The 288,358-nt window shown below is 36.6% G+C and overlaps 7 protein-coding genes across 7 annotated transcripts; 3 read left to right on the top strand and 4 right to left on the bottom strand.

Moving 5' to 3' along the window:
- Nucleotides 1–24,616: 24,616 nt before the first annotated feature.
- Nucleotides 24,617–65,926, top strand: rxfp1 (relaxin family peptide receptor 1). Its single transcript, XM_043256511.1, has 18 exons — nt 24,617–25,060; nt 29,071–29,220; nt 45,609–45,692; nt 48,765–48,870; nt 50,732–50,803; nt 51,828–51,899; nt 52,087–52,158; nt 52,408–52,479; nt 52,656–52,724; nt 52,962–53,033; nt 54,493–54,564; nt 54,892–54,963; nt 55,910–55,981; nt 56,412–56,483; nt 57,745–57,974; nt 59,706–60,116; nt 61,304–61,522; nt 62,718–65,926. Exons 1-18 carry the CDS (start codon nt 25,018–25,020, stop codon nt 63,017–63,019), a joined length of 2,262 nt encoding a protein of 753 aa, XP_043112446.1. The 5' UTR covers nt 24,617–25,017; the 3' UTR covers nt 63,020–65,926.
- A 2,674-nt stretch (nt 65,927–68,600) lies between these two features.
- On the top strand, nt 68,601–75,992 carry etfdh (electron transfer flavoprotein dehydrogenase). The gene is made up of 13 exons (XM_043257259.1): nt 68,601–68,784; nt 69,382–69,525; nt 69,843–70,072; nt 70,323–70,404; nt 71,014–71,132; nt 71,744–71,821; nt 72,089–72,235; nt 72,396–72,536; nt 73,569–73,712; nt 73,784–73,952; nt 74,059–74,241; nt 75,097–75,318; nt 75,448–75,992. Exons 1-13 carry the CDS (start codon nt 68,754–68,756, stop codon nt 75,609–75,611), a joined length of 1,854 nt encoding a protein of 617 aa, XP_043113194.1. The 5' UTR covers nt 68,601–68,753; the 3' UTR covers nt 75,612–75,992.
- A 33-nt stretch (nt 75,993–76,025) lies between these two features.
- Nucleotides 76,026–81,122, bottom strand: ppid (peptidylprolyl isomerase D). The gene is made up of 10 exons (XM_043257260.1): nt 80,947–81,122; nt 80,156–80,296; nt 79,657–79,763; nt 79,082–79,270; nt 78,614–78,736; nt 78,044–78,150; nt 77,619–77,763; nt 77,244–77,330; nt 76,615–76,657; nt 76,026–76,530 (listed from the first exon to the last, which is right to left on the bottom strand). The coding sequence occupies exons 1-10, from the start codon at nt 81,029–81,031 to the stop codon at nt 76,442–76,444; spliced, it is 1,116 nt and encodes a 371-aa protein (XP_043113195.1). The 5' UTR covers nt 81,032–81,122; the 3' UTR covers nt 76,026–76,441.
- Nucleotides 81,123–82,092: 970 nt separating this feature from the next.
- On the bottom strand, nt 82,093–84,020 carry LOC122357517 (uncharacterized protein C4orf45). Its single transcript, XM_043256920.1, has 5 exons — nt 83,936–84,020; nt 83,648–83,856; nt 82,884–82,933; nt 82,630–82,744; nt 82,093–82,113 (listed from the first exon to the last, which is right to left on the bottom strand). The coding sequence occupies exons 1-5, from the start codon at nt 84,018–84,020 to the stop codon at nt 82,093–82,095; spliced, it is 480 nt and encodes a 159-aa protein (XP_043112855.1).
- A 1,957-nt stretch (nt 84,021–85,977) lies between these two features.
- On the top strand, nt 85,978–173,898 carry rapgef2b (Rap guanine nucleotide exchange factor 2b). Its single transcript, XM_043257026.1, is given in 31 exon segments — nt 85,978–86,592; nt 111,825–111,895; nt 114,007–114,063; nt 120,261–120,344; nt 126,529–126,604; nt 129,410–129,577; nt 134,314–134,331; nt 150,122–150,253; nt 153,946–154,123; nt 155,450–155,586; nt 156,304–156,462; nt 157,159–157,311; nt 158,042–158,206; nt 158,286–158,393; nt 158,481–158,684; nt 160,026–160,134; nt 160,297–160,573; nt 160,653–160,810; nt 161,804–162,044; nt 162,145–162,352; nt 162,355–162,530; nt 162,636–162,847; nt 163,728–163,851; nt 164,261–164,284; nt 165,190–165,413; nt 165,505–165,675; nt 165,770–165,919; nt 167,775–167,976; nt 168,410–168,861; nt 170,469–170,820; nt 171,674–173,898. Coding segments are annotated over 30 exon segments (4,833 nt in total). The 5' UTR covers nt 85,978–86,523; the 3' UTR covers nt 170,795–170,820; nt 171,674–173,898.
- Nucleotides 173,899–175,093: 1,195 nt separating this feature from the next.
- On the bottom strand, nt 175,094–177,964 carry LOC122357379 (galactose-specific lectin nattectin-like). The gene is made up of 6 exons (XM_043256734.1): nt 177,893–177,964; nt 177,686–177,770; nt 176,643–176,721; nt 176,434–176,556; nt 176,039–176,147; nt 175,094–175,576 (listed from the first exon to the last, which is right to left on the bottom strand). The coding sequence occupies exons 3-6, from the start codon at nt 176,685–176,687 to the stop codon at nt 175,494–175,496; spliced, it is 360 nt and encodes a 119-aa protein (XP_043112669.1). The 5' UTR covers nt 176,688–176,721; nt 177,686–177,770; nt 177,893–177,964; the 3' UTR covers nt 175,094–175,493.
- A 4,936-nt stretch (nt 177,965–182,900) lies between these two features.
- On the bottom strand, nt 182,901–185,503 carry LOC122357377 (ladderlectin-like). Its single transcript, XM_043256733.1, has 7 exons — nt 185,366–185,503; nt 185,191–185,273; nt 184,748–184,789; nt 184,143–184,222; nt 183,547–183,681; nt 183,228–183,336; nt 182,901–183,072 (listed from the first exon to the last, which is right to left on the bottom strand). Exons 2-7 carry the CDS (start codon nt 185,246–185,248, stop codon nt 183,014–183,016), a joined length of 483 nt encoding a protein of 160 aa, XP_043112668.1. The 5' UTR covers nt 185,249–185,273; nt 185,366–185,503; the 3' UTR covers nt 182,901–183,013.
- Between the last annotated feature and the right edge of the window lie 102,855 nt (nt 185,504–288,358).

Genomic DNA, 288,358 nt, shown 5'->3' on the forward strand with positions numbered 1-288,358 from the left:
CTCAAGCAAACACTAAAAGTCTCTTCTTTTGTGGCCCTGCAGCTGTGCACATCATTCTCGTTGATACGTGTGAAAACCTGTTATACATACTGTATGTTTACATTCATACATAATCTATCTATATATCTATTCCTATCTAGATAGATAGATAGATGATGCAAACTTAAACTTCAAACAGTTCTGTTTGGGTTTAGAAAGTAACCTGAATTATGCTATATCTTAAATGGTTCAAAAAGATTTGTAAATATCTGTGGACCCTAGTGAACATCATTACTTGTTCAAACATTTTCACAATGTTCAATTGGTTTACGTTGCATTCAGCAATGCCCATGACTTACTGTAATAAATAAATACAACTAAATAAATAGACTTCCTTCTTTCGAGGAATCTATTGAAATTTGTGAAGAAAGAAGAGGCCGCGGCTGAGGTTCTGATGTCGAGGCGAGCACCTTATCTACTATAAACAGACAGTGTTGAAAGAACTGGTCCTGAAGACCGGCCATCATCTGTTCCTTGAAAAAGCTGACAATTTCTCACTCCGCTTTTTTCTCACACAGACACCGCATTGCTCCAAAAACCTCCGGTCCTTCAGTTCGACGCAGGCGCAGGCGCCTGAGACAATGAATATGGGAACTGGTGTCTTTTTCGGTTGTGATGAAACGCATGTCTTCGACACTGGCACATCGGTTTTTAGAAGCCAGTGGAACTGTTTTGCATAGTGTAATGATTTGAGACTTTACTGTTAGAGAAATAATGAATAAACAAACAAACCACTGCAGATGTTCGCCGCTGATAGGTGGGTCTCTTTGAAGCAGTAGCAATGATGACGCAGAGGTCTTTGATATCAGGGTTGCTCGCTCATGCACACACTTGATTAAGAGCGGTGACAGCTACTTCCTCAAAGCCTATTTCAGGACCTTGCGTTTTGCGTACAGGAAACTGTCTGTGTCATCATGACATTCCTGGCATGGATGCATTACATAGAATTACGAAAATATAATTTATTGGCTTCGAGTGTGTTCGGCTAACATGTTATTTACAGTGTGACCTGCTCCATCATGTATTTGACAATCTTTTAATGATTCGTTTTTTTTTTTTTTTAAAACCTATTTGGCTTTTCACGTTTCTGGATGTTATAAAGATGTTATGAAGTAAAAATGAAGACATATACTGTTGTATAAACTCACAACTCAAAATTGTGAGATATAAAAATAATTATATACAATTACATACAATTTATTTTTCTTGAAATTGCCAATTTATATCTTGCAATTGACTTTTTTCTTAGAATTGTGGAACTTACAATTAGGAGCTATAAAGGTTCATTTTGAGGGAGGCTATGACTGATATGGTCTCAGAATTTTGATATAATAACTCGAAACTTGCGTCTTATGTAAACGTGTAATTTGAAGATATAAACTTTTTATAAACATATAAAATATATAATATAAACATTTTTTTTCAGTGTTGGAAACAGGTTTCCATAGACTTTTAGAGAAAAAGCATCAAAATATACAAGTGTTTATTTTATTGCAATTTTAATACATATCTTTAAAATAATATATTTTTATTTTATAAATATATTTTTAAATCACATTTTAACTGCAGTGTCTTGCCTTATAAAGCATCAATAAGTATTTAAATAAAACCATAATGCATTTTATTATAGTGCAAATATTTAACAAAATATTTACAATTTTGATTACTGATGTTTTTCCACAACTGAAATACAGAATACCATTTTTGCCATCAGTGAACTGTACTTTAGTCATCTGCTTTGTCTCTAATCTAACTCTATAAGTGTAATTGTGTAGCTTATAGTATTTTACTGTTACCTTTCAAAAGGTACTACAATGTGTTTTTATCTACTAATATGTACCAAACATTTACCCTTCAATGTGAATAATTAACTATATATGCTTGCTTTATAGAGCTGGGTAGAAACTGGTACACTAAATCTGGATTATGTAATAATCAAAAATTTCAAAATCATTAGATTACAGTTACTTTTATTGATTACATGATTACATATCATTCACACAATAACAATACATTATTCATCATTTATTGATTCTCCCTAATACCTCATTTTCATTTTCTAAAAGTTCCTTTCTGAAATACCCTGCCACTTAAATAAATGAATGTTTTGTTGACATTCAGACAAAGACCAGTCATCAGTCAGGCGGCTATAGCTTTGTTTCAGGATTAACAGATGTGTGACGAACACATTCATTTCAAACAAGTAGGTTATTTGACCCTGTATTATTGAAGGCTTTTGCCTTTCATACACATTAAATTGCACAAATGACACATTATTAGAATACCCCTGAGATTTTAAAATAAATATTTTATCAGCATGATAAATGAGTTAAATGACTTATAACAAATTAATAAACATAAAACGTACTCTGATTATATTACCTCAAATGTGTAATGTAATGGACTACGCTACCTACTACAATTTCTGTCCCTCCAGGCTCTACATAATTCGTTTTGGTCAGTCCAGACTCTTTCAGATCAAATGAGCTATTTATTCTTATTTCTAAGCTGTTGATGAATCTTCAAAAGACGTAGGGGAAAAACACCCAGGCCGCTACTGAGCAAAGGTGCTTATCATCTAGATTATATTTTAGGGTCTCCCCTGAAACGTTTGCTTGTTTATTAATATGCAAATTACTTCCATAAAATGAAGCTGACCTTTCCAGGGACAAGCCAGTCTTTCTGGAAACCAGGTTACTCACCCATGACAAGATGAAACATTTGAGAGCACACTTATAGACTGTGTGTTGATGGTGTTGTTCAAACGTGTGTGAACAGTTACCTGAAAATGATTCAGGCGAGAGCTTCGAAGAAACCGTTTAAAGCAATATCATTTTAAAGGGATTCTGTAAATGTTTGGATAAAGCTAATGGTAAATGGTGAATAATGGTAATAGGCTTGTTTCAATACAATAAAATGTGATATTATTTATTGTAATTGCAATTGTATTTATTTTAAAAAATCATGGGCAAAAACTATGACTTTTTATGCCATTGTTTGTCTTATATCTCAGCTCTAGCGCAGCACTAATACGATCCAGCTGGGTGTATTGTAATTCAGTAAACGTGATGATACAGTTTAGATTTATTGCTAGAGGCAAAAGTAAGCTTTTGTTTTCCACAAAGATTATAAAAGCACAGTTCTCATTTTTAAACCAAATGCTGGCTTACATGGTCATATTGCAGATCTTGTATATTTTGTAGAAGTATATTTAAACAGACTGGGAATGAACCAAACAAGCTGAAGGTGCTGAAACTAATTCACTCAGGTTGTCCAAAATCACTGAAATACTACCCATCAAAGCGTATACTACAATTGTGCCCGTATTTGCATTTTTTCTGTAAGTGCTAGGTTTAGGAGTGTGTCATTCATATGAATTATCTAGTAAAATATGTGCAAATTACCGTGAGATCGATGTAAAACATGAAATAAACACGCATTTTGAATGGTAATGACATTCATAAGTCATTTCATGACAACAGACGCAACACGACACTGACATTATTTTAAAACGTATAACTTAACTTTAAAATGTAAAATTAGGTCAAGGTGCTTACACAAACAATCTATAGGGCCTTTTTTATTTTGTTGGGGGACACGCTCGATTGTAACTGAAAAGATTTAATTTGAGAAGTTTATAACTTCCCATTGGCTCAGTAAGTAGCTTACAGTATATAAACATATTTTACTGTTGCTGAAATGCTCCTGATAGTCTTGTGTGGTTTTATAGTGTTGGCAGTTTAGGCAAAGAAGGTAAACAGGGACCTGGTTTATTGTAAATACCTTTTAAAGTAAATGTGCTGATATCTCTGCATGCTCTGATGATTCATAGTATCCTTAGATATTTTCATTTATTTATTTTATTCATTTATTTATGTACTGGTGGAAAGCAAGGTGGAGGCTGATAGAAATATTTCCAGAAGCATATCAAAAGATGTAGTGAGAAAAGGGGGGTTAAAGCACTATTTTATCTCTGTCCACAGAGAGCAGATCTTCTCTCATGCCAAGTGCTTTGTAGTGTCAGGGTGTGCTCTCCTGTGCCCATCTGCAGTAGAAGTCTTACAGTAAATATCTGCCTGGAAATGTATAGACTCTCTTCTTATAAGTAAACGGGGCAGTCAAAGCCCATTGTTGGTATATAAAAAATAAATTACTGTATGCATTCATAAAAAATTCAGAAAATTTATTTTCACTAAAAATGAAGAAAATAAAGTATTGGGTAGGGGTAGGGTAGGTGTGGAGGGCTTTATTGTCCCAATAAGGGTGTCAACCACAGCATCTGTTTAATAATTTGAATTAAAATCATTATGAATAAGTTGCAATTTGTTTTTTAATGTAGTTCAGTACTGAGGTGCAGATAATTGCCACTTGCAATAAGTAGTATAAATAGAAGAATATATATATATATATATATATATATATATATATATATATATATATATATATTGTCACACCATCACTTCCGCCTTCCACCGAACTCGCCACCTGGACACAATCTCAATCACCTGAGTATTAATCAGCAACACCTGCAACCACTCGTCTGCCACCCTTTATAATCCACACTCACCTGTTCTTCTACAGCTGTTCTCAAGCTTATCAATCTGGTTACCAGTCGTCCTCTCGTCTGCCTGCCAGGAGTAGCTGGTCCCACGATCCTGAGAAAGGAACGAACCATTTGATTGAATTCTGATTTGAGTTTTCTCCTGTGTTCGAATTTGAGGCTTTACTTTGAAGTTTACTTTGTTTCATTAATTTTATTTGGATCCTACTCTGTGTTTGCTTCCTTTTTATATTTATATATAAATAAATTGTACTAATTTTCACATAGTATAAATAGCATCTATACTATTTGCACTTGGTGTAAATAGCCTCTATCGCTTACACTTGCAAATAGCCGCTGCGTTATTTTTACTGAAAGAAAAAAACTGATTTGGAGGAACTGAATCAGTCACCTTACACAAATCAGCTTGTCTAAATCAGGAGAAAAGTATGCACAGATCAAGAGGAAACATTCCTACACTCCTAAACTAAAACATTTTCATGTGAGAGGGATTTATCAGCTGTTTGGACACTCATTTATTAATTTCCTTCAAAACACAATGCAATGCATAATTTAAAATGTAGGTAAAAATCTCATGAAAAACCATGCATACAGTTAATTCATAGTATAGTGGTGCTATACTTTTACAGACTTCTCTCGGAGTGTAATGAAAAATATTTGTATGCCGTTTTAAAGCTTGCATGGTTAGCAATACTCATTATAAACTATCTTTTTGATCATAAGATATTCTAAAATTATTATACTGAAACATAAAGCGACCTTAATTCTGGAAGTTATCAAAGTCATCACACCGGTCGTCGTCTCTTGTTCGTACCCCTTGCCGGCCGGCAGCAGTGTGACTTGCTGACTTCACTTGTCCCAGCGGCATGACACCTTACTCACTTCTCTCATCCTTGGCTGTGTGACCAATTAATTCATCTATCATTAAAGAACTACTGTGAAATTCCCCGCTGCGTTCAAGGTTGCTACGACTGATGAAAACTGAGAGAGCAAAAGACAGGAGAACTGGGTGTCTGGTGAACACTTACATCTCCAAACAGGCTGCTGAGGTAGAAGCAGACTCTGATGAGGGAGAGAAAGAGAAAAGAAGATTTTTTTTCTCTCTTTTAAACTTCTCCCACTCACAGACCTTAGAGGCCCCTGTGTGGGCCTTCAGATGATTCCACCCATATGCTCCTCGTCGTCTGCTCAAGAGGAATAAAGAATTGAGGATCTGTCATGTCTCTGCAGTACTGAAGCAAGACTTCATCTTCTGCAGATTATAAGCACTGATGCCTTGTCAGTGGCCTTGTTTTCTTAGGCCAGGCACCCTGGAGTGCATTAACAACTCGGATGATTTCAAACAGATCTTAATCTCACCCAGTCTGAACCCAGCTGAGGGACACATAGGCTTGCATAGGTCACACTAGGTAATAACTGAAGTGGCAATTACACCAGGTGCAGTGGTTGGTTCTGATGTACAGTAATAGAGTGGAACATCTCACACAGCTGTGGTGATACTGATAAGAGTAAACGCAAAACCATACCAGATATTTTACCGAATAGCTGATTGATATTACAGAAAGTAAACTTATATGTGATTTTTTTTTTTTTTACTGAATGAAATAAAAAAAAATACTGTAATGCATTTTGTCATCTACCACACACAACCATGCAGACTATTACGAATTCAATTGAACGAAATTACAAAATTATTAACATTTTGCCAAGTTAAGTTTCCCATTCGAAAACAATGTAAGGGAACATCCGGCTTCTCGCCAGTTATCTTGCACAGCTCGTGTGGGTTGTGAGGCGTGAAGCAGCACGTAAACTAGTGGTAGAGATTTTGATTTATTCATCTCAGCAATTCAGCTTTTTAAGTAAATTCACCCAATAGATTTGTTCAGCTACTTTCTTGCATGTTTCATTGTTAGGCTTTTATGTTACAGAGTTCTAAAATCATTCGCTCAGTTGTTTCATTGATCAAAAAAAATGAGTCATTAAGATTTGATTTTGCTTTTCTGGAAATCTGCGTGTGAGAAAGATCCGTAGAGGGAAAAATGCATAAGGGCAAAACACAAAAGGAAGTACTTAAAAAGTGTTTAAGTGGTATTTTTCTTTGCCCACAATGGAACCCAATGGGCATCAATACTCATTTCTGATTACCATTGTTATGTTGAAGATTATATTTCATTATATTATATTTCATTATATATTATATTATATTATATTATATTATATTATATTATATTATATCATATTATATTATATTTAGCTGATGCTTTTATCCAAAGCGATTCACAAATGAGGACAATGGAGGCAATCAAAATCAACAAAAGAGCAATGATAGGCAAGTGCTATAACAAGTCTCAGTTAGCTTATACGTAGTAATAAAAAGAAAACTGACAGAACAGAAAAATAATAGAGCAAACTAGTGATAGAGGCTTTTTGCTTTTGTTAATTGTCTAATAAATAAGAAAACAAATAGATTCAAGATCTGAAGTCTACAGATTAATGCTTTATCTTGTTAAAAACATCCCCTACACCAAGTCCAAACACAAGCCTACCTGATAGTGTTAAAAAACGTAAAGTAATGTAAAAACATTTTTGCTGACACAGCCACGCTATTTTAACTTCCTTGTGCTTATTTGAGCTGTTTTGCTGAACCACAGTGCGCGAGGTTCGAACCAGAGCTTTTCTGCCTAAGTGCAACGGCGTATCACGCGAGCTACCGAGTAAACCTACTAATTTAGAAAAGTCATTCATATGAAGCTGTATATGTGATGACAACCATCAAAAGTATCAGCTTTCAAATCGTCCAGGATGTTAATGTTACAACATAACATTCTGCAACTACTATTTATTAACCAAAAATGTACCTGTAAATCACACTTTTGTGTAAAAAGAAAAGTTTTAAAGGTTTTACTGCCTCTAGTGTTCATTCAACAGCGACAAACTTGAGCACTGAAACCCTTGAGATTTCATTTTTAATGCTTTGAGCTTTATAGCAGGTGTAGGTGTGCTTTGACTAAATAAATTCTCTCAGTGTCCAAGAATAATATATATTATCCTTTCTCGTCAGTTGCTATAAGAAAAAAACCTCTGCCGATAACATAGATGTGTTTGGAAATCTCATTTACAATTACAAAGCATATTGTTAAGATAAAGCAAAAGAAAAGGTCAGAGAAAAAAGAATATGCAATTGAATAAGGCTCTAACTGCAGAAAACGTAAAAAGGTGACAAATAATTTATCATAAAAATGCATTCTAATGAGCAGATTATCATAATAATGAACAGATGAATGAACCTAAATGAACTGCAATTTCAAAAAGCAATTACAGGAATAAGAACCCCCTGGTGAATTCCATTATATCACACACAAATTATTTTTCCAAGATTAATTAATATCGACTTCTGTCCTGGGAAAAAAAAACTATTGTTTCATTAATCTGTCAAAAGGACAAATGATATACACAATAAGAGGCAGACCAGTCAAACAATTAAACATCACATTTAAATGTTTGCAGTAAACACAAGACAAAAAAAAGGAGAAAATACACACACATTGTTCATGGTGGCTAGAGATGTGGCAAAGGTTAATAGAATGATCTGTAAGCAGGTGAAAGAAATTGGATGAGTCAATGATGTTTGAAACCTCTGCGGACTGCCTCAGGGTGAGAACCGCTGATGGGATTGCTAACCAGCAACGGGCTTGAGCGGTAAAATCCCTCTGTCATAGAAAACACACTTCTGTTCTAATTCATAAGTTAGGTTACAGAACGACATGCTGAGAGTTCTCAAGCTTTCTTCAGTGCTTAAAAATATAGCTGAAGGAGCCTGGATATTTATGTCAGATATCAGTTTTAATCTTTGCTAAAATAAGCAAAATTCTGTTCAACCACCCAAGCTTGACTCATGGAAATGTATTATTCACAAAAAAAAAAAAAAAAATTGAAAGTATTTCAGTGTATTATATGGTTTTCAGGTAAAATTAAATAAAACAAATAAATTGTGAAGGATCTGTCAGTCATGGAAATCCTTGGAGCTGACTCTCAATGCATCCGTTATTGCAAAACATTTCATTTATAAATGTCAGGTCTTTTAAATAAGCAGCAGTTGAGCATGCAATTCCAAATATCTTCAAATTACTGTACTGTATTTTGGTTAATTACAATATTATTACATCAGTTTGAGGAAAATTGCAAATAACCAGCCAGACATAAAGGTCTGGGCAATAATGTCAGGCTGATTGATTAGAACCTGTGCGTTTGAGAACCTGTAATGCTAGTTAGATAAAGGCTGGGAAAATTCTGTTACCGGGCTGATTCCTGTACTGTATTTGTATGCTTTGTTTATATTGTCTGTGCCTCTATGCACCCCTCACCTTTGAAAGGTATATAGTCTACTAAACTATCTTTGGATGACTATAGCGATGCACAGCGAGTTCTCCATAAAGACACACCGTTAAAAGAATTAAAAAAGACCAAGACCTAGACTCCTGGTCTCTTCTTCAATGAGGAAAAAGTGTACAACAATGTCAAGTAGGAAAACCTAAGAGCTGATAATCAATGTAATTTTGCTATATATTTTTTATTTTAATAGAAGTTCTTTCAGAAGGCTTCAAAAGCCTGTCTGTTAAGCATTAGCATGCAGTTCCAAATTATGATAACGTGACTAATAACAATGAGCACAGCACAAAGGCTCTGTGTTTTTGATTACCTTCCTTAAGGTGCTGTCAAATTAGACTTTAAGCATGCACTTTGAATGAGAGAGGTTGAAACACAAATTGGCACGTGGGAAGCCCATAATTACATTGTTTTAAGGAAATTACTGCAACTCAGGTTGTCATGAAATATAAAAGCAAACATTTTTCTTGATCTTTTTAACACAAGTTTAAAATTCTATGAAAAGACCATCGACTAAATTTTAAGAGAAGCTTGACTTACTGAACAATAAAGTGCTTTGAAAAAGGAATGCCTTTGGCTTATCATTTAAAAATTGACTACTTTTCAGTAAATATCTGTGATTGAGTCATCGGCATAAGTAAAGCAGACAAACAAACTCCTGAAAGAAATACATGAAAGAGAAAAGCTTAAAAGAAATGACTAAGTTGTTGATTGTTGTATTTGACGTATTTCATTGTAATGTTTTTCAGCAATCTCCAATTTGTTAAAAACTCATTTTGTTTACATTAACGGCCTACCTATGTAAGACTCTCATGATCTACATTTTGCTAATGATGGAATAAGAATTAAAGAGTTTAAATTACTGTAGAAAACTGCTGAAAAGCATCTTCAAAGGGAGTAGCTGAAAATGAAAATGCATCTTAATTTTTTGATAATATGTCAGTTACATACAGAAATGTCCATTTACTTCGAGCTGACCTGTTTGACTTCTTTTCACCTAAATATCATATCTGACTGCACTACATTCACCGGATGTTACAAATAAACCTCACAAATGGGTTTCAGGAAAGGAATCATTAAACTAAGAACAGGAACTGAAAAACACTGTGGCTCCTGTTAAAACCCTCAGCCTCGATTGTCTCATGCAGCCCTCAGGCAGTTTTATACATCCTGGGATGGGTTCTCTCACGAAGGCAAACTGTGACAACTGGGGAACAAAATTGGCGATGACAAGATATCTGCAGTTATTTTTGCTTCTCCTGGTCTCTCTAGTTCTCTAAATGGAAATACAGCTTGTCTGTCTGGTAGACAGTGCCAAACAAATATCAGTTATGCGGACATGTCAGCTTATGTAAGCGTACACATAACAGATTTCAAGGCCAGTCTCATTATGTACACCAGTGAAGAGACCGATGTCACATGCAGCTGGACAGAGGGTGGTTTGTGAGAGGTATTGACTCTGAGGTGTGTATTGGTTTCTAATAGTTTCACATCGGAAGAATGAAAGAAATGTCTTGGGGGGTGTTCAGATCCCAACGTCTGCCACATGAGATAACAGCTGTTATGGTTTTTGAAGTCTGCCATCAAAAATATAACACGCTTGCTCACTGTTGTGCTAATTTGTGATGATAGCTCCCTCATAAGGTCAGTGGGGAAGGTCATGTAAGTGACACGTCCTTGTGAGACTCTTTACGTATTCATAAGCCAAAATGTAGGTTTGGAAATTCAAAATCTCCAACAAAATAGTTGGGTGATTTAATTGTAAGAGTGATGATCTGACTTTTCTGGTGTGTGCAAAACAAAAGCTAATTTAATTAATTGTATTTTGTATAAGTAGGCAAAGAAGCTAGTTGAAGGCGATGCAGATGACACGAACTGAGCATGAAATGACATGTCTTTCACACAAACTAAAACTTTTCAACTCAAGCCAATCGGTGAAGAGCTTATTGACACTTCCATTGAGTGGAACGGCATGAAAAGCATCCAAGCAATAACTTGAATAAAACTTTCTATAAAGGAAACTAGTTTTTCTACTTCTAACTTCCACTTTCTTTCGCATTTTTAAATGAATCGGTTCATAAAAAGGAGTCAACGGCTCATTTATAAAGACAGCCACTTGTTTCCTTTCTGAATTCTTCAGTGTTTTTGGACGAATCGTTTTAGTGAACGATTTAATGGCTCATTCATTAAGATGTTGACTTGTTTCATTCAGTCCAAAATGAATACGTAATTGCTTTGCGACCTCTAAAATGTATGCTCTGTATGAAAGTGTGTAGTGTGAATGTAATCTGGACGTGAACACTGGCGATGTTGTCATTGAATTACCAGGATCAGATACATCACTTGAACTGTGAACTGTGTAACCGACAGGAAGAATAACTGAAAACAAATACTCACTGCAGAGCAAAACAACACCCAGCTCCCCTCTCTGGGCCTAAAGGGTGTAGTATGTTTAGAGGTAGGGTTATGGGTAGGGTTAAAAGTGTAGCTCCTCTACTAAACATTCACACCACTAACGCCCAAAAGTAAGTAACTCAACTGTCAGAAATAATTTTACTGTCATTGACAAAAAAATATGTAATTTATTTAAAAGTAAATCCATTCAAAATGCACTTTACCAGCCACAATATTTCTTATCTTGCTCTGGAAGGTGTGACAAAAGGTTTGTGCATGCATGCAGCTTTACTCAATAAGATCGCCGTCATCTCCCCACAGACTATACCGCTGTATGAATCTCAATCAGAGGTTTAGACAGAACAACCTGCATTTCAATGTTTTTTGTGTCAACAGAATTCTAAGTACACGTGTATTATCTAGTTCTCATAACTGTGCCTTAAGGGGCCCAACAGCCTCAATAAAAAAACCCCAAAAACTTAAGAGACAGTGAAAAAAGTGTAAAGAAGACCTGAGAATCATATACTGTACAGTGAAAATTACTTCACTAAACAATGTGAGTAAAAGTCTTGGAGTATCTGATTTTAACAGCACTTAAGTAGGCTATTTTAGTTATAATAAACATAGACACAAATTTGCACTTTCCAAAGAGACATGCCAGTCCAAAAAAAACCGTGACAACCTGGAGGAAACAGGCAGAGGCAATGATCTATGTGAAGATATTTAATGGAAAATCTAGAACGAACAATAAGCCAAAAACCAAAGTGAACAAAGAACAGAATGACAACCATTCCATTCTACAACTCACAAGGAAACAAACAAACACGAGTGCTACATAACAAGCTGAACAACATAACTAGACACACCTCGGGATACTAATCAAGGGAAAACAAACGAACTACAGGAGAAAGGAAGTGACATAAAAGTTCAAGGCAAGGCACAGAATACTGATTTGTAAAGAGAGCAATCATGATTATTTTCTAAAAGCAAGATAAATCTGAAAACAACAACAATATCCTTTTTAGTATAACTGATAGATAAAATTATGTTAAGTAATATTAAAGTCTTCTTGCACTGGATATGCTGATTTGGCTTCATTGCCGGCTGTAGTTATGTCTCTCATCTCATGTAAAACACGTGTGATTCACAAATACTTGGTAAGGAACTTGCATTCACATAAAGTAGCCTTGTTGACAAGTGTGGGTGAGTAGGTGCAAAACACACAAGATACAGTACTATCAGTGGCCTGTAGTAGGCGATTTGACATTTTTTGTAGAAGAAAAAATTGCTGCAGAAGAAGCTAGGTGCCATGCAAAATATAATCATTACAAGTGTGGTGTTAAAAGTAACAAATGTAACTGCTAATATCTTTGACACAAAGTAAAACTTAAAGTATCCAATATAATATCCAAGTAAAGCCAATAGCTACATTTACTCAAATACTTTACACCCCTGCAGTGAAAAACTGAATTTAAAATGTAGTATGCAGTATCCCTAACCATGTGACCAGATGACAGATATCCAAATAAATGATGCCTCATAAGTTACATTTTTGAACCGAAGACCCCTTCAAGTGTCAGAAAACTTTCAAAAAAGTGGTTTTACATTTTTAATATGTCAAATCGCATTTTTTATTTAAGCTACTGGGGAAAAAAATATGTGATGTAAAACAATAATCCCTCATTTGTGACAGGTGTCTAGAAATATACATATGCAGTCAAGTAAGTGATTGGATTACGGCCAAAAAAAAAAAAACATCTCTTGTTGATGTTGATGGAATGAACATACACCCAAAATATACCTTTTTGACACATTTGGTTTCCTTTAGGTGAGTGTGAAGCTGTGTGAAGTACATTGAGTAACTGTACTTAATTACTGTAATTACCCAAATTATTTTTTGGGGAATTCGTAATCAGCTCAAGTACCATTAAAATGTACACTATTAAATTGCTCACTGAACATGGTCAAATGTGAAGAGATATATATCAAATATTTTAAACCCATGCTTGAAGAAAACCTTGGATTTACAAACACAGTAATAGTAGGATGTTCATCGGAATTATTCAAGAGTGTACCCTCTGGGAATAGACCTGAATTTTTTACATCCACTGACAATTTTTCCCCCATCCATCTGCCTTGACAAGCAATGTGATCTTTTCCCCAACCACCCCAACCTAAATTTCTGCTCCTCTGCTCAAACAGAGGTCACATTACAGCCTGTCCATTGCAGAAAGGGAATGATGGGATGATGGTGTCAGGCAGCTCAAGGGCTTATTCTCTGTCTGCGCAGCGAGAGCTAACGAGACACCACGGACCCATCAGTCACAATAAACTCACATACTCGCGATGCCTCTTCAATCCTCAAAAAGAATCAGAATTAAGTCAATATGGCATCTCTTTATAAGCTGCTGCCATCTCCACCCTTTGTAGTATCTTTATGACGGCGAGATTTCAGTCAAACGATCACATTCATTTAAGCACAAGGCATTCATAATGATGTGCTTAGGCTAGTTGTAGCAACACTTGATCGCACACGGCTCAGTATCTTCAACCCAAAGAAGCAAACTCTATAAAACTGGCTTAGAAATTCAAAAGGTACGGAAAGAAGATTATGAGTAGGATCTCAGTTGTGCTTTAAGAGCAGAAAGTCTTTTATTGAGTCTGCTCTGCTGTGACGGACAGCTTCAAGTCCTAACTGCTGTTGGAAGTACCCTGTCATTGAACTCTCCAGCTGTCTCATTCTGAATGGAACAAACTCAAATTGTTTGGCGTTTTGACTGGCAGCCTGTTGCCTGGCATCAATTTTCCTGCCATCAGACATTTAACGGGAGCACACCTCCAATGCTTGTCTAATCAAGGTCGGGAAAGGAGGGAGAGAAATCACACCCCATACACTCAAATGATAGACTGTCGTAATTGCTCGCTATGAGCTTCCCTGAGAGGTAGCAGTCTAATGTGGTATATAGACATAACGCAGCATGCTGTGTTATGCAAATGAAGCATGTGTATTAAATCAAATCTGTGTTGGCAAACTTGGGGAAAAGGGGTGCTACCTGCTTTTTTTCCCAAGATAAAACAGTTGGACTTCTGTAGGATTTAGGATGTACCTTGGGATGAGAGAAGAGTGGCTATGAAAAAGGATTAGGTTGTCTTATTCCTCTCAAAGGCTTAACCAAAATGTGAGTTCTACAGCTTTTAAAAGATTATAAAAGCAGCCTAAACCACATGCTGTGGCAAAAGAGAGCTCATATGAGAAAGAATAGACGTAAATCAGTGAATAATTGTTTGATATTGTCTTGGTATAAGTTTATCACTTAAAAATATTTAAATGATCAGGTTAACATTTGGCCTATTTTATGTTTCATGTTTTTCTTCATTTATCTCTAAATGTTCCAGTTTTGACCTTCATTGTCTCAGTGATGTTTTAAAGCAATTAATTAAAATTGATCATATTAGATAGCAAGTAGTAGGTAGTAACTGCATAAATGAATATATAAAATATATATGGATTTTAAAGGGGCCTGTAAAATATTTTAATGCTTAATGCACTGCACTTTATTTGAAACAAACAAACAAACAAACAAACAAACAAACAGACAAAACACACACACACACACACACACACCCACACACAGTAAAAGAGTAATATTGGGAAATATTATTACAATTTAAATAACATTTTAATATGATATTGATATTTTCATTTTAAAAAGATTTTTTGTAACAATATATGTTAAGCGCCAGAACCGTTTGAAATATGGGGGAACTCAATAATCTGTTGGAAATGAGTTGTGGAGAAAACCATGTTATGAAAGTAATGTGTGGCAAAGAGGAGAAGTTCTTCACTCTATCCTTGTCCAGGAACATGATTTACAATAATATACAAGCTAATCTGAGCTGTTTAGATAACGTGAAAGGTTCCCAGCTTATTTCTTTTCACACAAGTTCAGCATTTCTTAACTTTCATTGACACTGCAGTAATCCTTTAGCTTTAAAGTTTATTCTCAAAATACCAGAGTTGCCAAATCTTTTCTCTGAAATCCAGACTATGTTATTTCATCATCTGAGAAGATAGTGTTCCTGTTTAGCCCAGCCAAGGGTCCTTCACTTGGAATCGAACGCAATGGAATTGCAAAACACACTTGAGTAATGAAATCATCTCCCTGCTGTGTTGGTGAGCTTAGATGAGTTCAGAGAGCTCTTACATCTGTGTAATCAAAGACACATCTGGCTGAATATTAACTGAGCTGTGGCGGGGTGTATCCTGTTTCCACCTAATGACATGTTTGTACTCCACGCCCAAAACAAATACAAACTCTCTCTCCATCTATATCGCTGATTGCATTTACATATTCAGATGTCCCCTCACTGCTTGTTGAGGTGACATGCATCCAATTACTGGCAATGAACATCACCTGCTCATAAACACTGTTAATCATTAAAAATTCAACTGGTGACAGAGTTTATGCATTTCGGTCTACAGTGCTATATTCATCAGAGAATGTTTTGACATATAATGCATTATAGAAATAGTCTCAAAGTCTAATGAACTCTACTGAATATTACAAGCATACAGTAGATCTGATGAAAAGTTAATCAAAGATGAATAATAGAACATATAGCATTTGAACCTTAGCCAGATTTGTGGTATAGATAGTTTATGGTATGCTGTGACTGAAAATAGTTAACGACGTGTCTACATTAAAACAGAGATTGTGATTAAAAAAAGTATCAAAGGAAAACGTTTTTTTTTTTTTTCAAGTCCTGTTCAATCCTTTCAGGTATGTTTGCAAACTGAAGTTCTAACTTCAGTTATGAAATTGTCTTATCAATAATAATATCAAATAAGATCATAATATTTTATATGTATGGTGTCACCTCTGCATATGCGCTTTTATATGTACACATTTGACATTGATGTTATTTTCACCTTCCCGTCAGATGATCCTGCTTGAAATTCCATCAGCGTGAACAGGACAAGGTCAAAACCGTCTGATTTTCACTGCGTGAACCGGCAAGAGCACTGACGAGAAGGTGCTGCTGCTTTACGCAAGTAATCAGATTTTCACCAGTTTTACACCAAAGACCGAAAACGTGAAAATTATATCAAGCAACGCAGTAATACGATTTTCTTATTTAACAAGGTGGAAGATTTCGTTTTGGAGCTCAGATGCATAAATTACCTTAACTAATGGGTTTGACAGAAGCTCCTGAATCTTTTTACTCGTGCCAAGTGGTACGCCTTTAATGCAATAGATGGGTCTATTGATTTTGAGTGTACTCCTCAAGCTGGGTGTTTTAAGCCAGTCTGCGCTGTTTCTTTAAGTCAAAAGGAAATTTCCGTTCGAGACAGAGTTGTTAACATGGGATTAAAAACCAAACAAGCTCTAATTCCCAAAGGGAACTGCAGTCGATAAAGCATTTAAAAGACGGACAGATGAAAGCACAAATTTCCCAGAGGAGGCCAACTTATATGACAGTATTCTGAAGTGCATGGACATTAACAAGTGTATTGCAAAACATAACCATGAAATATCCACTCTTAAATGCATCAGATTGCAGAAGATAAATGTGTTATGAATGCTGTTTCGTTTTAATAGGGCACTTGAGCTAAATGCTTCCTCCACTTGTTGTCAAACTTGGTATCTTTCTTCAGTTTCTCCCTTTAATATCTTATTAACTCAAACCAGATTATAACCTGCCGTTACACAGAAAATCTAGACATTTCAAACTGCTTTGTATATATTCCGGTTCATTTACTTCTCATTTCTTTCGGTACAGTCAGACTGTCATCTAATCTGCTAGCCGTTGAACCCACTTTATTATTTGCCTCTATGATATTGCAGGCTTTAATAGCGAGTGTTTTTATATGTTATATTAAAGCCGTTTCCCTGCTCTTGCTATTCTGTTTCTCTCCACATTTCCTTACCTTCTTTATTCTGATTTTTTCCTCTGTTTAATGACAGCATGGTTGGATAATTGTTATGCTACCAATCTGTCACAGCAGACTTGCTTTGTTTGATAGTCTTTTCTACCTCCTTCTATGCAATTATGGTCCTTTCCCTTTATTTTCCAGTGACGGCTCATCAAATAGTAATTTTGACTTTGCAGGGGTTCGTCGTTCAATGGTCATTTTTTTTAAGAAATAAAAAATTCCAGTATAAGACATTGGAACCCCTGTAGATTTGAGCTTGCTGCTTAAAATAAATTTGAAAAAAATACATGCACTTTTTTCCCAGAAACGACATATATATATATATAATAAAAATATATATATATATATATATATATATATATATATATATATATATATATATATATATATTAGATTTCTTTAAATGAAAGATAAAAAAAAGATCAACATACAGAGCACAAATTTATTTATAAAGATCTTATTATAGATTTATACAGATTGATTTTCACTGCCTTTGCTCATATTTACCTTGAGTGCCAATATTAGTGGAGGGCTCTATATTTCCTAAACAATATTTAAAAAAAATATTCCTTTGATGAAAGTGTCAGTGTGAATGAATGCAAATGTAATCTCACATATTATCTCCTGAGAAGAACATTTTTCATGTCAGCAAATTTAACTACAATGGTGTTAAAAAAGCATTTTGAGGTGCCTATAATAGTACTACACCCCAGTATAAGTGATGATAAGTGTGTAGGTAAAGAAAGCCAGAGGAAATGTGCTCTAGCAGCTGATGTGAATTTGGTGACTCTAAAACGCTCCTGATCGATCTACAGCTGTTCTAATGTGAGTAACATGCCTTTAGGTGTTTAAAATCCAACATGATCCTCTTTGAAAACAGGGTTTTCATTTTCACCTTCATTGTGGACATGATGTCTTGGTATAATGATTTCTTTGTAGTTTGTTCAAAGATTATCAGACAAATTCAAAGGACTATATCACCTGTTTTACCCTAAGGTGTATATAATTGTATATCATTTGCAATATAATTCATTATTGATTATTATAGCTTAGTAAATGCACAAAAAATGTTAATTGTACTGCTTTTAAAGGTTTCTTACAGTTTTCAGTTGACCTGCAAGGTTACATGTCTGTACTAACATGTAATTTATCATCTATCCACTGTGACATATCATATATAGTTTTTGGGTCCAAGCCTGTTTGATTCTATTCAAAATAATATCTAACAGATGTTTAACACTAATTATTTATGAAACACATTTAAACTAAGTTATATTTCAGTCTCTGGTCTCACAGTGTCCTGTACACCTACAGTGCATACGATTAATTGAATACATTTAATATGTAGTGATATGCTGTAATCTGGGAAATATTTTCACATTTGTATTATATTGTTAAATGTGTTTTTGTGCTGGCACCTTGGCTGGGTTAGGTATGTCATGGATAAATAAAGCAATAAAAAAGCCAGTAGGTGGCAACAATTTTTAATAATAATTTATGAAAATCTGGACAAGTATGGACATGTTTTATGACTAGTCATGCCCATATTTGGTTCTCTTCCTGTTCCTATCCTCGTTGTAATTATCAGTTCCATCTGTGTTTGATTAATTATCTTGTTTGTCAGGTGTTTCTTAAGCCCTGTGTTTCCAGGCTCCTGCATCCAGTGTTAAATGTCTGTTTCCCATGCTACGTGTGCATTCCTGCCTGTATTTGAGTCTTTGTTTGGATGACTAATAATGATTGTTGTTGTTAAAATCTCCTTGTTCCTACATGCTAGCAGTAGACAACTCATTCACAACAGCTGATTCAATTAGAAACAAGTGAGCCTATCTTAATGGACCGCTGAGCCGTTTGCTCACTTGATTCGTTAATAGACAGATTAATTCAAAGAACAAAACCATTTGCTGTTCTGTGCTGTTATGTAGAATTAACAGCACGTTTGTGTTTGCGAACGTGTGCTGATATTCAGAAATGTGCATTGCTCATGCAGTAAAAAAAAATATTTTTTTTTCTTGTTTGAATTAAGGGCATTGTAACTGCGATCATGCAGTGAATGCTTTGAACTCTCAAGGTGTATTTTTTATATTTTTATAATATAATTTAAAAAAGGGGGTGTCCGTGATTTGATAATGACAGCTCTCCCTATTATCTCTCAGTCACACATACAGCATTTTGTCAGAAAACCGTCTTTAAATTCTAAACAAGATAAATCATACCTTCTCTTGTCATCTTTTTAAAGAACCATATTTTGTGTGAAAAATGCTAAAAACCTTGTGCAAAGCTTGTTAGAACCAAGTTCTGATTGGCCTGTCGCAGTTATGTGCTTCATAAATTTTCATAAGTAGAGAATTTATGTACACAACATTAATAATTCAAAGGTGATGGTAAGGATCCCCTCTTTTTACAGAGTGGATGCTTTTTAATTTTCCCGCGCATCCCCGTTTCGAGCCCTGGTTGGTTCTAGATAGAAATGTTACCTTATAAAGAATCTTTATGTGTGTGGTTTCCAGTGCCTGCAATCGACCCAGGCTTTCTCCATTTTGTACTCTCATACAAAAATGACAGCTCCGTCACTATTGCCATATGGCCTGTATAAAAAACTGTTTTAAACCGAAACATGTCACGAATCTTAAACAGACCTTTAAAAGTTATTTACATTCTTGAAGCCACATTACCAAGAGATTGATTGCTTTGTGCATATTAATAAATGCATGTGATCTGATAGCTCCTAACACACAGCTTGCCAGACTGGCTGTGGCAAAAGTTCAGTCTTTGTCCTCCAATTGTCATCCTGTCAAAAAATGCAAGCAACTATGGATTTCAAGCGCTCTGTTTCTTTGACTGATGTAAGAGAACATGTATAAAGTAAGGGTCAGTTTTCTCCTGGAGTCCTTTTTGGTTCTTTGTGGCAAAGCTGCTTTCTATGACTTCAGCTGATCTTCAATGTTCTTCAGTTGAGCCATATAATCTCTTATTAAATATATGAAAGCAAAATAGAAATATTTTCGCAAATATAATACATTTTTCAGGTTTTAAGAAACAAACAAAATCAACACATGCTATTTAAATAGTTGTGATTTATTTATGAATTTATGATGCTCATTTAATGTGTATTCATTATTTTAATGTTTGTTGTGTGTGTGTGTGTGTGTGTGTGTGTGTGTGTGTGTGTGTGTGTGTGTGTGAGTGTGAGTGTTTTACTGGCAACCACACTGCCTTTTTATTTATTAATTATGAGTCATTATTATTATGTTTTGTTTGCCTTAATTAGTTGATGTCCACAGAGACAGGTGAAATTATTAACCATTCAAAATAATTCATCCATAAGATTTCAAGACAAAACGTTATGGCAACCTGTGTGGCATTGACAAAACAGACAAGTGCAATAACCTTAAAATTGTCTGATAATTTTTTTTAAATTTATGTTTAGTGTTTATGTTTTTCCTGTCATTTGTCCTTAACTTCTAGATAGCATCTTTTTGATTTTTTTATGTAAATGGCTGAACTTTGCTGCCATCCATATTATTATAGCTGACATTTATCAAAAAGCTTCAGTGCTGTAACTCAACAAAATATGAAATCCAAGGCTAGGTAATTGCTGATATGAATTAAGGAAACACTTATGTTAAAGTTACTAATCTTTCAAATAAACCCTTTACACAGTTATATAATCTCTCTTCCTTTTTAAAAGAAACACATAAACATGGAAAAATATAATGACATCAATAACTTATTACAGTACTGGTAGGTAGGAAAAAAAATTGCTCATGTAGATTTTGGTGAGTATTTATAAATATCAGTTTATTAATTTGATGAGCTCAAGACTCAAAACATTTTGAAAAGAACATGACGTAGTTTCATTAGGTTAATCAAACAAATTACCAGTAATATATGATGAGCAATCTATTGGCTTTGAATAAATTCTAATTTACATTTACGTTGCTGAAAAGAATGGAAAGGCAAGCAGCTGAAACAGAGAGGATGCATTATTAATGATTAAATTTCTGCGTGTGAGTGTATGTGAATAGCCGTAAGATTCTTTTGTCCTTCATTTTTTTTTCTCTTTCTCTCAGATGTTCCGGTACAGTTGTGGTTTCTGTCCAGTCCTGTGTACTGAGAGTAGATAGAGTAGATATGGGTCTGCTTTCATTCTCTCTCAGCATCAGTTGCACTTCTCTTTAACCTGCCAACGAAAGAGGTTAACAAGTAAAATCCTGAACTGTGTTCATCTGATTAACGAGTGAGATTTCCCCCTGAATCGCTAATGCAGAATCCTTAACATTTATGTGTGTTTGTATCTGTGTTTAAATTACATCACTTTATATCCCACTCTTTTGATGCCCAAAACGGGTTTTTTTATTTGGGTGAGATTTTCAGTGGATTTTTTCTGTCCTGCTTGTTTTCTTGACTTACCTCGGCGATGCTAATTATTAATTTAAAACAAAATACATTATTTTGATTGAAGATGTCCCTTCAGGGAGCGCTGCAGTGGGATGATTGTATAATACATCTTTCTCAAAAGGCTATTTTCACAGTGTGACACTGAGACGGGATGGCAAGACCTTGCAGGACAGTAATGTTTCAGCAGCTGCTGAGTGCAAGACAGATTGGTTGCTTATCTTAAAATGATAATATAGCAATTGAGAATCGCATTTAAACTCATTTACATAAAATAAGTATATACACTCAAATAGTAAAAGCTAATGTTAAAAAATGGTTTTGATGTGTTGGAAAGAAAAAATGAGCTACAGTCATTTGAGGTTGACAGAGTTAGCAAAGTTGATTTTGAGAGAGATTAAATGAAATCAATCTTTTATTGTTTGATTAATATATGAGATAGACTATTGCACATATCTAATGTTACACATCATATATATTTCCCCTAAGCGGATGCATGAATACTTAAATACTGCTACTTTGTATGTATTTATTGGGATCGCGCACTCTTCTGATGATCGTCAGCGCGAGAAGCAAGCAGAGAAAAGATAACGGGTGTTTAATTACTATTTGTTTGATATAAAATGCAGTAAAATTGTAGTATTGTTACAGTTTAAAATAACTGCTTCTATTGTAATATGTGTGATGTATGATGGCAAGGCTGACATTTCAGCATTATTAGCCTACGCCATTCTTCCACATGACTTTTTAGAAATCATTCTAACATGCTCAAAAACATTAGCCTATTATCAATGTTGAAAACCATTGTGCTGCTGTAGGCAAAACAATAGCAAACTAACAAATAATGAAGAAAAAGGTCATTTCGACTTCACAATTCTGGTTTCTTTTTTTTGCCTAAACTTGCATTAAAATCTAAAGTTTTGTTCAGAATTTTTGCTAGTAATTGTGAGTTTATATCTCCCAAGTATGACCTTTGCATAAACTCACAATAGCGAGGAAAAAAAAGAAATACAATTATATAATTTTATAAATAAAATCAGTTGCAGGATTGTACTATATATTGAATTATTGCTCATTTGAGCAGATGGGGCAGCTACATGAATGTATTCAAGCTTGGTTTCTTGAATCAACATTAACACATTCATTTAGCAGGTGCTTTTATCTACACTGACACCATAGACTTGGATCTGACGGTGGATTCATAGAAAATGGTAATAAAGCTTCTTTCAATTACACTAACAAGAGACACGCAGGAGTTCTCTAATTGAAATGAGCATCTTTTATGCACCTCTTCAACTAATAAGGACTAATGTATCTGACAGAAAACTAGTAAAATGGGAAATTGGAGATAAAATGCTGATGGTTAAGTGCAAAACATGCTGGGAAATGCCATCTAGTAGGTTAGATGTGAGGACATGTTGTTACAAGGAAGATGTGTATACGTCACTGTTTCCTCTATCTCTAAGCAGCCATAGCTAATAGAATAGATGCTGATGTTTTTGGCACATTTTGTGTGAGAACGACTATTTCAATGATTTTCTGCCTCATAATTGAGTTTTCATTGATGTGTCTAAAAGCAATTGCCTAGAACATATTTTAATTTCTTCAGCATGCCCAGAAACCACAGCAGTGATGAAGCTCCTTCAGAAATATGCATCCCTTTCTGAGATTAGCTGCTTTGCAAAATCAGCTCTCCGGTTTGCATTTGTTCAAGTTTAAATAGGCTCTGTGATATATGGATTGAATTATGTACCGGGCAAATAGCAATTGAGAGATTTGAATAAATAGCATCAGATTCCCAGAATGGGGATTTTTCAGGTGCCACTCAGGAGTTTCTCTCGTCAATTACTCCCCAAAGAACAATGAACTCTTTGCCTGGCAAGCCAAAGTATATTTTAGATTCGCATAGACTCTACGCACACCAAGATATAACTGCCATAATGGGCAGGCTTTATTGTAGGAATCAATGAGAATCTGGGCCGTGAGAAAGAGGGAGGTTAAAGAGAGCTCACTGTAAACGTATTCAAGCTGTTAACTCTAAATTAGCTACGATTCAGAACTAAAAGAGCAAGTGGTTCTTTTATTACAGCATGTTTCTCCTTAGTGTGTGTGTGTGTGTGGCAAAACTAGAGCACTTGGCTCATGACCCCCTTATGCATGAATCTAAAGAAGATCATCCTGGTTATGTTAGTATTATTATTAAAAGAGAAAGAACTGGCATCAAATATACAGTAGGGCACATTTGGATATTTATATTTTAAAATGAAAAGTTTGCTCAAACTTGAACATTTTCTTAGTATTTACTCGCCCTCAGGCCATCTATGATGCAGATGAGTTTGTTTCTTTATTTGAACAAATCTGGCGAAAGTTACATTTTTGCATCACTTTCTCTGCAGCTGATGTTGCCGCCAGAATGCAAGTAAAAAAAAGAATTTCAATGTGCCTTTTTATGGCCTTCATCTGTGGCTTTAACGCAATCCTCTTTGATCACCACTAACTGGCCTGATACTTAAACAATTTCCCCACTGAGCTGGTGACCCAGAACTGGACTTGACTGTCTGAAGGTCAAGTTCTGGCTGTTGCACAAGGACAAGCTGAAACAATGTTCCTTCTGCCAGGGAGAAATGTCATGTAGATGTCTGTGAACTGGGCAGCAATTACAGGGCACACACACACACACACACACACACACACAGACACAGAGAGAGAGAGAGAGAGAGAGAGAGAGAGAGAGAGAGAGAGAGAGAGAGAGAGAGAGAGAGAGAGATCCTGTTTAAAGGTCGTCTTGACAGCATTTTGAGAGCATTTAAGGAAGGGGTAGGCATTTAAATAAAAGCCTGCTGACAACAAGTCTGGATGTAGCCACTCTATTCACTAAAATTAGTCAAAGTTATGAAGCGTCGCATAATTTTATATACCGGTGTGTCAGCTTTGACAGAACATTTTGCTCGCCAACGCGGATATATTAAACCTCACCCCTACACTTGTTTGTAGATTTTTAAGAAAAAGTGATGTATTAAGTTGCAAAGTCCCTCCCCCAGGTCTCTGTGTGTCGTGCACGTGAGTGCGCTCTCTGCGCTCCATACTCGGTCCGTGCGCGCACAGGAGCGCGCCGAGTATCTCCGCGGATCAGACGGATCTCTCCGAACCCTTCAATTCGCACGCAACTTTCCTTTTTGTTCATTAGAGGTGGCTTACAACGAGGGACTATAGAGGTCTTGTTTGTAATCAGCGAGGGGGAGATAGAGAGCGCGCACAGGGGTTTCAATTGTTGTTGGCCATCACACCCTCAGTCGCCGTTACCATGCAAGTTCACATCGCCGGCTTCCTGATGTGCGGTGTGTCGGGTGAGTCGCGCTTCACCTTGCCTTTTCCTCATTCATTCAGACAGAGAAAGCGGTCTGTGTTCATGATGTGTAACTAACTCGGTTCAACTATTAAGAGCGCTTCTGAGTGCTTAAGCGTAGCTATCTCAAGTTTTTGTCCCACGTGAGAACTGGTGCATTTTCTCGTTTTTTTTTTTTTTTTTTTTTTTTAAATATACATTCACGACAGTTGGGGAATATTTGTTAATTTAATTTTAATTTTAATTTTATTGTAGTTAAATTGTTAAATTAAAATTAAGCCTATTTTTACGTCGCTGTTTTTTTTTCGCGCAATCGGTTCGTCTCGGCGACAGTTTGTACGTTTCGTGTCGAAAACGTCGTGAACAAAACGCGGATTTTGTAATATGTAAATTTGCAATGACGAAGTGATCATGAGAGCACTTATATTTCGTCAACGCGGCGTCAATTATGGAGGACGATGGAGCCGCAGTTGCTATGGTTACTTCTTCAAGCAAAGACAATTTGTGTTCGCTTAGCCTTTTTTAGCGCAGTCGTAATCTAACTTTTTTCTTGTCCGTGAAACGTTGTTTAAACGCTGTTAAACACTTGCGTGGAAAGAAGATGAATCGGTAGCCTGTTTGCATATCCTGCTCCCCTGATTACTTTGATCTCGTAATTATTTAATTGGCTTGATTCGTACTCTGCTTTCCTGTGTTCAGTAATTGAAATATAGAGAATTGGCTGTTTTGAAGAAGGATCAAAGAGTACTATTTAAAATATACAGTAGCTACACTATAACAAAATTCACTGTAAATGAAATGGCCAAAATTATGCTGAAATTTTGATGCTGCAGAGAAGAAACCGCACCCTATGTTTTCTTTTCTTAAACACCCTGTGTTCACAGATTTTATGCAGCATTGGTTTAGTGTATCAGAGTGAGTGTTTGACTATTTTTGACGGGACCAGCCAACTGTCACAACAAGGAAACAGCTGGATAAACATACAAAACAATGTTTTAATTAAAAAAGAAAATGCAAAAAGGTTAGTTTTGGGGGTATAGGTTAGGACGTAGGAAATATCTTGGATTTAGTAGGCCTATAAAAACACTGTCAATAGAAAGTCCCAACTGTGACAGACAAAAACAAATGCGTATGTGTATTTAAATATGCGTTATAGTGCTAAAAATAATAGCACGGTTTGTGTTTTATATTGATTTTGTTGTGTTGTCTTTTGTTTTTCACATTGTACATATGGTTTATGATTTGTCCTAAGTGGCACTTAAAAGCAGATAAGCTTTATCCGATATAAATACATTGATCCAAGTGCCACACAATACATCTGCAATGAAGTGCAGGTCATCCAATAAATATATTTTATAGATTTTTACTCCTTGGATAACGAACGAAGTGAAGGAAGCAAATGGAACAGGATGTACATTTTTGTGGTTTGCTCACAGTGCATTGTGGCAGTTTTGTTTTAGTGGTTTACTAGAACCCCATAAAAATAAATAAAATGTAAAAAATATATATCCGGACACTTTTTGCACTTCAAAGCTTTCATTTTATGAAATATATTTTGCTTGGGATTTAATTAAGAAAATGTTCATCCATGTACCTCTGTTTGCTTTACACACTGTAAAAAAAAAAAAAAAAAGAGTAAAATTTATGGTAAAAAAAATTTGACTGTGAAAATTTTTTTACATTTTAGATTTAATGGTAAGTTAATTTTACAGTTAAATATCATTATTTTATTAACTGATATAGTGTTAATAAACCATTCTATCAAAGTACTGAATTCTGTTTTGTACCTTTGAAATACACAGATAATCACCAAAGGCAGGTGGTGATGCAATTCACATGATGAACCAAAGTCTATCACAAGAAGCATTTAAATATGAATATACTCTATATTGCCAACAGTATTCGCTCACTCATCCAAATAATTGAAATCATGAGTTCCAATCACTTCCATGGCCACAGGTGTAAAAAAAGCACATAGGCATGCAGACTGATTTTACAAAAAGAATGGGTCGCTCTCAGGAGCATTCCAGTGTGAAACTGTGATAGGATGCCACCTGTGCAACAAATCCAGTGAAATTTCCTTGCTCCTAATTATTCCAATATAAAACTGTATTATAAGAACGTGGAAGCATTTAAGAACGACAACAAGTCACAAAGCGGTAGGTCATGTAAACTGACAGAGCGGGGTCAACAGATGCTGAGGCATATCGTGCGAAGAGGTCGCTGTCTTTCATGTCAATCGCTACAGACCTCCAAACTTCATGTGGCCTTCAGATGAGCTCAAGAACGGTGCTCAGAGAGCTTCATGGAATGGGTTTCCGTGGCCGAGCAGCTGCATCCAAGCCATACATCACCAAGTGTAATGCGAAGCGTCGGATGCAGTGGTGTACAGCACTCCGCCACTGGACTCTAGAGCAGTGGAGATGTGTTCTCTGGAGTGACGAATCACGCTTCTCCATCTGACAATCTGATGGACAAATCTGGGTTTGGCGGTTGCCAGGAGAACGGTACTTATCTGACTGCGTTGTGCCAAGTGTAAAGTTTGGTTGGAGGGGGGGTTATGGTGTGGGGTTGTTTTTCAGGAGCTGGACCAACCCTTACTTCCAGTGAAAAGATCTCTGAACGCTTCAGCAAACCAAGACATTTTGGACAATTCCATGCTCCCTTTGTGAGAACAGCTTGGAGCTGGCCCCTTCCTCTTCCAACAAGACCTCAAACCCTATAGAACACCTTTGGGATGAATTAGAGCGGACACTGAGAGCCAGGCCTTCTCGTCCGACATCAGTGTGTGACCTCATAAATGCGCTTCTGAAAGAATGGTCAAAAAATCCCATAAACACACCCCTAAACCTTGTGGAGCTGAATCTGTTATAGGTGTTCATATGCAAGTCAAGGCAGGTGAGCGAATACTTTTGGCAATATAGTGTATATAGAAGGTGCTCAGTGTCATTCACACAAACACTAAACACCATCATTGTGAGACTCATTAAACTGAAATATGCAACAAACTAAGAAAAAAACTAAGAAGAAACATTATTTTAAAGAAAAACATCAAATTCAAACAACATATGAAATGCAATGCAGGGGATTCTGGGAATGTCAGTTTATGGTTTCCCCCTGTAAATTTGACAAGAATTTAATATTAAACATTTAACAGGTTTTTACCTTAGCGTTTTTACCATTTAAAAGCATTTTTACAGTCTTAGATGTAGTTTATGACTGACCTCCATTCACAAGCTGGTAATTGACTAGTAATTGACTGTAGTATTTCTTAATGATCTTTTAGACATCATGCATTCGTGCTTAAACGAATAGGAAATTGAATTACACATGCTGAGCTGAATAATCTTTTATGCTAATGTCATGTGTATGTACATCACAACCTTATTACAAACTTTGCAAATGATACCTATTCAATAAGACGACTTTCAAACATATCCAATTATATTTTTGTTTTATAAATCAGTCTAGGCCTTAGCGTGCTTTACTCCCATTCAGAAAAAAAAGAAAGCAAAAAAAAAAACCTGTGATAAATCGCCCTGCACCGTCTGCCCCCAAAGCTTTTGCTACACTACAGCAATTCTTCATGTTGATGCACAACTACTACCTCTGTTGGGCTGTTTATTCCTAGATCTATAGGTTGCCTTGAGAATGACTTGCAGTAATTTGAGTCATACCGAAGGTTGTGATGAAACGTTCACTAAAGAATAATAAAACCTCTTTGATTTGAATCAGTTTAGAAAAAAGTAGCTGCAGCAAAAAAGTTGTGTGATGTTCATTCTTTAAAATGGTTATATTTAAATATGTGAGATCAGGCTGGTTACCACAAGAAGAAAAAGCTATTTTAAGCTGACGTGATTTAACATATTTAAATCAAATTCATATAGAATAAAATCATTGTGGAAAAAAGGCACTACACCTCACAGAAACAGACCAATGGAACAATGAAAGCTGAGATTGAATTTATAATGCTCGATTTCTCTCTTTTCTTTGTCTTTGTCTCTTGTGAAGTGGTGCTGACCATGTTTAATGTATCAGAGGATCGGGCTCACTGCCCGCTGGGCTACTTCCCCTGTGGAAACCTCAGTACCTGTCTTCCTCAGCTACTACACTGCAATGGCGTGGACGACTGTGGGAATCAGGCAGATGAGGAGAACTGTGGTCAGTTCAGATTCCTTCCTGTCAAACACTTGTCATTTCTCCTGTGTGCTATTCTTCACTTTTTTTCACTTTGTACTGTAAGCCAGTAGTGTTGAGCTTAGGTCTGCTTATCTAAAGCCGATTTTACACTGGCAACACCAATATTTACACTGCATGATTTTTTTTATTTTTTTTTTTTATACCACACATAGACAGAATAAATGTATTTATTTTTGGTCATTTAATCTGATTGATTGAGCTGCCAGCTTCCAAGAGTGGTGATATAACTGCATGTCTGCATTGGATGCGATGTAAAAAGCAATAAAAACCATAATCAGTAAACATGCCCTGTACTATTTCTTACATAATCTACCAGCTTGCTAACTTTTGAATGGATTTGTAATGTTTGCTGTGATTCCTGGTGCAGCACTGGAAACTTTCATGTGTTTGTATCACTTTCAGTCAATGTATTAATAGTGGGAGTTTTTTAGCACTGATCTCAAGAAGGTCATTGATTATTCATTGAGCATTAGTATTTAACTAAAATCACTTATGCGGTCATGCTAATGGGTCGTTGACGGATAAGACTTTTGAATAGGCCAATTTTAAAATACCAAAAATATGGATATGTTTGGCCATTTTACAAACGTTTGGAATGTAGTGTACACATGCCTTTATAAAGAAAAGTAAAAAATTTGACATTTTAGTGTTTTTACACTTGCGTTAATAATACATAGCCTTAAAAAAGTCATCTGGGGTGACCGTAATATATCTCAAAATTCACATTTTCATGTATCATTAGGACTAGTTGAACACATATCAGTAAGTAGATAAACTGATGAAGAAAGACAAACTTTAGTGCCCTTTCATTTTATGAATACCATTATTTTACAAGTTTATTCTATAATATCAGAGTCTCCTCGTAATCCAGTTACAATACTGATTTTTACTTCAAAAGCAAAAAACTGAATTAGCATTTATACAGATATTACACATTCAGCAATAGCATAACACTGATTAATATTTGAGGCTAAACTGATGGATATTTGGTTATGAATTTAGTGTAATTATTGCCATTTGTTGGTTACCCCACATGACATGGGGTCGCCCCAAATGATAAGAAAACCACAGGTATAAAAATTTCAGTTAAAATGTACACAAAAGAGTTCAAGACGAAATAAAATTTAACTCTTTTTATTGAAATAACATTTCAACATTTAAATATAACAAATCAGAAGGACATTAACATTTAAACAATTTTATTGCAACACACATTAAATGCTTCAAGAACTCAAGAACTTAAGAAGCTGAGTAAAGAATCTCTTTTTTGGAACCTTTTTGATTCATTGGACAGGGACTAACACTACTTGCGTCTCAATTAACCTTTCAACATTCAAATATCACAAATAATTTCTTTTTCTGGACCCATTTAGCCACATAAGGCAGTGATGAACACAACTTGCATTTCTCTAAGCTGAGGTATTACTGAACTTCACCCAATCTTGGAGAGTCAGCTTTGAGAAGCGTGATGTTGCTGGCTCAGGCTCAGAGATCACAGCATGCACATCTTTTCTGTCGTAGAAAATTGAATCTACAGTTTGTGGCCACACGAACAGGTTTTTGTCACCAGATTGTAGCATACAATTGACCTGCACTTCTTCTCCCTCAACCGCAAGCACTTGACCACTTTTCATCATAAATGACAACAACAAACTTGCCACAAAGATCTAGGTTTTCTTGTTCCCTAGGTGGTTGAGGAGGAGAGCTTGGGGGATTCTCAGTGTTGCACACAGTGCGTCTCACTCTCAGGTCTACTGTTACGGGCTTGTAACAAGGGCATGGACTCTTCTCTGTTTTCCTACAGAAGCATGAAACAGTCCTGTGAGTGATCTCCGAAGGCTGGGAAGACCAAACCTGGTGTATTTTAAAGGTGCCCTTCACAGCCTCCAAATTGTCAGGAATTAGCTCATCACACTTTTCAATGCTTTCTCTGTTTACCCAATAGTGTGTGATGCTTGAGCCTAATCTTGTGTTCAGCATCTCATAGAGTTGCTGTGGTGTCTGAAGTTCACCACCTCGTTGGACAAAGCGATCTGCTTCTCTTTTATTGCCCCACCAATCCCATCTGGGGTTTTCTTTACCTCTCTCTTTTCCTTGCAAGATACTCTGCTCTTGCTGCAGGGTCGGAGTTGACTTTCTGTCTATAACGAGCAGTCTTCTCTTTGCTTGTTAATCGTGCCATCTAGGAAATAGGTAAAATAGGTTAAAACTTGTTTAAAATGACTAATATAGTCACATAAATGGAATGTCATTCTGTATAGTTTTTTTACATTTTTCCTGTAGGATTGTACTACAACAAAAAAATGCTTATCCCTATAAAAGGAATGGAAAATGGCTGAATTTAGAAAAAAAGATAAAATATACAAATAATTATGCTTAAACAATTAACTCTATGTATATAATTGATGTATAGAATATGAAAACTACAAATACAGGACATATATCTATAATTTAAAACACTCAGCAGTGGTCGCCCACATGATACTTGGTCGCCCCATATGATGTTTTCAAGTTCATTCAAGTATAAGAGGCTAACAGTTAGCCTCAGAAACCAAACTAGCTTCTTCTAGTGATATGCCACTATCAAATTTATCATCAAAATATAGATTTTTGAGAAAAAACTTATAATTCACAGTTTTGGGGTGGTCGCCCCACATGATGACCAAAAGTGACTACGACATTACAGCAGTTAAAAAACTGCTTTTTCTTACTATATGAGAAAGACTGAGTTACCTTACAGTTGTTTCCAGGGGGTCTTCACTTGTGTCTGGCTGATGCAATATCCCATCCTTGAGATGTTGTTCAAAATAAAGGTCCCAAAATTGTGGTTTTTTGATGGTCGCCCCGGATGATATGGATAGAATCAACATAATTTGGACAACATTTGTTTGTATATCATGATAGAAATATATGTGCAAATGCTTTATAGTTTTGTCAATGGATGTAAAACATGTTTGAAATTATGCCAACTAGGAAAAGGGATATATTTAAGTTGATTTAAAGTGTTTTTAAACCAGTTGTCCTAACAAAAGTCAAGGCTGGACGGTCGCCCCATATGATGTTTTGGCACTTCGGATAGCAGAAAAATTATGAAAAACTTAAAAATTTGGATAAGTTAGAGTGGTTTAGTAGGTGAAGAAGGTATAACAAGTAGATGAGAAATTTTTATGTATTTTTTAATTTTTTCTGCAAAATAAAATTAACCCGGACAGAAAAAGGGGGCGTCACGTCATTGACCCTAATATATAGTTTTACAGGTCTAAAGGGAGCTATTTTCAGGCAGTCATTTGAATATCGTTTGAAATAAAACATCCTGAGATATTTAGAGTATTCAGCAATAAAGAAAGAAGATTTGAGGTACCCTGTTGCATAACAGTGTAATCTCCCTGTTCTGCTTTTTCCCTGGTATCTGTTATTCTTGCACTATTTTCTCCTCCTCTCCTCATTTTTTGCATCTCATCTTTTGATTCCTGTGCTTTGTTTCTTCTTTTCGGATTCTGACTATTTCTGCTCCTTTTCTCTCTTCTTCATTCCATGTCTGTGAGGGACTTTCCACTTCTGGATGCTGATTATAATACATAATCAGACAAACTGAAACAAAGATTTCTGCAGTTTTCATCTATACACATTGTCATATTTAATTTGTAGTCTCATCCATCTCTCTGAATAAGGGAAAGCCTAGTAGTTAAACGGCTTATCTTCATACTCCAATCGACTTTTTTTTTTTATCTCCACAGGATTATTCTCTAATAGTCTCAGAGATATCTGCTGACAAAGTACTGATGAAGAACCAATTGAGTTGTAATTATCCTCTAAATAAAATAGCATTTCTTGAGTAACAATTGCTAATGATTTATTTTCTTTTACAAGAGAAAACCAACATTGCTGTTTGCCAAGAGGTGGTGATTTTTCCTTGATTGCTTAGTAATCGTTTACTTAACCAACATGTTACAATGGCCCTAGGCAGTTTTGATAATGTCATACTTGTCAGAAACAGTGCGTGCCCAGCCATTTGGCAACCGTCTCACGGCATCTGTCACAGCGACTGTATCAAACTCAATCTTAAGTGTCATCATTCGGCCCCTACAGCAGTAGGCACCATGTTTGACCTCGTGCTTTCGCGGCCTTTGTACCATGGAGAACAGGGGGGAGATTAAAAGCCGTTGTGTCGGCACCAGACTGCAAAAGGTCAGGACGAAGGGAAATGTCACAGTGTACATAATATCTTAAGACATTTGCTTAGACCTGTGTGTTGAGTCAAGCAGAACAGGATAGACAGGAAGTGAGAGATCCTCTAATGCTTTTCCAATTCCCGGCGATTGGTATTCCGAACGTTTGAGATTCCACTTCCACCCTTCTTATCTCATTCCGCTTGTCGTCACTGAGTTATCAAAGCCTTTTCAGGGCCAGAAAGGTCACTGTCGGATATCGCTGTAAATGATAGGTATAAACTATCCAGGCTTAGCACCTGGCATGAAGACGCTTGCTCTTGCTGTTTGTCGTTGGATATAGATGAAAGGCCAAGTGAGCTAAATGATAAGCTGTACTTGAGCACTCGAAAGATGATAAAAGTAGTTTTTCAAACTAGAAAGAAGAAAAAGTGCCTTTGAGATTTGATAGATAATGAAGTTTTGGATAAACAATTGAATCTCTATATAAAATGAAAGTGGAGATGCGGGCCCACCCGCAGTCAGTCTCCTTCTGTCTGTCTCTCATCCACTCTCTCTTATGAGGATAAAAGACAGGGACATTTTGACTCTGGGTAACGCCACAAAGAAAGCCATTTGTCATTTTTGCCATGAATGCTTTGAAGCTCAAGAGCTTTGTCAGTTTGTAAAATCTGAGTCCATCAGGAACAGAGCATCCATCTTTGGGCTCATATACATTTTGTCATTGATAATGGTGTGTGGCTTTGATTTAGCATCATATTAATCTTGGAAACTGAAGTTAGAGTGCTGCCTTACAGACAGTCGTTCATTATGGAGGTGGTCTATTCTGTTCCAAATAATCTTTTGTCTCCATTTAACCTTTTTTCCTTATCTCAAAGTGATATTTGTTAATCGTTTTGAAGCCAACCTTGACTTCAGTATGGCTCTTCTTTTGTGAATTGTTTCAACAGTGTAGACTGTGATTGGTTTGTTAGATGGAGATAAGGTTATGACTGTGTTGTCTGGGCACTTGATTCTCTCAGTAATCCAACAAATCCAAACTATCTCACAAGGCTTCCTTCTGATTCTTTCAGTTTTGCAATACCAAATCAACAAAGCATTATATTAATATCGCCAGCCAACAAACTGCTTTGTCAACCCTCCTCCGTTATAAGTATTTTATACAGCCATACTTGCTTTTGAGTTGAGCAATACTAATTTAATACAATCTCAAAGGAACTTTTTAATACTCAAAGGTTTTTCTCCTTTATAGCATGACAAATAATGTAGTTTTTTGTTGTATTATTTCATTGATATTTTGGGAAATCTGAACACAGTTGCTGAGATCTCTGAAGGATACTTTTTTCACAGGATGTGAAAGTCTAAAAATATTTGTTTCTCATTACAAGTAACAGTTAATTATATTACATTTCATTTTTTTCATCTCAGTATATTGATTATTCGTCTTCAAGTTTTAAAGAACCTCTGCTGAAAACGTTCAATTGGATTCATTGAACATATTATCATTAATTTTTATATGCTGTGTATAACTTTTGCTTTGTTTAATGCACAAGATGAAAAACCTATCCATTTTGTCTGGTTCTGAAAGTGCAGAATGTAATGTTAATAAGCTGCCATGCTGTGCATTGATTCAGTGTCCATTCATTACATACCTATTAAATTATTTATAATTAATTGACAATTTCATTTTTGGCCAAGGTACCTTTAAATAAAACTAATAAAACAAGGGTGCCCCCGTTAGCCTTTGCAAGATGTGAGAATCTGAGATACGTTTCTAATTTTGTGGGGTTGTCATATTGGGACAGAATTTGTTTCACATTGAAGTTCAGTCCTTCTAGAGTAATATTATGAAAAGAAATAAACTCATGATGTTGTTTTTATAGCAACCTGGATTATGCAAAACAAAACATTCCAAATCCAGTCATAATAGGTTCCTCTTCCCAAACACTCATAATTTTAAACACATTTTTGTTTACAGTGTTATTGAAGCTTGGAATTATTTAAAAGTGCATTCCAGTTTTGTGTGCAATATGCATCAACAGGGACTGTGGGTGGTCTGTGAGGGTCCTGTAATAAGACAGGGAACTGATTGGTGTGTGCAACTCTAAGATGAATGTACTTCCCTAATAATTGATTAGCTGTCTCTGAGCGGATCCCATAACCTTGGTCATACCCCATAAGTTCCGCCCAGTCATGCGACTGGAAAGTGATTGCATTTACTGCATGTGGTACATTTTCTCTGCTGAAATGTAATGGGAAAAACAGTAAGGAAATGTAATGATGATCTATCTATCTAGCTATCTTATCTATTTATCTATCTATCATTTGAAGACTTTTGAAGTATGTATCTTGTTACATAAGAATGTGTAGTATATCTTCATGCAGTATGAATGCTTTGCATATTCGTAGCCCAACATGGATAAAAAATACATCATAGAAATTATATAATTAAGTATATGCAAATGCAGCGCTTAAACATTTACACAACTAGACACATTATTATTCAGGTATGCTTAAGTTTGTAGGAGTTCATAGAGGGCTGGATGAATAATGCATTATATTTCAAAATAGATGTTCTTAATGACGCATAATCAGGAAGTTAACTAAGATGTCTCACTCATCTAGTACTCTTGAAGCGGTATTAGCGGTTTTTGTAGCAAAATAATTATACTTTTTGCAGTTATTTTTATTTTTTATCGGTTTATGGATGAATGAATTAACTGATATGTGTGACCTATGAGCAGTCAGATCCATGAGCGGGCTGTTGATTGGTGAGTTATTAGACAGTGATCAAAGGGCCAATGACACTGACAGACATCACAACTGTTATATTTTGGTGTAAGGACCACAAGGCGCAGACTCTCCACTCTGGACATCAATCGTTCCAGATGCAGCCTTGTTTTCTCATGAGGCTTCCCTGCTAATTTCAGGCCAGACCCACACCTGCTGCTCTGTCGTTGTTCAGATATATGTTATCTAAAATTGCTGAATGTACTCATTTAATGTTTAATGAATAAATTATGACTTCATAAGCTCAGTGGCCATTCGATTTTTGTCTTAAAATAGCAAGATCTACAATTGCTTCTGACTCAACAACCGGCTGACCCGTCCATCCAGAAAAACATGAATACTAGATGTTTTTGATAAAAAATGTATCAAAGCCTGTATCTTAGCAGTAAGCCCATTTTGTTAGTTATATATTTCTTTGCAAGCTTAATGGGGCATAGAGGTGATTAATTATTACCTGAACAGATTAATGCTTTTTTCAGCACTTATAGACATGATATGATGCATTTTTTTAAACAGCATGAGCTTAAGAAAAAAAACAAAACCTTTGTGACCGTTAAAGTGTTACGTTATATGAATTGTGATGAGAATATGCTAATTTATTAGTATTCATTATTTGTGTGTCATATAATTTTTTATAAAACTGTTAGGTTTCTGATTGGTCAGCAGCTGTGTTTTATTCACGATACAGCCAACAGTTCTGTGTATCACTGGGCAGCACCCTTAGCAACCACCGTTAGCAACATAATAGTACAGCAACTGTTCCGTGTATGTATTTCAGCAAAATTAAATGGCTTATTTATTTAATGAAGTAGGAGTAACCCCTGTTGGCCTTATGTTGCATACTTCATCTTTAATTTTGAGACCAGACCCTTCCCTGTCTAATAAATGTTTCTCATATGGAGATATGTTTTGTTTGCCACGCGTGTCTGTGCAGCCTGCAGTTTTTTCACTTGATGAAACAGAAAACTAGTGGATATATTCTTCAAGTATGATTATGCATGTCCATAGGTTTACACTGTAATGATACTTGTGCTACGCCTCGAATCAGCCTGTTTTGAAACTAAAAGACGGAAAACTATTTCACATGCTGAAAGATAAGCAGATATCTGTTTGAGAGAAAATATCATATATGGTGTTAAAATGAAATGATGCTCTGCTGTTCTCAGTTTTTATTTCAGCTCCATTAGAATGATCTCTTGCATTTGTTGCTGTCAGGGACTATTTTTTTGCGGAAAGACTGCATTTAACAAATTTCAGTACTATTACTGTACTTCAGTAATGTGTTTTTAGTCTTAATTTGTTTAAATAAAACTCTGCTTTGAGTCTTGCCTGACAATACCCTTTAGCCGTGATTTATTCACGATACAGCACAGCCTCTCGTACCTTACTGCTTACATAAGACACATGCACCTTTTTATGTTTGGTTAAATTATGCTCAATACAAATGTATGAACAGCTGGTAAGAAGTAAACACTTTTACTTGTGTTTTTTAGAGTGGGATGTACAGAGTTGTATTTGTAAAATCCTTCTGATGTTGATTTTTTGCCCTTATAATTATCTATAGGGAGCATATGCACTTTATGAAGTTTTTGGGGTGATTGCGGATTTGACAGTTTCTTTGAGGTATGTGTATAAAAAGCTTTTTTTCTCCTTCTATATTTATGTAATCTCCATCAATATATTTTGCACTAAAGATCTGAGATGCATGGGAGAGAAACATAACTCTGACGGGCTTGAATTGCATGCTCTCATTATAATTCAGAACATTTTATCTGACGCTAAGTGTTGAATGTTTCAAAGTCATCCAGTTTGACACATTCTTTTTTTATCACTGTTTATCTAATTGGGGTTGAGATCAGTGTTGTTGATCTGGGGTTTTGGAGTTGACATTATTTACATCTGTGCATCTGAGATTGAGTTTAAACATGAACAGTGCAAGTTGCTTTTCCCCAGCAGCGGCAAATGGAGGAATATGTGTTTCTGAGTTCACTGGTGGTGGAGAGATCCAGTGGGAAATCTCTGAGAGAATTCATCAGGACAGAGCGAACAAGCTGAGGATGAACTGTAAGATTAGAGCGAGATGTCTTAATCATATATCTGTTATCTCACTATCTCAGAATTCTAACATACTTAGCAGAGGAAGAAAATGAGCCAGGCATGAGTGAATTTTTAGCAGCCATCTTCAACATCAATATATACAACTCTGATATATATTTTATAAGGGTTCTTTGATAAATATAACATGAAAACAGTGTATATTTAAAATGGGAGTGTTTCATAACATTATAACTGTCTTTACTTTCAGTTTCAATCAGTTTCATTATTTATAAGTGACTTAAGGTAAATTATATTTAGCAAACTGTGTATTGGCAAACTTTGTCTTAAGCCCAATTCGGGGCTGTAATTGTTTCGCATATGGACTTCGGTAAAAATAAATTTACATATCTCATTAGTGATAAATCTCATGGATTCAGAAAATGATTTATTCACTTTGGAGGGGTGAGTTCTGTGATCCTACAAACCCTGGAACACACTGCTCACGTGGCTAGTCACGTGACTGTCTGCTGTAAATAACATTTATTTTAATTACAAATTTATTTTAACTATTGTGTAAAATGTATTTAAAAAAACCCTTATGGTAGCACTTTAGAATAGGTAACACGTGTTAACTATTAACTATGATTTTCTTTTTTTATCAATAGTTAGTAAGGTAGTTGTTAAGTTTAGGTATTGGGTGAAATGAGGGACGTAGAATAATGTATTAATTAGCACTAATAAATGGCTAATATTCTAGTAACATGCATTCATATGCATAACATTTGGCTGGGTTTAAGTTTGTAAAATATCCCATGTGAGGATGCAACATAATGAACATAAAAGATCCTGAAAGTGCCATAAAAGTAGTCAATACGACTAGTCTAAGTCTTAAAGTCATGCAGTAATTTTGTGTGATGAAATGACTAATTAATTTTTTTCACAAAACTCTTTTGCTCACTCTTTCTTTAATTCAGTTGTGTCTAAGCATTGATACTAACACTCTCTCGGTAGCCTTTGGCACACATTCATGCACTACCATAGATCACTGTAGCTTAATGAAGAAATGATGGAATGAAGCAGGGGTGTTTGTCAAGTGCATGAACATCCGCTGACTAACACAACCGTGTCATAATTTGTCTGAACTTCAGTATGTGGAACGGTTTACGTGTCAGGGCTTTTCTAGGGCACATTAATTACAGTTATCTTTCTCATCTTGCGTTTTTCAAAGCTGCCATTTCATGGTTCTTAGCTTTTTCTCTTTTGGACCTATTGAAAAAACCCCGTCAAACTTAGAAACCCATCAAGAGAGAAAAAAGTAGAGGGACACTTTGGTTTGAAATTGGCTCAGATGGAGGGAGGGCTCTAAATTTTGGCTCTAAAGTCTGCTGTCTAATGGTCCCATCATTCTCTCATCATTTAGTAGTAAATGAGGACAAGGAATGAAAGGTTGGGTAGATTGGAGAGCAGAAAATGTTCCTCTGGCACTCTTTATAAATTCTGGACAAACCTTTTGCCCCTTTGTATGAAGTCTAAGCATTCAAACCAAGTGAAAACATGATAAAAGCCATAAGGAATTATAAAAATGTATTTTAAATTGGCGAGAAAGAAAAAACATACCTCTTTCAACACTGGTATGTCATGCATGTTTTTTTTTTTAAATGGAACAATCAAATCAGTTCATTTTAAGCTGAACTTCAGTACATTTAAAGCTTTCAGGGCAATTTTATGTAATATCTCCAGTAGTTTCCCTCCTCAGCTAAAAAACTGTTTTAAATTGTTCAGTTGTTTTCTAGCCTTTTGTAGCCCTGTCTTTATACTGACCGTGTCTGAAACCGAAGGCAGCTGTCCAGTCAGTCAGTCAGTCAGTGATTGAACAGACAGCATTGTTGTATAAAAGTTCCTCCTGATGATTTAGACAAGCCCACAAGGCAGGAGAATTTTAGACCAAGAAATATGTTTTGTGACTGAATTGGTCATTTCTCTGTGGAAATTTAATCACATTGCATAAATGTATAAATTCATTTTCTTTTTGACTGTTCTGTCAGGTACCATTTTTATTTTTCTGCCAACTGTTGAATGCAATAAACTGTTAGATATCGTAGCCGGTGAAGGATACAGCATACTGCCCTAAAATAAGCAGATAATGGTAATTTAGTGGACAGGGTGTTATGATTGCATTGAATTCTGACTTGAATTTCTTCCAACCATATGTTGCACTGAAACTTTCATTTTAAGGTCTCTAACGTGACAACTGTCTAGCTTTAGACAGTGTATTGAATTATTCAGGCACACTGACTCATTCTGCCTCATTATTATTCAAGCACACAATATCTGTATTGTGTTTAACGCTATTTTAAATCTTGAGCTTTACAGATTTGTCAAAGTTTTGACTTTTATTTTCATATATTTATTTATTTTTGATTCGCCCGTGCCATTGTGCAACAGTTATTGAAAAACTCTCGACTCAGAGCACACTGAAGAAATTCTGTGAAATTTATAGCAATCTACATATTGTATTCATTGAGTCGAAAGTTATGTATCTTGTGCCTTTTGTCCTCTCTGTTATAAAATGCTCCATGACAGGTGCACCATGGGAGCACAGTTGCCACGTCACATCAATCTCGCTTAGAAGATCTGTTAAAAAGGTCATTTGTGAGTGAGAACCTTGTTTATGTAGCAGTGCTTGCTGTGACATGTCATGTGAAAGAAGCGCTTGATTGTCATGCAGTGACACGCTCATGTTTAGCTTTGAATTTGAACCCCCAGAGTTATGTGCTTCTCTTCTAATATCCTTATGTTATGAAATTGATGGCTTGTGAACTTTGATATTTACAGTATGCCCAGCTTAATGAATGAGTCATATCATAGCGACACAGTATGACAATAACATTATATCGTACCGTTGACGCAATAACCTGAATAAAGAAACTCATCTTGAGTTTCATTGATTTAATCTTCAAGGTAATGGCTAGCCAGACAGATTATTCTTTCAGCAAGCCTAGTCGATTTCTAAGAGATAAAGATGCTACATATAGTGTTCAAAGGCTGAGAACTATATATGGTACTTTTTATAGCAGTATAACACCATATATACACTATATATACCATACAAATGCAACATTTGTGTATTTATGTAGTTATTTTACTTATACATGTAGGCAGCAGACAGCTTATAAAATTTTATTATTCGACTTTTCTATCTATGGTATTTAATTTTTATTTCTTTGATTAATTTAGTAAATTTATTTATTATTATTTTTATTGTTATGATTATTTGTAGTTGGTGCTAAGCTTTTTACACTTGATAGAGTTAAAGTGATAGTTCAACCCAAAAGGGAAATTTGGTATACAAGCATCAAACATACCCAAGGTTTTAAAAAAAAATGTTCTATTCCAGGCGATTAAGACTACGCCATTTGTGCAATAATTCTAAGTACCTAACTACATTTCCATAGATTGTAGATTTTTCATCTGTCATTTAATGTTTCAAACTGTGTTCTGCATTACCTGAAATGCGGTAGTCATCTCTTTTTTTTTTTTTTTTTTTTTTTTTTGTCCAATTTCTCATGGACCAGCCGCATAAATGAGGCCATTAATCATAATGTTACACGGGGAGGAGGTATTATTTCAGCACTGAATCTTCCTTGTCATTTCACGTTTCTGTTGCAGAGCTTGACAAGACCAGCAATGACACATAGAGGATGCAGTGCACTTGCATAGTTTGTATGTTTTGCGATCTTAAGCACTGCCATTATTTTATTTCTTTTTTTGCTGTCAGCGATAATTTGCCATAGGCTAACATGTTATCACCACAAAATTAACAATGCCCACTTATTACAATGCGGTGAAGCATGCTTTTTCACTTATTAAGGATGATAATATCACACATTCAGTCATGTTGCTTTGTTAAGTATCAGTTATACAGTGTACTGTATTAGTGATGAAAAGCCTTTTTTGATCATTATGTTTGATTGGCTTTCAGTCAAAAATGTACAGTCCTTGTGCATGTAAAATCAATGCAGAGGTCTGATGGGTATCCTCTCTTTTCGTGTAAGCAAAGATTAAATGGTGTCTTTCCTAATGGCTGCCTCAGTGCTGCTCAATATAACCAAGAGTGTGAGCTGCTGTAATTGTGAAATAAGGCTAGACGGGGAAAAAATGACCTGTCGGAGCTTTGCTGGGACACAAACAGCAACATTACCTGTCAATGATGGATTTAAACTCATTGCAATGCTGTTCACTCGTGTCGTGTACAGTATGGCAAAGGAGAAGTTAAATTTATCCGGTGGTTGTGGAGGAAAACCTTGTGTGTTGTAAGGTCTACCTTGCCCACAAATGAAAGGAGCGAATGAAATGAATTGTCTCTTAAAAAAAAAACATTTAGGATTTTTATATTTCTAAACATTTTTTATATTTATCTTCCATGATAATGTTCCAAATCATCACATATCTTTTCCTTATCCATAGCACTTTGCTTTTGAGCGCTTCAGACTAAAATAGGAACATGCATGTTTGTAAAGACAAGAAGGTGAGGAAATCAAGGCAGATTTTTCTTTATGAGTGAAGTGTCCCTTTGTTTTTCTAATAGTAATTTCACTTGATTCATTCTTATAATTTTATCAGATTAATTTTAATGCATTTCATTGACCGGAAAACACAGCTCAAAGGGGAATACATGTTTGTTTTGCGGAATGCATGACTAAACATTAATTAAAGGCAGATGATTTTGATATAGGGTGTCTAGATAAGCCTGAAATGTTTACAGAACACAATATCCTTTTGTAGCCTGTTTGCAATCAAGATAATGAATGAGAACAATAATTATCTGAGAATATTAATTGAGATGCCAGTCAATAGTTTATGCCATTTGAATATGACCTACTTTCTTTTGTCCTGATAACAATATTTGAATATATATGTACATGTCTTTACCATGTGCCATTGTTGTTTATGAATGTTTGAGTGGTAATCATTTTTTTTTTTTTTTCAAATTATAGTTTATGAAAGTCTTAAGACCTGCCATTTTGGCATTTTAAGTTTAAATGAGTAATTGATTTACTATGAGCATCCCTAAAATTGTGGTATGATGTAGTCTTTGGTTGTAATACCGAAATACTGTATAGTGTATATGTAGTATATACTATATGTACAGTATAAAAAGTCATCCAGAATAGAGTTGAACTAAGTATCATCTGCCTGACATTGATCACCTTCTGGGAAAAGTTTATTTATTGCAAAGACTGTTTGAGGTCTTTGTAGTACAGCTTAGATGTTTAATTAACATTTTCATTTCACCCATAATCAATTACCTGCATGACACGAAGGGAAAGGCATAGAAAATTGATGGATAATGAGCTATGCAAGCAAAGTGTTACTGTTTCAGCATCACAGAAGTCATTTTCTTCATTCTTTAACACTGAAGTCTTTAACACTGAAATATGTTTATCATTAATGACCCAGAAGACATTCTTTTGGTTAGACCTAGCTGAAGTTAAAGTTAGAAGTCTACTGAGTGTGCTGAATTTAAGAAAATCAGTTTTCTGATTTTGTGATTAAAGTTTACTTTAATCACAGGAGAGCTTTTACACTGGGTTTAGTTTCATTGTCCTTTTGTCCTGGAGTAGCCCATTTTGATTTTTTTTTTAAATGCAGTAAATGGGCACCTTTCTACCTTCAAACCTCTATACTCGTTTTAAGGTGGAAATGAAGTTTATTGATATTTTAGACACATTTTTTAAAAAATAAAATGACAGACAAATTATTCACGCAAAGTCAGTAGATAGCATTTTGTGTAACTTGACCTTTTTTGTTTATTATTGCATAATTTGAATACAAAGAAATAACTTGATATGAATTGTGGGACAGCTATATGTTTTGACAATAAATATAGAAAATTTTAATGTTTAAATAAATATTGAAATTGTTCTGTTTATTTGTTTAGATTATTTACAAGTATTAGTATCATTTATATTTTTTGCAATAGACACAAGAGTAAAGTCTACACATTAGACATTTAAAGTGGTCATATGATGCTGTTAAAAATTGGTCAGCTATCCAGTGCGTTGTGTTTGGCCAAAAACCTCAAGCATGTGATAGAAATGTTAATTTGTATACCATAATGTGATGCTGTGTTCCGACGCGATAACACAAAAATAATAAAACAGCTCATAAATTAGACATTTGTTGCATCCAGTGGGGACATAATTACTGATTATGATAAACTTATACTGTCTTTTACGTGTTGCGTTGCATCGAGCCTTGCAAACATTGCTATGTCTGCATTTGTGATCGAGGAAACAACGAACAACAAGCATTACTCTATGCTGCTCAAATGTTGCATTTGATTATTCAGTGGCAAATCTGTAAATATGAAAACATAGGTTTTTACAGACTGTGAGAAGACTGTCCTTGCAGAGGTAGAATTGCTCCACTTTGGAGACTCAGCACAGCCAGCATAGACTACTACCAGGTTCAAGGAATCAGTCCTCCGTAAATGCGCTGAACACACTCTAATATTTGTTTTAAAATGTTCTGGAACAGTGTTGAACTTATTTTGGAAGTACAAAAAAAGGCATTTTACTTTCACGAAACAGTGTCTCCAGAACATGGTGCCGACAACAACAACACTACAGAGAAAATAATAGCTCCGCCTTCTTTCTTTTGCGTAAAATGCGTAAGTGCGGCTGGTCCAAACTATTAATGGGTTTCTTCCACATATTTCAGTAAGGGACAAAATTTATGTTATATCAAGGCATACAAGTCTTAATACCCAGGGTTTCTGGGTCCTTTTAACAAAAAGTCTTTATCTCTCTGACCTCAAACTTTAAAGCAATATTGTACATAAACGCTTTGCATGTGAATACATATAAATATGAATGCGATCAGCCAGACAGTGATTGATGAAGGTGTGTTGAGTGAGCCAGAAGGTTGAGTTTAATTTGTCTGAGATGTTAAGTGTGAGGTGTCAGGAGACAGGAAACGCCACAAAAGTCACACTTATTTGCATGCCACCTGCTTCATTTGCTTTACGACTTTTGTAGTTGGCAAGCAGTGTCAAGATGATTGACAGGGGTTGCTGAGTAGGTTAACGTGATTGTTAAAAAAAGCACAAACCCAAAAGCATTTTTATGTATTATGCAACTTCCCCCGAGAGACCAAGCGGAGGCACATTTTTTTAAACCAAAGACCCTGCAAAATGGTCCTGAAAATGGCCATTTGAATTTCCCATTGTGGGCATTGCGTGTGTTCTCTGTCACACCTGTGAACATCTGTGCAAAAGCAAACGGCTTTGTTAGCAATGACAAGAAGCACGTGTTTGATTCAGTAACCTTTTACTTGTTGTTTTTCTTTTAGGAGACAATAACGGTTGGCCTCATCTCTTTGATAACTATTTTGGAATCCCCAGTAATAACCTTGGAACCAAGTCAAATGCCTGCTGTGAGTATGCTCTCATTTGTATGTTTCTGCAAAGATTCAGATGATTTGAATCTCGTAGGGAATATCTTAAGGGCACATTTTACATGTTAATTTTAGAAACGTGGTATACATTTATTTAGCAGCTGTGCTTTGAGCAATGAGCACAGCTAAAACAACATCGAGAGGGATAGTTAGTTACTTATTTATTTAGAAGTTTTATCTACTTATATCTTATAGTTTTAGCAACTTTTTAGTCAGTGCTGTCAAAAATTAATTGCATAAATGTAAATTAAATTTACATAATATACAGCACACACATATATTATGTGGTACTTTGCACCGCTCTTTTTAGATTGCACCAGTCATTATTGAAATGATCTTGCTGGATCTGTTGATTTGTGCATTTTGTCAGTAAATAATATGCAGAATTTTCCCCTTCCATCTGCACTTTTATGGGATTCGGCTAAGCACAAAATCACTTACAGCCATCCGCTTGTGTTCTGTCTTTAAAAATGTTGAGTAATTTGAAGGCCATATGTCTTTTGATCGTGTTTTGTGTTGTTTTTGTTTTTTTCTCATTTAATTAAAATTTTTACCCAATCCTTCTCCTTTGTGTCCCTGGCTTTGTATTGTATATTGCATTGTTTTGTATCTGTTGTTCAATGCATAAAAAAAAGCTACTAGCACTTCTAGGCATTCACCATTAAAACGCCAGTATTGCACAGCATGTTCATGAGTTTTCAAGAAAGAGGTGTAATGTTTTTTTAAATGTTTTGGTGATTTTAAATATCAACACCATAGCTCTAAAATGACTTCTCTTCACATGTATTAAACAGCCAGTGGTCCTGAAACTGAAGTGTACAATGTATACATGTTGTGTGCTGCATGTGTATAATTTTTTAAAAATATCAAAAAAATGCTGTCAAATTAAATCACCTGATCATTCCCAGACATCACATTATAAATCCCTATAGTGTATTATGTGATTGCAGCTTTTCCAGTCAGCGGTATTTGCATATGTTTGGGCACATGCGTCTGATGCTTGGAGTCATGTGTAATGCCTTCTTTATCCTAAAAAGTGTTTGGACAGGTTAATGGCTCAGCACGGGTGGTAGCTGTCTGTATGTTGCTCACTTTCTTTTCTTCACATGCAAACTATTTTTTTTAATTCAGTTATGAAAGGTTGTTTGATTGTTCTGAAGTTTTATTACTCTGAGTCTAGGAAATGAAAGAAGATTAGGGCAACTGCTCATAAGTCTTAGACAGCTCATATCTTGAGGCTTACGGTTTACTGTTTCTAACTGATAGCTGTATTGATCACAGATACGTGCTCAGAAGGAGCCTGGGTGTGTGAAAAATCTGTGTAATATTGCAGCTTCTCAGCAATGCTCCAATAAACAAACAAGACACTGAACAATGTTTGTCTAAGCATTTCTGCTGTGACCTTTACCAGCAGATGTCAAGGTTATTTTTGATGGATACCAATCAGTTCCTCTCAGGTATCCTAGCAGAGGACCCACAGCTGGAATTCATTACATTATGGACACGATTCGCTTGCATTTTACAGTGGAAAAGTGTCCAAGCACTCATTTTGTTTCAGTTATGAACCATGTGTTTCTTATCCTTTTAAATAACATAGAATATTAAATGTGTATTCTTGTATAATTTTAGATAAATAATTTTACTTACTAAGTTATAAAGTAAAAAAATAACAATAATTGACTTTATCTGATAATTCAGATCTTTTATTTTATATCACATTTTTATTGCATAGTAATGACTTACTATGATCGTCTATTTATTCCATGATTGTGACTTGGTACATTGTAATTTGGAATTTTTATGTCATAATTATTACTTTTTATGTCATTATGATTTGTCATGGTGTGGTGAAAATGAGCTTCTAATAATTTACACTTCAGTGGTCCGAAATAATTTTCATTCACTAATGTTGTCCTCCAATGAGCTTAGGTCATTTACATAACTAAACAGTTTAAGGTTTCAATTATAGTCGATGTGATGGAAACATGCCCTACATGAGCCCCAGCACATGGACCATTGTTAATTAATGAAGTACAAGCAGAACTATGCAAGACACACTAAAACGACCCGAATGACCAATTAAAATCCAGCTCGTGTTGGCAGTGATGACTTTGCTGTATTCATCCCCTCATTACCAGCAAATTTAGCTCTGAAAGCCCAAGCTGATTGGTCTGAAACAGCGTGAGCTTTATTACAGCACCATCTCTGTTTTGCCTGCATCTCTTCTCTCCTCTTCTCTGCAAATGAGTCACCCCGGGCCATCCTGGTGAACGCCGGAGTTTGATTTCTTTTTCTTTTTGTCGCCTCCCTGCATCTTTTGTTCTGTCTTTGTGCTTTCACATCCTTCCCCAATGTTTAATGCAGATAAGACTCTGTTGGAACAATGTGTTGGGCCACAGATGGTCTGTCGGAGGCATTTATTTTCCCTGGATTTGAGGGCAACCGTCTGCTCTGTTTAACTGCGATAAAGAGTTGGTGTATCTTGTGGGGCTTAATTCTGTCTGACAGACTGTCCAACTGCTGACGCCATCAGATTACAAACATTCCTTTTCAGTTTTCACTTAAATACACTTTCAGTTCAAAATCCATTTCTTATTTTGAAAAATCAGCTCACAGTATGTATGAATGACAAAAAAGTACAGTGTGTAATGCTATTTTTTTTTTTAGAAATGTGAAAATTATAACAAAAGATATAGTCCTCAAATTTGTGCTATTGGTTAGACTATTTGGAGTAATGAACCTACCAATGGCTTAAGCATAGAGAAAGCATTTAACATTGAATTATACACTTGCCCTTTAAAGTTTTGATTTCTCTTGAGAGCTTAAATGATTCTAATTAGGAAATCTCAGTGGAACTTATCCTTAACCTAAGTTGACTTAGACCAGTTTGCAGAAATAATTTAGTGCTTATTAGTTCAGCATGACTGTTCACATAATAAGTATATCTACAGATCAAACTGTAATCCAAACATACTTTTTGAACACCAAATTATATATCTAAAATGTTGTCTGGTTTGTCTCCCATTTTATCTCACCCTTTCTGTCACACAGTGCTTGGGACCGTCCCAGCTGAGTGCCAATGCAGGGATCTGGAGCTTGACTGTGACGGTGCTCACTTTAAAGAGGTCCCCACGGTATCCATTAATGTCACCATGATGTAAGTTTCATGGCTTGTGTGTGGAGTGTGCCTGCAGTTTGTTGAGTTTGTTTGACTTCTCGGATTTGCATGAGTTGCCAAGGCCCTCTGGCAGACTGATAAGTTTGCCTTATGTGGCTATATCATTTTTAAAAGGCACTAGTACAGTTTTGGTACTAATATGTACAGTTATTGGTCCATATATATTTGGACACAGGCATATATAAAAAAATAGCTGCTGATCAAAATATATTCAAGTTACAGTTATATCATTTAAAGATTGTGGGCTTAAAGTGAACAGGTGCAGCAGGTAAAAAGGTGGTTCAGACGTGGCCGAGGCTATGCCCGCATGCCTTTTCCTCGATCGCTCTGCTCCCAGGAGGTCTGGTGAGGGAGCGCCGGGACGTGGTCAGTCTACTTCTTGTAGTGCCATTCTGGCCATTTTGAGTATGGTTCTCGAACCTGATTTCTCTCCATCATTGTCATTGCAGCCTACGACGCCCCCCTCGGTGGCCAGTCAATGGGCAAAGACCCCCTAGTAACACATTTCCTCCACAGTGAGCTAAGGATGAGGTCTTTGGCCTGAGAAGCTTATGCTAACTGGTGGATCAGGATGCTATTTCATATCCTATAATGTACATTTTATTTATTGTGCTTTTGTTCAATTACATTTGAGCCCCTGAAAATGGGGGGCTGTGTATAAAATAGGCTTAAATTACAGCTTACATAGGTCCAAATATATTTGAACCTAATCTTTACTAACAAGACCCATTTAGGGAAAGTAAGGTACAAAAAGGTAGCTGTTGTATCTTAGGATGCCTCCTCAATTTTCAGTGACTGAATAACCATTTTTGTCTCCAAAGAGTAGTACATGTGCTTTAGGAAACAAGAGAAGGTTGCATCAAAAAACAAGAAAATACTTAATTGTGTGTGATTTTTTTTTTTAAGCATTGAAAAAAGATAATAGCATTAAAAGGTAATTGTTCCAGCATTATTCTCCACACAGCTTAATTGTGAAGCTTTGCTCTCATTTTTATTCAGTGCCTCATGAAAATCTCTATTCTTCACGCAATAACTGTCTGATATAAACCTAGCAGTTTAATATGTGAATTTGAAATGCATATTTATGTATCAGCTGAAGCCGCATCTTAATTAAGTCCCAATTTCCTGTATTGCTGCTCTGTTTGATTTTCCGCCGTTCATTAGCATGCCACAGTGAAATTCACATCTACCTTTCAGTAATGCGGAGAATCTGACAAGGTGTATTAAATGCAATGTCACTCTCTGACTTCAAGTAGACTCGCTGCATGTCTTCTCTCTAAGGTCTCATGAAAACCATTGCTTTTAAACAGCCTCTCTTTATTAAGTGAAATATAACTTTAGGTTTTTCATAAAGTCAGATATTCCCATGTATTCCTGTGTTTCCTCTTGAATATAGAGTATCACAAAATCAATCAGACCAGAGTCAAAACACATCTCATTTTATATCTGGCGCTAACACAAAACATACATATAGCCTAAATATAAAAATATGAATATGTTTACATGTCATTCCTATGTTTATGAATATGGAACTGGATTAGGTCTATGTTAGAGGGCCATATCAGTTTAAAGTAATTATATCATTGTTTCCATGTTCATCTCATATTTATGCCAATTTGCTGAAGTGCCGTCTGGTAAGTTATAATTAGCTTTGATGCCATATGTTTGTTTAGTAGATCAGTTCCTCAATCAGATGATGGTGGGTGGAACTAATCTTGGTTTTCTGTAGCATAATGAATCTATCTATCTATCTAGAAACATATGGCCACTGTAAAGTGTGCTGACTCTTTTTTGAGATGTATTGAACACTTTGGTAATGTCTCTTTTGTTCATGCTGCAGGTCTCTGCAGAGGAACCGGCTTAGGAAGCTAAATGCTGACATGTTCTTGAAGTACCAGAGCCTTCAAAAGCTGTAAGAGCCTCTCTGCTTCACTAAGCATATCTTCTCTTTGTCATAAGACTTCATGGATGTTGTAATGCTAATCGCAGATGTTCACAAAACGTTGTTTGTTTGCCATCGTTGTGAGAAGTGTGAGGTGTTGAGGGAGATTAAACAATCCCTATGGAATAAAACACTCGCTGCTCTCCACAGGAACTGAGCCAAACACACTTGATAGCGTTCTTTTTTTTTTAGCCTGACAAAAATGGCTCAGTGTTTTTCTTCAGCTGTCGATTTTTTTCGAGTGTGTTTGCATGTCTTAATCTGACATGCTTGTTTGTTGTGAGTGTCATCTGGTTTCGCGTTCAGAAATGCCAGCTGACTCAAACAGAATCAGCCCCAAACTTTTGTCCTCGCTCAAACACTATTCTTGATCTAGTGACAGATACAGGCTTCATTGTACAAACAAACTTAATCTGAGCAATGGAGGAAAAGGAATAAAACAAATAAAAGCAGGAATAGAGGCTACAGAGCATCTTTTGTGGAGCTCAAAATGGTCTAAGCTTTCGATTTTTTTTTAGGTTTAATCACATCGTTGTTGGATATCAATATGGATAGGCTACAAAAAATGTTTTTGGCTGTGCAGTAAGGTTTAGATGTGGAGAGAATGACTAGTCAATAGAACAGTGAATGTAACTATATTTTAACACCTAAAATGTAACTAGTGCCTTTTTTCTTTCTTCATTCCTTTTTTTCTTCCTTATATTGTTGCTCTGACTGTTCGAAGTACTTTTTTGTTCCTTTTTATACGTTTTCTAAGGTTTTTGCTTAGTCAAGAATATTTTATAAATAGTGAGAATTTGACCTTAAAATAAAGTGTGACCTAAATAAATAAGTGCTACCTAAGGCCCATTTTTAAATGTAGGCCAGTATAAAAAGCAAGAGCAGCACTGTTTTTAAAGCTCTTCTGCTCTTCGGGAACATAATTATACATTAACATTTTGTGTTATTTCTTTTTCTTTTACTGCTTTTTAATGCTTCCTGTAATTTATTTCAGGTATCTCCAGCACAACCGAATTAAAGCAGTGCACCCGCATGCTTTCAGAGGCCTTTACAATCTGACGAGACTGTGAGTCAGCAGACGTCTCTATTGTCTTTTAAAAGCTGGTGAAACTTTCATCAGCCTCATTTTGTAAGAGTGACGAACGGGCTCGCAGTGAACGATAGATATTTCAGTTCGCTTTTTTTCTTTAGGCGAAATGCTTTTTAAATGCTTTTGACTACACGCAGACAGCTGTAATGTCTAATTTTCTCAGGTATCTCAGTTATAATCGAATCACCACCCTGCTTCCCGACGTGTTCCAGGATTTGCACAAACTAGAATGGCTGTAAGTATTTCTTGTCATTCTCCCATGTCAGCTAAATGAAGAGAGGTTTCAGTCACTGAGGATCTGCTTTAAAGAAACACGAGTGATTGAACTTCCATCACACTTTTAATGGAATGCCATTGAATTGTGGTTCATAACCCTTATGCATAAATAAGTATTAGTTTCCGCAGAACAAATACTGGTCAAAGCACTTCAGTTCTTGAAGCTTCAGTGTTTTTAATGAGCTTCTCCTTTTTTTTTGTCCTGAAGGATTCTGGAGAACAACAATATTCATCACATCTCCTCTTTGACCTTCTCTGGTTTGCGCTCCCTTGTGCTTCTGTGAGTTTCAGCCTGTTGCTATTTTGGTGACTCATCTTCTGTCTTTCAAATGTAAATCTTATATATTTAACCAATGCATAGGAGCTATCCTCTAAACCTTCTTTGTATTCATTTATTTATTTATTTTCAAAATCTGTTGCACTGGTTCTTTGTCTTATAAAGCTTCTGCGTTTCAGAGTGTTGTTGAACAATGCTCTCACAAAGCTGGATGACATTTGCCTGGAGATGCCACGATTAAATTGGCTGTAAGTTTGAATGCGTGCCATTCCATGGTTGGAGCTTTTAAAAAGCACTCTAAAGCATACATTACCAACAACAACAACAACAACAGCAAAAGTGTGAATAAATCTATATTTACACTTTGTTTTAATATAAAATGATTTGCATTTCTAGTAATCTGATGGTAATCAATAAGTAGAAATGATATGATCTTTTCCAACTACATTTTCAATACACCCAGTTGTTTCTATTTCTGTTTGCAGAGACATTGAGGGAAACAAGATGGAAACTGTAGGAAATGTGACCTTCAGGTCCTGTAACATGTTAACAGTGCTGTGAGTATTCTTACCCCTCTGTAAAAGCTGTACAAAACCACCTTCTTCTTCTTCTTCTTCTTCTTCTTCTTCTTCTTCTTCTTCTTCTTCTTCTTCTTCTTCTTCTTCTTCTTCCTGTTGATGACCCCACTGTGCATTGCAAATGTATTCCAATATTTACAAAAATACTGACCTAACCAAATCTAACATTCACAGACATTTACATACAGTATATTTAATCCACAATCCATCTACATATATTAGGGCTAAAGTATCTGGAGATGAATCATGGATTGATATATGTAAATGTTACATGCTAACAGTAAAAATATTTTCTGAGACCTAGGATAAATTGAATCTAATGCTCAATTTTTTTCCGGTTTCTCTTTTCTATGCTTTTCCCCACCAATGGTTATAAATATGCCAGATGAACAATTTTTTATTAGCATATAATTTATTGCAATACAAAAAAATCATAATGTTATTATTGTTTCACATACCTATATTTAAAGGGGGCTTTTAGGTTAGTTGTAACCTATGTGCATAGCTGAGGACCTTTTTGCAAAAAAATAGGTCTACATATTTTTAGAGAAAGCAGTTCATTTTGGAACTTATTTCAAGGAACATGGAAACATTTACACATTAAAAGAGAGGACTTCCGTTATGAATGTAATGCTATATTGCTCTAATTATTATAATTTCACTGATTATATGCAAGAGTGACTCTGTTGATTAGAGGTCAGATAGAAATTTTTCTGTTTTTGTTCTCATAGTAATGGACATTTCATTGTTGTGTACAATACCATATTTCAACAGGTGTGAAATACTTTTAGTAATTTTACCTGATTACTGTATTTAAGTGTTATTTTGGGCTACTTTACTGAAGTGCAAATTTAACTGACAACAGTCAGTTTAAAAAAAAACATACTTGCTACTCAAGTAATCAAATTGAGATGTGTATGTTAGCTGAATGCACAAGACTGATCACAAATAAAATCAGTGATGAAACTTATATACATATAATTGTTTCAGTTATCTTTACCTTAAACCTTTCATTTTGTTCACGTGAAGAATGAAAGTCATACATCTAGGATAACATGAAAGTGTAAAGGATGGAGTATCCCTTTAAGTGCTGTACGCTTTGTTTCTCTGTGCTGCATTTATTTGATGTTATATACACCAGATAGATGTTTTTGATCTGTGCCTTTTTTTTTCCTTTAACCCCTTTAACCAATCTTTTATAAATGATGACTGTGTGGCAATATATTTTATACAGTTTATTTCACTTCGCATTGATACAATGATTCGATATGACAAGACAAGATCCCCCTCGTATGTTTTTATTTTCTCTTTTTCTGCTCATTTGAATATAAGTATACAAGTACTTTTTCCACCCCTTGGTTTTTACTGCACTCTTCTGAAACAGTCAACGTGTTTCTGTCCATCAGGATAAATGTTTGTTTGTTTTTGTTTTTTGTAGGGTCCTCCAGCGGAACCGCATTAGTTACATCCACGAGCAGGCTTTCTCTCTGCTTCGTAAACTGGGCGAGCTGTAAGTTCTCAGGCATTCCCATTCCAATTTTAAATGTTTGCCAAAATAATCACCACAAAGTGTTCTCTGGAGTTTAGTCGTGACCCATTTCTGTTCTATTTTTGAGAAGCTAAGCAAAAAAAAAAAAAAATATGTAAATAAAATAAAAATAAATCCTTCTTGCGTGGATCAATTTCAAAGTCTGGTTTGGTCTTACTGCTACTCAGCTCGACCAGTTACGGGGCATCAGTCATCAAAGTGTTTGGCATCAGACTGCCTTGCTCATCACTTCTGTCAACAGATGCCTGTTTGAAAGGCAAAAGGCATGAATATTTTCTCTCTCCGTAGGGATTTGTCCAGTAACAGAATCGAAGCAATCCCTCCTGATCTTTTCATCAATCTCAGAGACCTGCTTCAGCTGTGAGTCTTCCATTAAGATGCGCATTGCAAAAAAACCCAAACTGCTTCTAATGGCTGTATTTCAGGGGGCACGTGCTGGGGTTTATTTTTAGCCTAATATGACTGTGTTACAGTTCGTTTCCAGGTTAAAGACTCATGGAATAAACCTATTAATAACTGAGCTCTAGTTTTGGTAACACTTTATAATACAGGTGCACTAATAATCATTAATTCATTCTTAACTAATGCACAGATAGTTATGAGTCAAAGGAAGAATGAAGCCATTTATTAATGATTACTACATCAGCAACTAATAAAGAGCCTATATGATTAATAGATTAAGTGATACATCAATTGCTATTAATTAAATGTGTCATCATGTATTCTTTCCTTAATAACATACAGTATTAACTAATAATGCATGTAATATGTAATTACATTGAAAAGGTCATGCTTGATAAGGCTGCGATAAGGCTTGATTATCTGTGCATTAGTAAAGAATGAATTGATGCATAACAATGCACTCATATTGTAAAGTCTTATCAGTTTTTGATATTGTTTTTATGATTTTTGATATTGTATGATATTAATCAGACTTGAGCCCTGTGTATTGAGCAGCATGTAAGAATGACAGTGAAGATTATGCAGTAGATGCGGAAAATCTAGCTTTTTCAATTATTATTTTTTTCATCCTTTCAGAAATAATAAACGAAATAATACAATAAAAAGTATATTTTTTATAGTTTTGTTGGCTACAACAAATCAGACAGTTTGTCATCACCTTTATGCATGATACACCTTTATGTACTATTATGAGGGTTTTATATTTCATATATTTGATAAAATGTGTTTTCATTTCTATACTGTCAGTTATGTTATTATGTTATTAACATTCACAGACAAAGTGCCTCTGCGCTGCTCATAACTTTGACATTAGTGATATATTTTGCCTCCTATTTGTCTGCAGGAATATTTCATATAACCCTATCACGGATCTGCGTGTGGATCACTTTGACAAGCTGCATAAGTTAAAGTCACTGTAAGTCTCTTCATAATTTCCAGAAGCTGAAATAATGTAATCGGTAAGAAGTATGTTTTAAAGACGTTGTTATCCATATTGTAAACTTTCCACATTAAATATTGTGAATAGTTTTTTTATACCACACAAATTCACACAAGACACCACAGAAATAGCTTGTAATTTCAGTAATGTTCAGCGCAGCACAATGGTCCTACCCAAACTTTCACGCCGTGAACATTGTCTTCTCCACTGCTCCACAGACGGAAAACAATCTGCTTTTAGGTCATACTTCAAAGACTTTCAGAGAGCATCTTGGGCACAAAACTGCATATTTGTAAGATAAGGAAAAGGGAAAAGAGGGCTAACGCATTGTAAAGTGAATACTGAAATGCTAATGATGGTGGTTTTCTAAAGAGCGACCCCTGAGAGAAAGCTTTTTGTGTCACAGGAGCATTGAGGGAATCGAAATTGGGAACATTCACAGAAAAATGTTTGAACCTCTCAAGAACCTGACTCACATGTGAGTGCTTCTTTTTGAAAGTTTTGATAACGAAACACTTCTGCTTGCTCAGTTTCTGAAACTGAATTCAAATCTCTGTTTGAAGCCCATTGAGAATAATATATATATATTTTTTATGTTGAATAATGAAGTGTTGAGATTGATGTTTGAGATATTGCCTGACAGCTGAAATATCTACAATTATTTGTACTTTAAAACATAAACCAAATGACAGCAGACCAAATGCAGACAATTTGTAATGTTTTCTCTCTGGAAAATCCTCATTTAAAAAAGATAAAGGTAGTTCTCATTCCAAAAATTGACTACAATAATTTATATTTTATTAATTATTGATGGCAATAGTTTTTCTCCATGACCTGGTATAGTAATTGTAAATATTCACCTGAAAACATCAAAACGCAAACAAAAAAAACAATAAATAAGGGTGTCTGGAAACAATACTGGAGTGTATACAATTCCCTTTTCAATCTTTTCGGATACTTGAAGACCCAATATTGTGTCTTTCTGCTTTGCATGTCTTGCAGTATATAATTCACACTATGAAAAATAAGAACACTCTATGAAAAAAGCAATTTACAATATTTCCTCTCAGGTAGAGACTAAGAGTGTGCTTTTTTCGTTGACAAAGCATTAGTGAAATTAGTGTTATTTTAATAAAGATTGATAGATGATAGCTATGTTAAATGATAGATAGACCCATTTACTTTTAGAAAATAATGATTACATGTTGTGTGTGCAATTCAGTGATTTATTAAAATTAATTGAAAAAGTATCTGTAAAATATTCACTTATTCACTATTTTCTGTATGTATCTTTTTAACTCAGTATTATAATATAAGCATTTTCTTTTCAAATACACTTCTAATAATAAATATTGATCAGCTTATAAACGCAAAATTAAAATATTATTGAGCATAAGGATATTTTAATTGCATTGCAAAGAAGGAGAGAAGAGTGTTTTGAAAAAGAGAAGAACTGTTCACAAATCTGTTGCTTATTTGGTAACACTTTCCAGTACGTTTTCATCTTTAAACGTTAGCATGAACTAACAATGCTTTATTAATCTATAATGTTAATCTCAACACGTGTTAATATTAGTAACTTAATGCACGAGCCAATATTAACAGATATAGATACATTAAATAATCTATAAACAAACAAATCAGTGTATCAATAATCAATAATCTTTTTGTTTTTAGGCATATCAAACACGACGATGATCTGATTATGTTTTTCTTTTGTGCTTCATCCTTTTTTTCAGCTACTTCAAAAAGTTTCAGTATTGTGGCTATGCGCCTCACGTCCGCAGCTGCAAGCCCAATACCGACGGCATCTCATCTTTCGAGGACCTTTTGGCCAACATCGTGCTGCGCGTCTTCGTCTGGGTTGTCTCGGCAACGACATGCTTCGGCAACATCTTTGTGATCTGCATGCGATCCTACATTCGCTCTGAAAACAAGCTCCATGCCATGTGCATCATCTCTTTATGCTGTAAGATGATTTTTGCATCTAGAGGTATTTAAAAGTGATACTAAGCGTGTCGGAATTAATTCGGGGAGCGCTGTATGCTGTGTTGGAGATCATCCCCTTGTGGCCAAAGCAATTTTACACACAATTAGTCGCATGCAACTTTCTGCGCATTCTTTGTTGTTGTATTTCTCTACCTCTAGCATTGCTCAAAATACAGTATTATTTAACCTGTCGTGAATATATTTAAAAATGCTTTGTGTGCTTTAACCAGAAGCTTTTACGCTAGAATGAGAGGGGGAAAAAAATGATTGCAGTCGTGGAAGTTGTCCTAGTTCGGCAAGGCAATGGTGCCTTCTGGAGAAACAGACTGATAGCCTGAAGGCAGCTCATAGCTGGCCAGCGTCATTCAGAGCCTGTGTTTACCTGACACTGTTCACGCTTGACTGAAGTGCAGCCATTTTTTATGCATTTTATCGCATGAAATTCACCACTTCCTGTAAACTAACCATCGCTGCACAAAGAAAATGATGTTTGTGTAACACTTTTCCTAATTCATGTTGTACACACTTTAGCCTGCTCCCAATAGAAGCAGCAACCTATGAAACGGAAAGCAGTCCTTTGATTTCTGCTCTTTGATATGGGCTGAGGAAGGGGGAAATCAAAGTTGTGCACTGGGCATCTGTATGCTCCGGAGAGCACTGCCGGGAGCAATTCAGATGAATGGAAGCTCATTCAGAATACATGGAAATCAATGGCTTAGAGAGTCCTCTTTGAAGTTTAGATTTCACACTTAGATGTAGGTACATTTACAGTTTGTTTTTACGTTTACATTTCACTTGCTAACATGATGCACACGTTAACCAGTTTTTTATGAATAAGAATGAAAAACAGGTAAAGTGGGTTATATTATTATATCAACTGAATAAATAAGCTTTCCATTGAATAAGGATATGATATTAGTATAAATACAACTTTTAAAAATCTGGAATTTGAGGGTGCAAAAAAAAGAAATCCCCTTTAAAAGTCCTTAACTATGCATATTACTAATCAGAAATTAAGTTCTGATGTTTTTACAGTAGGGAATGTGCAAAATATCTTCATAGAAAACGAAGATATTCATACCCCAATAATTTTTGGAAGAAAAATCAATCGTTTATAGTACATGTGTCTATCATATGAAATGGGTCTATTAAAACATTTCTCGAGAAACTTAACTATAACTTACCCACTGAGCTGTTCCTGTAAAATGTATATTTGTAACACTTTGTATATCATATTGATCCACCATCTGCCTCAGGCATGGAAAGCTCATGCTGAGTCTTACACCATGTTTTAAATGCTTCACAATTACCCAGCAGCTGATCGTGCCTAAATTGCTCAATATTGTTGTCTGTGGCTGTGTTAGTCATGGGTAAAGTTTTTCGGTTAAAAGTCTATGGGTGAGAAATGCTCTCAATTTTGGGGCACCTGCAGGGGGGAAATGGGTCAGATGAGGAAAGTGGCTGGTAATAAAGGCTTTTTGATTTTCAGCCTGCTGTCAGTTTTCATCAAGAGTTTTTTCCTATACATAGTTGAAGCGAGCTGTGCAGCGAAAATACTTAAATAAGACTGAAGGTTTTCTACATTTGAAGTTCTAACATCTTCAACTATATTTAAAATAACTATAACATATTTATCGCGTGTAACATCTAAAATGATGCGCTGAACTCATCTACATTTGTCCAGTTTACAAGCTCTTTCTCTGCTAAACAGGTGCAGACGGTCTGATGGGTGTCTACCTCTTCATGATAGGCTTGTATGACCTAAAGTTTCGGGGCGAGTATAATCGTCACGCTCAGGCCTGGATGGACAGTGTACCCTGTCAGGTGATTGGATCTCTAGCCATGCTCTCAACCGAGGTGTCAGTTCTGCTTCTCACCTACCTGACCCTGGAGAAATACATCTGCATCGTCTACCCGTTCCGGTACCTGACCCCCGGCCGCAGACGCACTGTTACTATTTTGGTGGTCATCTGGATCTTGGGCTTTGTCATTGCCTTTCTGCCTCTCGTCTGTAAAGGAGTTTTCAGAAACTTCTATGGAACCAATGGCGTGTGTTTTCCTTTGCATTCTGAACAGCCAGAGACTCTCGGAGCACAAATCTACTCCATTGTGATCTTTCTGGGTATGTGAAAAATCTCTTTGTGTTCAAAAGATGTTCTATTAGATGATAGCGCACAATAGCTGGGTTCTGGCCTTAAAAATCCCAGTCATTTCCTCCATAGAGAAATATATTTTTAATGTTCTCTATAAATCATTTATGAAAGATCTACCATAAGCTCTGAGGTAATGGTATGTGCATTTATTGAAGCCACCATTCAGAGTCATTTTAACATTTCAAAACTGTTGTCATAATCCCTCAGCTGTGTGTGTGTGTGATATTTATTTTATATTTACTTCAGAAAACATTCTAATATTCTGACTTATTGCTCAAGAAACATTTTGCATTATTGTCAGTGATGAAAACAGTTATGCTGCTTTTTTTGAAACTGGATTGTTTGTTGAATAAAACAGAAAAGAAAACAGTTTGGTAACACTTTAGAATAGGTAACACTTGCTGCTTGTTGTTAAGATTAGGTATTGGTTAGGATTAGGGATGTAGAATAAGGTCATATAGTCATAAGGCATTAATATGTGCTTAGTTAGCACTAAAAATGGCTAATGTTCTAATAATATGCATAGTAATAAGCAAGTAATAGGTATAACCATAAAATAAATTGTTACCAAAAATCTTTTTGCCTTTTAAATTATAGAAATTTCTTTCAGTAGTGTTGCCATTCATATCAGAACTGATTGGTTAGGTTCTGATTCCCTATGGAGAAGATCAATAGACAAAACGCACATCTAGAACAGAGACAGATGAAAAAGTGGTCTGTCAATGCTGCACTCAGTTTTTAAGACATTTGAGACATCATAATTTCCTCTATTAAAGCTTACTTTTGTTTGCTAGCTTTCCTGTCCTTACAGCAGTCCTTACAGAGTTATTTTGTTCCTGGTTAAGAAATTGTTCCCTCTGTGAATGCTCAATTTGTTTGTGCGATAGAGGTCACATCCCAGGGTCTAGGTTTAGATTGGAAAAGAGAACTAAGGGCACTGGCATTATTAACAGAGCACCGAAAAAATGCGGTGGCTTCAAGCAAGACCAATCATCTCAACAATAATCTTAATCTTTTTTGACCTGAAAGGTATTTAAAGTGCACTGTTGTGGTGCTTATGTTTTGTATTGAGGTCATCTCAACCGTTGAGGTCTGCATTGATGAATGCTTTTCACCGTTATATATCACGTCAAATACATATCCTGTTTCCAAACAGGTCTCAATCTGGTGGCCTTCCTCATCATCGTGCTGTCTTATGGAAGCATGTTTTACAATATCCAGAGAACAGGAACTCAGACGACCAAATACAGCAACCACATTAAGAAAGAGCTGACCATTGCCAAACGCTTCTTCTCCATTGTCATCACCGATTCGCTCTGCTGGATTCCTATTTTCATACTCAAAATTCTTTCACTGATGGAAGTCGAAATCCCTGGTAAGTGCATTACGGGCCATTTAAAGTCTGAGGGCCATAGGTTTCTTCAAGATAAGTCTAATTTTGAGCTGAAATAATGTTTTTATCAGCTACAGTAATTTATCATTCTGTTTTATTTCAGTGTCTAGTGAAACGGTTAAAATAGACTAAATGTTAATATAATATGAAGAGTTTTACTTTTTACTCCTTAGGAATTCTAGCTAGTTAGTACTCTCACTCATGTACAGACGGTGTATTTCATTGCAATAAATGAGGACTAGAGCTTTTAAGTTTCAAATATGGCACAAAAGCACCATAAAACACCGTATTCCAAGTCATCCAAAGTTATGACTTACAGCTTTGCTCAGGAAACTGCAAAAGTTGTCATTTATTAATGATCTTTCCTTCCAGTGAGCAGCTACCTGCTGAAACTGGATTGAGTCAGATTTTGCAAACTGATTCACTGAAAAAAATGACTTGGCTTTTAAAGACTAGTCATGTGGGCTTTTTCTAAAAAATGTAACACTTTAAAATAGGGAACAATTATTCACATTTAACAATGACTTTTTTTCCTCAATAACTTCCTAATTTGCTGCTTATTAGTGGTTAGTAAGGTAGTTGTTAAGTTTAGGTATTAGGTAGGATTAAGGATGCAGAATAAAATGTTCAAATCACCTTTTGTGTGTCAGTAAAGAAAGAAGGTCATACAGGTTTTGAGAGTAAACAATGATAAAATTGTAATTTTGGGTTAAGCTGTGCTTTCAGTATATTTTCAAAAACCTTTTTAAAAAAAATTATCTCGCTCTAACAATTTCATGAATTATTCATATATTTATACATTTGGAATAGATTTTTTTAGCATTTGAATCGTGATTTGTTTGTGAAATCATTCATACATAGATTTCGTGCACAAATCCATATCTGTTTGTGCAGTGAACGAGACCCATTGAATGCTCTTTCTATCCGCATAATATTCAGCAATGGCTAGGAAAATGACACTGTGCTTCATTATGATGTCTGAACCCAAACTATATTTTTCTAGGACATTTCACTAAAAGACTGTAGTTTTTGTTCCCATCCTCTGTTGGAATATTTCTAGAGATAATTAACGGGCAGTTGAGAGGTCCAAAATGATTTTTAAAAGAAAAGCAATCAGCAAAAATGACATGGTATTCCAACTCTCAATGCATAATTTTCCCCCCATTACTCTCTGCAGGAACCATCAGCTCATGGGTTGTTATCTTCATTCTGCCCATCAACAGCGCTCTTAACCCCATCTTGTACACGCTGACCACGCGGCCCTTCAAAGAGACACTGCTGCAGGTGTGGTCCAACTACAGACAGCGAAGACCGCTCCTCAGCAGCCACCCGCCTCATCTGCCTTCCTTTACGTGGCAGGAAATGTGGCCTCTGCAAGAAAACAGCCAAACCCTTTGCTCACCGGACTACCTGGCGCATCCGTCCGAAATGTCTAACACCACCCAGCTGCTGCCCGTGGAGGGGTCGAACGGGACATGAGGGGGTCTGATGGTGTCCTGCCGTCAGCATCACCTCATGCCTCACAGCCATGGACTCTGGAAGGACATGCATTTTTTGTGGATGTCTACATGCGTGTCTTCACTCAAAACAGGGATAATAATCATGCACCTCATATAACGACTGTTTACCATCGTGAGTGTGTGTTTGTTTGGGAGGAGAATTAGGAGAATGGCACAAAAAATAAAAATGAAAACAAAGACACAGATGTCTGCAAACCCTGCTGAAAAGATCTGCTGGTTTATGCTGATTTTTGCTGGTCAGTGGTTTACCAAAGGAAAGCTTCTGGTTCAGAGGATTGCCTAAATATTACAGTCCTGTCATCATTTCATCCACCATCACGTCCTTGAGCAGAATACAAAAAAATATTTTATTTTAAGTACTGTTTTTCTCCATACAGTGAATGTCAGTCGGGGCAAAAACAACATAATTACTCTGAATTACATAACAAAAATAACATTTATTTAGAATCCATTTTCGTATGATAAACAACTTGTGATTCTATCTCTGCAACAACAGCAGCTCAAAAAACTGAGATCGAAAAAATTTCACTATATAAAATATCTTAACAGCTGATATGCATTTTAACTTCGCATCACTACAATATTTAGAAATAGCTGATTCCAGGCACGTTGAAGGTTTGAATTGGTTTGTGGATGCAAAACAACACAGAGTATCTGAGAGAAAAAATGTCTGGCAGAGGGAGAGAAATAGTTGGATCAGATAAAGAGACAAAAGGATGTAGAGGAGAGGAGTAAGTATGTATGCTGGATTGTGCATCTTTTATGTTTGTTTGCTTTTCCCTTACTCATATGAAACCTATGAAAGCTGATTTCTGCTGTGAAATTGTGCAGAGAAATTGTGACTTTTCTAATAAGTAATTCTGTTTTTGATGTTGGCAAGAAAGAACACCTTCAACGCTTTAAAATGACGATTTTGAATCAGGTTTGCAGTGTTTGATACAGTTAGTATATGTAGGAAAAGGTATTCAGCATTTTTAAATGTAGAGTTTGTATTTATTTACCAAAATGTGGTTTGGGGCAAAAAATGTATGATTTGACTAATTGTGTGATGTGTTGCTTTAGAGTTAAATGTAATATGCTAGAAATATACTATTGATACTACATAAACTTGAAAAAAGCCTTAAAATCTAAAAGTCAGTTTTTAGAATTGTTTGCAAACACATTATAAATGTTAAAAATGCATTGCTGAATCGTGTTGCAAAGACTGAACTATATAATAGTCAGTGGTGGAGTTACGAGTTAATACCGCTAAACAGTTTTTCACCATCTTCGTGATCAGGATTTATTGGGCGGGTTTAAATCAGAGCTCGGTGACGCAATGGAGCCACAGAGCACCGGTGATTCCGTTACCGTTAGATACCACAGATTGCTATCTAGCTATGCCTCCTCACGTTACGTGGTTGCTATAATTTACAAAACAGCTAAGCGTGATCTCCTTATTTAAATCAAGCTGCTTGAGGAAGACAGTTGAGAGAGACGGCGGCTTTGCCCTTAGTGGGCGTGGTTTCAGCGTTGCACGTGGACACGCCCCCAGTGTTTGAGAGCAGAGATGACGGCAAATTTTTTCAACATTTTTTTTATACCTCATTTTACTTCAGGCTTTTTTTAGCATTCAGATTTGACTGGGTAGTTAACAACACATCTTCTGTGGTGTGAAAAACACATTTAATAGACCTTAAACTGACTTTAAGCTTCAAGGATAGAACATCTGGTTCATTTGTACATAAGAGTGACAGAATCTTTATTTTAAGAAAACTGGCATCAGCACACCAGCATCCTAAAGACAACACGCGGTAGTGCCCAGCAAAGCTGATCTTTTCAGCAGGGATATAACAGGACAATTCACTTGATTGTATTGTATTGATAAGCCACTGATCAGGCTCGATTAGTTTGTTTATCAGTTTGAAATGACAGGCAAAATTTAGATATGGCTGAATAATAAAAGTGTTTTACCATCAGTCTGTGTTACACATTTGATTTTTGCCCGTTTGTTGTATTGATTGACATCTTGTCTTTTGTGCTAGTACCGGTGTGCAGCTATTCAGTGTTTATGTGTTTCTTGTCCAAATGGAAATGTGTGTAGCATGTTAATACTTGCTGCTTTTTTTGTAAAAAATGTACATATATATTGTATAAAATTATTTTTATCTAGCCAAACTGGTTCAAGCATCATTCAGGGTTTTAACAGATGGTTTCCATGAGAAATATCATTCCATATAGAGTAAGGTGTAAAGGCAGGAGGTATAGGCCGTTGTTTTAATAAGAGATATCTGTAAGTCATTTTAATTGTCTTTCTATTTCAAAACCACAGGAGGAGCAAAATGTCCATCCAGTGTTGCCTTTTTTATTATTATTCTTGAATCATCAGAAGGACTATGTTTAGCATTTTTTATGGAAATACCCCACTGTACAAATAGAAAACCGTACATCATTTATTTCATTTGAATGTTTTAGTCTGAAACTGTCTGCTTGGTATCTTCTTTCAGGGAGCAATATATAAATATAGTGGGATGAATCTCGCACATGTTAATGAGCATGAGCATATTGTCTATATATAATCCTCAAACAATAAATAAAATAAAATATAAGTATTCATTTTACATCAAAAAATGTAAAGGTCCTAAATATCTCTAATCACTCTAATCTCTAATCTCTAAGCTCTAATCACTGTAGTGCAAACAAATGTCTTTATGCACTTTATGATCATAAAATATGCAACCAGTCTACCAAATGATAAGATACGATTTTTATGTTTTTTTTATGTTTTTTATGTTTCTCCTCTACTCATTAAGCTTGCATTTTTTTTACAGTAAAAAAAAAACATTTAATTTGAATAGATTTATAATGTAATTTATTAATTTGAATTAAATATTTAGTAGTTATTTTAAATAATACAAATATTTCACAATATGACTGTTTTTGCAGAACGGGATTCTTTAAAAAACATTAAAAATCTTACAGTTCAAAAACTTTTGACTGGTAGCGTATGCTTGTCTTTATGCAATGTCATATCACAGTATTGCTTTTATTTTTTCATTTCATTTGAAATTTGACCCGACATGTTTTTTGGGAGATTCACCCAGCTACAAATACCAATTGATATAACAACCTCTGAGCATGCAAGGCTTTTATGTCGGTCGACTCCATTTTAGGGACCCATTTATAAAGAGCTGTGAACTAATTATTAATGACACTCTCATAGCACTCCTCTCTTACATCTGAAAGATTATCATTTACAACTGTGACCGCTAAGCGAAAAATTCTAATTGTTTTGTGACCCTGTCAGCTCACTAAAAAAAAAAAGAGGATATTTTCATGTTTTGTGACATGTTATTTTCAGAGATTCCCTGTACTTTTGTGAATGTAAAGATAAAAAATAAAAACTAATTTTTCAAACAAATGTTTTATTTCAGTGTTTGAATACTATGGTTTCATAGCTCACTGTATCAGTAGGTGTTGATGTATTGCTTCACACCAAGCACACCTGTGTAACTAAATTTAAGTGAAGCTCCAGTGATTCACATGTGGCAGAATGTTCTGTACTATAGGTGTGAAGACATATGACGTTATAAGGATGTAAATCACTCATACATACGGCAATATTTTTAGTACTTTAATACATTTCTCTCACATGCATTCTGTGCTATTTACTGATCATTGCTTTAATTAAAACAAATGCTCCATTAACAGCCACACATAACCAGTTTGTTACAAACCAGAAAGTCATCTCAGACACGGTTCTGGTTTTTTGAACACGTCTGACTGAAAATGCAAGCCGGATCAAACCAGATGCACACATTTATACAGAAAAAAAAGAAAAGGAAAAATTGGAGCCTAAACAGAGAATAGGCCTATAAATAGGTCAGCCACACTCTGTGACTGACCTGGACTGGAAGTGTCTTGACCATGAAGCCTGTGTTGGCATGGAGACGGGCACATGAATTAGGTGACCCTATTGCACACTAATTATGGGTGAACCTTATGAAATCTGTCAAGAACAGTTAGAACAGGTTAGTAAGTTTTTCTTACTAACCTGCCTTTATATTTTACATATTTCATTTTCGCATAAGAACATATTTCGGAAATTTCTACATATTCACGAGGAAATTACTTTGGTCTTTCAACCTATAAGAAAAAAGAATACCTTAAACCTTTAAATCTGATAAAGAAGCCTAAACTGAAAATCACCCCACACTATTAACCAGTACACACTCACTCTCAATCAATTAATCAGTCAAAAAATACATAAACTCTGCATTTCTGAGTCATTGTACAAAACGGTTGCTATGTGGGTCCGCAACATTCAATGAGATGCATAAGGCAAAAAAAAGTCCCAAAATGTGTTTCCAAAAATTTATATTATTTATGCAAGTTTTTTTTTTTTAAATGTGTAATTTTTTGTGATGTGTGTGTCCCTCACTTTTGTTTTAGCTATTGTTGTTTTTATGGACGCCAACAAAAGCGTGAAGCACCACGTGGATGCCTCTAACGAGAACACACGTGACGCGATATAAATATAAAATAGAGAGAACTCAACGTTTTTAGAGCAACGCAAAAGTTTTGTGAGAGAACGTAAAAGATTTATAAAAACAAACCCACCCCCAATTTTTTTAAACCATCATGTCCCTTGAGGGGCCCCCGTGAAAGTATGTTTTATTGTGACACAATGGTAAGGTGCAACCCTTGCAATGGAGTGGTTCGGCAGACAGACCTGCCTCCATCATGGCTCCATTAAGCACTGCTGAGAGATATGCATGTTGGGATACTGATCCTGAGAGGATAAATGAATATCTAGAGCAGGAGTGTCTCAGTTCCAGGAAACTCAGATGTGTAGAGATTAGTTCTAACTCTGCTCCATCGCACAAAGAAGCAGGCCAATTAATGTTAAGTAATTGTTTATTGTATATGACTTGTGACCCCGTGCCAAGGTCATTTTGTTAAACATTTGAAAGAAAATTACATTTATATATATATTAATGCTAAATGATGTCCCTGCTGTGTGGACTAATCCAATAGATATATTTTAAGCAAGTTTGATTAAAAATGTAAGATTAAAAAAATCATTAAATTAAATACTTTCTATTGAAAAAACAAAACAAAAAACAAGCAATATTATTAAGGATTTTGTGCCTGAGTTAGGAAAACAAGTTTTTGGAGGATTAATGTGTCTTTCAAGTTGTTGGGGTTTTTGTTTGTGAAAATTTAGAAAGCTGCAAACTGTCCATGGTGCAATACTAATATTGTTGAGCTCTTTAACTTATTTCCTTGTTCTTCTTTTTTAAGTCGCTTTACATAAACGTAAAGCGTATCCTCGTCCCTATTATTTTATTTTGTATTAATTTATTTTAGTAATTGCCCGATTGTGTCCAGTCCCTAATCCAAGATTGCAGAGCGTCCCCTATAGCCGAAAGTAAATATTGTCCCTGACAGCTAAACTGAATGACAGACACCATTCGCTATCCAGAACACCGGATAACTCTTATCCATATGAGATGAAGGTCAGCAGCCACTCGCAGGTTTTTTTTTTTCTTCCCGTCGCGTTTTTGTGACGTCGCTCTGAGCTGCGCAACAGACACGCTTGAGTTTGTTATGACACTTATTTTGTAACAGAGTAAACCGGGGGTATATTTGTTTGTCCACGCTCAACCTGGAAAAGCACTTGACCAGACACAGTCGCACATTCAGATCCATAGATGTTTCCAGCCTGTAGATACTCCCTCCAAGGTACTGTCACACTTTCACTGTCGTGTAGCCCCACGCTAACCAGACGTGGTAAACCTTTGATTCTGCAAACCTGAGAGCCTGTATGCCGTCCTGTTAAGTTGTTATTAACCACGTTTGCACCGGACATGTCGTATATTATGTGTTTAACTGTAGGTTTATCCGTCTAGTTAGCTAACAAAACCCTGCAGCTGTTCAGTCTCAGTGAAAGTAGGGTAAAGGTCACTCGAATATCGGTCAGAGTGCATGTGTCCTTGTATCTGAGAGATGAACACTTAAAACGCGTTTTTTTAGCATTAAATATAAACATAACGCTTATATTGTTAAGCAAACAAATACTGATTTAATTATTTCCTTAGTTGGCCTACTATTTAAGGGAGGATTTTGTAACAGCTTAACCTGTTATATAAAGTTAATCCATTTAGTTTGGAACAACTTTATTGATATGCTTACACATGAACAATAGATGGTGTCTACAAACAAGGTCTGTTTGTAATGCTAAACTGTTTGTTATCTGATATGAAGTTAATATGTAACTGTGTGAGAAAGGTCTTGTCCAGTTTTGTCTGTGACCTAACTGTTTTATTTGTGTTTTTGCAGCACGGAGGTGTATACATGCATTGAAGGCGGTTCAAGCGGAGCATGTCTCTCCTCAGGTGTACTCCACACGGAGTTCCTCCACTGTGCCACGAATCACCACACATTACACGTTGTACCCCAGAGATAAGGACCCACGATGGGAAGGTCAGTTATGTGCTGCATTGTTACTTCCTTCCCTTTATCCTCTTTATATATATGTATCAACAACAAGTTGGTCATATTATATTGTAAAACATTTGCTGTGATCTGAAAGTTAGCCTGACTGAATATAGCATGTCACTAACAAAACCATTAGCTTGCTCTCATTTATATTTAATATTTATAAATTAGCTGCCATTTATCTCTGCATTAATACCTATAATATTTTATCAGCCATCGATAGCTGTAAATAAATGGCACTGGGTGTTTTTTGTATCAAAGAGAGGCTCAGATGATTGTTGTGTGTGTTTTCATATGTTTAGGGGTGGAAATGGAGCGCTTTGCTGATGAGGCAGACGTTGTCATTGTTGGTGGAGGTCCAGCCGGCCTGTCAGCAGCCATCCGGCTCAAGCAGCTGGCTAATCAGCATGAGAAGGAGCTGCGGGTTTGTGTGGTGGAGAAGGCTTCTCAGATCGGAGCGCACACATTATCTGGAGCCTGTCTAGAGCCCACCGCGCTCAATGACCTGATTCCAGACTGGAAAGAAAGAGGGGTACAAACAAACATGCACACTGTACCGCACTTAGAATTTACTCAACACAGACTATTGTAAATACTATATTACTACTGTAAATGTAAAATAAAGAAAATAGTCCAAAATAGCTGTAAATATAGGAAATATTTTTCTGATTTATCTGAAATATATTCTGATTTGTCATGTTAAGCAACTTACCGAACTTATTTTTCGATTGTGTTGACACACAGTTATGTCCATAACGCTGATTTTGATTCGTGTCTAACAGGCTCCACTGAACACACCAGTTACAGAGGACAAGTTTTCCATTTTGACCGAAAAATACCGCATTCCTGTTCCAATATTACCAGGTAGATTATTGCTATTGCACAAGACCCATTTCAGAGAGTTACAGAACTTCACACAATGACAGTTACATAACATAAAAAATAAAGAAATGGTGCTGAATGGTTTTGTAACCCGTTGTTAGATTTTGCTGTATTCGCCTGAGCAGTAATTGGGGTGGCTCACCAATGTACTATCTTTCTCTAATAAGTACTCTTGACCAAAGTTCTTGTGGGGAGAAAGATTATTGAAGGGAGCATTGTACTAGTTATTTGGTAGCAATGTTAACATGTCAACCAACTTCAAACAATCTTACTCAAGATACTGTTTGTGAGACCAGACCTTTATACCTAGTCACAAATGTTCTATAAACAATACAATAACACCCCATGGAGAGCCAAAGAAAGTGTAACCTCATGATCACCCGATAAAACCTCTCCTATTGAGAGCTCAGGACCTAATGGGCCATTTGCGTCACACTTTTGTAAACATAGTTTCATTTGTTTGCAATCTGAGGCACAATCAAAATAGTAAATGCATTAATTTACACACAATCTTTCACTATACAATTTTTTTAAGCTTTTTAAGACTGGTTCAGTTACATGGATGCGATCAAATGTAATTTGTGGACACAGGACTCCCAATGAATAACCATGGAAACTACCTAGTACGTCTGGGTAATTTTGTACGCTGGCTTGGAGAGCAGGCGGAGGAGCTGGGAGTGGAGCTCTATCCAGGCTACGCAGCGGCTGAGGTCAGAATGTCTTCTCAACGTATACATTAGCGATGCAGCTAACTTTTATTTTAATTAGAGCAGTTTTCTGTACTCGCAGTTTGTATTACGAGTGATGGGCCGTATTGATAACTGAAATTTGGTAGGTTCAAACCCTTTTGGACGATCAGCTCATTATAACCTGGAATTTATTTAGCTTCAAAGACTACTGTTTCTGTAGTCAGCATGGTCATGGAAAATGTGGAAATATCAGGGAATTGTAAAACACAAATGTTTTTAAAAAGGAATAGAAATGTATGCAATGTAAACATTTGTGTAGTTCTTAGACTGCCTTGAAATGACACTCTGTAGTGCTTTCTGTATTAAATTATTGAAAACATATACAGTAATTAAAAACAACAGAAAAAACATAGAAATATAGAAAGTTGATTGGTTAAAAGACGGGGAAATGCATAATGCATTTTCTGTTACTGTAGATAAAAATGTAAAAAGTCACATGATGAGATGAGACTAAATAATTTTCAGTTGTCACGTGAATTCCTGTTGTGAGAGTCACATTACGGGATAAGTCACATTATAGCTAACAAACTGTCAACCTGTCATTTTATTCATTTACTTATTTTTTTACACAGGTCCTGTTTCATGAGGATGGCAGCGTGAAGGGAATTGCAACCAATGATGTTGGCATTGCTAAAGATGGCTCTCCTAAGGTTGTAACTCATTGTACAATCCAGAATATGCAAATGCCCTAAATATACATTTTAACACACATTTTATGTGATTAAAAAAATGTAGTATAAGAGTAATTATAGTGTGCTGAATGTTCACACCAAGGCCAAATGAAGTTGTGAACTACAACGAAAGACTGCAGTGAGAAAAAATACAAGGTTAACTGTGGGTAAAGTGATTCTGCTCTGCAGATGGCAAATTTCGTGTGCTATTACCAGCACATTTCATGCTCTGTTGAACTCCTCCAGGATGTGTTTGAGAGAGGCATGGAGCTCCACGCTAAGGTCACTTTGTTTGGGGAAGGCTGTCACGGACACTTGGCCAAGCAACTCTACAAGCAGTTCAATCTCAGGGAGAGCTGTGAACCGCAGACATACGCTATCGGTCTCAAAGAGGTACAGAGCCCTTCTTGTTTTGATGATGCTTTAAAGTCGCATAATATTTCTATTTTCAGTTTGATGTCACTTTTTCCCTTTCAGTCATTGCTTTCATTTGAAAGCTTGATGTGATTTTTACGAACTGATGAATACAAAAGAAAACACTGTTTTCTTTTAGCTTTGGGTTATTGATGAGAAGAAGTGGCACCCAGGACGGGCAGAGCACTCGGTTGGCTGGCCTCTAAACAGGAACACGTACGGAGGCTCCTTCCTGTACCACCTCAATGAGGGAGAACCATTGGTGGCCCTGGGATTTGTTGTAAGTCATCTTATTTTTTAACCCTCTGGGTCGAACTCTGATTGAAGTGTTTCATTGGATTTGCAAATATCCTCTTTGAAGACTTCATCATAAAGCAGAGTGTACTTGATTGATGTCTTTGTCAGGATGCTTTGATCTATGTAGATAGTATTGACCTCGTTCATCATGTTCTTTCATGAGCTAAAACGAGTGTGAAAAGGCTTTCAACTTTTGAAGTTGTTCCTGGTCAGGGTCTGTCATGAGGACATTTGCTCATCCTTCTGATAATGTAGCATATCAAAATGACTTTTTTTTTTTTTTTTTTTTTAAAGAGGCATTTCACAGAATGCTTGCGATTCATAAAAAATAGTAGCAATTCCAGACGTCTTGAGAAGCACAGCAGTGCTGAAGGGTTATTATCCAACGTCATCATGGCCCAGGTTGTTACTCAGTCTGATTGGTCACAGTTGTCTGGAGACACAGTGCAGTGTTTGATTGACAGAACTAAATCAAATCTCATGATTACTCAGAAATGTTTGCCCCTGAACACGTTTCATTTGCTTGCTGAGCTGTTAGCGTCAGCATTGCGCTGGTTTTGAGATGCGCTGTGTGACAGTACACTACTGTTCTAAAATTTGGGGTCAGTAAAAATTTTTTTATTTTATATTAATCAAAGTATCCTAAAAATTATCTCTAGGGTTCCACAAAAATATTAAGCAGTGCAACAGTTTTTAACATTATTAAAATAAAAGCACCAAGACAGCTTTTTGGAATGAATTCTAAAGGATCATGTGACACAGAAGACTGGAATAGACCTAATTAAAAATTCAGCTTTGCCATCATAGGAATGATACATTGATAATAATACATTAATGAATAATAATAATGATACACTGACCAGTAGGGTATTTGGTCCAAATAAATACTATTGTATTATAGTCCTTTCCAGCTCATCTTAGCAGGCGACAGTAAGCAAGGAGGGCGGAGTTTGCAAACAGTTAGTGCGATTATTCTATTATAGTGAACTATATATGTTTGTGTATGTCTCCTCAGGTAGGTTTGGACTACACTAATCCCTACCTGAGCCCGTTCAGGGAATTCCAGCGTTGGAAGCATCACCCCTCTATAATGGCAACCCTGGAGGGTGGAAACAGGATAGCGTACGGAGCCAGAGCCCTCAACGAAGGAGGTTTCCAGGTATGTCAGCGACTTTCTCAGTATACTGTTTTCTCTTGATAAACTACTCTCATTCGTGATCTCTCCTCCAGTCAATTCCTAAACTGACGTTTCCGGGTGGCATGCTGATAGGGTGCAGTCCAGGGTTCATGAACGTGCCCAAGATCAAAGGCACACACACAGCCATGAAGAGTGGAATGCTAGCGGCCGAGAGTGCCTTTAGCAAAATCACAGATGAGAATCTGCAGTCAGAAACAGCAGGTAGCCAACCCAGACATCTTTGCAAATTGGCTGAGGTGTAACTCACAGGGTGTCCAGGTATCCTAGACAAAGAATGTTTTTGTATTCTTTTTTCCCCATCTGTAAGGTCTTTATATTCCTGAATACGAAGAAACTTTTAAAAAATCCTGGATCTGGAAGGAGTTGTATTCTGTGAGGAACATCAGACCATCTTTCCATAACTATTTTGGTCTCTATGGAGGGATGGTGTACACTGGAATATTCTACTGGATTTTAAGAGGAAAGGAACCATGGACTCTAAAGCATAATGGTAGGAACTAATAACACACATAATGAATGTTGTTCTCTGTAGCTCAAATAGTAGAGCATGGTGCTAGCAACACCGAGAACTCGAGGGAAAGCAAGCTGATAAAATGTAAAAACGGTAACTTGAATGCAATTTAAGTTGCTTTGAATAAAAGAAAATGCTAAATGTAAATGTATTTATTTTTAATTGTGCAGTTGTATTGAGTTCAGGAAACGGCATACTTTGAAGAGTTGTATTAATTTTCATTAATTTTAGACACTAATGTTTCTATAGATGGAAAATGTTCACTCTCAAATTGGGTTTTTTGGAAGTGCAAGTTTTTATCTGCTGGAAAATAATTATTGTCCGAAAAACACTAATTTATTACATAACTGGAAGTGCATGGAATTAGAATGCAATTATAGTTTTTACTTTCCAAAATATTTTAAATGTCAAAGGTGATGTGAGCTTTTAGATTATATTATTCATAGTTTATGTTGTTACTTATCAATTCAAAATCACTTTTGTAGAAAAATAAGAGGTTTCTAACCCCGTTTTAACACAACATAGTAGCAAGTAAACAACATAATATAATAATGAGCACAATTGTATATTCTTCCTTGTTCTCCTATTTCTGAATTCATTTCAGATTCATCTGCTAAATGTAATGAACTTACTGTGGTTAGCCAGAGGGCCCCTTCCTGGCTGAGCAGGCAGTTCTTAGACAGAATTGGCTTCAGTGTGGGCCAGACTGCATGCTAATAGTCAGACATGTTGCTATGCAAGACTACTCAGTTCACTACAGCAGTGGGCGTCTGACATCTGTTACAATTCATTTGTTTTTTTATTTCTGATGGTAATCAAATAAATGTCCTGTAGGTCTAGACTCTGCTCAGCTGAAGCCGGCTAAGGACTGTACACCCATCGAGTATCCGAAGCCCGATGGGAAGATCAGCTTTGATCTGTTGTCATCTGTAGCCTTGAGCGGGACCAATCACGAGCACGACCAGCCGCCCCATCTGACGCTGAAAGACGACAGTGTTCCCGTGGCCCAAAACCTTTCCATTTACGACGGCCCAGAGCAGAGGTTCTGTCCTGCTGGTACGCAACCAATGCTCTCAGCGTTTCTGTTGTATTTAGAAATTGACACTGAATGGTAACCTTTTAAGAAGCTTGATGTTCTGAGGCTGATGCAAAGACCCCCAGACATTTTTCCCTGCTGTCCCACAGGTGTATACGAGTATGTTCCTCTGGAGACAGGCGATGGCATGAGATTACAGATCAACGCACAGAACTGCGTCCACTGCAAGACCTGTGATATCAAAGACCCCAGCCAGAACATCAACTGGGTTGTGCCTGAGGGCAGTGGAGGACCAGCCTACAACGGCATGTGATTTTTAGTATTACGTATCGTTTTTATTATTGGGCACGTCGCACAAGTTCAGAATCACTTTACTTAACTTTCAGGGCTAAAGCTTTTAAAGACTTGAGAGTCCTGATGTGCCTAGGGAGCAGAAAGTCCTCGTATCATGTCTGATATGAGCTTGAAGTGTAATTACATAAAGTGCGTTTGCATATTTCAGGTTTGATCAAATTGTAACATTTGAAAGAATTTTATATAGCACGTCCATCAAAGGAATGTATCAAACTACGAAGGATCTTGTTGGATTAACAATTTGGCTCACCATGATGCGGTTAACTGTAAGCTGACAGTTTTGTATATATTGTCAAAGTTGGTAACTGTAACTGGTAGAAATAAATTAATTGTTCCGATATGTATGCGTTACAGAACTACAAACACTAAAATCTCTGAAAATATCAATTGTTTTATTTCACACAACTGACAGGACTGAATCACAATTCATCAAAAAAAAAAAAAAAAAGTTTGTCTTTTTTTTTTTTTTTTTTCACCATCTGATAAATGAACCCAGAAACAAACAGTATTATTTGCCTATTCATTCATGAACAGTAACCGGTACAAGACGTCTTTAGATCAGCTTACTGAAAATGCACAAACTTTTCAATCACTCACAGACAAATAGTTTTTCTAATACGGCTGACAAACTGAAATCTCTTTCCAAACTGGACATTTCATACTTATCCTAAATGAAAGGGATTCCAAGGCCTTTTTCCCCAGTTTTAGACTAAAACACTAAGACACAAGTGCAATGTAAGTGAACATATGCAGGTAGGTCGGTGTGGAGTGAGGTCACTACAGTTTCCATTACGCAAACATTTTGGCATAAATCTTCTTTTCTTTCTCTTTCTCTTCCTTGACTTGCTGCTTAACTTTCAGCATTTCGTTTCCAATCGCTGAAACCAGAAAAAAAAAAATGAAAAAAAATTTCTAAAAGATTTTTTGAAACCACATTCAGGCTTTGTAAAGAGCTATTTAACCTTTGTCATCTGGTGCAATCTCCTGTGCTTTCTTCAGATCGATCTGCAGTTCAAAAATAGAAAAACAATTAAGTGTTATTGGGTCAATAGCTAATAGGACCAAATTAGGATTCATTTAAACCTTTAACATGTCTTTTCTACATTGAGTAAGTGGAGTAATTATCTCAGACAAAAGCAAAGCCCATATTCAGTTTACTAATGAATTAAGCAGTTTTCCTGAAAGACTGGTCATGTTAACTAGTTCTAAATTAAACTGTCAAAGGTTGTTCATAATCAATCCTTTTTTGAAGCCTGCAAAGTGTCAAGACCTACATCCGCATGGAAACCTACATTATTTCTCCTTTCGTACTCCATGCAAGAAATAACATCACGCTGGTTTGGAGTGACATGAGTGTTTTTCATTGTTTTCTGTGAGGCGTTTCGTGCAGTGGTTCTCATAGTATCTGTGGCTGATTTAAAAAATGTTGCAATAACGTTGTCTAGTACGCGCAAAAACTGTGCCCAACCTTTTTGGTAGTTTTCAGATATGTAAGGGCTCAGATGGGCTTCTCCGCTCGTTTGACTAAAGTTTGGGATCCACTGTTTTAGAGTGGGATAAATGTGTATTTCTGTCCGTGTAGTGTTGGTACCATGGCCTTGCTGAATTCTTTAAGCCCCTGCCAGGCCTGAGCTCTCCTGAACAACGCTTTAGTGTTTGTCTGGTTAAGCTCCAGGGCCTGAGGAAAAAAACCAAAACAACATAATTACGTTATAATACATAAAACATCACATTCGCCACATGAACAAGGAGAAAATCTGAATTCATTTCAACTTTTCCCTGCATAGAGAGACAGTGCGTCTGCTGATCTATAAATGGTAGCAGTCGTGACGAGGTTATTTCAAGAGCGGTGAATAGCTGAGGTATGTCGTTATAAAACATCAAGGCCCTTTGCTTCTTATATCCTGTAACCCAGATGCAACTGGACACCATTCAGTCGGCTCAATGTCAGAAGGTCCCATGTTACCTCATCACAGCTCTCGATAGCTTCCTGCCAGAGTTTTAGCTTGAGTTTGCAGGCGGCCGTGTTGAGAATGCAGCTCAGAGCTGTGGGTTCCAGCTTTTTTTGGGCACTATCGTCGTCTAAGACATTGCCGCAAGTCTCTAGATACCTGTGGATCAAAACAACCTTTGCTGGGTTACAATGATGCATACAGACATGCTGCAGTCACGGTGTTGTCCAACAGCGCTCACTTTAGATTACACACTCACGAATCTTATATATCAAACAGGTGCTTAAGGAAATGTCATCGTGACATGAAGCATTTTGAAGAAAGAAACATCAGCTATAACAGACACATTGAAATCAAGTGTGAAAAGCTGACTCCTTAATGTCACGGTGCAAGCCTAATGCAATAATGGGGCTTAATGGCAGAGAAGACAAGTGTTCACCTGAGAGCTTTTGAGTATTTCTTGATGGCCGACTGCCAGTTCTGAGCCTTGAAGAAGTTATTCCCGATGTTTTTTACATCCTCTGCCACAGCCAGTACTTTGTTTGTCTAGAAAGAGAGAAAAATGCCTTTTTAAGTTTAACTTTACCTATTGATTATTTGTATATGATCCACATATACAAATAATAATATCATATGGGTCAATTTTATGAAACAGATTTATATATAGTCTGAAAACTGAACAGTAAGTTTCCCATTGATGTGTTTTAAGATACAACTATTTGAAAAATACGAGGGTGCAAAAAAAATGTAAAAACATTATAAAAAATTGCATTTAAAGATCCTAAAGATTTTTGGCATAAAAAGAAAAATGAAAAATTTGAAATGTTCTACAAATATATCTTTACGACACAAGACACACATATTTTTTACTTGATCTGTTTTTTGAATTACTATATTTTTACTTCAAAACCACTGCTGAAATATAAGTATCCTTAGATAGCTTAGGCTTTTTTTCATTCCTTGTGTGTGTATGTGCAAGTGTAGATTGAAGATGCAGAAATATAATAACATCTTTAAAGTCCACGTCAGAGTCTTCAGGGAAGTCTGGGTATGCGTCTCCTGAGCGGTCATTAGGTGCGACGCCCCAGTCATCACCTTCTTTATGTTCTCCACATTCACCAATAACGCAAGGCTGAGGGACAGAGAGATCAACCTAAATATTCATTTGCTCACTGGAATAAAGAAAATACTTCATTTCCTTATGGGAGAGAAAAATGGTCACACACAATGTCTTCTTTCAAAGCACATTTATCACACTTAGCTAGTTCACGTGTGCAGAACATATGACAGACTGAATTTCCAGATGATTAAATCTTGATTAGGGTGACTAAACGGCTGTAAAAGAAGAATCTCAGAAATAGCTGTCCCTTCAGGACCAGTTAAGATCTCTGTCGCTTTATAGCTGCAAGCATGAAGACAGATGTAGCAATGCCTTGATGCATTTATGAAGTAAAAGGTGTGTTTTTAGCACGGTCACCTTCACAGGATTGTCGTCGTTTGTTTCCATCCCCTCCAGCATTTTCACCACCCCCATTCCCTTCAGCACCTGGCCGAAGACGACATGTTTGCCATCCAGGTGCGGTGTGGGAACCGTGGTTATAAAGAACTGAGAGCCGTTCGTGTTGGGGCCGGCATTCGCCATGCTGAGCAGCCCCTCTACGTCGTGCTGCGAGGGAAGAAACCGAGCGAAAGACCACCAGATTAATAAAGCGCCACTTCATCTGACAAGAAAAACACAAGCCCTATCTGCATCTCACTTCTTCCTCAGAGCAGACACCAGGAAATTAGTGGATGCCTCAGGGAGATAGATCAAGTGCTGTATTTGGTTTATTTAATCTCATAGCAATTACACAGACTGACGGCTTTGATTAATTAAAGGGGGAAAAAAAATAATATTTTGTGAATATGTGCATTAAACAAGGTTTGACATTCACTGGGGAGGGGTGGCGTGACCAAAAGCGTTAATTACTTGTTTTTGTTCAACGTTTTTAACATAAATGTAATCATATTTTTGGGTGAAATACCCGTTATAGCAGAGCAGCTCTTTGGTACCTTGTAGTAAAAGTTTTCATCCTCAAACTTGTCCCCGTAGATGCTCTCTCCTCCGGTTCCATTCTGATTAGAAAAATCTCCACCCTGGACCATAAATTTCTTGATGACTGAGCGTACAAAACAAAAAAAAAGGTTAGATATTACTAATAAGATTTTGTTTAAATGTTTTATAGAAAGTAGACTTACAGCTGCATGTCAGGTGCCAATTGTTACAGTTTTAAATGGTTACACTTGATATATATAGTTGAATTTTCTTATAAGGTGATCCTTGGCTGCTTAAACCAGCTCTGGACCAAATAAGCATCTCGCCTTCAAAACCAGCAACATGCTGTTTTTTTTTTTTTAACAGGTAGGGAAAGAACATATATAAAATGTATTATATAGTAATTTTCATACACTCTCCAGGCCTAAAAAAATGTCAATTTCCCAGCATTGTATGAACCCTGCGCATTAGATCGTTGCATGCGTCTCCATGGAAACCAGAGGTCAGCACACTCACTGCGGTGGAACGGACAGCCCTTGAAGTGCAACGGTTTTCCGGTGCTTTTACCGATCCCTTTCTCTCCGGTACAAAGAGCACGGAAATTGTCCGCCGTCTTAGGGACCACATCAGCAAAGAGCTCAAACACTACACGGCCAACTGCAATGAGATAACAGAAACAAGCAAGAATGAACTATCAGGTTAGCTCAAAGATTTCTTAAATATGATTGGACATGAGATTACATGTTTTGACCGCTGCTGCATTTACACCTATTTTTCATAGACTGACCATACTGAGTTCACGTACATCCATAAAAATAATTAATATCTTTTTTTAATTTCCAGAGTATTTACCATCAGAAGAGTAGAAGTCAGTGTTACCATCTTTCCTTTCCTTATTAATTTTTGGTTATTCAATGACACCACAACTGACTAAAAATAGTTTTGTAGGGATGTTACTGAAAAGAATAAAGACACACCTGAAATATTTCTCATGTTAGTAAAATAATTACCCCCATGTCCCCTCGCTGTGATGAACTAACCAGAACGATTTTCTAATGGATTAATGTGACAATATTTCAAGCCACGTGAAGGGCTCATAAAATGCGCTGCAAAACAGGACCTCGTCTACAGCACAGCACACACTCAAAATAAGAGCATTCACGCTGCTTTTCTAAATAGTTTTATCCGTGGTTGAGTTCAGGGCATCTATTTCTGTTTCCTGTGTGCAGTATGCGGGCATGTGGCAGAACACGGCAGCAGCGCGCAGTCATTCAGCTTCTTTCTCAAGAAAAACAAAAGATCCTGACCTCTTTCGCCACCGATATCTACGTCAAAGAACACCCGAGGGTTGTCTGCGTTTCCGGGCTTGGCTACGGGAGTTGGGTTTGACATTGTCTCTGGTTTTGATAGGGAAAAGGGTTCTGGTCTGAATGGACGGGTCACTGGAATATTCTGTGAAAGGAAAGCGCTGGTAAAGTTGTAACCGAAGCATAAGTGAGCGTGTCGCGCCCTCTGCTGCCCTGGAGTCTAGTGCGCCGACGAAACACGTGCCTCCTATATGTGACCCTCGACCGCAAAACCAGTCATAAGTCACATTTTTTACATTCATCTGCAAGCTGAATAAACGATGATAGGATAGGACAATATCTGGCCAAGAACTATTTGAAAAACTGGAATCTGAGATAGCAAAATCTAAATATTGTGGAAAAGAACATCCTTTAAGGTTGTCCTAATGAAGCTGCTAACGATGCATATTACTAATCAAACATTTATTTTTGATATACATGATATACATTTACAAAATATCCCCATGGAACACAACCTTAATCTTTAATATCCTGATTACTCTCGGCAGAAAAAATAGACCCATACAATGTATTGTTGGCTATTGCTACAAATTGTGGTCCAGGGTCACATGCAAGGTTTAAGACCTATTTATAGTCAGATACTCGTGAAGACAAGAGTCTTTCCATATTTCACCTGCTTCAAGATCATTAGAAGAATGAGAACATACAGTATTTCCTGTCAAACATGCCAACCTAATTTTAGCATGACTGAGATCCTACTTTTTAAAACTGTATTTTAAACCATTTTTTTCTGTTTTCATTAGAAAATACCCTTTTTGCCCAAAGACAAATAATGCACTATTTTAACTAACCGTTTGAAAAAAATAAAATAAGTCTAGGTTTCCCTGAAGAAGGCAATACTTTAGAGGTCAAACCATGCTCTCAAAAAATCTAAAAAATGTAATGAAAAAGTGAGAATTGCAGCTGAACAAGGTCGTGTCTGCTCTTCTCAAGATACTGGAAACGGCACGAGTGGGTTGTGTACTATTATTACCTGGGATTGACCACTGATAGAGACGTGATCACATATAAACCTCTTTTAGCTGCAGGATTATTGCTTTCTAGTTGCTATCGACTGTCTGAATCTAAGAGGATCTGATCTCTATGTTATTGAGTCTTTACAAGTTCCTGACGATTTAAACCACAGATACGAGGTAAACAAGGTGAATGAAGAAATCTTTTTTTCTAATGTTTGCATTCATTTGGGACTGAATATTCTGTATACTCCCCATAACATAATAACTTAATGCATTAAAACGTCTCTTTTCGTTTCAGTTTGCGGGGGCAAATGAACCAAGAAATTAACGGTACAGCAAAAAAACTATGCGTTTAATGTGGTTTCATAAGTGCTGACAAAGTGTCGTGCGGACAATAAACGGTTTAACGATCACAAATCAACATTCAAGGAACAGTCGGTTTATATAGGCCTCGAGTAATATTTCAGAGCTGATCCGTATCCGTGAAAAAGTAATGCCACCTGGTTGTGCTTTCTGTTTTTACTGCAAAACAAACAAAAAAAACAATGAGAGGATGTTGGGTGAATTGCTTCAAGATTACAACAGTGATCAGACACTGAATTCCAGTTTATTCTTGATATATCAAAGTTCGACAGGGTTCAGTGTGTATCGTCTGTTTATATCTCACCTGGTTAAGCAGGAACTGTTTGTTGTCTTCCTCGCTGTAGGTATCGTATGCACTGTGGTTCCAAGCAAGCTTCCCACAGGTAGGTTGTTTGTCCTGAAACCGGGACTGATTCTGCCTGCGTGCAGAGTGTTGAATTATTGATTACTAGAGGAGAAAAGCTTCCTCTCCATCCACTCCCCGCCATTTCCTGCCAGTGAAACCCATCACCATGTAGAGTAACCTAACCCTTCCCTCCCTGGTTACTGGTAGCTCACCGTGGGCTGGGAGTCACTTCATCCTGCACAGCTGACTGAAATCTGTCAAGCTGATACAAAAGGGGAAAAAAAGTACTTAATAATTCAGGCACAGTCTGCGGCGATGCAACCCAAGTACTCTTTGCAGATTTGTTTTTTTTTTAAAAAAAACTTGTTAATGTTATACAAATTCTTAAAATTATAATCTCATCCTAGAAAAGAGACTTTTTTATTGTTTAGATTTATTTGATTGCAGAATTCAGTGAAACGTTTTAATACTGGGAAATATTATTACAGTTAAAAAAAAAAATTCTATGTTCATATATTTTAAATTAGGCTACTATTTACTAATTGATTACATGTATTCTGGATTACATAATCAGATTCCAAAAAAAAGTACTTTTATACTCATAATCAGATTACAGTTACTTTTTATTGATTACATGCTGTTTGTATAGGAGCAATAAATTATTCATAATTCGTCTTTCATGTTCCTTTCTAAAATAACCTATAGCGGTAAACAAATGAAATATTTATGTTTGAGTACGTTTTTGAACTTATTAATGTTGTTTTAAAAATATTCAAAAAGAAAAAAAATTTAAAACTAAAATGTGTAATGTAATGGATAATAACTAAAATTATTGTCAGGTATTTTGTAGTATTGTGAAATACAACAAACAATAATTTTAGTAATTATGTATAAGCACATATATTGACAAATCTGCAAAGACTGTTGTATATGTATTGCCCAAAAGAAATTCCAAACGCATCGGCTATATAATAACCTCATGTTTGTTGTTAAGCGCAGTGGAGTGCTGCAGACCCCAGCCCACTCCTCCCACATAGCAGTGTTTCGGTAACGGCGGGGCAGCGTCTCTCGCAGACCGGAAGAGGTAGCTGAGGTCGCTCGTGGCATCTCGAGATAACGGGCCGACGCCAATGCTGCGCGGGAAATAGTCCAGCTTGGGACGGTAATCTCCAATGCAGCCTGGACCTAGATAACAGCCCTTGATTCGTATCCTTAACAATGATTAAATAAAGTTTCCTGCTAAAATAGTTTCATAACGGCTTACCTGTGAACAGTATTCTCTGCCCAGGCGAGCTCTGAGTTTCTCCGTCTGCCTGAGAAGATGTAGTGTCCTGTCGTACTCTCTTCATCACTTTGTTTAAGCTAGCTTGGTCTTAAAACCGTTGCTGGATCACTGAACTAACTAACTAACTAACTAACTAACTAACTAACTAACTAAAACAAGCCCCGAGCAGGACGTCACTCACTCGCTCGCGCGCCGTTGCCATGGAGCGGCTGGTCTCCACGGGACCAGGGCTTAGTCGGCTTGTATTTCGCTATTTATATGGATTATGTATTATTTATTAAACTATTTACTTAGTACATGGCCTATACATTTGAAACGATGTAAGCCCGTAGTTTTGTTATTGACATCAGTGATTAATAAATCAAAATAAAATAACCTAAAAAAGTAATAGCCTACAGGCAATAACAAGCAGAGAAAAGGAATGAAGGTATAATATAATAGTATATTTAAATCACAGTGTCTAAATCTATAAGCAAAGAATAACAAATAAGCAAGCAAGCAAACAATACATAAATAAAATCTACAAATAACTAAATACATGGCTTTGATTCTGATAAAATGTATACTTTCTATGCAATGCATGTGACTTTGGATAACAGTGCCTAATGCAGAGATGTAAAGTACATTTTATTTGAACTGTTTATAAATGCAAACATTATGAAGGAAACTACTTCTCAAAGCACATTAGCAGGCATTAAATATGTGATATTCAAATGATGTCTTTAAACCGGTTTGCTCTTGTTGATATAAAAATAAGGCTTTGCTTGAGTCTCAGATAACCGATTGCCATCTTCATGGAAGTGTCATATTATAAGGTTTATTTGCACATTCCCCCTTTTTTTGCAGTTTTTATTGGCTTTTTTTTTTTAGACAGTGCAGATTGTCTAGATTTCATGATCATGACCAGAGCTGTTCAATTCCTTTTTCTCACTCTGTGTAAAACCCGCTATAGCAAAGAGAAAGCTACTGTGCCCGCTACCTATAATATTTATTATATAGCTTTTATTATGAATGAGAAGATTACCTTGTATCACATCAATCATGAATAGATAAACGAGACAGTGGCCACAAAATGCAAAACGCTTCAATACAATACAAAAGCCTCATGAATACAAAGCTTCAATGGGTATGGATTTACAGAAATTTTATATATATATATATATATATATATATATATATATATATATATATATATATATATATATATATATATATATATATATATATAAAGTAAGAAAAATGGAAAAATGTGCATTGTATTTTTGGAAGACTAGCCACTGAATAAAAAATAATGAAAAAAAAAAAGACTTTTTTTTCCTCAGAATTGCAAGATATAAAGTCTTTTTCCCTCTTATTTACGACACTTTCTTTCCGGCAAAGCACCATAGGAAACCACGAGATGTGACTCTTACAGGACACGGGGATCCTTACTTTTTTTTATTTTAATTTTTTTAAATCATAAACAGACCTTTGTATGACATTTTTTACTTTACATCTCGCAATTGCGACTCGTAATTCTGACTTTATAACTCGCAATTATGAATTGTGAGATAAAAAGGTCGCAATAACCTTTTTTATTCAGTGGCTGAAACGGGCTTCCATAGGAAAATGGCAAACAAAGCTGTTTATGATAAAAAAGTAAGAGTCACATCTCGTGGTTTCCTATGGTGCTTTGCCAGAAAAAGAAAGTGTCGCAAATAAGAGAAAAAAAAAGAAGAATTCTGGCTTTATATCTCGCAATTCTGACTTTATATCTGGCAATTCTCACTTTATATCTCGCAATTCTGAGAAGAAAGGTCAGAATTGTGAGATAAAAAGTCGCAATAACCTTTTTTTTTATTTTTAATTCAGTGGCGGAAACGGGCTTCCTTACACGTACCTGCCAGAAAAAGCGTGCATTATCAAAGTGTATGACACTACAAGCTTGCACTACCGTCTTCCGCCAGTGGATGGAGACAAAGCACTACGTGTCGTGTGCATGTCGCTCTGTGGGCGCATTATTGTGCTGAATGGACTCGCCCATGAAACCTCTTGAGGCGGTCGGTCACCATGGTGGTGGCTTACAACAGCGAGCCCAGACGGCAGACCATCCGTCGCGTTTAGACGCTGAACCACTGTTTATAAATGCTGCCTTTGACCCTCCGCTGCTTTGCAAATGGCTTAACACGGACAATCGCCCAACGCGTGGACTGCACGTTGTTTTAAAACGGAAAACCGAAGAAGATGGAAGAGCGAGCAGGAGACAAACGGAATGCTGAAAAAATGCACTCGTCTGCGTAAAACACAGACGCGCCGCTTGCCTGCGAAAACCTTTCATTAACGCTACATCGCCTGTCAGGTCTCAGCCGAAGCTTCAGCGGCTGGAATAGGAAAAGCAGACTGTCTGGTTTTGTAAGACTGGGACGAGGGACAGTAAGATAGCTCCTGGCTTAGGCTGTGGCCTGGGGACAGGCTCTCCTCTGCAGTTGCTGCTACATAAAAACGTTTTTGTACCGATAAAAGCCACCACCGTGTGATTCGCTTTGGATTATTTGACTTAACTATTGTTCGCGATTGTTTTGAAAACCATGGCGTCCTATGTGGATAACAGTTTTCGGCAGGCGGTGATGGTGAATCCTTCAGACAGGACGCAACAGGTCAGTCTTTTAAATCATTTATTACGTGCGCTGTTAAATGTTACAGTATGTTGCGTTGCTGTTGTTGCTAGCATCACGTGCATGATGTGCTTTTCTGTCACAGTGTTGACAGTGCAACAGTTTTTTTTTTAACTTTGCATAGCATTGGATAAGCGTTGCACTGAAAAAAAATGGCATGAACTGATACGCATGTGTGTATAGAGTTGTCCCCGATCAGCTTATAATTCAGGCACGTGTCTTTCCTCCTTACTGTTTTTGTAGTCTATTACATAAACACGAAGCAAACCTTTGTAAACTGCGTTTTTCACGGCTACACAAGCCTTGACAGCTCAACAACAGTTGAACAGTACATAAAGAAGCGCTGTCGTGTGATATGACACGGAACTGACGTTTAGTTATAGGTTTTAAGCGCAAAATATCGGTCTATTATGCTTTGAAAGGCGTTGCGATGACATTTTGCCTGCTTGGTATAGTCTCCACCCTTTTACGTGGCTCAGCCGGCGACCAAAAAGCCGCGTTAAACGTTTTCTACAGGGCTGTCGATAAATGTAAAAGTCAAAATGTATTTGCAGATTAATTTGTGTTATTTTTTCCCCTTGAAGTAATTGTATTGTCTGTGATGATTTGGAGAAACTACTGAAAATAATCGATACTAACGAGTCGGGCACTGAAAGTGACAGTCTGCTTTGTCAGACATAAAAGAAGCCATTGATTCTTCTACTGCACATCTGGTTAATTAGATTTTGCCCTCTATTTCATCTTAGGTTACAATAATTCGCAACCATTGTCTTTTTTTGTTTGTTTTTTTTTGCTGAAAATCACAGAAGAAGATCGATATTTTAAGGGCATTTGAGGTCATTGTTATCATAAAGCGGACATGAATTATTCGTGTTTCGTTCGTGAACGAATCGGGTTTTGAATGAATCATTAAACCAATCGACTCTCCGATTCTCGGGCGGCATCGAATGAACAAAATATTTCTCTTTTAAGTTTGCTTGCAGACATATGTTGCTGCTTTTGCATTCATTTACATAAGCAGCGTAAAAGGACATTAATTGTACATTGGAAATGAAACGTCCGTTTTAATCGTGTATGGTCATCAGTCATTTCTCTTTCTCTTTCACAAACAATATTTCTGATTTGTTCGTTACGTTCAGGTGACGTTCATTTGTAGTTCTCAAACAAAACCATTAAACAACAAAGCAATGAAATGCTATATAGTCAGTTTTTAAAGCAGCAAGCAATCACGTGTTCAGATAACTACAAATGATCAGTGCATGGAAGTGAACGAGAATGATTTGTTCACTTGAAAGATTTGTTCACAAACTAAATACCACTGGTCAATATTAATTCAATAATATGTCGGGCACTTGAGGTGAAAGGCTGTCAGACAGAAAAGAAGCCATACAATTCTTCTGTTCTCTAGCTAATTTGATTTAGCCCCCGTTTTTCCACTTATAATGGGGTTACAAAGATTCTCCTACAGATTGTGCTTTGCTGAAAATAACCAGTGCATGAGTACATTATCATACAATGGACATGAATAATAGCAAACCAGCCGGTCCGCTTCACATGTGCATGCTATTAATCACACAATAATCTTATAATCACACCAAGTTTCTGTCGTGTGGAAATAAACATGTTCGCTCATTAAGCCTTTTTACATCTGATCGAGTCCTAAGATGCAAAAATACTGATTGTGAAAGAACTATTTTAGTGCACTGGGGAACAATCACATCTGTTCATGTGAAGTTGTTTGTACCTGGATTTAAGCACTGCAGACAATAGAGGCACTTGAGGGTCAGTATGGTATTCATTAGCGAATGCAACTCTGCACTGCTGCATTTCCTAGAGATTACGTGATATTCCATGTCTGCTCCCATCGAGTGATGGAGCCTTTAAATCATCCCGGGTCACTTCAGAGTTGGCCTTCATTCAGCTATCCCAGTACTTTGGCCCGAGCGATCAGCATGTGTGTGTGTGTGTGTGTGTGTGAGTTTGTGAATACTGACCCCTGAAACCAGAGCTCACCACACCCTAAATTCACAATCGAAAAAGTCACTTATGAGTTTGTAGAATACAGCATAATGTAATCTCGGTCAGTTCATGTGGACTGAAAGGAGCTGTTTCATAAAGTGGGCTTTAAGACACCATTGTAGAGTAAAGACTTTTTTTAGGCAATGACGCAGGCTGTTCTAATGGAGCTTGAAGCTCATTACGGCTTAACGGCAACAACCTCAGCGCTTTGCATTAACTTGCTGATGGATGGTGTAGATCTTAATGGGGCAAAATGTTCCCCAGTTGGAGTAGGCAATATGGGGGAATAGTGAAGGGTATGGCTTTTACAGATTTTAGGAGGCTATTTTCGAAGGCAGATGGGTACGCAGAGGTCAAGGAGACCGTAAACAGGCTGATGGGAGTTTGTGCTTTGACCTCTGTGAGTCATTAGATCAAAGTGGAGGAGGGCACATCTCTTATTGTTCCACTGAGCCGCATATTGAGTATTCGGTAAATGAACAAGCTAAATATAACATTTGGCGTCAGAACACACAATTTGGCTGTATCTTTTTTTTTTTTCTGTGCCCACAAACATATGAAAAGCTGGTCATCCTGGTCTGATGGTTTCCTTCCAAGCAGCTTCCTTCCTTCCTTTCTTTCACAGTGAGAGGAAGTGCATCAGAGGGTTGTCTGAGCTTGACAGAGCTTAAGAAATCTTTTGCTAAAAAAAAAAAAAAAAAATCCCGCTCATGTTCCCCTTTTTTTGTTCTTCACTAATGAAGCTTTGTTTACACACACATGCCAGTCAGTAAGCTGCAGGTGTCTTATGAATAATTGCAAGAGCAAAGGCATATGGGCCAAGCTCTTTGAAAGGATTGTCTAGCCTAGGATGATATAGCCTTTTATTTAACATATCATTAATCTATAACTCAGTATTATAGTGTAATATACATAACACATAATCAATTATTTTATTATTATTCTTTTTTTTCAAGATGTGAGGTTATATTTTATTTTCGAGTGAAATGGGCTTTACCAAAAGCATAAATCTTATAAAGTGTTACAAAGAAACATTTGTTAAACATGATTCAACACATTCAAAATATAAAGACCGTTATCTGGCCATCCTTACCGTCTAAACATGTTTTAGTAGTTAATGGTACCTTTTAAAAATACTGGCGCAAAGAACCGCTATTCTTATAGCCTGGGGTCTTGTTTTTCTCTGTTTCTGAATTTTTACATAGCCATCTTGTTCTTAGTTTTCTTGCCAAGTGAAGTCACATGTTATGAATAGGAGTCAGTGCCTTGTCAGAAGTAGTTGGACACATACTGTACATACACAAGCGCGCGTGAACAAAGAGCGGTTTCAATGACATCTCCCTTCTCGGTTTACACAGGAAGAATAGACAGGCCGGCTGGAGAACATAAACAAATGATGACAACTGTCACGTTAAAACCAGAGCGTGTGGCACTTCTTTCTTCTCCTTTGTTGTTGGCTTGTGAGATATTATTCTTTGGTAATATATAGTCTGCAACGGCCCATCAAATACTGGTTGTCGAAATGATTATGGAATTGCTTTGATTCCTTTAAGCCTTACTGGGTTATTTCCAGTGTGATGAGGTCATTTGACCTTTTGATTTCGTGCCAAATGATGCCTGGCTTGGTGTTAAATTTGGCCAGCTACTGGGTTCCTTTGTTTATTTAAGAGTAAAATATGAGGAATGCCTAATGGCTGAAGTGGGAATTTCACTAGGATTTGGAAGGCGAATGAAATGTTTTTACTAGAGCATTCCAATCCAGTTATTGCTGGACCAACAGCATTTGACTGTGCGTCCGTTTTAGTTTTGGTAGGAGAGTCTAATAAGCACATCCAATGAACGGGAATGCAATATTTGAATGGACCAGTGGTCATCACATGCCTAATTTAATAACAAACTTGAAAAATGCTCATCACAAGCCACAGTTGGTCACACCGCTTCGTGTTTTACCTCTTGTGCACCAGTTTTCTGCCTTTTTAGGAAAATTAGTTCATAGATTTTATAATTTTTCTGCGTTTCAAAGGTAAGAAAACCATTTGGTTACACTATTGCGATTTTTGCATGAAAGTAAACTATTCATAATATTTGTGGAAAAACCAGACCTGCTTTTTAAGCAGTAGTAGTTTTTTGTTGTTTGTTTTATATTGCTTTCCAATTAGGTAGGGGAAATGGAGAAATGTAATCCGTTCTGTTTAATGATTCTGATTGCTTATCGATTCCATTAACAGTCTAGCTTCAGCCCAGCTGGACTTGAGGAAAGTTCACGTTGTGGTCAGTGAATAAGTGAAGAACCGCTCTGACCCTATGGTAGTTAGCCACTAGAATGATTTAATCCAATAGCTTTGCCACAAGAGCCATTTTGCTTATTCATTAAAAAGAACCAGTTCATAACAGTCATTATCATGCGTGTGTGACATCACTAGCCGTGCTGCATGTTTGTTGTTACATGCAATCAGTGATGACAGGGTTTTTTTCTTTTATCACATTTCATCACAAAAGCATATTAACAGTAGAATGCAGTTATTTCAAATCGACAAAGAAATGAGATGCCATGAAGATTCTGTTCCTGTGTGTGTGTGTGTGTGTGTGTGTGTGTGTGTGTGTGTGTATGTATGTATGTATGTATGTATGTATGTATGTGTGTGTGTGTATATATGTATATATATGTATATATATATATATATAAGAACCTTTCTTTTTCCATCCTATTTCCAACACTTAATACAAGTTCAAATCAAAACAAGAGTGAAATGGGGTCATCACTGAATATGAATGGGTGTCTTGGGGTGAAGATTGTGATTTAAATACACTGCTTGGGCATCAGTAGTGGTTGGCGGCCCATGTCCCTTCCGGTGGTTCTTTTGATCCTTGCATTGGGCTGCTTGTGTCAGAGGAGACTCATCCTCATCCACGCTTACAGCGGATCGCTTTGATCTGCCGCTCTGTTTCTCTGCTGTGATCCATTTGTTAGCATCTATGTCTGTGATCTTCCTCACTGGATGAAACCTCTCACTCTGAAGCTACAGACGAAATGCACAGAGATGTCTGAAGCGTGGTATAGCTTTTGCACATCATGCTTTGTATAACTATTGCTGTTCTCAAACTTATACCTATATATTTTTCAGCAGTCCTAAAGGAGCAGTTTGCACAAAAATGAATATTCTGTCAACTCAAACCAGTGTTTTTGTAGATGAAAGACGGTATTTTGAAGAGTGTTGGAAATCAACCGGTTGACTTTGGGTATTGACTTATCTCATACAGTTTGATTTGCAGGGTTACTGCAACCCAAAACAAAATTTGGTAATAAACATTTACCCCCATGTTGATCCAAACCCTTAAGAGCTTTGTTCGTCATCAGAACACAATGTAGGATATTTTATATAAAAACCAGAAGGCTTGTGACTCTCCCATTGACTGCCAATCAATTTCCACTGTCAGGGTCCAGCAAAGTATGAAAGACATCGTCAGAACAGTTCATCTGCAATCAGTGGTTCAATCTGATTTGTATGAAGCGATAAGAACACTTTTTTTTGTAGGCAAAGAATATAAAAATAACAACTCTATTCAGTAAGTTTCATTCTCTGTCTCTCCACGTCACTCTAGTGCCGTTTTGTAGAATATCCACTGAATGCAAACCATGTACGCTCATTGGTGTCAGCCACAAGGATTCAAATCAAAGCATCGAGACATGTAGAAAACGTATCTGGCTGACAGAAGAGCATACATACTTTGCATCCTGTAAATATTCTCCAAAATGGCATTACAGTGATGCGGAGACAGACTATTGAATAAAGTAGTTATTTTTATTTTCTTTGCCTGCATAAAGTGTTTTTAATGCTTCATAACAATCCGACTGAACCCCTGATTGCAGATGGACTATTCTGATGATATCGTACCTTGAGAGTATAATTTACTTCACAGTCATTGAGACAGTCACAAGCCTCCTTGTTTTCATCTAAAATATCTTACATTTTGTTCCGTAGGCAGACAAAGCTTTCACAGGTTTGGAATGACATGAGGGTAAGTGACTAATGACAAAATGGAGTATGTCTTTAACTGTGAGCTTTATTGTACTGTTTTTAAAATTCCTTTTGTGCCTTGTTGCTTTATGCGGCATCCTTCATTGAGATATGGCAGTACATAATGCTCGGAGCGGTGGCTGTTGTGCGTTGTTTTTCCATTGCTTGTCTCACCCATAGCACTCCGATGAACAAAGAGCCCAAACAAACCTTCAGTTGCGTTACAGAAATGTCAAGGCTGCAGAAATCTAAGCGCATCTGAACTTATCTCTCCGACACCTAGCAGCAGAGCAACCAAAGACTGGATGGAAGGAGAGAAGAAAATCATTTAGAATCAGATTTCTTAAAAAAAATCTCTGTTCTGATGGTACAATGTCACCATTTGTGGAAACGGCTACCCTGCTCTAGGTAGAAATGGCCTGATGGCAACTAATCTGCAACTAGCTCCCCTCAATTAAATCCTAGCCATGCGTATTAGGGGAGAAACTACAAAACTGCTCTGAGATCAGCGTTTAAAGGTAGTTCTAACTGTAGTAATCCCGCCTGTCCCTTACCGCGTCAGCTACTGTGAATGTAGACCAACGCATTAGCTGATTAATTACCTGATTATCTGCAGCGTGCTAAGGATTGGTTACAAAAGCTCCCTTCATTCAGTATGTAGGCCAGTTTTCATAAACGCGATATCCAGTCGGATGTATTTACTCATTTTGTTCTTGTTCTCCATAGTTCTGTGATATTTAGCCTTATAATTCCTTTAAATTCTTAATCTATAGTCCTATGTATACTCTGTGTTTGTGGCAAGCAGCTCACACACATGAGCCCGGGATTGTATTCCACTCAATCATGAACAATGGTACGTCTCCAGACAGAAAGCTCTAGTCATGAGGTCATATTCCCCTCTGCTCTTTATGGCTCCATGGACCTGTACATTACTCTGTTTATAAGGGTTCAGCACAGGTTTTATGATGGCAAGGATTTAGGTTAGGTGATGCCCTGGACTAAAAAAAAGTATCTTTTAGCCCAGACTGACGCCTCGGTTTCTGTGGGAAAAAAAAAAAAAAAAACAGTAAATTTTGAACAGAACAGAAAATTTGATCTTAGTTCATCCCGGTAGTCATTTGCAGTTTGAATATTTTGAAGGCAGAGACTATAATAAGCATGAAAATATGCAGCATATCATATGCAAATGTTTTATAATATAGGCTGTTTAAATTGGTCATATCTCATTAGGACTTGTATGTATCATCATTACATTTTTTTCTTGCTTCATCCACCACCTTGGATTTTTTTTTTCTGCTCATATACTGCCCTTGTTTTATTCAGTTTATTGACAAAAACATTTTATTACAAAACAAGTTGCGCAGGAAAATGTGTAATTGCGTTATATGCCATGAAGGCCCTAAATAGAAATGATTTGCTTTACAACAAATACAATTTGTACTTTCTTTCTGTTAATTTGGAATGAAATATGACAAGGAAATGATCATGACGGATTCGTGATATTTACCTATAGGGCCAGTGCTTCTTATTACTCTTTTGGCTTTGACAAATAATGTCTGTTTGTTTGTTAAATGCATATTTGTAATCTTTATTATAACATTTCACACCTATCACATGGGGAATCATTTTTTATTAAAAATGCTGCCATATATCTTCCTATGCAGTTTTTTTTTCTCCTTGGTATATTGGTTCTCCATTTAGAACATTATATGTTATAATGAACTGATATCTGTATTGGATGTGTTGGGGAACCATCTCAAGTGACTTGACAGAAATGTGGGTAGACACATTTTCTGTATCATTACGTGTGCCAAGAACCAACAATAACACACCAGTGGTTCTTACTAATCCAGACTAATCTAATTCTTACTGAAATGTCTGACAGTTTGACTTTTGTTTTACCCTCCTACTCTTGCACGGGGATGGAAGAGCTTTGTTGTCCCTTGGGTGAGCGTTAACCTGGGATGAACCATATGGGTGGTTTCCTCATGCCGTGTCTGCTATAGTATCCAGATTAGACAAACTGCTTTTCCCAGATGCATCTCTTAGATTGGAGAAATGACACCTCGCCTCAGTTTACCAGGTTTAGAGCAGCTTCCCTTCAGCTCTGCTCTCCATTTACGTAAGCTGAGGTAATGTTTTACTTTTGTTCACCTCATGGACACTGATGACAGAAACCGTTACAGATGATTCTGAGGGGAACCTCGTGACTTGAATCTCAGCGAAAGAGTGTTCACCTCTGACCTCACCTAATGGGAAGTAATTGCCTGATCTTGTCAACCTGAGGACAAGAGTTTGCCATTACGTTAGCAAGACATTATTACAAACAATTGAGTTTGCCCTTTTTTTAAATTTAAGATAAAGATAAGATTATTTATAAGACATAAATGAGTCTGGCATCAGTACAAGAACAGATGTTTCACATTTACGCTCCCATTCTATATATACGGCATGTATTATATAAAAGTTAATACTTTTTGCAGGAATGGCACATTAAATTAATCAATAGTGAAAGTATAACAATTATAAGGTTTCCATTTCAAATGAACAGTGGTTCAACTTCCTATTTATCAAAGAGTCCTGAAAAAATGAAGCATAGTTTCCACAAAAAATCTTAAGCAGCACAAATGTTTTCAACTGATAATAATAATCAGCTTTTTAGAATAATTTCTGGCAGTTTTCATGGAAATTAAATTTTGAAAATTGCAGGAATAAATTATTTTAAAATCAAATTTTATTTTTTTTAAAGTTTACTGTACATTTTACCAAGTAAATCCAGCCTTGACACTTTTTTACGAAAATCGTTCTGACCCCTAACTTTCGAGCATTAGTGTTTGTAACACAAAAGTTAAAGCCAACAGTTTTAAGTGTATGACTTCAATACTGGCGGTCATAGCACTATGGATTATTTAGGAATTTGATAAAGCTTCATCTAAGAATTTCAAAAGGCATCAGACTCAGAGTACGGTGATATTTTTGCATCCGTTTTTCCACGGTTCTGACGAATCGCTCTATATACGAGGGCAGAAATGTGGCCCGCACAGATAGCGGATGGATCTTTTTGTGCCGAGTATTAGCAGAATCCTACTTGCAAGGTTCCTTCTGTGCACCTTTTTATTTTCTGGAATAAAGATATTGTGACCCTAAATTTGTGGTCTCAGATCTTGTTTGGTAAGCTTTGCCCTGTCGCACTAAGCACTATTGTGTGACTATTTTTGTCCTAATCCCCTATGTCTAATAAAACCAATTAGCTTAAGCCCGTCTTCACTGGCCTGTTTGTATTTGATCAGTAGAAGGCTTTGAACTAGGTTAGGAGCAGGCGAACAGGAAAGCCCTCCTGTTGGCCTCATCACAGACCTCTGCTGTGTACATAACCCAGATTTTCTTTATAATAGCGGCTCATAATTATCCGTGCAGTGACAAGGTCCACCTCAGTTTCGGAACCACTTTTATTATACCGCAAAGCCCTTCAGTAGCAGCTGATGAATCCCTGATATGAGCGTTTATGGCATGTGATTAAGTAATAAAGGCTCGCTGATTGTTTAAAGCACTAGCTTCAGCTGTTTGTTTAATTCATGCGCTCCGTTATATCACTTCATGCTATCGTATTACACAGCTGTGATTATCGGCTTCTGCACATGACGGCCATTGCTGCTTTCTGATACGTGGGTGTCCGAGCGCAGTTGTACACTGCCCATCTCACACTGCGCTTTTTGTGTCAAGAACATACTGTTCATCAGCGGAATCGCCAGTGATGTCTCATGGATAGCTTTTACAATCTGCGTCAGTCGTTTTGCATTATGCTAATGAGGGCGGCTTGTGATTGTAGTAGGAGCCCTTTCATCGGGACGCACCCCTCCTCGGATGGGCCCCCTCAGCTTTGTGTCACCAGCGCGGTCTCAGTACAGTGGACCCCTGTGGAAATCAACCGGCGCTTGTCTCTAGTAATCAGCGTCGCTGTAATTATTCTGTCATGTAGAGGAGTTACTTACTCCACTTGAACTTGTTCGGTGGGAAACATTATAGTTTAATGACTGTTTTAGTGAAAATGACATTTATATAACCAAGACAGACATTATTAATGAAGGTGTGTGAGTCACAAAAGGAGAATATTAGCAGCACGCTGATACTCCTTTTTCCTATATAGCGAGAGCTTACCATGACTGGAGGCTGTCAAAAAGCAAAAACACATAATAAAAATGATAAAAAAACACTATAAACCTAATACTTGTATGTAATATATCATGTCCTCTGAAGCCGCTCAGCTGTTTCTTTGTGTACGAAACGCATGAAAATGTAGCTTCATCTACTAAAGTGCTATTGAGATTTGAGAGCTTTACTGAAAGATACTCAGTGTTTTGCTTTTATAATCTTTTTTCATTCTTTTTAACTTGACAGCCCTTGGTCGTGATGTGTTTTCAGCGTGAATGTCCTTCAAAATTTCTCCTTTTGAGTTTCACTAAAGAGAAAGCCACGCTGTTTATAATATGAGAGAGTGCACTATTTCTTTAAATTCGAGTCATTTGGTGGCACACTAAATGTATTGATTTTGTTTAAAAAATTTCAGAGTTGTTTCCATAAGCTAGATATATCCTTAAATAAGCTCCAGGGAAACTGTGACAGCAGTTTTCCTTTTTTAATTCAATTGTGGGCCAACATCCTGAGGATGCAGTCTGAAATAGCACGATGCGTTCTTTAGACGCCTTCACCCCAAGCTTCCAGGGTTGTATCACACAATTACTATGTAAACAGGAAAGTGAGCGCGGTGTTGACCAATTAGGTGAACAATTGAAAATGAGGAAAACCACTCTCTCAACAACAACAACAACAAAATAGATTCACAGCCAACTGTAGTGTAATGCCTTTGTTTTGCTCAGTTCTTCGAAAACGGTTTTAAATAGCGCGCACATTTTTAGGACAAGGTTACAATTTCATAATCCAGTTCATGACAATGAGTTGATACAATCACATTTTCAGTGCATTCAAAATGATTAGTTTTAATGATTAAATTCACTTATTTATTTGAGTGGTGAAAATAATGTAATGTTATGTTTTTACATATGTACTGATTGTCATTAGTCGGGTGATTTAATGATTTTAATCTGCAACCCAATTATTAAAAAGAACATATTAGAAAAATGATTTGTTTGAGAACAGTACATCACTAGTCCTAATATACAACATGCAAATAGTCCTATCTCCTTCCTCACCAATGTCCCATTGAAAACAACAACCAGAGGCCGGTTTTTAGAACCGACACAGCCTTAATACATCATAAGCAAATTTCTCTCACAGACTTGACGGGGATATACGTATCATCTGTATGAATAATGATCTGTCTGAATGCAGTGTTTCCTGTCTACATCTTTGCTCTTTTTAGGTTGCATTACAAAACATTTTAGTCAGTCCAGGGTTTTCTTTCACAAGTATTTCTCCTCCAATTTATATTCTGTGCCTCACATTGTCTTCAAAGGAGGAACGCTACGGACCCCACAGGCCTGAAATATGCAGCCAAATACTCTAAATGCTCAGAAAAGAAGCTCTTTGTCTCGGAGTTCCCTAGCAACCAAGTGGACTAGAATGGCTGGAAGAGAATCGCCCTACTGAGGGAGAGCGTTCAATTGATCCGCTATTGTCACTCGCCTAAACACCGGCCAGTAGTGGTTGAGATGTTTTTTTTTTTCTCTTTGAGAGTTGAAGGCGCAAGGTGGGGGGAAAAGGGGCTCAGCTAAAAAGATTGGCTCGGAAATGGGCTGCAGACGCAACGCTGTACGTAGCCCTCGGCTTTTAACTAAGGCTCGCTCCTCCTTCGCTGCCCGGGATGTGCTACATCATCAGAACTCGGCCGAGTAACGTTGTTCTGCCTGTGTCAGCATCGGTGATTGTTCATTTAATTGTCGGGGGAGAGAAAGAACAGCGTGCCCTTCCGTATCTCAAGTCCGTTTTATCCAATTAGCTCATCTGCTATTTGTTGATGAAGTTATGTGTCAGAAGAGCACATCGATGGTGGTGTCTGAAACAAGGAACAGTACAGAGCCCTTCCACCTTAGGTTGTGCATTATTTTGAGTAGAATCTCTTTCTTTTGGGTCATGTAGATTTTTTTTTTTCCTCCCCCTTTCGCTGACGTCTTAAAGCTATTTTAAGACTATTAAAGCACTATTAAATTTTAGCTAAAATAAGTGTTTTGTCATTTTACAGACCTTTATTTTTAACAGCTAAACAAAAGAAATAATTTCAAAACTTCATCGAATGGAATGTACATTTTTGATTAAAAATGTAAAAAAATGTTCTGTGAATGAAATTAAGTTGAAGTACTAAAACTGAAAGAATAATGCATTTTAAATAAATATATTAAACTAAAAAACAATTAAAATAAATTGCATCCAAAATAAGTTTTGGTGCGCATAATATCTGTGTGTGTACTTTGCAAATTGTTTTATGTAGATAGATGCACACGTTTCTGTATGTATTCAGAGAAAAGTGTTATTTTATATATTAAATATAACTCTATTAGAACTTCTCCAGAACTTCTGTTGTCTTTAAAAAAATTAATAAAAAAAAATTAAATAAAATGAGTCTGTATATCTTATTCATTGTGTTCCTCTGAAGTCAAGCAATGGCTTTGTGTGAGGAAAATTATCACTAAATACCATTTGGTCTTTTCTTCAAACAAAGCTATCAGAAGATATGAAATATAGTGCGTGAGTCATATAGGCTGCTTTTTATAGAGCTTAGGGTAAATTAAATGTACTATTAAGAGAGAAAATCATATGGTGTAAGAATAACACAAGGGTGGTTACTTTTTTGGGGGTGAATTATCCCTTTAAGAAGTTCTTTTATCTGTCCTCTCTTCTCCAGGAGATCTTGCCAAGATGAATCTTTGAACATCGTTATATAATACAACAGGGATGGGAATAAAAAATTTGAGCTGTTTGACGCTGACAGAGCATGTACATTTCTGCCTGGATGTTTGGCGTCGATCCCAGTTAAGGAGTGCTGTGATGCAGTTGAGTGTTGGTTTTTAGAGGCATCGTCGTTTAAACTGTTTTGCAGGACCGTCTATCACCGTGGTTTCAAGGTGGTTTCGGGCCATTGGGAAAGATCAGTCTTTGTATTACTGTGCCTTATCATTGATGAAAGGGCACAGATAACGCCTGTCTTGCGTGATCTAGTCACAAGTTTTCCAGCATCAATTCAATCCTTGTATTGCAGCAGAACAAGAAACGACTGCTTTAGCGGACAGAAATGTGACCACATGACCTTTTTATTGTCATGAGATAATGACACGTCAGTCAGCGATTGCACAAACACAGGATAAGGCTGAAGTTTTGACATGTGATGTACTTTTTGTGATGTTATACTTTTCACTTTGTATCAGGTTTGTGTGCTAACTCTGTTCTTTCTCTCACTGCACGACATTTATTAAAATCTCCTCATTTGAATGATTCTCTTCATCTTTCTCACTTCATCTGATCCAGCAAAGCTCCTGGAAACAGTGAAATAATAATGAAGGCAGCTAGTCATTGATGTAGTTCAAAAGAATGCTGGAAGCAGGAAGTCTTGTTTTTTGGAAGGAACCGTTTTAACAGCACATCTTCTCATCGTCATCCTCGCTGGCTGCCGCCTCCTTGTTCTGCATTATTTAACGCGTATGTTCTGCTGTGTGATGATGGTGATGCTCACAGATGTCTGGCCCATTAATGAGACACTTTCTCTGCTGTTCTGTCAAAGTTTGATATGGTTTTGGTAGTGTACTGGCAGGGCACTTTCATTCTTTTTTGATTTAGTTTTTTTGGTTCAACAACAAATGCTTTATATTTTACTAACCATCTGTTAGTGCTTATTTTTGGATGATCCAGTGAGTTATGCTTTATTTAGTGAAAAGTACTGCTAATTAACTCTCTTATGACCACAGACCAAATGATATGATTGTTAATAAGGCATGAATGGTATGTTTTGTGTTATGACGTGGAATAAGATTGCTGCAATTTTTACCAAAAAAAGCGTTTAGAATATAGTCATTGTTAGCAAGTATCAGCAAATCATGCCAACTGTTTTAAACGTTTTTGGTTATTAAATAAAGCAATTTTTTTATATTGCATTAAATGTTGCCTTTGCAACTGAAACAACTTTATGTAGTAAAAGTATTAGCTGACAAAATCTAAACAAAAAAAATAAAATTGAGAAATATCTAAAAATACATACAACAAACATTAAAAAAAATATTAAAAATGAAAATATTTCAGTTAAAGAATTATAAATCTAAAACTGCAATAATTAATACTCAACATTGGTGTATTCGACAGATTACATTTTGTTAATTTCAATTTAGTTTGATCTAACGAGTCACACAAAAAGAAAATATCACTGATTTTTGCTTAAAAGAACATTATTTTGTGTGATGCAATGTGTTTATTCAGTTAAAGGTTCAAACAACACATTATTTTTCGCATACTGTACATTATTGTTGCTCCTCTAAGTCCCGCCTTTCTGAAATGGGTCGGTTTTGAAAAAGCTCATTGTTCTTAAAAAGCGAGCTATGTTCTGATTGGCATGCTATCCAGTGTATTGTGGTTAGCCGAATACCATCCGCGTGTCTCGGAAATGTTACGCCCGCTACCATAATGTGATGCCGTGTCCCAGCTTGATGATGCAAAAACAATAACACCCATTTCAAACGAGGCATTTGTTGCATCCAATGGGGACATAACTAGTGATTCTAATTAATTAATACTCTCTTTTTGCATTTTGCGTTGCATCGCACCTCGTAAACATAACACCATCTCTGCATTTGCGATCAGAGAAACGATAAACAACAAGCACTACTCTACAATGATGAAAACTCACGTTTGAGTAGTAAGTTGCAGATTCTGTAAATAATAAAATGTACTTATTAGTACTTGTTAATTATTAGTCAGAAGGTACTTAAAGGAATAGTTCACCCAAAACAAAATATTTGAAAATTATAGCCTAAATAATTGACCTCTGGCAGCGGCTATATGCACGTCTATAAGAGCGGCGAGTTCTGGCTCCTTGGCTGATTTCTGACTCACGTGCGTGAGCTGTGCTCTCAGGAGTGTGCATACAGGCGTTGCTGGAAGTCAGTCGGCTTCAGAGGACCTGTGATAACCCCCCCAGAGGTGTAAAGGTTAGTTTTGCCACATATTTGATTTCTGGAGCTTCAAAATCATGGCCATTATCCACCAGCATTACCAAGCAGCATTACTAAAATCATTTACACTTTGGATGGCTTGGGGGTGAGTAAAATATTACGTAATTAAATTTTTTGGGTGAACTATTCCTTTAACCACTGATTTCTAGTTGTGTCTATAGTAGTTGTTCTTTTGGAAGCACAAGCAAAGTAGTTTCACTTTTCCAGCAAAACACAGCTTCTCCAGAACATGGCGTTGGCAGCAACACTACAGCGAGAATAATAGCTCCGCCTTCTTATGCACGTATCCCCACACAGTGATGTAGACATGTGGGGTGTGTTTAAAATAGCCATTTTTCGGAAGGCGTGGTCGATTCTTAACTTTTATAAAGAATATCTCTTTGAGTTTGACACTTTACTTTTCGCAACTTTAGGGATCTTGTCTATGCGCTAACAGCTTGTAACACTCCAAAGAGAAAGAAATACTTGAAATCGCATCATATGACACCTTTAAGCAGCCTCTGCTGTGACTTGTGCACCAATTTGACTATTAATGTGCTAAATATATTCGTTAAGTACATCTTGACTTGTTTGGGACATATCCTACTATAATTCTTGTATATTTGTTGCTTTCTAACGTGTCTTCAGAGCTGAATCTCCCGTCGTTCATGTGTCGTCTTACAGAGACAGGTTGATTAAGTTCACTGAGGTTTAAAATTTGGGACACTGATTCCATCATTTCTTTGCTTGCAGCTTCATCCTTATAAATATTGCTAGTGCGTCAGCATAAGACAGGCGTAAATCCTGAGCATGCATCTCCGTTCATCACGGTTGTACAATAGTAAGGGGTCTCAGAATCGAGATTTTTAAGCAGATGTAGCGTCCAGAGATGGCAGCTGCTTCAGCTGTGTCTCAAAATGACTTTTGACTCGACAGCAGCAAAGTGGACCGCATCGGTTAATTATTCACACTTATTTGCAGCATGAATAATGCAGCCTCTGGCAGGACCAGGGGCTCCAGTCGCTAGCGCTGCACTAACGGCGCGTGAACAAACACAGCTCGAAAGGTGTTGACTCGACAGCAGGAGGTGTTAGAGCAGAACCGAGACCCAGCACCGTCTGCCTTGTCATCACTTCCTGTTTTTGTCTCCCTAATTGGACTTCGCGAGATATACTATTTAGCTTTCCCATTTCCTTTCAGTCACTAGTGCTTGTTTTCAAAAGAAACACGTCGTAGTGGTAGGTTTCAGCCAATGACGGGGCTTGGATGCAACCCAGATCAGTTTCAGCATGTGATGCATCAGTGTGCCAGCTGCTCGGCTGTCAGAATAAATGCCTGTAGACTGCTGCAAAAGCACCTGCAGTTTAATCACACATGCTACACAGAAAAGCTGGCCTGTCGGCTGCTCTCCTGCTGACTTGCTTTCACATAGACTGACAAGGCCGGTGTGTTATTCCCCTGTGAATTACACGTTGTGACACAGATGAGGACAGTGTGAGTTTAAGGCTATTTCTACATGAAATTGGACGCAGTATGCTGAGGATTCAAAAAATCTTTTTTTTTTTTGACTCCTACTCAACTCCCACTTCATGTACCATCACATTTGTTCCTTTCAGAAAATGTCTTTCTTTGATAATTGTAACTAAAACCTGCAAATTTTGCCAAATGATCTGAAAATATAAATTGTGAACCAGCGGTTATCAACAGTGAGTTATATTAACAGAATCTTAGTTAAAATGCCAAAACAAAAAGTTCTGCATTGAACTTACATTATGCTTTTGAGTTTGTTTTATTACAACAGACATACCATACATAACAGCTTAGATAGGAGGGCCTTCGAATATTTGCTGGGACGAACAGCCTTGGGGTCAAAAAGGGTATTGGCCAATACTGAATCTAGGTCTGAAAGGTATCAGAATCGGTATCTGAGCATCCCTAAAACAAAAAACAGAAAAAGAAGAGGTCTGTAAAACTTATTTTTTGAAGCCTGCAGCTGATTAGCATTAGCAGTTAGCATAAATACACCACAGCACTGAAGCTTGACATTGAATGAAGCATGATTGTGACTTTTTGGATTAGAGGTTAATTCACAGCCAGTAGCTTTCAAACTGAGGTTGTGATGTCTGTCCTAAATATTGAGCTAATGTTAAGGTATGTTCGTTAAGCACAGAAAGCACAGCCTCATAATGCTACAAAATCTTTCCACAGCTATTATAAAGCCCCTTAGAACACTTGCTGTACATTTTGCAGATACGTCCCCAAAGAAGTAGACCTCTGGTGTTCTGGTCATTTTAAGGGATGGTGAACACGTATCGTTAGCCCTTTCCAAACTGAGCAGTTTTGCCACTGCCACAGCTTGAAGACATTTATGACAGTCTGCCTCCAAGGCAGCAGTGGGGTCTGGAGTGCGTCTGTCTTTTTTTGTGCACTTGATGCGACTGCTTTTGTTCTTATAGGATTAGAGCTGCCAGTTAAAGACATGATGCTAAGCCCATTCACATGCTTCCAGCTTTCCTCTTTCTGAGCTGCGTTTGTCTGCATGCGTTCAATGTCGGGTTATTACAATGACAATTTAAGCTGTTTAGCATCGGATGTGCACACTGGGGACAGCATTGAGGAAATATTAAATGTCACCAGATCAATGAACGGTTCAGATGCAGCCTGCCTCGGTGTAGCATAATAGGTTTGTTTACACCGTTAGGCATCATGCTTTTTTACATTTTTGAAAATATTTTGAAGTTTTAGCAGACGACCATAACTGTATTCAGCACTGTTGGGAGCAAGCCGGCTGTCGGCCACCGTATATTCAGTTGCTAATGCTAGTGACCTTGTTTTTGTTTGCAAAGACTCCACCTGGTGCTATGTGCTGTTCTACGGATAAAAATACCCTTAAGGGCCACGCTGTCAATAGGGTCTCAAGGACAGTGCGGCGTGAGCACAGTTGGCACGGAGAAGGCAATGACACATGCTTTTAAATGCCACAGTGAGTGATCTATAGGTTGGCGCTTGCCCTCGTGGTAGTTATACTGCTGACCCGGCTTAACGTGGCGCGCTGCAGACCTCACATTAACATAGCTGTCTGATCCTAAAGACGTGCCACATTTGCCTTTGTTCTTATTCTTTGCGTTATATTTTTGCAACGCAGACCAGCGATTTCTCTTTTGGATGGAATACAGGGAATGTTGCCACACATCTTGAGATAGACAAATAGCAGTAACACCCTCTTTAGAGAGCCACACATGACCTCACGGGTCGCTTTGGCTGTCTAGTTGACAAATCACTTGAGGCTAATTAAAATGTGCAGACACCTTTTTTTTTTTTTTTTGCTAGCCTGAGTCCGCTTTCCTTGCTGATTATTTGGCTTTTTTGGTCTTGGTGTGCTTCAGTCCACCTGTATACGCTTTTATATATTTATTATGCTTAAGTAAATAATACAATGATTTTTTTTGTGAAGTATAATAAAATGCCATTTCAGGTTTTCTACAACAAACTTTTATTATAGGTTAAGTTTTATATTAAATCCTAGCAATTTCTGAGTGATTTCTACACCAGATGTTTTTAGTATAGTGGATAGTCCATGTTCTATATATAATATTTATGAAATGGTTAAAGCCAGTAACACAAATAATAATATAATATATGGATCACAATGTATAATAGTATTGTATTGGATGCAGTTTATGTAAATAAGCAAATTTGCATGGTCACACATTGCATTATACAAATAATGTAATAAAAAGTCATGTATTTTATGTTAGAATTTGATATTTTATATTAGAATCATATAAGCAAATAGGACGAACAGATTTGATTTTAAATATTAAGAGCAATACAGAAATATAATTTAATAAATTTGTAATATAAACAGTACAAATATTTTTCATATAAAACAGATTATAGGAATGTTTTATATGAAAATTCAGACAATAATACTTCGAAATTGCATGTTTAGTTCAATGTTTTATTTGCCATTTCTTTGAAAATAATTGTGCAATTTACTTGTAATTTCTGCGTCGAAATTGTTTCTAAATATAAATAAAAAAGGAATAGACTTTCTGTATTTCTGTATGTATTGATCTTGTCTGTGTGTTATAAAACCGTATTGATGAATGGCGCTGAGAGGTCTTCGTTTATCTATTTCACTTCGTAAGATAGACCCTTTCCTTCATCATGTGTTTATCATCCCAAGAATCTCGATCATTCCCCACGGCCACAAGCTGCACAGCCTTCCCTCTGTCATGGGATCTGTGTCCGATGTGCCCCCTGCCTTCATTTACTAGACCCGTGACAGAAAGAGGTCAGTTTTAGCGCTCAGCCTGGGTCAAGGCCGACCTTCAGGAAAGGCACCATGTGTCCTTCTCAGATTTTTAAAGTGATTGTTAAACACCTCATGGCACATAAAACGGGGCTGATCTCCTTAAAGGCCTGCATACAGAGCCGACAACTAAATAGCAACACGTTAAGGGGGAACTGGTTGTTTTGCTGGCAGAAAAGATTACATTTTGAACATTTTCAAGCATGAAAGTCGTATAGTTTGCTGTGCTGAGCTGGCTTTGTGACCTGATTTTCACTTGCAGCATGGTATGTGATGTAATGCGATTTAGAAATCCGTCTACGCTTCGTGCGCGTGTTATACCACCGTTCAAAAGTTTTTATTTTAAATGAATACTGAAACGTGATTGCTGAAAGCTACGGTACGGCTACTGAAAATTCAGCTGCAACCAAACACATTGGCCCTTATCCAAAACGTAGTGGGCTGACTACATGGGATTTTAAGACATCGTAGGCGTGCTCCTGACATGCAGGCTGTTAAGAAATGTAGGCTGCAGATCTTCTTTTGGCCAAATTCTAAGGCAGAGACAGCAATACCTAGAGCATACTCGGTGGAAAGAAAACTGTCCAATTTGGCTGATTAATCGAGAGAAATGTGAATTATAAATACAAAGCATTCAGTACTGCGAAGTGTTGATAAAATGCAATCAGTCTTGTTTCTGTTTTGCTTACCAAGGACACACACACACACACACACACATATAAAATTTGAATTCTTCAAAAATGTGTTTAAACTAATTCATGCAAGTCAGATTTACAGCAGTCCTTACTCCAGTTTTCAGTGTCACATGATCCTATAGCTGCTCAAGAATCATTTGATCAATGTTGAAAAAAGCTACTTTTATTATTATTGCTTTTATTTGAAGTAGAAAATCTTTAGTGACCTTATATAAATGCCTTCACTGTCACTTTTGATTAATTTAACGCATCTGTGCCTAATAAAATTTTTAAACTTACTGACTCCAAACTTTTAATTGGAAGTGTATTTCTAAGGTTTTTAGATCATGCTGCGAGCTTAGCAACACGCAAACGGCAAACTGTTAAATGAGATGACGCTATCAATTAAAATTGATTATCACGCCTTCGTGATTTGATATGTCTGTCGATGACGCCGCTGTATAATATTACTCCATTAAAAACGCCAGCCTTTATGGTCATTGTAAATAAAGGCCGATGTTGATTAGGTCACGTCTTTCTCCTTGGAGGCGGTGTCTGGATTTTGATTAAACCATGCAGATACCCAGCAAAGCACACTTAAACCTAGTTACCCTGCCAACGATACAGTTGAGCCTAATGTAGGGATGACTGTCCTGATTAGACTGATGATTTTTAGATGCCACCTGCTCAGTCAGCTGATCCCAGCGCAGTGATATAGAGAGAAATGATTGACTCCGATCATGTAGATACTCAGACTGCCGGTTGCCATGGTCACAGTGATGCCTTGAGTGGAATGTGAAGAGCCTCTTGACCCATTCATGATGCATCGTAATGGGCTGCATTCAAGATGTTGGGGATACAAAGCTGAGAAGAGGCATTTTAAGCAGCAAAAGCAGCAAAACACTTCAGTTTATTTCTGCAGTCGCTGTCATGGACAGCCAGCATATTCTATAAGAGAAGATGTGTACAAACAGCTGTGGCGCGCTGGCAATGCACAGTGGCATCAGATGGTAAATTATTACTGTGTTAAAATAAAAGCATGCTATTTTTACAGGGACTTATTATTTGCTGCTTTGAGCTGCTTTTGCTGATCTCCAGATTTTCTCTTGCAACATTAAAGTAGTTTACCCAGAAATGGAAATTATTTGAGCAGCGTTGCTATCAATTGTTATTGGCGTGTCATTATTTATTCATGTGGTTTCAAACTTGTTTTCTGTGGAAAAACCTTTCAGTCTGATATTCTTACGTTTATTTTATTATATTTGACTATATCAACGGGTATTACATTTTATTATAATGCAATTCAGTAAAATAAAAATGTATTTCATATTATTACTATTACTATTATTAAATTATTGCATTATATTATTAAAATATATTATTAATTATTTTATATTTGTATTCTGAATCTGTACACTATAGATTAGCATTAATAAAGAAAAAAATACTTTTTCACATTTATAATACATTTAATAATGTATTAAAAAAAGAAAATGTGTAAAAGATTTGGTCTGTGCTGTCATTTCCAAGGTCCTCTGCTCATATTTGTTGCATTATACCTGAGCTGCTTTTGTGATGTGTGCAGAACACAGGCTGAGCACGGCTTTGTTCATTGAGTTTTGTGAAGGTTTTAGTCAAGGCTGATGTTGTTTGCATAACTCACCGGATTCATCCTCGCTTTTCTACCTGGTCCCAGCGGTATTTGTCTCTCAGCTTGTTACCGTGGCACCCGCTGACTCCCACGAGAGTTGCGTAACCATCGAGGGGCTGAGTGCCCTGGGCTTCACATATTGTGTTTGACCAATCACAAAACACAATGGTCCCTTTGTCACAATGCACTCTGGGAGGAAATAGTCACAATTTTGAAAGAGAGGACAAACCGTGTGCAAAAACCTTGTGGCGTTTAACTCTGAACCTGGCATCTGTTGGAAAATTGTGCCAGAGGCTCATCCTTTTGTGGAAAAAAAAAACTAAACCAAACAAAAAAAAAAGCGGTGGTGGTTGTTGTAGTGGTAATTCCTCCAGATTCTCAGATCACCCTTTTGCTTCGTGTGTGTAAACAGGGCCCACGATGTGTGAGTGATTCAGACGGTTTGGTGTTTCCTTCCACCATGCCAAGATCGACTTTTCTTTAATAGTATGCTATAAAAGGAATAACTGTTATATCTGATGGAACCAAAAACAGTTCATGTATAATCAATAACCACAAGCACTTTTTATAATGCTACCGTTCATATTTTGTTAAAGGTTGCTATAATGCTGAAGGATGATAGTCTTAAACACCATAATAAATTTTTTTTAGCTTTTAGTTTTATTAATGTACTATTACATAATTTAGTTGAACAACATCGGTAAATGGATCAACATCATCATTTACATCATATATATATATATTTAAATATATATATATTATATATTATATATATATATATATATTGTAATTTTAGAACTTTAATTTAGAATAATTGTTTATTAATTGATTTTAAAGTTCTGCACTGTAAAATTAATACATAATCTACAAATAATAACAAATCAAATCTGCATTATCCATTCATTTTACTGCCATTTTTGTTAACTTTAAAACACAACTAAAAAATAAAAAAAAGAGAATAAATGAATAAATAAATAAATAAATATGTCAGAGCACAAAAGAGAAAAAAATGCTAAACTTATGTTACATTTGTTCTTTCTTTCAGTGTTTGAATTTAATTGTTAATTTTAGCATTTAATAAAGATTTTTTTCACGCATACATCTGATGAAAAATAGCAAAAAATGCCTTGACATTACAATCATCTTTTCACACGCAAGTATATTAGTTCAAAACCCTTCCTTCTCATTGTGCATTTAGAGCAAACTTGTAGTGGTCTCATTATGAACTCTTGGCAGAGAGAGAAAATAAAGGAGCGAAAACTCCTCATGGGGACACTGGGACTAAAGAAATGGGGTTCTGCACATTCTTTCCATGTTGAATTTAGTAATATTTGAGGGTGGGGGGGGGAGAAAGCCACAGTGTTCTGGTAGAGCTTCATTCCAGCCAGTAGAGGTGTACAAAGGAGCAGAAAGAGATCTTTGAAATCTTACACCAGCCTGACACCTAGTGGAGAATTTGTCTAGTGCACCTTGGCCATAAGGTCCTTTGTCATTGTCACCATCTTATTGTTCTTTTTGTGTTGGCTAAAGCAGGCATCACTAGTACTGAAGCTCATATTTAGGGTTATGGATTCGGACAAACCATTGAGTATTAAAGTTAATGTGCAAAATTTGCCCACAGTTATCGTGAGCTACAGATATGAAGCCTGAAATGATTTGGCTTTGTTGAGGCAAGATGTGCTATTACGTTTCTAACTGGTCAGCCTCAGCACTCAATAGAAACCTCCAATTACAATAATCTCTACTTTGCACTCATTTAGTAATAAATTATTAAATGCATATATAGATTAAATAAGATACTTTTAGCCAAATGTCTTTATATCACTATTATAATACTAGTGTATATATACATAATACAATAATAATTTGTGTGTGTGTATATGTGTGTGTGTGTATATATATATATATATATATATATATATATATATATATATATATATATATATATATATATATATATATATTTATTTTAATTTTGATATTTTTAAATATACACAATTTTCTATTATTCCTTTTACTCTATTATTTGGTTTATTTGAATATAGTTTTTACTGTATTTGAATATAGTTTATACTGTTAATTATTATTATTTTGTGACAGCAAAAATGCAAACTAATAAATAACCTTTACCACTGAAGATAAACCTCTCTCATGCTATTTGTAGATACATTGTCATTTATATTTTTTTATTGTACATATTTCCTATGTCACATCACAGGTCAGATAAATGTATATATGCAGTGTAGCGCTTTAATCAGCAGGGGGTGACAAAACCTAATTTAAGCAGTTTTCTATTCTGCCTCTTTTGCCACCGCAAAAGATGGAGGTCACCATTAGATTCCTGTCCCCGTGACCTTGCCCTTTGTAACCTTTACATGAGCGTAAAAGTTTGGGCCTCTCGCCCTCTTCCAAACACAGCGGCTACAACGCAGCATTTAAGATGCTTTGTTGTTTTTCCTTGTAGTCAATACTTCACTTTTGTCTCGTCTGGTTCTGCGTCTAAACATATTTACCAACGAATGACCAAAATACCTATTCTGTTCTATTCCAGTCTTTGTTTTCTCTTTCTTTAATTTCAGATCTTATTCATCAGGTAATCCTGCGGTCTTAATAGGAAAACAAGCAGGCAGAGGTTTAACTTGTACTATATCAGAAGGCAAATGTTTGGCGAGCTGTGTGTTTGCATTTGTGTTCCTTGTCGCACAGGGTCTCTCAGTTCATAATCAAGTGTGTCTGTGTGCGAGCACAGAACCTCTTTTGTCCTCCTCGCTATCCCAGCATGCTTTGTGAGCACAAAGGCAGCCCAGTTCTGGGGTTAGTGATCCTGTGCATGTGGAAAGGGACAGGGCCCACTGTGTGCTCAGCCTCAGATAGACGGACACCGTGATGGGTTTGCCTGAAGAACCACTTATAGCTCAAGCGAAAGGACGCGTTTAGGGACCTCGGACTATTTGTTTATTAGTGTCTTGCCAAGCTTGTTTCCAGTGTACTTTTATAAATGATATTTAATACTAAAAACTTGAAATTGGCAGGAGTAATGGAAAGTATTGTAAGGCCAGATGTAGCTTTTAATTGCTTTAATCATAAATAGGGTTATTGGTAAATCAGAATATATAGTGTATTTCTTTTCTTATTACCAACATGTACTTTTTTTTATAATATTATTGTCTGCTGTATTAAAATGGCATTTTAATGTGTCTGGTCTCCTGAATTTTTAAAGAGAAATTTCATTTTCGTTCTGTAACTGTGTTTCAGCTGTGCCATTTTCTGTAGCACTCTGATATAAATGACTTCTCGTCCTTTGCTGAGAATTCTGGGAGAGCGCGTGCTTTTACAGATGAATAGACTTTGATCTTTTCTCGTTCTTTCTCTTCTTACCTGCAGGACCTGGAGATCGTTTATTCCTACTTGCATGGAATGGAGGCGCTGTCCAATCTTCGGGAACACCAGCTGAGGTAAAACTGGAGGAAAAATTTGATAAATGGATGGAAAAAATGCACAAATGTTTTTGAGGTCAAGCAGGTGGTGGATGGTGGCTTATGCATACAGATGCGTTTTGCAGCGTTTGGGTTGATTCATTATTTTATTACAAAACACACAAAAGTAAATATATTTGCTGTTTTGTAATTTGAATGATTATTTTTTACTTTTTAATATCAGTTTTGTGAGTTTTGTATATATATATATATATATATATATATATATATATATATATATATATATATATATATATATATGTGTATATATTATATGTATATATATATATATATATTATATATATATATATATGTATGTGTATATATATATATATATATATATATATATATATATGTGTGTGTGTGTGTGTATAAGGATTTGTGAGCCATTTTTTATAATAATTTCAAACTGCTATTTCTAGTTTTTATTAGTAGTTTTTATCCACTAGTGTCAATAATTTCTCAGGTTTTTTGCGCAAGTTAAAGGGATATTTCACCCCAAATTTAAATTCTGTCATTAATTACTTACCTTCATGTCATTTCAAACCCAAACGACCTTTAGATCATCAGAACACAAAGATATTTTTGATGAAATCCAAGCCCAGTTACCACGTACAAGATCCAGAAAGGTCGTAAGGACGTTGTTAAAATAGTATATGACTGTAGTGGTAAGAATGCTCTTAAATTTAATAAAAAATATCTTAATTTGTGCTCTTTAGATGAAAGAACGACCTAGGTATATGCAATATATATATAGTCTATGATAATATCATAATAGTTATTTTAATTATGTATGATTTAACATTGAGTATTTTGGAAAAAAAGCATTTAAAACATATAGCGCACATATTAAGTGAAGTCTAGAGTGGTGCTCATTTAGAGTGCATTCTTTCACAGAGTGATCACAAATTCAAGACACGGGTGCTGAAAATGTACAGTATATACCACTTCATGTAGTTCATAAAAACAGTGCTGTGATTACCATGATTGCAAATGTGATATTGATTTTTTTTTTTTTTTCATCAGTTCAGTAAACAAGAGGTTTATTGGAGACTTACATTTTAGACACCATGTTTTTGCTGTTTCGACAACAAAAATAATTCCAAACATAGCCACAGCGCTGTTATGCGTCTCTGAGCAACGTGACAGTGTTTCGCTCCTGAATTGAATCGACCGTTCAAATGATTCGGTTCGATCACAATGCCTTACTTGCTGCCACCTACATGCAGGTTTAGTTTCACATTTAAACTGTGTTTTTTTTTTTTTTTTTTTTTTTAAATAATTGTGAATGTGTCTGAATCCATTGCAATGCAACTTTGAATTTTGTTATCCACCACAGTCCTTAAGATACCGGCACAATAACACGCGTAGCAAAATATTGTCTAATTATCATAATCAATAAAATCCCACGGATTTGGAGCAACACGAGGGTGAGCAATTAAAGTTCCAATGAGACATTCAGATTATTAATGGCTTAAGCACTCTAAAATCGACCTTAAAATGGCCTTCTCAAGGGCTTTGTTATTATGTTTATACACATGTGGACATGAATATCGGGGGGAAATACTTTGCTACTTGACCACAGTGTTCAAGAACATTCCAAACCCTACCTGACCCCTCCAAATCCCCTTCAGTGGTCCGTACACGTCTTCAGGAATGCGTCAGACGGACTCGGTTGACTTTCTGCCTCCCCCAACCGAGCTGAACTTTAGGGAATGTCTTTTGAAGAATGTTTTTGTCCTTTTGGAATGTTTTGTTCTGTGGCGATACATCCGAGTTTGCTTAAACAGCACTTCTGGCGTAAACCAACACTGAAATATGTCATGCACAAACAGAGTTCGGTTCTGTCCTTGCTGTTTTTAACAACAGGCAGCCTGTACTGTTTTTCCTTTTAACACAATGCCAACCAGACCTGAATATCCACAAGACTTTTGGTCCTGAAATCCATTTTAGTTTCACAACATGATATTTCATAATCACAGACAAAAATATGGGGTTCATTGCTTCTTTTGGAACCATTAAGTTTGGATATGTCACTGATTTATCTCTTCTCTCTCTCTCTCTCTCTCTCTTGTCCTCTTTTTTTTTAGGATAATGTGTGAAACCGTCCGCTATGAAAGACATGAAGCCAACGAAGTGCTCTATTAGTGAGTAACAACCATGCTTTCCATCCAATTTCCTTTTGTTTTAAGCCATTATGCTTCTCTAAGGCTTTATAGGATGTGCAATGCATAACCACAAATAATCTTCAAAGATCGTGCCACTCCAGAAGCGATGATAAATATAGCCCGCTTTTGAGAAGACTTATCAAATTACAAAGGTGAGATGTGAACTCGCTGAAGCAAAAGTGTTATATTCAGCGACGCATGAGCCTTCTGTTGTGTTATAATGAGTATCCTAGTAGCTGAAAATGGCATTATGAGGAATACAGGGTTTCTGGGTGATACACACACACAGCTATTGATCTACAACATCTAAGACACACTGACCCACTTTAGATTCGCCCTTCATCTGGCATGTGTGTTTTTTAAAAAGTCCTTGCTTGTATCCTCTCGACGTTGTTTGAAGTTTATGTTGGCTTTGTCTGATGCCAAACACTTCTTGCTTTTTCGGTCCTGTAGCCCAACACACACATGCTCAAACACACACACACACACACACACACACACACACACACACACACACATACATATATATATATATATATATATATATATATATATATATATATATATATATATATATATAATTCTCTTGGGTGGACCCAGACACTCCCCTCAAATTTCACACTCCATTTTTCTTTTCTCCTGGAGGAAGATGAAGTGTGCGCACTTCCCTCCGTGGGTCACTACCCCTTGTCCATAAAGGAGAATGTCTCATTTACTCATTGTCTCTGATAGCATCTAGTCTTTTGTGCCTGTGTAAGGGTGGAGTTCCTGCCATGAGCTGTTAATTACTGCTGTCAAATTAGGTGACTTTTGGGTCAGTTGAGTCTGTAATATTTCCTAGCGTTCCATGGAGATTGGCATACCAAAGTAAAGTAGTTATTTACTTTTAAAGTAGGTTTTCCTTTAAAACTTACGTTTAAAATGTTTAAATCTATTTCTTAAATGTACTTTAATTTTAATATATGTATATTTTATTATTTCATTTTTTAAATTGTTCTACATTTTCTAAAAAGACATATGTGTGAGAAAACACAGATATTTAAATCATTATTCCCTGAATCTCTGCTGCATATCAATTCTCATTTATATTGTGAATATTGCGAAATTGAATTCTTTTCAGCAAATTTGGCACAAACGGCAAAAATACCATTGATTCAGGCATGTTTCATGACCATTGACATTGACATGAATGTGGGGTTGTGTGTCGGTTTAGACAACAATTTAGCAAAACAAATGCAGATTGGCTGTTACTTTTAAAGACTCCATTTGATTGGATGTAGCAAGTTGTTTGAAAACAGCAGGAGTCAGACATCGTACGGCAACCTGCTGTTCATTGGCTGCAGGCTGGATATGACAAAAACTTTCTTTTGCAATGCTAGTTCGTCTGCCCTGTCTAATAGGCAAATGCCTATATTTTTGGTTCATCTAATAGTTGTGGATTTGTATAACTGTGCGAGTCAGTTCTCAGTTTTAGTTGGTTGTTTTCATCCATACACTCTCAAAACTCCCAGCGGCAGACTATTTAAGTACTAACACTCCACTGAGTCTGCTACACCAGCCTTGACGCTGTTCCTCAGCGACTCACTCCACTGTTTTTTTATTAGACAGCTCGCTGCTTTAAAGCCCGGCACTAATAATAATCTTCAGACTTGTGTGTGCTGCTGCTGATTTCCCTCAGGAGCAAACCACTCCCACCGCAACAGCCTCTGAACCGCCAGTGCCAAATACACAAACATCACACTTTACGAAGAGCTATAAAGACACTCTTTTTATGCTTTATTTTTGAGCAGGTTGGAAGGACAATAATATCACACTGGGGTTTCTAAAAATATTAGTGATAAAAGTCATAATGTTGTTACTGAGGCACGTTGATTTCTGCTTTCTGTAAATCATTTTTAAGCAGTGTTTAAATTTGTTGAACAAGCGGAAAACCTCAGGGGACTTTTTTCATGTTCATGCTAATTATGCTCTTAGATAAGAATTAGACATTCACATCTTAAATGAAGATGCAATTTAGTAGATAATTAATATAGATTTGTCTCTGATTTATGTGAGAGTGGTCAATAAGGTGTGTGTATGTATGTATATATATTTTATATTAGCTAATATTACTAATATTTCGGTAGCACTTTAGAATAAGTAACACTTGTTAAGTATTAACTACCAATTTTCCCTCAGTAAATTCTTAATTTGCTGCTTATTAATTTTTCAGAAGGTATTTATAAAGTTTGGGTATTAGATAAGATTAAGGTTGTAGAATCACTTCGTGTAGAATAAGGCATTAATATGTGCTTATTAGCAATTTATTAGTGCTAATTATGCAACTAATAGCGTTGCCAATATTTCTTATTGTAGAACTTTACTGTCTCTGAGAGATTTATAGTAAGATGACTTTGGGTTCATCTGTGCTGTCATACTCTGGTAAGGCTGCTGTCATCCTGCCATCTCTGAACTGAACAGCCTCAATAGAAATAAAACCCTATAAAAGCCTTTTATGTGTGTAAGAATAGCTGTTGACTTTGAGTACTCGGCAACATTCACATAAAGTGTGTCTGTATGTGAGTGTGTGCATGCAGGAGTGCTGCTCTGTAGTGGCACGGGTGATCCATCATTCTCTACGCTGGTCTGAGGCATACACGCGCATCTCACACGCACTCACGCACACACACACACACACACACATCACACACACACACATCACACACACAGAATGAGAGAAACAGCTCAGCAGAAGGGTTCTCTCGTACAGTCATGGCCACCAGCTGGTATAGAGAAGGTTTCCCTCTCCCCATCACTCTTTCTGTACTCCTGCTGGGACTCCCATCAGAGATGCCGTTGGGCACAAACACACAGCCCAGACCAGAAGTGAAGGCACATCAACACAGAACCACATTTGGGACTTGAATTAAATGCATTTAAGGATTATTTTTAATTCTTGTCGTTTTTGCAATTGTGAAACGTTCAAAATACGTAAAAGTAAAACTTTTAAAATTAAATATTTAATAAATATTAAATATTTCTGGAATTACTACAGCGATATTAGTTTCATTCGTTTTAGCAGTTAATATTTTATAGCTGACAAAGTTAACAATTATAAATAAAAAATTTAGACTAAACATTGATTTATTTGTATTTTGCACTTTTTTTTATGTTAACACAATCTCATAAACTTTATCATGTTTTTTGAAAAATGCCAAAATTAAAATTAAAACTGCTTCTACAGTTAATAAGCTTTTCAGCAGTACCTGGAAAAAAATACGGCCTTGCGCTGTTTACCATGTTATGTATTTGCAAGTGATCAACACTTTAATAAAAGGTGAAAAATATTTCCTAATATTTGTCTAACCAAGAATTTTATTTTTTTTCGGTTAACCCCAGATTAGCAGATAAATAACTCCCAAGGATGAATGCATGTCCATATTCCTCCAAACCTCGCCTGACTTCCTGCTCTCGTTTCTGCTCCCCAGTCGTTCCTGAGGGGCTGGAGGCTGTTGCTGTGTGCTTGATGAGCATTTGATGAGCGTTGGAAGAGTGTTTCAGTGACCCAGTTCAGTCAGCGCTGCTCTGTTGATGGTGCAGAACATCCTCACGCTCTCCGTCTCTCACCCTCCATCATTCCCGCTCTCTCCTTCTCTCTCTGCATTCTGCTGATTAATAATTGAGTGTTTCGTTTTTGTCTGCGCACGCTCGGGAAAAAACGATTAAAAGAGGGAGCAGAAGCGGCAATGATGAAGGGAGCGATGCAGAAAGAGAGCGAAAAAAGCAGGCAGCGTTCGTGCTGCGTTTGAGAGCAGTCAGGAGCTGCCTCATTAGTCCTATAGAGACTATGTAGCGTGTGTGTGTGTGTGTGTGTGTGTGTGTGTGTACTGTGTAGGATTTTTGTTTAAGGGCAAACATCCAGAAGTTTGGAGAAGATTTTTTTTTTTTTTACTTAGATGAGGAAGTCTGTATCGACTTTTAAATGGGTGAAATAATGTTAATTAAATAAGGTATAAGGTATTTGGCTGCTCAACAAATAAATGAAATGAAATGAGGTCTAATTATAGCATTATCTGTATATCATTGTACATTTTCGGCTAAGAAATGATCTGTTACTATGTAGGCTGCAAAACGAACGTCATAGCATCGAGACAAATACTGAAACTGTACTACAGAAATATTAACCCTGAAGTTCTTGGATGTTATTTTTACTGCAATCAATAACAGACACACAAGATGCCAGTACTTGCGTTTGTATGAAACGTAAGCGCAGCTCTGCGGTGTGATACGAGAGACGCCGGTTTCGGTTACCAAATGAGCGTTCCGATATATACAGAGTTGCTGTGGACGAGGAAGAAGATTAGGAAACAAAGTGGCCTTAGTTCCGGAAGTATTTTTCCCATGTGAATTTTTTAAAAATTGTATATAAAAAAACTGATACGAATCACGCTAATCAGCTACAAGATGATATATAACATTAAAAAAATGTGATTTATATAAATCTATTTATGATATAAAATAAATCCATTTATAAAATAAAATAAATAAAAAAATCTTAAATATATATATTTAAAAGGATTGAGTCCTTTATGTCATTTGTTGTGCTTAATGGGAGTTTCTGATTGGTGGAGATTTTTTGCAGAATCATGTAGGGTTGGGCGATGTCTACAAAAATGGCATCGGAAGATGTCCACAGTGAAACATGGTGATGGACGAGGACATCGAGGAGAGGGGTATATTTCTAAGGATTGCCTGTTACATTACAGTGCATACAATTTCACTTATCACATAAACAGAAAAACGGCAAAGACGTATAGGCATAATTTAACCTTAGTGGGACACGTTTAGCAACATGAAATTAATGCATGCTGAGAATAATTAGATGGAAAAAGTAGGCTGTATATGGCTAAATGAACCAGCTAGGCCTTTTTACTAAATAAATATACACAGGTTATGCTAGTATCTAATTATTATTATTATTTTCTGTTAAATATCACGTTGGGCTGCGTGTATTGTTTACTGTTGGATTCGATTGTTTGTGTTACAAGAGAAAATAAATAATTTTGCCTGTAGATTTTATGCAGATTTTCAGGATGCCGGCTCAATATTGTGACGTCTACCTGCCATCTGCCCAACCCTGGAATCATGGATGACCCAGGGAGGATTCTTTTCCTGGCAAAGTGAATTAATGTTATCATACCGGACTAAAACCGAATCACTGACTCGCATGGGGTATAACAACCTCCGATTAAGCCGAGTTTATGCTCAGGGAAAAGATTGAATCCAAGATTTGCCGTTAAAATCGCATACCAAAACACCCAACAACGTGAAAGGATCACGATTATAGTTTTCTACTTGGGAAATAAATAGACTTTTTCTGTCTGTAACCCGACTGTCATGCTCTATATGATTGACCAACCAGAATCGAGTGTTCCAGTGAATCGTGTGATAAGATGAAAATATACAGAAAATCTCAGTGCAGACAAAACATAGCAAATCAAGTACTATTAAAATGTGCTATAATGAAGTGTGCGGTGTAGCGTGATAGCTGGGTTATTTGCTTCATGTTAGGAGTGTCTATCAGCTCATAAACCCCAGCACTGCTTTGGGCCTGTTATCTCACTGGAGTGTGTATCGGCTGTTCTGACTCAGTGATCAAGATGTCCGCCGCTCATTGGATTGCTCCTCTTTTTCACATTTCTGCTTTTAACACTTACTGGAGAGGCAGACATGGAGCAGGGGCTCGCCGGGAGCTAGAAGGACGTCTCTGGCGTCGACCCAGCATGCCTCGGAAGATGTCTAACGTTCCTGACTGCTCTGTGACCTGAAAAAAAAGGAGTGTTAAGGGGGATTGTGTGTCAGTGTGTTATTTCCTACACACACACATAAATCAAGCAGTCACATTTCAACCGGCATCACTTACAAGAGGAAGAGAGATGGTGTGGGTTTCGCACACTTGGCCGTTTGATCGCTCCGTCCGCTGTTTTCCTCTGGGAATCTCTTTATGTCGTCTTTTGTCTGTACAAAGGAGTGTATCACAGGACAAAAATGATGACAGAGTGTTTACATTAAGCAACGATGTTGTGTGTGTGTCTGCATCTTCTACTCTAACCATACAGCAGACCACATGTTAGAAATAAGCATGTTTTGTTTCCTGTTGATTCTGTGTGACATCTTTCTCTTTCTGTCTCTCACAGTCCGGATGACATTGGCACATGTTGGTACATTCTGCTTTCTGGATCGGTCTTCATCAAAGAGTCCATGTTCCTGCCACGCTCCAGGTACGTCCCTTACACCAATTCTGTCAAATATCAAACATTCACTCTCAGACGTTCTCTTTCCGTTAACCTGTTATGTGTGTCAAGCTTCTCTTTCTCTGAAAGTCTCCAAAACTGAACTGGATCGAAGACATTTAAAGCCCAATTCTGAATAAACAAAATTTGTAACAACGAACCTTAAGAAGAGTAAATATCCATTTTTGCATTTTGTTAACAGTTACTAAGCCTCATGTCATTCCAAACCTGTTATTCTTCGGATCGCAAATCAAGATGTTTTGCATTTAATCTGAGAGCTTTCTGGTCCTCCCATAGACTGCAATGGTTCTACCACGTTCAAGGCCCAGAAAGGTACCAGAAACATAGTCAAAGTAGTCCATGTGACGTCAGTGGTTCAATCAGAATTTTACGAGAGTACTTTTTTGATAAAAAAACCCCCCAAAATAACAACTTTATTCATATAACCCAATGCATACACATGCATCATGGTGCTCTCATGAACGTGTCTTCAAAACAGAGATATAAGAGAAGAAAATACTAAATAAAGCTTTTAATTATTATTTACATTTGTTTTTGCCCAAAAAGTATTCTTGTTGCTTCATAACATTCCAGTTGAACCCACTAATGTCACATGGACTACTTTGACGTTTCCTTCCGGGCCTTGAACATTTAAGAACTCTTGCATGTCTATGGTAGTATCAGAAAGCCCTCGGATTATATCCAAAACTGCTTAATTTGTATTACAAAGATGAAGGAAGGCCTTACAGGTTTGGAACAACATGAAGGTGAGTAATTATTGTTTTATTTTTGTGTTAACTGTCCCTTTAACTGCCAATTAATATAAAGTCCTGATCCTAGTTTGTCACTTTAATGGGCCAAGTGTAGATATACACATCAAAAAATGGGACTGGGACCAATTTACTTGAAAATCAAATGAGTTGTAATCAAATTGAGAATTATATCAGAGGTATAATAATAAAAAATGATTGTAAAAAAAAATGTGTAATTTAGTTTAGCTGTGTCTGTGTGTCTAGGTATGTTGTGTCTGCTTTAATTCAGCCAAGATTTAATTTGCAATAATTTTTTAAAACTCTGTATGATTTTGTTTCTTCTGTGCAACAGAAAAAGAGAAATTGTGAATGTCTTGGTCATTTTTTCCCACAGGCATTAAATGGGTATCTTTTATCTTTTCAGAAAGCACCATAAGCATACATGTATATACATATATATTATATATATATATATATATATATATATATATATATATATATATATATATATATATATATATGTTTTTGTTCTGCTTCAAAAGACTTGAATGTTTGACACTGCATGGATTTATGATATGTTTATGGTGAGTCGAAATGTTTCTGTTGTATAAAGTAACGTAAAGTCGCCTGTAGTACATTACAGATTGTTTCTAATCAGCTTTACAATAATAAACTGTTAGGTATGTTATTATGCAACCCAAAACATTTAAATGTTAATTCATTTCAGCTTAATAACAGTTAATTAATTTTCCAAATTAATCAATTAGGAAACATTTCAGCTCATGGGAAGTCATGAAGGTTTAAAGTGAAATAATGGCTGAAGTTCCATTTTTTTGATTGATCTGTCCCTTTAATTTCTGAGCATGGCATGTAATCAGTTACCCAGTGCAAACATTATAACTCGAAAGTATCATAATTTGACTACTTTAGCTATGCCCATATGCAAAAGTAGAATCAGTATTTTGCTTGGCACACTACAATCTCCCTGTAGCATAGAACTAGACAGAAATAAAGTTTATACAGAAAGAAACATATTGACTGGGTGTAATTTAAAAGCATAGCAAGCTGCACAAAACACTTGACAGAGATGCAGTAGAATTGACTAGCAGTTGGGAATATGTCATTTTATCACCATGGCAATAAAAAACAGGTCTCTCCCTCCCTCGCTTTTTCGTTTGGCTTCATGGAGAGAGCTGTGATGTGTTGCTCCTGTAATAAACTGCGACTGTGGCGTCCAGTGAATGAAAACCAACAGGACAGCGGTGCACTTTATAAACAATGTCTTGATAGCTCTCACAAATGGCCATTCAACCCCCCAACCCCCTCCCCTTTCTTTAGCACGTGACGTTTGTTATTCGCTTCCAGTTTCTTTCCAAACAAAAACACTCTCTTTTCAGTTCCGATTTCGTGTAACGTTCCTGTTTAATCGCACCTGAAACTCTCACTCATTACAAATGCAGCCTCCAAGTGTTTAATTGCACAGCGATTAGCATCATTAAAAGCATAATGGTGTACAAAGAGCTGGCAGAAGTCAGAGTTGAGTTGGAGGTGGCAGTACCACCTGGTACTCGTGCCAGTACTTATGCAACAAGTCCAAGTCCTTTAAAATGGTTTTGCAGGCTTAACTACCAACAATCGTTTCTGTTGTTATAAACTCTGTTAAATCTGATCCTTCAGTAAATACATTGTTCTCGTAAGTATTTGGGACTGCAAGATTTTGGAAAACATTGATAATGACGGTTTTCAGAGATTTTTACTCATGCTTTAACATGCTTCTACATGGCACACTATCTGCAACAGTGAACGTTCTCAGAACTTCTCCGATTCTCTCCAGCTCTTCTAGTGATGTTAACAGAAGGCTTGTTTGAAGTTATCTGGTCTTTAATGTTCTCAGAAATTTAGCACATCTGTAATTCTTTTTTAAATGTTGAATGTTTTTTAAACTCGTTTCAGAAGGGCATTCAAAAGTGATCCTGGGATGTTTGCAAAATGAAAAATTGAACGTTCCAGAAATGATTTTGCAACTTTTAAAAATGTGACATTGCAAATGTTCACAGAACATTCATAATTAACATTTTTATACCTTGAAATAAAATGTTGGGAAAATGTTCATCGAACATTTTTGTTAGCTGAGATGATCCTTTAATATGGTGCATGTTACTATATGATTTTTGCTACTACTGATTTTTATGTACTAAATTTTTTAAATTATTTTTTCCAAAGTGTTTACATGTCCTTCAAATCATATATATGTTTTTTTGGCTTAACAAAACAAACCAAATACTGAATTCAGTAAAATTTATTAACATGCTCACATTTTCCATGGTTATTTTTATTTTTATTCATCCACAGATAAAAGGTTTTGCTAAAATGCAAGCTTTATAATTCTTTCAGGTTTAGGAAGATGTTTTTTTTTTAATCATTATTATCTTTTTCTACTTATCCACATGCAAACTCCCAGGGTTTTTTTCCCATTGAAGTGCTTTGAAAACATTGCTGTTCCTCCCTGAAATGATATGAATGTACTTCATGAGAATATAATCTACAACATCTGAGTTGTGACTCAGTCCAAGACAATACAAGTTACTCCCTACATGTATCAGCATGCCTCATTTTTTGTTTTGCCACAATTTTTTAGCTTTGAAATTTCAATCTACAGCTAACTTTTAGTAATAGTTAGTGGCATGTTTGTAAATTGTAACTTTTTGCAATTATTTTTTTTATTATATATCTGATAATTTTTTAGATTATAAATCATGCAATTTGAATAAAAATATCCTTATTTTTTTATTTTATTGTTATATTTTTTGTGTGTTTTTCTATTTCCCCGGGTTGCCCTTTAAAGTTTTTCTGGGCATTACTTGCTCTGATCACTACAGGTCTTGAGTAAAGTTGAGAGGTCATGCTGTTTGTGGGTAGAGGTCAACCCCTCCCTCTCCGCTCCACAGGAAGTAAGAGGCAGGCAGGAATGTTGGCTTCAGTCGATCACCACTGACTCTCAAGAACGCACATTCCCAACGCATACTCTCATAAGATGAAGGCAGTAGACTGAGCTGTCAGAACAGAGCGCAGCGTACGTGAAGCTGGATTATCATGTGGCGTTCAAGAAATCGTGTGGTAGCAGTGTGTGGTTATGAATATTAAGAAAGGACATTAAAAACACATTTGAGGTAGAAGCATGGAACTGAATGCATGATTTTCAAGAAGCCAGGATTGTTTATGGATTTCACTGGGCATATATTGTAACAACTGTCTCGTCTTCGGGTACAGGTATTTTTTATTTATTTGTTATTTATTTGCTTTAGATATTCTGTACTATTTTCTATATTATGTGCACAATTAAATTACTTTAGGAAATGATTTTAAATATTTTTATAGACACACTTTAACAAATAACTATTTAAAGGACGTTTTAAATTTTTAAAAATATTTTCTCTAATTATATATAAATTTTATTTTATTTATTTATCTTTTTTTTAATTAATACCAATGCTAAAATGCTGGTTGAAGTAATCATACCTGAAGTGTCAAGCTTTGCTAATCAAGCCTCCAGCATTTCGATCCCTGCTTTATATCAGTTCAGGGTTGCTCTTGAAATGCTGTTTACTCTGCTTTATGTTGCCATGTGTCTGCAAGTACAGATCTGAGAGGCAGCAGAGCTGTTTAGCACTCACTGAAGCGTTACAGTAGAATCCTGTTATTGCATTACCATTCTACTGTACTTCAGCATGTCCTTAAGCCTTCCAGTGTATTCCTTCTCCCCTCTGACTTTCCCACCAACAGCACTTGCATAACAGCTCTTTAATCTGCGCTCTGCTTAATATGGAGAGATGAAAAAGAGGCTTATTTACTTTGGAGACCCCTATGTTCTTAGCTGGGTGCGAGTGCCTGCCACGTTCGTCACAGAATCACATTCCAGACACCCGGAATGTTGTGTAATATGGAATGTAGGGGCAGACTGGGTGGGCATCACGTCTCAACGGGAGTTCAGTTCCAAAAGAATGTGGTGCGTTGTCTGGTGTTAATATAATTTTTTTTTCCCTGGCTTCTGATGAATTCTTTTTAGACTTTGGGATTTTATAAGCCAGAGAGCTTTTTCTTAGCACATCTAAAAAAATATATATATTATCTATAAGTGTGGTGAAAATGGATTTCATTTTTCTGTTCCTATTGCACTTTGCCTTTTAAATTAGACTTGAAGTCTCAGATTTTCAGTGTGGTTTCAGAATATACCCGCTGTATCATTAACTCTATCATGAATGATGAATGAAAACACTATGTCTTGAGGTTTTGTATTTGAATTGATGCCTGTAAGGGAAGTCAAACAGCATTACAACACTGACTGTTCATTGTGTGTGGTCTTAGAATGAGGAACAATGTATGGAGAGAGAATCCCACCTGTTAGTCTAACCATATTAGCTACTTACTATATCTGCCAGGTGCGCTTCTGCAGTAACCCATACAGTGTACAACACTAAGTGTCGTTTTACTATTGTAAATGTTTAAAAGAGCATGCTGACTGCCATTGTCTCGCTTTGTCAGTCAGTTTTTAGAAGTCTGTGTAGCGATTTTCACCCAGCTAAATCACTGTAGGGGTGCGAGTGTGTCAATTTTTGGACCAAAGTATCATCTGGCAGCTCATTCAGCTGCAAAAAGTGTCTTACGAGCAGCATTAATGGTAAATCAACAGACCAGATGACAGGTGAAGTGTGCAAACAGCAGCAAAAAAGGATGTCAAGTACCCGACCTGCCTAGTCCCATCCCAAACTCACTGTCTTTTTATGCCAGACTCGGCTGAGACGCTTAAACAAACAAATAGAATTTCAGTTTGATGCCAATCTGGAATATGAGGGTTCAAAAAATTTAAATATATCGAAAATTGCCTTTAGATTTGTTTTTAGCAATGCATATTACTAATCATAAATGAAGTTTTGATATATTTATTATTGGAAATTGACAAAATATCTTAATGGAACACGATCCTTAATATCGTAATAATTTGTGGCATGAAAGGAAAAAAAAGTGTATATTATAAATAATTTTGACCCCCTAATTTTGCTACAAATATACCTGTGCTGATTCTGTGGTCCAGGGACACACATAACACCTTCGTCTTGTGTGGAACTCCGCCTCACATTTCCATTTTTATTTTCAATAGAGTTTTTTGTGCTGCTACTCAAACGCTCCATCACTTTGCACTGTACTTCTTTCATTAGGCCGTGATGTCATTTGGTGGACTTTTCCAGTCTGCTTGTAGTTTCTTTCCCAGTGGAGCCTTACTGCCTAGACCAGGAACACTGCCACAAGTGTGTGGATATGTGCTCCTTTCCGAGCATGCTTTCATTCCCACGGAATTTCAGGATTCCATGATTGGTGGAGCGGTTTATAACCTTTCTCTCTCCTGTTCTTCTCCTCTTTAGTTTTGGGAAAAGGTCCGCAGGGAGTTTACGCCGTGGATGCGAGTGCATCGTTCTGGAGCCATCCGAGATGATTGTGGTGAGTAATCATCATCTTAACTTCATACTCTTACTAATCACACTATGTAATTGCTGTTTTGTGCTGTAGTTTCATTCCTCTTTCCCAGTGGTTCCCACAGTGAGCTATGCTTTGCCCCCAGGGGCACACACAAGGTCAGGTTTGACATGACATGGGCAGATAACAATATTAGCTATTCCCAATGCGCTGACTAAAACACTTTTCCGAAGAAAATGTGATGGTTCGATAGGAAACGATGGTTGACTGGTTGTCCAACAAACTGACTGCTACTTTGCACATAAGCTGACTAGTTTAAAGAGAAGGCCTTACTTTTGAACTATGAATGTTATTTAAATAGTTATTGATTACACCAAACAATATTTGTGGGATTTGTTGAGACCGATGGGGAAAATTAATGTCGGAACACAAGCTTTAAGCTTTTACTGTAGACATTTGAGTGAAGGAGAGCGGTTTAATTTTCTGCTTTCTAGTTTTGTTTAGCATCAGGTGAGCCAGGCTAAAGTTACGTTTAGGAATCACTGCTGTAATGATAAATGGCATATAAATGTTTCTGTACTCCTCCACATCTGTCTCTTTCTCGGTTTGAATTTGGCATCTTGTTTACATTTTACCACAAGCAAATTTCATTGTGGATTTGTTCCTCTTAAATTACTCAGCCCACTGCGGTTAATGTTCAACGTGGCCTGAATTCAGTGCTCTCGTCTTGCCAAAAACCCTAAAACGATTATATTTAGGAACCCAAGCACTTCTGTGCGTCCTAATATATTCCATATTCAGTTCATGATGTATGTACATGAGTAAAGAAAAGCCTCCCTATCTGCATTTGCAGCCTGGGATTTGGTTAAGCTCTCAGGGTGGCATGGAAACATGCCTGCATGTGACTGAATGGGCTCCTATATGTTTCTGCATGTTGAGTACACTACTGTTCAAATGTTGGTGGACTGTAAGGTATTTTAAAAAATGAATACTTTTATTCAGCAGAAACACATTAATGTGATCAGAGGTGACATTAAAGACATTTAAATGTTATGTAATATTAATAAGCAGCATAATTCTTTTCAGCGTTAATAATAATAAGTGTTTGTTATGTGCCAAATTGAACGATTTAATTACATTTATTTTTTATTTTATTATTTTTTATTTTTTACACTGAAAAGCTTTGCCTAAAAATCCAGTCAAAAATGCAATTTGCTGTATAATGTGAAATGTCATTTAAATTTGTCAAATTTCTGATGGATAAATCAAATGTAGGTCAGTACACTTCAATCAAAATGCGATGTGGACTAGTGTCTGTGAATATTATGCTGCAAAAGACTATTTAAATATGAATTCTACATGTTACGTGTGTCTCCGTGAGAATAAATGATGCAGACACACGGTTTTCAGCCTCTAGTTCTTCAATATGAGAACATTATCACATTTACATAATGTCTTGAAATGTTTTGAGAGTCACTTCTTGAGCATTTTACCATTTATTTACCAAGCTTTCATCAAATCATATAAATGGAGAAGCTTAAAGTTCGGTTTAACTCAGTTATTAACTCAGTCTGTATGAAATCAAAATTTATTTTGTTAGTGCACATTGTTAGTCTTAAGGTGAACAATTAAGGTGCAAAAATATAACTCCGCCCTTTTACTCAATATTTTCTTTCAGTTGGAAATATGTGAACTTTTTGAAATAACTTTGGCTGCAACTTCCAGTTCACTGCCATTTTAAATGTATTTATAGTACTGATTACTATTAATACAGTTATTATTTAAGGTTATGAAATCTATTTAGAGAGGCCTTTCGTTATTAAAATATAAAAAAACAAAATTCAAATTCAAATCAGAGAATTAATGGAAAACACAGAATTTGATAAAAACAAAACAAAAATGTTTGTTTAAAAGACCGATTTCACAGGGGTGAAGTCGAACGGATTTCATAGGGTCTTGTAAGTCGTATAAAAGCTTCTGCCAAATGCATCATCGTAATCTCCTGTTTGGGCGATGGCCACTGTCCTCGACAGTTGATGGTGCCCTTGTTGGGTAACTCATCTGTTATTACTGGCTGATGCTGCCCTGTAATTACGGGCCGAGGCAGGATATAGATACTGCACTCTCACTCGCTCACACCGCCCAATATATTCCCACTGCTTCGCGCTCGCCGGCAGTTGCCATAGCAGCGGTTGGTACGGTAGCGAGAGATTTGATGTGTAATCCCAAAGGCAGAGTGGGTGTGAAATGTGAGGCTGCAGCAAAATAAGGCAGAGGGATAATCATGTCACTTTTTATGGCATAATGTCACAGTGGCCAGCCCTTTTTATATGCAACTTATACCCATCATGTGTATGATGGTGCCACCCTCGTTCAAAGACCTGCCACGGACAATTTCTGCATCTTAATTTCATTTTTATATGCCACGGTTACAGAGCACCCGGCTAAGATAAAGAATAAATATCGATCCGGAGCACGCACGGTTTGGTTTTTGCACATGTCTGTTATTTGAACTCTTAATTTCAAGGTTAAACTCTGCTCTGAAAGCCCCTTGCAAGCGGCTCCTCTGAAGCTACATCTCCCCTTTTCTACCTTTTTCTTTCTGTCTGCTGTGCGCCTCTCTTTGACGTAGGTGTTTGAGGCTCAGCCCACACACACACACACACATACAATCACTCTCCCACACACACACACACACACACACAGACAGGCTCGCACACCCACTTCTATTTTTACACAGCGCCAGTAAGAGGGGTGGGAGGGGGGTGGGGGGTGAGGAGAGAGAGAGAGAGAGAGAGAGTCTCACTCAAATCGCTCCTCCGTTTGCAGGTGGACTATATGGATGAGAATGAGGAGTATTTCCAGCGGCAGGCATCGCACCGACAGTCCCGCCGAAGGTTTCGCAAGATCAACCAGAAGGGCGAGCGACAGACCATCATCGACACCGTAGACCCCTATCCCGCCGGCAAGCCGCCCGTTGCACGGGGATACCATACGGTTAGTCATATGTTTTAACTCTACCTGTACAGTTTCCCTTTTGCCCCTTCCCCTGTATGACTGTCGGCGTTCCTGGTCCTCACCTGTCCGGCTTTGCTTTTCAGTTTGTTTAAATGTGTAGTAAATGTGTCATTCCAAGTGCTTCTTTTTTTTTGCTTGCAATATTATTTATGCGTGGGGATGGATGGTATGATAAAATCTGATATTATAGTATGAGTGATTTTAGACTGTATAGTTATTTGTACAGGATTTACTACAAGATTAGTTTATGTATTCAGTTTTCATAGTTATGCAGAATTTTTGGATAATTTAACGAATTCAGCAAGCAAGGGTGCGTTTATTTGCTCAAAGAAATGCTGTTCTTTTGAAGTTTTTATCTGTTTAATCCTAAAAAAAAAAAACGACTGTTTTCAACTTTGATAATAAGAAATGTTTCTTGAGCACCAAATGTGCATTTTAGAATTATTTTTAAAGGATCATATGACTTAGATCTTTGTAAGATCTGTACTAATAATCATGCAGTTTTTTTCATAATACAATGAATATTGTGTGTGTGTGTGTGTGTGTGTGTGTGTGTGTGTGTGTGTGTGTGTGTGTGTGTGCGTGTGTTAAAGCTTTAGTTGTAAAAAAAAAAAAAAAAAAATGGAAGCAACCCACAATTGTTTTTTTAAACAACTGTTATCTATGCCCAAACAGATTCACATAACTCAATATTATTAATCATACTAGTCAGTCTTAATTCTAACTGAATGAGTCACAGTTAAAGCTGTTAATTAGCTAATATGTGCAAGTTAATCTCTTTTGTCACTTTTATGAGCAAATAATGATGCTAATATATCTACATTGTATAAATGCTGCAGGAAAATCTGTCCCACTTGATGCGTTTATAACATTGCAAGATATATATACTGTCACACCGTCTAGCGTGGTCTATGTATAGTAATATATTCAGTGTATGTGACTTCTGCAGCAAAATGTAACATAAGCTAGCATTTCCTCACTATAACCAGTGCAGTGCATCAGATGCGCACCATAATGTACCCCTTAAAAAAACTTACACTACAGGAACATTATGTAAAGCTTTAGGCTACTGGAAGTCTGTTGGCACTCTTTTTGGTAACATTAACCACTTCTCTTTCCTCATATTACCGATGTGAAAGGAACACGATTTCTGTCTCCTTCCTCTGAACTTTGCTCTGCTACTATATTTGCATTTGTTCTTCTGATACTGTAAGAATCGGTTTATTTAGCTAGCGCCGCCCCATTCTCACGGGGTTGTGTTTATTTATTTATTTTATCTTCTGCCTTAAAGGAATGTGCTGGGTTAAAAACAACTTAAGTCCCTTTGAAAACATCTTTTGTGCCTGTGTGCGCTAGATGCTTCACTCGTTTCCATCATAGCCGCTTGTTTTCCTTGTTGTGCTGTGGTGGCTTTTCTATGGTTTCTCTGTAGGTGTTAGCTGGTGTTCTGCCTGTGTGTTTGCAGTCAGTATGTCGTGTTGGCTGAAGATGTGCTGGTGTTTTATGCAGTCGGTCCCACTGTGCTCTGGCTAGGTTGAAGTGAGAATCCACTGCACTGCTACCATCTGTATGTGTGATATACAACATCATGGAGCCCCAGCTGAGTGAAAGAAAGAAAACCTTTATGCATTTGTACATTTACATTTGGTCAGATTAAATACATTTTTCCTTTGATAATTGTTAAAATTATTATATTTATTCCACTTAAACTATGTGGTTGCACCCTAGGGGGTCTGCCAGTTTTTGAGACTTTTTAAAGCTGAAGGTCAATTTTGCCCTCTTAAAGGAATAGTTCACCCATAAATGAAAATTAGCCCATATTTTACTTACTCCCGAACAGTACTTTGGATTTATCCGATTTTCGGGGTTTTAAAATAATGGCTGCAATCCATCTGCATTAACATGCTAGGAAGAGCCTGACTGTAGAAGAAAGTCATATAGGGTGGCTTCAGGTGAGTAAAATATGGGGTAATTTTCATTATTGGCTAAACTATTTCTTTAAATATATGCCAGTGCTAACACTTATTTTTTAAAAATTTTGATTTCTATTATTACATTAACCGGCATTAAATTAAGTATTAGCACTTTTTTAATTTTATTATTATTTAATACAATTTTTATGACATATAACTGATGCATATTTTAATTTATACTTTATTTTATTTATTTTTTTATTATTATTTGCTGTTACATTATTAGACTAATCAGCATTAAATTGAGGGCTTCCAAAAATCTTTTATTGCTGTCAAGCAATTAATTGCGATTAGTTGCATCCACAATTGTTTGCATAATATGTGTGTATACTTTGTATATTGTGTATATATTATTTATGTGTATATAAATACACACCCATGCATGTTTATATTTTAGAAGAATGTTACATTCATATATTTATATATATAAATAATGTAAATTATATGACTATAAATATATGCATAAATATTTTCAAAATTTATATATATATATATATATATATATATATATATATATATATATATATATATATATATAACTTACACATATATTTTCCAAATAAAAACATTTATTTCCAATGCGATTAGTCGCAATCAATCATTTGACAGCACCATTTTATTTTATTTTGACTTTACTAACGCATGCATTTCATTTTATATAATATTTTTATATTCATTACTTTATTTAATTGAAAGATTAGATTTTTTTTTTCAGGTTAGGTTAGTATAAATGTTTTTTTTTTTTTTTTTTTTTTTTTCTTCTGCACCTTGAGAAAATGGGTTGAGAAGATTTTATTCTACTAAATCTCCAGCAGTTTTGAAATCAAGTCTTTATTTTCATAATGCATTGGGCGTCAATCTTGTGAATTTTTGACACAGATGTTTCATGGAGGTTCAAAGCTGGACCCTCACGTAGACACATTCCAGATTTTTCTCCCCCAAATGTACTGCAGTTCATTCCCAGCATTCCTCCCATTCCCCAGGGAGAGAAGCCAGTGTTCCCTCGGCTTGTTTGGAAATTCCTGTTTTGTTTAGTGCAACGAAATACGTCAAGCATCATTGAACTAAATAGTTTTTCCCTCGAGATACATTAGAAGGGGACGGCAAGATTATTCCCACCATTGTATCTTCTCAGCTGCGCAGTTTTCCCAAACAGCTCCTTTTTTGTTGGTACGGTCTGTCGAAAGCGATTTGGACCATGTTTTTGTTCTCAGATCAGTGGTAGGAGGCTAAAAAAAAAAAAAGTTCACAGTAGCTTCTTCAAGAGGGACCGCAGCGCATTGGATGTTAAGCTGACGGGCATTCCAGCTAATCCGTGAGTTTTTGAGAGTGCTTCCACGGTGGGATTTCCATACTCAGACATAGCCGAAGGTGAAAATTCACTTCACAAACATTACATCATGCATCAGCCTTGAGTATCTCACATAACCTTATAGAGACTTGCTGACTGGCATTAATTTGATTCAATTTCCGGCACCAGAATGAAATAATTGTACTCTGAGCTGCCTTCCTTACACAACTCAGCCGAGTCTCTAAGCGTTCCTGCCCTAGATGCGATTCAGATTTGTCATATTGTATTTGGAGTCATGTTGTAGATGCACAATTATTCAGAACAACTCTGAGACAGATGAGGTAGAGTTCATTCATCTCAGTGATGTTAGTGAACACTCATTCTGCACGTATTTTGGATATTAAAAAGTTATTCACTGTTATGCAGTCTTAACATGGATTTAGATTACTGCACAAAATTACTTGAATTTTATTATTATTATTATTATTATTATTATTATTATTATATATATTTTTATTTTACTTTATAATAATTCCAGGGTGGTATTTTATTTTTTAAAATGTGCACAAATTGCAGCATTATTTGTGGAATTTGGTAATTATGCCATTATGTACACTATCTGCTGAAAATAACAAGTGCTCAGAACCGCTGAGAGAATTTGAGTTTGTACTCGTATCACGTGGAATTGTTATTTGTAAAGTTAAAACTGTAGTTTCGGTTAATAGCTTTGAAATCACGTCTAGAAATAATTTAGAATGTAGTCTTTTTCTGCCTTCATCTGGTGTAACAAGTAATGAATTGTTCAAAACTGTAATTTTAAGGGATAAAGCCATTCGGAATTTCCTCTTTCAGTAGAAAAGAAAACTGCTCTCGTCAAGCTATTTGATGAAATTTGTTTGTCTGTCAATAGTGACTTTAAGACCAGTGAACAGTGACTGCCTTGTTGTTGGCTTACACTGGGCACCATTTTGTCTCTATAAATCTGTCTTTTTCCCCTTCCTCTTGGTACTGTGGGGCTTTAATGATCATGAGACCCTCATTCAGTCAATGAATACCAGTTTTTTGCATCTCCTAGTTTGCTGATCATTGCATTTCAGTTGTTCAATGACTGAATGACCTTCAATCCTTTGTATTTGGTTGCATAATTAGCTGCTTTTCCGTTCACCTGAAATGCCCGAGTTCCCTTTTTATTTTAGCTTTGTGGCTTTTTATTTCAGCATCCGCCTCATGTTTCTCGGCTATGTGCGTATGTGTGTGTGTGTGCACTACCCTCTGTTGTTTTTTTGATAGCGTCTGAGCTTTTATAAAGGATGTGTCCCTCTCTTCTTCCCGTAGTATGACTTGCAAAGTGCTTAACAGGGTTTCTCTGAGCCTGCTCTGCTCTTCAATAACCCAGGCTGATAATAACTCTCCTCTTCTCTGCTTCTCTCCTCATACTGGCTCCTCTGCAGGAATGCGTTAAGGCTCAGGTATCGTACTTATTCACTGTTTCTGTTCCTCTTGTGTGTGTCACTTCCTGCTGTGATTATATACTGTATGTTTGTGTAGGTTATATATGTGTGTGTGTGGTAAGAGTTTATGACCCTGTGACCATAGCAGTATGGCTTATCTGTGTGGATGTCTTGTGTGTGTGTCTATGTTGCCAAATCAATGTTTGATCCAAAAATGTTTTAAAGTGGCTGATGCTATTCCACAAGCCTTCGGGTTACACGCTGAGATTATTGCCTTATAACTAGTCAAACAAACTAGATTTTTTACATTTTTAAAAGAATATGTGAGTGGCTCTTGCCGGTGGAGAAGCTGCTAGGCTTCCTGAGGCATTGCTATGCTGTGCTATTAATGGTTTTTAGTGTGTTGCTATGCGGTTGCTAGGGTGTTCAGGGTGGCTGCTAGGCGGTTGCTTACAGGACCAAGCCACCAGTCTCTATCATGTTCCAGTCCCTAAATATGGCATGGGTCCCTCCTTCAGAGTGGTTTTGTTTTTTGAGGGGACTTTTTTTGTTTGTTTTTAGTTTAGATTAGTTTAGTTTTGTTTTTTGTTTGAAATTTGAAATACTACAAAGCATTATATGGAATAATAACATGGACATAGGAAGCTTTTTCGTAAAAGAGTGTGATGTACCATCCATGCTGTTCGAATAAGCATCCCGCCAACTAATGTATTAATTTTAGTCATAATTCTATTTGACTTAATTAGCCATAGCACAGTCGTATTTTCACAGAAATGCAAAAACGTTAATTTAATACCATGACAATCATCAGTGACTAAAGATTTATTTGATCCGAAGCATTTTCTCTTATTTACTTTGCTATGCACAGTTAAATTTTCAGTTGCATTTTGCCTTGTTTGTTTAATTTATTTTCCAGATGACCCTGTCATAACAGAATTGTCCAACAACAGCAATTAAGGATTTTATAGCTAGACTTAATTGTGCTGCACTACCAAGGCTCAGCCCTTTTTAAACAAACAAGGGTACATGTGAGATTTTTTTGTGTGTTAATGTGTTTATATGTGTCTGTTTTAGCGTGTTATTTGACGCCCTAGGCCTGATGAGGATTGCTGATGGGTAGACTTAGGAGCCGCTAAGCTGATACTTGTTTTGCGGTAATTAGATTCAGTGAGGAGTGAAGCAAAGCGATTGAGAGATGGAAAGTGTGATCGTGTGTGTTAGAGAGTGGAAAAGAGTGAGAGAGGGAGTCTTGTCAGGTGTTCTTGTGAAGAGTCGGCTCTATTTTTAGAGCTGTCCTCAGTGATGGCTGCTGCTGCAGTATACGCCGGCACTGAGACACAAAAGGCCTGCACTTAAAAAGATTTATACCGCTATAAACACGCACAAACATGCAAAGCTATCAGATGGCTTCAGAAGACTACTGCAGAATATACAGTAAAGGGTTGCATCTGTTATGGCCCTAAGGGTTTTATGCTGTCACAAATGTATTGTGGTGAAGAAATATCACTAAACATGCCTTGTTTTGTTCATATTTACAGCATGACGCTGTAGAATGAAAATGATTTGTATTTCTCCCCTGCTAAACTGTCCATTAGCATAAACGACAGTTGACAGTTATGACACCTGCTCCGTCATAGCTGTTATGACAGTTATGATAGAGCTGATGGTTTAAACCACACAGACATTTCAAATGATAACAGCGGGGCGTCGGGTCCAGATGGACGGCTAGGAGCAGCGTACCTTGCAGAAACTTTGCAGCCCTACTTGCCCTTTGATCTTGCACTCTTTTCGTCCCTCTTTCCTCTCATTTTTGTTACAGATTACCATGCATACATGGCAACAGAGGTTGACCGTTAAACCAGCGAGCTGTAAAGTCCCATCCAGTGACCTTTTAGTTTTATACTTTAACTTTTACACATGAAACTTCATTTCTCTAAAAGCAAATGGCCACAACTTAGCTCTGTTATGGCCAGAGTTGCGAATCAAGAACTGATTCGTATTTTAAATAACTGATATTTGATATTTGTGATGTACAGTTCTCTTAGTACAGTTTTTTATGCATGGAACAACAGACATGCAACACTCTGATTGTTTAACAAATGAATTGATTCCTTATTAGTTACTAGTGTTAAACAGCCCTCACTGGTTCAAACCAGACTCAGAACCGGTTAAAGTGGTTATTCTCCTAATAAATGAGCTGCACATAGGCCTTTGGAATACTTCCTCTACCTGACTAAATGAATCATTAATGGAATCAAATCTGAACCAGAATCGTTCATTAATATTGATTCTAATCCCGCAATTTCTATAGAGTCGCATGTTGACATGTTACAAAAAATGACTTATTATTAGTTATTTAGATGAGATCCTCCCTCTCTGTGTTTTATTTAAACACTGACTGATTACGTATGCAGAAAATATGAATAATACATACGTGAGCCATAGTTTTGATATGTGCATGTTGTAGTAATCACACATCAGAATTCAGCTGCTCTACTTCTGGAAGAGTTGAAAAATCCCACTTCCTTCTTTGGGTGTTCTTACGTTGACCCTCTGCGCCCTTTACAATTACCAGAACACCGAATCTTATTTCACCATTGTTTTCAGACCACCAACTCTTCCTCCTGCATTATTTCTTTAAGAAAGTCACAGCTTCCCTCGCTCAAGTAGGAAATCCTCTTCCTGCGTCTGTGTTTCGAGAGGAAGCATCCACGATTGAAAGTGCGCTAGTAAAACATGGACACTTTGAACCCTCACAGGCGATGTGAGAATCAAGCAGCACTCATGAGCTAGTCAAGATGCTTTCTCTTCCTCCAGAAGATTGAACACCTACAGTACGTTGTCTGTAGCATTGATCTTTCATTAGTCCCATGTTAAACATATCCCTTCCAAGACATATCAGTTCTGCTTAACCACGTCCTAAGAGAGAAAACACACTTTTACCTTTGATCAATAAACTATGCAGCTATAATTGGGACTTCTAAAGAAGTTTTAATGCATTTCAGACTTCAAAACATGTCAGCTACTAGAAACAAATGCCTGCCAAATAGTTATTTTTGAGTAACTATGGTTGGCAAACAATAGAAGCTATATGTAACTATTTACATTTTACTGAATCTTTTCATAGTATAAAAAATCTTTTCAGTAGCTGATATATGTCATAATTTCAGTGCGTCATGGTGTTTAGCAGAAAAGAAACCATAAATGGCACACTAGCAGGCTAATGGATTGTATTACTGAATTGAAAAGGGGTTTATTGTAAAACAAAAAAACCCCAAAACATTAATTAATCAAGATATATTGATCATTGGTGTCTTTTGCTGTTTGGAAATACTTTGTCCTGCCTGACAAACCCATTGTTAATGCATGGCCTGTCTTGGTTTATTTCTTTAATAGCATATAGGTCATTTGAAGTTACTCTCCTTCTCAAGGCAGTGGTCCTTATTGTTATGCATGTGGTGTTCTCCGTCTACTGTCTTAACCAGCTCTAACACTGCATGTTAATTACTGTGCAAGTCATTTAGAAGATTACTCCATGAACTAAGCATCACTATAGACATTTTAATGTAATGAAACAGGTTATTTGAGTTGTTAGTTGGGCCTTACATCACAGTATAAGTAATTATATATCATAAAAAGCGTTAAGCGATTTGGATTTAAAAACAGATTCTGATCATGAGTTTACATCTAAAGAATAACAAGATCTTGTTAGTCTTGACTTGTTTGGGACACATTTTGCTTTGCAGTTTTGCCTTTCTTCATGTTTCTTTACCATGTAAATAACGTAAAGAAATCCTGCCCACTTTAGCCAAATAAATATACTGTATATTAGAGAGAGATTTCTGTAACAGGGGCCGACGTGATGCGCGTCTCAACCCCTATCGCAAAGCAGTGCAATCTTTATTCAATCCAACACAATGCGATTCAATATGATACAGTGGGGGGAAAAATTATGCTATACAATTCAATATGGTACAGGTAATGCTTTTATTTCTTTGTTTCAGACATCGTAAATTAACTTAAGCGCCATCTGCCTTCTCACGGCTCTGTCTTCGTATTGTTGTGGCACATCATATTCATGAAACAGCAGTGATGAAAAAAACATTTAGAAGGGAGAATCAATCTACATGTAAAATATAGGTCACAAATTAGCGCTTACTTTCTAAATAAGTTTTGCGCATCTACTAATTGGATTTTACCAGTGTGTGTGTATAGTTAAAACTATACACCGCAATACAAATAACAACATATCCAATGCACACGTATTTTTTGAACTGATGCATCGCACCGTTAACTTTTGCGCTGGGGTGCTGATAAAAATTGGTGTATGTTTTTAATGAACAGTGCGTTGTACCTGGTTTAGGTCACCCTTGTTTATAAGCATATGTTATACTACAAAAATGAAAAATGTTTGCATTTGCTTGTCAGAGTGGCAGTGAGCTTTCTTCATTGTGACACTGTAGCTGCGGTCTATCCTTCTGGAGAACGAGTGCAGTCTAGCCCCACTGTACTCAAATTTTGAAAAGGTTTGGCGTGAAAGGAATGATCCGGAAGAGCTTCAGTCGATGTTAATCCTATCTGTCTGTCTCTCTCTCTCCTTCTCTGCGTCTTTCTCTCTCTCCCACTTCCTCTCATTTCCTCTGCATCCCGACTCCCTTGTGTATAGGTTGGGGAGGGATCTTTGACAGTTGTGCTGTTTTCAGCAGTAGAGGGATAACAGTAGCTTTTCAAAAGGAACTAATATCTCAATTTGTATTCTGAAAAGCCTCTCAGAGCTTTGTAAGAAGCATGTCATATTTTGCCTACATCATCAGTTCACAAAACTGCTGGGTTTTCCATTATTTATTTATTTTGAACGGATTGATTCATTGATCGAAACTTTCATCCGTAAAGTTAATGCACCATACACCATTTTATGCTGTTTTACATATATTGTGCTTTGATTGGACCTATGCTAAACAAAGTAACGATTTGGAAGTATAACAGCTTGCCATTTGATGGAACGTGATGAAATAACTAGTGATAGTCAATCACCAACAATCGGTCATTTTAAAGTGATAAGCAGCAGCTCCATTGTGTTACCTCCAAAGTCTATTGCTTTACTTTGCTTTTAATGGTTGATGTTTTTTTTTTACTTTTATTAATATGATTATTATAATATTTTTAACCAGTTTATATATATATATATATATATATATATATATATATATATATATATATATATATATATATATATATATATATATATATATATATGTGTGTGTGTGTGTGTTCTTAGTTTTGAAAAACATAAATGATAGTATAATTAATATTTTATTGTAAATATTGTAGTATTTTAGTGTTATTTATTGTCATTTGGATTTACATTTTGAATTCACATATTTTTTTATAGTTTGTCTTTTTGCATTTTTTTAAGCATATGGTGTTTATCATAGGCTGGTGTTCATTTTTATTTTATATAGTTTTAGTGTTATATTAGTACATGAAGTTAAAGTAAAATTAACGAAATTAAAAGAAAAATATTGGCAAAAAATGCACATTTTTAAAAAAATATTTCCCTAGGTAATTTCAGCATGTTAGCGTCTTGTATGCCATCATTAAAATATTTAAAAATGTAAAGATATTTTTCACCGTTTTGATCTCTAGATATCTGTATGTGTAAACATTTTTAAAATCTATATCAGCTGATCACTAAACAGCCCGATTATTATGTACCTTAATCTAAAACCTATTTGCTCACTTCAATCTTCAAACGTATTTATGTCATATTTATTCTGTCTTGGACATGGATACTCTTTGTTGTTTCACATGTAGCGAAGGCTGCTTGACCCACTCTCAACCTTTCCATAATGAGCGTCTATTGTTCCTGAAATGCACTCTGGGTGATGCCGAGCCGTCCCTTGATGTGACCCTGTTACCACAGTGACGTAATGACGCTCTGTTTTCCTACGATGATTGGTGCTTACTCTAACGACAGGACGTGGCAGCACCTGAGCTTGTTTTTGTCAGGCATTACATCATCGGGGATGATGTCATCAGGGGGTTGTTTTGGTCCCTGTGCGTAGCTGGAAGCCGTCCAAAATTTCAATCTGAATCTTCACGCCCACGTCGCCTTTGTAAGCACAAACGTGCAAGCTGGCTGTTTCTTTTTGATATGGTAGCAAAGCGCTTATGTCTAAGAATAATGCTAAACTCATTATATATTGCATATAATTAGCATTTCATTTTACTGAATTGATATAAATCCTTTGATGCACCCCATAACAACATACATTTTAATGAAAATATATTTTCTTGAGCAATATTTATACACACACACATATGTGTATGTATGTATGTATTTATTTATTTATTTTCGTCTTTATTTTTACTATAAAGGTTATTGTTACCAGACTGCTAAGGTTATTTATGTCATTTTGTCATATTTTCCTTTTCATTGCGAATGGATATTTGCACAAGACATCTGATTGCCTGTTGACCTGCTTGATGCATTGTTCGTATTTTTCTTTGTTATTCAAATTCTTATCATCATATAGTGTCAGTCCAGGGCACAGCTAGATATCACATCTCTCCTCTCTGAAAACAATGATCGCTTTATACCAGATGGACAGATGACTGATTGATTGAATGATAACATTTACTGTATGTCTTCATTTTGATAGACAGAAAGAGAGATGGACCTTTAGGGAAGAGTGTGTGTGAGGGGTGAGCTCACTTCCGTCATCACAAAGCTAAAGGGTCTTGTGTGGGCGGGGCTGTCAGTCGCCCAAGAGGGGTAACCGGAGTGTGTGTTTGTGTGTGTGTGTGTGTTTGGTGGGGGTGGGGAGTGAATTGGCAGCGTTGTCATAGTAACACAGAGGATGTCAGAGAGCCATGTGCTCTGCGCTTCTGTCGTCTGCTCTCATCTTCCATCTCTCCGTCTCTCTGTCTCTTTTTCTTCCTCTCCTGCCTCCAGCTCACACTCTCCCGCCCAAACCGACCAGGAAATGGCTCTCCTCCGCGGTTGCCATGCCAACTGCCTGCAGCTCTGGTGGTGAGCGGAGGGGAGCGTGATAATGACATTACTCTCGCTGGGCTAACTGTGCTCATCCTTCATTTCTCTTGTCTTTCCATCCCTCTCTTTCCATTCCTCTCTGCCCCCCCACCACCACCATTCAACTCTCTCTCATCCTCTCTTATTTCCATATCTGCACCTCACCCGTTGCATGCTCTTTCATTCTCATTTTCTCATTAGCACACTCTTGTTCTCTTGCAGTGTCTGTGCGAGTGTGTGTGTGTGTGTATAGGTAATTCAACATTAAATACTAAGTTAACCTTCCTACTTAAAGGGATAGTTCACCCAATAATGACAATTTCGTTATCATTTACTCACCCTCACTGACCCATTTATATCCGTTGTGGGTTTCTTTTTTATGATGAAGATAAAAGAAGATATTGTGAAGAATGCTGGTAATCAAACGGTTGATGGTACCCATTGACTTCCATAGTATTTCTTTCCCTACATGCATTAATGGGGACCAGTAACTGTTTGGTTATTCTTTTTTTTTTTTTTCTTTTATGCTCAACATAAGAAAGAAAAACAAACCGGTTCGGAACGACATTAGGGTGGGTAAATGATGACAGTTTTCATTTTCTTTTCAACTATCTCTTTAAGCAGCATGGACAACTTAGTATTTGATGTGAATTGCCCACATACATACATTTTTGGGTGAACTATACCTTTAACACTCCATCTAAAACATTAATATTGTAGATGTGTGTGTGTGTATATATATATATAAATGCCATTTGGTAGGTGCATTTATTTCCGTTTGTAAAGTATGTATGTATGACTATGTAAATACAATATTTTAACTAATAATTACAATAAAAAAAATGTATATAGATTTAAAAATATATATTAATCTTTACATGTGTTTAAGTTCATAGTAATTGAGAGATTATACAGAACATTATGATCATTAAAAAGCCTTTAAATATTTGCATTTATCAGGGAAAATGGACAGTTTTGGACAGACTCTAAATTTTACATTAGCAGGTCCGCTCAGAGTTCATTTTGTTAGTTTATCAGAGTGAAATAACGTAAAAATTGCCTAACAGACATGAACTAAAAATCCAAAATTTAGTTTTTTATTTTATAGGCTGGTTAAAACATGCTTTAAAATGAAATAAACTGTTAACTTTTCTGTATACATATATGCATACATATACACATTAACCCTGAAAATGATTAATCATGCTATGCGTCAACTACCCATATACGTGTTGTATGTGTAGTATAGCAGGCACCAGCGGCGCTCTTTTAACATCAGTGAGGGAGGGAGGAGGTTCCTATTCAAAGCCCCCTCTCTTCCTCCCCCTCCACACACACTCACACACCCCCCTGCTTTGGACACAAATGAACCGAGAGTGTTTAACAAAGACAGCCTGGATGCGTGAGGTTGGTTCTCTGGTCACAGCCTCGGCTAATGGTGCATAAATCCATTCGCTTGGAGACGAGAGAGACAGAGGATGGAGAGGCAGTGAAAGTGCTGTCAGCCATTTTTGCCTTTTTTTCCTTCATTTTTTTACAACGCCGTCGATCGGCATTGGTCGTCACCGGTGGGAGAGTCTTACCTAATTACCTGAAACGGAGGATTCGGTTTTTGCTCATCGTTGCTCGGATTTCTCATCCTTTTACACTGTGTTTCTCCTCCTTGCCGTTTTTTTGTGGACCCAGCGAACAGACAGATGCCGTGTGCACCTGACAAGGAAAAACGTTGATTTTTTTTTTTTCTTTTTTTGGAGTGGGAACCGTGTTCTTTCAAATCCAGAGCATCATCTCCGGCGAACATACTCTCTCCCCCTCCTTCCCCGGGAAAGATTCTCCTCTTTTTCCCCGCAGGAGGGGGGAGAAAATACGGGAGACAGGGGAAGACTCACTGGAGGGGGGAGAGAGGGAAAGATTAGTGGGAACCAGCAGGATGCTTAAATTTCGCCCTGGCTCTGCACCTCCATTATGAAGCCATTAGTTAGTGGTGGCGGCCATGGAGTCTCCAGCCAGGCTGATAAAAGCCCCGTAAGTATCGACCCTACATTGCTAGCTTTCTCGCTTCCTCAAAATACTACCATCAGATTAGCTTGATGTGCCGAACATGATCAGGATGGACGGGAACGGCATTAGATGCACTGAATATCTAACATTGCTTTCATTGCAGAGAGCTAAATGAGATTAAAAGGCGTATCAAATACCGTTGTTGCGATTTAAAAGGTTAATTGCATATATGTTGTAATTGACATTTCATGCGATTCTGGTATAGCTGTTTTATCGCTCGACTCTTGTATTACGAGAGGCTGTCGAGTGCCACGACCTCATTCATCCGCTGCTAGTGTAATGTGTGTCAGTGTGTGAAGGCGGCCATGTGCACACCGCCCCCCGTCACCCCGCACACGCTCAGACGTGTGTGTACTGGATGATGAAATGGCCAAGATCGCGTTTGGCTTGTCGCAGCTCTTGGGAATCGTTAAAAATGAGATTTAAATGGCTTCATGATGACCGTATGTGAGCATTTGTGCATGGGAGGAGTTATGACACCTCCGAACGATGCTGTCAGCTCAATGTATGTAGCGTTTCATAAAGCCGTTTGTGAGCAAACGCCTCGATGCTTGTTCGTGTGTGTGCGCGCGCCAGTGAGTGATCACGTTCGGTAGTGTTTGCACACGGGTGGCATCGGAAAGCGATCAGCGCTGGGTTGCTGAGTGGAATGATGAGCACTTTTAGCTGTAAATGAATTGATCTTCTGTCAGCCATAATGTGCTAGTGTTCATTTGGCCTTGTGCAAGCCCTGAAAACATGTGCTGGTGTTCGAACGTCTTCATAGATCCTGACATAACAGAGTGTTGCTATGCAACAAATACAACAATTCACTGTGCAAGCTGCAGTGATACTGTGAACAGGTGTGAAGGCTTGAGCACAACTAGAAAAATGTATTGACAAATCAGATGTCGGAAACTAATTATGTTTTTATGATTTTATTTTCCCTTTAAGGCATGCTTGTTCACTTGGTGGCCATTTTGGTAACTCCATTTGGCAGCTGCTGTCTATCTAGGTTTTATTTATTTATTTTTTATGTAAGGCAGGTTTTCCACCATATTGAGCATTTTGATTTCTCCCATTTATTTTTCTACATCTCCTCCTCCCTCATACTCCTTTGATTCATTTCAATGCATGAATTTAATGCATCCTTCATATTATGTTTTATATATATATATTTGTTTCATGAAGTTATATATATATATATATATATATATATATATATATATATAATTAGAAGTTACTAGTAAAAGCAAACATCTACACGTTTGCTTTTACTAGTAACTTCTAATTAAGTCAAAAAAACATTTTTTTCATATTCAAAAGTTTGATAAAGGCTTATGCGGTAGATGAAACTGCAAAACCGTAAAACAATAAATTAATTAAAAATACTTTCTCTCTTTCTCTCTTTCCCTCTATATGTATGTATTCTATATTCTATATTATATTATGTTGGAAAACAAAAAGAGTTCTATGTACACAAGTCTACAAAAACTGTCTGCTCAAAACTGCACAGAATGCAAAAAAACCTTATAATATGAAAGACTATGATATATATATATATATATATATATATATATATATATATATATATATATATATATATATATATATATATATATATATATATATATATATATTTTTATATTCATTCTTGTGATGGAAAAGTGGAATTTTCAGCAACCATTACTCCAGTATTTCATGTCACATGCATGAATCATTCTAACATGCTAATTTCGTGCTCAAGAAGCATGACATTTTAAGTATTATTTGAAGCATTTGTATTTAATTTATGCCTTTTTATTGCTAGTATCATACTCTACCTGTTAAACTTGTTGAATCTTTTCATATAGTTTGTGCTGCAACTGGTCTACAAAAGTTCTTCCAATATAATTTCACCAACTATCCCCTCTTTTTCAAAAAGTTTTATGCCAAAAGAAGATCCCTCTTAATTTGCAATTGCTCCACTGAGTTTGCGTACATAGAGCTCTGTTCGAAGACCAGTTGGACACGTGCTGTTTAGCATCATTTAGCTTTAAGGAGACAAGTACTTGATGGGATTAATTGAGGACACTATTTCATTGAATATCACAAAGTTAGTCCTTAGCCGTATTCCCTACATTAGCGTAGTAAATATATTGGCATGTGTTTGTGAGAATATCGGTCCTGTTTAATCTGACGCCCAGCCGAAGCTCTTTAATCTTTTGATCCTCTCAGCTCAGGAAAGCGAGAGGCCCCAGAGCGATGCTGAGGCTTATGGGATAGGTTTGCAGCTTTGAGTCCTCCAGCGTCAGCCCTTTTTTATAATGTCACACCTTTCGCGTTGACAGACATGAGCTCATCACACGCGTATAAGCTACACGTTCACACATCCACACCTCCAATGATTTACAGCAGGTAGGTCGTTGTTAGAAACAGGTATGCATGCAATTGTGCATAAAAAGAGACTGAAGCCAGTTTTGGTAGCACTCTTGTCTGGCTATGTAGGTCATTTAAGACTGCAGTATCTTTTTTGGATTTGCTTGTGACCCACAGACGTTTTGAAGAGCACGGATACAGTTAAATCTGTGACCCTATAGCATTTATTAACCTTGCATTCGTACAGATAAGTGTGAAAGGTCAGTGTTGCCTTTTGTCCATTATTTTTTTTTAGAAACTCCGCCAGAGGCATCACAACAGTGACATTTGGGAGCCCTATGAGTGTAGCGTGCTGTCTGTGACCTGTGCGCTATTTGACTAAAAGCCTCTTTGGTTAATTGACTGAGGCCTGCTCTAAATTGTGTAGTAGGAGAGTTAAGTCTTTATTATGTGCAACAGTGACATGAAAAGGGCACTTAAAGGACAGGAGCGGACCCCTGGGTGGGCACGGGAGGCAGGCAGGATATTGCTATTGACACATGTTTATTGACTGATGTCGCTACCAACATTTTGGCTAAATGATGTCTTTGCATACCAAAGACGTATATAGAATCAAAATGGGCTGGGTTGTTGCAGATGAATTAATTTGCATATATACATATATACGTATGTATGTATATGTGTGCGTGTATTGAAAATAACTGATCTGTAATATTTAGTTATTTTATTTTTTAATACAACAAATACTTGTCATATATATTGCTATGAAACAATAACCTACAGTTCAGTAAGCAAGTTTAATATTGAGTCGTAAGTGCGGTGAAGGATTCGTCATATTGATCAAAACCGACACCTTCTGAGTTTGTGAATGATTCATTAGATTAACTGTTATCTGAAGTGAGGATAACTGAATGAATGCGTGTTCTCGTCTTTTGGGGTTTTTCTAGCAGTACACCGACTTGTTACACAGGTTTGTTGTCGTTTAGCTCACAAATATATGGGTAAAATGCAATTTTCTATATACTGATTTAACCAGTATGTGTCCCACCCCCACCTTAGAGAATAAACCTCATTAGTCTTGCTGAATGAACCACCTCATAAAATGAACTGTGTACGTTAGCATGTTGTATCTTTGGAAGGAGATAATACTTGTGCATTGCCCGTGGCGATAAGATTTATGAAAGTGAAGCATTTTATAAGAAGATCATACAAAGTTTTGGGAAGATAAATTAAACATCATGGACAATCTGTGTAATATTTAGGACTTGGAACACTTTGTAATCTTTTATTCTCTTCTTCAGTCACAAGCCGACCCATAGGGACGAATCTGGAGATTCCTGCAGAATTGGAACAGCTGTTGTTGTCGCACAAAGTTCCCCTGCTAACTGTTTTGGTTAATTTAATAATACTCTTAGCACAATTTAACATTTTACCATGTTTAAATCTATTCTGCGAGGCGATGAGCCTAAAACAAGGTGTTCTTTCACATTTCTCTACAGTTTATCATTATCCTTCTCCTTAGATGCACCTAAAGAACGTTTAAAAATATAAGTGACTGTTCTCTTCAAACGAAAATACGTTTCTTTTCTTAAATGTCGTGCACGGATTTTATTTTTTTGTAGAAAGCTCTTGTCATCGTAATGAAGATGCTGTTAAAACAGTCTGTGCAGTTGTAACTCCTGTGGGAAGCATCACGTGCAAATCACCCTCATTTACAAACAAAAAGACACCTTGAAAAATGGCATGGCTCAGTGTAAGCTGGTAACTGCTTCATTGTTCCCCGCTTGTTTCTATGACAGCAGAGAGGAAAGCCCGTGTTCACTCCTGAGAAGTGAATTTACTGGCGTGCTGGAGGTTTTGATGGCTCCTTTCTGCAGTGGAAGCGAGAAGAGAGCTGATGTGTGTATCATAGCTGACAGCTCTGTGGCCATCCAGGACTGTTGAGGGAATAGCCTTGAGGAACACGAGCGAAGGGATGTAGAGGGAGGATTGAGGCGCTTTGCTGCTATCACAGCGCCTTTATTTTAAGTGCTGAATGCACTCGCTGACCTGATAGTGTATACTGAACCACATCAGTGTGTACTGGTGCTTCAAGAACCCTAATTAAGTATGCTTATCTTTTTTCTAACTTCTGTTTTGTCTTTCATTTGTTCATCCTTTTGTTCTGTGCTTCATTTGTGTTTTTGCCCTTTCTGTCAGTTTGCTTGTTCTTGTGTTCTCTTTTGTCTTTTGTTTGTATGTTCTTTTTTTACTCATTCATGTTTATTTTTGTCACGTTCAGTTTTTCTGTTCTTTGGTCTTTTGTTTTTCTTTTCTTGTTTATTATTTCTTGCTTTTCTCCCGTTTATGTTCTTTATTTTATCTGCCCCTGTCCATCTTACAGTCCAGTATTTAAATCTTTTTTTTTTTTTCAGTCATTGTCTTTCACTGTTATTTGTTCATTTGTATTGAATATTGTTTCATTTAAATTTGTCCCTTTTCCTTTCTTTTGTAAATTTTTTTTCTCCATTTGTCGCCTACAGTCTCTCCATATTTTTCTTTTTTATTTCTTATTCACTTGGCCAATGTTTTGTTCTTTCCTTTGCTTTGTTGTGCATTTTTGTTTTTCTTTCATAGTTTTTTCCTTTTTTCTAGTTCTTTCTCTTTTTTTTCTTTCGCTCACTCACTCACTCTCTCATTTTTCTCCCTCTTCTTTCCTCTCATGTTGTCTCTCTGCTTTTAGGTGTAAATAGCCCTAATTAATATGGATGAACTGCCATGGCAATAGATTAAAATAATGAATTTGCGTATGTGAGGAGGAATATTCATCAACACATTAGTGTGTTAACACACCTTTAGCCTCACAGCTCGCCAAACAGCAGGCACCTACCTCCATTCCCCCTGTTACCGCACCGGAATCGGTGCAGAAGGTATCTGGCAAAAATATAGTTTTCCTTATCTGCTTCTATTCCATCTATAAGGTTGTTTGCTCTGTGTTCAAGCTCTACGTCTCCCAGGAGAATTGGCTGCATTTCCGGCATGTATATGATTATGGGAGTGGAAATTAGGTCAGATGCATTTTGTATGAAAGCTATACTCAGCCACAGCTGGCTGAAGACATCCAATAGCCCCCCAAAAAAAGCAATTTCACTCGTGAACACACATACACACACGAGCACACACGCAGACACAATCAGGAGCCGATTGAAAGAGCTTTATCGGAATGTGGCCGTGTGTGTGTGTGTGTGTGTGTGTGTGTGTGTGTGTGTGTGTATGCGTGTGCCCGTGTGGGCTGTGTGCACTCTAATATTAGCTGAAATTGGTTCTTAGCTCCTTATCTCAGTGCTGTTGTCAGAGCCTTTCCTCTTGCACAAGCCCCCCCACACACACACACACACACACACACACACACACGCTTTGCTCTTGCAGCCGCACCCCTTCAAATATGTACAGAGCATCGCCACAAAAGAGCTGCTCGCTCACACTGAACTAAAGGAAATAAACATGCCACATGCATATCTTGTAGCCTTCCACTATGCAGTGTCTTTCTTTCATTAATTATGAGGTATTTGTTTCCTAATGATTGTTTTTGTGTAGATATGAACCAGCCTTGTTCTTGCTGTAAGCCAAGATCGTTCTCCAGTGCCAAGGCTGTCTTGCATTAGAAATATAATTAGAAATTTCATTTTCTCTACAGCTTGAGTCCAAATTTAGCTTCTAGGAACCAACGTATAAGCAGGATTGTGGAAAATATTAGTTATTCACATGGCTCATATAAGTCTTTTGAGGGCATAGGGCTTTGTCTGAGAAACCGCTTAGCATTAGCATTAGAAAATGAGCTCTGCTATTCTGCTAAGGGAAAATAGAGAAACCCTGTATTAAATGTGACTGAACCGACTGATATATTGTTGCATTTGATGAAACCGTGGATTCTGAAAATGGCCCTTGTTTAAGATATTGTCTGGTCGTGTTTTAGCTCTAATAAAACATTGAATGTCTCGGAGGCCTGGTTTCACCCAAAAAATCCTTGAGAGGAGTCGTATCAGAAACATCAGACTGCAGGTGTGATGAATAAATGATAGCGTAGTGGACTGCAGCTTTCCTCAAATCTGACATTACTTTGAACTTCAGCTAAAAAGACAAACTGCAATCTGTGACATTTGGAATTCCAGTGAAGTTCAAATCAGCGCTTTTAGTCTCTATCTGCTAGCTTTGAGACCTTTTGATAATATACAGTATATATGAACATATACGTGTGTGTGTGTATATATCTGTGTATGTATGGTGAAAAAGTTGTGCTGATTAACTGTCATGGTTTTAGCTGCATTGCAGGTTGCATACGGATCATTATAGGCGTATGTACATCCTGACGCTCTGTTTGTTTGTCTCCATATGCAGTTGCCGGCAGACTTCAGCAGATTGCACCTGGCAGACGGGATTCACCCCCAGGTGACACACGTTTCCTCCAGCCACTCAGGATGTAGCATCACCAGTGATTCTGGGAGCAGCAGCCTGTCGGACATTTACCAGGTAACAAACACCTAGTCTTGGGGAAATGTTGGAGTAGCAGCTTTGTGACAATGCCATCACAACGTGACGCATACTTTATGATATGAACTGACAGCAGTCAACGGTTTTTACCATTTTCTGCTGCAATGAATAATGACACTCGAAATAATAAAGTAGTAGTTTACTCCAAAACAGCTTCATTTCTTGGTTCTTAAGTTGTTCTTCATCTCACTGCTCAGTTATTTAGGTTGTAGTAACCGTGTAAGTTTGGATGGATGGATGGATGGATGGATGGAAGGGATAGATTGATGGGTAGATAGACAGATAGACAGATCAATAGCATTTATTTAAAATAAAATAAATATCATAAATGTCACTTTTAAATAATGTGTCCTTGTTGAAAAAAACAAATCATTTATTTCAAACAAATATACATGTATATGGAACAAAACTGAACCGTTTGTTTAATGTGCATGCAAATTTCATCCCTCTTTATTCATTTTTTTGACATTTTATTCATTTGGCAGATGCTTTTATCCAAATCATCATACTCGAGTGCATTTAAGGTACACATTTTATCAGTATGCATGCTCCCTGGTAATCAAACCCAACACTTCCGTCACTAAACATTGTCACTATAACTAAACCTGAGCCAATGACCTGTAAAACTGAGCCAGTGAGATTAAAACAGAAGAACCTCATTTGTCTATTATATCTGTGCCAGTCCATAAAATGTGTATGTTTGCCTCCATTAATCTTATTAATAGCATTTGGCATGATATTTGCCTGACTGTTTAATTGATTGCCTTGTGTGATGTGTTTGCGGTTTAAAGATGTTTTGCGGCAGGCCGTATTCAAAGGTGTGTGGAACATAATTCAGTTTATGCAGTGTCCGTGATCCTGATCTTATGGCCATCTGTTAAAGGCCCATTAGCAGCTGGACAGTGTCCTCGTGAAAAGAGGTTGTGATCTTCCTGCCCTGCACTTCCTTTTACTACAGTTTTCCTCACCTCTTCCTGCGATCCACGACTTGTAAAACAAGAGCAGGCTGAATTTATTGTTGTCTATATAAAAGGGATGGTTATTTCACATAATTTTATTCATGATTCTGCCTACAGTTAAGCTAATTAACTGCTGTATATAATTATATCCATTAATTTAAGAATGGTTCATTTTAATTATAATTTTTTAATGCATTATATAATTTATTGAACATGCCTATTAATAAAAGATAATAAAGGCAAAAACATTGTGCATCACACCTAAAATCAATATAGCAATAAACGAGCCCTTGTTAATTTTTTCAGTAAACAGTAAAAACAGCAACATTTTTAAATATTGTTGCTAGTTAAAATTTTTAACCAATTTTAATAAATAAATTAAAATATAATTTATTCCTGTGGTGGCGAAGCTGAATTTTCATTAGTCTATCTTTGTCACACGATCTTTTGACAAATTAGGAAACATTTCTTATTATTATCAGTAATTCAAATAGTTCTATGTTTTTAAAATTTCTTTGATAAATAGGTAGTTTGACAGAATTTGCTGAATAAAGGTCTATATGTGTGTGTGTGTGTGTGTGTTTATTTTTTATTTAAATTTTTTTTTTAAGTTTGGAGCAATAGTGTATGTACATTAATCAGAACAGAATCATTTAGTAGTACTAGTGGTCACACTTCTGCACCCCATTGTATATGGGAATCTTATTTTTGTTAAGATTAATGGCCCATATCCTCAATGTGGCTGTCAAAGCGGTCAGTTTTTTTTTTTTTTTTTTTTTTTACATTTGAATAAATAATGATACAGGTTCTTCAGGGAGGCTTGAAAGCATTGATCCAAGAATAGCCCTGCTAAAAAATTAATGTTCCCTTCACGCTCATCTTAGCCGCCCAAACAGTGCTATAGATCGCACCAGACATGGCAGTTTGAAAGATAAATCAGTTCCTTCATCGGCTACAATGTATTAACAGCCGCTGTGTTTGTCTACAATGATTAGCCGTTAAATGGTTTTCAGAAAGGGAAGCGTCATTGGTGGTGTTTGATTTTCGTTAAAGTACAGCTGTGAAACTTTTTGAATGTTGGGTCATTAAGATGTGACTTGAGTGTTTCTTCCAGCTTATCTGCCAGAGACTTAATGATCTGGAGTGAGTCATCAACTTAACAGTGTCTGGATCAAAATGTGATGTAATATAAATCCCAAAAGGTTTAGGTAATGGGTGACTGCTTAGTGTATTGATTTTAAGATCTTGAAACCGCATTAATCATCAGTCATTGATACCTTTCCTCAACAAGATTGCTGTTGTTTAAGCACATAGATTTCAGTCGTCATGCATCAGTGACTTACTGCTTTGGGAATGCCTGTTTAATTCATATTTGAGAGCAGGGAATACTGGGGTTTCCTGCGATTTGATGAATGCTGCGTTTAAGATTGTCCATCACTGTAGTTTGTAAATACTGCTCATAGACCCCTGCTCACGTTTGAACTCCAATCTGATCTCCAGGACAGATATGTTAATAGGTGTCTGATGTTATATACTAATCGTGACAAATCTGTATGACTTCCTGACAGTAAACACAAAAGGAAATAGGTATGCTGGTTGGTCTTTATGGCACAATTACATTGAGTTGCCCTGTTCATGTGCAGCTTGCTTTTCAGTGAGCTGTTAACTACCTTGACCAGAACAGTGAGCCATTAAATTCAACTTGAGAAGTACATCAGTCCAATTATTGAATTAATTGTTCAGGCTTTTTTCTTTGTGAATTGAATCATAAGGAGATCTGATTAAAAAATTATTCAATTCAATAATTAGACTCATGCGAAATTTTTCTGGCTAAAAACCTCAAACATGTCTTTTTGGTACTATTGTATGCTTCGAAAAACTCAAAAAAAGGAGTACTGCAATTGCTGTGAATAGACTTTCCATCATTTTTTCTTTTGTGTTCAAAGGAATAAAGAAAGTCATACAGGTTTGGGGCAGTAAATCATGAGAGAATTATTATTTTTAGGTGATTTTTTTTTTCCCACAAGTAGTTTAGACCTCTTCAAAAGGGTTTCTTATATGATGGATAGCCTTTTTTGTATCGGTGCGTTTTGCCACCTGCCACACTGCCATCCTCCCCCACTCCCCTGACCCCACCCTGAAAAAGAGTCCAGCCTCACATCGCTCCGCCCAGTTCGCCCTCTGAGTGGCTGCTTTCAGCACCGTCTGAATATTTGATGAGTAATACAGGTCATTTGAGTCAAAATGACATGCGTTTGTGTGAGCCCAGATCGAGGGGCTTAAAAAATTAAAAGTAGCTGGAAGCCCGAGCTCTAAAGATGTGGCTGGGTCCCGGCTTCTGCAAGCATTTGGTCAAGGCGTCATTGTGGGCAGTTTCAGGGAGGAATAGAGCATCGCTGGGGCTCCTCTGCCAGGTGAGAGCGACTCAGGGTTGGATTGTGGTGCGCTCAATGGGATGTGTGTTTCTTTTGTTGCCTACCTACCAGTCAGGTTGGGCCATCTTGCAGGTATGGGCGGGAGCTGGGTTGTATTTTCACAAGCGTTCTGCATTTTAATACCCAGCATATATATTTTTATATGTGTTTGGTTGGTTTTCATTTGTTGCTTGCTTTGAATTGCTGTTATACAGTAGTACATGCATTCATGTACTCTGCGTCCGTGTTCCTTTTAATTTGGAATGAATGGAATAACCTCTTGGATTCTGACCCACAGGCCACCGAGAGTGAGCCCGGCGACATGGACCTCAGTGGCCTGCCCGAGACGGCCGTTGACTCCGAGGAGGATGACGATGAGGAAGATATCGAACGTGCCTCAGATCCCCTCATGAGTAGAGACATTGTCCGAGACTGCCTGGAGAAAGACCCCATGGACCGAACGGATGATGACATAGGTGAGCGAATCGCTTAAACCATCACGCTGGAACATGATTCAGACAGCAGAGTTAGCTTGAGGAAGAAAGAGGAGATTCTCGAAAGCAATGAAATAATTTACCAGGAAAGCAAGGCAACAAAAGGTCGGAGAGACAAAAGAATGAGGGGGGAGACGTGTTGGTTTTTTTTTTCTAGGTCACCCTCTCAGCCGAGTCTCTTGGAGCACATTAAAATTTGATTCGCTGAGCCACATCCACAGCTACGCTTGAGTTGTGCCGTGCCAAGCACAGGTCATCAAGTACCCAGACAGGCCATGAGCAGGGAACAAAATCCAAAATTTCTTGTCTTCACTCTTCTCGATCTCAACTTAACAACTTTGGGCTTTGGACAGCCCTGTCACACTAGCTAAAGCCAAATACTTGATTTAGTTGGTCTGTCAAGCATGGAAAGAAAAACTATTAACTTGGTAGCCGATTCCCATAATTCATATTAAATGGACACAAGAGGGTAAATGTAAAGAAATGAGTTCTATATGAAGTATTTTGGCCCTCTGCATTTAAATGTTATTAAATCTTATTTTTCATACTCTCATTTGTCTGTTAACAAATTGTTTCATCTGAATGCCCTGTGGTGCAAATGGCTTTCTAATGTTAAAGTCACAGCATCATAAATAGACACTTAATTATGTCTTTAGTTTATTTAATATTTGTCAATTTTTCTTTCCACATCGCACATCTTGAATTTGATCTCAATGACAACTGAGGCACAGTTGTAATTTGGCTAAAAGTGATACAGTGAGCAATTATATAAGAAAAATATCACATGCTAAATATTAAAGTGGTTTATTTTCATACTTGGTTTATCTTAGTTTGTAAAATGTAATCATAGATTTACTTTACATTTCAATATAAAATTGAAGCATCTAACAGAGTAAAATAATGAAATCTGTGCTTAAAATACATAAACTAATGCTAAATGATTCCATGGCAGTTTTATTACGATTTCATTATAATAAACAATAATAATAATAATTTTAATAAAATATTTGCTTTAATAAAACCCCCTGCCAAGTGTCCATAATTGTAGAAATTATATTCCGTTTCATTCTTGGCCACTGTGCAAATGGATTTTGTCATGTATAATATGTCCTGTATATTGCATAGCAGGATTAGCCGGTTCTCAGAAATAGCTTTGTATTAATAATGCATTGGTTGATGCCTGGTTGCTGTTATTTTTATAGCCATGGAAAAAATGTTTTTCCGTTCTCCATGTAGGAAGAACAAACTGCATCTGAAAGACTTTCAAAGACTCTCTAATGTATCACACTTACGCTTCTTGTTTCTCAGAGCAACTGTTGGAGTTCATGCACCAGCTACCGGCCTTTGCCAATATGACCATGTCTGTCAGGAGGGAGCTTTGTGCTGTCATGGTGTTCGCTGTGGTGGAACGGGCCGGCACAGTCGTTCTTAATGATGGCGAAGAGGTCGGTCAGACTCACCAAGACATGAGCCAGTAGAACTAACCTTTTATGAAGCCACAGTTTAATCTTTAACCCATATAGGGTCACCTATTACATATAGTACATACACTGCATTTTCTACAGTGATAGCTGTTAGCCTAGCTTTTCACACTAATGCCATTTTAGTTCTTTCTTTAAAACCTGATTATCTCACTGTTTTTAAGTAATGTCATTTACCTTGACATTTTCACCAGCTTCACCTCAGTCTCGTGCTAATCTTGGTTCTGTGGCTTTGCTTACATGTACTGTCGTCCCTCGCTTCCCTTTCGACACAGCCAATCAGCCATTCAGCTTCTGCACTGTTAAACCTGAATGGATGCCAGCGTTTAGCATCTTGAGATTACAAGATGCCCGCGGTACAGCGGGAATCACTTATCTCCTTATCTCAGTATTGACATGCCAAAAAGAGCCATTTTCCCCCCTAATGCATCCATATAATTGAAAGCAGGACAGAGCTTGAGGCTTGTACAGTTCAATGTGATGACATGTTCTTTAATGCTCAAAAATGAGAAAAAGCTGCAGTAAGTAATTAGGTACCTGTGCACAAGTTTTGTATTTCCCTACAAATGTTTAAAATACAAACTGACAAATTACAAACATTACAAACATTTTTGTAATGCAACAATAAGTGTATGTCCTCCTTTGTCTTACTGTTAACTTGTCATTGTACCTTTGTTGTAGCTGGACTCATGGTCTGTGATTCTGAACGGCTCAGTGGAGGTGACGCACCCAGATGGCCGGACGGAAATCCTGTGCATGGGCAACAGCTTCGGTGTGTCCCCCACCATGGAGAAAGAGTACATGAAAGGGGTGATGAAGACCAAGGTGGATGACTGCCAGGTGAGTCAACCTCCCAGAATTTGCCAGAAAAAATACTATTTTCTGCCAAAAAAAACAAGAACTTGACATTGTACGTGTTCACTTAGTTTCATTGTGTAAAGTAAATGAAGCCTATATTTGTATTGCGATATTGCATTCTGAGATTATCAAACTATCAAATTTGGCAAACTATTTTATAGTGTCAAAAAAGCTATATCCCTTAACAAAAAACATTACAAAATGAACATTTGCATCATTATATTTTCTGTAAAAAAATCTCCACAAAAGTTAATTGTATTGATGCAGTAAACTTTATACAGATTGTACTTAAGAGATATAAATGATATTTTTAATACCAATACAAATATTTTTGCACTAAATGAAATTACTTGTAATTGTAATACAAATAATAATGCAAATTATTTAGGGCTTTGTTTTCTTATATAGAATGTCTTTTATCCCTGCCTAATGTATTTTAAAGGTTTGCAGTGCCTCCCTCATTTAGTGCAGATGTTATTCATTAAACATGAGAATAATACAGTAGGGGTGATTAGCGGAAAAATTTGCAATCTTGAAATCTTCTCTCTGTTTCAATGCACTGCTGCAATTATCATAGGGAAATCATTTGGAAACACTGCTGCATCTTAAAAGTGATTTTCTTTCGCCTCACAGTTTGTAACTGCTTTCTCACTTTTGCTCTCGATTTCTCTTTGTCAGTTTGTTTGCATAGCACAGCAAGATTACTGCTGTATCCTTAACCAAGTGGAGAAAAACATGCAGAAGGTGGAAGAGGAGGGTGAGATTGTGATGGTGAAGGAACACCGTGAACTTGACCGCACAGGCACCAGAAAGGGACACATTGTCATCAAGGTGAGAACAAGTGTGACACTTTTGTCTTTTTCACACCTATAGGTAAAGAAATGTAAAAAAAAATGTGACTACAAAACCTACCTGGTCTCATGACGAAAACGTATCTCTTGGAACCTTTTTGCAATATGTAAAATACATACCAATGACTCGGATCCCAACTACAATAACAACATCACATACAGTAACACTTTTTTTTTAGCTCCACCCAGTGGACATTCACCTTGAATATGTCATGCAATGTACATACCGGTGCATATTGTTCGTCTTGCGGAAAAGTTCCCAGAAGCACTTTTTCTTCATGAGACCAGGTTGCAATACAGTTATCAACTACAGAAATCATAGCTTACATCAAGATTTAATACTTAATTCCAACTCTATTTTGTGCCACTTTAGATAAAAGAAATGTTAGTGAGTAGTTGTGAGTTTGCAGGCTGAATTGAATCCACACCGCAAAGACTTTGTTCTATTGGAAACATTGACTTGCACTCTTGATTGACATGGCATTTGCCCTGATTTACACAGATGCATTGAACATAGCCATTTATTGATTCCTAAACATGGAAATATTCATAGCACAGCAGATGCATATATGGATTGAATATCAAATGCGTTTCATAAGTACGATAGCTTGATGACTGAAGTGGAGTGAACTTTGCCCAACAACAGTGAAACTTGATTAAAACTGCACTGCTTTGGTTTCCTTTAAAGGTCATATTTGGTTTTTTTTCAGGGCACACCAGAGCGTCTTACCATGCACCTTGTAGAAGAGCACTCGGTGGTAGACCCCACCTACATCGAGGACTTCCTGCTTACCTACCGCACCTTCCTGCCAAGCCCTATGGTGGTAGGCAAGAAACTGTTGGAGTGGTTCCATGACCCCAGCCTCAGGGACAAGGTACATAGACACTCTTACGCAAGCACCAGTCAATCAGTGCTCGATGAGATAAATGATTAGTAGCATCATATTTCATCAGGTTACACGGGTAGTCTTGCTGTGGGTGAACAATCACTTCAATGACTTTGAGGGTGACTCCGCAATGACGCATTTTCTCGAGGAGTTCGAGTACAATCTGGAGAGAGAGGTCAGTTGTGTCCGATGAAATCTTTTGGTGATATTCAGCTTTGTGTCTGACCTCAAAAATCTCATGTAATGCCTCTCTTTGAACCAGAAAATGTGTGGGCACCTAAGACTGTTAAACATAGCATGTGCTGCCAAAGCTAAGCTGCGGGTGGTGACCCTGACCAAACCCTCGAGGGAAGCACCCCTGTCTTTCACCCTGCTGGGGGGTTCAGAGAAGGGCTTTCGCATTTTCATTGACAGCGTGGAGCCAGGCAGCAAAGCTGCAGAGGCCGGCCTTAAACGAGGAGATCAGGTAATGTCACACCAGCACCATACAGGACCTGAATAGTTGCAAATAGTTGTAGTTGTTAAATTGACACCGTAATGGCAACTTGCTGTGGCATTAGCAGCAGTAATAGTAGTTGTGGGACTGGAAGTGGGAAACATTGTGAGAGAGCATTTGTAATTGCCGTTGTCAAGCGGTGAAAGCGGTTAGTCACAGCACTAAGAGCAAAAACCTCATCTTATGATGTTGTTTCAATTTAGTCTGTCGTTCAAAGGTAAAAGCACACACATCTCACCCTGTAAACTTGTTCTGCACTCTAAATATGTCTGCCACACGTCTTCCCTACTTTACACAAGCGGAAAATGTGATTTCAGATGAATAGAGTATGTCACACTGTTTCTTTTTGCCCTTCACTCACTGCGGTATTTGGCTCATAAAGCTGTTTAATGAGTTGCTATCTGTTTGCCCTCCGAACCACACGAGGATTGTGATTGTTTAGAATGCTAATCAGCTGATACTTGGCCGTTTTGAGATTATTGACAATAACCGTGTCTGCTTAGCCAATTAACAGATGTGGTAGTTCCCCACGCTTCAGTTGACAGTTTTGGCAATGGATAAGCAATTTGTTTACTCAAGTAAATATTGTGTAGAATAAGTTTCCGTATAATTTAATAATCTAACATTAAAGTGTTTAAATATAGTTTTACATTGCAATAATTTTCAGTATTCCACAGTCAATATTCAACACTGCAAAAAATGCTTTTTTAGCGTAGATTTTTTTTTCTTGTCTTTGTTTGTAGCCAAAATATCTAAACATTCTTAAATCAAGAAGGTAGTAAAAATTATTGCCAATTAAAAATGAAGTCCACAGTTTTGCAAAATAATTTGCCAGTGGGGTAAGCAAAATAATCTTATATTGAACAGAAAACAAGATTATTTTGCTTTTCTCACTGGCAGATTATTTTGCTCGTTCCAGATCAAAGCTCACTTAATTTGGACTTTTTCTGAAAATAAGACAATAATTTTTTGCTTGCTTATTGATTTAATTTCTAGATATTTCAGCTGGAAACAAGACAAAAATATTTGCTAGAAAAGCATTTTTTGCAGTGAAAATAATGTCAAAATATTAATATTTGTTAGATGTTTTATGACTGAAGGGACCAAATTAAATAGAAATGGATTCTTAAAGCTACAGATTTTATTGATTTGTAATTAATTAGGTTATTTGTCTGCTGCTACGTAAAGAGCAAACTACCATTCACTTAGCATACTTCACCTTACTGAGAGAATTTATGAAGTGACATATAATTACACAAACTGTGTATTAAAAAAATAATACATTGTGTGAATTCTGGATTTTCTTCCCAGATACTAGAGGTCAATGGACAAAACTTCGAAAATGTGCCGTTATCCAAAGCCAACGAGATTCTCAAAAACAACACACATCTGTCCATTACTGTGAAAACCAATCTCTTAGGTAAGCTATATTGGATGGAATGACCACAGCTGCACAGGCTGTCATTTAGACCCAACACAAATTACCAGTCAGCTCTCTTTTCTTATCAGTATGGGAAAATGTTTGTTGTTTGAAAATGTCAGATGCCGCTCATTTTCTCTGTGCTGTGTTCCTTACTCTTAGTGTTTAAGGAGCTACTGGCCAGGCCTGACCAGGACCAGGAGCTAGAACAGGAAGAGGAGCCAGACAGGAAGAACGGGGCACCTCACATCCCCAAAATCGGGGACATTAAGAAAGCCAGCCGCTACTCCATCCCTGACCTGGCTGTGGATGTGGAGCAGGTCATGGGTCTTGAGAAAGCTAGTAAGAAAGCAAAGGCCAACACTGTAGGGGGCAGAAATAAGCTGAAGAAGATCTTCGACAAGACACTTACCAGTATTCTTCCACCCAAACCTTACAAGTAAGCGGAGTTTGATGTATGAATGCTCTGTTGGTTATTTGATTTCCTGTGGTGTATAACTCTTCTTGTTTGTTCACAGTGACGTTGGTGTGGGACAGTCACAGGATGACAGTATTGTGGGACTAAAGCAGTCAAAGCAGATCCCTCCTGCCCTTCCTGTCAGTGGAAACCTTTCATCAAGTAACCCTGACCTGCTGCAGTCACACCATCGCATACTCGACTTCAACAACCAGCCTGGTAAGACACTTAATGTGGTTTAGCAAAAAAAAAAAAAAAAAAAAAAAAAAAAAAACACATTTGACTGCATTAACATCCATACTGGTTCTAAAATCAACCACTCTCATGCTAGGGTTAGGTTTAGGTTAAGGTTAGACTTCGGCTTTAGGTTGATCTGGAGTGGTGAACATCATTCTTAAGTGTCTCAATTCCTTAGTGATAGGGTTAGTCAATGATCATTTGATCCAAGAAATTTTTTTTGTACTAGGTTAGACAGCCTTCTTAAGAGAGAACAGACTTTGGGCCAGCGAATAAAGACAGCTGAGATGTTTACATGGATAGTTTAAAAATATTCTTGCAATGTCTTACTGTGCACTTACCTTTAGGGCATCTACAGAACATTTCACACAAGTTTAATCCCAGTGCATAAATATTTAATACGATGCTCACATTGTCCTGAATGTCCTCTTTCAGAAGCAGTCCCTATAAGTAAGTATTTGATCTTGTCCTCTTAGAGATTCCTAATCACAGTCTTCTTTAGAGCACCTCTCTGCTCTGACAGTGATTTTGCTATTCAAATTTGCTATCCAAATCCAATGAGGTCTTAATCTACAAACACTATGCGTTTGGTGGGATTCATCACAATTCTTGTGTTAATTAATTGAATGTTGTTCACTGATTCCCGTCGCTTTCACACTAGAGGTTTTGTTGCAGTATGAGATTGATTAACCTTCAAGGTCTGTTTGTTGTAAAGGGGTCTTTTGTGCATGCATAGGCACCAAAATAAGTATATGTTTATGGGTTAATGCTAAAGTCAGTAGGGTAAAGTGAGAAGTTGTTAAAAACTCTTGTTCAGTTTCTGAATTAAACAGTGTGAAGGCGACAGTTTAATATTAGTGTAAAATGATCATGGAAAAAATAAGGGGTTTTCCTCCTAGATAAAGACTTTATACTTGGGTGTCGGTTAATGAAATGGTTAAGTATGTGGGATTAAGCCATTCCTCTGTTCTTTAGACATGTCAGACCAAGTGTTGAGAGTGTTCAAGGCAGACCAGCAAAGTCGGTACATCATGATTGGAAAGGACACTACAGCAAAAGAAGTCGTAGCTCAGGCCATCCGAGAGTTTGCTTTGACTGCTGCCGCTGAAGCATATTCATTGTGTGAGGTGTCAGTCACTCCTGAGGGTGTCATCAAGCAGCGGCGACTCCCTGAGCAACTCTCCAAACTGGCCGACAGGATCCAGCTGAGTGGCAGGTGCTGCCTTAGAGCCCATGTGGCCATTTTGTTCAATTTTCTGTAGTGTTTTGGTTTTAGATTACTCAGAATGTCCACTGGCCTTTCTTTTAACATATAGGTATTACCTAAAAAGCAACATGGAGACGGAGACGCTGTGCTCGGATGAAGATGCCCAGGAACTATTACGGGAGAGCCAGATCAGCCTGTTGCAGCTTAGCACGGTGGAAGTGGCAACTCAGCTTTCCATGCGCGCTTTTGAATTGTTCTGTGCCATTGAGCCCACCGAATACATCGATGACCTGTTTAAGCTGAAAACTCGCCTCACGGGGCCCCCAGCCTCAAGCTCTTTGAGGAAGCCATCAATCGGGAGACCTTCTGGGTGGCCACGGAGGTGGTGCGTGAGCCCAACCAGCTCAAACGCATGAAGATCGTCAAGCACTTCATTAAGATCGCCTTGCATTGCCGCGAATGCAAGAACTTCAACTCTATGTTTGCCATCATCAGGTAGATTGAGAAGAAAAATTATAATTAAAAGTTAAATTGAAGACCTCATATGTATGTTATGTTTTTGGAGTCCCAACTAACAATGACATTGTCTGTCTTTTCCAGTGGTCTGAACTTAGCACCAGTGTCCAGACTGAGAGGCACATGGGAGAAGTTGCCTAGTAAATATGAGAAACTGTTTAGTGATCTTCAAGACCTGTTTGATCCCTCCAGGAATATGGCAAAGTACAGGAATCTTCTAAACAGCCAGAATCTACAGCCTCCCATCATTCCACTTTTCCCTGTAATCAAGAAGGATCTCACCTTCCTGCATGAAGGTAACGATAGTAGTAGGTGATGGCATAATGTATATAACTAGGAATGCACTGAAATTTAATTTCATTTCATATTTTTCCTAAAATATGAGCTGAAAATATGCTATATAAAATAAAATATAGGACAATATTCGGCTCAATGAATGTATTTCTGCCAATATAGTAGCCTACCGCTCATGCTCAAAGTCCGCTCAAAAATAATGCGCCGACGAGACTTCTATGTAGTATACTTGTTCCTGTTTGCAATAGCGCTACTGTGCTGTAACATGATTTAGTACAGCTGGCGCTACCCTCTCGTGAGTCCATGCTTTGCTCATGTGCTCTGATAATAATAGCTTTATGGTATTATACATCATTCGGACAATTAGTTAAAAAAAAAATTATATCTGATTCTGTTGCATGGTAATGAATAAAAATAATGCATTGCTATTTAATATTAATATAACACTTTACAATAAGGTTTACTGCATTAACTGCTAGCAAACAGCACAACCGCTGATTGTAATAATGCATTAATAAATGTTTCAAGTAACATTAACCAAGAAAAGTTATTTTATTAAAACTAAACTACTAAAACTACATTTTGATCTGCAACTTTTATCAGACAGATTAATACATCCACATTTGTCAATAATGCATTTTGTAGCACCTACATAGCCTTCTTAAGTTTGTTTCAGACTAAGACTCATTTCTGTTTAACTTTAAGAGCTTGTGTGGTGAATGCAAGGTTTTGGCACAACACAGCTTCAAACGAGTGTGAAATATGATCATAATAAAAAAAAAGACAGCTTTGACACACTTCACCATTTCAAGTTGACCCAGGAGGAAAAAAAATAGTTATAAAATTGTATGATACGAGCCTTTTCTTTATTGTCCACTCTAGGAAATGACTCGAAGGTGGACGGTTTGGTGAACTTTGAGAAACTGCGGATGATTGCTAAGGAGATCAGACATGTAGGCCGCATGGCAGCTGTAAATATGGACCCTGCCCTGATGTTCAGAACCAGGTGAGTGCGTTTATGTTCTGACTGCTACGATGACTTCTTTGCCCTTCTTTCAGGCTGGACTCTTCACACCACTGAGTAGCTTTTAGTGCCCACTCACTGCGATGTGTACAGCTCTCACCTCACGCTTCCACACACAGGCCTTTTCCAAAGGTTTTTTGCTATGTTGAAGTGATGTTTACTTACGAGATGGTTAAACCATTGTGTATGTTACTCTGTCTGCAATATTGTCTGAGAAGTTAGTGTCTCTCTTTTTGTCTCTGGTGGACCTCAGCTTGGTACCCTTGGTCTGTTTCTCCTCATCTAAGTGTGTCTCCCTCTTTTTCTCTCATGGGCTTTCTCTCTCCCCCCATTTCTCTCTTCGTCCACCCTCTCTGCCCCACGCTTCACTATTCATGGCTCTCCCTTACAGGAAGAAGAAATGGAGGAGTTTAGGGTGAGTATGGTGAACTCTCACCTTCGGCCTCATGTGTGCCCCCTTCTTTAATTTGGGCTGGCTCCTCACCATCCATTATTTTTCTTTTTCTGGTTCATTTGAGAATGCTTCTGCTCTGACGGATCCCATCCAAGCATTTGACTGCCATCACTTTTGCTACTCAGGGTCATTGAATAAACTCACCTCATCCTAAAATACATCCTAATGTTTCTGTTTGTAAAATTACCATAGATTTTGAATGTTTCACAAACATGACCCCACTAGTATGCATGAATCTATTTACAGTTGTTTGGTTCCTGCTCATTTATTAATTTGATAGCCCATGATCCATTTTTAGCAAAAGTGATTTAACGTGCCCCTTCCAGCTGAACTACTTACAATAGTTGCACGCCTTCTACTAAGTATTTGCAGTTTTGTTTTGTTGTTTTGTTCGTTTTTTTATTTATTTTTGTTTATTTTCTTTAGTTTAAACTAATAATTATTTATTATGTATTGTGATTGATATGCGTGTGTGAATGAATTCAAACACAACCTTGAGATATGAGATATTTTATAAGCATATTATTAAAAAGTCTAATTATGCTAGTGGTAAGGAAATTACAAATTTTACCTTTAAGCATTAAAAAATGGTAAAAAAAGGTTCAAGAAAATAGTTTATATGACCAAAAATAATGACACAAATTTTTCCTAGTACACTTCTTCTGTTGTTTTATTTAGCGTCCATTTTTTTTTTTCTGCCTGATTGGCTGAGATGTGAAATGCATGGACTGTTTGGATTGTTTTGAAGCTGCAAGGAATGCAACTTACTGCATGTCAAAGAGAGACTGCATCTGATCCTGCATCAGCATACAAGCTACTGTTAAATTCAGTTTGCATCTTTAACTATAATACTTGTGTGTGTTTAGGTCACTCAGCCAGGGCAGTGCCAATGCGGCTGTCCTGGATGTAACCCAGACGGGTGGGCACAAGAAGAGGGTCAGACGGAGTTCCTTTCTCAATGCCAAGAAGCTGTACGAGGACGCCCAGATGGCACGCAAGGTCAAACAATACCTGTCCAACCTCACCCTGGAGACGAACGAGGAGAGCTTACAGACACTCTCAATTCAGTGTGAGCCTTCAGTCAACACATGTGAGTAGCGTGCGAGCGCACACACACAAATACACACACACACACACACAAAGCTTAATATTTATTATTTGTCTTATATTTATCATCACAGTGCCGAAGAGTTCCGGGGACAGAAAAAGACCTGACACATCGCCCGTAGTTGCGCGGGCTGCCACTCACCAGCGCCAACAGCTTCAGAAAGCCAATCAGGCGCTTCAAGTGCCTGCCGTAGCCCTCTACCCTTCACGCAAGAAAGTGCCGGTTAAAGACTTGCCACCATTTGGTAAGACACCACATTTTTTGTAGCTCGTACACGATCAGCTACTGCATTATGTGTCACTGGTGCTCAAAAGGATCTTGCTGGATTTTTTTTACAGGCACAAGCTCACCACAGTCTCTGAAAAAGATACTGTCCCTTTCAGAGGAGGCAGGAGAGAGACACAGGAAACAAACAGAAGATAGCGTGTCCAACAATTCCTCACAGCTGTCGTCTCCTCCCACATCTCCGCACAGCTCACCTAAGAAAGGTCAGGATACACAAAGACACACCGACTATGGCATGTTTTGTATATTTGAATATTTCTCCAGCCTCGGGTCTTTGCACACTCGATTTAGTCTCCCCATTGACTTTTCAGTGAACTGTGCAATCGGAGCCTTATAGTGGGCATGCAGTGAAATATATTGTCAGCTAGCATGTGCCCCACTGGCATTTCTCTGTTTATCTCTCTGGCGCCCCCAGGTGACAACGTGTTTTTATGGCTGATTTAAAATGTTGAGACTGCCATCTAGTGTTAAAAACATCACACGTAGGATATGAAATTCCTGGTTCACGTGTTTTTTTACAAAACATTTTAGAACACTGCTTGTCTCTGATTTCATTACTGTGTTCCACTTTCAATCTCTCCTACGTTTATATCACATAACGTTTCTGTCTTTCATCATTCACGTGTTTTAGCCATTGCATCTATAAGAAGCCACAGTATGAAGGGTTTTTCCTCCTTCTGTAGAAAGTCACCAACAGGTAACAGGTCCTGGGTGCAGATTTAACCTGAGAGAGAGTTCACACAAGCATCATTATTGCTGTGTCTCAAAATGTAGTGAGCTGCCTAATAAAACATCCTTTATTAGAGGTGCACTTACATCAAAAAGCTTGGAGTTCAATTTCAAATTTTTTTAAGTCTTCTATTCAACAAGGGTACATTTATCTGATGAAAAATATGTTGAAAATGTAACATTGTGAAATATTATTAAATTAATTTAATATATATTTTCATATTTAATGCATTTTAAATCATATATTTATTTCAAAATTCTTTGATGAATACAAAGTTCACAAGTACAGCATTCATTTAAAATCCGAGAACATTTGTAACATTATAATTTACTTTTTTGGTCATTGATCAGAAGAACAAATACATAAAACAATATGTATCTACTGAACCCAAATCCTTTCACCCCTTTGTGATATTGGTAGCTTTCTTAGTATTGAGACACAACCAATGGGATGTTTTGTTTTCAGTTATATATTTCAGTGGTATGATGAAGTGACATTTGTGTCCAGACTTTCTTTAGCAGTAATATCAAATGTTATTGTTTGTTTTTGTTTTTTTATAGTACCGTGTTAGTTTGGAGGTTCCACCAATGGTTCTATACATTTTTAAAAATCAGAAATCTTGACATTAGGGTGAACTCTCTCACCATGTCTAGACATTGTTTTTGCTCCTGTTGTAGCTGGCAGAGGCAGGCTAGTGCTGTAGCTGTTTGTGTGTGTGTGCGTACGTGCGCTTTAGGTCTACATTGCTGAAGTAACTGCCTGATTTTGATTATCTAATGTAAGAAGGTCATTCTAAAATAATGCTTTGCTCTATCAGTAGCATAGAGTTTAGGGAGTTATCTTATCTAACGCCCCGAGTATAAACTTTCTTCCACTAACCATCGTATGATCAATTTCATCGTGATGTAAACAGAAAGGCTTCTCTTCCATTAGTAGGTTAAATGAACAACTATTGCGTAATTGTTTGACTCTTATTTCAAGTTATGACTTTTCAACTGCATACATTATGGACAATAATGTGTCACAGATATTTAATAGCTCTGTTGCAAAAGTATGTATACTATACTGCATTTTAAGACTGCATTTTAATCCTTCACAATCAAGGCAATCCCAGAATGCACTGTGACATGCTCAGTCAATTCTCAGTAAGCTGTTTTATTCAGAAGTCAAAGGTAACTCTACAATAGTTGGCATTAAGGTAGCTTCATATGTTTTGAAACAAAACCTTTTTGGGTGAAAAGAGGCAGTTATAGGATGGGGTACCACAGGGCTCTGTGTTAAGGCCGAACCATTTTCTGATCATGTCATTCTGTGTACTCATTTGCCAGGCTATGGAAGAGCAGGTGACTACCTGTCGGACTCTGGTCACAGTGAGATCTCCTCACGCTCAAGTCTGGTGAGCACCTCCTCTCTGGACATGGGACAAGATGAACGCAGGCACCGATATGGAGTAATGGCTGGGGAGGGCCATGGCGGTGGCCACCGGCTGGAACGCAGGGCTACTGCTGATCCTGACCAGTACAGCTTGGGGTAAGCACCACGCATTACTCTTTCAACTAGTTGTGTTGCCTGAATCACTAATTAGTTAATTGGTTTAAATCAACCCTGGGTCAGTTAGGCTGGTTTTGTGCTCAACTGACCCCGTTTGAACATGTTTCTCAGGCAGTACTTACATAAGACATGTTCTTATGTGTTAAAGCAGGTGGTCGGAGGACATTTGACGGAGGTCATTAGGTTTCTTGAGAAATACCTGTTAATGAGTGTTAAAAGTACAACACTTGCAGCTGGGCACTCAAAAATAAAGCAAGTTATATTAAGCAAACTGGAACTACCAGTACCACGCTAAAAATAACAAGGAACAAGTCTATATTAAGTTATTATCGTTGACTATCAAGGCTTAGTCCTGGCAATGTAGAGTTACAATTAAACCCTCCTGGATCCTTCTACCCCTTTCTTCTTTCAGGTCCTACTCATCAATGCAGGACTGCCGGGGTCTGTATGCGGGCGCCACCGTGCTGTCTTCTCCTAGCTCTGAGGAGCTTACCCAGGACCAGGGTGATCGGGTGTCTCTAGATGCTGCTGATTCTGGTCGTGGCAGCTGGACTTCATGTTCCAGCGGCTCTCACGATAACATTCAGACCATGCAGCAGGGCCGTAGCTGGGAAGCATTGGCAGAGGGTGCAGGGCTTTGGGGAAGCAGAGGAAGCTGGGCATCTGCCTGCTCCTCTTCATCCTCTGCGGCATGTTGGGGCGAGGACTCCGAGGGCGACACAGGCACCATCAAGCGAAGAGGAGGGAGGGATGTGACCACAGATCCAGAGACCAGCAGCATCACCTCCACGGGTTCAGAAGAGTCCAGACAGCACAGTCGACGGCCCTCACCCATCACTGCAGGCAACACCAAGGCTGTGATCAGTAAGAGTTGCCACATTAACCTGGTTTGAAAGGAATGTCACCCAGAAAGTGAAAATCTTGTTGATATTTACTTGCCCTCATGTTGATCCTGAACTGTATGCTCTTCCATAAAACAGTATGGCGGCCTTTAACAATCTTGTGAGGTTGGACATCGAACTTTGATGTCTAACCTGATGCCTTGTGTTTGGTGCTTGAAAGATGTAGTGCAGGGGGTTATTTTCATTTTTGGGTAACTATTTTAAAAGGATAGTTCACCCAAAAATGAAAATTCCGTCAATAATTACACTCTTTTGATCACTCTTCTTTGTACACGCTTTGTACATCTCAGACTATGTGTATATATAATCAACTATTTATAGTGTATAAAAATAAATAAATATATATAGTGTCAGCTGTTTAACTGTGTATAGGTTCAAAATAGTTTTTTCTTATACATCTGTTGCTGTATGTTTATGTTTATGTTTATATTTATGTTTAATTAGTATGTAGCACAGTGGTCCTGCGAGAAACATTTCGTTCCACTATTTGTCCACATGTAGCAGAATGACAATAAAGTTTGACTCGACTTGACTCGTGTTGTTTCAAACCCATTCATTCATCTTTAGAACACAATTTTAACATTTTTTTGAGGAAATCCGAGAGCCTTCTGACCCTCCATAGACAGAAAGGTAGTAAGGAAATTAAAGTCTGTGTGAACCAGAAGTGGCCGCCAACTGGATTTCTGTAATTACAACTGAAACAGAATATCGAGTAGAGGGCAGGGGTTTTATTTTTGCACCGCTCCTGTTATCTCTTACTAGCAGCAAAGTAACTGTTGGAAGGACATGGTTAAGCAAATTCTGCCCAAGCCGTCAAACTGACATCACCAGAGCAGGAGTGCCATTCCAGAGCGGAAGCAAGTTATCAGATTTTGATTAAAGATTACCAAGACTTTTTTTTTTTTTTTTTTTTTTAGAGGACTATCTTGCAAGGATTGCAAATTGTTGACCTTAAAAATAGCAATGTGGGCTAACAAAATAAATATTGTAAATTCAATGCAGATTTAAATTAATCCATGTGACATCAGTTGTTCGACTGTAATTTTAGGAAGCTATTTTGTGTGCAAAGAAAACAAACAAAAATACCTTTCTTCAACATTTGCTTCTCTCCCGGGAAAGTCTTCCACCATAATGGAGACTACCATAACGTATGAGTGTGGTGCTGCCCCTACTGTCTTTGGAGGGTCAAAACGTTATTCAAAAATATCTTAATTTGTGTTCCAAAGATGAACAGAGGTCTTAGGGGTTTGGAACGACACAAGGGTGAGTAATTAATGACATTATTTTCACTTTTGGGTGAACTTTCCCTTTAAGAGTAACAACACCAAGTTATATTTCCTAACCTGCCTGTTGTGTTTACATTTTTCAAAATATGGTTTTTGCATGACAAGCACATTCGCAATGATCATACTAACGTCTGAAAAAGAACACTACGAGGTGGAACAACACAACAAACTACCTACAAAAATGATCCTTCCTGATCTAGTGCATGTCTGCATGTGTCCGTCCACGTGTGTGAGAAGCGTTACGGATATTAAAAGGAACTGTGGTGTCCGTCTCCTTCCTCAGCACGGAAGGATGGACGTTACCGGGACCCTCCTCCCACACCTCCGGGCTACACGGCACTGACCATCACTGACGTAACCGAGGGCACGACTCACTCGGGCAGGAGACCCCCAGACTACACCACCGCCTTGCAGCGCTCCCGTCTTGTCACACACTCCCCCGACTCCCAGCAGCCACCAGCTGCGGGAAAACCCACCCATTCGCCGGACCCCCGGGGCCGAGAAGAGGAGGAGGCAGAGGAGGTGGAAGAGGAGGGTGAGTGCTTGTCTCCCAAACTCAGAGCTCAAAGGAGGAGAGGTCCACACACAGCAGTTCCCCCCAGGCCATGAGTTACATACACCACCCCAACAGGAAGGTAAAACATCCCAAACTCCAGTTACTTCCACACTCACACACTCACGCACTCCACACACACTCACGTACACCAGTCACGGTCTCTGCATGCCAGGAGGACAGCTCCTTCACCTGCCCACCATCACCAACCACCAACGCATCTCACACAGTGCATGCGCCGCCACAGAGACAGCCTGCCCCCCGTCGCCGTGGCAACATCCCAGTCATTGCTCCCTGCTCTGCCGTGTGTATTGGCTCTCACTCATCAGTGCTCACAGGAAAATCACTAGATCTGCCATCATAAATGCTTGAACACGTGATAGAGCCTGAAGTCGTGTTTGTGTTGTCAGGTAGCACGTAAAATAGCGTTAGTACTTATCAGCGCAAAGATCCTAATTTGGGGAGTAGTCATTTTATTAATTTTCCCAGTAGTAGTCTTTCTTGTCTTGTTGTGTTTGTCTCTGGTATGGTAAGGCCAGAGCATATTGTATTTCCATATATTTAGAGGTATGTCTGTGTCTTTGTTCCAAACCCCAGTGCATTTCCTGCCTTAGACATCAACTATTTTGCATTACATACTAGTGTGTGTGTGTCCATATATATATATATATATGTGTGTGTGTGTGTGTGTATGCTAGAAGACAGTGCAAGGTTTATTCCAGTCCTGGTTCTTTATATTTTTCTTCAAATTCAGTGTATGCACATTTACTACAAATGCAATGTACGAGATGTGAAATTTGTGAAGCCAGAGGCAGTTTCTTCTGAAACAATAAGTAATGAAAAACGTCTTTCACATCACTCGGGTTTGGAACAGATTCTGTTTTTAGGTGATTTATGTCCATGATGCTCACAGAGATTCTCTCTTCTTCCTCCAGAGGATGAACAGGTGTCTGCTGTTTGAAAGGGGCGACACTGGCTGCACTGCTGCATTGACTGATGGCCCATATCGGGCATTCACAGGTCAGACAGACAGACAGACAGACCATCCAGTCTACATTTTGCCGGCACTGCCTCTCTCCCTCCTCAATGATGGATTCATCTCCCTGCCCTGCCTTAATGCATCATGGGGGGTTTAATGCCCTGCATGCTAAAAAATACTGTGAAGAAAGGAGGCGAGCAAAAAATAACTTATTTGGCACTTTTGGAGAATGGAAAAATGAACTGAACTCGAACACAGCGCTTTGACATTCACACACACACACACACACACACACACACACACAAAAACAAACTACTGTTAATGGATTTCTTCAGACAATTCCCTCTTTCCTTCTGCTTAAAGGTCACATGAACATGTTTAGTAGTCCCCTCAGCACTTTTTAACTTTTTAAGGTGTAAACTAATGCACACAATCAACATTTCAGTCACCCGATTCCGGACATGCAGTTTAGATGGAAAAGAAGGCTTCACTTAATCCCGATGACCGATAGCAACACTCATATCTGTGTGGTTCAATATAACAGTATTATATTTGCAGGAGCACGACTTGAAGGACATTTCTTTCTGCTGGATGACTACCGATGGAGTTCACATCAACTCCCGACAAACGTAGCACACCGATTTAATACAGAAGAGCGCTTTGCGAGAGGAAATTATGCTAAGTGAAACCTTAGCGAGTGACTTTATTGGTTTTTGGCTGTGGTGGCTGTGAGAAAGCATCAGGTTTGGATACGAAAACAAAAGGCTAAAAAAAAAGTACATCTGTTGGTAATCAAAGTCAGTTCTGCTACAAGAAGCTTTCAGTGATGAAGAGGAAATGTACACACTTACATCTTCGATACGACGCTGACGATTTTGTCAGTTCAGCGCTTCTCCAGCATTTGCTGTGGCACAATGTCAAGCCCCCTGTTGGTTACGGTGAGAACTGCAGGCTACTCAGGCAAATGGGGCCGTTTTATTCGGGTGCTACTTCCTTCCTCTCATTAAGTGAAACCGTTAAGGTGGGGTGTGAAAGACGGTGGCTTCTGTGATACGTTTTTCTTTACGAGGGATCAAGTCATGCATGTTTCTCCTGGAGTGGGCCTTGATCTACCACTGCTGCACAACAGCTTCCACAATCACTCACAGGAACTCGACTGAAACGTGCTTTCGAGACTCCGGTGGGAGCCCGGAAAAAACGCAAACCCACCCGAAGTCCACCAGTCGGAGCAGAACTGAACCGGTGGGAGCACGTCACTTTTATCCTTTCATTTTAATCACTAAGTTAAGCTGATCACATTGATCAGTAGTTAGAAACAATAGACTAAAGAAGAAAAAAAGAAGTTTGCAGTGTTTTCCACTGTGCTCTGTAACATCACTACTTCAATGTTTTTTTTCTCTAGTTGCTTGTTCGTTCGTTCGTTTGTTGGTTTTTGTTTGTTTGTTTTTGGCTTCCACGCATTTTTTTTTTGTAATGGTTGCAGATACGGTTGTTAATAAACTACACATTTGTAACAGTAACTATATCGGCCATCTGTTTCCAACTTTTTTTTTTTTTTTTCATTAAATATCCACGTTTTGGCAAGCCAAGATGAGTCGCTTGTTTTGCAAAATAAGTTGCACAAATTGTACAAGCATAAATACAACAAGGTAAATAGTAGTAGGTAGCTGTTCTGCTACTCTGTTCGATATGTGATGTCAAGTGAGACGTGTACATTTAGCTGGTGAAGATTCTCTCTTTTTGACTACTTTTACCTGTACGTCTTTTACAAAGACATTTGGTGGAGTATGTATTTGTTCTTATTTTGTGTCTTTCTTTTTTTTTTGTATTTTTAATACAATAATTGTAAATATTGGTTATATTTTTGTTGAATTGTAGAAATGTATGATGTTTATGCCTCAACATCCAGTTTATATGAAGCTGGGAATCAATAAATTCGACAAAAATGAATCAACTTAGTTTTTAAATGCACTTATTATTATTATTATTATTATTATTGCTCTTCTTTTGTTTTTGTTGATTCTGCATTACATTTTTTGTTTTCAAACATTGTTTAAAATGACCTCTGGCACCATCTAGTGTTTGCACAAGACAAGACATGGAAGTAACTTGAAATGTGTATCTCATACTTTTCTAACTGACATATGTATGTTGGGGTTAATAAAAAGACATCCGTATCAATCTGCTGTTCAACACTGTTTGCTTATTCAGTGTTTCATCAGAGATTTTGAGCCGAAGTGGATAAACTGGGTCGAGTGCTCAGTGATTTCACATGTATCTTTTTTCGAGGATGATGCAGTGCAAAACTAGATTAATAAAACTTTGGGAATGAACTTTGAAGTTGGCTTGTCAAGCTTTATCTCTAAATTAGAAGCTGTTATAAATGCTGGAAGATTGAAAATTTAGATAGATGTTGATATCGTGCCCATGATTTAATGGTTCATCGTGGTACTTTAAATTTGAAACCAATAGAATTTCCTATTGTTTTTTTAGCAGGGTTAACATGTTGCTAAACCGTTTCTAGCATGATTAGCATATTGCTAGCAGATTTATCGCATGATTAGCACGTTGCTAGCATTATTAGCATGTTGCTAGCATGATTTACTTTTGTTGTGTAATGATTTAGCTTTTCTGAATTGAAGGGTTGCCTTTTTCTAATCAATTTTCATTTTTTGGTCTACTACATCAACTAATTCTCTCTTAATGTGCAAGAAATGTGATGCAGCTGCATTTCTTTGTTTCTGTGGGCCTCTGTATCGTGCCACATGCCAAATGTGCACTTTCTGAAAGAAGGTTTTAGATGAACTTCGGATCTGCGCGCACAAGATTCTGGATTCATGAATTCTAGCAGGTAACCATAGTCCTTATGTGCTTCTCTTAGAAAATGTCTTTGAAAAAAATAATACTTCAGTGGTACTTCAAACATCATTTTAAACAAAGACCTGGTTAAGAGGATACATAGTATGTCTATATTCATTTTGGTAACACTTATTGACTATTAACCATGACTTTTCACTGAATAAATTCTTAATTTTATAATAGTAAAGCAGTTGTTAAGTTTAGGTATTTGGTAGGGCTAGGGATGTAGAATAAGGCATTAATATATGCTTAATTAGCACTAATAAATGGACTATATTCTAGATGCAAGCTAATAAACATAAGTGTCAATTCTGGAAGGGTTTAAAACAGATGTACAAAAGGGTCTAGACAACCTGACAATCCTGAAGAGAAGTGCTTTGAATAAGTAGACAAGACTCGACTTATGTGTGTGATAAGAAAAATGTTAAGTTGAAGATATTTTGAAAAAAGAAATTCGTGCAACTTTCATTTTAATTTCAGATTACCTCCCAATTATAAGGTTTCTCATTTTTTTTTAATAGTATGAGGCTATGGAGTAAATTATGAAATTAAATAAGTAAATTTCACTCAGCTATAGTTCGTCCCACTTAATATAAAAAAGTTATATGAACTCAATAACTGATTATCTTAAGCAGAACACAAGTTGAATGCATTACATTTCTAGTTCTCAGCATGCATTGCTTCGGATTCTGTAAAGAGTAAATGTTGAAGGTTTTCACCTCAAAATGTCAGGAGATGTTTGTCTCCACATTTCAACAGTGGTTCAACAGATTTTCAGGACATTAACTAAATGCTGTTTTATTTATTGAGTTTCAGAAAGAAAGATGTTGAGGCAATATGCAGCAAAGCAAAATTAAACTTAGAACGAGTGAATACAATGCAGAGTAAATATGACATTTCTTATTTATCATGGGCATTTAAAGGCTTCTGACAGAATAAGCAGTGGCACAAACAAATGCTAACTTGTCTGTACATTGTAGGTCATTCCAATTTTGTGCACCTGTTGTGAGAAAGAAAACATGTTTTAATTGTGCAAGTAATTTAGAATATCATGAAAATCATATTCTAATATTTTGAGATACTGGATTTTGACTCATGACTCATGTAAGCTCTAATCATACATGTAATGAATCTAATATATAATATATATATATATATATATGTACTTGTAATACCTGTATTTAGAAAGACAGATACATAAACACTGGAAGTGAAGGGAGTGAAAAAGGTACAAAAGCTGTCACCTTTTCAAAGACACACATTTGTACCCTATTTCCCCCTAAATGATGAATCTTAGTACATTAGAAGGTACACATTGAAACGTTTTAAAAGGTATCACCCCAGTGATAACATTTGTACCTTTTTGTTGTAAAATTTCTTTATTAGTCTGATTGCTGCTGGACATTGAAGGCTGAACAAATTCCAGAACTGAAGAGAATTAAAAGACATTCAAATCAGTTACCTGCATTGTTTGTCTCAATACAATGCTCTTCACCCAAGTTGTTGGGTTCTCTGGACCTCCAAAGTTGGAAATTCATTTTGGTCCCATCACTCCAGAACCACACCCCCTCCTGTGTTCAGAAGAGTCGAGTCAAATGGCCTTTATTTACACAGGCTTACAGATTGTGTCAAAGCCCTCAAGAGCACCAATGATCAGTTTGTTTGTTTTTAAGACCGCCTCGCATTACGTGCATGTGTAAAATAAAGAACTCAAAATAAAACCATATCTCGCCAATGTTATTTGCACATCTCTTTGCATATGTAAACATTCGCTGTAAGCGATGCTGATTTAAACAGTGAAGTGCATGATGCACAACCGACGAAAGTGACAAAATAAGTAAATCCATAACAACATACAGAAACGGCATCATAGCCTCCTATCCAGAATGGATCTGAACTTGACACCAATAGATTTAGGAAGGCTTGTTCCGTGTGACTGTGTACAGAGGCCAGGTTCCCACCATGGTTCAAGCACGTCATCTGAGGAGAATAAGACATGAGTCCTGCAGCTTCGTCTGTCTAAATAATAGGCTACCTTTATGTTAGCTCTTGCTGAATATTCTTACTTCTGCATCCTTCCAGGAAACTAGATCATTAAAAACTTGAAGCATCTTGTCCCGTGAGGACTCCACCCGCTCTGACAAGCTGTTACATGGAGATTTAAGTGGTAAGTTTAAGTGTTTTTTTTTTCTTAGTTCATATAAAGCGTTGTATGCAGGATATATACCATTAAAAATTTGGAGGTCATGTACTCCAGAAAAATTTCTGCTCAGGTAAAGTGGGCCATGCCTTAATTATCAAAAATTATTTTGCGTTTGAATGAATAACACATGATTTATCAACACGTATTATCAGGCAAACATTTTTAACAAACCCCCCAAAATATTAAAACCTCCGGGTTATGAGGAAAATATTTAAAAATTATTTAAATACATTTAGAAAAAAACGGCATTTAAATGATAAATTTGCTACAGTTTTTGCTTATACATGTTAAACATATAAATTTGGGTTTTAATTTCTCAAAGGCTGGTGAAGAAGTTTAACCAAAAGGTATTTTAATTAGTAAATCGAGCAGACAGGCATATAAATGAACTACGGACAAAACAGGCTTATATTGGGAAGGTAAATGAGGATAATGACGAGACACGGCTGAACAGAATGTCAAATTAAAAGAGACAGGGAAAACTAGTTCACGGGTAACTCAAAACACGGACATGTAACATGTAACAACTTTAAAATATGTTTTTAATTTGCAAATTAAAACTAAACTAGAAAATGTCAAATGCAAACTATAGCTGAATTTTAATTTCGCATGAACTATTGCACATATGTATGGGAAAATGAGAATGAAAATACAGAAAAACATTGCAGTTTTGCATATTACATTTAAAATTGAACTTAAGCTACACATATGCTTCCATACTTTTGATCCAGGCTGTCTATTCATGCTTGCTTAAGCCAGCTTTGTTGAAAATTTGGTGAAAATTAGTTTGCAAACTAAACTGAACATTTTATAAAAATTGTTCTAATGTTTAAGGACAAATATAAAAAAAAATGAAGGTATTTATGGATGTTCAGGAAATGCGGCAGACTGAATGATGCATCTCACCTGAAGCATTGAGAGCAAAGAGTAGACAGAGAGACACACGGACAGTCCAGACTCCCATTGTTCCTCAAACAAGAACACTGCGCATCTGAAACAATAAAAAACATCAACCAAGACATGTTTAAATGAACGAATAAATGTAAACATCTAAATATCATTACAATGTTATTGTAAATATTTTAATTGATGTATTAATTTAGTGACGCTAACAGAATTTGCTGTGTTTGTCTGTCTGTTTGTCTGTCAAAGCAGAGGTTTGACTTTTTATAACAGATGAACATATTTACGCAAACACCATCAACAGTATTATGAAAGCATTCAGCTGAATCACTTATCAGTGGGTCATCAAGGTTACACATCAACACAAACCTTCACCCAAGATTGCAATGTTGCAGGATGAAAGTCTTGAAACAGAGCACTATACATATACATACACACACACACACACACACACACACACACACACACACACACACACACATATATATATATATATATATATACACACACTAAAATATACTATAAAATATACTTGGATGCAAAAACGATTAATTTTGTTCTTTAAATTAAATTAGTTCTTCTTTGGTCTATATAATATTGTGAGATGATGTATTAAAATATTTCCTAATCAATGATTCAGTGTTTTTTGGAATAGAAGCAGTAAAATGATCATGATGATGACTGACTACAGATTTATACGTTTTCATTTTAACAGCTCTTAAAGAGTTAGTTTACCCCAAAATGAAAATGATCATGTCTTTTTTAAGCAAGACCCCACACTAATTCTTCAGTGCCTCACATTAACTCCTCACATCTGCACTCGTTCTTTTACTTAGTTTCTTTTTATGACTATTTAAACAATAGTGATCAGACTCAAACTTTGACACAGTCCTGTCAAACACACATTATTTTAGGGAACACTAGTGAGAAAGGTTCAAAACATTGTTACAAAAACCTCCTTATGGGATATATGAATCCTTTTGCTAGTCAGTGTCTGTCACAGTACACAACATTCACAGAGTGGTGCAGATACAGTGAAATTCAGCAATAAACCAAAAGAAAAGAAAAATTTATTTTCATTGTGCTACTCTAACAAGAACCTACAGTAGGTGAGAAGCACTAGAAGAGAAAAGATCAAAAACTAAACAACTGAATATACAGTAAACACACACTTGAATTGAATGTAAATAAATATATTCATTCATTCAGCATCCTCTGCCAAACTGCATTACAGTGTTATGTACATGGAGTATTCTTCTTTGTCACAGTAGTTTCTTAGCCTTCTGACAAAAGAGTTGCCTAGACAGTCTTCTCTCAGTAAATGTAAGAACTACTTGTTGAAATAAACGCCGGATCCATTTGCAGTCCATGCAGAAGAACATGGTCAACTATAGTGCTTTGTATTTTATCAGGAACAAAAGATCTCATCCCCTCCATTTTAATTTTGCATCCCACTGTCAGGATTCATTTTCCAAAACACATAATACCCTGTACTCTCGGTTATTTTATCTTCAGTCTCACTACTTCATATTCAGATCAAATATTGTGCCGTTTGAGTTCATTTTTATTGATTGAGTTAATTCTATTGTGTGTTTGTGTTTTCTGACAGACAGAATCAATAAAATGGTTAAAAACGAAAATATCTAAAAAAACTAATCAAAAAGACGTTTTTGGATACATTCATTCAAACAGAAACCAACCGTATGAAGCATGTGTGTGCCATACAGCACCAAAACTGAGAGAGTACCACAAGTATATTTTTACATCATACATTATTACATAAACACCACCTATCAGCCTTCAGCTGAATCATTTATCAGGGGATCATCAAGTGGACAAAACAAACCTACACCCAAGATTGCAAAACGCTGCAGAATGTTGCAGGATGAAAGTTTTGAAGTAGAGCCTGAAATTTGAATATGAACAATGCTGTTCAAAAACAAAAAGCATAATTACCTAATTCAGTTTTTGAAAATACTGCGTAAGTTGAAGTATTTCTTAACGATTTAATCAGTTTAAAAAGCAATGATAGTCTGCAAGTCTCTCTTTGCTCTTCTTTGTTCTTCAGGTAACCCCATTATTATAAACCATTAATTACAAACCATGTTCAACTTCAGTAATCCCTCTTCAGTAGTTTCCCGTACTGCACATGCCTCAGTACACTGCCTCAGTGTAATTATATTACTGTTTTATTTGCTATTTTTGCCTCTGTATTGAATGTTGCTGTCTGTCTTAGCCATCTTAAAGAACCGGCTAAAACACATCTGTGCCATCTTTATTTGACCTCTAGCAATCTTTATTCTAATTATATCTCTTACACTTTCTTTATTAAATCGTAAGTCGCTTTGGATAAAATCATATATGTAGATCATGCATGCAGATGGTATTTTGACTATTTTTAGTCTTGTTCGGGGTGAAACAGGCGAGTCAGGTACATATGTAGCTATGTTGCCGAAATACGTGTGTGTGTAAACATGCGTGTGTGTTAGTGTGTACATAAACTTGTGTTTGTGTGTGTTTTTACGTGTGTCTGTTTGTTCTGTTTACTGAATGCAATTTCAATTATTCATATCATTATTTACAGGTTTAAGAATATATCTATATATATTTTGTCTAAACCGACCTGCATTCAAGTGATGCTAAAACATGAACACATAAAGACATAAAGGTAAAGCACAGCTATGTGCGATTGTGTTAAGTGAATGTTTGAGAAAAAAATGTAAAACAATAATGAACATTCATAAAATGAATCATAGAAAACACTATTAAGCGCTACGATTAATCGTTATCGAGAAACACAGCCCTGGATGTGTGTTCACAGTGTGTGTGTGTGTGTGTGTGTGTGCACTTACATTAATGCAAAGCACATATTATGTATGAGTATGGGTCACCATATCTGGCAACACGTCAATTCACCTTCACATCATCACTTGCAAAATATAAAAAAAATGCAAATATTTAATTTTGCTCTATAAAAAAATTACTTCTTTTTCAGATTTCTTCTTTGGACATATGAATATTTAAAAAAAAAGTAGTGATAGCATAAAGGTCAATTATTTAATTGTTTATTAGAAAATAATTTGAATGTTAATATAATTTTAATTGAAATATTATAAAAAAGTCTGTCTAATTAAATTGTGAGATCAAAAAATATTTTTAAATCAGTGGTTAAATGGGCAACGCTTTATTATAACTTTCAGTTGCAAGGCATTTATTATAGTTAGTTGATGATAAACTAATCACTTACAAGACATTTATAAGCAATAAATGATATGCTAACAATTTATGTATGTTTTGTTAATACATTTACAAGTGATTAGTAAAAGATGAACTTATAATTTACAAAATTATTTTTCTTCAAAAGGATTATTCTTTCAAAGGATTAATAAGTGATGTGTTGATATTTTTATCTATGTTTTGTAGATTACGTTATAAAGACTCAAATAATCAATTTCGCAATTTTGCTTTTCACAAATGATACCTCTTTTAAAAATCCTTCTGTAATCAATAAATAGCATTCATTTATTGTCATGAAAATCTCTTGTTCAACAAATGTAGACACAAACAGTATCTTATGTTTTGGTCAGTCAGGATTATCACAGGCTTTGCTCTTCATTCTAAGTGAAGTGATAAAGCTGAACGTTGGTGTAATGAACTGTGCTTATTGTCCTGTATTTTAAAAAAAAAAAAAAAAAAAAAAAAAAATAAATATATATATATATATATATATATATATATATATATATATAAAACTATAGAACAATCATTGTGTGAACACAATAGGAGAAGAAGAACAAGGACAGTTGCTGGGATCTTGAATATATCAGGGTCACCTTAAGTAAATGGAGCTTTGATATTTTTATATATAATACTTAATTTGTAATTTTAAAATTAAGAAATTGGGGATTTTGGATCTTAATTAGCAGCACACTGTCTCATTAATCACCATGTGTCTGCAGCTCAGATTTGTAAACGTTACTACACGTTATGTTTTTTAATAAACAAATCAGCAGAGCAGATTAATGTCAGTGAACGTTAATGAACATCTTGTTTCAGATACTTACCACTGTTCAAGCTCATGTTTATCTCTGTTTATAATCGGTCATGCCAGTTGAAAGCCATACTTGAGCATTGAGGAAATGAGAATTTTAACCCAGAAAAAAAATACCGAAAACGTGGTTTCTTTTTAATAGACACAAACTCATTTTCATTACTCAAAATTGTAATTTCATAAAAAAATTATATACAGCTTCTTGATTTTTTTTTGTTTGTTGCTAAATTAAATTTCTATCACTGTAGCATGTCTATATGCATACAGCACTATCGTTTAATGTAAAACCTCTGCAGTTCTAATTTCAAGTTAGACTTCCAACACAGCATTGTTACATCCCTAGGATGGGGGTGTGGCTTCGTGACCTGTGCACCTGCTCTCTCGCTCTGTTTGCTTGGCAATCGTCTGCAGGTGATCCTCATCAGACACTTCTGCTATAAAAGAGCAGTGTGAGCTTTGTTTGGAGGTTCACTTCTCCCCTGCTGCAGACTTCAGTTCTAATTGTCGCTTCATAGTTGATTGTGATGTGAAGTTAAACCTGTAGTATGAATTCTTCAGTGAGCAGCTTTGTGATTTGCTGCTAATAACCCGTTCATCGGCTGAGTAGGCTGATTATTTAGCCTCATCTATTTTTGTTTGTTTCTTTTTGTTAGCAGTATTAAAAAGGTATTATGACTTAGTTTGTTTAATGATAAATGGGGAGCTGTAGGGGGAGGGTGCCAGTTAATTTTTGAACTTCTCTTTGTCTTTGTTTATGGTTAGTGAGGGAGTGGAGGAAAGCATTTGTTGTTTATTTCTCTAGTTTTACCTAGTTAGGTTATTTGGATCTCCCACCTGTTAGTTAGATGCTGTTTTGTTTGTTATTTTGGCCTGGCCCTTCCCTGAAGACTTTTTATTGCTCCTGTGCTTTTGTTTCCCAAATAAACTAAATTAATGTTTTTTTTTTCCCCCTATAAAAAAATAGTTATCATTTCATTTCTGGGGCAGAGGACTGGAGTGATATTTACACGTTTTTCTTAAATTTTAAAAAAGTTACTTTGTTACTCCCACTCCTAGACTTGGGGAATGGGAACAGGACAGCATTAAAAACCTTTTTTGTATTACCGCTATAGCAATTAACACCTGTAACCATAGTGACCGATTAAAGTAAATATCAAAGATGATGACTTGCTGCAAACACCTTTATTTTATTAACACCTTTATTAACCTTCACTGATCATTCGCTGAGTCAAAATAGACTGCTTATTCTCCCAGTCAACTTTGCCTTTTCACATGCTGCTTCAGTTCACACACACAAAGGGCATCTTAGAAGAACATTTCAGATCATTAAAGTTGCCATCTGCAGGAATAAAGATAAAAAAAAAAATTGTATCATAAAATCAAGCATTCATATTTATTTAGCTGTATCAGTATTTACTGATCTGCTTTTAAGTGGTTTAACATAAATGACAGCAATGAAACATTTTTGATTTCATGAACACTAAAAGTAATTACCTGAGTAATTCATCTCAATGCAGTCCTCGTTACCATCATTATTGGGCTCTCCAGGAGCCCATATTTGGAAGTTAAATTTGGATCCATCGCTCCAGAGCCAAACTCCGTCCTGTGAAAAGAAAAGAGTAAAAATGCCCCTTTTTGGCTACAGCATACGCGACATCATTTTATTTATATTTAATCGTCTAAAAGATGACTCCTTTACTACACTTGCTGTATTGGAAAGTCATTTTATAGAAATGAAATAGTTTTTAACATACATAATTTTCCCAATAGCACAAACAGCATAACTAAAAAAGAAAAAGAAAAGAATGCATACATGAACAGCATCGTGGCCCCCGAGCCAGGCTCTTGTTGTTTGCTGAGTGGAGTGTCTAATCAGGTTCTGTATAAAAATGTACTCCTCGTGGCTGTGTACAGAAGCAAGATGACCATCAAAGTCCTGGCACATTATCTGTAGAGGAAGAGACATTAGCAAACACCCTGACAGTTTTTAAAATGTGAGATTAACTGTTAACATCGTAAAATATGCCACACGCCTTTCAATTACCACTTAAAATAGCTTTATTAATCATTTTATTTTACTTATTAATAATAATCATTTTGTATTTTTTTTTTATTTATCTGCATAGTCTGATATCCTCCTTGTGAGGTGAGACTGCTTTTCTAAACGGATGAACTTCTAACTAACTAACAAATGCTACGGACAAGACGTTTTGAGAGATTAGATAAAGCTTTTTAAATGATCTTATCACACTTCTGTCATTATAACATCATATATTATGTATTTTCAAGCTCTTCTTTGTCTCTTAGAGCTTCATTTTTTCATCTGCGTTTAACAATTTTTTTTTAAACAGCAACAAGTTAAAGTTACTTTCACAGATTCTTTTAATCACAAAGCTGAAAGCATCGTACCTCTGCATCTATCCAGATTTGAGCGCTGCTGAAAAACTTGAAGCACCTACATCCATAGGCACTCCATCCTGACCAACAAGCTGTTAAATGGAGGTTAACAAATATTAATACAAGTATTAAACAGCCATTGATGCCCTTTGCAGACATAATGTCGTTTGTCTTACATTATGTATTGTTAATCAATGAAACAGATTAAACCATATACCATATATTGTTATTGTACAATGCATTTTAAATCATACAAACTAGAATATTAAGCCTGATGCGTTGTTGTTGGTGGTGATATAATTTTTGACAATAAAACACATTAGCCGAAAATATTTCACAGGGTTATGAATGTATTACCTGAAACTGATGCACTGGCTTTTTTCTCAGATTTTAATTTTTCCTTTCTCTGTGCTGGGTTGCACTGATGTATTTTCCCCGATATAGCCTAGTTATCCATCAATTACGGTCATTTGTATTTAGTGCTTAGTTGTATTTACATGTGCTCTTTAAAACGTTTTAAAGCATGCTGAAGACCCTCAGGTTTACATACACTTTCATGTTTGAGAAATCTAGACATACACACTGACAAGACAAGGAAAGGGCAAGATGAACCTTACCGCCACAGCGTTTATTTCCAACTTGCTGAGGGGACGTTTTCTCTTGAAAAAGAATAAAAAGGAGAGGGGTGGGCTGGGGGTGAATTAAAACCTCTGCTAATGCTAACTGTAGTAGGGATCACAATGATAATTGATATACTGGAGATTAACACGCATTATTATCTTTAAAGTTATAAAAAATAAAATAAATGGTCACAATATTAGTCATTAATAATAAGCAATAATCATGTGAACGGTGAAATTATTGTTGTATGTTGTATTATCACAATTGAGAGAGAAATAGAACAACGTTATTTTAAAAAAAGTGATTTACTTCAATGCATATGCATATTGAATGATTTCGATCATGCTTTCTAATTAGTCAATACAGCATCCCTACAATCAATGATAAAATAAAAGCTATGATTTGAAAAAATGTGCAATATAATAAAGGTTTGTCTTACCTGAGGCACTCAAAGTTAAGAGAAGACAAAGAGACAGATAGACCGGCCAGACTGCCATTTTTTTCTCCAAAAATGCTGTAATGCTGCACAGAATTTCAAACAAATCTAATACCATTTATTGTTCTGTAGAATCATATGATATTGATATTTAATAGTTCAGTTCAGTGACACAAACCTGTTCAGTGTGTCAATGTCTAGATGTGTCGTTGTGAACCCTGTATGGTTTGTCTCTTTATATACCGGAGGTAAACTGATTTATCAGCCTCAGATTCCAGCACCTGCTCATTTTCTCTTTCCCCCTCCCCATTTATTTATTTATTTATTTATTTATTTACCTAAATTAATCCTGGTGTTGTTTATTATTATTATCATTATTATTTAATCATATATTTTTATTCAATCATATAATAATATACAATGGTTAAATAACAATATATAATCCAATATTATTATTTAATCATGTACAGATTTTACATTCATTTCTCACATTTCATAAGATGTCCTTTGGTCGTTCTCATCAATCCATTTTGGACAACATGTCCACCAGATTTTACACAAACTTGTGGAGTCCATTCAGCTTCAGTGTTGTTGTCATTCAAATAAATGCTGTACTAACCGAGCTTAATTAGTGTTACTTATGTTAATTTTGCCTTTTTAATTAGTGTTTTGCTGAATTTGTAATAAAATATATATTCAATGAAAAAGAATGTCAATAAACAAAAAAAAAGTAAACCCTGTGGCTACAAATTTATGAAACAAAATCATTTTAAAGCTTATCATTTTAAATCTTTTAGTGGAACTGTATGAACCTCCCAGCATTAAACAGCATGTGTAAATAGAATGTGAGAAAGAGAACAAGGACAGTTGCTGGAATCAGCATTACCTTGAATATATGTTATCAGTCACCAGGACAGATGCTGTGGTCAGCAAATACCATACACTGATAGTTATTCCTACTTATCTCAGTTTTATTGAGTATATTCTATATTCTAATTGTACTGTAGAATATAATTTGCACTCAGTTTGTGTGAATAGATTCTATCCTAAATATTTGGGTAAAGAATACCTAAAAAGAATACCTAACTAAACAAATAAGTAAATTATACCTAATATATTTCATACATTACACAGCTAATGCAAAAGTGATGTTGAATCAGTGCAACGAACATTAACAATTCAGTACATTTTAACAATGATTCGGTGTTTGCTTGCTATGGGTGCTTCTCAGCTGTGGGATCATGTATGTGCCAGAGCTAATATTGTGGGTATACCCTTACCAAAAGTAGCATGTATTATAGCAAATATTACCCCAGGAACCAATGTAATCTGTAAATTTTAGCAAACAAATGTACAGAGGTCCTTTTTTAGTAGTGCTTATCATATATTATCAAGATTATCACCTTCATTTAAACAATTATTATGAATTTTTGAAGTAACTAAATTTTTATATTTATATATTTTTATATCTAGTCCATCAAAAAAGCTAGTCGCAGCGCATTCTAGGTACCACCAATCAAAACTCATCCATGACTCCCATGACGCATGAATAAATGAGTTGATCTGTTTATCTGAATATGCTGTTTGTCATCGTTGTTGAAATTAATCTTAGATTAATCTCTGAATGAGTTCAGTGATTCAGATCAAATGATGATTATGTAAAACCACAATCATCCCCTGATCAACTTTTCTCTTGGCATGTCTAACTACCCCACAGCAGCCACTGTTATAAAGAGCCCAACTAAAGCAAATACTGACCATCGTAAATAATATTCTCCATCAGTGACTGTTTGTTAACATCAGGTGTCTTCAATAACTCTGTTTTGACCTGAAAACACAAGCTTTTGAACATGATGCCTGTATCATCTCCATGTAAACAACAAAAATGTGAATTTTTGAAAAGTTAATGTGTGCATGTGCATGAATATTACATTTTAGCAGGTTGTTTCTTGATTGCCAACTACTGGCCTGGCTCGCATAGCATAGTGTTTTATTTTTTATTTACTTAATTTTATTAACTATTTTACTAATTTTTAATAGTACACTGCAAGTGTTTTGATTAACTTATTCATTTTATTAATAATAAATAATTATACTGTGTTGAATCAATTAATAATACTGCTTGTAATTTTAAAAATAACTGGAACAATCTCCCTAATGCTGTTTGGGAGGCAGACACACTCTGTCAGTTTAGAACGGTCTCTTTAACCTAGCCTGCATATAACACACTAATACGTTTTGATTATTCAAATCTGTTAAAGCATTGTTAAGATGCATTAATTAGATCAGCTGGAACTAGGAACAATCCCCATAACATCGTAAAAAGAAATGGCATCTACGCTTATTCTGTTTCTCAGTTTGTATGTAGATCAGATGGTGGATCAGCCAGCCCAATCTCACAGCAATTTCTACATGTTTTACGAGGGGGCTAAATCGCATTTATAATAGGCAAATAGTCAGTGGTCTCTATAAAATGTTTCTTTGTAAAAATGTTATCAATTTAGATGTTTAACTAAAACAACAAATTTATTGCATTAGGTTTTAACATGTCAGGCAATAATCAGCAATGCTTTCGTTTTTAGGATGAAGTCAGTATGCTTTTACAGTATGCTTGTCTGCATCAGTGACCTTTTATGATGGTCCAGCTGCTGCTGCTCTCCTGCTCCCCACACAGAGGTGACCCTGTAACCAAGCCAAAGTCTTCCAGCGCCCTCCAGCTGTAACACACACTCATTAATGACTAAATCAACGTCCTAATTAGCGGCACACTGTCTCATTAATCACCCTGTGTCTGCAGCTCCCAAACACACTACTTGCTACTGTTTTTATTAAATACATGAAACTCGATAGTCGATATTTAAACCCACACGAAATCAAAAGCATTAGTACATAAAAGCAAGTACATGTTTAAATGTGTCTACATCCGTGCTTCCCAAACCCTTTGAAGCTCACACATGCAAAGGGAACAAGTTAAATTCAGCCCTCATCGGGAGTTTGACCGACATGCCATCTGGCCAATAACTCTAGAATTAGAATTAGATGATTTAGGGAAAGTCCCAGAGAGTAGATCAATGTTGGTGAACCAGATGTGAAAAATTCAGTTCAGTGGTGTTAAATAATGTTCTTAACTTACATAAAACCACTTGATTTAGACGTTTTTAGGTTTTTACCTGTTTTAAATTAAATATATTATAGTAAATTGTAAGTACAAACAACAGACATAACAGTTGAAACTAAATATGTAAATATTCTCATGGCTCTTTTTTGTATTTCTTTCGCTGGGGGGCGTTCAGAGGCCAGACTAAAGCTATCGTGCGCCCTGAGCTGCCTCACAGTGAGCTGCAGGTGACAAAACCCAAACCTCAGAGCGTAGAAGTGGACAGAAGTGACAGGGTTTTCTATAAAATAGAGGTAATCTATTTTTATTTAATGTCATGTCAGCGTCTTATGGCAAAAAACAAAACAAAAGTATGTGCATATAAAGTTCCTGTGAGTCTGTGATGTAGAACACATATCTCACCACTTGGTGGCGCCTCTGCTCCACTGACTAATAATAAGGCGACGTTTCCTTTATAAAGCAGACTTGAGGAGTCAGGAATGATTAATTGTTTCCAAATAAATGCAAGGCTGTAGGGAAAAAAAGTTGCTGGATCAAAAAGCAAGGACTTCTTGTGCTCCCTAGATGACTTGCAGGCAGCAATGTGTTTGTGTGTGTGTGTGTATGCGTGCATCGTTTGTGCATTGTGCATGGTGTTTGTGTGTTTCACACTTTTAAAGGTTATCTACAGTAATTTTAAAGGTTATTTGCTCCTATATACCAGCTGTGCAGTTTCCAATCAAATGCAACTTTGCATTTAATACTTTTAAAACCCGTACTCACATGTGCTCTTGGTATAGGAACGCTGTGGTTAGATGTGTTATTTGCATGACAGCTCTTCTCAAAGACCATTATTCTCATAGCCGTGAGTAGCCATTAATAGAAATTTTATATTGAAAATAAACAGGTGACCTCCATAGACTTTCACTCCCACTGTTCTATTGTGAACGGCTGACATCACACGGCTTCTCATGCATCTCTCTGACTGAATCTGGTGGCTTTGCTACTGGAGATTGAAGACTCAGAAGGTCTTAAGTGTGATTTCAGAGGCTGCATGTGCGTCTAGGCTGAGAACACCCCCGGTAGGTGAGAAATGTCACAGTCAGGTAGTATTTCAAAAGTATAATCACACTTTAAAAAAATTAGTTTCAGCTTTATACAGTATGCTCATGAGCTTCACACAGATCAGGGTTAAAGGAAACTCAATTATTTAAGTTTTTTTTCATTGCAGTTTGATATTGTGGCATTATAGGCTGAATGGACTCCATCTAAGAATAACTCTTATATTGTTGAGACTAGTGTTATTAGCTATTTTTTTTTTTTTTATTGTTTATATGTTGAGTAGTGTTTCAAGATGAACACTTTCTGGAATAAAGAAATTTGGGGTTTATTTAATTATACATGAGTGTAAAACATACACCATCTGGCTTTTGAGGAATGTTTATTTGTATCAACATCTGTCAGTCGTTACTGACAGCTATTGAATTACATGTTTTGCTTTTACAAGATATTATAGTGCGTCAACTAATATGTATATGCATTTTAAGCAGTCAGCTATACCCGATCTCACTAATTTACATTTCAAATGATCAGAATTGGCCATATAAATATCAGCAATATATTTTGCTCATTTTGAACTTCATATTCTTGTATGTCATACTGAATTAGCCATAAAAGTTTCATGTATCAAAAGATACTCAGCAACAACAAAAACACATTCATTAAAACTTCTTTAGACTATAAAACTGTCCAGTCCCAAGATATTAAACATTTTATATTCTGAGACAATTTTGTAACACGTAATGTTTTAATGTCGTGCATCTCCTAGCAATGAGACACATTTATACATGATATTGTTGTGTTCAGAAAGACTTCAGAGTGTTCTTTAGTGTTCAGATTTTAAAGGCAGTACAGTGTATACCAGCTTTAAGTTGCAAAATGTACCAGATTTTATGTTGATGATACAAAAAAGTCTAACTTTTGAATGTCCCCCCATGGATACCAGGCAGCATAGCTTTAAACTGAACTAACTAGGTTTACCTCGAAAAGAAGCTCCAGTTCAAATAAGTGCTTGACATAAGTACTTTTAAGCTCTATGGAATAGTTTGCAACTGGAAGATGAGTCAAAATTATTTTCTTCAAGCACAACATGTTTTTGCCGGAGCAGAAGTATTTGACCTGAAATATTCCTACTGCAAACCTTGTACAAAAACAGAAAAAAAAAACATGTGCTTAAGCCATTTTCCAGAAAGAGATTTCAGCTGTTTAAAATTAAGCATCATGTTTCATATCTTATGCACTAAGAGTCACTTTTAGAGCCGTTCTCCCCTGGCTTCACGAAATTAAACCTGCTTTTCATTTAGAGTGCTGCACCGAGAATGATGTGATTCATCTTGTCAACCATTTAAAGAGCGCAGGAGAGCACGAGATAGGTGCATTAGTCAACCCTTCTCTCTTAAACTGCAGCTTCATGGGCAGATGTGCTTTCCAGCTACTGGAAAACAGCAAGAGACATGGTTAATACTTAATGCAGAAGTGCAAACGAGAACCTGCTGGATGTACGGACAAAAGCATGTAAAGAGTTTGACATGTAAGGTCAGGAAACACAGCAACGCTTCAGCCTCTTGTGTGCATGAGATGGAGACAGAGGTGATGAAACGTCAAAGCCTTTCCCTCACCTTTATACTAGACACGTTAAATCGATATCAGCCACCGTGGATATCGATGTACACCTCTGTGAAACTATTTACAGGCTGTGTTCTGTGTTTTAACCCATGAGGAAACAGCATTTACTGTAGATGCCAAAAAGCAGCACTGATGTTGTTATTCTCCTCGACAACCCATGACCAGAAGACTCTGTGCTGTGTTGAGGTACAAGAACTAGGGCCAGAGGACTCGAGGAGATCTGACAAACCAGAGCTGGTGGAGAAAACTCCATCCAGAGAGAGCAGCAGAACTGAGCCGTGACTGAAAGAAGGGTGAAGTGGACCAGGGGGACATTAGTATTCAAATGCTTAAGCCTGCAGCCATCTGCTGGACCAAGGATTAGAGCACTTGCTCATTTGATCAGAATTATGTTTTATTTAACAGCTGTACTACATATATATATATATATATATATATATATATATATATATATATATATATATATATATATATATATATATATATATGCAGCAAGACATACCTGGTCTGATGGCATAAACATACCTTGGTGCACTTTTTTGGCAAGACACAATATCCGTGCCAGTAAATATATATCACTTAAGTTTCCAAAAGAAATGAACGCTAGAGGCAATAAAATGAATTTACAGAGTTTTGATTAATAAAATGCATAATTTTTCTAATTACTGGAAGAATATCATGCTATCAAAACAATATTAATATGCTGGGAGATTTGAAATCTGATGCTTTTTAACATTAGCATCACACATATCCAGCTTCATATCTATGGGTTTTCATAGAGGTAGGTTTGTTCGGTAGCTCATGAAGTAAAGAGATGTAGTTGAAAGGCAAGGATATCTGATTTGAAATAATATGGTTGCGTCAACAAATGTCTTTTGATATTAGTTTTGTTTTTGTTAACACTGTTGGGTATCTTTAGGTGTAGGCTAGGTGTAGGGCATATTTCCAGCATGGTGGAGCATTAGCTTTCATTGTCAGTCCCTGGTTATTTGAATTCTGTACCGCCGCAATACCTACCTAAAGCAATGTAATTAAAACACATGCTAGGGTTTTAGTGCCAATCAGTAAACATTTCTCTTTGAAACTGTGGCAAAAGTAAAGCAAGTAAAAACAGTGTTGTAAAAAAGAGCACAGAGGAACATATTTTTCTGAGACCAGGTTGAACTGAACTTATCTCACACTTTTGCTGAATGGTACAATAGTGATATTTTACATTTAATTTGAATATCAACATTGAAATTTGGTCAGTCCAAAAATTGAGGTTAATCTAATTTTGTGTCTCTTGTGATCTGTGCTATATTGTTTTGTGTCTGCATGTTACACATGCATCATTGTGTCTGCTTGGGATTTGGACATGCATCATTGATTTTACATTTGTGGAGTAAAAAATATATTTTTTATTTTAAAGTGAAAGATCAAATCAGACTTCAAGATGGGCCCCCAAAAGAGACATAGAAAGTCTAATCTGACATTTTAACTAGCCATATTTATTTATTTTTATTGTAATTAGTATAATTTTCAACAAACCTACAAAGTTAAATCATACAATACAATCTATATATTTAAAATTGAATTAATATGTATAAATCATTTTAATTCAGTATATGCAAAATCTATATTATATGTTAAAAATTAAACATCAATATACATGGCCCTTAATAGTCATCCATCTTATCCTATGTGTGTGTAAACAACTTTCTATACTTCTAAATTCAGACAGACAAAGACAAAGTCAAATAGTTATCTGGAAGTGGCACTGACACCCTGAGGCTTCTGATGACAGTCATCAGCTTGGGCTACATACTGGAGTTGGTGAGGTTGCTGCTCAAGCTGAAAGATTCCCCTGATTCAATGGTAAAAAAAAATGCAGAGGCACAAGTTCATACCAGAAGAAAATGGGATGCATCACAAGCATCAGGCCTTAACTTATCTGAAACACCAGGGGGTCATGGGATCGATATAGCACGGCAGGGCAGGCTTCGGATGGAAAACATCAACCAAGATGTGGTCCAAAACCACAGCGTTTGAGAGGAAAAGGCTGATTGTCCAGGAGGTCTCGAAGAAGGAAGGGGAAAGCTATAGGGCTAAAGCTGCAAGGCAATCCCAGCAAGAGAAATGGACAACCTGAGAGGCTGTCATCGATAGGACAACATGGGCTGATCTGTGGATGCTGCCCCAAGCAAGTTTGAGTTTCCTGATCAGGACCACATATAACACCTTCCCAAACCTTCAGAACCAGCTCCATGGGTACAGCATCGAAGAGGCTTGCTAGCTTTGGGGTCACCAGAGTCCCGGCTTACACCACATCCTCTTCAACTGTAAGGCTGCTCTGACCCAGGGCCGTTAATGGGTCTTGCGGAAGCTGCCAGAAGTCATCGAAGCCTGCAGACCCAAAGTGCACAAAGCCAGCTCAGCAACATCAAACCAGCCTGTTCAGGTCATCAGGCGAGTGGAGCTAAGCAGCATTATACAGGACAGGTCCCTGAGGTGAGTGGGACCTACAAGCTGATCTTTGTCACCAACTGAAGTTCCCTCAGCAGATTTCCATAACATCACTTTATGATATTGTAATCTTTTCCACCACCACTTACAAGTGCTTAGAAGTGGTGATGGATACAAGCATTAGCTTAAATCAAATGCTGTACCATAAATGTTTCATACAAGATGTCTAAACGCCCTGGATATCTTCAGTGGCTGTGGCGTAATAAGAGTGGGTATGCTTACATCAGGATGGCAAATATCGTTTCTCGTCTCTGCCGTTTGTAAACTCTTTCTGTAGCTGTGGTCCACTAAAAGAGTTAAAGGCATCAGCTAAAGTTGAGAGAACAAAAAAGTGGGTCTTTAGGAAGTTTTATTTGTCCACAGGAACCTTCTCATTATTTTGTCAACCTCTTCTCTTGATGCTCTTGGGATGAAAATGTAAACTACACAGTATATCTTATTAGTATTGTATTTTCTGAACTGTGTATTCTGCATTGCGTTGCAGTATTAAGTGGCAGTATTTCACAGAGTTTTGACACAGAATGTACTGTGCACCTAAAATAATCCGTTCCTCATAGTCTACAAACAGTTGCAGTTTTTTTTTTGTTATATGCATTTTTCATGGGTTTTCTACTACATATTTCAGTAAGAGTCATCATTTACATTTTATTAAGCTATAAATATCCTAATACCCTTTAAGATTACTTTAAAAGTGTCAAAGTCAGAGGTCTAAGTTGCAGAAGGCCCTTAAAAACCCGGTGGAGGAGGCACAATATTGTATGTGGAATGTTTTCACGCCTTGCTTTTGCTTTGAAATGCATATTTTATGTTCATTGGTTACAGCCTATATTTTAAACATGCATATTTAACATACACAGGCAGGTGACTCACTTTTCGCACTCTTCTCTTTGCCCTGTGATCTTGAGAACTGTGGCACACAGATAAACAGCAGTGTGATATGTTCTTGCGTCAGAGTGTACAGAAATAACTGGCAGATGAAGTAAGAACTGGGAATTGTCCCACATGCAGACACTGGTATCTGAAACATGCAATATTGTACAAAATAAACACTTTTTTTTGTAACGATCAAAAATTGTCAAACATTAACAGGTTCACAATTCTGAAAATAAATGTATAGAAATCTCCAGTGCTATGTGATTAACGTAACATTTCTTCAGTGGAAGACACACACACACACACACACACACACACAAAGATATATACAGTATAAAATATGCCTTAATGTTGGCCGCATTTGCCAGTTTTGTGGTTCAGTTCAGACTACCACCGTGCTGCATATTTCACTGGTCAGTGATTAAGATGTTAGTATTTTGGGAAAAAAAATGTGCAAAATAGACACGTTTGGTAACTTGTCTCTTTGCTATTAAACTAGTTTAGCAGGACCTTCAGTGGTTTGGTAAACTCACTGTTTATGTCAGTTCTCCCTGGTGTGCATGCGCTAGAGAGTGTCTGGCCTTGTGCCATCGATACCAGATGTGAGACTATAATGAGAAAATTCTAGAATAGAGCAACAGCAGGCTTGACACTCCAGTCTTCCTTTATCGGCAGATGCACATATCACAGCACATTATGTTACCCTCAGCATCACCTTTTAGGATAGTAAGGTGCCTATTGTGCAAGATCTAAAATGGTCTTTAATTTCCTTAAGAAATCTAAACAACGCTGCAGTTATCTGTTTAAATGATTAAGGAATCTGAAATAATTTGTATTGGGGGAACTAACGAAGAAATGGGCCAAATTTCAATTAAGGCCGAGCCAGCTTCGCTAATAGCAGAATAATTGTGAGCTTTGTGATATTCAGGAATCATTTGCGCACTCCTTTGTGAGCTTTGAAATGCCAGTTGAATATCTATTTTCCTTGGCTAACCTTATTAAAATAGTGTTTGCTTTTGGGAAGTCTCAGTGGGGATTGTAGCAAAATCATTCTTCAAAGAAATAAGCACTCTCTCTTTTTCAAATATATGCTCGCATCAAACTGTCATTTCCTCAGCAGGTTCTCGTGGTTAATTTATATTTCATGCAATTCAGTTGAATGAATTCGCTCTGCAGTTTATGATGGATTCTTGTGCTTTACTTATACAGCAACATTGCATAATTTTGGCATGAAATAACAGCTAGAAATTATGAGGTCATTATGATTATACTGCATTAGCATACACAAACAAGAAACAACAAACTTGGCCATTAGCTGTTATGTCACTCAAAGTTCCTGAGGTGGAATTTGTAATTCGGTATCTGCATGCTCCATCTATCATATTTAAGTCAGACGCCTTTGGTGAGCTGTAACTCATCTGAGATAAGCTCTCATTAATTTCTCACACCCTTAAGTGCTTCATATTACTACTGACAGCACAGCCATCTGCATTTTAATGTCTCAAATTGCTGTCATGATAAAACATGCGAGGATCTAATTGTGCTTTTTCAAGCTGATCCTATGTAAAATAGCTAGATCAAATACCAAATAAAACCTTAGATTCTTAGCCTTAAAGATGATGTGGAATCAAAATGAGCATCAACAAACACAAGCCTTTTCACGTGACCCTGTAAATCTGTGTTCAAATGATCTAAATCTGTTTTATACACCTTTGCACAACTTTGCTTCAGCGATCAGGACTAAAACAAAATCTTCAGAACCAAGTTATTAATTCTGATTTTCTCATCCAACACCATTTCATGCCTTAATATCTTAAAATATTGGGTAGTTATAGTTATGCTCAAAATTTAAAAAATGTAAAACTCATTCAACATTTTGGCAAGCTCTTTTGCGTTCTCTGTCTACTTTGTAATACACTATACAAAAGTGTGCATTTGTGGATAACCCTGCGTATTTTACCACAGCTAATTGCAATCATTGTCTGCCTTCCCTCCTTCCATCCCTCTTTTTACTACTCCTTAAATACACTTACCTCACTTTCCTTCATATTACACTGACCTTTCTTTTTCATATGTGGGTGTCTCTCTTCTTCTTCCTTGAAAAAAGATTAAAAAAAGAATGAAAGAAGGAAATAATAAATAAATACATACAAACATAAATAAAGCATTTTAGATCTTTAAATGTTATGTAGTGTGAACTTCGACTTGTGCTTATGTGTTTTAAGTTTTAAAATACACATCATTTTTTACATTATTGTTTCTCCTCTAAGCCCCGCCTTCCAAAACGAGTTGATTTGTACAAATCTCCTAATTGTAAAAAAGCAAGGTGTGCTCTTATTGGCTGGCTACCCAGAGCCAAATTTGGCAGAATAACTCAAGCATTTGACAGAAATGCCACGCCCCTTATCATAACATGATGCCGTGTCCCTGCATGATGATTCAAAAACAATAAAATAAGGTATTTGTTGCATCTAGTTGTAGGGTTTTACTTTAAATTTTACTAGCTCTTTTATTTTATTTAGGGAGTCGAATCAAACTGATTTGATTACACTGATTCAAAATTCATAGAATACACTCTGTTGACCAGAGTCCAGAGTTTAGCTCAATGTAGTGTATCTTACCAGTTACCAATCTTTTGTCTTTGTTTGTTTGTGTTACCGATTGATTCTGGAAGGCAGGGGTCCAGATTGTCCGAGGAAATCCCTGCGCTTCTGAATCTCCTGGAGGACATCTTTGGGGTTCATTCGCAGGTGAATGGACTTTGCCTTGGTTTGAGGAGGGTTCGGAGCCGGTTGCCTAGGATGGATGCTGAGCTCTGGAAGTTCTTTGTTGAGTTGGTTGCGCCGCTTTAGTCTTTGAAACTTTAGTCTTTAGTCTTTGGCAGAGTTGAAGATCCATGGAGTGTTGGGTGATGTTTTCGCTGGCAGGACATTAGAGTGAGATTCAGTGGTTCTCAGCAGTTTGCGCTGTCTGAATGTCCTTGGCAATTTCCAGCCGTTCCAGAAGAGTTTTGTGGGGTTGTTTGGCAGAAGGCAATTAGCGCGACATTCTTTTTGTCACTCGCTTTTATTAACTAACCTGGGAACATCATCTCATGAGATGATGTTCCAATCAGCGTGGTGCTGCGGATCGCTTTTCGTGCATGAATTAGCCTACATTGACATGGGATCCTGTAACTCACAGGGGAAAAACATCTCTGCCAGTTTATAAACTTTTAAAAAGTTTCTTACCATTCATATAATACCAAATATCGAACATTCATTCACACCACAAAATGTTGAAAGTTTTATTTGACATCAAATGTTTAAAGGGTAAGAATAGATTAAAATAGCACAATTTCATAAACACCAGGAAATCATTTGTAAACCAACATATTTTTGCTCTAATAGAAATAAATTATTGTCTTTTAGAAATTTTCGCAAGTTTGAGTGTCTCTTTCTTTTTTGTGGTATGTAGATGAAAACAGAGACATCTCGAGGTCAAAGAAGGTCACGCTGTGGAGCCTCCCAGTGTCCACTTAAGTTTGTAAATCAAATGCTTGTGTTTATTCGATTATTGATTTATGCTAAGTCCACTCCACATCTGGTCCGTTAATAATCTCAGGCAAAAAGTTCTGTCTTCAGTCTTGATTGATTTAGCAATTTTGATCCCCGAGAGATAAGGACCAGACCTCGGCAGGAGGCCATCCAGACACTCAGGCATCATAGGATGGTCATTGATCAGTTTTTTACGATTCATGAACAATTTAGGAGGAGGAAATTTGATCCTCCTCTGGAATGTGATTCTTTTTCAGCTTGTCTGTTCACTGAGGTCCGACACAGTGGAGACATAATTATTGATTATCACGACTTAGTACTGTCATTTTATACATTGCGTTAATGCCTTTTGTTTTTGCAATGCCCATTTTAACCGCTAGCTGTCAATCTGACATACTGTACCTTTAAATGCCACAAATGTGATGTGAGAGCATGTGGCCTTTCAGTATAATTTGATGGATCAGATCACAAGATTTGCTGGACCCTGTTTACACCTGCGCTTAGCACTGTTCACGCCACAGTCTTCTCACATAAATCATTTCAAATCAATTTTATCATGTCCATTTATTTATTTATTTGATAAATGCCTGTGCTGTTGTCCTCTGTCAAGGGTTTATTTTGCAATAATGACCAGCGGATTGTGTGTTATGCTTTACATAAACATCGTGCTAGCCTCTATACTTGACGTAATTAAAGTCCTGTGTTTCATTCTTGCAACCTATTCTTTAAAATAAAACTGAATGATTGTAAAGGAGCATCCTAGCTCTGGCCTCATTCATCTTCTTGACAAAGAAAAGAGGCACTTATTGGATGGATGTGTGAATTATGAAATGGCACCTAATCATGTGCTGAGCGCATGAAAATGAGTGTGAAGGGTGAGTGGTGATAGCACGTCACCTGCAGGCACTGAGACAGAAAAGAGGCATAAACAACCAAATTCAATTACCGGACTAAAACTCCGCGGGAGAATCTGACAGCGATTGGAGGGGTTGGCAGGTAAACTGTACCGCTTAGGGTAATATCGCCTTGTATTTAGGTTTGCTACATAAAACGACTGTCTTTTTTTCATCCCTGTCATTAATGAATGTGTGAAGCGGAGAGTTGTGAAAAAAGCTGTGGAGCACAATCTTGTGTAAAAGCATGAAAGGAAAATCAAACTGTGGAATTTGAAGAAAAAAAAAAAACTGTGACCATTGTTTTGATCACTTTGTGCACTGTAAAAATTTCTTACATTTAAATATATTTAAATGCATTTCACAACTTTATAACACTACAGTAAAAACCTGTTAATGAATTTATCACATTGTGAAAAAAAGCTCAAATGGAATAATGCTTAAAAAAGTACAGTTTTTTTATTCATATATATATATATATATATATATATATATATATATATATATATATATATATATATAATGTGAGAGTAAGCACATGGTTATAAACCCCGGTGGAAAAAACAACAACAATAATACCAATAAATATATAGCTTTGTGGGAAATCGTTCATATGGGGAGCACACACACAGACTCTTTGTCTTTGAAAATACAAAATGAACCCAATTTACACATCAAACCCTTTCCCAAACAAACAAAGCGAGTTTTTTTTAGCCTTATCTACCACGATGGCATAGTTCACGTTTAAAATTGAAAACAAATAAAAATAAAGGAAAAGCATAAATGGAACACACAAAATGTTGAAGAATTGACCTGGTTACCAACTTTTAGATATGACATCACTACTCGTGGGTGAAGTTTCATTTCATGCACCAGCAGATTCTTTAAACAAGTAATAGAATACATGCAAAAGGTTTGATTTAAATTGTTCAAAGGCCAGTGGTACAAACAATTATGAGTAAGACTCGCACACCATTTAAAATTCCACAGAATTCATCCAAAGGCTGTAAACCTGAATGGCTTTGTCTTAGCACCAACGTCCAAGTTGTTTATTCGAAATGTATTTCACATCTTACCCATATTCACAACCAGCTTTTTATGTTATGACCTTCACTAACTATGTGGCACACTATAGATTTAGCTGTTGTGTAGTATTTAATGACTCATTTGTTTTCTCAACATGTTTACCTCAGTGACACCCTTTAATGCCATGTGTTGAGAGATAAATGGATAGGACTATTTCCTCCAGTGTGCTTCTCCTATTCATCTTTAAATGTTTCAGCCGCTGCACTATAAACAGTCTTAATGGAGAACACTCTACTGACAAATGAGAGCTGTAAATTAAGTCAATTGCCCTTTGTCTGAGACAGAAAGAAGGAGAGTGTGAAACAGAGAGGGAATGTCTGGCCTAATTTAATAGCACTAAACACATTAAACCAAAGGTCAGATATCTCATATTTAGTTTTTTATAGAGCTGCAGAAGTCTGACTCTATCACTGATGTTTTGTCCTAAATGGCTGCAGGAACCGGTCAGGACTTCATTAGTGTAATTCAAAGCCCTTATTTGTTTCATGTGTAATAAACGCACTCCTGTTTCTCACCCTACTAACATTGACTCTCTGGTCAATATCATAAGCCGTTAAAAAGACCATCTTTTTTATTACGACATAATCGTCTCAGTTTCTGTACAGTGTCTGACCTGCCTTATTGCATTATTGTTTCTACACAATTTAACAAAATTTCAACAAAATCCATTGTCAGCACTGAGAGAGAGAGAGAGAGAGAGAGAGAGGGAGTAAGAGAGAATGAGTGAGTTTTCACACTTTATTCAAAGAAGATTAGCCAAATGTATTTATCTATTTATTTTACCAATCGAATTGATAGCGTTGATTTATACTAGCCATGCTGTACACATGTAAAAACCTGCATTTCATTTGTATTATGTGCTATTGCAATGTGGTTTATGCAAACTCTAAAACGAGATACTGTACACAATACAAAATGTAGTAGCCTATACAAAGTTAAATAAAGCTAATAAAGGTGAGTGAGTCCATGGCTGTAAAAGAAATCTTAAGGTAAAAATAAATGAACAAACATCTAGACATTTAAAGAATGTTAATCATTACACATATACACCACAGAATTTGATTTTATGTCTTTGCCATATAGATTTTTTTCTTTTCTTTCTTTGGTGATAATAAGGTGATAATTCAGACAGTCACACCAATCTCTGTTATGAAATCTGTTGAACTCAATCCAGTCAGACTAATCGAAAGCCAAAGTCTAAATGCCATGGAGGAGGAATACTAATTGAGGGATAGAAATGGAGAATTATTACTAAACTTAATTAGATTAAGATAAGCAATTACAGTACTTATGGTGTGGGAGGACATGCCATAGTTTATTAAAGATCATACATCTTACTATTTTAATGAAATGTAAACCCCATAAGCATATATTTTTAAAATTTACAGGTATATTTTCTTTAACGTTCATAGATCTGCTTTGGTGGTAAATAATATATCAGTCTTCTTGATCTCTTATGTACTTTGCTGATCAGGCGCATACAAAGTGTTCATGAAAGTCATAAGTGTCGTGGAAGAGGTTGGTCAAACGAGGGCCTTGACTGATTTAATGAGTCTGCTGGCCAACGGTGAGAAGAGTTAAAGAACGTCTGAACCTGAGCTGATTCATTAACTACCCACCGTCACTCATTTTAATGGGGAATTAAATTAGACTGACAGACAATAGGCATCACAAGAGCATGTGAATTATGAATGCCCATCTTGTTTTTCTTACGGGAACCAAATGACCAATAAATACCAGATTCGGTTGAAACTTAAATTTATTTTCTCTAAATGAGGACAATATTTTTGGAAGTAGTGTAGATGCAATAGACATAGATCATAGACAATCACTGGCTTTAATTATTAACTTTAAATCAATTAATGTTAATTTAATGGGAATTAGCTTGTGGATTATTTAAATGCATAAGCTTTTGTAATTCCTGTGTGGATTCATGTTATTTTATACTGCATGTTGTGCATAATTTAATTTTAGAATTGAGCTCAGTACAAGTCTGATTCAGAAAATAACAATGTTTCGTTTTTTAAATTAAATTTTATGAAAAATGCTGTAACCTTTGAGAAGTCTGAAGATTAAAAACAAAAATCTGTAATTATGCACAGTTCATTCATCACGCTGAAAATTAAGTGCATTTCATACAAATAATAAAGTAATCAAAAAGTGATGGTAACATAAATTCTTCCATTACTGTTTTTCCATTACTTAACTGAGCTTAAACTTAAATTTAAATACATTTTTTTTTCCATTATATGAGAAGTCAGTTTAATATAATGTAAGTTGAAATGACTTGTACAGCCGATTTCATTATACTTAAAAATACTTATACTAGTTAAAATGGGTGAAATTTTTAACAGTATAATATTCTATTCTGAACATGACCTTAGGTTTATAATGCATGTTCTGCATAGCAATTCTGAGCATTTACTCTGCATCTAGATCTTTTTGTATTTTTGGATCGATGTATTTGGATAGATTAATCAGTTTTGCCGGCATAATGTTTAAATTTTCCCTAAACCATTTCAAAAAGCCTCACACAGACATGGTTCACACAAATGTGAACAAGCTTTAATCCATACACAAGCTCAAATAAACTCTCTACAGTTGAGCAGAAAAAAAAAACATGCCTAGACTGCAAGACAAGGCTGTATTTTATCTCAAACTGGAGTTGTTGAACTGCTCATGAAGTAACAATCTTCAAAACACCTTTCTACCTTTGTATTAGCATCAGTTTATAGGAAAAGTTGCGAACATTGTTTGAGGTATTAACAATTCTGCTCACTACTGAGTGACTGCTGTTTCTTCGCGAGCGTCTACAAACAAAAATTCAAAACCAGCATCAGCAGAAGACGGGCTAGCCTGTGGCAAAGCCCACATCTCCACACAGGCTGGCAAGTTGAACGCAGAGCGAGATGGATTCGGGAGGCAATTAGGGATGACATTCTGGGGAGACGCTCGCTTGGCATCAAAGTCTAAATCCCCAGAAGGCAGCTGTTACTTAGAGAAAGGTTAAGAACCAGCTCCAGCTTGCTCCATCCTACCTTCCTTTCTGCTCTTCCCTGTTGCTGATGAAAACTAATCCAGACAAAGGAAAGACCACCATTTGCTCTCTGGGTATCTATGATTGAATTTTCACATCCAGGCAAATGCTCTACTTATGAAATACTCTAAAACCGAAGCAGTTAAATTTGATAAAATGAACATTTGTCTTTTATTACGTTTCTGTTCATGTCATTTTATGAACATAATGTCCTTTTATTAATTGCTTTTTCCCCAAAACAGTATGTTTGATTAGAAACTAGAAAATATTTTATTTTTAGATCTCTGTAGTCAGATACACTTTAACAATTCTCCCACAACCACAATATTACTATTTACACTGTATTCTTAAGCAAATAAATGCATTATTGGTAAGCATAACAGACGTCTTTCAAAAACGTGAAAACATGTAGCTTATAAAACTGTCTGCACATAAAACTTTCGCCTTTTAAGATATATTCTTTTCACATCTTTTATCCTAAGCGGACTGGTCTGAAAGAGTATTCGGCTCAAGGCTTTGAGTGTCATGTGATGGACAGATGAAAAGCCGACGTTTTTCTCAAACAGACACATTTCATCTTCTCACGTTCACAATAAGATGTGCTTTTTGTAGCTATAATTTAGACATGTCATGTGCATCATATTACACCACACACAAAAAACATATCTATTATATCTATTACTACTATACAGCGTTGAGAAGAGTAATGAGACATTATATTCAATCTGAATGAAAAGCTTTCAGGCAAACACCAAGTTTCCATTCTGGATTTATGAAACTGAAATAGCAGCTAATCTTACACAACTAAGTAAATGAAAGAATAATTGCAATGCTATTTTTGAATCTTTGTGTACATCCTAAATGCAGTGCAAGATATATTTTTAGATACGTTAGAAAGGCAAAGCAGTTACACACTGGGGTTTCACGCAGAGTTCTGCTTTCTCTGTCGCTTTCTCCTACAAGATCTCTGACAGCGCTCAAAAGTGTCTCACTGTTATGTGAGCATTGATACTAAATGCTGCTCTTAGCGTGCATAGAAACTTTGTTTGGAGTGAAAGTAGCGGATATTATGTGTGTAAATACTTTCATCAGACTGCAGGGTGTAAACATTATCATTTTCTACAATTATTGGTAGATACTGTACATTCATATTGTGAGGACTTCTTAAGGCAGTGAGATAAATGGAAGTAAAAATACATGATTCATTAGATAAAGAGAGCCACATTTTATCTAAGTTCAACTGGGAGTTTTGTAGGATGCTACTGTATATAAAGAACACATAGTTACACTATTATTGAGGTATGCTCTCATTCCTTCATCAGTGTAGTCTTTAGTGGTATAAATATTTAGTATTTAAAACTGAAATGCATTCATCATTGACAAGAATATTGTTAGTTCATCCAAAATATGAAGTTTTGTCATCGTTTACTCACCCATGTAATTAAAAAATTTAAACGCATATATTATCTAATGTAATGGATTTCAAGATATCTGAAGCCATAACTATGTGAAAAACAGACCAAAACGTTTATTATGACTGTTATTAATGAATTATTGCTGAAACTCTGAGTTGTGAACAAGTCATTATTTTGATAAAAAACAGAAAGTAATTTTTTAAATGCAGAAATTTGTATTTAAACACATATTGACACAGATGTAGAAACGTATTGTTTTTGCGGTTCTACAATCACCTGCAAGATTCTGCAATCACCGATTCCCTTTAAAATTCATTTCAAGCCACATCATTATAGAAACAATGAGATGAATGTGAGGACTGAATGCTAATGCGTCTTACATGAATAAATCAAAAGTGAAGTACATTAGGACATATTTTAATGGTTGCTGGGCATAATAAGAGGAAATCTTAGACAGCAGAAATATTCCGTTATGAATTCCCCATTATTATGTAAAAGTGTGTTATTTCACATCTAATAATAATAATTCATGTCTGCGCAAAACCTCATAAGCAAACATCAAATATAAGCACAGTTCATAATTGACATAAATCAGCCAAATGAAATTCTCAGACTACCACAGACTTCAAAACTCCCCAAGGAGAACACACACACACACGGTCTGGGGATTGTAACGTGCGCTGTTAAGGGCCGTCTGTGGCTTGTCACCCCGTCACATCACACACTAATTAAAGCTGCATATAGGAAAATTTTATTCAGGTCCAATTTCAGAACCGGAGTTCGGCGACAGCACAGACTTAAAAAAGAGACTATTATCTCAGGAGTCTTACCTGTCTTCTGTCTAGGTTTTCTGATCCTCTGGGGATTTCTGGAGACAGGAAGTGAAGAACAGAAGCCTGTGGGAGACAACAGAAATAAAACCCTTAACTGTTCATTTCCTATGTAGGTCTTACTAATAATGCCTGCAGGTGTTCTTCTGCATTCATTGAGTCTTTCCATTTTCTCTTGTCGTCTTGAATATAAACAAAGAGGAAATGGGTGCATTTCATAGACGCGGCGTATGACTGCAGCATAGCTAAAAAGGTGTGTGATTGTTTGGCGGCTCCAGGGGACTATTTACCCTCAGTGTGCTGACGCAAACTATTAGCCAACGTGCGAATGACAAATAATCAGAATTATTATTCTTGAAAAAATCCCTTATGCTGATTAAGACGTGTGAGGAAGCAGTGACATGTAAGCAGACAATCAAACAGGCAAAGACTATTAAATATCAGGTGCAAACAATGCCATTCCTCACTCCTTTGTCCTCCAGCTTGTGTCCTGGAGACTGTTCATCATGAAGGACATATCAATCTTTTAAGTGCACCACACAAGGAAAAAGAGGAAGCTTCCAGAGCTAGGGCCATAAAGACAGGAGCACTCGATGCAGTCAAAACACCTGATGGACAGAAAAATTCTCACCCACCTTTATAGACACAACTGTTTCAAAATGTTTTTTGAGAGTCGGTAAGATTTTTCCGATTTCATTCATATTATTAATATATGTCATGCAAATGTTTCAACAAACTGTTGTCTTCTTTCAAATGAGACTATTTTCTCTCTTCCACCAAATGATCTTGATAAACATTTTTTTTAATTGCTGCTGTAAATTCACCAGGTTTGGGTGAACTATCATAAAAATTTACTCCTAAAAAAGTTGACAAAGTCCTCTGGAATAAGTTGCTAACATTGCCAATGTGACATAAAAGTAGTGTAGGATGAAACAGTGAATCTTTCCAAGCAGGCGAGTTTACAGAATTAATTATAACCAATGTGAAGTTTCTCTGGAGGATTTTTCAGTTTGTTCTCTCTTCAGTGTTTCATTTTGTTCTTTTGAATGCTTGATGAGATTTCAAGGGCATCATTGTGTTTCTTGCTAATCAAAACCCAGGTCTTCAGGCCCACAGTTACACAAACAACAGTTACAAAAAATGATCAAACAACCAGATGGAATCTAATTCAGTTTGGCGAAATAATACAGCGTCTTGCTTAAAAAAAATCAATAATGCTAACAGATTCAAACAGCTTTGGATATCAGAGAAACTATTGGAAAAAAAAGCTACATTTCTCCAAGTGCTTCCCAGGAGAGTGTATTAATAGTATACATATATTTTCTCCTCGGAAGCAAGTGTTGGGTAAAAGAAGAGAATGAGCTGTGAAAACTGTGATTTTGTTCATTCTTTAAGCTTTTGGGGGATGTTACTGGTTTGTCTCTTCTGCTACTTTCTTTTTGTTTGTTCATTTGTTCGATATTTTGCATCGAGGGGCTCATGAGAGTCTACCACGCTTCAGATCATTTACAATGCAAGTCAGCAGGACGACTCAGAGGAGGTGCTGTGTTTCCTTCCATAGAATATGCAATTTGTGTCATCACATTTTGAAAGATGATGCTTGTTAATTCACAACAAAAAGATTCTATGTTTAATATTCAACCTCCTGAAACCTTTTCTCACACTAAACAAAAATAAAAGCAAATAGGTTTTGTGTCAAATACGTGGTTAGTAAGCTGAACGTTAAGCATGCATGTTTCCTCACTTCCAGCCATTCAGCATCTGATTAATAAATTAAAAAAATGGCAACATACTCCACGTTTGACTAGTGATTGACTATTTTTTTTTATAATGGATAATATAAATATTTGGGTTCGTTATATTTGTTAGACCTATTATACACGCCAGATGAAAATGAGTCTTTTTCAGCAAAACCATGGGACTGTTTTGAAAGCTGGATGCACTGTTGTTTTGAAGCATTTGAATACCTGCTAAACATCACCCTCTCCGACAGGGACAGCTTTTGCTTTTGTCATTTACTTCAATGGCACAAGGGGCAGCGGCATTGTCAGTAAATGAGTCATGATAGCACTTTATTGTGGTGGCAGTTTTCTTCATTTTTCACCTTTCAAACCTCTTTACATTTTCCAAGGTGCACATTGTGTCAGTTGTTTATTTGCATGGACAGAGCTTTGTATCCACAATAGCTCAGACACAGCAGGTTGATATTACTATGAGATCTGAGTAAGAAAATCTGACTGCTGTGATCATTGTACTGTCCCAATATGCTGTGCAATTTCATGTGCCCACAAGTTTGTGATCTATCAAAAGAGTTGGGGAACTCGGACTCGTACTCGTGTTTGGTCTCGAAGCACAGTTTTTTAAAGGAATCAGACTTGTCACGGATTTGGATGCAGTTTTACTCGGAGTTGACACGGACTCAAGCCTTTCAGACTCTGAAAATATGTCCGAGCCCAGGGAGAGATGACAGAAATATCACTGACTCAAAAAGTCAGAAAGTCATATTCAGTATTTGCATTTATTTTTAAGTCTTGTCCAGTAGGTAATTGAAAAAATGGCGGGTTTCGGTGCTTACACACTTAAGCACGCTCACAAAATATGAATTTTTATTTTTATTTTTTCATTTGAGTAAGTATCGTTTAGTTTGTAAATAATACTTGAACTGTTTACTTGCCTTTAGTAAGCTTGTGGTGTTTTGTTGCATTAGTTTATTATTTTTGCTTTTGTTGGCCTATTTGTGGCAGTTTTTAGCTTAAAAAAAACCCAACAACATCATTTTCTAACATCTTTGTAGCAATAGTTTTTCTTTGTCCAAATTAATTCTTACGTAATGCAATTTATTGTAATTAATGTACAAATGCTTTCAAAAATGAAACAGGTGTGAGTTTAATGGTAAGATATTTATGGTAAGAATATGTAAGGCTTTTATGTGTGCCATTGTACAGACTAGGTTTATTCCTTACAACCAATTTTCTTCCACAAAAATAATTGTGTACTTTTTCATAATTTTTTTTAACCAAGATTTTAAAATGCAGTGATGAATAGAATAAGCTGACACAATTTTGATGATATTTCATTAAATATTATAAAAAATTATAGAGCTTGTTTGAAGCAGAAGTTTAAATGGAAGCTTAATAGAAAATGACTCTGAACTGACATGTTTACATTGGGTTTCTATTATTAGAAATCTTCATAACAAAAGCGCTTGTCACTTTCAGCTCCTGTAGTCTGTTCCCAGGAAATTAATTTCTATGGACCATCTTTAATTTTCTGAGAGCCAATGTATTTGATATTAAGCTGGGGCATGACAATTTTTTCGAATGTTGTTGTTGTTTGCGTTGGAGCAATGAAGACTGTGAAGAATGTCTGGCAACATGTAAAGAGCTTATTTAAAACAGAGCAGATTTTTATCAAGACAGAGAATGTCGATGTGTTTGAAATCCAAATCAGAGGCATGTTCTTTGCCCTTACGAAAAGTCAACTTGTCTTATCTTCTGAAAATAGTAGGACACGGTCGTCACAGTCGTGTAATTAATTGAGGTCAAAGACGTTTTTCTTTTAAAATGTGCTCAAAGAAAAACACAATTTAGCAAATCTAAATAATGTTATCTGAAACTAGCCTAGCTTACCCAGACCTAAAGCATCTCAAGTCTGGGTATGCAAGCCTACTTTTCAGATTATGAAAAGATAATGTCTGGTCTCAAAATGATAAAGAAGATCAAATATGGTTAATGTACAGTATATAGCAGTACATATGACATTTGATATAAAGTCTATCCATAAAGCCTCTCTGGTTATTTTGAGAGTCTTTTATAAGCGAAGAGCTTTTTAAATCTTGTGTGATGCCTCATGCCAGCACAATACTGTCAGAAGATTGTCTAGTCACACAGACGTATAAACAAACAATCCCATATTCATCCGTTTTCATCTGAACAAAAAAAGTAAATTTTTAAAACAGTCACGCTTTTTTTTCTCATCATTAGCTCCTCACTAATTTGTTTTGAAGTTTGAGTACTTTTGTTGCACTTTTGAGGTGTTATTTTTAGCTTATTGAATGACATTTTACCAAAGGGATAAAGATGATGGATCTGTTTAACTTACAGAAATCTTTAGCGCATAAACATGACAGCCAACACTTTGTCAAGAGCTCAAATATAGAGATGAACATGTTTTAAAGGGAGATGTGGTTTCAACATGCCACAATATATGACAGATTAGATTTGCACCTCATAATAAATCAACGCTGAGACTGAATGCGGATCATCTGGCATAACAGGGGCACATGCTTGACAAATGAGATATGGGAACAATCACTTTGAAAAATGCCAGCCGCCCCCACGGGACCTGAGGCTGCAATCGGCTTGTTTACTAAACTAAGGAAGCATTGCAAACTACCTTTGCAGAACCAGATCTAACCAGCTTCACTGTCCTGTAACGCTTCTTCTAGTTGCAATAAATGTCTGGCCTACTCGAACCTCCTTTGAAGATTCTTACAAGTCGCTCAGCAAAACCTAGAGTACTGTAAGGTTTACTTCATTTTGATAGAAAATTGTTAAAGTTGCATTTGATGAGGAATTCTAATGGATATGGACTGAGAATCTGCTTAGCTCCGTGCTGCCTCTGTAATAAACTACTGTCATCTCAACAAAACAGTACAACTCATCTCTCACAACCAAAGTACAAAATCTGATCTGATTAATATTCTGGGATGTCTCATGTCTCCACCTGCGGTAGCTTGAAAATGGCCAATGGCATGTCTAATAAACTAACAAGCATCAATTTGACACCACCACAATGAGATGAGACATTCAGTTTTGCATTAACATACTGTCTGGTGATCCGAACAGGTGGTGGTCCACCTGCCTCTCTGATATCTGTGCGCAAATGGAGAGATGGAGAATTCGGGGTGTTGGTTTGCATTTTGCAGCTACAAGATCACTCAGTGTATAACATCTATATCCACGGTATCTTATCCACGGGCCTCTTCTGAAACACTACTTACTATCCCTTCAAGCTGTTCTTTGTTCTGTTACAGTTCTGTCTCTTTGATGTTTTTTGTTCAACCCCAAAGGACAGTTTTTCCTTGACCAGACCAAGTTGTTCACACAAGTATAGCTTTGTAATGACTATAACAAGTCATCTCACGTTCCCATACAAATGTTACACTTTTCCTTTTCCTCTCTGTTCATTTTCTGTTTTGGAGAAGCTGCTCTCAAACTTAAGCTTCTCAAGCTACAAGTGACAGTAAAACTACTAACAAAGTAGCTGTATTAAAGCTTTTAAGTATATTTAAAAAATATAACAAATACATACTAAACTGAAAGCACTGAATTTATAAATTCAATGTATCAGTGCATTTTATTTACATAGACTATGGTCAAACGATAGCCACACCAAGGCCTGATTATTGCCACACCTGTTTGCAATCAAAAAATCACTTAAAAAAGGCCGGCCTGACAAAGTGAAGTAGACCAAAAGATTCTCAAAAGCTATACATCGTGTTGAGATCCAAAGATATTCAGTAACAAAGAAAGCAAGTAACTGAGATCTATCACAAAAAAAAAAAAACTCCAGAGAACCACAGTGAGAGCCATTATCCACACATGGCGAAAACAGTGGTAAACCTTCCCAGGACTGGCCAGCTGACCAAAATTACCCCAAGAGTGCAGCGACGACTCATCTAAGAGGTCACAAAAGACCCCACAACAACATACAAAGAACTGCAGGCCTCACTTGCCTCAGTTAAGGTCAGCGATTTTTAAATATTTCACATATTTTTGAAAATCTAGTGTTTAGTTGATCCTGATAAGCACTCATCACAGTTATAAACACAACGCTTTCATGTTCGTGAGGGGGTGTGGTGTCACAGCATCTGTGTTTCCAGGTGGAACATTAAAGAACGCAACACACATCTGTATAATTGAACTAATTTGATGACAATTTCGAAATTCCTGAAGGGGGATAGCTGCATGCCAAATGACATACAATGCACTATGTACTTATGCACTATGCACTCAACCATGTAGTGTATGCACTATATAAGGTTATTTTGTCATTAATAATCAGAGTCTGATAGCCCCCGTTATTAAAGCAACAGTTGAGTGCATGAAGTGTTCAACATTCCACATTTAATTATTTTGATTAAGTGCATCATCCAGATATTTAAAGTGCACTTTTTATTTTTGGAATTATTTCGGTGTGAACACACTTGCTCTATGTATGCTGCAAAATGTCACAGAATAGTGCATGAGTATGTGATTTGGGTCGCATCTAATGTGACAAGGCTACTTTCACTTTGAAAAGACGTGCTAGCTGGGAGCAGTTTCGCCAAAGCTGACTAAAAGTGATTGAGGATGGATAATTTCAAATGCGCTTAATGAACCCGTTGTATCTTCTTCAGGGAGTGAAAGGAAAATAAAAGCTGAAACTTTTTCACAGAACCTTTAAAAGCGGCACCAGTGGTGAGGGAAAGCTCCATATTATGTGTAATCACATCCATACAGTCCATGATCACAACAACAACAACCTTTGTCAGGCATCTACATTGTCATCTGAGGAGATTACAAAGATTGATTGTGTGTTTTTGTTTTTTTGAACTGTTAAACTTGAAACAAACGTTCAATATTTAAAACAAAATAATAATACGTTCAATGAACTCTAATTTTGTAAATTACCCATATTTGTTTAAATTATTCCTCAAAACAATCCACCTGCAGTTTTTTTGATAGTACTTTGATAGTAAATAAATAAATAAATACAATAGTTATTGGTTTTTGCAAACAAACTCTTTGTATATATACTTCAATATGACTTAATGTAAAATATGTGGCAGTGCCAAAAACTGCCAGTGGCCAGTGGCAATGGCAACAACTGTAGTTAAGTTAGTAGTGTCCTTATTTCTAGTCAGCTAGACCCCAAGAGTGTTCATTTACCTACTGTTTTCTTCCACTGCAGGCCTAAAATGGGCTCTTTATCATTCTGTCAGTGATGTTCCAACAGACATGACGGCCAGCTGAGTCCAGAGCAGATATGACATTATGTCACAAGTACATTCAGATGAGGTCGCTGTTATCTACAGAGGCGTGATGCAGGCTAAAAGTGATAGGAGAACAGAGAGAAGATGAACAGCCCTCTGAGCTTTCAGTCCCGCTGTGAGTAAGAAGCTGTTTCAGGAATTGAAGTCCAGATTTTGTTTTTTAGAGACTCTCTTCACCTGGATGACTGCAGTGATACGCTGCGGCACTCACAGAGGCCGTAGATGGTCACGCCTGAAACACTTCATTCTGATCTCGACTGTGAGCAGTGTAACCTGCTGAGAGCTTTAAACCTGATATCAACCCATCAGGCATGCAGTTTAGCTGTTTGTTGATGCACAGTGAGTAAATGAACCTATACCTTACTTTGCAGTTTATTCCCACAAGCATATAATGCATTCCAAATTAATCGATGAGAGCCATAAAAGTCTGTGTTTCTACAAGACTAAGTGCCAAATCCATCTGAGCTCAAACTTTACCCCAATAGGCAATTCCACTCCATAAAGATCAATAGCACTAAATTATGAATGATATAGAAAGAAAAAAACTGTACTCTAGGTCAGGGCAGCAAATCTTTACTGTACCAAACAGTGTGACTCCATTGATTCCATTTCTCTGTTTGTTGATAGAAAAAGAGCGTCCATTCATCTCCTGGTTGTTTTGCCAGCAGGCCGTTTGTACCTGCTGGGACATTCTTTATTAAGCTTTAGAGGCCGGCCTCGTGAAGGGACAGTTGTTTTATGAGCCGGATTCGGATGTTTTAGCACCGTGCTGTGATTACAACCAAAGTCCATTTTCGTTTCAGATCGGAACATCTCAGTGGGCCAACCATCACTGTCCACTATTTCATCCAGATACTCGCAAAGAAAGCAAGAAAGAGAGTGCAAGAATTTATTGCCACCGTCCCTCTGTTCAGACATAATCATGGCCACCTGTTACATAATTTGCCAAGCCATTAAAATGACATGTTTTGGATGAGGACACTCACTGACATGAGTCATTAAGTTTTAATGAATCAGGACAGTACACGCACCCGACGTTTACAATTTTTGAAGGAAGTCCCTTATGCTCAACAAAGCTGTATTTTAGTTGGCCAAAATTATAGTATTATTGAATTTAATGAAATGAGCATTAACAACTGTCCTTACCTCTTTTCTGTTATGTTAAAAAGTAATTTATTTCTGTGATGGCAAAGCTTTTATTCAGCAAACACACATTGAACTGTTCAAAAAGATTTTTGTAACACTTTAGAATAGGAAACACTTATTCACTATTATTGACTTTTCCCTCAATAAATTCCTAATTTGTGGTTTATTAATTGTTAGTAAGGTGGTAGGATTAGGAATGTAGAATGAGGCATTTATATGTGCTCACTAATAAATGGCCAGTATCCTAGTATATGCATGCTAATAAGCAACTAGTTAAGAAAACACAAAATTATTTGTTACCAAGATTTCTGTTTTAAATAAATGCTGTTTATTATACTTTTACAAAACAATTAAACTGCAAAAACTGTTTTTAGCATTGATTACAATGAGAACTGTTATTTATAATTGAGCACCAATAATAACTGAGCATCAAAACAGCTTTTTAGAATGATTTCTTATAAAAGACTGGAGTAATGATGCTGAGAACTCAGCTTTGCCATCACAGGAATAAATTGCATTTTAAAATATATTAATATAAATATAAAAATATAAAACAATTTTTTATAATATTTCACAATATAATTGTTTAATTATTTCCAAATATAACAATTTATAAATATAACTGTCCAGTATATCAATATGCACAAACTGTAAATATTAGTTTTTTTCCTTTTCATCCATAACATGGTAAATTAATTAAATTTGACATTATTTCACACAATTAACTCCACATTTATCTGTGAGTTTTTGTCAACAAAATTAAAATTAGGGTGTAGGCATATGCCGATATAAAATTTTAACTGATAATGATATTGAAATTTTCTGGTTAAAAAGTGCTGTCATAATAGGGTATAAAAGGTTTAATATAAAAATATATTACCTTTTAAACATAATAAAATATTGCACAAAAATATATAAAGTAATTTTTTTTTTACCAGATTAAAGTGCAAAAAACTGTAAAAGACCAATAGGTATCACTTCACAGTAAGAAATCATTAGTTAACCTTAGTTAATGCATTAACTTAACATTAATCTTTGTTAAAAATAAATAAACTCTTAGTTTATGTTAGTGTAAGTTCATTAAAAGAAAAAGCAGACTATAACAAAGTTTATAATTACTAATTTTAACAATGTGTTATTAAATATTTGAATTAGCTAAGATTAATGAACATTAAGAGGAATTTATTCATTGGGAGTTTAAGTTAACTAATTAATTAACTAATGATAAATAATATATACCTAATGTAAAGTGTGACAGAATAATAAAGAATTGTAAAATAAATAGCTTATTGGGACTGAATATTAAAGCATTTGGAGCTGTGATAAACATCACTGCAAATATAAAAATTTGAATGGATATTTTAATCATTTAAATTAGAAAGTAGGGCAGCTGCTTTGTTTGCTGTGTTTCAGCTGTTCAACGCCCTCCACTGTCAGAGAGTGAATGTGCGAAAATGCGTAACGGGAAAAGGGTTTCTTAACACGCATTCAAAATCTAGAATTTTTTAAATAAATATCTGTTTTCTGTATTTTGAAGTGCCCACAATAAAAATACACTGCATATTCATTATCGCAAAATAACGCATCACAGAATACCAGCACACGTCTATTAGGGTGTGGAAAAGGGGCAGTGGCATCAAACGTGACAATAGTCTGAAGGAAATACAACTTCCCTTTTCCTCTCATCCTTTTTCTGGGGTGGCACATTCAATTCAAGAGGAGAATTAGTCTGTCGATAAGGAGCCATTAAAGCTAATAATGTAGGATTGCACCTTGCATTCAGTTGTCTTTTTGGCCGTTTATTTTCAGCCACATCCATCCTATGGCCTCTCTAAATTCAGCTGCAGTTCCATCAGGAGAGCTATAAACTCCATAAACTTCATGCAGAGAGAGACTACTATGGTAATCCAAAAGATAGCCTATTTCATTAGCAATATCCTATGGTTAACTGCTTGCGACGGCTGTTAAATAAGCTTTCTGCAACAAACAATCCTGCAAAAGTTTGCTTTATTTTGTATATACGATTCTTTATTTCACAACATAATATTTGGTATCAGTAAAACATAACACTAGTCTCCCAATACACAATGAAAAGCGTTCTGCAGCCAGATCCCTCTTGAATCAAGAGTGATACCTCCATAGAGACCCATCATGCTTTTCACCAGAAAATTAGGTAATTATTTGACAAAGGCCAAACAATTAGACCAAACGCAGCAGCTCTCCAAACACAGGCAGCTGTAGTCATTCATCTCTTCAATATCTGCTGGTCAGAACAAGGTCAGGGAAGCTTCATTACCAAGAGAGCTCGGCAACCCTTCACCATTCTCCGATAGGAAAGGACCTAAATTGGCCGTTCTAAGCAACTCTGACTGATGAACAGTGATTTGTTATTTTGACAAAAATATTCATTATCCCACCCACCTTTCCACGGTTTTGACAGCAACATTTTTCATTGACAATGTTGCTAGCAAAGAAGAAATAGACAAGACACAGGACGAGACTAAATTTTGTCTTCTAGTAGCAAGGAATTACCCGCAAAATTAAATGTTTGCTATAAATAACTAATCACCTTTCACTTTTAATCACATGCATGCTAATTATACTTCATAAAAACTTTCTTATCTATGTCGTCCAACAAACAAAGCAACACTTAAGAAACAACAACAAAAGGAAGACATAAATCACATTCAAGTCAACCAAAGCCAATCTGATTCATTCAGGAATTAACTAAGTGACTGCATTTTTGAGTGAGTCATTGAATCATTCGTTTAACCGATTAAACTTACTCACTTATTTATTAATGAGTAAGTTATTGAATAATTCATTTAACCAATTAAAGATGCTGATAAATTCAGGAACAAGTGACTGTAATTGACTCAAGTTTTTTTAAACGCTGATTCATTCTGAAATGACATAAGTGATTTTTATGAGTGAGTCATTGGATTATACAGCCAAACAATTAGTTCAGTATGCTGATTTATTCAGCAGTGAAACAAATGACAGCTTTTAAGAGTGAGTCATTGGATCATACATTCAAATAACTCATTCAGGATGCTGAGTCATTTAGAAAAGAATCAAGTCAGTCATTGAATCATGCATTCACATGATTAGTTCAAAATGCTGATTGATTCAGGAATGAATCAAGTAGCCGTGTTTATGAGTGAGTCATCATACATTCAAACATTTAGTTCAAGATGCTGGCATTTAGGAATGAAACTGTTGCTCAGAATTGTGCTGTGATTTGCAAAAGCAACTATTTTAATTGAAGTAAACAGACTAAGTCTTTGGCAATACTGTGTGTAAAATATAAGTTCCACTGTAATAATTTCTTGCTTATTGAACTGTTCTATAAAAGCTATGTCACACTCTCATTGTCTTAAGAATATCACCACGATTCTAAATGTGTTTTGAAGGGTGTTGAAGGTATTGACATTTTGGTGAATTTGCAGCCAGCAGTTTCTTTGCCCTTCAAAAAAGCAAACATTCACACACCACAACCCCAGCCATGGGTATTCTCACCCTTCTATGTCTTATTCATGGTAACAATCTTTTAAATCAAGCCCTTGATCATGGAGCAGATGCAGCTTGGAGCCGTCCATCAAGAAACTGAGCTTATGAACTGCAGGTTAGATGGCCATGAGCCCCATGAAAATGTCTCACACAGATTAAATAATGACTCATGTCCGAACTTGTAAAAACTACTAGGAAACCACCAGAGGATCTGGATCAGAATGTAAGATGGCAATGTGGAGATAAAAACGCTCATGAAAGATTAAAGGATTCACAGGCCGGTTCAAAGGCAGGTGAACACAGTTTAACTTTGCTCAAGGGCTGAAGAAATGCTTGAACATCTTTCTACAATCTATAGTACAATCTATATTTGATATATTTGATGTGGTTAGTCATTTGTTTTTATTGCAATTTTTATTTAGGTTTTATTTCAACGTTTCAGTGTTGTTTAAAACAGTATTCAGTTTAATATACATGATGACTTTTTATTGTTCATAATAAATCAACCAGTAATATATAGCTTAAAATATATTAATAAAAAAGTATTAGTATACTGTATGTAGAATTGAATAAATGAATAAACTATATAATTAATCTTGGGTTAATCTTATGCTGTAAAGGCATTATTCAGTGTTTTTTGTTAGTTCATGATTCCAAATGCATAAAAAATGAACCCTACAGTAAAGTCTGTGCCATATTCTAAAGATTTAATATATTGTAAATTGTTAATATTGTAATAAAATTAATCAACCTTGTGTTATTTGAAACCTTGATTTGATTTTCAACACAAAAAGGATTTAGCAAAAATGCTTCTAATACAAAATATGATATGGCAAAAAATACTATATAACTATTACACTAGCAGCAAATTTCTGAAGATGAACAATATGAACAAAATAAAAAATATTTTCATATCTTTTTGTTTATCTTTCCTTTGTTGCAACAGATTGAAAGGCTTACCTTGTAAAGCATTTACATTCTTTATAAACCTTTCTATACAAAAGTATGAGTGACATAGCTTTGTCATCTTGTATTTGTCATGCTCTGATTAGTATTCTGCTTTTGCTTAATCTATTAAGACTGACCGAATACATGGATCAATTCTGTTCACTTTAAATGGCACAATTATTTCCAGTCTTAGACCACATATAGGACAACACCATCCTTTCATCTCCAAGGATACTTCTGGAGACTGACTAATGTTAACAACTACACTGTTTCTTTCTGAAGAGTTTCATTAACTGTGACATGCTGAATAGCTGAAGCAAGTGAGTGAGTTCTACATGCTATTGCAGCATATCTATCTTGCAAAAACAGACACTATTCTGGCAACAGAATTACAAAAAAGCCCAAATTATGTTAATACAAAGCTTTACAAATATATGACACTTGTCAAGGGGTGGGATATATTAGGTCAGATCTTAAATTCCAGGAAAGTGAAATCTAATGGCTTCCAAATTCCCAAGAGCTTAAAGTGTTCACCCCAAAATAAAATTAATTAATTAATTAATCAATTAATTAATTAAAGTAATTATTAACTCATCCTTCATTCATCTTCGGAACACAGATTAAGATATTTTTGATCAAATTGGCTATCTGACCCTCCATAGACAGCAACGCAACTGAAATGATCCAGGTCCAGAATGAGGGTGAGTAATTAATAACAGAATTTTCATTTTGCGGTGAACTAACCCTTTAATCCCACTGAGCATCTAGGCGATGTGCTGGATCAACAAACCCAATCCATGCAGACACTACCTCCCAACACAACTTGCAGGACACATTGAGTGGTCTTTCGAATCAAATGCTAAAACTAGACCAAATGCCACCAGTCACTTGAGTTACACACTTTCCTCGTCCTTATCCAAAGCTCCCAGTGTGCTTGTATTGCCTCCTATTGACTGTTTGTTGTTTGACAAAGGTCTGTTATGGAGGACAAGAATGACCTGTGTATGAGACACGGATGATTTGAAATGCTCAGTAAATATGCTTTGAAACTGCTAGTATCAAAGGTAAAGCGACTGAAATCATTGAAGCTCTTAAATTGCTCTGGCAGTTGCCTGAGTCCCATCAGCTCTCAAATGCTACATCCGAGAGCAGCTCTCACTAGGGACCTGAGGAATGACAGAACTAAATGTAAAGAATTGTGTTTTCAGCTACCATTCTGTTGTTTATAAACACTGATTTATGGAAATTATACAGACTTCCTAGTGTCTAAATGTCATGTTAGCTTAAAAATATTAGGTTTTATATATAGTTTTTTTGTGATTTACAAAAATCCTCTATGTTGTATAATAGATGTGTAGGATGGCAAAGGATAAAAATGGAAAGAAAGATACGGCTGAGGCAAAACAACTGTACAACTTTGTACCTCTGCCAGATAAAAACATATGTCCAACATTACCTTGGAGTAGGAGGGAGTGAGAGAAAGATAAAGAGAAAACAAAAGAACGTCTATCTTGTCAGCAGTAGGCAGGTGGATCTGAGCAGCTGATGATCTGGCGAAATCGTTTTCTTTGTCTCTAGCATGGGCTCACCAAACCCTTCAGGCCTTTAACAGGTAAAGCAGTTTTAGTTCAGCATGACTCACCAGCTGCCAGTCTCCATTTAGATCATCCACAGAGAAAAAGAGAGAGAAATAAAGAGAAAGAGAGAGACCAGGTGTGTGGATTAACAATGTTTTATACAAGCCAGATATGTCTTGAATTATATAAATATCTTCTTGTTGGTCTATGCCAACTAAAGATAAACAGTAGGTAAATTAGTAAATTAATCAATAAAATAATAAATCAATTAGTCAGTCATATATATATTATATTGTTTCAAAAGTTTAGAAGCTGGACAAAGTGGCAGTGTTTGGCCAAAAAAATCTAGAATTGGATTCTAAGACTAGATAGGCCTAATATACTTTGCAAAACAAGTGAATATTAAATCCCATGTCTTACACCTTATATTACTTTTATTTTAGGTATTGATTTGCTTAAGAATATATAGGTGTTGGACAATGAATTGGAAACCACAATAGACCACAATAATTCATTAGTATGGTGTAGGGCCTCTTTTTGCAGCCAAAACAGCATCAATTCGTCTTGGGAATGACAGATTCAAGTCCTGCATAGTGGATAGGTCACTATGTGATGCTGGTGGAGGAAAAGGTTTTGTGACTTGCTCCTCCAAAACACCCCAAAGTGGCTCAGATCTAGATCTGGTGATCTAAGTTTTCCTCCCCAGCTTCACCAGATTTAGGTGCAGGCCATAGGAGATGTTCATCTCCACTTTTGTGTTCATCTAACCACCTTAACCAGTCTTGCTGTGTGTATTGGTGCATTATCATCCAGATACATGGCACCGCCTTCAGGATAAAATGTTTGAACCATTGGGTGCACATGCTCCTCCAGAATGGTTCGGTAGTCCTTGGCAGTGATGTGCCCATCTAGCACAAGTATTGGGTCTAGGGAATGCTATGATATTGCAGCCCAAACCATCACTGACTTCAGTTTCATTGTCCAACCCCTGCATATTTGTGGTATAAGTAACAAAAAACATCTCAATATGTTTTTACAGCCCCTTTCTCAGGAGCTAAAACAGGTAGATTTTGGCCTGTCTAATTACTATTCATGAGCCTCTCTTCTGATTAGCTTAACACACACGCATAACCAGGCCTATCAAATTTAACTATGTCACAATTACGTCAGTGCTAGCTGGAAGCAAAACAAAGGAAAGACTGAGGCGGCTCATTCAAAACAGATTTGGCTACATATAGAGCTTAAAATATCATCTTCTTGTGATGTTGGTTGCCAAAATCCACGTAATACAGCCTCAATTTAGAAATATGATCATATAGCCGATTTTACTGCCTGACAAAAAACCAACAGCTGTGGTAAAACGAGTGCACTGGATATAAACAATCGTCAAAAATGCATATGTTTGCACACTTCTCATCAGAAAAGGTTCAATAAAGTATTGTCTTTTGTTGTTATTGGCTCATGTAAAGTTTTAGTGCATCTCATTACTGTATTGTTTATGAAACGATTTATAACCATGTGTTATTGTATATGCATCGTTGTGATTAGCAGGACCAGTGACTAGTTGTAATGTTAGCTGAAATAATAATGTGGCTGTAAAATCTGTTGCCTGATAAAATATATATCTTCAACATGACTAGATAGGCACAGTGAGATTGTCCTTACTATACATGCGAGATCTGACTCACCTCATAGTAACAATCCTGTCAGATTGTTCATCTTTTTAAATAAGTACAGTTTGAGCTCTGTTAAATTCTCTGGGCAGGCAAAGCAGAGAAAGTGGAGGTAACCTTTCCCCATATGACAACATAAAAGGAAGAGTCCAGAGTGGGCCATCTGAGCTTTCATTTTCTCAAAGGCGAAGCAGGATACCCAGGGCTCAGTTTACACCTATCACGTTTCTAGCCACTGAGGGACCATAGACAGGCTAGGAGAACTCATATTAATGTTAAAAAACCTCATCAAAATAATCAGTAGTATCATTTTCATTGGGTCAGGCATCTAATAAAAACTCTGGAAATATGTGACATGGCTTTCTTTGAACTGGAGAAAACAGCATCTGTCATCTGTACAGGATTACTCCACAAAAGGAGTGATTTGACACAGCAAAAAGGCAGCAAAATACCAGCAAATCAGAGTATTATGTGAAAAAAGAGCATTTAGAGGTGGGTGTAAAAATAGGGAGTGCGTTAAAATCAAGACAGAAGATTTCTGGCAGTCATCTGCCCAGACAGATTGACAATTTTGGGAATGGCACCTGCAGTGGGATACAAGAAGCACCTAGGGAGGAATTGGCTCTAGGCACTGAGCTCCTGTCTGGCTACTTCAGCACCCTAAAATCTCCCACTGACCCTTCCAAACATGGAGCATATAAAGCAATTGAAATTATGTTGGAAGGCCCACGATTGGAGAAATATGGGAGCATCTGACTCATCTTGTCCACCTCTTTGCCACTTTTAGATCTGCAGTTTGTTCCAGTAAATATACCTATGACATGATAAAATGGCTGCTATTGAAATAAGCCACACTATATCTTATAATCTTTGGATGTGACCACTAGAATGGTCACTATGTTTCGGACTATTCTGGCCAAGATCTACTCAATAAAGAAAAAATCTGGCTAATATGCCTTATATATGTTTGGCCCCCTTCATTTTTTTTTTTTTGCATAAATATTAAATCAATATAATATGATGATTATTATACTATTAGTCATATTATACCAAATAAATTCAGGGACAAATGAGAAATAAAGTAACTGAGATCTATCATTCTGGAAAAGGTAATAAAGCCATTTCTAAAGCTTTGGGACTCCAGGGACCCACAGTCATCCACAAATGGCAAAAACATGGAACAGTGGTGAACCTTCCCAGGAGTGGCCGGCAAACCAAAATTACCCCAAGATCTCAATGACAACTCATCCACAAATTCACAAAAGACCCTGCATCAACATCTAAAGATAAGGTCAGTGTTCATGACACCATAGGAAAGAGACTGGCCAAAAAGGGCCTGCATAGCAGTGTTTGGGAAAATACTCTGTGTACTAATAAGACAAAAGAAAAAGAACATCGTACAAACAATAAAATATGGTGGTGATAGTGTGAAGGTTTGGGGCTGTTGTGCTGCTTCAGGACCTGGAAGACATAATGTAATAAATGGAACGATGAATTGCTGTGACATGATCTTAAAGAGGAAACCCTCCAATGTGGCTGAATTACAACAATTCTGCAAAGATTCTGCAAAAATTCCTCCATAGCGCTGTAACAAACTCATTGCAAGTTATTGCAAATGCTTGATTGCAGTTGTTGCTGCTAAGGGTGGCCCAACCAGTTTTTAGGTTTAGGGGGCAAGCAGTTTATCACACAGGGCCATGAGGGTTTCTGTGACAAACATGAAAAAAAATCAGGAAGAGGGCACACACACACACACACACACACACACATATACACACATATATATATATAATTATTATTAATATATATTTTTCAAAATTTGCATATAAAGTTACTTATCATTGTTACGTTTCTGCATGTACCATTACTGATGATATTTTAAATAAAAAAGAGCAATTGGAAGAAATTAAATTAATTAATGACTGAGAGTGTTGGAAATGACGTTATTCATGATAAATGTCAATAAGCTAAGCACTCAATTTCCACTCTGAAATGAGTCTCATTGTACTTTGATCTCTCAATAATTCATTGTCTCATTTACGGAGCACAAACAATTGGCCTCTGTTAAACAAAGAACGGAAGAGATTACAGAGTGTAAGTCAGCGGTATTCACAAGGATAAACTCAACCCGAGCAAGAAAGTCAAAATGTTTCTCTTTGATGATGATACATGTTTCTGAAAAGGACAGCGATTACAAATCGTATGTGTAGGAGAGAGATCAGAATGTCTAATTTGAAGGTCACTGAACACAGAGGACTCTCTCTGAAGGGGGCAGTCAAAGCTCTCTGTGGGACTCAAGGCTTTAGATATACAAAACGGATGTTGCTCTCGACGGCAGGGCTCAAGATACACTCACAGTTGAAATACAGATAAGATATTTTCCCCAAAGTCACAATTTCACAGACTCGTCATTGAAGCTTTGCAAAGCTGATGTTTATCATGATATTAGTTTGTGTATTCAGCTGCTCAAGCAACAATTTAACATTGGCTGATAAGTGTTTTCAAAGGAACAAGCGCCATTAAGTCTCACCTCTACCTAACATTTTCTGATTTCAGTAAAAAGGTAACACAGCATAAAAAACAAGATCATAAAATTATATCTGAAAAGTCAACATGCTGATGATCTGCCGATTAAGCTTATTATTCTGAAAACAAGATTTCCAGCTTTAACTTTTCCTACAGCATCATTACTCCATACACCATTAAATTACATATTTAAATTTTAGAAATGTTTTATATTGTATTTATATATTCAGCATATGTAGCCGATAATCAAAGTGCTCCTAAATTCAGTGTTTTATTTTAAAATAACATTTGACCATATATGCGACCATGGACCACAACACCAGTGGAACAAATAAGCTTTCCATTGATTTATGGTTTCTTATGATAGGACAATATTTAGCCGAGATACAACTATGTGAAAATCTGAAATCTCAGTGCCAAAAAATCTAAATATTGAGAAAATCACCTTTTAAAATTGTCAAATGAAGTTCTTAGCACTGCATATTACTAGTCAACAGCTAAGTTTTGATATATTTACACAAGGAATTTTACGAAATTTGACATTAAAACAAAAATCTATAATTTTGCCCCATACAATGTATTTTAGGCTATTGATATAAATATACCCCAGTGACTTAAGATAGTTTTTTTGGTCCAGGGTCACATATGATATTATTTTAGCATTTATATTCACTTTTCTTAAGATAAATATTCTTTCTTTTCTTATTTAAGTCTTAGAAATTGTAGTCTAGATAGAAATCCCACATTAACATATGTGACCCTGATTGTGCTGTCTGCTGTGAGACTGTAGCGAGAGTCTGCAGAGTGTCTGTTATTGGGCAGAAATAGAGATGCCCTCAGTTCAAAGCATTCACAAGCGAATTTGAGCAACTGCCTAAAACTGTTAAAACATTTTATCTTGGGGCTGCTTCCAGACAGATTCTGCACACGAGCCACCAAATCATTCTTTTGTGTCTTATGTTTACCGTTTGCATTTTGACACCTGCACGCTCCTTTATTTCGAAATAATTTCAGCTCTGATAGTGCTATATTCCAGCCCCTGGCATCAGAAACAAACAAACAAAAGCAATATTTCAAAGTCAAATTTTCATTACCATTATATTCATCATACTTATTTCCAGACCTGCTGTGTTAGTTCAGACAAACGCTGGTGCATGTGCTAAATGAATGTTATTCCTCCAGTGCAACTGTTGGCTCATATCTAAAAATGATCCAAAATGACAGTGGCAGAGAAAGAGAGATTTTAATTTGGCATCAGTGGTCCCCTACTACACATCTGGCTTGGTTTAACAAGCATTCAGGAGAAAGAAGCTTCTTGTGTCTGCAACCCCTCGAGTAACAGGATTAGCAATATTTCCCTAATGATGAACCTCTGGCTTGGGCCCAAGTCTTGTTATGAATGCAGTGTCCTTTCTTCTCTGTTATAAACACTAGCTCACTCATTCAGTAGCATGGTTCAGTAAAGTTCAGAAATTAAGAATCCGTTTCTTTTCGGTTCATGAGTTGAATTTAAGTTAACAAGGAACAACTAATATTTCAAAGCAAATCCGACCGGTTGCATATAGTATATTTGCCTTATTTTATTTTGCTTCCAGGTCCACTTCATTTCCCGCTCAGAGATGAAAACAGAGATGAAAATGTATTTCTTGCCGTAGGTAAAATTTGATCATGCTGCATAATAATAATAATAATAATAATAATAATAATAATATGGTTAATTTAACTGTTTTTATTAATTACACGAGACCTGTATTTTTCTCAATAAAGCTTTTTTTCTTTCAATCAATTAATTAAACAACTTTTTACAACTTTTATTTTTAATTTTGAGTGTGAAACACCATGCATCAAAATATGATAAGAGGAGATGAAAGAGCACAGTGTAAACTGCTTTGTTGAATAATAATTAACAGACATTAAAACTGCTTTGAAATATCTACCACACCGTTTTCATAGAAAAATAAATCATGCAACATTATTAACTATAACACAATATTAATTAGGAAATACTTCAAAATTGGAATCCAGTTATTAAAAAAAAAAAGACATATTTAGACATATTTAGACATATTTGTCTAAAATTAAATCACAATTCAATATATATAATAGATGTTATAGATGCATTCTACATCTAAAGGTTCCATTTAAAATAATTATATAAATAAAATAATCTTGTTAATAATAATATGCGTAATATTTAAACTTATATGTTGCGTATATTATGGTTAACTGACAAAATGATGAAAAATTAAACATATTATTAAAATTACATTTTTTACATCTTTGTATTTTGTTGCATTTCACTTTTACTTTCTGGAATTCTAATTGCAATTCTGGACCTAGTTTGCCAACTCAGTTTCTACTTCAATTTCCATCAAAAGTCATTCTCAGGCGGTCTGTAGAGACATCACTGCAGTCTGTCTCTATTCATACCAACATGCAGGCTTAAGTGATAGTGGTATATGACACAGAGGCCTCCATCTATCCCATCAGCATCTGAAAAATAGGGGTGGTTAATAATTTGTAACTGTGAGAGAACCATGAAATGAAATGGGAATAGGAACAGGCCAACAGAGGCGAGAGGTTGTCATAGAAACTGTCTAACGTTAATATAAGTCACCAAGTCACCAATGTGAATAGCTGAACTTAAACCTAAAGATATTGCGTTTATCCTAAAATATACACACTTGAAATCAGTAGGTTATGTTATAGAGTGCATTTTGATTTCTAGTATAATTAAAATGCTTTTAAGCTCATGTCCAGTACGTTTTAAGTGAAACGTTAGATTAGATTAAGTGCTGGCTTACTGCTTATACGTCGTTTCCAATTTTGGAAACCAGAAAGTGAGGTTACTTAGAATTTGAACATGCTGAGTGGATGGAAGTATGCTATACTTTAACAAAAGACATTCTGCAAGAAGCTCTTTGCTGTGGTACATGTCACCAAGAGACTGTTGACACATTTACAATCTTTTTGACTGGGTTTTGACAGTCTGAGCTTTCTAACATGAGCTCTGCAACTCTTCTAAACTAAGCAGGTTTGTGAGTGCAAGTGTGTGTGTGTGTGTGTGTGTGTGTGTGTGTTTATGTGTGTGTGTGTGTGTAGGATTGCACACATTGTGTTTTGGTCACACTGTCTGCCACTTACGGCTGTTCAAGTGTAAGGCAGTAAGGCTACATCATACGCTGACAGGCAGATACATAACTACAGGCTCTGCAATATTCAATATGCATAGGGCTCTTTGTGGGGAGATATACACACACACACACACACACACACACACACACACATATATATATATATATATATATATATATATATATATATATATATATATATATATATACACACACACACATATATATATATATATATATATATATATATATATATATATATATATATATATATATTTTTTTTTTTATTACCAGTAAAATGTAATGATGGCATCACGATTTCTTACTTCATTAGTCCTTGTTTAAAATGTATTTTATGCAATCTTTATGTGCACTACTCAAAATTTTAAAATATATATTGTGTTAAACAATATTGTGATTAGAAATCCAGAACTGTCACATGTTTGGCATGTACCATGTGCTCTGTGTGCCCTACTTTCTGTTAATTGTCTCATTATGTTCAGGTGTGTCTAGTTAATTATGTCATTTACTTTGTGTATATAAGTTCCAGTTTGCCCATGTTATATTGTCCGGTCTTGTCTTTTATATATGTGTTCTGGTTTTTTTTCTAATAAGAAACTATTTTGATTCCTGCTGAAATGTTATTCACGTGAACTTATAATATATATGTGTGTATATATATATATATATATATATATATATATATATATATATATATATATATATAATATTTATCTGCTACTATAATTTAATGCCTAAAATCATCTTTAATTATCTTATCTTTGGGAGCTTTTCGCACCAAATATTGATTTATATGATTAGCTGAGGTTAATTTGATTAACTAATCAGCACATCATGCGATTTAATTCAATTAAAATTCTTCAAACAAGCATTACACTGTAGAAGGAACGAAGAGAGCAAGAAAAATAAAGCAGAAAGCAACAGAGAGCTACTAAGAGTACACACACCTGACATGAAGGTTGAGACCAGGAAAGGTTGCTTTAAGTTCTCCACTATCATTCAGCAACACGCATGAAACCATTAGCTAACACATCACAGAGCAAAAGGAAGAGAATGATAAGAGGATAGTGAGTGAGAATGCATTAAAAGAGCTGGGAACATGCAGTGTGTACTCACAATAGGGACAGTCTGGGTCTTCTGTGTTTTAATGTGTAGGACTGTGTGCAACAAGAAAACTGTTTAGACTGGATAATGAGGACTTCCACTTCAGAAACTAGCAAACCCATAATGCAATAATACTATTATAAATATAAACAGTATTTGCAGTCCATTTCAACCAATATTTGAGAGGAAAAAAAATATCTTTCATAAAAGAACACTACTAAAAGTATAACTTCAGTAACACTAATTAACTAACTATGACTTTTCCCTCAATAAATTCTTAATTTGCTCCTTAAGTTAGTAAGGTAGTTAAGTTTAGGTATTGGATAGGATTAGGGATGTAGAAGAAGGTGTTACCCAAATCCATCATTATAGCACCCAATCACAGCGGAAAATCCCCTGGCAAACAGGCCATTTTTGGGTGAATTATACTATAATAAAACTAAATAATGAAAATAATAATAATAAAATCTATGAATAATTGTTTTAGTAATTCTGCTTCACTGTTTCTGGAAACAAGCCTAGCTGTCTGGTTAAAAAGACTTTGTGAAAAGGTAAATATCATGAAACAGACATAATTTAAATAAATGCAATTGTGACTCCTTCTTAACACACTGAGATTAATATATTCTTTCTTTTAATAAGTAGCAAAGAGTAACAGTCATGCACCTGTAACTGTCACATCTGTGGGAAAGCAATAAAATGATTTGCTTGGAAAGGTCACGTAAGCGGCTAAATTTAGATGTTTTAGATTTCTCAACTTAACGGTTTGATTCTAATTTGGACTAATTTACTGTCAAGTGAACTTTTAACTTAGCAATGTGTTGCGGGTCTTGTTACATTCCGGCTATAATATAAAGGTCACAAAGAAGTCACAAAAGTTAGGATTACATTCATCTTGCTCAGATTTTGTTATATAGCTCGTCTTTTATAATTAGGTGGAGAAAGAAGTCAAACAGGTGCTTTTTTTTTTTTTGTATTTATGAATTGTGAAGTTAAAATGCCAAAACTTGAGGTCAAGATGATTAATTATATAAATTCAAGACATGACAAATTGATAAATATATTTGTCATACACACCACAACAAACTAAATCTAATTTGTCTACAAAAAAAAACATCTCACTACAGTGAACTACTTAATTTAGCAAGAACATGTTCAAAGTCTATATACAAGTTTTACAACAATATTTTCCTCCTTCATTCTTGGATTGTTGTTTTTTTTTGGTTTTTTAAGGAAAAAATCTGTCTTCATTTCAATTAAAGGAATACTTTAACAAGAAAAAGGAAAAAATGTTGCCCGCAATCATATACAGTAAAAAAAAAAAGAGAAAAAAAAAGAAATTTAAAGGAATAGTTCACCCAAAAATTACAATTCTGTAGGTTCAAACGTGTATGAATTATTTTGTTCTGCCAAATTCAAAGGAAGATATTTTTAAAAAAATACATTTTGTAACCAGGCTGTGTTTTGGGTCACCCTTGACTTGGTATTTCTTTTCTATTATGGAAGTCAATAGCGGCCAAAACCTTTTCAAAATATCTTCCTTTCTGTTGAGCAGAACAACAAAATGAGTTTTTAACTACTTGAGGGTGAGTTAATTTCATTTAATAGAATTTTTCCTTTAAGGTAAAAAAAACGATATTCTGCTTGTATTGACACAATTACATCAAAAAATGTGCATCAATTAAACAATTTGAGAAATTATGATTCCACAGCTTCTTAATATATAAACAACTGTTTGTCAAACTGAAAATCCATCTAAGCAATGAATCTAAAATCAGTCGTGTATGAATTTCTCAATTTCCACATCTAAAACACCCAGTGAGCCATTTCTTCGGTGTACGATGTTATTCTTTTCATCCTTGCCTTTATTAACACACTGCAGTTTCTGTTTTATGTTACAAAAAAAGTCACTCTTTTGATTATAGTTTACCTGAGGTTTGAGACTAGCTTGAACGCATCAAAAGATAACCACAATGCACCAAGTCAAAGTGAGTCACACCACTTCACATTACACAGAAAACCAAAGCGCATAATGTGGGTGTACTTTAAGTGTTTCTATCGCCCAGAAATGCCAGGTAACTATTTTCTTTTGTCACAGCATTTCTGTGATGAAAAGTATATTGAAAAAGTGAGAATATATTTGCCATTGATACAGCTTTCAACATTCCTAGAATATATTCATATAAGTTTTGAATAGCTGAATGTTGTTTGTCAGAACATCTGCCGGTTACGAGCCAGAGAAAATGTTGAAGATCATTTTTGTGCTCCAACTGTCCAGCTTTATTAATTATATATGATTTACACGCACATGCACATCATCTGTGCATTCCATTCCTGTTAGGTATGTTTTAGCTATAATTTATGACTTCATAATAAGGTCTTTCCTCTCATTTAAAATGCCTTGTATGCTTTGACCTAACCTTTAGCAGTGAACTGATGAGAAACAAATCATTTGTGGCCCAGAATGTATGCTGCATTTTTTTTGTCTGGTTGCTAAATTACTTCAGCATTTTTACTGCTTAACAGCAACTGCCTTTAATACTGCCATTAACATATTTTTTTGATTCTCTGTATTTGTATATGTCCTTTGGGCTTTTTCCAAACATTATACTAATTGGTGGACTAATTTGCGTTCCAATTAGATCTGTTTCAAAACCAAAAATATGTAATAAATATTTCAAATGCTCATTCCTCTTCAATTAACTTCAAATTATACAGTAGCACCATAAACGACAACACTGTCAGGTTTTGGCTTGTTAATTCTTTTTATAATAATATGTGGGAAACGATTTTAAACCTCGATTTCAAATTTTTTTATTCTCTGACACTTCCATGTGCAAACTCTCAAGCAAAAATGATCCATTAGCTCACAGGCTCTGGCTCATTACGAAACACATCCATACTGCAAGAAGAGCACGACCTTAACTTAATAGACAGATAGCATCAGCCAATCAATATGGCTCATCATGGGGCTTATAATCCGTTCCAGTGGTCTGAGGAAGACGTGCCCTGTCAACTAAACAGACAGGAATCTCTGTCTGAACTGAATAAAAGAAGATGTATGTCACTGAGTTTAAGGCAAGTGTCAGAAAATATCAGATCCAATCGATCCTTTTTGGATACTTGTTTCAATACGGCCGTTTTATATGTATTTTTTCCTGAAAATGTGCTTGAAGTCTAAACCGTCTGCCTTTTTTGTTTATTAAATTTGTCAGTTTCATAAATATGTAAGTGGATTATTTTGAGGAGAAATACAGGTAGGCCTATAGGATTAAGCGTTTGGAAGGGGATGTTTTGGTACCTTCAGTTTTCTGAAATACAGTAGGCAGACATACTGTGATCTTACTCCCTAAAGGTTTAAAAGTCCCACATTAGTCGAGGTCGCATTCTAAATCAAATGCTTTCTTCTTAATCTTCTTCTCTTTTGGTTTAAGGAGGCTATTCCAAATATGTCTGGGTGACAAATGACAGCGAAGAAAAGCATATTTTCAATTCAAGCCATTAATCCTCAACCGTAAATAAAAGAACTTCCTATTAACAATCATAAATTATCTTCCTCTTTCTCCCCATTTTCTACTTATCCACACTTCTGCTCGAGCTTTTTTATTACTCTGATGCAAGCTTGAAATGCAGTATAACACTGCTGCTAATAATATTTATGCTTCTTTATAATATATTGCTCATGCTTTTCCTCATTTGTAAGTCACTCTGGATATACACTCTTAAAAATAAAGGTTTTTTATGATTCAGTAAATGGAAGCATTGCACTAAACGTTATTTGAAGTGGAAAAAGGTTCTTTGGAGAGCCAAAAAGGTTATTTAGGGCACTACTAAGAACCCCTAGCTCCTCTTAAGAGTGTAATATGGCAAGCCATTTTGACTTGTATTCCTTCTTAGGAAATCAGCAATTAATTTTTCTCACTAGAGAGAGCCACAGCATCTTTTAAGCCCAGTCTATTTTTTATTTCTACAGTTTTATTGAAATTTATAACCATATACTACAACCATTCACTCCTAACCCCTCTACAAGTGATAGAGACTAATGCATATTATATTTCATTCAAATAGGCATATGTCTTATGCAACTTTCAGAGTTAGTGCATCATATTTAACGTTGAACTTTTGAAATGGCTGAGAAGGGCATGAGAATATGGTTCAATAGGACTTTATCATTCATCTTGTCCAGTGTAGGCAATACTTCAAAAAATGGACAACATACTTATGCAAGTTATTAGGACATTATGACATTTTTACACATCTTTGGTTCCAGCGAGAATTTCTGAGTCTAATTGTGTAAAGTGAGCAAATAGGCAAATAGGTAGGCTCATCAAACATGTTGGTTTACATAACAATACATCGAAATTTAAAGTAAAAAAATGTTCAGCAGCCAATAACACTTTGTTAACTAATATTTAAATAACTAAATTGTTGATATCGGGAATTACAATCTTAATAATAATTACATTCAAATGGCAGTCTATGGAGACATTTATTTAGTGAAAATGATTGATAACAATAATAAGGAATAACTAATGAAAACTGAAATATTGATATTAAGACTTAAACTTAAGACTTAAAACTATTAAACTCAATCATGTAAGAAACAGGAAGACATCTAATAAATTCAGTTTTTCTCCTCCAACTCACAATGCACATCACATCTAATAGAAAAATCCAATATGATCCTAAATCCTTCAGCCAATCACCACGTTCTGCTTGGTTTATTTTATAAGATATAATGGTTGTATGACTTTTTATAGTACCATATTAATTCTCCCACTCAGCTGTAAAGGAACAAGGTAAATTGCACAGAATTCTGTTCTAAACCTTTGATTCACATGTTCCCTTTTCCCCATGCAGCTGAACATAAAATGAGCTCACCTTACGAAAAAATGACGCATTGTTTCGAAGCCAAAACATGATAAAGGATTATATTACATCTGTGATAATGGTGTGCTTATACCTGCTTTGGTCATTCAACTTTTGCCACTATGACCTCTTCAATTCCACAATTTCAGTCCAATTCTGATGAAACCAGATGGGATTCTGGTAATCTATTAAGACATGTTTATGATTTACAGGCTTTTTTTCCTAAGCTGCGAAGCTCATTGAAGACTGTAACGAATAAACTACCAGTGTGCACATCAAAAGCAATAACCAAGTGTTTTGCTCTGACAATGGCGAGAAGAAAACTTGATCAAACATCTTTCTAGCTTCTTACGATTGAATGAACCCCTTATTTCTGTGGCAGTGAGAAATGTGTGTGTGTGTGGGATCTGTGTGCACACTTTCCATTGAACGTGGACCTGCTGTATGCACAAAGAACATTGTGTCCTGGGCTCTCAGAGAAGAGAACAATTGAATATTTTCACTTGCTATTCACATGCCAGACATCACATTCTGAACATCCATTACCTACCAGAAGACAGTAAAAGGGTCAGAGGAATACACATTGTAATCTTCAGCGACAATTGAATCAAATCATTTACATCTCAAGACAACTTCTGTTTTGATGTTTATTCATAGATTCTGATCCCGGAAGTCTACATCCCTATAAAAGACATTTTACCCGCATAAAATTTCTATTGGAAAATACACATCGAAGTGGGTTTTAGCTCTGGATGATTTCTTGCAACAGAGTGCTTGAAAACTACAGAAAAAAGAAGGGCTGTCAATCGATTTAAAAATTGGGAGCAGTGGAGGTCTTTCTTTCTCATATCTGATGTGATTGATGGTAAGGATCATGAGAGGAATGAAGTAATCCTCTACCCTGGCCTGGCTGATCACATGACACATGGAAGAGTCACGCCATCAACTGGACCATGAAAGATGCAGCTGGTGCTTCTTCTGGCGCTATTTCTCTCTTACTCTTTCAATGGCAGAGATGGCAAAAGTACACAAATTCTTCACTCAAGTAAAAGTAGAGTACCCTAATATACTACCCAATAAGCTTGTGTCCTGTAATCTCCTGTGATTGCCTATGCACTGGCTCAGCTTCATGGTTTATCACTGTATATCACAATGATTCACATTTCCCATAATAATAACATAATTTTATTTAATTATATCCTTTTTGTTTTCTGTCTTGTTGCAAGTTTAAATGGTAAAAGTACTGTTTTCGTGCAGGCGCACTGAGGGAAAAAGAGTTTATGGCAGTTGGTTCGTAGCTCTGCGATGTCCACACGAGGGGCGACCTAAATGTTAGAAATGTATCCAACCATCCCTCTGACTTCTCGTTTCCCCTGTACTTTCCACGGCAACTGACAAAGCGGAAATTCAGCCCGACTGAGAAAAGAGTGGCATGAGTCAGAAGTCAGCTCAAAATTGGATGAAAACGTAGAGTGCATGTCCAGCTTAATAGAAACCAACAAAAATCTTTTGGCCGCTTCACGATTTATTAAAGATTTGTCTTTGAATGTTGATCCACCAAAACTAACGTAATGAGCCTGGTTTGAAAATGTAAGAAAAGGGAAGTACAGATATTTGTGTAAAAATGGAAGGATTAAAAGTAAAAATTGGTCAGACAAATGAATAGTGAAGTAAAGATTTGTAATTTGTACTTCGTTACTTCCCAGCTCGGCTCAAAAGTGTGCTTGAAAGCTTTAATTACAACACGACAGTGTATAAATCATACCAATTTTTTTCATTGAACTTGGTGTATTAAAGGAGACAGGTGTTTTTCTGCTGTATTTAGGCCACTCATTTGATATGTGTTCCTATAGAGACTGCCTGCTACTGCTCACATTTCTTGGGCATACTCTAAAAAATTTTGACAGAAAAACCCACACTGAGCTAGATCTGCTTTTTATGGAAAAGTACACCGGGAACAGTAGTTAGGTGGATATTTTTCCTCTCTACTGTTTGAAGGCTGTTTTTCACAGAGTTTGATTAAAGCTCAAAAGCAACCCATCTGCCGGTGTAGACTCCTGGAGTGATTTGGCTAAAATTACTTGTGATGTTTTTCGAGATTTCTTGAAACTTCACTCCTGGTTATCAAAGCTCTTACTTTGCTGTTGCACTGAAAACCAAGAGCATGTATTGTTATCTTGCTAGTTCTTTCTTAAAGGTCATGGTTTCTGGTTTCCTTTTTTTTCCAGTGTACTACATAAATAGTATTAAATAATAATACATTATAGCAGAAATATTCATATAAACATGGTATTTATTATTATTATTATTATTATTATTATTATTATTATTATTATTATTATTATTATTATTATAATAATAATAATATAAATAGTCACTACTTCAAAAAAAAAAAAAAAAAAAAGCAAAATATATGTTTATGTTTGTAATGATGAAAAGCACCACTGTTAGCATCTCTGTTTAAGCAAGTCTTGGAATAACAGCTTTTAATCCATATATATTTTCTTACACCAAGAGACAAGTGATTCACATCTTCTTGTTGTCTCCTATGTGCCCTCTCTTCCTCAATCTTCTTTAACAACATCTTGTGGAATTTATTTCTTCACTAAGCTGTTGAACATCTTAAATGTGCAAGAACATGCATTAAGAGAGAATAATAACAAATTCTGCTGTTCATGTTTTCTGTCAAATGAGGAGTTTGTTGGCAGAGGCTCAAATCTCCATACGTGAAGTAATCTGGGGGAACAGATGTGCATTCTGACGTTCTATCCGACTTCCTACCTCCCCTCCTTCAGAGGATTAAGATAAGTGACTCGAGGAGGCTCTTCTCTATAAATACATATTCAAGGTGGACCAGAAACGATGCTTCAGCAACTTATTTAGTTCACTTACACAACTTCACAGAGCGCATTGAAAATCAAGCGTTTAAAAATCGAATTTAAACCTTGAAAATGTCAGGATTAAAAAAACGAATCTATTCATTTTAACACTGAATACTTTTTATATTTTCTAACTGAATTGCCACTTTGTATACAAAACGAGCAATGAGCAAACAAACAAAAACCTCATTTCTAATTTCCTTGTGCTGTGCAAATTTGTTATTTTGAAGAAAACAAAAAGATGACTATATCATTGTTTTATGACTACATCTGCATGACAATTTCTCGCTTCCAGTTTAAGAACTGTTCTATGGATGTTAAAGGTTCTTCATGGAAGCATCTATTTTTTAAGACTCTATTTTGATTGGCTCACTAATGGCTCCTAAGAGACGATATTTGCCTCCATCAGCAGTGTGAAATGTCTGAGATGAAAGTCGTAGTATAAGCTGGTATCTCTTTGTCACAGCTGGATCAGGTGGCTAATTAGCACGTGCTAATTTGAGGTAATGAAACCAAACCTCTTGCTGACCAAATAACGAATGTGCGATGCACGCCAGAGCAACATTAAGCATCCCAGGATGCCCAGGTGAGGACTGGCAGCAAGAGTGGCACCAGCTGGCACTCAAAAGGGTGTTCGCTGTGGGAGACAAATGAAAATCTCCACCGAGCACATCAGCCAGGCCATTCAATGCTCTTGAACTTGGAACACACAGACATGACAGAGCAAAGCATTCTGGAGCACAGAAAAGCATGACTGTAGAGGAATTCAATTCTTTGAATGTTAGGAACAGAGTCACAGATGAATCAAGTTCATTAGGATGTCATAATATGTGAGTCATTCAGATTAATGTATAGCAACTTGTGTACATGGTGTTTTCTCAAACATAATGTGCTTTAATTAATTATCCATGGATAATGCGTTCCTGATGTCTATGAATCACACTCATTTTTACTACTTCAGACAATTTTAAACTGTTCCAGAGGCATAGTAAACCAAATATTCGTGGAGAACAGTTTTGAGGAGAGTCATTATGGTTTATTGGCTCACCTGAATGTCCATCTGTGATCAGATGTCTGCAGTTATCACCCTTGTTTGTTGATGATAAAGTAGCATAGATAAATAGCGTAGGCAATTTTTTGTTTCTTCCTTTTTTTTCATTAGGAATTTTTGAGTTTCTTCAGTCATAGATTTACTGAATACCCACCAATAAAAGATCTAAAGCTGCCTCTGTTAGAAATCGTATAATGGTCCGCGGATGGATCTTCCATCAGGACAATCCAAAACAAACATCACAATCAACACAAAAAGAGTCACTGAGCACAAAATAAAGCTTTTGCCATGGCCGTTCCAGTCCTCTAAAGAAGTACGAACAAGGAGCTGTGAATCTGTAGACATTCTGTATGAAGGAATGGTTTTTGATCACTTATCAGGTGTTTTCTAAACTTTTCAGGCATTATAGGAGAAAACTCTGAGCTGTTATCTTAGGAAAATGATGATGCAATAATTGAGTGTCAATAATTGTGGCAAACATGAACTAGAGAAAGCATTTATTTCACAATGAGAAGTTCCCCTCACTTTCAATTGTTTGACTTTACAGATCAATTCGAATTTTGCACATTTTTTGACTGAAAGATCAGGATAAACAATGCAGATTTATTTTCACTGCCTTTGCTTATATTTACCAAGGTTGCCAATATTAATAGAGGGCAGATAGAAGTGCATTTATTATCATTCCAAAATCACATCCCGCAATCAATAATTTGTCAAAACTTATAAAAGAGGTTAAAATATAAAAGAGGGACAATCTTTACCCTCAGGGTATTTTTTGGCTCATATTCTTACAAGCTTAAGAACATTTTTCAGGTCTTTCTTGAGCCTTGGGGCAGCTGGAGGGGCTCCTTCTTAAACCTGAAAATATCCCCATTTCACAAATGTTTACTCGCTTCCCCACATCACTTAAATTATGGATAACTTGAGAGAAAATGGCAGGCATATTCAAGAGGCTAGACCTCTAGATGCCCGAACAGATTTATATTTTACAGAAAGTACAAAAATAACTTTTACATTCATACAAATAAGTAGTGCACACATTCTTAGTAACAGCAGTCACATGTGAGTGAAAGAAGCCCAGCCATGACAAGCGGGATGTAAATTATTTTACGTTATTGTAAGAAATTTCATGGGGCAGTTAAAGGGTTAGTTCACCCCAAATGGAAAATTATGATATTGATTAATTACTCCCATGTTGTTCTTAACCCATAAGACCTTTTGTTTATATTTGGAAAACACGTTAAGATATTACAGATGAAACGGGAGAGCAATGTGACCCTCCACAGACAGCAACATAAATGAAATGTGGTAAATACATTGGTAAAACAGGATGTGACATCAGCGGTTTTGAGTGACTAGGAAAGAAAACAAAAATAATTTACTCCAACAATTTTTTTTCTCCCTCGAGTTACGTCTTCAGCCATTTTAGAGAGTATAATAATGCATGCGAATGCTTTCCCTAAGCGAAAACAACACCTATTAAGTTCATGCGAGTGTATGCCCTCTGGAAGTAAACAAGGCTGATCAAATATGTTAAAGCATGCATATGCGTATACATGCATATACTCTCCAAAATGGTGTAAGATGGAAAAGAATGGTTAAGGAAATTGTTATTTTGTTTTGTCTGCTCAAAAAAAAAAAATCTCCTGGTAACGTAAAACTGAAGTTGAGCTACTGATGTCACATCCTGTTTATCAATGTATTTACTGTTATTCTGGACCTGGGATCATTTCAGTTGTATTGCTGTCTATGGAGGGTAAAATGGCTCTCCGATTTCATCAAAAATATCTTAATTCTTAAGGGTTTGGAATGACATGAGGGTGAGTAATTAATGACATAATTTCATTCTGGGTTGAACTAACCATTTAAATACAATCAAGGAAACTAAGTAATGCTCTGACTGGCCAGTAATGATATATCACTGGGTAGAAGTTCAGCCAGTTGGCTGTCTACTTCTTTATTCTATCATTGCGCTGGCGCTAACTGTAATCATAATGAACCGTCTCATCATCACAATAATATATCAATCCATACCCATCTGAATTGAAATTAGACAGAGGCAAACGTGAAAGTCATATCCCATGAGCAGAACATTGAAAAACCGTTGCAGCAGTGTTTGGTCTACGTTCTTCCCCAGATAGCATTTGGTCCGGTGCTTGCCGTTACAGCCTGGCATTTGATTGATGTCCTAATAGAGGCCTGCTGCCTCTCTGGAGACAGAGAGCTCACACTCTGCATTCACGGCACCAGAGATCCACACAAACACACGGCTCTGATGAAACAGAGGGAAAGAGGGAAGTGCCCATTAAAATACATGTGTAAATCTAACATCAGTTTATCATCACAATCTCAGAAATGATATGTTGCTTTAAGGACGGATGAAAGGGATGTCAAAAGACGTCAAGAGAAGGAGTTCAAGCAATGACAAGTGCTGAAGATCAAACTCCAGACTGCAACCGCATGGGACTCGCTGTGATCACTGTAAACAGCCATGTCAATGCTAATTAAATGGAGTTGAAATATTGGTCATGTCATGGGAAGAGATGTTTATATTTGTATGTAAACTTGCAGCAGTAGCTGAGTGAGACTGGAGCTCTGTATAAATGATTCAGTTTAAGGGCATCATAAGTGACCCTGGACCGTGATTTGTGACACAATATTTATAAACATGCCATCATACTAACATAATTATAAATCAGTTGCATCCAAAAATATGATGAATTGAGACGAAAAAGCCTCTGTGTCATTTAAAATTTTCTTCGTTTGTTTTCGTTTGTTTATATTCAGTTATTTTATAGATTCATTGCCATTAAAGTAAAATTGCTGAACCTACACGTAGGAGCCTGAGACAAATTTCAATTGGCACTTAGAGGCTTTTGCATGTGAACTCTTCATATATGAATATCATATCATTTACCTCTGATAAGCATATTAGATAGACAAATCATTTGTGAATCTAGTAGGACATCCACAAATCAAAAAGTCATCATAATTTCCCAGGTCTCCTGATAGAGCTCAGTCAACAAAACTAAACACTGTCAAATGAACGGATCTTGTGAAATTTAGTAATTTGTTATATGGTGAGGCCAATCGAGGAGGAAACCTATTTTATTTTGTAGGCCGAAGATTTAACAGCTCTCTCTCTTTTACGAGACAGTTTCCATGCGAGCTGAGGGACCTCCTGCCGAATTGGATGTGCGAGTGGATGGTGCAGGTTACTAGCTGGATGACTTTGGTGGTGTTTATAAGAGCCTGTAAAATATATGTCCGGACCCCAGACTGGAGGCAGCATAGTGGAAGAACCATTAAATGAGGCTGGAAAGCTGGAGACAAAAGGTGACATAGGATATACAATGTTATTGACTTATAATTAGTCTGTCACATAAAATAATAAAAAAAAAAACAACCATACATTTTTATAAATTATAGATGCTGAAAAGATCAAATCAAATACTGATAAAAGAATATACTGCCTTGCTTATCATAAAGAGATGCACATTACACATTACAGACATACACACTTGCTTGCAGTGTTTTTCCAATACTGGTTGTTATTTTTGCAGTTTGCAATGAAAAATTGTTTCAGAGTAATTATTCTTTGCAACCTGAGGAACTTATTGATTTGACTTACTCACATGTAATCAATATAAACAGTGTGTAGCTATTTTTAGTCTGCCAAGACACATATGGTTTAAACTGACATTAGCATGCCATTATTAAGCTTTATTATAAACTTTATTGTTTGTGAAAATAAAGGCACCACAGAGTTACTCTTTGGTTTACTCTGTCTAATATGTCCAGGCAATTATTTTAGATTATTTTGTGCACCATTGGGAACACCCATATTTTGCCTTAGTAATATTTTTTATGCTTCATATTTCTTAAAGATTTCTAAAACATTTGTAGTTGTAGAAATGCATGTATGCTTTGTGTGCATACTGTACCTGTGTGAACAAAACGCGAAATACGTACCAAAAAGTACGTATCACTGCAGATTCAAACAGAAATGAACACCTCAGCTAGGTTTAAAGCTGAATATATTTCGCTTTCCCGATGTAACAAGCTTGCTCAGTAGCTCATCCGGAACAGAATTGGACTTACCATGTGGATTTCTTGGGTAAAAATCCAGTGAATAAACATGACTTATGAAGAAAGGCTGAAAGATGGAAAAACAAGCTGAAACGGCAGGCCTGCGATTGTGTTTTTATGCTACATTCACTTTTGTTCAGACTGTCGGGTAGGTTTAAGTGCATTTTAAAACTTCACAGAGCATTAGAGTTATAGCCACTTAACGGAGATTACACTGAGCGCCACTCAATGGACATTTCAAATCAGAACTGCAGTGACACATACAAACAATGTCACATAAAAAATACTATATGTGCATTCTTCTGTTCCTTTTTTTTTTTGCTCAGCAGACATTACCCACTGAATATGTAATGAAACATACATGCCACTATATATTTCGCATTTTGAGAAATTTCTATTCTTTAAGAAATCAGGCTCACAGTCACTGTATAACTTTTTTTTTAATTTTTAGTATTATGACTTCATTAAAGAAAACCTGTCACCTGCCTGTGATTAATTTCCCTCCATTGTATTGGTATTGCCTCTATGTAATATATCCACACAAAGATTGTTATTATTATAAGTTTCTGATCTTTTGAACTAATTATTTTCATTTCATACCATAAAAAAGAAAACATAATGATCATTGATTTCATAATGCATGCAATTAAGTGCTAATTGAAGAATATGTCTTATTAGCAAGCGCTGTCTTTTATATTAATACCAATAATCAGCTTCCAATTATTTCTAGATTGTTCAGCATTGGATTTTAAAATGAAAATATGACCTCTAAGTGTCCTGTACTTATCTGATTCTTTCTAATTCTGTCCGTGTCTCTATCTCACAGGAGTGTGCAAAGCAATCTCCCACAATTCACCTGCGATTCTAATCTCACACATTCAACTTCCCATTCTCTTTTTCTCTCTGTCTCTATCCCTCGCACATTCACTTTCGGTACCGCTAAAGATGGAACAATAAATAACTGTAAAAAAAAAAAAGCGTGAGTTTGAATTTTAATCTTTCGAAAGTGCTTGTTCATATCCTGCATATGCATTCTTTTTGCATAAAAGGAAAATTGAAAACTTTTGTAAGAACATGAACAATGGACTAGAAGGCAATCTTGAAAAGATATAAGGCACAGAGACTAGTGGCATCTTTACATTAGGTACCTGCGAGACTTTATGCGCATTAGGAAATGACAAAGTTTTTTCTTTTGCAAAATTTTGTTAGACTTAATTTAAATTCAGAACACACATACTGTAGACCACAAAACAGACGGGATCTAAAGCCTTCAGATGATGCAACTGAGAGCTACCATAACTCTGACTAAAACAATAGCACAAATCTCAATGATGTAACAAGTAGAGGCCTTTACTAGGGAAATTAGAGCTGATAAGTGCCCATCCTTCTGCAATCTCCTTTTACCTTTCACAAAATCATTCATCGGCTTCAGGATGTAGGAGTGAAGTCCGTTACTGACAGCCTTTAATATTAGGTTTACAAGAACAGACCCTATTCTTCTTTCCTAATTACTGAACCCTACACACAGTTGCATGTGAATGTCGGTGAAAGTGACACTCAATTGCCATGCGGTGGTTTGTATTTAGTTATCAATGACGTCTTGCGTGGAGGTTATTTTATGAATCCTAGCAAACAAAAGATGAAGAGGAGGATGAATATTAACTTTCATCACCCCAGCAGGGAGCCGTCCTTGCAGAAGAACCCGAGGGCAGGTCAAAGCGGAGATAACAGAGGTGGACAGCGGACGGCTCCTTTGTGTGTCAGAACGGTTGATAGTTGCTCACTAGGTCAGACTGTCCTCTGCTTTGCTAGCACCAATGTAGAGCAAAAGATATTAGCGCTCCTGTTTTACCAGCACTAGGTCATGTTGTCTTTGTTAAAGCAAAAGATTGGTTGCACTGAAGGGCCTGAGAGGGTCAGAGCGACTGTAGCTGATATGAGGCACTGCGTCTATCAAAGCGCTTCAGAGCTATTAAACTGTTCACTGGATGAGTGCGTTACACTACCCAAATCACCTCAATGCGCCGTTATGCAAATTTTCCCAGAGGTGTCGTATAATTAAGATAGTAGATATGATTTAATTAAGAGCACTATAATTACTCGTGGCAGCCATCCCATGTGAGAATATGACCTATTTTATACAGAGAGGAGGGGGGATCATGTAGAGCAGTGTATTAATTCACGCAATCAATATTACATTATATAAAGATAACTGATTGACAGATTCATTGAAGCATTCCTCGAAATTATTCAAATGTCATCGCATTAAAGAACTTACTCATAAGAATCATCTGTTAATTAATCAAACTGTACTTGACCCGTGGCATGTTTTTTTTTTTTATTCATCAAAATTGGGAGAGTCTTTTGTTCACCAAATTCATTATTTGGATTTGATTATTTATTTATTTCAAGTAAGGGATAATTTTTTCCATATCACATTAAATACAGACCACTAACTGATATTTACTAAGTGCAATGCTGCTAGAAGACGCTAAAAAGGAAACATATACCATGACATGTTATTGTCGTTCCTTCATTAACATGTTTGTAAGGCAATTCAAGTAGGCCTACTTATTAAGGAAAAGAGCATTATTTATTTTGTAGCGTTCTTTCATTCTAATAATTAAAACAGATCGGAACTGTATTGGATACTAGCTTAATACCCCCGGGCATGGAACAACACTTCAGAAAGTGACGGTTGCCGAAATAGGCTACTTCAGAAGATGTCCATTCCTATTGTAAGCTGAAAGTTGGCAAACTTTTCTGAAAACCAAGCTGACTTTAGGCTTAGATTGGAGTTGAAAAATCCTTGAGCTTTTCAAAAGTGCCAGTAATTGCTGCCTCAGAGCTGCAATATCCCGCAAAGAGCTGGAATCCCGCTGGAGGACTTGCCCACAAAGAGCTCTCTGTCAGATACAGTGTGATTAAGGATAAACTGCGGTTTTCTGGGCTTACCACATAACGTAACCCATAAAAAGCTGCATAAACAGAAGAGACAGAAATGCTGCTTAGCTATTTTCAGTGATTGCCAGTTAGACTATGGATTAGGGCTGTCTAAAATACATTTCTGCTACCTTTCTTCCCACCCAGTCAGTTTGCATTAGCTACAAAACAGTTTCAAGTAGACTGCAGATGGACTTGTTAAAGACCTAGACAACATTATGATTGGCTAATATGCTAACTATTAGGATAATGAGAGTGATGTCTCTGCTGAAAAGACAGCCTTAGACCATCAAACTAGTATGGTGATAGTCTAGGTAGAGGACCAGCTTTTCCCTGACTGGGGCTTACTGATTATGCTAACTAAAAATCCAAAGCAGAACATAGTGAAGTTAAGCTGCCCAATCCGGTACTAAACTTGTTTAACTTTCATTAACATCTTTGTTGCAGTCTGTGCAATTATACTTGTTAAACGGTTGAAATTAAATTAGGATCATAACAAGAACACAAAAAAGACACAGTCTAAACTAGAGGATCTAACAAGAAAAAAGTGAAGTGTTCTTGCTGTCTAAATACTTCAGATAGGGTTTCATTCATTCTCAAAAACAGTGTAATGATAGTTAGAGAGAAAATGTTTAAAGTTTAATGGAGCACATGGGGCTATTGCAGACGGTTCTGATTAAGAGGGCAATATGGGAAAACACATTGCTGTGCCAAGATTCACAAGAATACTCAGAAAATGATGCTATATGCATTGCGTAATAATTTGTTTGCTTTACACCTACCTAACAACATGGAGCAAGTACGGATTAAATCTAACCACTAACTGATGCAAACATCAGTGACATGGTTTTTTAGTTGTTCAGAGCTGTTTCTTATCTGACCCCTTTAAATACTTTTGGCGGTTTTTATTCCCTAGACATGACAGCTACAAGCTGTCTCTTCCATCTTGAATAGATCAGCGTGATTACGCTTGAGTGCTTCACAATATTCTAGACTTTCAGCATATCATATAGCCAAAGTATCTTTGAGGACCAAATGGACTTTAATATTTAATTAGAGGCACAAATGTCTTTGAAGACTAATTTATTTCTGCTCTTGTATTACATTAAGCACTCTCCAAATAAATTTCCCAGGTGTTTATAACATGTCAAGTGCTACTTAAAACTTTAAAGAACTTACAGTGATTTAGGAAAACAAACTGATATGCAACCAAACATCCCCATGTACCGCTTTATTTTATATACAGATGGGATGTCCGTTCCTGTGAGATACAGAACACAGCCCATGGGATAATGTCTGACCTTTAAAACTTGAGGAGGAGAGACGGGAGACCAAGATCATTATCGCCCCTCAAAGAGTCACCTTTCTGTCTTTGTTACCTGCAGTGTAGCACTGACCACAATTGCTGACGGTCAACCATCAGCTTCACCCGGTTTTGTCTCTGAGATGTGTGATTGCTATTATCTCCCCCTCCATGACATTTCAAAAGCTGTAATCTTCAACAAACACTCACTCAACTACTTACATTTTTCTTACATGTCATATCCTACAGATCTATGGCCTAATAATACATGCAGAAATTCTTTTCTAATGAAGAAATCTGGCTATTCCATTCATTTCAGCGACAACAACAAAAGACACAATGTGTTGTAAGAGTTTGTAAGAGTTTACCATAGTTTTGTGACGCAATTGAATATTTAGTTTTCAGGTGCCCACATATGACCACGTAACATTGACATCACTGGGATTTTTGTCTACTGTATTGTACCGTATCCAAAAAGCTAGAAAATGTTTAAAGATGACAGAAAGCCATCTCCCGAAGTTGAAGCGGCATTCTTCATACTTCCAGATCTCCCTCGCTGCGAATTTTAAACCACTCTGCCAGCTTGAATGTAAAAAGATCATACAGTATGACAAAAATGTCTCTGATGGCTTCAGGTAGTGAGCGGAGATTGTCTGACAGAATCCATATTATGCCAGCCTTATGCATTTAGATGTATCATTAAAGGACTGAATCGTAAAGAAATCCCAGTCGACAGCATTCCTCACATCCAATTTGACAATAATCCCGTTGATATCCCAATCCGACACTAGTAGTTTTGCTTGGAAGCTTTTAGGCTTTGAAATTATAACAATATATAACTTAACATTTTGAGAAATAGAATGTAACTTGATTTAAACAAATAATATTATTATATACTATTATTTAATCTAAATACTATCTCTCATTTAGGCATATGATCGCCTTGTATCAACAAACTAGAAAGGATTTACAATGTAAATAAATATGAGTAATATAATATTTATATTAATAATAATAATTATACTTTAATAAACAATTTATTAATGATAATAACAACTAAGTTGATCAAATTCATTACCCATTATGCATTGAAATCATTTAGTTCTTCATCCTTCTTTTTAGCCCAACAAGATTGGGACTAGATTAGGATTTGCCGACAGCACGTGCAAATAAGCGGCAAGTATAATTAGTTCTTAGCAAATTCTCCCGAGTGTACTTCAGGTAACACTATATATAGAGAGGTCATTTCAGTCTGCTTGAGTAGCTGAACAAACTGTGTATGAGACGGTCTACAGCGCGCGCTGATCCAGACAGCTGGAGGAGTTCATCTGTCAGAGCAGAGATCAAAGGGTCTGGATGAACAGACTCCTGATCAGTGGGCAGAGCAGTAGTGAATTTGAGAAAATACTGTCCCTTTATGCATGCAAAGAGAACACGGGCAGCACTGGCTTAAATTAGATGACCCGTGAAGAAACCCTGGTGTTCTGTCTGGACCAAAGTCTCCCATTAGGATTTCCATTAATCTCAAAAGGCAATCGCAAATACATTTCCACCCTCAAAAACTTTTTTTAAATGTCAGTCAATGGAAAAATAGGCTTTTTGCATCCAGATGGTGTATTTACAATTTTTACCAACAGCTGTTAACTGGCTCATGTTAACCATCCAAGCCTTGTCATCTACTTAATTACAATAATCATAGCAACCATTTTTCATCTGTGGACTACATCTCCCAACAAACTGACAAATATAACAATTAACGTGTCATGTGATTGCAGGTTAGCTTGAACCTGTATGTCACTTTCCATCAGACCACTGAGACTCAAATCAAAATCATAGTCACTACATCTTGAAGCATCTGACACTAAGGACTGCTGTATATGAAAAAGCTGTAATTTTATACATAAATGCTTTGGAAGCAACATATCGTATCACTTGTAACCCAAAAAGGCTGGTTTCTCGTGCTTTGATGCGAGTGTGAGGGGGTGGCGTGCATTTAAGGTGTAAGTCTTCCTTTCCGCAACAAAAGAACTTTCAAAATAAAGGAAGGATTTAAATCTATGCTAATGCCATGTTTCATTTTGTTTTGAATGTAGAATATAAATGCTCCAGATTTGGCTTCTTGCCATCTGAGGCCCTTTGGAGCTTATTGTTTCAAAACCTGAGTAGTGTGAAATTATTTGCTTGTTATATGCTACATGAATAATTCATACACCGTTTATATTGTATGTTTTGAAACCTTGGTTAATATTAACCTTGTTATGGTCATAATAAACTTGAGATTGTTAAATCGAGTATGTTTAACAGTATCTCTAGAGGTGTTATTAGTTATCAATGCGATCTCTGATCACAAAAAAGTAGTTTTTTTTTCGATCAATGCATTTGAAATGCAACAATGATCTGCTTTACATTTTTATAAAGTGTGAACTGTATTTGCAATCGGACAATAGATTATTGGCTAATTTGTTTATAAAACTGCTCTTCAATTTTGCTCTAATGGTTGTGTGAGATGGAAGATAACTACATAGATCTTATAATATTCAACATTTAAATGTCTTTGGACTAAATGGAATCAGTATATTTCAGTCTTTGACAGGAACTAATGGGCTCATATCCTCCAAACTGCTGTACTCATCTTTGGGATGTCAGCTGTATACCAATGAGCTGCAAATCTAATGCAAATTCATAGCGACATCTCCTCATTAGGTGGCCATGAAAGAAGCTTCTAAAGGGTATGTAGCTGCCACTGGACCTTTAAGTGTTTAATACTTTAAAGAGTAAATGTGTTTCTGTACCACAGAGAGCACATAAAAAAAAAAAAATCAATCAAATTACTCCAAAGACTTTTCCCTCTGAATTTTGTACTTCTTTACAAAATAAATATAAATAATACTTTAATTACAAAATAAATATATAAATATAAATAATATAAAAAAAGAATTCTGAGAAAAAGGTCTGAATTGTGAGATTAAAAGCCTTTTTTTAATCTGTAGCAGAAATAAGCCTCCGTACTGTAATACCATATATTTGTAATCCAGTAAAAAAAGTATTTTTAATTTTTTTTTATTTATCTGAGAATTAAGCTTGCTCTCCATATTTGAACTTTTGATATTTACCGAGCCTCAGCAAGCTTCTGTCAATGATTACCACCTGCTCGGCTCTGCTTTAGGCCACATAAAAGAGAATATGAGATCACTGAGACTTTTCTTCCATTATTTGAACCCCGCTCATTCTATTATTACATCTGAAGTTTATAAACTATTAACGTTCATCTTCATGAATAATGCATTAAAATGGGAAGAGAAGGTCCTTCATAAGAATAGATGGGCTGCATGACTTATACATATGTGTTTTCTGAGTCCTGCACAAATGGTGAGGATGATGTCATCTCCAGCGTTGTTACAGGAGAGGCGGGCGCTTCAGGGTCTTGTCTTCTCACTGTGAAGAAAAAAAACAAAACAAAAAAAAAAACTACTGTGAAGTAAATGTGCCAATCTTTAGGAGCAGGCCTTTAAGTTGTAGTTCTATTAATGTATTCGTCAACTGATTGATCTAAATGCGAACTAGATTTAGTTTAAATGGGTAGCTTTGAGATTTAAAGGAACATTTACTGACAGTTTTCTTGCACCAAGGCCATCCAAGATGTAGTTAGGTTAATTTCTCTAAATCTGTCTTGATAAAGAAACATAGCATTGCACAGTGGACCATTAGATCCTCTGCAGTGAATGGGTGCCATCAGAATGAGAGTTTAAACAGCTGATAAAAAACATCACTGTAATCCACAAGTCCACATGACTCCAGTCAATCAATAAATATCAACGAAGCAAGAATCTGTGTTTCTTATTAACAAATTTGAAGCATTTGAAACCAAAATCCATAACACGTTCTCCAGTGAAAATGTCTATTCCTGTGGCCCTCTCACATACAAATCCACTGAAATATTTGCTTAGAACATCGGACCGTTTTTGCTTGCAAACACTGCTTGCTTGACCTGTGCACATTTCTCTCCGGATTCATTTGAGAAGACATTTTAACTGGAGAAAAGGACACAAGCAACGGTTTAAAATAAAAATCATTTTAACAATGAATTTTTTTTACAAACGCACAGCTTTTCATTTGTATGGATTAATTGTAGAAACTCATCTTTTTGAATTACTTTTTATATTAACATTTCATTGTTCCAATTCTAAAATATATTGGACACAATGAATAATATGTATTATTTAGGTATTTCGTATTTTTCCTAATACAAATTTCCTAATTGTTTTAATAACAATTTTACTCTTACAAACAATTTTTTTTTTGTTTGTTTTTTTTTCCTGTCCTAATTAGACATCAAATCTCATGCACTAGCCTGGAGCAAGAGTTTCTACTAGTGCAGTGCTCAACTAATATCGAGATGAATGGGAATACTAAATGGATGGCTCTCAACAGGTTCACTAGACCTCCTTGGTTGAAGTTAGTCTGAACGGGATTTACGATTGATCTTTTTACAGATTTTAGGGATAAAAAAAGATTTTAAAAAAAGCAAGTTTGTGGACCCAGTGCTACAGCTGCAACCAAGCAAATCAGCTAGATAAACAGAAATGACTGCTGCTGAGCTACCATTGATTTCTAAATTGGGATGCATTGATTTAATGTGCACTCGCTCAGGAACTGAGACACAGGGATGTGGCAGAATTGAGAACAATAAATCATGTTTCTTTTATTTAATCAGGACAGTTTATATTATGTATGGTATTTGAATGATTGGGCTCTCAGTGTTTGACACCCTACAGGCAACTAGAATTGACACAATGTAAAGTCATTTTGATCTCCAGCAGCTAATAAATATAATTTGGAAATCTAATCAGTAAACGTTTAGAATTCAACCTCTCCTTCCCGTGTGAACAATAAGTCATTGGGGAAAATCGAATGTTGGAATCCCATCTGTTTCTTTTGACTTGATACTCAGCCTTGACACTATAATTCCTGCACCCCTACTTTGCAGCAGAGCTGAATTTACAGCCCCAAAACTATTTCATATTTTAGCTTATATGTGAAATTGAAGTCTGAACTGAATATAATGAGAAAGACTGGTAAATAATAAACAGATTCGAGGATGAACTGGTCATAGGGAGAAGAGCCAGTTGGCTTTCGAAAACCAAATTTATATTGAGTGCTAATATAGAAACGTTTAAAAATAGAGTTAAACTTCCACCGTTGTCAGGCCAGTCAATTTCATTGCTGATAAAGCAGGTCACAACTTTTCCAAGCAGCTCGCTATGCTACATTTCTCCTGCTATATGTCTGCACCTGAGTCTAGAAGCAAAATGAGCAAGGTGTTATTTTGATGTTAAAAACTGTACAGGACAAGTTAATCAAGTCAGTAAATGTATTTAACACAATTGAACCCAGCTAACCAGCTCTTAAAATATCTAACAGTTACCACCCACACATTTTACACTTTTTTTTTTTTTTTTATTCAACAATGTCCATGTGTGTTCGCTTTTTAATGTAAAGTCTTTTTAATTCATATAAATGTAAAATTAAAATCAATATGACAAGTCCAGATACAAAACCCTCTAAGTACCATCTAATTTTCTTCTCAAATGAGCATTTTCTAAGGCTTTCATGCGTAGGTTCAGTGATTTTTCTTTAATGGCAGGGAATATGTTACTTTCATTGCCAAGTAAAGAACAACCCGGTCTCATAAAAATACATACCTGCACTCTTTGTGCAACACTGTTGTTACGTGCCTTACTGTGCATGATCCCTGGCACACTGCTCTACTGTGTTACATTTTGGTTGCCACTTAAAAGGCTTTTGCATCTGCACTCTTCATATACATGATTTAATATTGCAGGTGGTACATTTCATTGCATTGTTCTGTTCAACCAAAAATGACATTTTTGTCATAATTTAGTCATCCTCATGTCATTCAAAACCTTTGGTTTCTTTATTAAGCTGAACATGGAAGATATTTTGAAGAACACTAGCAATCAAATGTTTGGTAGTCCCCACTGACTCCATATTATTTTTTCACAATATCCTCTTTTGTGTTGAACATAACATACAGGTCTGGAATGACATGAAGGTGAGTTCATAAAACCCCAATTTTTAGGTGAACAATTCCTTTAATGTCTTTCAAACACATGTCTTTCCGATTTGGTTTTGAGTATTTTGATCAAAATAAATCACATGACTTGAACAACAAAACAGCTTTAGTTTTTTTTAAAAAGTCACTATAGGGTCACTGTAGCATGTGACGGTAAAGTCTTGACAAATACCTTGTGCTCATAAAAATACTTAAGAACAACTGATCAGCTGTAACCTGCAATTTTACTGCGTAGGTGGAAACATGATGCATCTGTTTAGTTGATTTTATAATGTCAAAAGGTAAATCCAAACCTACACGATTGCTGATTACTGTTTGTACTGTACATGTTGTAAGATGCCCATCTACAGAAACTTCAGAATTATATATTCATATCTTAGCTGATACAAGGATTCCAAGGTCATATGTTCAAACTAAAGATACAGTGATGATATACAGCAAGAAAAGTGAAAATCATGTACCGTGATGATTGAAGGAAGGGACGTTTGGAGGAGAGCGTGTGTCTGTGTGTTGAAGACAGAAACAGTGGGCTACATCCTCCACCATCTGTTACCTCTCCTTCTCTCCCAAAGGCATGCATCTTTGAGTGTGTGTGTGTGTGTGTGTGTGTGTGTGTATTTTAATGAGTCAACCAACACTCACACAGGTGAGAGAGATGCTATGGGAGAGCTTTAAAACAGACAGACAAGACAGAGGTCGATGTTTAGCGTGCAGATGGACGGTGGCAAAACCAGCATGACTGACTCAATCTATCTATCCGTCTGTCCGATTTTTTTCCAGTGTACCTCATTAGGTTTAAAAGACTTTGCAGATCAGATGTTTGCTTTTACAGGCCATTGTGCAGTATAATAGTTGAAAATACTATTTATGAAAAATAAAGAACTCCACTTTAACCTTACTAAACGTCTTAGTGGCTAAAATGTTTTAAAATGCAGGGTCTACATAAGTAAGTAAATGGAAGTGGTAGGCCTGTTGCTGCTGAAAAAGAAGAGAGAGAAAAAAAAAACTCAGACAGAAGGCAAGGTACAATTTTGTAATCTATTATTTGGCCGCACTTGTGTTGCAGGTGCAAATCACTGAGCTCTTGTGACTAACTCGACATGTAAATCTAGTGGGTCAGAGACAGCTGAATAAAGGGATGCATTCTCGGGTAGCAAGCACATCTTTTCATTGTATTTCATTGTTTTACACAATTAACACAGGATTGAAGAAGAATACCTTCTAAAAAATCATGGGGGAAAAATCAGTTTTTAGAGAATTAGTTACAGCATTTTTATACAAATAATAATAATTCAATTACATGCAAAAACATATGTAAATCTGTTTAAATGTATATTAAATGGAAAGCACTGAATCCATCTGTCCAATATCATACACATCTATACATAATAATAATAATAATCATAATAACAAAAAGAAAACTTAATGTAATAGATTATAAGAATAAGTCCCTTTTCTCCATTTTACCATTCACAATTGTCTGAAAACTATTATGGAGACTAGTTATTTATTTTTTATTCAATTAAAATCATATCCCTTTGGAGCTGTTGACTAAAAGTGTCTGTTGATGAGAGAGGGTTAGATAAAATGTCAAATATGGAAAAGAAAAAAAAAATCATTTAATCTCACACGCAAAAAGAGCTGTTCAGAGATCCAGTGTTATATCATGACACTTGTATAGTGTTTGAGTGGCACATACTTATAAACTGTCACATCAAGGCCTTGATACTATCCTAGTGTACTAGACAAAACCGTAGCATATGGAAAGAGGACAAATACAAATGAATAATCATACTTTCAGTAGGCAGTGGATTCAGGAGTAAAGAGAGGACACAATCACTCAAACCAAATAACAAAAAGTGTTGTTCTCTTCTAATAACAAGCCAATAACTCCAATAATCCATCTTTCTGTTCTGCTAATAAAGCAAAACACTGTTTATTGGGGAGTGAGGAGAACAAATATTTACACATAAATGTCCAACTGCTTTTAGCAGATATGTTTGTGATGAAAGCAAATGCATGGCAGTTCTCAGACGTGAGAGCTAAGCTCCTTGCGGAAGTATTTTATGAATCAAATGAAGGGGCAAAATTTAATCCACTTCGAGCCATAAACTCACAAGCTCATAGGAATAAATCTATTTACCAGCAGCATCCTTTGAGTCAACACAAGCAAAAAAGTGTTTGGTTGCAGTGATAACCGTACAGATCAAGAGCAAAATTAGCATTAGCATTACAACAATTCTGGCAATGTATTTTTCTGAACAAACACTGGTATCAAATGGATCCGAAATGTGTATACTGAAACAAACACTGCGCTGAATATACTGAATGAAATGCAACAACAAACAAACTGAAAGTCCATTTCCTCCTAAACTAAATCAAAATATGAGTGGTTGCTAAAAATTTTACTTTATTACAAAAATAACTGCAATTAAAACAAATTCTACATATGTTTACGTAAGTTTAGTTGATCACACTTTAGTTTGGGGGACAATTCTCACTATTAAACAGACAATATACTAGTAACGCTGTATGAAGGCTAATTAAAACTGGTTACTTGTAAGAGCTTTGTACAGGACATTAGTAAATAGAGAACAATTTATTCAGTAATCCATTCCCCATACCTACAACTGCCTTACTAGCCGTTAAGGTACATTTAACCAATATCATTTCAATTTCAACTATGAACAAGACTTTAAATATAGAGCAAGGCTACTGTCTGTAATTTTAGTATGCTGTTATGACATTGCATGCGTGGCGAGTTGAATGGTTCAATCATCTCATCTTGGAATATTCATGGTCACGTTTTCAGAAAAAAAGAATTGAGTAGAATCTCAATGATTGGAAAAGAAAGCTTTGGAGGCTACTGACCACTCTCCTCTCCTACCTTCTCATACAGCCTACAGTAATAAGTGAGAGGAACTCAGAATAGAATAAGTTAACTGAATATTAATAGATATCCACTCTGGAGAGTCAGTATGCCCTCTGGCCTTCCTCTCTAACCGCTCTCCTCTGTCTAACCTCCTCAGCTCTCAAATCTACCTGTGTGCTGCATGACTGGTCATTAAGCTCCAGAGAAAAGACAAATGCAGAGGAGAAGAGAAGGACAAAGGCATCGACTTGAACACTCAGCCCAACAGTGCAGCGGCCTACACACTAAACTTCTACGTTTGTGAGTAACAGGCTGTTAATGTAGAGCCAGAGCTCATTAGTTTCAACAATCTCAGTGGTGGAGGGTCAAACACACGCAGGTCTCGGGGTCCAGACTTGTGTGTGCGAGGTGATCTGTACTGAGGAAACTGGTTCAAACCACAGGTGAGCTGTTTAAGAGTTATACAAGACAAGATAAGTAGATATGTGGCTGTGAAGACCAATTTGAGTGTTTTGGGGAAAAGAAATAATGCCTAAGTGCCTCTAAATGTGCTTGAAATGAGTAAGTAATTTTGTTGCGCTGTGTTTGATCATGTAAAAAGCTACACTATCCAAGTCAGTTTAACATTCCATGTTTTGCATAACAGTATTACATTCTATTTTAAACATAACCACGGCCTAAGTGTCTCATTTGTCATGATTACAGGCATGCTTTAGAAACATAGTAGAAATCTGAATACATTTCATTTTACTAAAGGGATATCGTGGCATTTATGTTCTTTGGAAGCTGTCTAAATTGTAAGAGCAGGAGTATGAATATACATAAAGACCAAATAAACTTTATAAATAAACTCTAATGGAGGAAAGAAAAAAACAACAACAAAACAGTGTAATAGTATTAACGCAAAACTGAAAAAATGGCTGAAACCAAAACAAATTGCTACAAAATGGCTTACAAAAAGAAAGTATGTTGTGGTACTATTAATTAATTAATTAATAATTTTCTATTGTAGATACAAAAATTGTATAACATCAAAATATCATTACAAAGCTGTTTTTCAAAGAAACAGCCCCCAACATCAAATGTGAGCCAATATGGCGATACAACAAAATATTAACGAAATATGGTCCAGAGAAAAGATTACCTTTTTAAATACTAAATTCAGTAAATGTGCAATGTATTGTGTTTATATATTTAATATATTAAGATAACACGTTAAATAAAATGACCATTAAATTTAATATAACTGTAAGCGCTTTGTTCAAATATGTACCGCTTTAAGTGTTTAAAGTAAACAGGATATCAAGAGAATATTAATTGTTTCCATTTTGTTTCTAACTTTGAAAGTGTTGCTATTAAAGCCTACATGCCATCCCAGGAAAATACAGATAGAATTCTCATATTAATTTCCCTACATTCAGTGAATAGTTTGTATTAATTTTCCCTGAGAGATTTTTAATGCATCCAGCTGCACAATGTGATGCAACGTTCAGCAAGCGTCCTCATTTTCAGCACATTAATAGGCATAAGCTACTTTCCCTGAATGTAGACTGGGTCTGTTGATATTCTTACAAGCTTTGTTGCTCTGGGATTTACAGCTCAGAATGGACAATTTAAAAAGAAAAAAAATGTTACAGAATGTTTGACATACAGTATAGCAGTCTGTCCAGTCTTTGCAGGCATGCTGTTTACTTTTCAAAAAGATTACCTAAGTTTTTGGAAACCAGAAACAGAGTACCTCTGTAGGATAGAAGCATCAAACAGATGCAGTGGTAGAGGGCATAAACACACTGGTAACAGCAATGAGTACCTGCTCAGTGAATTGAGGAAAGACTCTGGCACAGTTTAACAACAAAAATTCAGTGTTCAATTCCAGCATTACAGTATAATATTGTGTGTGTGTGTGTGTGTGTGTGTGTGTGTAGTGACGATACGTGAAACAAAGAAGCAGAACTAAAATATGCCTTAAATGTTTTTTTTTTTAAACACACTGCATACATATATACACAACTTATTCAAAATCACGGTGATAAATTAGCTTGCTAGTCTTAGCTATCAAATTTTGCACGCTAAACTATTTTCAATGGCATGGTAAAAATAGACAAAGTAATTAGCGAAATTATGTCTAAAATGCAAATGTCTCAGTATTGCAGTACCTTGTTTATGAACTGCAAATCTGAACCGTTCACAATCTGAACAAGCAGGAATCTACAGAGAAAACAATTCTACACATCCACAGGAATTTAAGTATTACTTTTTAAAATAATTTTCAAGTGTTAAGAATACAGTAAATCGTGTGAATGAACATATTTTATTAATTGTGTTCTGGAATTAATATTACACAGTATTTCCAATTAAAACAATTAGTAGGTTACATCTGAGTCTTAAATTCCACTGGATTTGTGTTTTAGTTCCATTTCAGTACTACATTCTTATTTAACTTTAAAACGATCTGAAAAAGAAATGAGTTTGTCTGTTGTCACAGCATGGCCTTGGTCTTGTCAGAAAATTTACTGAAAAGAGAAGAATCTGCAGTCACAGGTAGTGTACACAGCCTTCGTGCCTGAATCTTGGGAACTATAAAGCTAGCATGATGACATTAAGTGCTCTAGGAAGTCACAATACCTCTGGGATATGACAGCACTGTTTATCAGAAAAAAAAGAGTGTGGAATCAACCTGCTCGTCGATTTCATTGCACAGCCTGCCCATTCACCAACCCCTCTTCTTTTTTGCAACTAATGGGACGTGGTGTTTCAGAACACAGCCCAATATAGCAGAAATACATAGCAAGCGAGTGTATGTGTGTCTGTGGTATCAGTGTGTCCATTCTGGACACAGAACAGAGAGAAAAAAGCCCTAAAGGGAGCTGAGGGCAAAAGTTCTAGAACAGGATCTTGGCAGCCCTAAGCGCCTCACACACTTTAAAATCTCATAAACATTTAATGTATCGGGGTAGGACTGAGGCTAGTGTTATCACAGACTTGTGTTGACTCAATTACAGAGATCCAGGCAGGCTTTCAGCTTGACAAACACAAACAGATCAACTGGCATGAAGCTCCATGCACTAAAACAAAATCATCAGACATAGAAACATAAATCAAAATCTCACAACTAAATTCTCACAGCACAGCATGCGAGAAGATGAATGGGTGCTATTGCCATCAACATTGTTATCTCACCATATCTACGGCAAAGTGCTTGCCGTTTCATTTTCGCTTTCATCGTCTTCTCTGTGATGTTTGTATAACCCTCAGCCATCTCGCAAGCAATCCTGCTCTTCTGAAACACCTCATTTCATTCACAAGGAAGTGTTTTTACTGCTGTGAGGTGCTTCCATGCTGAATTCCAGTGTTTAGAAGAGCAGGAGTTTCACCGCAACCCTCAAATCAAGTTTAAACCATAAAATCCTTATTTCTGGAGTTTATTTAGACAGCGGTTGCCACAGGGCAGTGAGCTTGCATTTTAAAATGCATCACAGCGCACGCTGAGAGGTTCTCCAAAACCACATAACTGCACAGTCAAAGATGAAAAGTCGGGAAAACTCAAAATGTCAAGGCAATGTGATGCAAGAGCTTGTTTGACTTCTCAGCTTCCAACAGAAGTACCTCAGAGAAGTCAATTGTTAAGTTTTTGCACTATAAAAAGTAAAATAAAATAAAATTAGCAAGTTGCCTCAACATTCAAAGAGCCTTGTTTTGAGGACTGTTCTGCCTCTCTTAGAGGCTTTGTGTGATTTTATGATGGACATTTGCATTTATTAATATTATATCTATGTGATTCTTTAATGTTCTGTTTAAGTTTCAATATTTGCCTGCCGCGATTGTATAAGGTCTTATGCGAGGACTCTTATTTTGACGTGTTTTCAAAGCGACGCACAGTGGGAAATAGGAAACAGTGCGATTTCATCGCAGCAAGCCTGGACATGTTTGTAACGCATTTCGATTAATCGTTCTTCTACACCCTGTCGGAAGCATTGGCTGTAAGTTCATTTTAATCATGAATCGATCCCGTTTATATTGCGGAAGAGTTTGTTTGGTTTAGAGTGTTACGTTAATGTAAACAAATATGTTAGTGATCGCTGAGCACAAATTGCACTATTTGTATTGATAACGCTTTAAACGTGCCTTTTGAGTTAGCGATGTATCTGTATACATTGTACTTGCTAAACTATGTTGTTACAGTTTACTAATTATGTTTCTATATTTCTTTTATTTCATTTACAGTTTTACTCGGTTCAATGGTGAACAGTTTAATTGTGTAACCCGCATATTGGACTATTAAAGGAGCAAGGCGCTCATATCCTGGCTCTTGAACAGAGTTTGGCTTGCTGTTTATTTATATTACACGCTAGGAAGCAAAACATATAAAGAGAACAGTACAGTAAAAAGCCATAGTAAAAAGACATGGATCAGCAGGTGCATGAGGAATGCTCAGAAGCAAACATGCTAACTGAAGGAAGCAGAGGGAAAGAAAAGGCACCATCAGCAGTCAGTTCTAAAGGGTCGTTATCTTCCTCCAAGTCCTCAGTTGCTAGTGCTGCTGCAAAAGCTAGAGCCTCAGCAGAAGCTGCACGTGCCAAGATGGTTTTCGCAAAGAAACAGCTTGAAATGAAATGGAGAAAGCAAGGCTGGAACAGGAAAGAGCTACTGTAGAAGCAAATCTGGAAGCATTAGAATTAGAAAAGGAAGCTGCTGCCGCTCTCGCTGAAGCGGAAGTGCTAGAGGCTGCAGCAATGGGACATGATGACAATCGTGTGAAGTAAGCTCCCTTTCATCACATGTGATTTCAATGAGAACGCAGGAATATGTGAAACAACAGACTCAGGTGAGCTCTGAATTTTCTACACTACCTCTGAGTGTCTCTTCACCAGCTGGTGCACAGGAACCGCCTCCATGTTTCCTCAGTAAGCCTTTGAGTTCAAATGCTGCGTGTGGTGGTGACAGAAATACAGTTCAGGAGCGGAGCAGGTTATGCGATAGTGGACGCCTACAGAGCACAAGAATTCCAGATTCCCCAAACAATTTGCCTCATTCCATCCCGAATGTTTCATTTAAAGCATCACCACAGCAAAATCATTCAGACGCACAGCATTACTTTCAAAATCAAGCCACGCCTATGCTAGACTTTGCTAAATTCATAGCGCGAGAGAGCTTGTCACTACTGGGCTTACTAAGTTTGATGATAACCCAGAAAACTTCTTAGCTTGGGAGTCTTCATTTGCTAGCGCCACAAAAGACTTACAGCTTTCAGCTAGTGAAGAGTTAGATTTGTTAGTTAAGTGGCTGGGGAAGGAGTCGCCAGATCATGTGAGGAGGATGCGAGCAGTGTATGTTACTAATCCTGAAGCTGCTCTCCAGATGTCAAGGACGAGACTTCAGGAATGTTATGCCACCCCAGAAGTGATTGAAAGTGCTTTATTTACGCTGCCTGGATAACTTTCCACGTCTATCTCCGAAGGACAATGTGAAACTCAGAGAGCTTGCAGACCTGCTTATGGAGATACTTGCAGCAAAAAGGAGATGCATACTTACCTGGATTAGCTTACCTTGATACCCTCGTGGCATTAATCCTATAGTGGAGAAGTTACCAGCGAATCTTCAGGAGAAATGGCTGTTCGCTGGCTCCCGCTTCAAGGAAGAAAATAAGGTCAGTTTTCCTCCATTCTCGTTCTTCACTCATTTTGTTTGCAGTGAAGCTAAAGCAAGAAATGATCCTAGTTTCAAGCTTTCAAACAGTAGCCACACAGTCGTCCGGAATGAGAAACCCATCTATAAACATAGCACTAGTAGAGTTCCTGTGTTAGTACACAAGACTGATGTTTCTAAAAATTATGAGTCTGATTCAGTGAGCTTGAGTGAGGCTGCCAAGAGAGATTTGTGAAACATTGCCCTATTCACGACAAAGCACATCCTCTGTGGAAATGTAGAGCCTTCAGGAAAAAGTCTTTGTTAGAACGTAAGAACCTTCTGAAAGAACATAAAAGATGTTTCAGGTGTTGCTCTCCAAATCATGTAGCCAGAGAATGTCTAGCAAACCTCAAATGTGCTGAGTGTGATTCTGATCGACATTGCACAGTCATGCATCCAGACACGGCTTCACCTCTCTCCACTTCTCTGATGCAAGAACCAGACACAGATCGACAGGATGCCATTACCTCTGTAACTTCAAAGTGTACAGAAGTTTGTGGACAAAGTGTGTCAATGCGATCCTGTGCAAAAATGTGTTTGGTGCGTGTCTTCCCTCAAGAACAACGAGAACGAGCTATCAGGATGTATGCCATTATTGATGATCAGAGCAATCGCTCACTCGCCAAAGGAGAGTTTTTTCAACTTTTGGGATCCAAAGTAACCCTTCTCCGTATTTGTTGAGAACATGTGCTGGTTCCATGGAAACGTCAGGAAGGAAAGCGGTTGGCTTCCAAATCGAGACCCTGGATGGTAAGACATGTCTTGATCTCCCACCACTGATTGAATGTAACGAGATAATGAGCAACAGATCTGACATACCCACTCCAGAAGTCGCTCTTGCTCATCCTCACTTGAAATCTGTGGCACAGTTTATCCCAAAGCTAGATCCTGATGCTCCGATCTTAATTTTGCTGGGAAGAGACATAATCCGTGTACACAAAGCGAGACAACAAATCAACGGGCCTCACAATGCACCTTTTGCACAAAGGTTAGATTTAGGCTGGGTGATTGTGGGTGATGTCTGCATTGACAGAGCCCATAAGCCAATGGTGAGTGTCTTTAAAACTAACATTATGGACAATGGCCGCCCTTCACTTCTCACTCCATGTCAGAGCCACATCAAAGTGAAAGAGAAATTGTGTCATGGCGGGGAGCATAAATCTGTTTTTCCCTGTACATTCAATCACTCTACTCATTGTGTGCAAGCAGAAGATGAACTTGGGCTCAAGGTATTTGACAGAACCAAAAATGATAACAAACCTGCCATGTCTTTTCGAGGATGAGAACTTCTTGAAAATCATGCAAGCAGAGTTCCACCAAGATGAACAGAAAAACTGGGTCGCTCCTTTGCCATTCAGATCACCCAGACCAGTACTTCCAAATAATCGGAACAAGCTTCATCTCGCCTTAATTCTTTGCGTCGCACATTGAATAGAAATCCTGAGATGAAAGAACAGTTTTCAACCTTCATGGAGAAACTCTTTCAGAATCAACATGCAGAAAGAGCACCACCTATCCACGAGGATGAAGAATATTGGTACTTACCCATCTTCGGAGTATATCATCCGCAAAAACCGGACAAATTCGGGTGGTATTTGATTCTCAGTGCGCAGCATGAAGGCATTTCTTTAAACAACGTGCTCCTCTCAGGCCCAGACTTAAACAACTCCCTGTTAGGTGTGCTTCTACGGTTCAGGAAAGATCGCATTGCAGTTATGGCAGACATCCAACAGATGTTCTATAGTTTCCTGGTGAAAGAGGACCATAGAAACTATTTGAGATTCCTCTGGTACAGTGACAACAACTTGAACAAAGAAGTGGTAGACTACCGTATGAGGGTACATGTTTTGAAACAGCCCTTCTCCGTCAGTGGCTATATACGGACTAAGGTTAGCTGCACAACAAGGTGAGCTAGAGTATGGAACTGACACTGCCCACTTTGTTAACAGGCACTTCTATGTGGACGACGGCCTCATGTCCTTTCCCACAGAAGCAGAAGCAATTGACCTGCTCAAGCGCACTCAAGAATCGCTTTCAAAGAATATTAAGCTCCACAAGATCGCCTCAAACAGTGTTGAAGTCATGCAAGCTTTCACACCAGAAGATCTTGCTTCGGGTCTACAAGATCTGAATTTTGGAAATGAGAGTTGGCCTGCACAAAGAAGTCTGGGTTTGTACTGGGACATAAAAACAGACACTTTCACCTTCAAAGTTGCAGCAAACGACCAGCCCTACACTCATCGTGGAGTGCTCTCTGTCGTCAATAGCCTCTTCGACCCTTTGGGCTTTGTAGCACCAGTGACAATCCGGGGCAGAGCATTGGTACGTGAGCTTACTAAAGAGGTACATGACTGGGACACAGTTCTTCCTGAAGAGAAGAAAAACATTTGGGAAGAATGGAAAATCTCACTTCAAAAGCTAAGTAACCTTCACATCACACGTACATATCTGAACCATTCTCTTTCTAACACCACATACACTGAGTTGTGCGTATTTTCAGATGCCTCAAGCTGGGCCATAGGAGCCGTGGCTTACCTCAGAGCTCTGACTGATGAAGGCGAGGTCAAAGTAGGATTTGTGCTGGGCAAAGCAAAGCTGTCACCTCGTCCTGAACCTTCAATCCCTCGCCTGGAACTGTGTGGTGCAGTGTTGGCTGTTGAGATGGCTGAGTACATTCTTGATGAGCTAGACCACAAACCAAATGCAGTGAAATTCTACTGTGACAGCAAAGTAGTCTTAGGATACATATACAATCAGTCCAGACGCTTCTTTGTTTATGTGCACAACCGTGTTCAGCGAATACGTCAGTCGACTTCTCCAGACCAGTGGAGTTATGTGTCCACAGTTCAAAATCCAGCTGACCTGGCAACAAGATCAGTGGTTACGTCACAACTGAACGACACCATATGGTTTACAGGACCTGATTTCCTCTACAAACTGCCCCAAGAGCAGCAGTGCGAGTCTTCTTTGAACTGGTTAAGCCTGACGCAGACGCAGAAGTCAGACCTTGTGTAACTAACTTTGATACTCGAGTTGAAAGAAGCCTCTTTTCAGAACGGTTTAAACGCTTTTCTACCTGGGAGTCTTTGCTAAGAGCTATTTCCTTTCTGATTCATCAAGCACATTCTCACACATCAAATTCCATCAGTACATCCCATACATGCAAAGGATGGCATCAGTGCACCAAAATTCGTACACCTGAAGAGCAGAAAGCAGCAAAGAGACTAATACTTCTACACGCCCAGAAAGACTCAGTATCCAGAGGAGTATGCTGCTTTACAGAGAAACGAGCAAGTTTCACATTTAAGTGCACTGTGGAATCTCGACCCTACATGGATAACGGCCTCTTGAAGGTTGGAGGACGCTTGAAACATGCTTCTGCAGTTGAGCCAGAGGTAAAGAATCCAATCATCCTCCCAAAGCAAAGTTATGTTGCTAAACTGTTAGTGAGTTACTACCACTCTAAAGTGCATCATCAAGGGAGACAGTTCACAGAAGGAGCAATCCGACTGGCTGGTTTGTGGATTATAGGAGGAAAAGACTGATAAACACTATCCTTCATCATTGTGTAACATGCCGCAGACTTAGAGGAAAGCAAGAAGTTCAAAAGATGGCAGATCTTCCTCCTGAGCGCCTCAGTACATCTTCCCCGTTTACATATGTGGGGTTAGACGTTTTTGGTCCATGGACTGTGATCACTCGCGCACCAGAGGTGGTGTAGCTGAAAACAAAAAGATGGGCTATACTCTTCACATGCATGAGTACACGAGCAGTACACATAGAAGTCATAGAGTCTATGAACACTGCCAGTTGCATCAATGCCCTGCGAAGGTTTTTTGCTGTGAGAGGACCGGCAAAACAGCTCAGATCAGACAGAGGAACCAACTTCATCGGAGCAAGTCAAGAACTAGGCATGCAACCAGCGAAAGAAAACCAGAGCAGTCTTCTGAAATACCTCCATGAGAATGGCTGCACGTGGAATTCAATCCACCACATGCATCTCACATGGGGGGTGCGTGGGAACGCATGATCGGTGTAACCCGCAGGATTCTGGACGGTATGCTTTTGCAAAAGAAACATGCTCACTTGACCCATGAGGTACTTTGCACTCTGATGGCAGAGGTGTCCGCAATCATAAATGCTAGACCCTGGTTCCTGTCTCATCAGATCCCTGTTCTCCGTGTATACTCACTCCAGCAATGCTCTTAACTCAGAAGCCGGAGTGCCTATTCTGTTCGAGAACTACACTGAAAAGGATCTTTTGAAATGTCAGTGGAAGCGAGTGCAGGCATTGGCTAACGAGTTCTGGAGTCGATGGAGAAAAGAATACATCAATACACTCCAACCTCGACGCAAGTGGCATGAGACTCACCGAAATCTACAACCTGGAGATGTTGTGCTATTGAAGCAAGCTCAAATCCCAAGGAACGACTGGCCTTTGGGCTTAATCACGTCCGTTTTCCCGAGCAATGACGGAAAGGTCCGCAAAGTAGAGGTTAGAACAACCTCAGGTGGCAACATGAAAACATTCCTAAGACCCATTTCTGATGTTGTCTTACTGCTAGCTAAAGAGAAATAAATGACTGAACTGAACACAGACTGTTACAGTGGCATTAATAAATGCCAGGCGAGGAGTGTTCTGCCTCTCTTAGAGGCTTTGTGTGATTTTATGATGGACATTTGCATTTATTAATATTATATCTATGTGATTCTTTAATGTTCTGTTTAAGTTTCATTTTGCCTGCCGCGATTGTATAAGGTCTTATGCGAGGACTCTTATTTTGACGTGTTTCATGGAGCTTGACGCACAGTGGGAAATAGGAAACAGTGCGATTCATGACGCAGCAAGCCTGGACATGTTTGTAACGCATTTCGATTAATCGTTCTTCTACACCCTGTCGGAAGCATTGGCTGTAAGTTCATTTTAATCATGAATCGATCCCGTTTATATTGCGGAAGAGTTTGTTTGGTTTAGAGTGTTACGTTAATGTAAACAAATATGTTAGTGATCGCTGAGCACAAATTGCACTATTTGTATTGATAACGCTTTAAACGTGCCTTTTGAGTTAGCGATGTATCTGTATACATTGTACTTGCTAAACTATGTTGTTACAGTTTACTAATTATGTTTCTATATTTCTTTTATTTCATTTACAGTTTTACTCGGTTCAATGGCCGAACAGTTTAATTGTGTAACCCGCATATTGGACTATTAAAGGAGCAAGGCGCTCATATCCTGGCTCTTGAACAGAGTTTGGCTTGCTGTTTATTTATATTACACGCTAGGAAGCAAAACATATAAAGAGAACAGTACAAGGACAATGCAATAATTGTTATTTTAAACAGAGGGATGAATTTGTTATCTGAAACAGAAGTTGAAAATCTACTTGTAAGTGCATCAATATTTGCTGGATTCTTACAGTCTGAATCTTTCAAACATAGATCCGGAATAAAGATTCAAACAAACACAGTGTGATTAGGAACAATTTTATTTCATCTTCTAACAAGTGCTGGCAATACCAGTGTGGTATTGGTATAACACTTGTTTTTCTTCTGCATATATTTTAAATAGATTACTCCATACAACTTCTGATTAATACAGAAATGTAAAAAAAAAATATACAATCACTGTCAAACCAAACAAACACTAAATTAAAAAAACTCTTATTGCCCATTGGGAGGTAATGATATTCTTGCTGCATCATTACTACATTACAAGTTACTAAACATTTCTATAAAAACGTCTTACATTTGTACATGCTATATCATTTCTTAAATGCCTCATAATTAACTCCCTTTAAATGCACATGCACTGCAGAGTACAGTGATCAACACCACACAGCAGCATGACTGCAACATCATTGTAAATGCAAATAAGAGAAGCATAACAGTACCATAATTAAGGTGCTAATAGTGTTATGCAAAGCCCATACCAAGCAAACAGTAAACTAACTGCACAATAAAACGTCCAGAGGGACTAATATGGCCATATAGCACGGCTTATTATAGTAGCATTCGAAACTCATTCATTACACTCATGACACAGGACTCTGTAATAAAAATTTGTAAGCTACCAGAGACGATAAATGCTGGCCGATATAGAACCTCCTGGGAGCATGAACTTGCAGCATAGATGTCACTAAAAATATCAACCGTACACTAAAAACAGCCATAATGAAAAGTTCAACCTTCCCAGCAAATGTTCTCTCAGTGAGAACAGTAATAAATGTCAAATACAGTAAATCTGTTTTATACAGCCGAAATATGAAAAATCTGTGTTCAAAATGTTGCTGTTTTTAGCAGTCACGCATTTTTGCAAATCAGTTTTTAATTAATTTTTTTTCTATCACAAGTGATATAACATGCAAATAAACTCACTACAAGTGATATTACGAATGATATTACATGCAAATAAGTTCACTACATGAATTTAATAATTCAGTTGTCACTACGCGAACAAGTCAGAAGTAAATTATGTAACCTGTCTGTGTGTGTGTCTGTGTGTGTGTGTGTGTGTGTGTGTGTGTGTGTGTACGTGCAGAATTGCTCAAACACTCAGAAGAGTAATGACAGCCATATTTAGCAGCAGTGTGTATGTAGCCTACGTGTCAGCTCTCTGTTTGTTTGTATGGCCTTTTCAGAAAGGATATTTAAAATCTTGTCTGCAAAAGGTCACTACCGAAAGATTTTTTTTTTCTAAACAGCCTGAGAAAGCCAATAATGCCTCATAATGCTTTTTTCATATCCGGTTTCAGCAGCACTTTTGTAGAATGAAAAAAGAGACTATATGTGTGTGCGTGTGTGCATGTTCATATGTTAGCATCTGTATCTTAATTCTCAGGTTTCATCTTTTATTCTCATTCAACAATTCATCACTGTCAAATTGCAGATGCACATCTGCTCTGGTATTGTGTTATTGTGAAAAATTCATAACAGCAGATAATGAATGCACACTGTCTAGTGCAATGCATAAACAACTGACTAGAAAACATGCTGCAAAATAACACATCGGTTAACACAGATTACTTCTGTGCACTTTACTGCTATCTCTGCTCTTATGTCTGAATTTATTCTGGTACATGTTGAGATTTCCAGAACTGGTCACAAATGGCCCGGAACATTTTGATTGTGTTCAGTGGGTTAACAGTTTCTGTAGTTGTAGACAAACTTTATATGTTGTCAGGAGACAGCTATTAAATAGACGATCTGAATCACACGGACTACTAGGTCGGAGGACATTAAAGTGTATGGACATGAATTTCCTTTTCTGTTCTTTCACAGACCGTTAAGCCATTGAAACTGCTCTTCATCTACATATGGATAGAAGACCATACACACAATAAAATTAGACAAAAGCGTTCCTTATTCACATGTGTCTTGCAAGCATATTTAAATGTGTATCAACATCCTAAAAATGTGCATTATAAATATAACACAGCTCTATATCAAGCCTTATACCTGGATGAAAAAAAGCATATTTTTTCCATTCATGGCCATTTAAAAGTATCAGTGCGTTTTGATAGTCTGAAAGTGATGTTTTATAGTGATTGTTTTTAAGTACAGTGTTTTAAAATGTTGATAAAACTGCCAACTGAGGCAAATGGAAATGCTAACTGACAGCTCTCTCAAAGTGTTATAAACCTCTTTGGTCAATATTGCGTTCTATACTATGTATTTTTATCAAAACAAATTTCAGTGATGATTAATGTCTGTGACCTATTGCTTTGTCAGGCTTGTATGATGTGATTGAAATGGCATGTAATAAACAGAGACTGATAAAATATTAACAGGCATAATGTTACTGTGTGTAAGTGAAAGAGAATGTGTGACCGTAGATTAGTAGAGCTGTGATTCTTTTAATAATATCCTCCCTGACCATTCAATTACTCTTCTTTGTATTTAAATGAGCTCTGAATACTCCTTAGAGTAAACCAAGCCATTAATACGGCAAGACAGAATATCTGAAGAAAAGTTAGGCGATGATAAAAGGAAAAGAACAAAAGAAGAGAGAAAGAAAGATTATTATTGATTAATTGCATATTTCAAGATTTTGGGTTAATTACATGAACATATACATTTCGACGTATAGTTTTCATTCTGAGCAGTTTTGAGATACTGAGCTAGAAAGTGTTTGCGTTTCACGGCCTTCTGTAGGATATAACCCTATTTGCTTTCTTAAAAAAGTCCCAAAAGAAAAACCACATAATGTAAATACATTTTCACAGACTAATAATATGCAATTAACCGATTATATAACCTTATCATTTCAAGGCATTTCACCAATTAAACAGCTTTTTGCTGTACTGGTTCAGTGTAAAAAGCCCCATGTGACAAATCAATTCTTGGAAAGTAATATTCCATGATTTTTTTTTTTTAAATATAAGATCCATGCATAAGAAAGAGTTAGCAAAATTCTGTTTAATATTCTCAAGCTGTCAAATTCCCAAATGTGTTTCATATCAGCTACTCATATTTAAAAGTGTTAGACAAATAGTTACACATGCAGACTTGGCAAAAATGATGATCTAATAAAAATGGAGCAATATATGACACGACAGGAGCTGTCCAGACATTTAATCCTGAGTCAATGTTTGTGATTAATGACAGTACAGTAAGTGGAGGTTTTGCCCCCTCATTTACAGCACGTGTAGCAGATGAGTAGACTCTCCCTCAGGGCTCGACCATCTCTCACAGCAGCAGCGTGGAATTAAACCTGAAGTGCACGACTGCGGTTTTGATTTAGTTCATACTCTTTCCCATTACAGAGCGGTGATGCTTCTACAGCAGGAAGAGCTAAATCAAACTCGGTGGAGAGATGGTATAAGCAAGGCTGCCTTTCTGCGCTCTGGCAATCTTAGTTTGGTCATTTGACTGGATTGACCTACTCATCATTGCTCTATGATTTCTAACAGCCTTGTACCTGAAACAGACTGCATCTATGTCTATCTGACCCTGAAATGAAGACTAAACAAGCTGTATAATGAAATAAACAGTTTACCGTGACCCAGTTAAGGTGACAAGCGATAATACAAACTGTGCAAATGTTGATCACTTTGAGAGTATCTCTTATATTGTGCGGATAATGGTGACAAACTATATGCATTCATGCTCATTTTAACCTTAAACCTTGTATCTGTCTTTTTCTCTCTCTTCCATTTGTTCTTATCTATTTAATATCCTCTAACTTTACTTGAGATATTCACATTATATTAAAACATGAAATGGATCACAGATTTCCTGTGTCACACACGATGAGGAAAAATGACAATTTTTAAAAATCACGTACCTCCTACACAAACTGCCATAGAGATAAATGGGAATGCTAACGGATAGCTCTCTCCAGGTATTACAGACCTCCATGGAGAGTAATCATGGCATTTGTCAGCCTGGACCCCAAGTGACATGCACATATTAGCATGCTAGCTTAGTCTAATTGGATTAATTAGAGAGGTATAACTATGTTGATTGAGATTTATAAACTGCTGTGCGATTTCTGAACAGCCTGCAGTGCATATCCGAGTTTCTTATCACAAACAAAAACAATGTTACTAAACCATTGAGTATCTTTATCTATGTAGATGTATATATGTACGTGTAACAATGTTTTGTTCAAATGATTAAATAGCATTTCTTGTTTACTTTCACTTTTATACAAAAAGCAATTTCATTTATCCTACCAGTTCTAAATTTATTGCAAATAACCTAGATTAAAACCAGCTCCCTTTTGGCAAAAAAAGTTTTAAATGGTATCATTCTGTAGACACAACATGGCATTTGCACTCTCGACGCTTAGTATTAACAACTGCGGCAAAAAACCTTTTTTCCCATTTACCCAATCACCAGGGAACCTATGAAAATATCCCTTTAATTGAAACTCAGATTCAGAAAATTACTAAACTGATGCTAAAGAATACGCAGGGCGTTACTAGTCCATTTTTTCCAGGGCTCTACAAAGCTAGCAAGGCTCACGCACAACAGGAGCTGAGCCTGATAAAAAAACACGAGCACATTAATTGTCACTGCACATCTACGAATAAACGAGCCACACTTTACTGCAATCAAGCTGTAAAAACGAGAGCTACTCTAACCCCTGAGGAGAAATTGAAAATCGTCTCTAGAGCCACAGACAAGGGCCGGAATTTAAATAAACACATTTAGCGTGTCTCAAAATGCTTCTCATATACCATATTCAAATGACTACAACAAGCAAAACGCACGTGACTGCATAAACAGGATGTTTTTGTGCACTGTTAGCTACAAAAAGCGTGAGGTACCTTGCGATATTTGTCTTTCTGTTCGATTTTCATGCCAAACCTCAACACTGCATCTCTCCTAAAGCTCTCGGGAGATTCTGCAAAACAAAACTGCATGTATTTCATGCTTGCATGGTCTGTCACCCCCATCAGATGTACACATGAAATGCTTATATACTGGCAGAGCGGTAGAGTTAGAGCAAGAAAATATCGACAACCCGTGTTTACTGTTTACAACCAGACCAGCTAAAACCCCATCAGTTCAGAGCACTAACTTGCATTTTAAGGTGTGCTAAAAACCTTCAGAAACGAGGTTGTTTGAGCGATTATATGAGCTGTTAGTGTTTTCTGCTGCTGTCAGATGTCAATTTGATAAATGATTACTATTTTATGGCCTTACCCATGTAAGTGACTGTATACAATTAAATCATACCAATCCACAGAGTGTTTCTTATTGACAGCGAGCGAGAGAAAGAGAATTAGCACAGTAGCAAGAATGAATAATTCATTGGCACAATGCGTTATTTGAAAAATAACAAACAATGCTGTGAGAGTCTGCATTTTTAATGACAGCATGGGGAATAAAAACAATAATAAAAGACCTTGGAGTATAGAGAATCGCAGTTTGTGTGAAGATTTGACATTAAAACAACACTGAAAAGAGGCAAGAAATGTACTATAGTGTTAGCTTAGCAATTCTCTAATGACAAACGCCATTGGATCTATTATTCTTTGTCTACAGGAGAAAAAGGCAGCACTCTAGATTTTGGAAGAAAGCCTTAGTGTCAAAATGTCACACTGGCTCCTTTGTTCAACAAACAGGATTATTCAAGTGTAAGCCTTTGTGCAGAGCAGGTTGGTTCTTTTTTAGAACGATAGCTTAGCATATTTGTGTGAAAACAAAAAGATTCAAGCATCACCACAACCTTGTTTTCTTTCACAAGTCGGAAATCTGTAGGACGCATCTTCATAGCAACCTCAATCACTATTCAATAAGAAACATTAACAACAAGGGGGAATACACAAAGATGAGGAATAAAGCAGAATAGACCAAAGGACCAACTCCTCAAGGAGAAGAAGCTGCGTTCAGCTTTGTCATATTTGCAGTGATTTGCCGACAGGCCCCCCACTCATCTTCTATGAGAAAGCAGACGTGAAGAAGAGGATTTGGGATGTAAACGTCAGCTTTTTCTCAGAGAAAGAGAGAAAAATAAAGTTTCTACATGACAACAGATGAGCAAACTCCAGGAAGACTGCTTAATTATGGATTTTTTTGTTATTTTCTCCTGCTCAAGACCTTTGAAAAATTACAATGCGTCTTGCAGAATGTCAGTGGAAACTGAGCGGATCTGAAATGTCAGAGCTTGTAAAGGCTCATGAAAGAAAATACAAGAGGAAGAGCTGACATTAAAGGCAGCATTAGTGCAAAGCAAGTGATGAAACATAAATATTGTGCAGTACTGATATCAATGCATGTGGCATTAAGTAACCCACATCCACATGCGCATTGCGCTTGAAAGTGGCAGGAGATTTGTCAGCCTGGAAGACTCTAATCTGATTGGCTAGCTTTGAGTAATTTCCAGGAGTAAGGGCAAAGGACTTTTTTTCTGTAAAGAAGTCATGAGGAAGAACTAGTTTGCAAAGTTAGTCGCGTCAAACTTCTGAAAAATGACAAATTACAAAAAAAAATATAACTTATACCGTGCTATAAGCAATTTCAGAAAGAAAAAAAGGCGTCACGTTTCAAATCAATCAGACATTAATTTTCTAGTGCAAGTCACAGGTATGTCTACAAGTCCAATAGATATAGATCTTGGACCATAATGCTAATTGATGCACCTTGTCTTTGACTACAACCCCTTTAATGAGCATTTGATAAGCAATGTTTTTTTAGGCTGTCACTGTTCAGTGATCATTTGGAAGATATCACTTCAGACTTCAATTAAAGCTTAATTAGATTTGGTTCACCTTTAAAGTGTCTGCAAGGTCTTGAGTGCCCGTCTGCTTCAGAGACCGCTAACTTTATTTCAATGACTCATTACATATTTACTGCTGCATCTTCATTACATGTTATGCTTCACTGGCTGAATCCTCCCAGCAAATGAAACCTCGAGCTCTAATCCTATTACCCACAAAATGTAAAAATCTAAGAGTCTTTAATTTCTCAGAGAAACGAATGACCCGTGAATACTTTGTGTTTCCAAAAGAAATAATCACTTTAGTTCACAGTTCACTTTGTAGCCCTAAAATTCACAGCATATGTATACAGCATGAGCATATTTTGTTGTGTTCTTGTTTTTGTGTGCGTGTGTTTATTCACAGATGTTGACTGTAAACATTATTACAGCGGCAAAGTTGAAACTCAGACGCTGGATTAAACACATACAAGGATAAAGTGCAGTTTGCTCTCTGTTATTGTGTTTTTCTTCCCACTTCTGCTGTTTGTTCTTGGCACACTGGAGAAAAACAGAATGCTCGCAGAGATAAGACACTTGCTTAAGAAATAAGAGTGCAAAATATTCATATTCAGGAAGCATGTTGCCACAAACAACGAGAAACAATTAGTAAGCAACTAGCTGACAACAAGGTTACCAAATATTTGAGACCGTTGAAAATTTGGGATTAAAAATCTAATTTAAACCTGAAAATAAAGTCTAAGGATTTTGAAAACAGAAAAACAAGTGAATTTTGTGACATAAAAATAATAACAATAATAAAAAATGTATTTCGTGGTCAGTAGAAAAATATGCAAATTTGTGCTATATAATATCATTAATAGTTTTCAGTTCAGCAGCTTTTTCAACATTTCAATCACGTTGTTAAGCTGATAATGCCATACATAATTGAAACTATAATATGAAATTAGATGAGGAATAGATTAATTGCAAAAAGACATTTTCACTAGCGGTATCACACCTTTTGACCACGCCGGGAACACTCTTCCTTTTTAAATGTCAGTTCTTCCAAAAAAACTTTTCGAAGTACAAAATAAATAAATAAAAAAAAAGTACAGGATTAATAGTTTACAATTTGTATTTGTTTAGACGAAGTAATGATTTAATAATTAGAATTAATTGCAATATACTGCATTTGGATTTTCTGCAAATCGAATTAATGCATGATCAAGGGTTTTTATTTTGCTTCTACGATAAGTAATTCAAGGTTCAACAAGAGGCAATAAATCTTCATTACTGACATATTATAGCCTCTAAAGATTTAATGACACACCTGAAGAGATGCGGTATAAATTGAAAATTGGCACTCCCACAAAATACGGATATTGCTTTCCATTCAACCAAAACAGCAAAAGCTAATTGTGAAGGCCTGCCTCTCTTCTATATATCAATCAATAATCCAAGTGGAGCTGGAAAAATGTCTTCAGCTTTAATCCTTGAAAATCATCCGCAATAAGACTCGCTGAGATGGAATAGCAATCCGCTTTAATTGCTTTATAAAACCAGTGGCTATTCCCTTGTGCTCAGTCACCTTATTGCCTGCTTTAGCTTCACATCTAAAGACCAAGCTTCTGAATTTAGAAACATAAAGTCTGAAAGGGTCCATCTGCAATCTTCATTATATAATGAGGTGTATATAGGCGAAAAAACTGAAGCCAAGTTTTCTCCAGAGATTCAAAGAACGTGCAAAAGGCTTGGAAACTGTGCATCAGTCTTATTAAAGCGTGATTTCAAAGGCAGACAAATGTAAACATTGACCTGTGATGCAGGCAGAGAACCGTTTAAGGGAAGACTACGGCGTTTCAAAGATGAGCGGCGAATCAAATGAATGAAAGAAAATGTAGCTTATATTGACACATTGCAACGCTTCCTTAATGTGCCAGTTCTGCTTTGTTCCCATAAAGGAAACTCTGTTTTTCAGTCATTTTCAAAATGTTTCAATGTAAAGGGCAAGGGATGTCTGATGTGTGAAGTCTAGATGGATGCTTTTGAGATTTTTGGATAAAAATTCCTGAAAAGCAAATAATCACAAAATATATATTTTAATATTATAATTCTGGTAGTCAAATTGCGCAGCAAGCTGTCAAATTGTGAACAATTCAACTCTATAACTTAACAAGATGTGGTTGACAAGCCTCTCATCATTCGAGGAGTATGTTGCTGAAGATAAAACATCGAGATTTTAGTTTTGCTTTCGACAGGCTTCCTTCCACAAATGTAAACAAAGATGAATCATAATGCATATCACAGAATGACAAAAACACACATCAGAGTTAACACAGCGACACTGGTGAGAGAAAGCATTGCACGGTGTCAGGGAAACAGGGAAGGATTATTCGAGTAATCATGTCAGAGAGAACACATGAAAGTGTTCGCCACTTGAAACAATCCTTACGGCTGACAAAAATAACGATTGGAACAACTTGTCAAGCCTACTTCAAAAGCTATGATTTTGTCAGTTGCCGTATTTTACGATTTCTTGCAGGGGAAAAAATACTGGCTGATGTCATTTCATAGTTACAACTATGTCTTTGTGTCTCAAAAAAATAGAGAAGGTATAGAAAGGCAGCATAAACGACAGAGGAAAGCAAGAACTAAAAAGAAGCACCTGGTTTCTATAGTGAGTCTCAGTGGTTTTACTGACAGACATCACATCCGATGTGACTGCATCAATGTATTTGTGTATGCAAAGATTTATTATTTATTTTTTACTTGTATGCAGACACATTGAGGCAAAAACATGGAGCTCCGTACTTCACAAAATGGCTTCTACTTTGAAAAGCCACAGTGGCAGAAAAGCTGCCGACCTCAGAAATGGCAGAATGAATAAAAGATAAATGCCTGTCTACATTGCCCAGGGGGGATGAAGGTCAGTGTTGTCAAAACTGTGTGTGTGTGTCTGTGTACCAGCAATGAACTTTTATCCCTACCTTAATGGTTCAAAAACTGATGTCAAATATTTTTTTAAGAAAAACCTAAATTGAACAGTATCTAAAAGGGTTGTTCGTACAGTTTGGTTTATATTTATATATAGTGGGGAAATTCTTTTGCTCACCTACTGATTTTGTAAGTTAGAAATTGATTTGCGATTTAATGAGGCAAATAGGTATTTGACCCCTTCGAAAAACATGACTTAGCACTTGGTGCCAGAACCCTTGTTGGGATCAACAGAAGTCAGACTTTCTTGTAGTTGGGGATTTTGTCCAACTCCTCTTTGCAGATCCTCTCCAGGTCATTGAGGTTTGAATGCTGATGTTTGGCAACTGGAACCTTCAGCTCCCTCCACAGATTTTCTACAGGATTAAGGCCTGTAGACTGGCTAGGCCACTCCAGGACCTTAACTTTATTCCCAGCCATTGATGAGATATTTCATCAATTAGGTTACAATGCTTCCCTGCCAAAAACAAGTTTTATGTAAACAATATAACGTGTGTGTGGTTCTACAATATGCAATGCAATTTCAATTGTTCTACAGTAACATATGTATGTATGTAGCCTAAATGTGTGTGTGTGTGTGTGTGTGTAAACATATGTATATACGTGTGTGTGGTGGTGTGCATATAAGTGTTTATGTATGTCTATTTGTTCTGTTTACTGAATGCAATTTGTAGTTATATCGCCAGGGATTATTGTCTCTGGTTTTGACCCTGTCTGTATTCTGATTCTCCGTTTGCCGCTGACCTGATCTCCGCCTGTCTCCTCAATTGTTCATAGTTATTTATAGGTGAAAGAATATGATATCTGAATGAAAATGTATTACTTTAATAAATGTGCATTTTTCTCTCTTTTTTGTTTTGGTCCATAATGTTGAATTTTTGATGAAACATATCTACATTCAAGTGATGATCAAACATGAACCAATTGTTTTCTTGGTCCCAGCTGCCTTGAGATCATTGACAAGATCCTCTTGTGTACTTCTGGGCTGATTCCTCAATCGCCTGCATGGTGCTCCGCAACTCAACTGTTGTCCCCTTCTCACCAAGCTTCTTGGCGATGGTCTTATGGCCCATTCCAGCTTTGTATAGGCATAAGCTACTAAAAATAAAGTGTAAAAAGACTGTAGTTAAGTGTATTTCATGTGTATCTATACTGTACACCTTATCTAGCTCCACCTTAGTGTTTTAACTTATTAGTACACAGCTTAAATGCACGTAATACCTTTGTAATTACATTAAAAATACAGAATATTACACAGGCATAAGCTCCTTAAAATAAAACGTATCAAGTTTGTACTTAAATGTAATTACCTGTGTAACAGACTTGATGTGTTACATATGTGTACATGTAGCTCTCTAATTAGGTAAATCAGGTAAATCACTCTTTATTATTGCACCTTAAAATAAAGTGTAACCGAGAGTTTGAAATCTGATTGCTTCGGTGGACAGATATCTTTTCTACTGGTAACAAACTGAGATTAGGAGTGCTCCCTTTAAGACAGTGCTCATGACCTGTGGAAAAGACTCCTAGGAGCCAGAAACCTTGCTGATAGATAGGGGATCAAATACTTATTTGACTCATTAAAATGCAAATCAATTTCTAACTTTTTTGAAATGGGTTTTTCTGATCACACACATACATGCATGCATATGTGTGTGCAATCCTTATTTCAGGTGCTAATCTTGAATTTGTGTTAATTGGGTATATTTATGCATGAAAAGTAATGTGGCATGAAAGCTCATTAACATTTTATGAAAACCATGCAGTATTGTATGATGGCAACTGAATGACCCAAAAAATGCCTTAAGATCAATGAGATTGTCAGTTTGTGTTGCACCATCGGTCAATTAGGTTTATCATAATATAATTTTTCTGCAGCTCCAGAGGCACTTAGCAATTTTGGCTTAGCTTTATTGGAACTTGGCTTAGAGTTTTATTATGAAATAGTGGCCATTAAGAAAAACTGTGGTGTCATAAATTATATTCCAATAAGCAAAATAATTAATTATAACGATAATGACCATAATAAAAATACTAAGTGCATTACAGCCGATAGTGTACACAAACAATGAACCATGGAATAGAAATGATATTGGGGGATGATTCATATTGGTCTACGGTGACAAATAAATAAATCACAATAAACAGACAAACCGCTTCAATGAAGGAAATAGATTCTGAAAGCAGAGCCAGTTTCTCGTTCTGTCTCTTTATATATTTTGGACACATTCAAATTTAAATGTTCCCCGCTGGGAGTATTTAAAATGTTGGCATTTGATGATCTAAGAGCTCTCCCTGGGGTGTAAAAGACTAGACCATCAACAATATATGCAAATGCTAAACCACTGAGATCTTCAAAGGCAAATAAATGGACGATTCTAAAAGACAGAGCATTTTTAATTACACACGGTCTTTCAAATGAAGCCCTCTTTGCTGATCTTATGAAAAGAGAAATATTTAAAAAGGTGGACTGGGAATAAAGTCTCATTTTTGCTAGAGGCCCTTTCTGATGGGAAATGTTAATGCAATTAACTATATAATCCTAATTTACATCACAGAATCGAGACTATGTCCATATTTCTTTGTTTTAATCACTGTGGCCAAAAAACGCGGTCCTTCATTTTGCTGAGCTCCATTTTAAAAAGCCTTTTCAGCAATAAAGTTTGAGAAAATTACTTTCAGACTATTCAGTTAGGACATATCAGATTATTTGCAGCAATAAGATCGTCAGACTTGGTTGAGAAATGCAGCAGTTCATAATCTTTTTAAAGGTGCTGTAAGCTTCTTCTTCTTTTTTTAAATACCATACATAAAACGTCCTTACCAGAAATCATAGAAATAGGTGTCCTAAGAAATCGCATCTGTCTTCGTGACAGCCTTGGGGTCTGTAAACAGAAAAAAAGAAAAACATCAAGGCAATCAGGAATGCTTTCTGCATGTAAATCATTTTATCAGGTTTGCTGATATGGGTTCGGTGAGAAGGAATGGGGCGGTTTAATTCAGTCTGAAGGAAGTTAGTGAAATGTTAACATTTCTTGCAGCACCTTTAAAAGTTGAAATTAACTTTCAGCTGATCAAACGTCCACAAAGAGATCAAATTGTGCCTTGTAATACCCCACGGTGCATGTCATACTCAATGGTTTTTCATCTGGATCAGTTAGAGCTCAGACTGTCACTCTGCTATAGACGCATTAAACTAATTCCCAGCATTCACATAAAGACTCAATCTGACTCAATATTGTGCTGTCAATCATGTCAAGATCTGACTGTAAAGCTGAAAGGTGCAATTTTTTTCAATCTCAAAATGCTTTCTCCCATGTAAAACCGCTATAATTAAGCCATTTGTTGGTAGATTTCCCTAAAAAGTGCACTGTGACAACTATTTTCATTTACATTTACAGTATGTATCTGTGCATTGCATTAATTATGCATTTCATAACTTCTGCCTTCCATGTAAATTAAACCCATGACCTTGAAGTTGCTAGTGCCATTTTCGTCAACAAGAATTCCTGAAACCGTCATTATAAATAATTTATTTTTAATTAAAATGAATTATTTAAAATAATTAACCATAAATTACATAAATAAAAATTCATAAATTATTATTTAATTATATTCAAATCATACACTATCATAAAATACACAATAACTAGATTTAATGCAATTGTACTGCCTTTGAATGTAAAAAAATGCAACACAGTTTTAGTGATGGTAGAATTTATCTCTAAATCCAGTGAGATAAGCGGCTTTATGCTGTTTCGAAGTAGTGGGATTTACTTGTATTTACATTCACACTTGTAATATACAAGAGCTTGTAAAATCAAATGAGATGTGTTCCATACCTGCTAATCTTCCTGCTGTATCTATCAAGGTAAAAGCTGCTATTGCTCATCTACTTCAAAGCAATACAGCTTGAATGAGGCTGTGTTCGGCGATTATACCTAAAAGCGCGTTTCAAGAGTAAATTTACATTAATGTAAAATTAAATGCACTTGAAGCCATTTAGTCCCATGCCTCATGAAAGACCTGTGAGCAAGTATCTCACCTCGTTCCATCTCAATAAACATGCAGGAGATGAAGCAGCCCTAATAATCATGCCACTCAGCCCATGTTCAACCAGAGGCCTGCATCACCCCGGGGTCTGTTCCTGCATAAGAATGTCACTCAGAGAGGACACATGTGCTTGTCTTTTATTGACCCGTGGTGTAGGTTGGCTGTCCTGATGTGAATCCTGTCATCGTGTTGCTTAGAAAGGATTCGGAGGGATGTACAAGCTTGTGGGAGGTGATTTCAATTTCGGAGGGATGTAAAGGCAAAGAGTGATTGATGCAAAAAAAAAAAAAAAGAAAAGAAAAAAAAAACAGCCTGGGACCTATGATGGCTCATCACAACCCACAGAGGAAGAAATCACCTGATGCATTAGTAGATAAATAATAAAGCTATCTATTTTGGTCTGAAATCGCAGATTTTATATTAGACTGGCAGTGTCACGTGTTTGGACTCTTTGTTGTTGTTTTTTTCATGTACCATGTGCTCTGTGTGCCCTACTTTCTGTCCTCTGTTAATTGTCTGATTGTGTTCAGGTGTGTCTAGTTAATTTAGTAATTTCCTTTGTACTATATAAGTTCCTGTTTGTCCTATGTTAAATGTCATGAATGTATGCGTGTGGTTCCAGTCTGTCTACCTACCTACCTACCTACCTGCCTGCCTGCCTGTCCGTATTGCTATTTATTCTTTTGTGGAACATTATAAGCTGTTAAGAGTTATATTCTCGTTGAGTGCAACCACACTGTGACAGGCAGTATAATTATATTTCAAAAACATAAATATTATATAATTAAAATATATATATATATATATATATCATTCTAAATTGAAATTAAATCAATAAAAACAAATCACCAAATAAGCTCATAACTGCATCACGACATTATAATATACATCATAAAAAGTATATTAATTTAGCTAAATATTACATTTATAGCATTAAATTACAGATTATCTTAATGTAAAAATGGGAAAAATAGTCCAATACCGATGTTATATTGGCTGATTTGATAATGATTCCTAATGATAACTAATAATCAAAAGGCAAGAATTACTTAAAGAGATCCAAGTTCAAGTCATATGTCATTAGACTACACTTTTCAGTAAACAAATAGCGTGGGTGCATGATTTGCTGGCATTTATTTTGTAATTTTTTGACTTGATTAGCTTGACCTTTACCGTACGGTGCTATTAAAATGAAACCTCCCACATATTTGGATTCTAGCAGGTGGGGAGACTCGTGTGCAGACAGATAGCACAGGAAAATAGTTACCTGTATGGGCACAAATTGCTTTCAGTAAGCAAGGCGAGCTGTCACAGAACTGAAAAAAAAATAGAGAAATAGCAAAGGCGTAAATTTCTGTGCCCCTGTATTTCAAATTTGACTGTACAGAAACATGTGATTGACAGATAATGATCGCCACAGCGAAATAAGATCCTCCTCAAAATAAACATCTTATACTGTTGCATGACCCATCACAAACACATTAACACATTCAGTAAGCGCAAAAGAACAGAAGCTTGATCTTTTTCTGCTTGGACGAGGCTGCTCACTTATGTTATTAATATAAAATGCTCCAAACAGGAAGGATGCCAGTAATATCCCTTGATATCAAATTTATCCCAATCTGGAACCCAGTGCCAGATTACTTCACAGCTTTATTCTAAGCTACATGGCAGTAATAATACATATTACTGCCGTTCTTACGTGTTCTTGTTTTTACCATGAATTTCTGTAGTTTCTTCAGCAAGTAACACTCTTACCCCTGGAGGCTTAAGCCTAGACCTAGACTAAAATTCATGTGTGGGCTGTTTTAACTCAAAGAAACTTGCACAAACTTGACTGATCTTAAAGTATGTCACTGCCGTTGTTTTGTCTCAAGATGCGCTCAAGCAATAATATTTGCTATGGCTTGTATATAAGATACTTAAATGGCCTAATTGAACTATGGCCTAATCCTGGCTTTGCTTAAGTCATGTCTGTGAAACCAGGCCTTAGAACAGCATGGTCACATTTAGAGTCAAGTTTTTAAAAGTTTAAAACCTGCAGTTTTAATGAAGTATTTTTTAACAAAACATTTACCTTTTTTAATGTATTTATGTATTCATTACTCATGTAAAGCGAACAGAATATTTATTATTTTCAGCAGTTGCAGTAATCAGTATTGTATGAAGGTTTCTGAAGGACAGTTTCAGATTTTGTACCCTGTTTCTGTGCGCTTATTGTATTGATACTAAACAGTACTGTACAAAATATATACAGATCTCACCGCTTGTATTTCTGTGCGCACATTTTCATTGGCTTTATTCAGGTGCATAACGAACAAACGCACACACACGCACACACTTTTAACACAAAGCCACTAGCATTTTGTTGTATAAGAATACCGTTAATGCTTTCACGTTTTTGTCTGCAGAAACTAATGTTTGATGGGCTTCGGTTTTCGGAAATGGAGAATCTGTAAACGTTTAAAAGTGTGCAATACTTGAAGAATGTTACAGTATTCATTAGTATTATTAGCATTATTCCCACATGAATTTCCCTATGTTTGCACTGCAAATAAACACAAAAAGCAGAAAAAAAACAGAATGCTCCCATTATTATCAAAGCATCTACAGTATGTCCCCTTCCATAATGAATTCTGTACCTATGACATTTAGTTCCTGTTCCTGTAATCTCTCCGATCCTGCAGCACCTCTAATTTGAGCTCTGCACTTCTCCCATTTGTCTCACATTCTTGTTTTTTTAACTCTTCTTCTCCTGTCTCCTTATCTAAAGTTCCTCACTTTTTTAGACTTTGATACAGCTTGGTGGAGCTCATTATATGAGACCATGGCTTCCCTCCAGACCGAAGGTGACAATGACAACAAACAGTACCTTATTATTCGCTTCCAAAATCCAGAGGTGAATAACATACACTTAAATGCTATTTTTTGGCCCTTACTCCTCATTTTCATGTGGTAAACACCTAAATTGATAAGCGATATTGACTATTGTTTACAATACAACCCGAGCACATGCCACTAAGACGAGGGGCTTGACATTTAAATGCGCACGAGAGAACGTTTAGCCAATCACAACACACCAATCAGAGCCCATCACGTATTTCTGAGGGAGTGGCTCAGAATCATTAACACAAAAACTAAAAAATAGTAAAAAAAAATAACTATATATATATATATATATATATATATATATATATATATATATATATATATATATATATATATGTATATATATATATATATATATATATATATATATATATATATAAAAATATATCACCAGCAACTTCAATAAATGAAACCACCTCAACATACAAAACTACAGTAATTCCATCAGAATAGGACTTTTCAGTAGCAACATTAATGTCTTCATGATGGATGAACTGAAGCAGAAAGCACCAGAGAGAGCGGCACGCTGTGTGTGAAATCAGATTTATCTACTACTATGATCAACAATGGCTTTTTTTTTTCTTTTACTTCTATTTACAGATAAAGATTGCTCTGAGAGTGCGGCAGTGCTTTTGCACTTACATAATGCAGGACAAATGACCAAAGAGTTCCCCCGAAAGATAAGTGATTAGATCAACAGAGACAAAGCAAACAAGTGACAGGAATAAAACACAAAAGGGTAATCCCATATTTATAGCTAGTACAACAACAAAATATACATGAACAAACAAACGAAGCCTCGGTAAATGGGCTAAACTGAAAGAGCCAGTTGTTTAAAAAAGCGGAAAAGGAAAAAAGGCCAGTAGGACTGGAGGTGAAATGCCATCTAAGAGTGATTCTACAAATGTGGTGAACATCGATTTGTGACAGGAGGAGAAGAAAAGCTGGTAATAGCAGACAGCACTTTGTAAAGGCCACTGTAAATATGATGCTGCTCCATATGATGGTGCATTGAAGCACTGGCACTCGGCAAAACAGATTAATTGGTTTCACTCACATCCATTGTGGACTCACATACAAATGTGATCCCAGTGCTGCAATTAGGATATGTGCAATCATCATTGCGCAAATTATGCACATTAACTAATGGTTTCAAGCAAAAGGTGTCTGATCTTCTGGGAAATCTATCAAACAAACACCCTTAAAAATCACTCTGTGTCATTACATGCATTGACAACTATTAAACCAGGCTATATTAAAACATGTGACCGTGGATAAACTCTAATCAGCTGCAATTGTTTTGATTGATTGGTTTCCGCCCTTCGCTAACTGAACGCCATGCCGCACGACCAGCTCAATGAAATATTAGGCAATCAGCCAATGTATAGGCTGTGGTTTAGAGCGGGAAAAGAAAAAAAGAAACAAATCAATGACCATTTCAGTGTTGTTACTGAGGTCACAATGCACTGTAGTGGTTAAGAATTCAACATGTTTGTCTGTGTCATATATTGAATGAGCATTGGCCTTGTGTTTGTTGTACCAATCTCTCTGCTTACTCTTTGCTTGTCCCTTATTTTTACCCTGCACATTTATTCTCCATTTCATTTGAACATTCAAGGCCACAAACGGTTCCAGTTTATGTGCACAAACTGGAAAATGAACCAACAGAAAATACTTGCAATCGCTTGCGGCAAATATGAGTAAAATTCGGTTAAGACTAGTAAAAAGTTGCATCACAGGTTAATTTCCTTCAGAACTCAACTCGTGCTGCAAGTATATGCACGAATTCTCTAATTACGCCATGAACAGGAAAATATAAGCAGCAAAACTCACAATGTTTTGTAACAAGTGGCTTTCTGCTGAGAGACAGAGATAGACTCACCTGATTAAGATGAAAACGACACCATGACCTGCACTATTTGTCACAGCTAAATAATTGTAAATAAACAAATCTATAATTTTTAATAATACAGTGGCCTGACATTATTTTTTTTACGCTTTTTTAAATAATGACTTTGGCTAGCTGGCAAATAAAGGGAAACTAGATTTTTATATTTTAAAGAAAATATCAGTGGGCGGCAGGGCTGGCACATCAAAATATCATGAAATACATGATTTGTTAATTGCCTGCTTCTTATTAGTCATTCGGTAAAATGAAATAAAGAGAATTTGTTATCTGAAAAATAGCTTTGCTCATCAATATGTATTTTGTCACAGAGATGATCATAAATGCAGCGGAATCTGTCATATATCACACTGTCTGATATCTCCAAGCTATCTCAAAGGGTTCAGCTGTCATGTGGCTATTAAACCCAGACATTTAATATTCAGCTAGCCACAATGTGCTGAATGCTGTCTCTTTGATGGATAAAGGAGAGGAGTGACACAGTGAATGACTGCCATTACAGAGCGACAGTAGAGGCCGTGATAAAAGAACAAAAGGCAAACACCCTGTAAAAGATTCTTCTTACAGCATGTCTTTTAAAATGCAGTCTTCCCCAGAGTGGGCTTGCTTTATTTATTTATATATTTTATATTTAGCTGCTGCAAATGTACCGTGGCATAGAACAAAACCTCTTTAAATGAAGAAGTGCATATACATTAAGGGGATTTTGATGTTTTTGAAGCCGTATGAAGCATTTTAAGCAAAATGCAAAAAGCTAATGCAGTCTGTCCTGCTGAACAACATTCAAGCTTGACAAATGATTCCGTAACGACTCTATAATTGTTTTCTGTTCAAAGGCATTTATATATATTTATGAAGAGTTGGTTCCTAAAGGTGATTTGTATTGTATAGTCAGTTTTTGCTTTTGCGCAAAATGTGATATCTGCTGTGTTATTCTATATTGTTTTTTTTCACAGTTTCTTTCTTGTCAGTAAGTGTTTAGTTCCATTAATGTTTTCGTTACATACAGCATATAGCACTAGTGAATTAAATGAATATAACATGGCAAAGATGAATGCACTTTTGGATGTTGAATGTAAGGGAAATTTTTCTGCTCTAAAGTGATGTTGTTCATGTTTTTGTTCATAAGGAAAACTTATATTTTTACCATCTAAAAATTTGAATTAAATGTACAGCAGGGTAGATTAATTCAATAACAAATTATTCTTTTGAACCAGTTCTTTTTAGTGAATCAAAAACATACAGTGCAATCAGTATAGTCCTCTTCATGGAAAAAACCCCAAAACTCTTTATATATATTTTATATATATGTTTTAAAGAATCGTTCAAACTTTGCTTAACTTAGCATGACTGAAATAATTATGGAATATGTTAATACATTAAATGTTTAATTAAATACATATTTTAATGAGTACCAAACATCTCTCTTATGAAGTGGTTTTATTTAGTGAATCAAAAACATAGTGAATTTAGTGAATTCCAATTCACCAAAAAAATGTACTCTTTTCGTAAATTAGTTTTAAAGAATAATTCAAAATTTTTTTAAAATTTAGTCTGACTAAAAGAATTATGGAATATGTGAATAGAGTAAATGATTAATTAAATACATATTTTAATACAGTAACAAATGTCTTTTATGAAGTGGTTCTATTTAGTGAATCTATTTAGCTCAATCAGTGTAGTCTTCTTCATGAAAAAATGGCTCTTTTTACAAATTAGTTTTAAAGAAGTATTCAAACTTTGATTAAATAAGTCTGACTGAAAGAATTATGGAATATGTTAATGTATGAAATGATTAATTAAATACATTTTTTAATAAAATTACCAAAAATGAACTGGTTCTTTTTACTTAATCAAAAACATACAGCGCAACCAGTGTAGTCCTATTTATAACCAAATTACTCTTTCGAAATTTTAAACCAGTCGATTTTAATGAGGTTTTCAAACTTTGTTTGACTGAAATAATTAAGGAATACTTTTAAATATAGGCCTATTACATGATGAATTCAATACATTAAAAAACAAGAGGAAAAAATGGCAAAATTATATACGCTCCTTGAAACTCCTTGCACATTAGTATCTAAGTACATCTGTGCTTACTTATGAACCTAAGTACGCATGCAGACACACAAGACATCTTGTGAAAAGATTGTCAGTTTTCTGTGGACAATAAAATGGACATAGATTCACCTGAACTCCACTCTCATATTAATGTCTCTTCTCCTTAAGGTTTTCTGCTCTTCTCGAATGGTCAGTAGATGCCTCAAGACATTTAACAAGCGCTTCGTATCAGGGGAAGTGATGGGAAAGATCACCTCACCTCTCGGACTGTGTAAAGCTAATGAAATGGGAATATTTAATCTCAACAGGATCTGTTAAGTCATTAATGTGAAATAATTACACATACTTCCAGCTCTTCTGTCATGTTCATGTTGTTAGCACTTCATTGAAATAAAAGATGGCATGGTTTTAACATATAGGATTGCTAACATAACACGGTATAATAACAGCGAGACGACTGAGATTGCCTTCCTCTGGCCATTTGCACCATTTTCCTAAGACTGATGACAGCGGCCGTCAGGGTCTGTATGAAAAGATGCATGAGACAATTTGTTGCTTCAGGTCCCATGTGACATCAGTTCTACACAAAATGAGCCATCGAAACAGTAAAATTCCACCAAATAACACTATGGCTAAATGCCCAGAATAGATCTTTATTCCACGGTAATAGAGAGGGCGAGATATGCCATCCATCCACAGATAAGTTTATGTATGTGGTGACACATAAACGGCTAGGCTAACAAAATATGGGATCTCAAAATGGGAAAAAGCATCTCCATTAAGGAAATAAATCAATTATTGCAACAGAAGAATGCTGTTCTTTCTCTCGCCATCTCATCCATCTTCTGTCCTGCTATCTGTTGGAACGAACAAGCTGAAGAAGCAACAGACCAGGCTGTCCTCATTTTCTTATAAATTCTAGCTACAGTAGGTGTGTTGCATGATCCATGATATGGAAAGTTTTGGGCATTCCTACCATTTAGTCATCCCGCTGTCGTTCATTTTCATATCTTGAAATACTGTACAAGATTTAAAACTCCACAACACAGCAATTAAATGAACATGTGGTACATTTTAAATGATTTTTTGCCTCTGGTTGCTGTGCATTTCTATCAGGAAACTTGGCAATTTCTTAAGAAATGCTAATATTGATTAAAAATGCTTCTTCTGTGCTTCTTTTGGATTGTCTGTCTCCAATCCAAATGTTGCAAACAAAACATGTTTTCTTGGGAATATTCTTTAAATTGGTAACCATTTGTTTCTCATTGTACTTTCCACGGGGAAATAAAAGACAGAAAAAACACAGAAAGCAGATGACATAGATGACAGATTTTTTATAAAACATTTCATCCTGGCTGAAAATATAACAATTAACTTCAAGCTGGCATTGCCATGTGCTTACATTAGCTCTTTATGTCAATTCTGTTACATTTCTTGAAATTTGTTAATGAATAAAGTTTAAGAAATGCTCAAAAAGAACCAATTTAGTCTGGCACACCCTTTTACAGAACTAATAAAAATCAGAATAAGCTGTGTGTCTTTAACACAGAAGTCTAGAATTCACATACTCAATAATAAAAAAAAAGCTCTATTTTATTTATACAACATCATAGCTCTCATCATTCAACAGTGATCCGTTACCAACCTCCTTATGAAAGGCTGATGAAAGATTTCTATTCTTCATTCCACAGACGATTCTAGACCCTACTTAGGAGGGCTTCAGTACCCTTATCTCAAACCTACTCCCCAAAAATCCTGTTCACTCAGCTGTCAGCATACCAAATAGTGAACGTCTCTGCTTCATAAAACCACATGAATTTGAAATTTCCTCTCATGTTTAATGAAAACTGCAGCTGTAGTTAATTCTTTAAGATAAATTCATCCACATCCTCCCCATAGCACTAATCATTAAACAAAAGGTCATCGTATTATGTAACATTCTCCCATCCAGCCAGTAGGAGGCCCTTGCCTAGGTGAAACACCATCTACAGTGAAATAACTACATTAATTAAATGCAACCAAATGCATCCTGACATACATCTACAATGAGTAAAAGATACAGTTTAACACAGTTTATTCAGAATTCTCGTAAGAGCAGATTTTGATTGACAAATGTCAAAGAGGTCAAGGGATCAAAATAGGCTTGACTGACAGTCTCTAGTGGTTCTCAGCTGCCAACAGAAACGGGGTAAAAGCACGTCTATGTTGTCAGTAAGCGTTAGTGGTTTACAGCACAAACAGTTCATTAAGCCCCTCAAGCCCCTAGGCTGATTGCAAAGTGGAAATTAAAAGCAAAAGCTGCCAGACAAAGGGTCTCTCTTTATCTTTTGCAAACATTATCCAAGCATCTTACAGGTAACGCACGGAGGTACGGCTCGGGTGGGTCTCTCTCAGAGGACACCACAGCTGTCTCCACAGGGAGAGCACTTTAATTAGATGTCAACACGCCAGAGGAGATGCAGACTTTACAATACTCTGCGGTACAGGGTTTGGCTGAGTTTCTACAAAACTGACGTGACTGGTCATGGGTGGCAAGTCTTGTGGGTGGTTATATTTCCATGTGTGAATATAAATATGAGTCAACAAAAATATTTTCCGAAAATATGTTGACTGTGTTCCTACTAAAATGTCAGCAGAAATGTGACCTGTATTACTGCATCAAGCAAATAAGTCCAAGGTTATGCAGGCAGTGAGAAATTA

The sequence above is a fragment of the Puntigrus tetrazona genome, chromosome 14, assembly GCF_018831695.1.
Source record: "Puntigrus tetrazona isolate hp1 chromosome 14, ASM1883169v1, whole genome shotgun sequence".
NCBI lineage: Eukaryota > Metazoa > Chordata > Actinopteri > Cypriniformes > Cyprinidae > Puntigrus > Puntigrus tetrazona.

What these genes read in the sequence shown, in the direction of transcription:
- ppid (XM_043257260.1), bottom strand. Translation starts at nt 81,031, where the DNA reads ATGTCAAACCCAACTCCCGTAGCCAAGCCCGGAAACGCAGACAACCCT. An exon ending in AAGAATTCAGCAAGGCCATG is followed by an intron (nt 76,658 to 77,243) that starts GTACCAACACTA and finishes TTTGAACTGCAG; the next exon opens with ATCGATCTGAAGAAAGCACA. An exon ending in GATTGCACCAGATGACAAAG is followed by an intron (nt 76,531 to 76,614) that starts GTTAAATAGCTC and finishes TTCTGGTTTCAG; the next exon opens with CGATTGGAAACGAAATGCTG.
- LOC122357377 (XM_043256733.1), bottom strand. Translation starts at nt 185,248, where the DNA reads ATGGCAGTCTGGCCGGTCTATCTGTCTCTTTGTCTTCTCTTAACTTTG. An exon ending in TGGAAATAAACGCTGTGGCG is followed by an intron (nt 184,223 to 184,747) that starts GTAAGGTTCATC and finishes TCCATTTAACAG; the next exon opens with CTTGTTGGTCAGGATGGAGT. An exon ending in CATTGAGATGAATTACTCAG is followed by an intron (nt 183,073 to 183,227) that starts GTAATTACTTTT and finishes TTATTCCTGCAG; the next exon opens with ATGGCAACTTTAATGATCTG.
- rxfp1 (XM_043256511.1), top strand. Translation starts at nt 25,018, where the DNA reads ATGCAAGTTCACATCGCCGGCTTCCTGATGTGCGGTGTGTCGG. An exon ending in CTGCATAAGTTAAAGTCACT is followed by an intron (nt 55,982 to 56,411) that starts GTAAGTCTCTTC and finishes TTTGTGTCACAG; the next exon opens with GAGCATTGAGGGAATCGAAA. An exon ending in GTGCATCATCTCTTTATGCT is followed by an intron (nt 57,975 to 59,705) that starts GTAAGATGATTT and finishes TCTGCTAAACAG; the next exon opens with GTGCAGACGGTCTGATGGGT.
- etfdh (XM_043257259.1), top strand. Translation starts at nt 68,754, where the DNA reads ATGTTTCCAGCCTGTAGATACTCCCTCCAAG. An exon ending in TCCTGTTCCAATATTACCAG is followed by an intron (nt 70,405 to 71,013) that starts GTAGATTATTGC and finishes TTGTGGACACAG; the next exon opens with GACTCCCAATGAATAACCAT. An exon ending in CTAAAGATGGCTCTCCTAAG is followed by an intron (nt 71,822 to 72,088) that starts GTTGTAACTCAT and finishes GAACTCCTCCAG; the next exon opens with GATGTGTTTGAGAGAGGCAT.
- LOC122357379 (XM_043256734.1), bottom strand. Translation starts at nt 176,687, where the DNA reads ATGCTTCAAGTTTTTAATGATCTAGTTTCCTGGAAGGATGCAGAA. An exon ending in TTTCCTGGAAGGATGCAGAA is followed by an intron (nt 176,557 to 176,642) that starts GTAAGAATATTC and finishes TATTCTCCTCAG; the next exon opens with ATGACGTGCTTGAACCATGG. An exon ending in TATTGAGACAAACAATGCAG is followed by an intron (nt 175,577 to 176,038) that starts GTAACTGATTTG and finishes TTCTCACAACAG; the next exon opens with GTGCACAAAATTGGAATGAC.
- LOC122357517 (XM_043256920.1), bottom strand. Translation starts at nt 84,020, where the DNA reads ATGAAGAGAGTACGACAGGACACTACATCTTCTCAGGCAGACGGAGAA. An exon ending in CGCTTAACAACAAACATGAG is followed by an intron (nt 82,934 to 83,647) that starts GTTATTATATAG and finishes CTTTTGTATCAG; the next exon opens with CTTGACAGATTTCAGTCAGC. An exon ending in GAAGTGACTCCCAGCCCACG is followed by an intron (nt 82,745 to 82,883) that starts GTGAGCTACCAG and finishes CTCTGCACGCAG; the next exon opens with GCAGAATCAGTCCCGGTTTC.